The 288,358-nt window shown below is 40.1% G+C and overlaps 2 protein-coding genes and 1 pseudogene across 3 annotated transcripts; 1 reads left to right on the plus strand and 2 right to left on the minus strand.

The window, feature by feature from the left end:
- Window positions 1-5,977: 5,977 nt before the first annotated feature.
- On the minus strand, window positions 5,978-50,452 carry LOC309796718 (protein FAM3C-like; annotated as a pseudogene). The gene is made up of 3 exons (XR_014296173.1): window positions 49,666-50,452; window positions 6,801-7,043; window positions 5,978-6,352 (listed from the first exon to the last, which is right to left on the minus strand). The product of XR_014296173.1 is annotated as a protein FAM3C-like (transcript).
- A 12,061-nt stretch (window positions 50,453-62,513) lies between these two features.
- On the minus strand, window positions 62,514-219,505 carry EFHC2 (EF-hand domain containing 2; the record flags this gene model as incomplete). The annotated part of the gene is given in 19 exon segments (XM_082610003.1): window positions 62,514-62,713; window positions 62,716-62,765; window positions 74,065-74,105; window positions 74,109-74,157; window positions 75,886-76,040; window positions 76,044-76,066; window positions 76,069-76,079; window positions 118,688-118,818; window positions 121,775-121,965; window positions 124,839-124,981; window positions 133,428-133,584; window positions 139,765-139,899; window positions 140,285-140,402; window positions 142,567-142,762; window positions 142,764-142,816; window positions 145,684-145,907; window positions 156,476-156,626; window positions 189,889-190,077; window positions 219,379-219,505. Coding segments are annotated over 19 exon segments (2,259 nt in total). The 5' UTR covers window positions 219,421-219,505.
- Window positions 166,081-168,611, plus strand: LOC309796958 (putative deoxyribonuclease TATDN2; the record flags this gene model as incomplete). Its single annotated transcript, XM_082610349.1, has 4 exons — window positions 166,081-166,143; window positions 166,429-166,494; window positions 166,659-166,666; window positions 166,766-168,611. 4 exons carry the CDS (start codon window positions 166,081-166,083, stop codon window positions 168,609-168,611), a joined length of 1,983 nt encoding a protein of 660 aa, XP_082466475.1.
- Window positions 219,506-288,358: the final 68,853 nt, after the last annotated feature.

Consider the following 288,358-nt stretch of genomic DNA (forward strand, 5'->3'; position numbering starts at 1 on the left):
ATCCCAGGTGAAGCTCAGACACCAGGGAGCAGAGACAAGCTATTCTCGCCATGCCTTGTCTAAACTCCCAGCCTTCCTCATCCAGAAAAGACTCTGTGCTTCACACCTGCTCAGAGCAGCACGAACGGGAGCTGCAGGTTCACATGGATGCATGTGGTGATGTGCTTCCTGCCTTTCTCCTTAAGGACTGTGAACAACTTGAGGTCAGAGACACACTGCTTTGTTCATTTCTATATATCCAGGGCTTAAAACAGCGCCTGGCATATGTAGAAGCCCAATTATTTCACCTTACTTATTTATAAATGGAGCACTCTAAGCAAAGCCTTTCAATTACTGTGTTAATAAATCCAAATTCTGCTCTTCACTTGGCTCAGAAGAACAAGTATTGCCTAGTGCAAGGCTCGGTGGTCACACAGGTGGGCTTTGAGGCTGGTCTGCCAGAATGTGAAGCCCAGCTCTGCTTCTTTCTGGCTGTGTGATCTTAGGTGAGCTAAATGCCTTTCTGGGCCTCATTTTTCTCATCTGTAAAATGGAGATAATGACTGTACCTACCTTTTAGAAGCATTGGGAGGATTAAATACATGTATGTGTAATATGCTTAGTACATCATTTCACATTTAGTAGGCACTCAATGGCTGCTAGCTATTTGATTATTGTTGTTGTTACTGCTATTATTATTATTACAAGGCAATTCCTCCAGGAACCAAATTGCAAATTTCCCCTTCTTGTAAAAGCAGCTCCAAAAGGATGCTCCTGGCTCTGAGCCAGCTGTTGCCAGTGCCCATGGCACTTCTCTCCACTAGACTTTTTTCATTGGCCTTAGTTACAAGGGGTCTTATTGAGTTTGCTACTCACCACGCATCTGCACATATCATGTGTGCCATTGGGGACTTGTAAAATCTGTTGCTTTTTACACAATGACTCTTGGGTGCAAAAGGATCACCAGGGAAGCTTGCTAAAAATGAAGATTCTAAGGCTCTGCTTTAGCCAGTCTGGAGTAGGGCCCAGAAACATGCTCTTTTAATAAGCCTCCCCAGGAAGCTGCAATGCAGGGGTCCCTGGAAGATCTGTTTCAGCAGGTGGTCTCCTTAAGACACACACCACCCAAACCTTGACATCACCACTGATTACTCAGATAACTGGAGTGGATTTTTTTCAAATTCTTTGACACAGAGTATCCAAAAAAATCAAGAACCTCCAGGATAAATGTATATTTAAACAATAATGTTAGTTTCTATTTCAGATAATATGCTCTGTACATTTTTTTCCAACTTCAGAAATCTCCTAAGGTGAAATACCTCTAAATTTAAAGCAATGGGTCCAATAGTTAATATGAAAAAAAGTTATATATAATATATTAAATATATGACAATCACTATATTACAGAAAGCTAAAAGAGTGTATTTATAAATACACATTTGTCATTTATAAATAAATACACTCCAGAGTGTCCATAAAGTCTAGAAACATTTGAAAATGTAGCTAACATACTGCTTGATAATAAACGTATCCTGTGTTTCCCGGACGTTCAGACACCTTGTAGAATGTCAATACATCACTGTAGTTACATGATTCTGATATATCAGTGCCCACATCAAGCCTCCCTCCCTCCCTTCCTTCCCTCCCTCCCCCGTTCCCTCCTTCCTTTCCTTTCTTCCTCCTTCCCTCCATGTCTTTCTCTTTCCTTCTACCATCATTTCCTGAGCTCCTAAAATATGGGGGAGGCAGAATCCATACTCTTAAGGAACATTCTCCTTGGGGTGTAAAATATAAACATGTGACACATTTAAATGTTATTATAAGCCACATCTCAATTGGGTGAGTGATTCAGAGAGTGTGTGCTATAAAATTCTGGGGCAGAGGTGTCAGGCTGTCCGGGACAGTCCAGATCACTTTCAAGGCATTTCATTATGCTGTGTGTAGACTTTCTTCACTATCTCTCTATCTAGGAAACAATCACACAAAAGTCCAACAGCAGGTCATAAATGAGCCCTATGATACAGTGAGAAAAAAAATGTTTTTCAAATTTTATATGAAAGGAGATCTTGATTCAAGGAGATTATGCTTAATTTTCCATGCTGTGGGACCTGACCCCAACTCAGGGATGAGGACAACGGCATGTCACCCAGTTTCTATTCCAAGGTTCTGACACAGGTTGGACATTGACATAGGTAGCGAAGTGAATTTCCTTTGTTTAATTTTGACTGAAATAATGTTTATTTGTTTTTAATATTGTTTATGCATAATATTCATCATTTACATAATGTTACTATTTTATGAGGTTGATTTGCATTCAATTTTTTTTGAGGCTATGGAAAATTTTTTTTTTATTGAAGTACAGTTGATTTACAAAGTTGTGTTAGTCTCAAGGAAGTAAATTTTTTCATCTCATTTCTTCTGGTTCCTTTCATGCAGGTTACTTCTTTGAGGAGGTGAAGAGATGAAGGAGATATCATCATCAGTCTCCAGAAGGCAGGAGAGAGGAGAAATTTCCTTGCTCAAAATTATCATTCATCATCCTGACCAAGAGAGTCTGCTGAGACAAAGCCTCAGACTTTTACAGAGATCATCCATGAGAATTTGCCCAGAGTAGGGTTTCTCAACTTAGGCATGATCACCACTTGGGGCTGGATAATTCTTTGCTGTGGGGGGCTGTTCTGTGCACTGGAGGATGTCTAGCAGCATCCCTGGCCTCTACCCACTAAATACCAGTAGCACCCGCCCCCAGTTGTGACAACCAAAAAATGTCTCTAGACACTGCCAAATGTCCTCTGGCGGAAGTGGTCAACAATTACCCTGGGGAACAAAATCACATCTGGGCTGCACACTGGAACCACCAGAGGAGCTTTAGAAAGTACTGATGCCTGGGACTCTCCCCCAGAGTGTCTTATTTGATTGGTCTGGGGGTGGCCTGCACTGTAGGATTTTTAAACACTTCCCAAGGAATTTCATTGTGGACCAGGGTTCATCTCAGATTTACCCACAAATTCTGACTCTGACACGGACCTCCTCGCAAATCACATGTTCAATGCCATGTTGGCCTCGTGATTACCCCAGCCTGCATCCTCCTGGCTTATTGGCTCAGTGTCGGCTTTGGTTTTTCAGGTTAGAACATTGCCTTTTCCACAACTATTTGTCATCCATTTATATGTTTTACCAAGGAAATTCAGATATCGACATCAGGCCAATGGGGGACATTTTGGGGTCAAGGGGTCTTTGTGACATTCCCACAAAACACCTCAAGAAGAAGGCTTCTCTTTGCAACCCATCTTGTGAGAACGGAGGCCACGTGTGCATGCCTGGGTATGTGCTCAGGAGAAAGCACACGAAGTAAAGCAAAGGGGGAAAGACCACAATTTCTCCTCTTGGAATTTTCTCAGACTAGCCCTGGAATGGCAACACACCAAAATAATGAGCATCCGTGCTTCCACTTCTTTCAACCAAACTTCTCCTGAATGAATTAGGACAGGTAGAGTTCTGATCTAGGAACTCTGTTCCTAGCTCTCCATCCAACAGAAATGTTTACTTATATTACCAAAAGATAAGTACTATAATGTTCATAGCAGCACTCTCCATAATAGTCACAACTAGGAATTACCCAGATGCCCATCAACAGTGGGCTGGATAAATAGTGATGTATTCACACAAGGGAATACTACACAGCCATGAGAATGAACGGGCTAGAACTTCACACAACACACTGATGAATTTCACAGATAAAATGTCGAGCCAGGGCTTCCCTGGTGGCGCAGTGGTTGAGAGTCTGCCTGCCAATGCAGGAGACGCGGGTTCGTGCCCTGGTCCGGGAGGATCCCACATGCCGCAGAGCGGCTGGGCCCATGGGCCATGGCCGCTGAGCCTGCGCATCCGGAGTCTGTGCTCCACAATGGGAGAGGCCACGACAGTGAGAGGCCCGCGTACGGCAAAAAAAAAAAAAAAAAAAAAAAAAAGTCAAGCCATAGAAACCAGACCCCAAAAAGTGTATATATTGATGACTTAATTTATATACGTTCCCCCAAAACAGACGAAACTTATTGGTACTGTTAGATGTTAGGATAGGGGCCACTCTTAGGAATGGGGATAACGAGTGGAGAGCATAAAGGGGCTTCTGGGATGTTTCAGGTCACACTTCGTTTCTTGATCTGAGTATTGGTTATGTGAGTGTGTTTGGTTTGAGAAAATGTATCGATGTGTACATTTATAATTTATGTACTTTTCTGCTTGTCTATACTTCAATAAAAATATTTAGAACTTAAAAATTACCTTCTGTTTCTCAGCTGCTGCCTCTTCCCTCCCAAGCTGGGAGATTGGGGGATTTGACACAACACTGGTGAGTTGGGAGCTGGGCAAGTCCCAGATAACCCCTCTTATCCTTGTCATCATCCCCACCCCTACACTGCTGCCCTCCACTCAGGTAGTCATGCATAGGCTGGAAGCAGATAGCCTAGAAGTGAGGGGACTCAGTGTCCCATGGCCTGTCTGCTGGAACCAAGACAGTTCTACTGACGATCAACCTCCTGAGACCACAAACAGAGTCCAGCTCCAAACTGGGCAGAGAGCTGTGCGATTTTTTTTTCCTTTAGTCTAGATTGTTTATCCCTAAATCAACAATCTTGCAGCAATGACAGAATCGGGCTGCAGCTCGAGGGTGGGATCCACTGGTGTGGCCTTTTGGCATGCACCACCCCAGCACGTCACACTCCAGGCTGCACATCAACTCTGTCCAGGGCCTCTGCCCCTCACAGCAGCTAATGTGTTTTTCCCACAGATGATACCACTGTATTTGTCCCAACATCTGGATAATATTCTGGATCGCTCGCATATGTGAATCAGGTGTTTATTTTACTAGTGAACTACACCTGCAGCCTAAATAGTGTGTGCTGAGCAGCTGTTGGTGACTCTGAATTGAAACCTAGGTGAGGAGTCATAAACCCAGGAGGTTCATCCTTAGCCAGAAGGATCCAAGACTTTCCAATTCAATAAATCTGGACACTATTGAGAGAAGAGAGACATCATTACAGACAGATAATGGTCCAAAATCCCAGCCAGTGATGACTGGGGAAGCAGATGTAAGCCAGGATGATTTTTATATGTTCCGATAGCCCCTGCCGGGTGGGAGATGAAATAAACAAAAGGTCTGATTGGTAACTACATTTGGGCCACTGAGCAATTGCAGAGGTAAAAGCAATCACATTGCCTGTGCTTGCCAGAAGGAAAAGGATGGGGCAATCGACTTGTCACATAGCTTTATGTACTCAGACATTCTCAAACCCAGTTACATAATCCACCTAAGATGCTGCCCATCTGGGACAGTTACTGTCCCCCACCCCAATGTATTCAGTTGTTCAGCCAGTCCTTCTGATGTTTGAAAATTAAAAAAAAAAGAATATTTATGCATGAAGTGAAGAACTGGGAATATAATAATGAAAAACGTGACCCCTCCCCTCAAGGAGTTCATCATCAGGGTGGCCTGGTTATTGGCTGTTACATAAGAAGCCACCCCAAAACTTAGGGTTTCAATATAATAATGGCCAGGGTGACTGTCTTAGTCAGCTCAGGCTGCCCTAACGAATACCATACACTGGGAGGCTTAAACAACAGAAATTTATTTCTCATAGTTCTAGAAACTGGAAGTTCAAGATCAAAGTGTCAGTAGATTTGGTTCCTGATGGGGACCCTCTTACTGGCTTGCACTGTGTCCTCACATGGCTTTTCTTCTGTGTGTGTTCGGAAAAAGAGATCTCACCCTCTTCATCTTCTTATAAGGGGACTAATCTCATCATAAGGGCCCCACCCTCATGACCCCATCTAAACCTAATTACCTCCCAAAGGCCCCACCTCCAAATGCCATCACATTGGGTGGTTATGGCTTCAACATATGAATTGGGGTGGGGAGACTCAAACATTTAGTCCACAACAATGACCAACTGTACTAGTTTGCTCCGGCTGCCATAACAAATATCACAGGCCAGGTGGCTTAAGCAACAGAAATTTATTTTCTCACAGTTCTGGAGATAAGTCTGAGATCAACGTGTCAGCAAGCTGGGTTTCTTCTCAACCTCTCTCCTTGTCTTGCAGATGGCTGTCCTCTCACTGCGTCCCCACATAGTCACCCCTCAGTCTATGTGTTTGTTGTTTGTGTCCTAATCTCCTCTTCTTAGAAGGATACCAGGGCTTCCCTGGTGGCGCAGTGGTTGGGGGTCCGCCTGCTGATGCGGGGGGTGTGGGTTCGTGCTCCGGTCCGGGAGGATCCGCTGTGCCGTGGAGCGGCTGGGCCCGTGAGCCATGGCCGCTGGGCCTGCGCATCCAGAGCCTGTGCTCCGCAGTGGGAGAGGCCGCAGCAGTGAGAGGCCTGCGTACCGAAAAAAAAAAAAAAAAAAAGAAGGATACCAGTCAGAATGGATTAGGGCCCACCCTAACGATCTCATTTTACCTTGATCATATTTTTAAAGACCCTGTCGTCAAATACAGTCACATTCTGAGGTCCTGGGGGTTAGGACTTCAACAGATGAATTTGGTGGGACACAACTCAGCCCGTTAACACAAACCATCTTGGTTTGCCCAGGACTGAGGGGATTCCTGGGATGCAAGACCTTCAGTGCTAAACTCAGGAAAGACCCAGGCAAGCTGGGACACATTGGTCATCCTAAAAAACATTTCTTTTGCTCTGTAACATGGGTAGGGCTCAAAGGAGACAGCTCATATCTGCTCTAGTCATTGGCTGGGGCACCTGAAAAGCTGGGGGTTGGACCCATCCTAGGTTCATTCAAAATCTGGCAATTGACACTGGGGAGACTCACACAGCTGCAGGCTGGGACAGCTGTTGCTTCTTTGGCATCTATCTTCTGTGGTCTCTCTTTGTGGCCTCTCTGGCATGGTGGCCTCCAGGTAGCCAGACTTCCTACATGGTAGCTCCAGAATCCCAAAGCCTCTTTCCCAAGAAAGCCAGGCAGAAGCTGTGTTCTCTTTGATGACCCAGCCTTTTAAAGCCACGTAGCAGCACCTCTTCCACATTCTATGTTACCATGGCAGTTAACGAGGGCCTTCCCAGGTTCAAAGGGAATAGAGAGAGACTCCGTCATGTGGTGGTGGATTGACCAGAACATATGGGCATACAACATATTGTTGTAGCCCCTTTTAAAGTTTTTAAATTGTGGTAAAATACACAAAACATAAAATATATTATCTTAACCATTTTTAAGTGTATAGTTTAATGGCATTAATTACATTCACATTGTTGTACAACCAATCTCCAGAACTCCTTTCATGTTGCAAAACTGAAATTCTATGCCAGTTAAACACTAACTCCCCATTCCTCTTCCCCTCAGGCCCTGGCAACCACCATTCTACTTTCTGTTTCTATGAATTTGACTCCATTAGGTACCTCGGATAATTGGAACCACACAGTATTTGTCCTTTTGTGACTGACTTATTTCATTTAGCACAATGTCCTCAAGGTTCATCCATGTTGTAGCACGTGTCAGAATTCCCTTCCTCTTTCAGGCTGAATAATATTCTGTTGTATGCATCGACCATGTGTTCTGGCCATTTCTGATCCAATCTACCACACTAGAGGACGACAGAGCCTGGTCAACTCAGTTATAGGACAGTGGGGTGGGTACTGTGATTAGAATACCATAGAATGCTATGAGGGCACAGAGGAGGGGGAAAGGCTTCCTGGAGGAGGTGATGGGTTTTAGGTAGGCAGACATTGTCAACTCTGCCTTCTGGACAGAGAGAGCAGGAAGCATAAGGTCCCTGGGGACAAAAGTGAGCAGGGTGTTTTGGAGAGCTGCTGGCAAGGGTAGGGCAGGGCTGCCTGGTTCAGGTTGTGCACTCTGAGCTCTAGAGGACACCACTCACAAGACGGCAATGGCGCCCTCCACAATGGCGCTGTGTCTGACTGGCTCATCCATCTTCAGCGGTCCCGTGAAAGAACAGGGCAGGGGCAGGGAAGGGGGGAGAAAGCAGGGAGATGAAGTGCTCAGAGACTAGGTCGCCAGAGCTCAGATCAAGAAGAGTCTTCTACAAGATCCTGAGGGTTTGGGAATTGATCCTGGAGACAATGGGAAACTGCCAAAGGATTTTAAATGGGGAGGAGCAGTAACCAAATTCAGGAATTACTATGATTAATGGAAATAAAGGTACCATCATGGACTGTGGGAAGGGGGCAGATCTCTTCTAGCTCTCTCTTTTTATCTCCAATGACTGATTCACCAATCAATACCTGGAAGACTCAGGAAGCCTGGTCAGGAAGTGAGATAAGTACATACATTTTCTTCCTGAGTCCAGCATTCAGAACTCCCAGCTCTAAGCCTACATGGCATTTCCATTCCAGTCAAGGGAGAAAGACAATAGGAAGTGAAGGAATGACTGGAGTCATTTTGGATGGAGATTAGTGTATGGGGAAATAAAGTCAAGTGAGCTGGTAGAGAGTGACTGGGTAGAGGTAGGTGATCACTGAAGGGCTCTCTGAAGAGGGGACTTTTTTTTGCCTCTCAGACATCACTTAAGACCTTCTCAGCCTCACCTGTTGATGGTGCCTTTGGCAAGGTTGTCTGCCCTGGTACAATGGTGACCAGCTCTGTATGAGCTTGTGATTAACTTCAAATAGACAGAATCCAACATCACCTCACCTCCTATCTCCTCCATGTGCCTCTCACCTCCCCTTGGGATTTTCCCCCTTCACAAGGAGGCATGTATACCCCTAAGTGCAGGGAGTTGATGTCTTATGTGGAGTTGATGTCTTCTGACCCACAGGAGACAGAAGTTGGTATATTCCTCCACCTTCCTCCCCTTGGACAGACTGTCTTGAGATGCAATCCTTACATGGCTTCTTGGAAGCCAGCCCATCAGCTCGAGCAATCAGTTTCACTTGATACTAAATCTGTAATACACGCTCCATTGGCTCACCACCCTTCCCTGCCTCACTTCCTTCGTCCCTCACTCCAGTTTCCTGGGATTGCACATCCTAATGTCATAGGACCACGTGAGCTTTCCTACAGACTCTATTTTCTGGGACTATCTGGGGCTAAAATAGACATATGCAGATTTGCCTTTTACAAAGGTCACTCTGATTTCTGTGTGGGTGGTGATTATGCAGAGACTAGTGTGGAAGTCGGGAGAGACACATGAAGAGGCTCTTGCAGTTGTCCAGGCAAAAGACGATGGCTCCTGAGAGGAAGGGATGGTACTGGAGATGGAGGAGTGGATAGGTTCATGGTATATCTTGGAGGCAGAGCTGACAAGAACAGCTACTGAATTGGATGTGGCACAAGAGACAAATCAAGGCTGAATTCTAGGTTTAGGGCTTGGGCAACTAGCCAGTGATGGTGTCTCTTACCGAGAAGGAGAACATTGGAAAAGGAGCAAGTTTGGAATACTTAATTTGCTCATCAAATGTTTTTGGAGCATCTACCATGTGCCAATGAAGGGGTTCAGAATATGCTACAGTGACATAAGGGTTATCTTGAACTGAAGATATTCAAGATTCAACAGCTGCAGGAAGAGACTTTTTCTAGCTTTCCCCTTATCTTCCTAAAAGCAAAGCCTCCCCAAATAATTCAAAACTCATAAATATCCTCCCAGGAGTTTCACAACCAGGGACAATTGACTCTTATCAATGAAGAGGAGAAGTAAACACAAGTCAGCATTTGGATAAGAAGTCACTTCAAACAGATATTGTCATAAAACTATCATATCTCCTATCTATTCTCTTAAGTGCCCATTTGCCCTTCCTAAAAGTCATTTGTTCTCCCAGAAGTACTCCTCTGCCCTTCCCCATCTCCTATTAAGGTGATATGTAAAAATTGTAACCACCTCCTTGGGTCACATTTTTTTTTCTGAACTCCTGAGCATAGGTACTTAATTAAATCTGTTTTTCCCCCCTCTTGCTAATCTGTCTTTTGTCACTTTAATTTGCAGACCTCCAATTACTGAACCTAAGAGGATAGAGGAAAAGTTTTTCCTCCTCAACATTAGGCAATGTGTTAGGTGCTTTGGACACAGGTCTGAGAGGCCCAGTCTTTGCTACAAGGGGCTCAGCAATGACAGTATTGTGGAACCATGAAAATACCAAGGGACATCAAATGTCACCTCTGGGGAGGATAGAAGGAGTCAGGGAGGGAATCCTGGAAAAGCTTAGGAGGAGTTTAAAGTGTGAGAGACTTACTCAGAAAAAAGGAGCAGGGAAAAGGTGATTAAGGTAGCAAATGCAAATATGCAGCAATGTGAGAAGGCTTGGTCCAAGGAATTAAGAATGCTTAGGGAGGGGCTTCCCTGGTGGCGCAGTGGTTGAGAGTCCGCCTGCCGATGCAGGGGACGCGGGTTCGTGCCCCGGTCCGGGAAGATCCTACATGCCGCAGAGCGGCTAGGCCTGTGAGCCATGGCCGCTGAGCCTGCGCGCCCGGAGCCTGCGCATCCAGAGCCTGTGCATCCGAAGCCTGTGTTCCGCAACGGGAGAGGCCGCAACAGTGAGAGGCCCGCGTACCGCAAAAACAAACAAACAAAAAAAGAATGCTTAGGGAGAAGGTAAAGGAAGGGAAAGAATGAAAGAAAAATTTCAGAAGCAGAGAGGCCAGCCAAGTGAAGGGCTTTGTAGGCATGCTGCCATGTTTGCCCTTTAGCATAACAGCTAAGGGGAGCCACTGAAGTGATTCCCCAAACCATACAAATATTTGACTATTTTGTGCTTTTGTACATGGGGTTTCCTCAGCCTGGAACATTCTCCCCCGTCCCCAACTCCTGACAAAGTCCTACTCATCTTTTAAGGTCTTAGTCTTTGGCTATCCTCTCTCTGTTGGATCCCTCTTGAAACCTAGCAGGACCCTGTGGGGTTCCTGGGCATGGGAGCCTTTCTGTTCAGCCTCCATGACCTTCCCTGAGTTCCAAAGGGCAGGTTCAAACAGCCACTAATTAGGGAAGGGAGGGGATGCGGAGACAAGGGAGGAGCAGTCAAGAGAACCAATAGTGCAGCCTTGGGGCAGGGTCCTGGCTCTGCCTCAAGGGATACACATAACAATATCTTTGAGCTTTTCTGCAGAACTAAAACCTCCAACAAATGGAAGATGTTAACTACTTGATGAAGCATTCTTCGTTCCAGAGAGAACATCAGGAGACCGACTGAGGCCAGATTAAAGGAATGCAGGCCCTTCATACACCCTGATCCTTATCAGCAACCCCACCCGCTGTAAAACTCCTTACCACCCCCCACCCCCGGGTAGGGACACACAGTTTTGGAGAAAGCCTCATGGAGAAGGCTTCCTTTTTTTTTTTTTTTAATTTGGCCGCACCCTGTGGCTTGCGGGGATCTTAGTTCCCTGACAAGGGATTGAACCTGGGCCCCTTGCAGTGGAAGCGCAGAGTCCTAACCACTGGACCACCAGGGAATTCCCAGGGTCACACAGTTTTGAAGGGCACAAGCCCACTGTGTCTCCCTTTGCCTGGCAAAGCAATGAAGCTATTCTATTCTACTTCACCCAGAACTCCGACTCTGAGATTCAATTTGGCACTAGTGCACAAAGGCCAAGTTTCGGTATCATTCTCTGTCCCCCAAGCCATAGTTGACTGCAACTCATTGCCGCTCAGCTCCAGGATGCCATGAGCTGGCTATGGCCTTGGCTTCCCCCTTTCCTGCCAGGCTATGAGATCCTTAAGGCTTGGACTCTCTCTTTCAGGTTAGAGCCCAACCCAGGGTCCAGAGAATGTAGAATCTGCTCAGTAATTGGCTGAATTGAATGTCTTTAAAATGTGAGAGAAGCTTGAAGCCATAGAGAAGAGACACCACCCACATCCTTGGGAAGAAGAGCTGTCTATACAGTCAGATGAGAGGAGGCACTGAAAATCCATCAAAGACTGTCTAAGAATGTCTCACATCAGCCTCAATCCAGAGACATGGGAGACACTTTCCATTGGGTCCAACCACTCTTCAGCTTCTGTGCCCTGGAGTCAGATCTGTTGGGCTCAGGCCAGTGATGTAGGCAGTTATCCACATAGACCCACCAGACCAAGATCATCAACCTTTTTTACACAGCACAAGACATGGCATTCATTGAAAGGCTGATATGTTCTGCCAGTGCAGACCCGGGTCGGCCCTGAACCAATGGTTGGAGGGAGAAGGTGAAAATTTCCATGTCTCCTTTTCTGCTGTTATTCCCTCTTGCACATATGGGAATTATTCTTTACAGGTTTAAATGTTATTGAAAATAAACTCAAATGACCAAAATGTTTCACTGAACAATCCATAATAAAGATAAAAGCCACCTGCATTGAGGGAAGTACCGACAGCCATCTCTCAATTGCTCTAGTGTTTGGAACTTCCTGAATGGACTTCTCAAGTGCTTTCTGAGCAATTTAAAGAACTCATCTGTCCAGGGTTGATTAGAACTGTCCCAAACTGGGCTCATCATACCTCAATCAAACAAAAAATGGAGGAAAACAAAACTTCCTGGGAAGACAGAAACAAAATAAAATAAAATAAAACAAAGTCACAACTGCCCCCAGTGGATTTGAATAGCATGGAGTTTCCTTATTCTTGTACAGAATCCAGTATATATATGTATATATGTGTATGTATGTATATATGTATGTGTTTATATATATATATACATATACACACACACACACATATATATATGTATATACACATATACACAGACACACATATAATTTTCCTTTTATCCCACTATGGAATCTCAGTCTAAGATGGTAATGTAATGAAGAGACTTTTATGGTCATCTCTACTTTTATGGTCATCTTTATGATTGACCTCACAAAATAATGTGAGTTATATACATGCATGTACACATAGGCCAGATTCTCAACTGATGTAATTCTATGGGAATTCACAGAGTTATATTGGTTGAGAATTTGGCTTCAGCTTCACTTATTGTAGAAATTCCCATCAACTAGCCTGAGATGAGTCTCCACACACATTGCCACAAAGCTTCATAGGCTGAGAATCTGGCTGACGGAGCACAGAATAATGTCCATCTAAACATCGGCTTGGATTTTATCTGGCCTTGCTTTCCAGAGCAGCTTGCATGATGGAATGAGCAAATGCCTTTGGCCTCTGGAGCTTTATGAATCAGTGTGACCCACTATGGGAAGCCCCAGGCTGTCCATCCATCCTGGAGGGGCAGAGTCCCTTCCCACCTCAGTCTCCCTACCTGGGAATTGGGTGGGACAATCACTTGCCTCTCCCTTCTCCCTCTGAACATTCTCTGCTATTTATGAAAGTACAGTTTGTAAATAGAACTCCCAGAAAATAAGCATTAAGAGCTGGAAACCAGCATTGGGTGCCAGGGAAAATGTATTCATTTGCTAAGTTAGCAAGTGCCAATACCATTAATTGAATTTGTGCCAAAACATGCATTTTTGCAAATGTTGTTCTGTTCCATTCATTATTTATAGAACATCACCTAAGGGCAGTGCATGCTACAAGCCAAAAATCTCATCCTGCATTTTATCAGAAACCCATTGCAAGGAAGGGGAGAAGGGAGACGGAGGGAAACTATAAAATGAGATTTCTGGAAAAAGCTAAAAGAACTTGTCTGGCATGTTTTGTCTGGACAAGTAATGCCCACAGGGCGACTTGATAATAATCTCCAAATGCAAGGGGACTGGAAACAGCAGCTGCTCTTTCTTGCCACTCAGGACAGAAGAAGAAATGAACCTCCACTGCCACATGAAAGAGTTAGGCTAGTTAGAAGGGAAAGCTTCTTTAACACCGAATGTTATCAAGAGAAACTGAGAGCAGAAAAGACCTTTAGATGTGGGAAGTACTTCATGTGTTCCAGATAGTCTAAGGGTAAGAAGTCAATTCAATATTTCCTCAACCCTGAGACAACAGATGTCCCTGGAGGTCACTGCCACAGTAGGAAATTGTCCTGGTCCTGATGGTTTGTCATCACATTAGAGGCATGGGTTTTGGTGCGAGAAACCTGCTTTGACATGCCACATTTGGACAAATTATTTGATCTCTCTCTATGCCTACTTAAGCATTTGTAAAATAGGAATAATTACTCATTCAACACTATTACTGCACCAGGCATTGTTCTAGGGGATGGGGGTACAGCAGTGAATACAATAGATTTAAAAACCCTTGCTGATTCTAATGGAGAGGGAGGCTTAATATAATAATAAAGAATAAAGAAGTAAAATATACAACGTATCAGATGGTGATAAGTGCTATGGAGATAAATTAAGGAGGGAAGGGGATGGCAGTAGGGAAGTTTCCACTTTAAGTAGGGTTGGGGGTGGGGAGGTCGTACACTGAGGAAAGATTTGAAGGAAGTGAAGGAGTGAGCTAAGAGGGTGCAGTGGGTTGAATGGTGGCCCCCAAAATGTTATGTCCATGTTCTAATCCAGGAACCTATGAATGTGACTTTATTTGGAAAAATGGTCTTTGCAGATGTGATTAAGTTAAAGTCCTTGAGATGAGATCATCCTGGATTATCCGGGTGGGCCCTAAATCTAATGGCATGTGTCCTTGTAAGAGAGAAGGGGAGAAGACAGACACAGAGAAGCCATCAGAAGATGGAGGCAAAGATTGGAGTGATACAGCCACAAGCCAAGAAACACCTGGACCAAAGAAGCTGGAAGAGGCAAGGAAGGATTCTCTCTTAGAGCCTTCAGAGGGACCATGGCCTTGTGGCACCTGGATTTCAGACTTCTGGCCTCCAGAACTATGAGAGAATCAATTTCTTTTGTTTTAAGCCACCAAGCTCGTGGTGTTTTTCATGGCAGCCCTAGGAGATTAATACAGAGGGTATCGAAGAAGTGGTTAAGCAAGAGAACAGCAGGTGCAAAGGCTCTGAGGCAGGTCTTTTGCCTGTCTGCTTGGGAAAGAGCCAGGAAGCTTGTGTCTTTGGAGTGGCAGGAGTGATGGGAGTCTGCAGTTGAAGCAGACTCTGAAGGAGTTAACAGCTGAAGGCTCTCTGCTGATGGTGCTTCCCACAGAGGAACAGCAAGTCTTTCCTGGAAGAGGCAACTGGGTGGCACATCTCTGTGCCCAACACAAGCAGTGAGTCTAGGGGTAATGTAATTGCAAAACAATGATGGCTTGGACCAGGTTGATAGGAGTGGAAGAAATGAGATTCTGAATATGTTTTTGAGGCATAGAAACAAGTGGATTTATGGTAGATTGGATATGGGATATAAGATAAAGAGGGAGGTCAAGAATGGCTCCGAGCATTTTGGCCTGAGCAACTAGAAGAATGGAACTGCCATCAACTGAGTTGGGGAAGGCTGTAGATGGAACCGGTTTTGGGGAAAAGATCAAGAGTTTGCTTTAGGACACGTTAGATTTAAGATGCTTGTTAAACATCCAAGTGCAGATATCAGATATATGACTGAAGGGGACATTTCTGATCTGGAGATATACATATGGAAAAATTTTTTACTTTATTTCTTAACTTACAGAAAAATTCTTGCTTTCTGTTGTACAGTTTTATGAGCTTCGAAAAATACATAGTCATATAACCACCACCACAGTTAAGATACAGAACTGTTCCATTATCCTAATAAAATCCCTTATGTCACCCTTTTGTACTCAGACTCACCCTTCATCTCCAGCCCTTGGCAACCACTGATCTATTCTCCATCCCTAGAGTTTTGCCTCTTCCATAATTCATATAAATAAAATCATACGGTATGTAGAATTTTGAATCTGGTTTCTTTTTTCAGCACGATGTATTTGAGATTCATCCATGTCGTGTTTATCAATTCCACTGTATGGATGTACCATAGTTTGTTCACCCATTGACCCACTGAAGGACATCTGGGTTGTCTCCCCTTATTAGCAGTTATGATAAAGCTAGTATAAACATTCATGGTCTTTTGTGTGAACAAAAGTTTTCAGATTTCTTGAATATATAATGAGGAGTAGGATTGCTGGGTCATCCAGTAAGTATATGTTTTCAAAACTGCCTACTGTTTTCCAAAGTGGTTGTGCCATTTTGTGTTTCCCGCAGCAATATCAGATTTTAAATTATTTTTTAAATTTATTTTTAACCACCCTAACAGGTATGTAATAGTGTCTCATTGTGGTTTTCATTTGTCTTTCCCTAATGAATAATGATGTTGTGTGTCTTTTCATGTGCTTATTTTCCATACAAATTTCTTCTTTGGTGAGGTATCCATTAAAATCTGTGCCCATTTTTAATTGGGTTATTTGTTTTCATACTGTTGAGTATGGAAAATTCTTTATATAGTCTGCTTACAAGTCCTTTGTCAGATATGTGATTTGTAAATATATTTTCCAAGTCTGTAGCTTGTTTTTTTATTCTCTTAAAAGTGTTTTTGGCAGAGCAAAAGTTTTAAATTTTTTTTCAGATTTTTTTTATGTGGACCATTTTTAAAGTCTTTATTGAATTTGTTACAGTATTGCTTCTGTTTTATGTTTTGGTTTTTTGGCCACGAGGCATGTGGGATTTTAGCTCCCCGAGCAGGGATTGAACCTGCACCCCCTGCGTTGGAAGGTGAAGTCTTAACCACTGGACCACCAGGGAAGTCCCAAAAGTTTTAAATGTTGATGAATCCCAGTTTATCATTTTTTTCTTTTACAGATCATGATTTTGGTTTCATATCCAAGAACTCATTGCCTAAATCGAGGTCACAAAGATATTCTCCTTTATCTCCTTTTAAAAGTCTGATGGATTTATGTTTTATATTTAGGTCTCTGAACCATTTTTAGTTAATTTTTTACAAGCCTTGAGGTACAGTCAAGGTACATTCTCTTTTGCATATTGGGTGTCCAAGTTTTCCAGCAGCATTTGTTGAATCTCTACTTTCCTTTTTAATTTTAATCCTCTTTTAGTTCTCCAGATTTGATAATTTCTAATTACCTATTTTTAAGTTCACTTACTTTTTCCTCTATCATCTCTATTCTACTGTTGAAGTTATCCAGTGATTTTTTAAAAATTTTAAGGTATCATATTTTTCAGTCCTAAAATTTCAATTTGGTTCTTTCCATAATAATTTCTATTTCCTTCTTGAGAGTTTTTATCTTTCCATTCATTTCAAGAATGTTCACCCTTACTTCATGGAACATGGTTACGATAGCTGCTTGAAAGTCTTTGCTAATTCAAACATCTGGACCATCACGGTGTTGGCATCTGTTTATTGTTCTTTCTCTTGAGAATTGGTCAGATTTTTCTGGTTCTTTGTATGTTAAATAATTTTAGATTTCTTTCTGGACATATTGACTATTATATTCTGAGACTGGGTCCTGCTAAAATCCTCTTGAGAATGGAATGTCAATAGATTTGTTGTTGTTTTAGCAGGAAGTAAACACCTTAGGTTAAGACCATAAGTTTTGTCCTGCTTTCTGTGGGCGGTGGTTCAAATATCATTTCAGGATTCAATGCCATTGTTTTTACTACCCAGTATATGTGACACTCAGGAGTGTGTTTGGGACTTGGGAATGGTTTGTATCACAGCTCAGTTTTCAGAGATTTTACTCTGCTCCTTTTGGGTCTGTGCTGCTCATGCACAGCTTGGTGGTGAGCCCAGGATTTGTGTTAGTTCATACACAGAATTAGAGGGATTCCTTTTTCCAATTCTTTTCTCTCTGGGATTTTCTCCACATTCTCTGGCTCCCAATATCCCCCTTTTCCAATTCCTTTGGCCAGAAAAATGGATTTTTCTCAGACTTTTAGCCCTCCCTCCCCCACCACACTGTCTTACAATTCTATGTCACTGGAACCACCCTCAGGGTGAAGCAGCAAGAAAAAAAATAATGGGGTTTCCTCCTACACTCTTCACACACAGGGATTCCTTTTTCCGGTTCCACTAGTCAGAGAGACAAGGTTCAGGTATCTGTACCACCTGTTGGTGGACCACCACAATGTGGTGACCAACATTGTCACCACAGCAGTACAGATCCACAACTGGGGTTGGCCTCCAAGACAAAGCCAGGAGAGACAAAAAGAGAAAAAAGCAAAAAATGAGGATTACCCCCCCCACACTTACTGTTGGCTCTCAGGGATCTCTTTCTCCAATCCTCTGGCCAGAAAGAGTGGGATTTCTATTGGAGTTTTGGGTGCCCACCCGCATTTCAAAATTCTGTGACTCAGATCTCCAGGCCACCCTCATATCAAGTCCAGAGACACAAGAAGAAAAAAAGAAAAGGAATCTCCCTGGTACTGGTCGTTCTTCCAGTTTTGATTGCTATTGTTTACTTACCAGAGTCATCAGGTAGTTGCTTTGTATATTCTGCCCAGAGTTTTCGGTTGTCATCAGTGGGAAAGATAGACTAAGTAGGCTTACTCTATCTTGGTCGGCCCTGGAAGTTCTGGGAATTTTATGTGTGTGTGCATGCATGATATTTATGATATTTCAACCATTTAGATTGGATAGTTATGATACTGAAGCAATTATTCAGATTAAATGAGATCACCAAAGGAGTGGGTTTAGATAGAAAAGAGAGGGGGTCCAAGAACTGAGGCCTGGGGCACTCCAACAATTAGAAGTCAGGTAAATGAGGAAGAATGAGAAGACCAGAGATAAGATGAAAACTCAGAGAACCGAGTGTCCTGGATACTAATAACAGTGTTTCAAGTAGGAGGAAGTGATCCATTGGGTCAATTACTGGCAATAAGTAATATGAAGACTGAAAATTTGCCTTTGGATAATTCCTATGGTTGTGGGGGGAATTAAGTGAGATGCTAAGTAGAACAAATTCAATGCAATCCCTTTCAAAATACCAAGGCCATTTTTCAGAGAACTAGAGCAAATAATTTTAAAATTTATATGGAAACACAAAAGACACCAAATAACCAAAACAATCTTGAGAAAGAATGGAGCTGGAGGACTCATGCTCCTTGACTTCAGACTATACTACAAAGCTATAGTAATCAAAATAGTATGGTACTGGCATAAAAACAGACACATAGGTCATCGAACAAGACAGAAAGCCCAGAAATAAACCCACGCTTACATGGTTAATTGATGGCAAAGGAGGCAAGAATATACATTGGGGAAAAGACAGCCTCTTCAATAAATGGTGTTGGGAAAACTGGACAGCCACATGCAAAAGAATCATACTGGACTACTTTCTCAAACCATATACAAAAATAAACTCAAATTGAGCTGGTTATTTTTTAAAAACCAGCAGACATGGGAGAAGCTTTGAAAACCAATAAAAGTTACCATTTTGTAAGAGATATTTATAAGGCAAATCTCCATTTGTAAGAGTGTCTCCCTCTATGTACCAGAAAGAGAAGGATGACTAAATCTCTAGAAACTCTTACCAATGAAGATGGCAACTGACTTGAATGTGTATAACAACCTTATCCTTGTTTACTATGCTTTTCCTGATAACCACCCATATCTGGCCCCTGCACCCCCCCACCTCCCCCCACACCCCCAAACACACAACATCTTCTTTTGCTTTAGCTGGAGATGGTATTTAAGGTGGTGGCTTGGGCCATTTTGGAGAGTTACTCAGTTCTCCTGGGTATCTTCCATTTATATAAGAGGTATACATGTTATTAAACTTCTGTTTGTTTTTCTCCTGTTTATCTGTCTTTTAATAAAAGGATGGTCTTATCCAAGATCCTAAAAGGGTAGAGGGAAAATTATTTTTCCTCCCTTACAATTCCATACATGATATCCTCTCAATTAAGATAAGGAAATCAATGATCAGTCAAGATTGTTTCCTATTTCAACCATTGATCCTACAGTAGCCATCTTCCTGCATGACCAATACAAATTTGCAATGAATTTGAAGGAACAGACTCCTTTTTATCTATTCTTCCTCTCACTTGGAGAAAACCACCCTCTATGTTGAATTACCTGTGAAAGACACGACACCATCCTGTATTTCTTGGGGTCACAAATGGTGGCTTACTATCTTATTTATGGTCCTGATCCCATTTTCTGAAAACTGTGTCATGGCTGTTCTAATAAAAGGGAGATGCCTTCGGAGAGACACTGACGATTTTTAGGGGGAAATTAATTTATAGTAAATAAGTTGTATGCTTTGTTTGTATCCTACATCAGCCTCACCTCTGGACTGGACCAAGCTTTGGTGCATCGGCCATTACTGTGATTTATCATTAGCTGATTACCTAGTCAATTGTTCTCTTATTGAAATAAAGTGAGAAAAAATCAAACCTTCCATTCAATGGAAGGTATTACAAATGGCAGTTCCTTTTACACTCAAGAGACTCCAGGCAGCCCAGATGATCACCTGGTATGATGTGATACACACAACTGCCTAGCAGGTACAATGTGGCTCTCCAAGGGCACATCCACCTCCAATCATTTAGTGCTTGTCTTTGGCCATGTGTGTGTGTGTGTGTGTGTGTGTGTGTGTAAGCAGGCAACAAGAGTTATTTGGGAGGCCAGGACTGATGCAATAAGTCAAAATTCTTAACACCAGATGCATGTTCATCCTTCTGTGTTAAATTATTGTGGGATACTATTATTATTATTATTCACACAAAGGGAGGCTACATTTACTTTCCTGGGTGTGGAAAGGCAGAACTGGACATTTAAATCTAAAAAGTACTAAAGAAGAGTGAAGCCACGCTGGGGTTGGGGATGGTGGTGGGGGATGGAGGCTTTGAAGTCAGCAGCTCACGACTTTCCAAGAGGGAAGAGCCAAGTGTCAGCACAGAGCATTCACCCAGGTTGGCTTAAGCTGGGCCTATACAGCTCCTTGATACCTATACCAAAACTCCTCTGGATAAAGTGACATGGGAACATGCTTAGAGAGGAAAGCACATTTTTCTTAAGTGGCTGGGTTTATTTATTAAAAATTAATATGCCTCTGTGGGGACTAGTTTTGTGACACGTTGTGTCATTTGCAGAACTGGTTGGGGGTCCATACACCACAGCTGTTCATTTTCTCAGGTGCTGCATATTCCCCATGAGCTAGTCTTCATCCGCCATTAGCCTCATCCCTAATGGCCTATATTAATTTATAACTGAGGGGAATTGCAAAAATGCACTATGTTTCACAGAAGCAAGGCGAGCTCTTGCAACCCTTTTAAAGTCATAATAAATTAAGCTGCAAAGTATGCCCATATTTATCTTGCATCATTTTTATAGTTATTGCTGCTATTTTTCTTATGCTACCTTAATTAAGATATGTCTTTGGAGGATTAACTTCTGTTGGAAAAAAAAAAGCAGAATTTTAAAAAATAGGTTTGTTTTGTTTCTGTGAATAAAGAGTAGGTGCTTTGGGTTGACCAGATGGTAGAAAGAGGTGGGGAGCTCTGGCCTGGGAGTCTCATTCTGTTTCTACCTTATACTAGCCAGGTGACTTGGGTGTTACTTGCCCCCCTCTGGGCTTCAGTTCTGGAAAAAGAAGAAGTTGGACTAGCCAATCTCTGGGGCCCTTTCCTTGGTTCTTTGACCGGCCCCTCCCATTGATAACTAAGCAATCAAGCCAATGGCTATCAGATTTGTTCATGTTCGTCATGAAATTCACTGAAATAGTTAAAATCTGAGTTAGTTTTTAATGACTGAACTGAGTAGGCTACTCAGTATCCAGATAGATCATTCCACAGCTGGTTGTTATGACAACCAGAAACAATGCTGCAAAAGCCAAGGACTGAGTGGAGAGAAATGGTCACAACCAGTGGCCCCTCTGCTATGGGAGCTTTCAAAGGGCCAAGTTGGCCCTGTGGATTTGTCCTCTCCAGCCCAGGGCCAACACTGGCCCCATTAGTCTTTCTGATATGAGGTTTTGCACTTAGTCATTTTACAACAGCTTTGTATTTAATCTACAAAGCAACCCTGAAAAATCCCTTGGTGTAGCCAACCGTAGCCTGCTCTTCAAGCTAATTATTTTTCTTTGTTAATGAAAAAGTATCCATATGCCTAGTAAATTCTTGTCCGTATACATCTTTATTTTCATTAATTTTATGCAACATAGCTCAAGCAATAGGTCAATCTGTCTGGTTAAGAAGGGCATACAATGCCCTTTTAAGGTTTTACAATCACAAAAGATTTCCCCTCTTTAGTTCCTCTTGAAGAGGCATACTTTTTTTCCAGGTCAAAGAGAAATAACACAGCAATCCTTCCAGCCAGGCTCTCCTTCAACAGGCCACACTCCACCAAGCAGGAGGTTGGCCGTTACCACTTTCGGTAAATCACTAGACAGTGGAGCCATCTTTGCCAGTCAGAAATATTTCCTCACCACACTGGTTCTGTTTGATTGGTCTTGGGTTTATGCAGTTCCTGGCACAGGGAGGGCCTTTTCCTCCTCTGCCAGGTTTCTTTCAGCCTTGCTACAGCCTAGTTTCAACTCTGGCTTAGAATCCAACCCACAAAACTACCTTTCCAATTGCTCCTTTTGGCCCAAAGAATGTCATCCGGTTTCCAGTGAAGGCCTCAGTCAAAGGCCTTGTTGTTCTGGGAGGTGGTACCCCAGTGGGATGGGCCATTGCCAACCATGTCTCCCTCACCCACCCCAGCCCTGGGGACTATTGGGGGACTTTGCGTTCCCACAGCTCCATAAGCAGGCACTGAGGGTCTGGGATGCCTTTGGACGAGGTGGCAGGGCATAATTAAGGGGTTCTGAAACTCATGACTTATAAAGACCCTGGTCAAGCTGACTCTGAAAATAAAAGAAAAAAAAAGGTTTTCAAGCAATAGCAAATAATAATAATATGGATTAGGTCTCAAACTAACACAAAGTAGTTTAGGATTTGAGGCCACTTCGCAGGAAACCTCCCATTCATGTTCCCAGAACTCTATCCCTCCCTGTTGTCCACACACAATGTTCCCTTTCTCAGGAAGTAATTTCTGTTAAAAAGCTTTTATTGCTCAGTTTATGGGGATTTCATACTCGGATTTACAATACTTCTCAGGCTCCATACACACAAGTCATGGGATCTTGATTTCTGAAGAGGGAGTAGCTACTGATACCTTAAAGAAGACATCAGCTTTGGCCAATGCCCCAACTTCTTTAGGGGAAGACTTTGTCCCTAGAACCGAGAAAGGAATAATGCTGGAAATGCCATGTGGTCAGTGGTGGCTGAACCTCATATGAACCACACGTCACCTGACCCCACCTCTCTCCATCCCTGCCCCTCTCACTGCTGCTCCCACTTATTTGATAATGGGATGGGAGACATCAGGCCAAAATATTTATTAAGCACACTGTGAATGCAGAACAAAGTCCAAGGCAAAAAGAATGGGGAGAAGGGAATCAAAACTTATAGTCCAGACCTTAATAGTCTTTCAGTAGGACTCTCACTACAGCCTGATAAATGGTCTTCATGCTGCTAGCTTCTCCTCCATACTCTAATCTAGTGGTTCTCAAACTTTAGGGGCATCAGATTTACCTGGGGGGGGATGATTATTAAAGCACAAGTTTCTGGGCCTCACTCTCAGATTGTCTAATACAGCAGGTCTGAGGTGGAAGCAAGAATTTGCAGTATTAGAAGCTTCCAGATGATTCTTATATTCATGGACCAGGGACCACACTTTGAGAACCACTGCTCTTATCCATTCTTCTCCCTGTTTCCAGAATGATCCTCTAGCATAGGAGTCTGATCAAGCACTCACCACCCAGTCACCATGGAATAAAGTCTCAACTCAACATGACATTTAGGGCCTCCCCACCAGGGTCCCAGCTGATGTGTGCAGTCACAACATCACACATCCCATGTTTTAGCTTTTAGCTTGGGTTCCCTCAGAAGCAAACCCAGAGACAAGGATTTGAAGGGTAATGCCAGGAAGCAATAGCGTAGGAGGCAGTAAGTAAGACAGGGAAAAAAAGGAAACCAATACAGAGTTAGTTAAAGAGAAGATTACTGCTGTGGGCAACTGGGGTCCAATCTCACTGGGGGCCTCTGGAGGACTGCATAGAGAACACCTCAGAGCTATCCTGCCCAAGAGCTGAAGTACCTGGGGAATTATCCACCAATTTCTGTCAGTCTTTTGTTGAGGGCTACCTCTAGACCCATCAACTGCCTGTCACTTCCGGCGTGCCCCTATGCAAATCTAGGTCACTGTGGAGGCCAGAGAAAGCACTCAGGCAGAGCCCTAGGTACTTGAAGTAGGAAGCCATCAGGTCAGAGTACATGCAAATGGTGACTGCTGAGCGTTCTTTGATGAGCCACCATCAGCTTCTACTCTACAAGTCCTCTTCATACCCAGTTCTTTCACACATCTCTTCTCTTGTGCAGAAGGGCCCAAGCCTGCCTTCTCCTGCTCTGGCTCTCTGGAAGACAGAGTTTTGGATGGGGCTGAGATGATTCTTTAGGGCTTAGGTTGGCAGTAGGCTGGGTGATTATCAGCTCAGTAGCACACAAGTCTGTATGACCAGACATAGTTAAGGAGCCCAGGGGCAGGTGGTGAGTAGAAACAGCAGCACCAAGAGGGCCATGAGCACTAAGGAAAGACGCTGCAGGGTGGGGTGGTGGCGTGGGGTGCTGATAAAGCAGCTGAGGGGGTGTCCGCAGGCAGTATTTTGAAGTCTTCCTTTGGGACAAATTTTGAGCCTTTTGGCCTTTAGGCCTGTGGTGGCCACCTGCCCTGCAGTGATTATGAAACACAATCGAATGCGAGATGAAATAGTGGAATTACATCATCCTGTTGCCCAAATGGTAAGTCTTAGAGCACAGGCTGGTGAAGAAGGGTTTGCACAGCACTCGTGGGTGTGGTTACTGTGACCATACCCTGGCACTTAGGTGACATGCTGCCCCTTCCAAGTGCTGTTAGAACCCCCTCCTTCTCAGTCAGTCTTTGCCTCAGGCACTGAGCCTCAGATATTGTTAATTTCTTGAGAACCCACCAAGGTGAGAATATTCTCTCCCTTGATTTTCAGACTTCTTGTTCGGCTATTGGGGTTATGGGAGTGCAGAGTTATGGATGGCTTAAAGTGATTCCAGGCAACAAGGATGTGTAACACTGGTGTGTGTGGGTGGGCAAGAAAGAACAACAAGAATAATAAACAATCAAAAATTCCCATTTAATGTTATATAGTAACTTAATATTCACTATATAAAAATAAAATGTCTTCTGTAAAAAAAAAATAGAAAATTTTTCCTAAGGAAATCTTCTGACTGAAACAGTCTTAAGCTCATTAAAATGTTAGTGAGTGGCTGGTTCATATCCTTTTTTTTTTTAACCCCTTTATCCTTTATAATCACAGTTGAAGTGATATATGCATGAACTTTGCAAGGCATAAGAAAACATAATTTACTTGACATGATTTGGGGAGAGAAAAACTGAAATATATTAAACATCACTCAACCACATTATTTAGAGAGAATAAAATCAGAGACACTAATTGCCCATGATGGCTATTTATACAATGCGCCACTGGAGTGAAGGGATCCTGGCGGCTCTTGAAATAGGCAGTTTAAATTTGATCCAGAAGGCAACCAGCGGAGCCAGTAAAGACACATAATCTGGGAGGTGACATGTTTTCTCTGTTAAAGTACAGCTATTGAGACGGTAAAGAAACAAGAACAGGCCCTAGTCTAGTCTCAAGTGAGACTGCAGGGTGGAAAAACTTTGCCCCCTTTCCTATCTCATTCTCCTGCTTGATGTCCTTCCTTCAGGTGTCCTGAAGATGACCCCTAAGTGTCCCAAACTCAACTAGGCAATGACTTCTGCTTTAGAATGATCCTTTCTTTCCTCCACATCCACCAAAATATACCTGTTCTATGTCTTAATCTTCAAAAGTTTGCTATGTGATTAATTAGCTATCATCTATAATCTAATACACAAATTCCCATAGAGACTCAAGGACAAATGGTGGCACAAGGAGAATCCATCAATTTCCCATGTCAATTTGGGGAATCACATAGAGAGGTCTTCTTTTTCTTAATGCATCCTGTTAGTGTGAATAAAATTCAAGTGAATAAATGCACCCGAATAAAAACACCTCAGGGTTTTAAGGATTCTAGTACTTCCCAAAGAAGTTGTGATGGGGATGCATAGGTTCAGTGGCCAAATCATTTTGTTCATGGTGTTGACATTTGAGGATCCCTATTAGAGAAAGGAGAAAGGTCTACATTCACATTCTTCCAAATATATAGGCTTGCTTGCATTTCCTAAAAATAAAAAGGTCTAAGGAAGTTACCTTAGAATTTTCAGTTCTAATAAGTTAGAAATAGATTTTTACCTTTCCCTGGTGAAATTTAAGTTCTAGTTTCCAATTTCTCAAATCATTCCTTTAAGCACTATACTACCTGGAATGGCACTGGTCTCTCTAAGCCTTGACGTATCTTTGTTTTTACGCACTGCCAGGCAATATGAATGCCATCAGAGTAATAAAGAGCCAGAACAGCCACACAAAAGACACTAACCAATTTGTGCCGATGGTATAAAGGCTCACCCCCAGGTTCTCCACAAACGGCATGTGCCCACTGCCAGGTGCCCTTCACAGCCAAAACACTATTCCTTTGCTCCCAAAGATGTTGCAGTTAATACCATCAATTAAGATTACTTTCGGGGGGCTTCCCTGGTGGCGCAGTGGTTGAGAGTCCGCCTGCTGATGCAGGGGACACGGGTTCGTGCCCCGGTCTGGGAGGATCCCACATGCCGCGGAGCGGCTGGGCCCATGAGCCATGGCCGCTGAGCCTGCGCATCCAGAGCCTGTGCTCCGCAGCGGGAGAGGCCACAACAGTGAGAGGCCCGACTGCCGCAAAAAAAAAAAAAAAAAAAAAAAAAAAAAAAGATTACTTTGGGGAAGGGAATGGAAACTAAGTTAAACTAGTAGTACGTGCAATATACCAGGCAATGTATTAAGGTGCTTTCATAGACCTTTATTTCCTTTACTTGCCCCAAACACTTGTAAAATCGGCATTATAATTCTCTACTCTTCAAAGAGAAACCTGAAAAAGAAAAAGTTACTTGCCACCTAAATTAAGTAGCAGAACAAAAACTGGCTCCAAGACCCATGCTATTTCCTCCAAATTAGTGGTTCTCAAATGTGTCACTCCCCAGACCAGCAGCGTCAGCATCACCTGAGAACTTGTTAGAAATGCACATTCTCGGGCCTTGCTCCAGATCCACTGGATGAGAAACTCAGATAATTTGAGAAGCTCAGGAATTTGTGTCTTAACAAGCCCTCCAGTGAGGCCGATACTCCACAAAATTGGAGAACCCCTGTCCTAGAGCACAAATCCACATGACGATACCCAGAAATGAGCTGATCACAGTGTGGCCCCTTACCAGGGGCATTTAATCGTTACAAGCCCAGATACAAGCTCCCTCCTCTGTAACCTCCCTGTTCTCAGATGATCTCTTAGTCTTAACAGCCATCATTGTCCATATCATGTTTTTGCCATTTATCACTTATGTCTCACAACAACTCTTCCACTGGGGCCTGAAACTCTTAGATCTTTGTAGTGATTTAATTTTTCACATCTGTCTTCCACTTAACAGTGCCTGACAACAGTGGCTTGCATAAAGCTACAAGCTCTATAAATATTAGTTTCCATGATGAATGGACATATCAGAAGAGCTTACAATCACTTTGTATGCCTCAAAAATATTGGAATATTCTTCAGTCTGGAGAGAACCTATTAAATGAAATGCTGACAAATGAGAATGTGTTCTCCTCAAGGTCAGTGCTTCTCCAAGTCCGATGTGCCCACAAACCACTTGAGGATCTTGTTAAGATGCAGATTTCATTCAGAAGTCTAACTTCCTACAAGCTCCCAAGTGATGTCCATGCTGCTGGTCCACAGACCACACTTTGAGTAGTGTGGTTAGGGTGTCCATGATCTCAAAGGGTCTGAAAACTGGGACACAGGAAGAATAGTTGCGGTGGAGTCCTCTATGGTTGGATTTGGATATTTGGAGGTGAAGGGTAGTACATTCACTCTTAGCTGGCCCAAGGGCAGTGACGGGATGTTATATTACATTTAGAAGATTTTGATTTCAGCTCAACAGACAGGAACTCCCAAACCATCAGAATTGTCTATGCAGTAAATGGGTTGCCTGAAATTATCTGTGCCCTCCCCACCTTCCCCAGCCCGGGAAGTGTTCCATGGCAGATGAGAGATCAATGGGCAGGGGTATCACAGAAGGGAATCCTGAATGGGACAAGTTGGACAAGATGGCCCCAGGGCCGATCCAGTAAGGTTTAGGTACAGTCTTTCCTTCTCCAACTGAGAGCAGAGACCACGTCTCTTCTTTTTTTTTTTTTTTTTGCGGTTCGCGGGCCTCTCACTGTTGTGGCCTCTCCAGTTGCGGAGCACAGGCTCCGGAGGCGCAGGCTCAGCGGCCATGGCTCACGGGCCCAGCCGCTCCGCGCCATGTGGGATCTTCCCGGACCAGGGCACAAACCTGTGTCCCCTGCATCGGCAGGCGGACTCTCAACCACTGCACCACCAGGGAAGCCCATGTCTCTTCTAATTAATAATGTTGTCAGTGCTCCTAATATAGGTCAAACATATATTCTGAAGAAAATATGAATTTATAAAAGTGCAAAGGAAAAGTGAAAAATCAATTAAGTACTATTACCCAGAAATAACTACTGTGAACATTATAGACTATTTCCTTCAAACTCTTTTCTAAGCATATATTTTTAAACGGTTGAGATTTTCTTGATATAAAATTTTGAACTCTGATTTTTTTCCCTTAGTATTTATATCTTAAGTAATTCCTGTCACTAAAAAATGCTTCATAATGCTTCTTAATCGCTGCATCATATTGTTTTCTTGTACGTACTGAAATGGATTTAATCAACCCCTAATCACAGGCCATTTCTGCTATTTCCATATCCTCACTACTTTACATGTTACAAAGATTAACTTAGTGCATAAATCTTGGTCTGCATCTCTGATTATTTCCTTAGGTTGCATTACTAGAGTATGGATATTTTAAGGCTCTAAATAGATATTCTCCAATTGCTTTTTAGAAAACTTGTACCACCAGAAATGAGAGAAAGCATGGATTCCCCATTTTCCTCAGCAATAGGGAAATTACCACTTTAAAAAATTTATGACATTGATTTCATAGAAATAGACTCATTATAGTATTCCAGTTATATTTCTCTGACTCCATTTAAGGTTAAATACAATTTTAGGTTTGTCAGCCATTTTTATTTCTGTTTTGTGACTGAATTCTTGGCTTATTTTCCATTAGTCCTAGAATATTCCTTATCAAATGTGTATGATATTCTTTTTACATATTGAAGATAAATCTGATAAGCCATCATTTGTTGTATCTGCTTAAACTATTTATTGTCTAATGTTATGTTTTCAATGTTCCAAAAGTTTTAATTTCATTGTCAAATCTATTAATATTTTTCTCCTCCCTTCAACGTCTTTTATACTTGGAAAGTCTTCTCCAAGTACAAAGATATACTTAGTCAATAAATGTTCAATTTTTATGGTTTGAATTTTGACAGTGAACTTTAATCCACGTATAATTAATGTTCAGGTGGGCTATATAGGTTTCTTTTCCAAAGAAATACATTCTAACGAATGTATTGAATAATGTGTATCTTCTCTCACTGAATTTTTCTACATTGAAAACTTTTGTTTGTTAAAGGTACAAAAACACTTTGTTCTGTCAGTTTATTAATATTTCTAGCGAGAGCATATGACTGAGTATGCATCATTTAAAAAAAGTCTTGATTTAAGACTTGCAATTTCAAAGTCTCAAACCAAGTTTATTTCTCAAATTTTCACTTTGAAAAATTTCAAAACTACAGAAAAATTAAAATAATAATACAAGGAATACCCATATACTCTCCACCTATATTCACCAATTGTTTATAGTTCAACTTTTTATACGTTCTCCCTCCCCTCCCTTCCCCTTCCCCCTGTTTTGTTTTGTTTTCCTGAACCACTTGATAGATGCAATCATTTTGACACTTGAACTTCACCCCAAAATCTTCACTATGTATCTCCTAAAAACAAGAGCATCTTCTTACATAAACAAAATACTTGGGAAACAACATTCATACAGTAGTACCATTAGCTAATAAATTGTCCATACTCAAATTTCCCCAATTGTCCCGATTATATTCTTTATAGTTTTCCTTTTCCTAATATAGAATTCAATCAAGGATTATACATTGTATTTAGTTCTTGTGGCCCTTTAGTCTCCTTCTTTTGTCTCTCATGATACTGACAGTTTTTCAATATTTCAGGCCAGTTGCCTTATAGACTGTCTCACACTCTGGCTAGCCTGAGAGTTTATTCAAGAGTAGATCCTAGTTAAATATTTTTGTTAGAAAAACTTCATAGGTAGTGTTGTGTCTTCTCAGAGCATCACATCAGGAAACTCCTATTGATTTTTTTTAATCAGCTTAATTGACATATAATGTACATGCACTAAAATTAGCCAATTTTAAGTGTAAAATTGAATGGATATTGACAAATTTATAGTCATGTAACCACCACTTCAGTCATGATTTAGAACACCTGCAACATCCCAAAAGGCTCCCATGTGGCCCTTTGCAATCAGTCTCCTGCCCACAATCTTGGCATCAACTGACCTGCTTTCTGTCACTATAGTTTTGACTCTTCTAGAATGTCATACAAATATATCACACAGACTTCTCTTGTCTGTCTTCTTTCGCTTAACATAATACTTTTGGATTCATCCATGTTGTTGTATGTACCAATACATCATAGCTTGTTTATTCATTCACCAGTTGATTGACATTTGGAGTCTCTTCTTTTTCCTCTCTTTTTTTTTGGCTTGCACCCATGGCTTGCGGGATCTGAGTTCCCTGACCAGGGATCGAACCTGTGCCTCCTGCAGTGGAAGCGTGGTGTCTTAACCACTGGACCGCCAGGGAAGTCCCTGACATCTTTTCAATTTGGGGCTATTATTAACAAAACTGCTATGAATACTTGAATACAAGTCTTTGGACACATGTTTTCATTTCTCTGGGGTATATACCTAGGCATGGGATCAATGGGTCATATGGTAGGTATGCTTAACTTTATAAGAGACTCGCAAACTATTTTGCAAAGTGAGTGGACCATTTTGCATTCCCACCAATTGCTCTGCACCCTAGCCAGCACTTGGTATTATTAATATTTTTTTTAAAATGCTAGCCATTCTAATGGGTGTGTAATGGTGGCACATTGTGGCTTTGATTTGCATTCCCTTAACAGCAAATAATGTTGAACTCCTTTTTGTGTGTTTCTTCGCCATTTGAATACCTTCACTGGTGAAGTATCTCTTCAAATCTTTTGCCCATTTTTTAAATTGGGTTGTTTGTTTTCCTAACCTTGAGTTTTGAAAGTTCTTTATATATTCCGGATACAAGTCTTTTGTTGGATATGCTATTTACAAATATTTTTTTCTCCGAGTCTGTGGCTTCCCTTTTAATTTTCTTACTATATCTTTTGAAGAACAGAAGTTTTACAGTTCAATCAACTTCAATTAGTCAATTTATATGCTATAAATGTCCACATATAGGTTTTTGTATGAACATATGTTTGCATTTCTCTGGATTAAATGCCCAGGAGTGAAGTTGCTGGGTCATATGAAAGGACATGTTTAGTTTTTTTTTAAACATTTTTATTAGAGCATAATTGCTTTACAATGGTGTGTTAGTTTCTGCTTTATAACAAAGTGAATCAGTTATACATATACATATGTCCCCATATCTCTTCCCTCTTGCATCTCCCTCCCTCCCACCCTCTCTATCCAACCCCTCTAGGTGGTCACAAAGCACCGAGCTGATCTCTCTGTGCTATGCAGCTGCTTCCCACCAGCTATCTATTTTACATTTGGTAGTGTATATACGTCCATGCCACTCTCTCACCTTGTCCCAGCTTACCCTTCCCCCTCCCTGTGTCCTCAAGTCCATTCTCTAGTAGGTCTGCATCTTTATTCCCGCCTTGTCCCTAGGTTCTTCTGACCATTTTCTTTTTTCTTTTTCTTTTTAGATTCCATATATATGTGTTAGCATACAGTATTTGTTTTCCTCTTTCTGACTTACTTCACTCTGTATGAGACTCTAGGTCCATCCACCTCACTACAAATAACTCAGTTTCGTTTCTTTTTATGGCTGAGTAATATTCCATTGTATATATGTGCCACATCTTCTTTATCCATTCATCTGTCAATGGGCATTTAGGTTGCTCCCATGTCCTATCTATTGTAAACAGAGCTGCAATGAACATTTTGGTGCATGACTCTTTTTGAATTATGGTTTTCTCAGGGTATATGCCCAGTAGTGGGATTGCTGGGTCGTATGGTAGTTCTGTTTTTAGTTTTTTAAGGAACCTCCATACTGTTCTCCATAGTAGCTGTATCAATTTACATTCCCATCAACACATGTTTAGTTTTTAAGAAAGTGCCAAGTTGTTTTATAGAGTGGCTATACCATTTTACATCCCCACCAACAAAGTGCAAGAGATTCAGCTTCTCCACATCCAGTCAGTATTTGTTGTTGTCACTATTTTTTTTTAGGCACTCTGAGAGATGTGTACTAATATTGCATTGTGACTGTTTGCCTTTCCTTAATGGATAAATGATATTGAGTGTCTTTTTATGTGCTTATTTTTCTGCTTATTTTTCATTTTTGGTGAAATTTCTGTTCCTGTCTTTTGTTCCTTTTGTGATTGATTGTTTACTATTGAGCTTTCTTTATATGTATCTTTTGTTGGATATATGGTTTGCAAAGATTTTCTCTTGGTCTGTAGCTTGTCTTCTCATCCTCTTAACAGGGTCTTTTGCAAAGCAAATATTTAAATGTGATGAAGTCCAATTTATCTTTCTTTTTCTTTTATGTATCATGCTTTTGAGATCAAGTCTAAGAACTCTTCACTTGCCCCTTACCCTGAATGTTTTCTCCTGGGTTTTATTTTTCTGAAAGTTTTATGGCTTACCATATTACATGTAAGTCCATGATCCATCTTGAGGTGATAGTATAAAGTGTGAAGTTTAAGTCAAAGTTCTTTTTTTTTTTGACTTATGGATGTTCAATTACTTCAGTATCATTTGTTGAAATGCTATCTTTCCTCCACTGACTTAGTTTTGCTCATTTGTCAAAGATCAGTTTGTACCATTTGTGTGGATCTATTTCTGGGTTCTCTCTTCCCTTCCATTGATTTATGTGTCTATCATTCCACCAATGACAAACAATCTAGATGATTATAGATATATGATAAATCTTTAAATCAGATAGACTGATTCTTCTTACTTTGTTCCTCTTTTTCAAGATTGCTATAACTATTCTAGTTCCTTTCTTTCCCATATAAATTTTAGAATAATGTTGTCTATATCTCCAGAAATTCTTACTGAAATTTTGATAGAAATTGCATTAAATCTGTATACCAATTTGGGAGAATTCACACCTTTAGTATACTGAGTTTTCCAGACCATGCTCAATTGGTATATTTTTATTGAGGTGAAATTTACATAACATTAACTATTTTAAAGTGTAACTTTTAGGGGAAATTAGTACATTCACAATTTTGTATAACCATCACCTCTACCTAGTTCCAAAACATTTTCATTGACCCAAAATAAAACTCTCTGTCCATTAAGCAATTGCTCCCCATTCCTCTCTCCTTCCAGTCCACTCTGCTTTGTCTCTATAGATTTAGCTATTCTGGATACTTCATATAAATGAAATCATACAATATGTGAACCTTTTCTGTCTGCCTTCTTTCACACAGCATAATGTGTTTGAGGTTCATCCATTTTGTAGCATATATCAGTACCTCATTCCTTTTAACAGCTGAATAATATTCCACTGCATGTTAATACCACAATTTGTTTATCCATTTATCTGTTGATAAACATTTGAGTTGTTTCGTTTTTAGTTATTGTGAATAATGCTGCTATGAACATTTGTGCATAAATATTTGTTTGAGTACCTGTTCTGCCTTCATTTTTGAAAGATATTTTTACTGCGCATAACATTCTACATTATCAGTTTACTACTTCAGTATTTTAAAGACATTAGTCCATTTTCTTCTTCCTGCATTTTTCCTGATGAAAAATCTGCTGAAATCCTTATTTTTGTTCCTCTGTGCATAACATGTCATTTTTCTGTGGCTGGTTTTAAGATTTTCACTCTATATCTAGCTTTGAGCTGTTTATGATATTCCTTGGTATAGTTTTGTTCATATTTCTTGCGCTTGGGTTGAGATTCTTACATCCAGGTGTTACTTATTTTCATAAAATTTGGAAATTTTTAGGCCATTATTTCCCTTTCTTCTCCCTCTGTTATAATAATTGCATATTAGAGTGCTTTAAGTTGTCCTGCAGCTCACCAATGTCCTGTTCACTTTTTTCCAATTTTTTACTCTTTGTGTTTCATTTTGGATAATTTCTATTAGTATGTCTTCAGGTTCATTAATCTTTTTCTTCTACAAAGTCTAATCTGCCATTAATCCCATTCATTATATTTTTCATCTCACCTCATACATTGTAGTTTTTATCAACAGAAGTTTGAGCTGTGTCTTTTTAAATATTCCATGTCTCTCCTTAACTTTTTGACTATATGGAAAACGGTTTTAATAGCTGTTTGATTGTCCATTTCTGCTAATTATAACATCTGTGTCAGTCTGGGTCAGTTTCTATTGATTTCTTTTTTTTCCTCGTTGTAAGTTGAAGTTTCCTTTTCTTTGCATGCCTGGTAATTTTTTATTGGAGGCAAGACCTTGTGAATTTTACCTTTTTGGTTGCTGAATATTTATGTATTTCTATCAATATGCTTAAGCTTTTTTTTTGGTGAGACATAGCTAAATTATTTGGAAACAGTTTGATCCTTTTAGGTATTCCTTTTCAAATGTGTCAACTGGGATAAGAACCATGTTTAATCTAACGTTCATTATTCCTTATTATTGGGGCAAGAACTTTCTGAGTACAATTCTCCATGAGAGACTTTACAGTCAGGTTGTTGAGAATAGGCACTATTATCAGCTTTGTGCAGACACTAAGTACCATTCTCTCTAATCCTTTCAGGTGGTTCCCCAGTCTTGGGTAGTTTCCTCACACACATGCACTGCTCAGTACTCCACTGAATACTCAAGGAGCCTTCTGAAGATCTCTGAAGCTCTATCTCTGTGCAGTTCTCTTCTCTCAAGTAATATGTCCTTTTGAACTCTAGCAACCTTGGTATTCCTAGACTCTCAGTCCCATCTCTTCTAATCAGAGAGGCCACCATATTCTATTTCGTTTCCCTCTTCTTGTGCCATAGGCCAGAAACTTTCTCAAGGCAGTAATCTGCGGCAATAGTGGGGTTCGCCACACTTGTTTCCTGTCTCTCATGGATTACTCTCCTTCTCTACCTGAAATCCAGTGCCTTAAAAAGCATTGTTTGATATATTTTGCCTGTTTTTCAGTTCTTTCAGGGAGAAAGGTAAATCTGGACCCTGTTACTACATCTTGGCCAGAAGCAGAACTCTAACAGTAATCATTTTTGAAATTATTACTCCAACATAAAAGTGAGATCTCGAAGAGATATCTGTATTCCCACGTTCACTGCAGCATTATTCACAATCGCCAAGATATGGAAACAACCTAAGTTTCTATCAATGGATGAATGGGTAAAGATATACATATATACAATGGAATATTATTCAGCTATGAGAAAGAAGGAAACCCTGCCATTTTGTAAAAATATGGATGAACCTCGAGGGTATTATGCTAAATGTAATAAGTCAGACAGAGAAAGCAAATACTGTATGATCTCATTTATGTAGAATCTAAAAAGGTTGAACTCAGAAGAACAGATAGTAGAGTAATGGTTACCAAGGACTTGGGGTGGAGGAAATGGGAAGATGTTGGTCAAAGGGTACAAGCTTCTAGTTATAAGATGAATAAGTTCTGGGGAATCTAGTGTACAGCATGGTGATTATAGTCAAAAATGTTGTACTGTATACTTGAAATTTGCTGAGAGTAGATCTTAAATGTTTTCACCACAAAAAAGAAATGGTAATTATGTACATGATGGAGGTGTTAGCTAACACTACAGTGGTTATCATTTTGCAATATATAAATGTATCAAATTAACATGTTGTACACATTAAACTATGCAAAGAAGAGCAAAACTGGAGAATTAAAACTACTGATTTCAAGACTTATTATAAAGTTACAGTAATCAAGACAGTGTGGTATTGGTGTAAAGACAGACACACAAATGAATGGAACAGAAGGTCCAGACCCACACATAGATCTACACATATATCAACAACTGACTTTCAGCAAAGGTACAAAGGCAATTCAGTGGAGAAACAATGATCTTTTCAACAAATGGTACTGTAATAATTGGATACCTATTTGAAAAAAAATGAACTTGGAGACATACCTCACACCATAACAAAAATTAACTAGAAATGGATTACAAAACTAAGTGAAAAGCCTAAAACTATAAAACTTCTAGAAGAAAACATAAAAGAAAACCCTTGTGACCTTGGTTTAGTAAAGATTTATTAGATATAACACCAACAGCACAATCCATTAAAAAATGAATTGATAAAATAGACTTAATCAGAATTTAAAACTTTTGCTCTCCAAAAGGCCCTGTCAAGAGAATGAAAAGACTACCAGAGTTTGGGAGAAAATATTTAGAAATAACATATCTGATAAAGGACTTATATGTAGAACATACAAGGTACTCTCAAAACTCAATAATTAGAAAATAGGCAACCATAATACGATACTACTGTTAGGGGAACCACTGACTGAAACCGCCCGCCCTGGCCAGGCACCATAATAACCACTTGCATGAGTTATCTTACAGCAGGAGGTCCTGGTAAGGAATGCGGAACTAACAAGCTACCACCTACTGGAAGAATTCCGGAAAGGTCAAAAGGAGACAGGAGACGCCAGTCCGTCTGTCCCACCGTCCTCCCAGAATCCTTCTCGCTGGAATCCATCTTGGCTGAGCCATGCACGCGCCACCAGGAAGGACCCTGAGTCAGAATGAGTGGCCAGAGACAACCCGAAAACTAACCGCATCACCATAAAACCCCGGACTGTGAGCCACGTGGCAGAGCAGTCCTCCTGGGTTCCCTTACCCTCCTGCTCTTGGCCCGGCGCCCCTCCCCAATAAAGTCTCTTGCTCTGTCAGCACATATGTCTCTTTGGACAACTCATTTCCGAGTGTTAGACAAGAACCCACTCTTCGGCCCTGGAAGGGGTTCCCCTTCCTGCAACACTACTACACATCTATTAGAATGGTTAAAATTAAAAGGGTTGGTCATACCAAGTATTTGCAAAAACATGGAGGAACTAGGACTTCATACAGTGCTGGAAGGGAAAATAAAATGATTCAATCACTTTGGAAAATAGTTTGTCAGTGACTGAAAAAGTTAAACATTGTTAAAAAGGAGACAGCAGGCCCCAAATGATGTGCTAAACCCCATGTCATCAAACCAAGACTTAATATCTAGCCTAATTGCAACCTCAACACCCCCACCCCGCCCAGGAATGTAACATTTAGCTAGTCAACCTGGAATTACCTAGTCAGCACTGGTGAGGTCATCTCCCCTGCCCCGCCCCCCAAATAGACCCCTTCCACTCCCCTTAGGAGGGTGACTGTCCCTGAAACAATGCATTCTTTGCTCATAATTTTCTTTTTCTGCCCCCTTTTCACCTTCAAAAAGTTTACCTTTTCTACAGCTCAGCAGAGCTCCTTTCTATTTGCTAGATGAGATGCTGCCCCATTCATGAGTCATTTAATAAAGCCAATTTGATCTTTAAATTTACTCATTTTGTTGAATTTTTGTTAGTTAACAATATATATCAACCATTGGATCCAGCCACTCTACTGCTAGGTATTTACCTAAGAGACAGGAAAGCATATATCCACATATAAACCTGTACACAAATGTTCACAGCAGCTTTATTTGTAATAGGTAATAACTGGAAATAACCCAAATTTCCATCAATGTGTGAATGAATTAAACATGGTATATCCATACAATGGAATACTACTGAGCAATAAAATGAAATGAAATACTGGTATATGCAAAAACATGGATGAATCTCAAAATAATTATGCTGAGTGAAAGAAAGCAGACAAAAAAAAAGTACCTACTGTATAATTCCATTTATATAAAATTCTAGAGAATGCTAACTTTTCCATAGTGACAGAAAGCAGCTAAGTGGCATGGGGGATGTTGAAGACTAGCAGAATATGCTACCCCCAAATACTCCTCTTTGGCATAAGGATTATTTTGAGCTGCCCATTTTGAGAAATAATCACAGCAGACACAGGAGAAGCTCTGAAAACAGAAGCTATCCTTTTGTAAGGGACGTTTATATCTATAATGGAAATCTCCATTTGTAAGAATGTCACCCTCTCTGTACCAGGAAGTGTGGATGGTGCAAAATCACAAGAAGCTCCTATTAATGAAGAAGGCACTGACTTACACCTGCAAAACAAATCTAACCCTTGTTTACCTTGCGTTTCCTGGTCATCTTCCCCTCCTCCACAACACACACCTTTCTTCTGTCTTCAGCTGAAGATGGCATTTAAGGTGGTGGCTTAGGTCACCTTGGAGAGTTACGGCTTTTTTCTGGATATCTCCCATGTATACCTTCTGGGTTTTTTCTCGTTAATCTGTCTTTTATTACAGGGGGTCTCATCCAAGAACTCAGAACGGTAGAGGGAAAATTATTTTTCCTTCCCTACAGTGGGGCTGTGTAGAAGGGAGGGATTTCAAAGGAGCGTGAGGAAATTTGGGGGGAATAGGTTCATTATATCTTGATTGGGATGACATTTCATGGGTACATAGATGTGTTAGTTTATCAGATTGTACACTTTAATATGTGCAGTTCATTGTATGACAAAAAAAGCTCTTTAAAAAAAATTAGTAAGTAATACACTAGGCACTGTGATTCTCAGACAACAGGCTCCCCCTAGCCAATCTTACCTAAGCTCACAATTACCATCAAACGTGCATCTCCAGCACTGGTCATTCTGCTGAGATTTAGACCTGTTCATCTAGTTGCCTTATCAACATCTCCACTTCTCTGTCCCACAGGCACCCTAATTTTAATTTCGCATGCCCAAGGCAGAATTCTTGATTCCCCCTCAAACCTGATTTTTTCCTGGTATAGCCCAGCACAATGAATGGCAACTCCACCTACCCAGCTGCCAAAATGACCCAGTCCTAATTTTGACTTCTTCTTCTCCCTTAGCTTCAACATCCTGAACATGTCCTGAATCTACCCACTTCACAGCAACCTCACAACCTCACTGACGTTACATTAATCCAAACCAGCCATCACTTCTCTGGCAACAGCGTCATAGTCAGCCTTCTCACTGCCAAACTCACTCTTGTAGTTCACACACACAAAGCAGCCAGAGATTTTTAAATGCAGACGTGATCTTTTCATTCTCCAGATTAAAATCCTTCAGTAACTTCTCATGCCCTTAGGATGAAGTTCGAACGCTTTAGCATGTGACGTGACACGCACAAGGTGGTCCCTATTCTCATCTGGCTCCCCTCTGCAGTTGTCATCTCTTGCCCCTCCCCTTCTCTCTCTCCACTCTCTGGTCATAGTTCAGACTAGCGCTATCTGCCGCAGTCTGAAATGGCTTGTCAGCTCCGGTTCTGTATGCAGGGAGTGGCTTCACAACGAGAAGGAAGAACGGTGGTAGCAAGGGAGAAAAAAGCAGGCAAAAGTAATTTTATCAAGTTCCTTTTTCAGTCAGCTGTTCTTGTACAGGCAAAGTAAGAAAAAGTAAACACAAAGATGACTTTGGTGGAACTATTTCTAAAGGAGAATGTATTTTGTGTTTTTCACCAAGCCATCAGCCCCTCTGGATTTTAATATTATAGTGGGGTCATAACAAGCATTTCCTCTATTGTTGGCTTTATACAGAAGCAAAGCAGTTGCTCAGGAAGCTGGGAGACTGATGAATAGTTGGTTTGATGTGTTTGAACCATTCACCACTTTGAGTTAAATGTGCATATTCTGTTCAAAATAGACAATGGGGAGGGGCGGTCCCCTTTTCCCTCTATAACTTGCATAACATCAGGCCTCACTGCTTAAACTAATGAGTATTTAGAAGTAAAGGCTCCTACTGATTCTAGCCAGTCATTAATTCTCTGCTTGCAGAGCCACTGTGGAGTTTTTCATCAGCCACATTTTTCAGCAGTTTCCAGTTGCTTCTGAGCAGCAGTGCTGACCCTTGGCTTCCTGTGCCATGCACCAGACACATAATGGGCTCGGCAGTCCCCTTGGAAGGAATTTTACTGGCGACCAGGAACAAATGCAAAGAAAATGCACATTCTAGTGTTAGAACTCTTAGTTTGGGGGAACTTAATTGAACACGAAATGAAAATGTTTATTTAAACCAATATATAACCTGGTAGAAGAAGGCGAGTGGGTGTGAATTCCAACTTCTTTTAAACTAATTGCAGAGTCAGCGTTACCCTTTGTAATAATGTTGTTTGCTCCATTATCACTCCAGGTTTATTTGTTAAATAGCTTCATTGATCTTGCCTCAGTAGGTTTTCCATTTTTACACATCACATTCTCTTGGGAACTGAAAAGCACTGTGCTTCTGAAGACGCTCAGTCAACTTGAAGAGACTCATTTTTGAGAAAGTCTTAACCTGCTTTCAACTGGAAGCAATTCAAACTTTGCCCAAACAAGTATTAGGGCAGAGACTCACTACTTGAGTATATGTTTAATATCATCATTTGGAAGCTGTTTGTCTGAAGGACCATTTACAGACCAATTCTAAAGGGTATTCAAAAATTCAGGTATCTATATTCTTAACTAAAAGGAATATACATATAATTGGGAACATGACTATTCATTATTCAGTGGATTCTGAACTATGAAGCAACATAAATATTTTGTGGAAAACCCTACTGTTCCATTAAGCTACTAGTGAAGACTCCAACTGCCAACTTATAGCAAAATCAGAATGTATGGAAGAAGGGGTCACGGAAATGAGGAGCAAGTGGAAAAGGCTATGATGATGAAGCAGTCCTCACTCAAAGTAAGATAAATAAATCCAAGTTGGAAAGGCAAGAGTTTTTTTTTTTTTAATTTTGAGAGATTTCATTTTGTTCAATAATTCCCTACTATTTGAAAGAAGGAAGGGCAATTTAAATATCCTAAACTCATGACTGAGGTATCCATAAAGCCTGGAAGCAATACAACCTCCCAAAAAAACAACTTCAAAACAAAGACCAAGAATGGTACGTTTGACATTAATTGGATCAGAGGCAATACATAGACTAAAGTAGGCAAAATGTCTAAACTACTGTAATACTTAAAAGTACAATGCTCTTTATCTCCTCTCTATTGTCTAAAATTTTAACTACTTAGTAAGCACTAAAGTCAACTAAAGATGCAGCAACTATGGAAAACAATATGGAGGCTCCTCAAAAAAACTAAAAATAGAGTTGCCATATGATCTAGCAATCCCACTCCTGGGCATATACCCAGACAAAACTATAATTCAAAAAGATAAGTGTACCCCCCTATGTTCACAGCAGCACTACTCACAATAGCCACGGCATGGAAACAACCTAAATGTCCATCGACAGATGAATGGATAAAGAAGATGTGATATACATACACAATGGAATACTACTCAACCAAAAAAAGAATGACATAATGCCATTAGCAGCAACATGGATGGACCTAGAGATTATCATACTAAATGAAGTCAGAAAGAGAAAGACAAATACCATATGATATCACTTATATGTGGAATCTAAAATATGACACAAATGAACTTACCTACGAAACAGAAACAGAATCACAGACATAGAGAACAGACTTGTGGTTGCCAAGGGGGAGAGGTGGTGGGGGAGGAATGGATTGGGAGTTTGGAGTTAGCAGATGCAAAGCATTATATGCAGAATGGATCAACAACAAGGTCCTACTGTAGAGCACAGGGAACTATATTCAGTATCCTGTGGTAAACCATAATGAAAAAGAATATATATGTATAACTGAGTTACTTTGCTGTACAGCAGAAACTAACACAACACTGTAAATCAACTATACTTCAATAAAAATAAATAAATAAACTCAACCTATAGACATATCCACATTGCTCTTCAAATGGTTAGGTCCAAACGGTTCAGTTAGGTTAAAAAGGGCGGGGTGGGGGGAGGCAAATAAACACTGAACATGAGTAATCTGCTGACAACATCCATACTTTACAACAGTGACTCAGCAAACCACTTAATGTGAACTTCAACAGCTTTGAATCAGTTCCTTATGCAAAGACATGATTTGATTTGGGCTTTCAAATGACTTTATCAATCATTCCCACGGTTCCAGGAATACTGAAAAACAATGTTCTTAGTACAAAAGGTTTGCCTATATTAAACTTCAACTCACCCAGACATCCACAGGCAGCACCTGCTTTTCCATCAAAATGAGAAATATTAGCAGCTAAAAATATAAGTATATGCAAAGGTTGTGAAACTTCTTTAAAAATTATTACCCAGGAACAATGCCAATAGTTGAGATTTCTCTTTTTTAGAGGAAAGAGAAGAGGCAGCAAAAATCTAAGTGTACGCAAAGGTGGTGAAACGTTGAAAAGTTATTACTCTGGAATAATGGCAATAGTTGGGACTTCTCTTTTTCAGAGGGTAGGGGAGACACAGAAATTACGGCCATCTTCCCCACACCCCCCAAAGATTTGAGTCACAGGGTTTATTTTTGCTGAAAACCAGAGTTATCTACTGCTTGAAACCTAAGCAGACTGCATCAGCATTTCAGGACCACCTGGGACCAAGGAGGTGAGGGCTGGGAGATTTCCAGATGGATTGTAAGACAATTCATTGATATTTACATAACGAGAATAAATGTTTTTCCTAAGATAGCATTTCCCTTCAGTGTCTTGAGACCACCAGCAAAAGAGGGAGGTACAGAAATTCTATTACATTAATAGTCTTTGTTTTTATGGCTTTGGCATTTATTAACTAGTGGGAGCTGTTTATTGGGTCATAAACTTTACTAATGGGCATATTATCTCTAAATTATAAATCTCCTTCAGTATATGGCTTAGTTATAAAAAGAATAATTATTTAAAGTGTCTGTATGACTGCAATGTATCATGTTTATCGGCATGATTCCTATAATGGCCGTTTAATTGCTAATTGTGGGCTTGTACTGTGAATAACCAGGGCAGTGACACACATCTATGTAACAGAACAAGCAGTTGTCATCCTACAAACTCAGGAGCATATCACTGGCTTGCTTCCTTTCCTTTTCTCCTCCTACTTCTCAAATGAACTATATTACAAGCCTATACAGGGGCTAAATTATCTACATATTTAAAATCTTGAGGGAAAGACAACTGACTGAAGAGTTGAATAGGTAACTGACGAATGTGTCAGCCTGAAAAGTTCCAGGAAAGTGTCATCCTTCTAAAAGCTTACTCTTTGGGGAATGGAAAATCTTAAAGTGACAAAATGGCTTGGCACTGTCAGTTGTCTTTGGAAAAAAAAAATCAAGAAGTCAAAATTAGACTTTATGAGTAAATGGTTCTAGTATATAAATTGAGTATTCTAGTTTATTGGAAAATCCTATGGGATCTATTTTAACAATGGCATATGTGGAATTATCCTAGGTTTATATATAGAAATGGTTTATTGATGAACTTCAAATTTAAAAAATGAAGGAGCTGTTGTTGTCAAGCGGATTGGTACATCTGAGTGCCAAGAAGCCAGCTCATTTCTAGGCAAAACGCTGCAAATGTGGAGTGAAAGAATAAGAAGATAGAAGGGGCCCTTGAGATGTCATCAGTTCCTCTTCCTCCCCTCAGAGCAGTCCCTGAACGTCAATGTTGAGGACCCTTCTCCATAGGCCTCCATCGTCTCTGAGAACACCAGACAATTGGATTTATGATACCTAGCACCCAGCACTGAAGAATGGGGTACACTGAGACAAACTTTTCACACTGAATTCCCAGAGGTCCATGGTTATGACTTGTAATCGAATATACACTACATGACAAAAGTTCTGCTGAGACTCACAATGTATAGTCCTAGAAGAAAACTAAAACTAGGACTAGAGAAAAGCAAAAGGGAAACATGCTGTAGTCTTAGAATATTAAAAGCTTTGGGGTAGGCGGTTATGTATATGTGGAGAATGAACCAAAACAGACCTCTGAAGATCTTCAGCGTTCACATCCTTAAATATTTCAGACATAATACATTTTTGGTCATACTATAATTATATACACATGCATATATTCCTAAGTTAACAAGCTAACTTTAGATATTAAAAGAGCATTAAAAACATAAACACTGCATATGTTTTAATTTCTCTCCCCAATTTTTCGTGTGTGTATGTGTTGTGAGGGAGGGTTTTTTCTTCTCATAGCTTTGCTAATTTCAGAAAATAAATACCTTCACTCTGCAGAGGTTTAAGGATTATTTTGAAAAGGTGAGTTGCTACAAAGTTTAATTATATAAGCAATAAGCGTGTGTCAAAAAGATTTCAAAAAATGTTTAATAGAGTCACAACTTATTGCTCTGATATAATTTGATTTTATATTGTCATATATAGCTGTCAAAAGTCATTTTCTTTTTGTGTTGTAATGAATCAAATTATGTTGGATAGAAAATTACCATAAGATTCTTGGTATTAATAAATCATATGTATAATAAGAATGCTCAACCTTTCTTTAAATGGCATTTTTAATAGTGCTGGTACTTCAGCAATATAATATGATGTTCTGAAAAACTGAAATGACAAAAGGAGATTAATTTTGGAATATGGATTTTAATTCAATATGAACCTTGTTTTTTTGTTTTTAATGGAATCATATCTACTGAAATAAACTTGGCAAAATTAGAGCAGGAAATCAGGAAATCAAAGGGAGTTAACCAACCAAAACTGCATGGTTATTCCTCCTCTAAGCCAAACACATCCTTTAAAAGGTTTAAATAGTAAATGTATTTCACAGGAATAGGTGATGGCATCCCAAGCCACTCATCTTCACATCTCCGGGAAAAAAACCCAAAGATGGATATAATTAGAACTACATTTCAAAGTGCAGCTTTGTAAATGCAACATCAAATTGTTCCTTGTCAAGCTCTTGGCTAAGTAGTCTATTTCCAAAGCAGATATTTCTACCATAGACTTTTAGATCATAAGGACTCTGTGGTAGATTGGATTCTTGCCCTCAATCCTTCGTCCTTCCCTGTATTAGAACTATACACTGTGCTCTTTGCCATGTGAATTTGCAGAACCTCCTATGGAGTCCTTTTTCCTGCCCCTTTGACATGAACTTGACCACACAGCTGGCTTTGGCCTATGTAATCTTAGCAGATATACCACAGCCAGAGGCCCTAATGTGCTGGCATGATTTGGCTTGGCCCTCTGTGCCTCTGCCATCACCATGAGAAGAACATGGCCCAAGATGCTGCTGGTCCCAGAATGACACAGGTGGAGAAAGCCCAGCTGGAGCCAAGCCCAGCAGATCTACAGGTCCATGGACAAGAAAAATAAACATCTGCTGTTGTGAACTGCTGAAATTTGGGGGGGTTGTTATGCAGCATTATGCAGTGATAGCTCCTCCTATACTGAATTAAGAACTCAATTTTTAAGATCCAAACTGCTAGCGTATTATACTGGCTGCTTGGTTACTGTTTCTTCAGTCTAACAGTGAAATGAGCACTAGATCATTCAAGGTATGTTCTTGGGGATAAGCTACTTTAAATACGTGTGTATAAATACATATACACATATGCTTTTATATATATATAGTATATATGATACATATATGTGTGTATATATTTGTTAATTTCAGAAAAAATAAATACCTTCACTCTAAAGAGGTTTAAGAATTATTTTGATAAGGTGGGTTGCAACAAAATGTAATTATATAAGTAACATCAAGGAGATTTCAAAAATCTTGTATATCGGGCTTCCCTGGTGGTGCAGTGGTTGAGAGTCCACCTGCTGATGCAGGGGACACGGGTTCGTGCCCCGGTCCGGGAAGATCCCACATGCCGCGGAGCGGCTGGGCTCATGAGCCATGGCCGCTGAGCCTGCGCGTCTGGAGCCTGTGCTCCGCAACGGGAGAGGCTACAACAGTGAGAGGACTGCGTACCGCAAAAAAAAAAAAAAAAAAAAAAAATCTTGTATATATAAATCTATACACATATACGCATACACACTTTTTACTTATGCTGCAATGGTGAATTAATATTATTATCAATGGTGGCGGGGGGTGAGTCCATAACTACAGCTGCTTTTATTTCTACTGTCAAGGTTAATTGTTGCATATAAGAGGTGTTAAATCTTTCCTAGTGTCAAATTAGTATCCAGAGTCACAAGATGTCACAGAAACACAGGAAAGGGCTCAATAATTCTATGTGATGGAATTGTGGAAGCAACCTGAGTCAGTGATATCTCACTTGGGCTTTATGGGATGAGGAGCAGTTCAGCAGGGGGTTAAAGTGATGAAAGGTGTTCTAGGCATAGCGAACAGCATAAGCAAAGGCCTAGAAACCTAAAAATCTATTTTCAAGAAAGGGTGACTAGCCCAGCGGGTTTGGGGTACACGGTACAAAGTGGCAAGAGAGGCAGCTGGAAGGAAAAGGTGGGGCTGAACTTGAGGGCTTCTGTGGTAGTTTATACTTTATGCTGTGGCTAGGGAAAGGCACTGGTGGGTCTCAGTGAAATCGGATTGGAAGTTTATTAGATAACTCATTGGATGTATGAAGAATGAAATGAAGGAGGAAAATCACTCTGGAGGTTACTGCAATAATCCTGGGGAGAGATGACTGTGCCATAACCAGGGCAGCTGAGCCTGGGGTGAACAAGGGCTACATCTGAAAGGTTTTGCTGCAGTAGAACATACAGTACCTGGAAGGTGACTGATTTGAAGTGGTGATAAAAGAAGGGGGTCATGTTATGGGTTGAACTGTGTCCCCTCGAAAAAGATATGTTGAAGTCCTAACCCCCTGATATCTCAGAATGTGACCTTATTTGGAAATAAGGTCATTGCAGATATAATTAGCTAAGATGCAGTCATACTGGAGTAGGGTAGGCCCCCTAACTCAATATGACTGGTGACCTTATAAACTAATACAGATAAGGATGGTTCTAAGACTTCTAAATTTAGTTACAGCTGACGATGTCTGTATTAGTTTCCTAGGGCTGCCATAACAAATTACCACAAACTGAGAGGCTTAAAGCAACAAAATTTATTCTGTCACCGTGCAGGAGGCCAGATGTCCAAAATCCAGGTGTTGCCAGGGCTGGTTCTTTCTGGAGGCTCTAAGGGAGACTGTCCCATGCTCCTCTCCTAGCTTCTGGTGGTTGATGGCTATCCTTTGATTTCTTTGGCTTGTAGATACATCACCCCAATCTCTGCCTATATCTTGTTCCCTGTGTGTGTGTGTGTGTGTGTGTGTCTGGCTTCACATGGCCTTCTTATAATAACACCAATTACTGGATTTAGGGGCCACTCTAATCCAGTATGACCTCTTTTTAACTTTTAGTAGATGTTTTAATTATACCTGCAAAGACCCTATTTCCAAATAAGTTCACATTCTGAGGTTCTGGTAGACATGAATCTGTGCGGGATGATGTTCAACCCAGGGCAACATTATAAGCAAAATAAGGAAAGCAAGAAGAAGAAGAGTTTTAAACATTTTTAACTGGGAAAATAAGGATCAGAGGGAAAAACTAAGTTCAATTTTGGGCATTTTTATTTGAGGTACCCATAGGTACCTCAAATCTTTATCAAAGTAAAGATTCTGGTAAACACCTGTAAATAGAGTTCTGTATAGCACAGACCTAGAGTCCAGAACTGTGCAAAGATGTGGAAGTCACTTAAATATGGGTGATATGTAAAACTATGGTAATTAATAACACTAATGCAGAATCAGAAGAGCACCAAGAACTGGCATCTATAACTAAAGCATAAAGCCTTAGTTTAAGAGATGATTCATGATGATGATGAACTAATAGCAGACTTTTTCAGGATTATAGGCATCATAATTACCTAGTAGTGATGAAGATGATGATGATAATAATAAATTTATTGTATATTTACTATACGACAGGTATTCTTTTAAGCATTTTACAAGTACTGAGCTATTTAATTACTGCAGTTTAAAAAATTAATAAACAGAAACTTCAATTAAATAGAGCCAGGAGACCAGAAGGGGAAGCTTTCATGCCCTGCAATGATAGCAGAGCACAACAGGAAGAAAAAGACTCCTCTTCTTTCCTGGTAAGGACTCAGCCAATGAAAAGCCATGGACTCGGGCCTCCCTGGTGGCGCAGTGGTTGAGAGTCCGCCTGCCGATGCAGGGGATACGGGTTCGTGCCCCGGTCTGGGGGGATCCCATATGCCGCGGAGCGGCTGGGCCCGTGAGCCATGGCCGCTGGGCCTGCGCATCCGGAGCCTGTGCTCCGCAACGGGAGAGGCCACAACAGTGAGAGGCCTGCATACCGCAAAAAGAAAAAAAAAAAAAAAAAAAAAAAAAGAAAAGCCATGGACTCTTTATTATTGCTCTCCCAACTTCCTTTTCCTCTCTATAAAAGTGTTCTCCTTCCTTTGCCATGAAGGAACTTGCACATGGCTTACCATGGTTGCAGACCCCAAAATGCAGTTCTCTGCTGATCCCAAATAAATCCATCTTTGCTGGAGAAATATCTGGCAGTCTATTTATTTTTAGGTCAGTAGCAGAAAACCCTAAGAGGTAGGTATTATTATGATACCCATCCACAGAAAAGGAAACTGAGGCAAGAGAAGGGTTAAGTAGCTTGTCCAAAGTCAAACTGCCGGTAAGTGGAGGAGCCTGGACCGTAACCCCAGTATTAGCGCTCCAGAGCTCTGCTTATCTGCTGGGCTACCCTCCAAAACCCAGGAAAGGAGTGGGCCTATTCAGAAGCATCTGGCTCTCATCCGACATGGCTACATTTGGTCCTACCACTTTCAACAAGAAAAGTTAAGGAAAAAAAAAACGTGATTCTTGAAGTGACACTACACTTCTCTTTCAAGAATGCCTCCTGTTGGATGTTGGAGGTTGAGCCCAAACTGCCAACCAGCTGTGTAAAGAAGGAAATGACCATTCAGATGGATGATGGCTAAACCAACTCCTAGGGTGTGTTCTGTGCAATTCATGCTACATGGAACTTAGTGAAATATGCTTCCTATGCCCAAAAGCAGTAAATCGTTGTGCGTCTGTGTGTGTGCATATACAAAATGTGTGTGTATTTCATGTGTGTGTATATGTATATATACATGTACACACATACATATATATTTTTTTAGCCCAATATCTTTTTATTTATTTACTTATTATTATTTTTTTTACAACTTTATTGGAGTATAATTGCTTCACAATGGTGTATCAGTTTCTGCTTTACAACAAAGTGAATCAGCCATAAATATACATCTGTTCCCATATCCCTTCCCAATATTTTTTTAATTTAAAAGATACTATCATCAAAAGGCCATATATAATATATATATATATATATATATATATATATATATAACAAAATCTCCTTCCTAAAATCCACATTATTCCATGATAGATTTTCACAGCGACTACTATATATATCAATATATTTTTCAAATCTGTTCAGTTATCTATTGGGTAATGCTTTTAGAATTAAAAGATGCCATTATCATCGCAGTCTGAACACTGTACCATTAGGGAGATGTGCTTAGAAATGGTTCAGTGATTTGCTCATTATGATGACTATTTACAAAGATGTCTATTTACATTAGCAATAAATAATCCTGATATCAAAAGAGATAATGGTCATGCACACACCGAGATGGCTGCATGCTCTTAAAATACTTACATGTAGGTTTTCGGTTAGGGCTTTCCCATTAGCAAGTGAAAGTGTGCTCCCTTCAATTTTCTCCACATCGGTCTGGCTTCTGGGGGATGCATCCTTCCATTTCTACAACTTTGGGCCATCCTTCATATCTGTTTGTGTCCTTATTGTTCTTTATGTGCTGTTCAAAAGGGCTTTTTGTCTTAATGCCTTATCCACCACAGAAGACCCAGTTGTCTCTAAAACCAAGATGAGTAATAGATGTACTCCCCAATTCAGCAATGACCTGCCGGGCCTCATCATTGAGTTTGGTTGCTCCATCATCATATGTTCCCATTAAGACTATTGTTTCATCTTGTATGCCTTCAGAAACTCAATAAATGGGGCCACATTTCCTCCCCACATGTCAAAATATCTGGTGTCTATTAGATCTCCTGTTTTTCCATTTACCAAGGCAACATTGATTCCTCTTCCAACATTATTCTTAACACCACTCATTAAAACATTATCCTCCAGGCAGATTTTGGGTCCCACCACATTGGCTGCTCCACTTGCCATTTTAAAAGCAAAATGCTTCTCAGGGCAAGCTTTTGAGATCCCACATTTCTATCTGGGAGGTTTTGTAGAATGTGCAACTGCATCCAATGCTGACCTTGCAAATAGATTTCCTAAACTTGCATCCACTTTTATTTCAAATACTTGAGAAATAACATAGAATGCCAGCAAAAATACTGCCACAGCTACCACCAACTTTGCAGCACCTGCTACCCTCATGTTTGCTTTTTCGGCCTGTGGCACTTTTCATTAAATAAGCTCCTCCAACTTAGAAGACACTAAAGCTTTACAAGTGAGCCAAGACCGCCCTCCACAGATGCAACATACAACTCCATCCAAGCCTCTTTAGAGCACTCGGCCTCCATTTCCGACCCGAGATGGAGCTCCCGCGTGCCCCACGTGCCAGCCACTGGCCAGAGCACCAGGCACCACGCCACCCCGCCCTCCGTGGAGCCGGAGGACTGCTATATATTTCTTTCTTTTTTTTTTTTTTTGCAGTATGCGGGCCTCTCACTGTTGTGGCCTCTCCTGTTGCGGAGCACAGGCTCTGGACGCGCAGGCTCAGCGGCCATGGCTCACGGGACCAGCTGCTCCGAGGCATGTGGGACCTTCCCGGACCGGGGCATGAACCCGTGTCCCCTGCATCGGCAGGTGGACTCTCAACCACTGCGCCACCAGGGAAGCCCTTGATAGGTTTTTTTAAACACAAGTTTTCAATACAAAAAGAAATATATTATGCAATTCATAACATTACAAGGAAATTATTTGGGTAAAGGATTCTCTCATGAAACAGGTCAATACTAGAAGATCTTTCCTCATACCTTATTAGGCAGCAAAAGTTTTGGTTTGTTTGTTTTTTTGCTTGTTTGTTTTTTGAGCAAGGAATCATGATTTAAATCCTAACAACAAAAGAAAAAGAAATAGAAGAATTTATACTGGAATAATGATAACTCAAGAATTTGGAGATGAGAATTAAATTTATTAGCAACAAGCCAAACTTGGGTAAATGAAACTCAAGTAAATACCCCGAGATTTGAAATTAAGGATAATTTAAGATGAAAAAATAATGTAGGGGAGCAAAATCTGCCACCCCAAAATGTGTCTCTCTGGCACGAAGATTATTTTAAGTTGATTATTTTTTTTATTGGGGTATAGTTGTTTTACAATGTTGTGTTAGTTTCTACTGTACAGTGAAGTGGAGTTCCCTGTGCTATACAGCAGGTTCTCATTAGTTATCTATTTTATACATATTAGTGTATATATGTTAATCCCAATCTCCCAATTCATCCCACCCCCCCTTTCCCCTTTGGTGTCCATATGTTTGTCCTCCACATCTGTGTCTCTATTTCTGCCTTGCAAACCAGTTCATCTGTACCTAGAGACTGTCATACAGAGTTGATTATTTTTAAAAAACAAAAGACTCAGGAGGCACTTTTACCTCCCCCTTAACTGCCTAAAAGAATTTAGATACAGGGCCTATACCAAGAATGGAGCTATCACCGTTAGATAACTACATGTGAGGTAGACAGGGAGGAACCTAGCAAAGTCTGTTTGTTAAAAATTCCTCACTGTGTCCCATTGTTTCTGCATGGCCCTGCAAACATTTATTTACCAAACATTTGCTCTTTTCATCTTCCTGTGAATTGCTTTACTTCCCTTTGCAGTCCCAGACCCCTAGCCCCTTCTCCTTAGCCCCTTGGTCAAGAATGCAGATAAACCTCATTTTGCCTGACTGTCTTTGGAATCTCCCATGTTTATAGGGATTCCCTATACACATGTAACTAAATTTTGTTTTTTTTTCCTGTTAATCTGTCTTAATCTCATTTTAATTATTCAACCAGCCAAAAGAACCTAGAAGGGTGGGAGGAAATTACCCCCCCCAAAAGTAACAATAATGCATTTCTTTTAACCCTGATCACTTTAAATCCCATGGCTCACACAATACCTTCCTGACTGCTCCAGCCCCCCATGCTCTCTTTCTAAAATCAATACCACTTCCCTCATATTTATTTCCCTTTGTCACTTTTCTCCAGGTTCTAGGTGGGAGTGACTTTTTCTGCCTAAATATCTGATAAATGCCACAGGCATATTTGCAGTGCTTGAGGAACCCAAGGTCTGTACATTGGCAATATGATACGGTGATTTATAATAAGAAATATATATTTGGCTTTTGTCCCCATTTCTGGCACAGAGTTCTTAAAACTTTTAGAATTTCCTAAGTGATGAGAGCGATAAGGTCTCTTTTGTTACGTTAATGAAACATTATTGAAAAGCACCAGGATGGGGGCTGGTTGCCAGTGGAGCCAACCACGTGATTAGAGGGTTGGAACTTTCAGTCCCCCGCCTCCACTCCCCATCCCCACACCTCCCGGGAGGTGAAGGGGTGGGAATTTGAGTTTATTCAACAACTGGCCAATGATTTAATCAATCGTGTCTCTATAAAGAAGCCCCTGTGAACACCCAAAATGACAGGGTTTGGAGAGCTTCTGAGTTGGCAAACACGTGGAGATGTGGGGAGAGTGGTGAGCCCAGGGAGGGCATGGAAGTTCTGTGCCCTTTCCACCATACCTTGCCCTATGCATTTCTACCATCTGGCTGTTCCTGAGTTATATCCTTTTATAATAAACAGGTTATCTAGTAAGTAAAAGTGTTTCTCTGAGTCCTATGAGCAGCTCCTCCGAAGGAGGAGGTCATGGGAACCTCCAATCCACAGCCAGTTGGTCAGAAGCACAGGCGACAATCTGGACTTGTGAATGGCATCTGAAGGAGGGGAGGTAGTCTTGTGGAACTGAGCCCATCATCTGTGGGATCTGAGGTTATCTCCAGGTAGATAGTGCCAGAACTGAGTTGACTTGCAGGACACTCAGCTGCTGTTGAGAATTGCTTGGTACAGGGGAAAAATACACACTGGACTTGGTACCAGAATTGTAGCTAGCCCCCAGTTTTAGGGAGATTTTCACAGGTACTCGTTTAAATGAACTAACAGGAATCAAATTGGGATCTAAAGGAAGGAGGAAGCAGGAGATAAGAGTTAAGAAACTCAGGGGGATGGGGCATCGGTAAAGTAGAGGGAAAAATGTATCTTCCTCATAATTTTGCCTGTAATTGGGTCCACCTAAAGGAATCACATGGCCAATCTCTTTGTAAAATAAAGAGGTCTTTGCTAACATGAGAAATCCCCTCACTACCACTGCCTAATTGTTCTAATAAATCTGCAAATGCTCCAAACGTTACATAATATTTATGACTGGGCAGTGAGTTAAAATATTCTTTGTCCTCACTGACCTTTTATTCATCCCACACTACAAAATTCGAAGAAAACTCCAGATCATGTTGTTTCCCAGCAGTGCACATAAATTTTAAGCGGAAATAACTGCATGGTGATTTTATAACAGGTGAGCTCATCCACAGCAGTCAATCCCTCCTGTTCTAGACGAGGACGGGCCTGCTTGTATTTCTGTAAAACACCCGCCTAAAGGTGCATGATCAGAATCTTAAATATCTGTGTGTATCAGGTTCTGCCTGCACCTCTCCTGATCCTCTCACCCTTTCCACTTTGGTGCACACCAACCTAACTTCCAGCCATCAGCACCTGCATTCCTTCTCCTGAGACCTTCCCTTTGGCCTCTGAGGCCTGATTTGGCTGTCCCTGTAACATGCCACAAGTGCCTGGGAATTCATTATTTTCACCCACTTCAGGAACAGCTCTCAAACAATGACAGGAGTTGATGGATGGGATAACGCTGAGGTACCTATCAGCCACTGGATCCCTGTGTTTCCCAGAGGCATTATGCTCCGGTCATTCACATTTTTACTGGTTTGATAATATGCCCTGTATTAACTCCTTCTCTTCTATTTCTCACTTCCCTACTCCCTTGCTAGTTATTCCCTTCACTTCGTCCAAAAAACTATTTATACTCAAATCCTTGTCTCCGAGTCAGCTTCCAGAGGAAGTCAAAGATTCTATGCAATTTTGCATTTTTAAAAATTAATAAAATGTCTATGAAAGTCACAGTATAGCTCGGAACAAAGCAACTTCTTGACAAACTGTGGATGGATCCAAAGTCTCCAATGTGACTTCCAGGTAATTCCAGAGACAGTACCCAAATCTCAAAACAAAATTCAGTTTAATCTGGAGCATAAACAGCATGTGCCACGTAGCATTTTCTGGAAGAAGGAAGAACTATGAAATGCAGAGTGAAATTCAGCAATAATGCAAAATCATGACTCTAAAATGGCTGGAAATCATTGTCTGCAAGAGGGCCCCATGACAGCTTTCAATCTGGCTGTCACTAGAGCTACTTAAGATGTCAGAGAAGTTGGCAATAAATTACTTATTCATCAATGGTGAAAAAAAATGTAGCTGCCGATCTGTAAAACCACATATCCTTGAAATGGGAAGCAAAGATGGCACTGGATGGAAACCCAGTAAACAGCAGCTGCCCAGTGAGAACAGCAAAGCTGTGTGTGAGCTCATAGGCCCTGGATTTATTTGCTTTGACATTTTTAAAAGGAAATTTAATTGGATTATGTCTCCTTCTAGTTTAAAATTTTCTACTGTAGTACTGGCCACCAGATGCATGAGGGGAAAAGATCGGGAGCCAATTAAATTCCACGCTTCACTGAAACAAGGTTATTTTTATTCGTCCCAAATGTAAGGCTGATAGAGTCATGTTAGTGATTTCACTCTGCTACTCCCCCTCTGCTCAATCAAAAAAAGGATGTTTTTATCCATGAATTTGTAGAAAAATCCAGTACTGTGTATGGAATTGAAATTGTGGTTTTCTTGGATTTTCTTCCTTCTACTAGGTTGACATGACCTTGGAAATAATCAAATTAAGTTGACAGAAATCATAAAAACAATTAAATTTCAGTAAAATCAAATTGAAATTAATTTGGGGAAGAAATTTTACAGATACTTGTTGAGATAATCAAGAGCATTCTGATGACATAAGGAAAAGCTCAAAACCAGGAGATTTGCTTATATGCCTATCCATTTCTGCCTTTACTGTAATGCCAATATTTCACAATTGCTTCTCTTTGCCCTAGACAAAGCTTCAGTAGAGTTGTCATCTGTGTGACTGCAGCTAAAACACGGTTGTAACTTTTAAACAAGAAATCTTTCCTTGAAATTGCATTACGGGGCAAGTAAAGTTTTCAAGGAGACATGGATATTTTTTAGCTTTAGTGATAGTCTTATTCATACAATTCAAGTAGACATCATCCAACCCTTTAAATCACAGTAGATTCTGGAAGTTTCCTACTAGGTCACTGCTTTGTGTTACATAATCAGTATGTGTTTACCAGTTATTTTTTTAAGTCCTATGAGAATGATTAATAATCTTTTATTTCAACTGTTAAATTCAACTTGAAATATTAGACATAACTTCGCTTACTTAAAGAGTTGGCACTAGCCCCTAACTATATAATCTTGACCTTTAGGAATGCCTTTGAGTCTCAGCTTCCTATCTATAAATTGGGAATGATACTTATTCTCACAAAATGGTTGGGACAATAAAATGTCACAGGGTATTCCACTCTCTAAATACCAAAAGGAGATCCTCGACAAGTGGGGTGCCCAAAGATATATCCCAAGGTGTACCCCACCGTCCCCTACTCCTCAGTGCCAAGGCTATATAGCATCCTGTTGTGACAAGAGGAAACTTTAAAGCCAATTGTTAATGCTTCTGCAATTCTAGTGCTCGTAAAATGAAGCCACATCCAATTTTTCTCAGAAACGTCAAAGGATAAGATGCCAGTCATAGAGTGCAAGTTATAAAGTTTATATGAGAACCGATTTAGTGTTATTTTTTAAAACGTGACTTCTGAGATTAACCAGGCAGGCTCTAAACAGCGGGACCTCTTTTGCCAGTTTTACAGCTACCATCTGTGAGCAAGCACAATAGAATGGAATTGGGGTCTCTAGGCCGTGACAGCACCAGGGCAACATGCTGAGACCACAGATAGTCACATAATGGAGTGAGAATTAAATGACAGCCCCAGTGGCTCACCATGGGCTGCAGTGGAGGCCAGGCAGAGGCCCGGCCAAGGGAGCTCCTGAGAATCCAGGCTACAGGCCACAGTCAGCAATCCTGGAGGGTGACAGTCAGCTTCCACCCATCCACATAGGGAAACCTCTCACCAAATCAAAGCTGGACTCGCTACAACCACAGTCCTCTCTGTGAATTCTGCTTCTTTGTTGTTGATCCCCAGGCCTACAAGCTGATGCCATGTAACAATCACATGTAGGTGGAGCCCCATCAGAGTCAGAGGGACCAGTCCTAACATCCAGTAGACCCAGCTTCAGGAGCTGTTAGTCTTAAAAGCTGGCTGTGAGGCTTGCTCACTGGAGCCCAAGTCTTTACTCTGGTAACAGACTGTACTGGCTCATCCTCCATTTGCCCCTCAAGATCCATTTTTTGCCCTTCTCACCAAGCTGTCTGCCCTGGGAGACTGACCTCTGTGGACTACATCACTTCTCGAGCTTCCTTGGTTCTCTGGCTTCCAAATGGGTCCAGCCAATGGGAAGCAGCGAGAGTTCAGGGTATTGGTTCCACTTCCCCTCTCCCTGCTCCCTCCCTGCCCAACCACGTTCCTCCACTGGGCTCCAGTAATACCAGTCCCTCCCTGCTTCTCCAGACCCAGGGATGGTAAAGGCTTCCCATTCTAGCCAGGCCCTGGGCACTCCACTGCCCTGATCGGTTCCCTTAACCCTACCCTCTCCTCTGTCAAGAGTCCCTGCATTAAATCCATATCCCGACTCCTCTGAGTGGGCCGTGTGTCTCCTGCTAGAACCTCACTGGTATAGGGACTCAGCCTGCTCTGTCCCCTGGTCGCGGCTGAAGGCTTGGTTCAAGCCTGCTGACTGGCCCCCTCTGGTTGCTAAATAGTGCTAACTTCAGGATTCCCCATCACTGTGCTCCCTGTTTTGGAGAGACTCCCTGCTAGAACTCCCTGAGGTGCGACCCTTCCAATCCCAAGTACTGTGTACCGGACCATGCCCCTACTCAGCCTGTGGTTGGCTAAAGCCCCTGGTCCTGTTCCTCTTTTTTTTTTTTTTTTGTCCATTCCTGCTTCCATTCACTGTAGTTAATCAAGCTAGGGAAGCTGTCCCAAATCTCCACCCCTACCATCCATCCTATCCATTAATGCTGATGCAAACGGAACTGGTGTTCAATCTAGTACTGAGACCTGCTCAGCTTTCATCAGCTAAGCAGTCTCTTTTCATTTTTGAGTAAGATCCCTAGTTCATGGAAGAGAGACCGTTGAGGACAACATTCAGCCCAAGAGTAAGGATACCCAGGTTCCGAGTGGAGACTGGTAACTTCTGGAACTTCAGCCAGAGACAGCTTGTCCAGCTCATACACTGGAGGAAGCACATAGCTGCCCCACTGCTGGCTTCCACCTGGGCCATACTTCCACACAGGAGCTCAGCCTGCCATTCCTTGTTCTCAACAGAACTTTAATCTGTCACGTCACATTCAAGGCCGGGTCACTTTCACAACCTGGTGGATCTTGCCCTGAAGTCCCACGTATGATTTTTGAGCTACAGCAGACTCCCTGAGTGTTGGCAATCCCCAAAGCTCGAAGTGAGAGGTTTTGTTTGCCCAACTGGGCCCCACAGACCTACGCACCTGGTCCAACTCCTCTACCACTTCCTCTTCTGCCACAATCACGGCCTCTTCTGGCATAACCACTTTCTTCTCAGTTCCCTGCCACGGGTGAAAGCTCAGACAATAATAGAGGAGCAGGTGTGTGGAGAAGGCTGTGCCACAGTCCAGGCCTCCAGTTCATACCAAGAATAATCAAGAGTGGTTGGTTGCCAAGACATGATATACCATCCAGGATCCCCTTGAGGAAGGACTTGGTGGCCCAGTTGCTGGGAGACCCCTTCAGGGATTACCTCAGCTACAGAGCTGTCTTGGCTGCAAAGAGCCACATTACCCCAGGTCATACCCCTTTCTAAACCAACCCACAGGGATAAAGTCCAGGCCGTTTTGGCCCAACTCAGGACAGCTCTGAAAGGCCATTCTAGATCCAGAGTTCCCTTCGGACTAGCCAAGGCTGTCTTTGGACCTGCATCGAAGCTCAACTTCTCCCTCTGCCCACTCCTATGTCCCTCCCCTCCCTTCCACAGGTATTGATCCCAAGGACACTCCCAATTAAATATACTGCACATTAAACTCCATCTGCTTCCTGGAGAACCCAACCTGTGACAGGCTCTGACCCAGAGTGTGTCAGGGCATTATTAGATATTAACATTTAAGTACACTTATATGGTTCAGGAGATACTATACTTTTCATTACTCATTCTATTCTCTGAACTATGCAATATTACACTCAACCCATTCACATTAAATATTTTCACATAGATTACAGACTCACTGATACCATTCCCAAGCTATCTTGTATCCTCTTTAATGGAACGATAGCAAGCTCAGGAGTACCAGAGTGCTTCAGACTCTTGAATTTAGTTAAGTTCTCATAATTGGTTAAATTGATCAGGTACCATTTTATAACTATGTTCTTTCTTTTCTTAAAAAAAATGGCTGGAAAAGGACGGCCCCATCCAAATGTCTCCCACAGACTGAACTGCTTCTAGGCTTGGTCATCAGAATTGACAAGAGACCCTAAGAGTAAAGTTCTTCTCCCCATAAATGAGTAGCAGTTGAAAGAGCTGACTTACTGCTAAAGCACAGGCCCTATCTCATGCTACACTGCTGTTCTGTAGCTGTTCTAACTCTTACGTTTAACGATAGAATCACTGATCTTAGTCTTGGAAGTTGACTCCTCAAGGCCCAGCCCACTGACTTGAAGACGTAAGACACCTCCATTTTACAAACAACAGTAATAGCTAACATTTAAGCCGTTACTATGGGACAGGTACTGTGATAAGTGTCTCACGTGTATCAATTCAATCCTTACAAGCAACCTGACAGAAGCACTACTTTTATCTCCATTTTTGAAATGGGGCAATGTGAAAGGTTGAATAACTTACACAGTCACCCAGTGAGTCAATCATAGAGCTAAGGATTTGAGTTCAGCTTCATGTGATTCCAGACCTTCTGCTCTACACTATCTCTCTAAAGAACCTGAGGTCCGTGGCTCAGTAACTGCCCCAGTTGACAGAGTAGGTAAGAGATGAAATGGGGGAGGGGGGGCTAAAGGGAAAGTGGATCTCTGGCCTTTCCATGCACTGACTCCTCTTCCAACATGGGTGGTGATCCTTTTGTAGGTCCTTAAGTCAATTTAATGGGTAATGGACTACATTCAAAAGAAAGAAAGAAGGCGGGAGGAGAGAAAAGAAAAGAGAAAGGAAAGAAAAAAAATCATACATCATCACATGCAGTTAGAATAGTATTGTTTCATGAGATGTTTGGGCCATTGTATATGTGCATGCTGGGTTGCTAGGGAAAAATGTCTCTCTTACTGTAGGTTGTACTACCAAAAGGTAATTAAATTTCATTCATGCTCAATAGTCATCAGGAAAATAAAAATTCAAGTAACAAGATACCACATGTTTTCAAAGGCAAAAATGTAAAAATAACTTGAATGACTATCAATAGAGAAATGGATGAATAAATGATTCCATATGCATATTACAGTATTAAAGAATGGCTTAGGTCTACACATATTAAACTAGAGAAATATCCCATGGTGTACTATTAAGAAAAACACACTGCAGATAAATGCCTGTGGTATGATTATATTTTTGTGCATGAAATGATGAAACCCCCAACCCATAGGTAAACATTTGGGTGGTGGATTGGGTGGAATGGAAAAGGAGAGAAGGAGGAAGTAAGGAAAAAAACACAACAAAGGCTGTTGCTAACTAGCAAAAATAAGTATGTGTGTCTTTCAGGATCCCAGAAGAAATAGCGGACATATGCAAACTGTGTAAATTGAGAAGAGTTTAATAAAGAGACTATTTACAAAGTTGTGGCAAGTGTTTAGGAAAAGCAACAAGGGATCCTCCAGACCCCCAGGGACTGTTGCCACCACCTGGGGCTGAAGGGGCACGTGAGGGTGGCTGCCAGAGCCTGGAGTAGACAGCTATGTGGAGAGACCCTCCAGACAGGTACTGTGGCCCTGGGCAGGAGGAGGCAGTCAATTTCTTGTGACTGTCAGGGAGGGAGATGACTTCTGTCTCGTCCCACCCTCTACTCTCCTGCTGGTGCGTCCCATTGGCTCCCCCAACTGGAGGCCAGAGGGCTAGGGGTCCCATTGATGAAGCCCACAAAGATCAGCTTTCTAGGATTCAGAAGAGCAGGGTAGATGGGGTTGGAGAAAAGTCCCAATGGGACAAATGGATGATATCCAACACAGAATACTGTAACATTAAATGAAAAGGTGGAATATAATCTCCATCTATCACTGTTCTTTTTACATGTAAAAATTACATATTTGCATGGATAAGAATTAAAAGGTTACCAAATGACAGTATTTATTTGTTTTTGTGAGAGTATCTTGGACTTTAGTTAATTAAATCCAATATCTTCAATACGATTGTATTTAAATGATTTTTTCCTTTTTCATGCTTTGCAGTAAAACAGACCTGAGTTAAAATTCTAACTCTACCATACCCTGGCTGTTCCCCTAACTCCCTCATCTCTAAAATGGGAATGATAAAAGTATCTACTGTGACAGGGTGGGAGAGTGGCATGCACATATATACACTACCAAACGTGAAATGGATGGCTGGTGGGAGGCAGCCCTATAGCGCAGGGAGATCAGCTCGGTGCTTTGTGGCTGCCTCGAGGGGTGGGATAGGGAGGGTGGGAGGGAGGGAGATGCAAGAGGGAAGGGACATGGGAGCATATGTATATGTATAACTGATTCACTTTGTTATAAAGCAGAAACTAACACACCATTGTAAAGCAATTATACTCCAATAAAGATGTTACAAAAAAAAAAGTATCTACCCTCAGAAAGTTGCTCTGAGGATTAAATGAGCGAATAGATTTTGAGGTCTTAGAACAGTGCTTGACACATAGTAAATGCTTTAAAGTGTTTGCTGTTGTTATGGTGACGAAGGGTCGTCAAGAGCCTCCTACAGGGTCTACTTGTCTCCTTGTCCTCTCTCCAACCTACCCACCACCCAACCAGAGCAAGCTCCCTTTAAAGGGCATACCTGATCATGTCACCCTCTTCCTTGAAATTTGTCCACGGTCTGCAGACTTTGTAGGACGATACTCAGACCTCACCCGTGCAGGTGTCTCCAGCTTCATTCATCTCCACTCCTCCCTCTGTGCCTCCATCCCAGCCACACCAATTCTTTCCAGTTCTGCACAAGAGCCCTGTCATCCCATGCCCTAGAGCCTCTGTTGGGAATGCCTCTGGGCATACCATGCCACTTTTCCTACCTAGCTCTTACTATTCATCACTGAAATTTCAAGCATCACCTCCCCTAAGACTTCCTGTGCCCCCCAACCCTCCTTAAGGTAGCAATAATGACTGTCTCTAGACCCCAGCGCAGAGCATAGAAACTTCTGAGAATGGATACTTAAACATGATTTGTCTGAGAATTAAATTTATAAATGAATGAGTTAAGTAACTGCCCCAAAGTCACTCAGCTACGTAAGTGGCAGAGCCAGAATTCAACCCCAGCTCTGTTTGACTCCAAAGGCCACCAGTGTCTCCCAATCATCTGGAAGTTCTAAGGCTGCCTGACACTCCAGAGTAGCTGCATGCCTGAGGGAACTCCCCAAGGGCACTAGACCAGTTCAGGCCAGAATGAGCTGGTCATCAGAGACCGGGAGGAATAAATGCCTCCTTTCTGGGAGTATCAACCATATGACATTTGCTTTATCAAGGGACTTTCCCAAGAAAATCAATTTCTGCAGCATGTTAAAATATAAACAAACCACCACCCACCCACCCACTCCTTAAAGACAATTGGTCCAAAGAGATCTTAGAGAATTCAGACAATTCCAGAATGTTGAGAGCATCATCCGATCACATGAACTCTGTTTTCCCTAACCAAGCATTTTTCTACTGAATTTTTATTTTAAATTTGGCCCCACTATGAAATATACATCTCCATACTATAATGTTTCACCCAAGGCAAACCTGCGTGCACAGCCACAAATACACTGGGGATTCTTGACATATGCACTATTTGAGACTTGCTCTTGTAGCTTATGATGATATTACCAGAATCCCTTGATAACAGTGTTTGTATCTATTTATAACTGTAACCTATTATCCTATTTTCCATATAATTGGATACGACTTGGGTTAAAAAACATTCAGCTGCATAAGAAAAATCACGCTCTTATACAGCAGATGTTCACTCAGTATGGAAAGTGAATTAGACTTTAACACAAATACCCAGAAATACATAGTGCTCTTTCCAAAAGCACTGATGTTACTATTTTGCATTGAAAAATAATTTTAAGATAAAGGATATTAAAAACGCAAGGGAGGTAGCCACAGCTGGTTTTTAAAACAGGTGTTACTTTTACCTCTTTAATGTACCATACTGCTTCCAATTCGGGCATCGGATTCACTCTCCAGTCAGGGCACAGAAAAATGACTCGTAATTTATTTGTTTTTCACTGTCTTCAAACCTAAAAATATAATTATAACATATGATTTGACTCAATCTGCAGATTTCAGGACCAAACTGTCAGCTTAAATCCACCATGAAAACATACTACTAGATGTGCTTCAATACTGATATTTTTCTTATTTCTTATTACCTTGTTTTCTGTTTCTAACCCTCCAGAATGTAAATTCTTTGAGAGCAGAGACCTCACACATCTAATTCACCAAAGTATCCCCAGGACCTAGATCAATGCTGGCGCATAGTAGGTGTTCAACAAATACTTGTTGCAGTTGCCATAGAAACAAATTAATTTATTCAGCTGCTAAGACCATTGTTATATTCTGTTAACAGTATTGAAGCTCCTCTTAGTTTACCAGGTTGATACTATGCCAGTAAAATTTTTAAAACGTCTTCATTTTTCTTAAATTGTATGCCTTTTAAATCTTTAAAGCAAGCCTAGATTCATTTTGTCTACTAATATACTTTTAGGAAAAATAAAAGGTACTTTAATCATTTATCATGTAGCCATTAAAAGGAGTTATGTAGATCCATATATGTTGTCATGGAAATGTGTTAATAATATATTGTTGAGTGGAAAGGAGGTTATAAAATAGAATGTAGAGTTATGGTCTCACTTTAGGTTTATATTTGTACAAAACAACATTTAAAAAGTCTAGCAACAATACATGGAATTATTAAGAACAGCTATCTGTAGCAAGAGAGAGTATAATTTTTGCTTTTTCTTTAGACTTTTCTGTATCATCTGAATTGTTTTAAATTCATAATCAGAAAATATTAAGCCCATTTTCATTTTGAAAAAAAACAACAACAACAAATGATTACCCTGCACCATAAAACTATAGGTCAAAAATAACTAATCTGTTTGACTGCTATTTCCTAATTATGGAAATTGACATAAATTTATCCTTAACCATAAGAAAGTTTTGGCAATTAAGACCCCAAAATTTCAAGACAATTGCTATAATGACCTAAACACAAACAAAATATTTCTTACTGTAATACCTCAATGCTATTTTTCTATTCTGAATTTGACCACCTCTGGCAATTTCTAAGGCTAAACACATACTGGTTACGTAACACAATTTTTTGAAGAAAAAGACAAAGGTGGTCACTAAGGCACTGTTACAAGCACCCTGCTCCAGGCTCCTGCCCTTCTCTCAGGACCTCTAACTCAACACGCCCCTCCAACCAGCAAGTGAGGTGCGCAAAGTTACTACTGCTAGGATGAACAGAGGATAATTAATTATAAGAAAACTCAGTGATAACAGAAGCAGGAAAAAAAAACCCTATTCATAATCAGTCAAAAGGCTTTTCTCTTTTTTTTAATCAAAGCATTAAGAAAATAATAGCTCATATTTATAAACTAATAACAATTAGCAGCAATAAATTAAATGTTACATGATGAAGTTACATAGACTCATTAAGCTAAACAAAGTAGAATAAACAGAGTGATCAGAAGAGGGGAAAGGGAATTCAGTCATTCTTTTGTGTACATTTTCTTTGGCCAAGGATTCTGGGATACAACTCCAATATGCTGCCCCCTACCACTGTTTATCCTTTGAATTTTGGCTCACTCATCATTTGAACTCCTTGAAAGGACATGTTCTGTTTATGGAAATATTTGTAGCCAAAATGCAGGACCATTATGTCTTTTATTTGCATGTGTTTAGGGAGAAGAACTAAAACTCAATCAAGTAAAGATATTTTGTAAGAAACTCCTTTAGCATGGTGCCTCAAAGAAAAGTATTCCCTAATACTCTGAATAGGAGCTGAGGTCACAGAATGAGATCATGGAGGGCCTTTGACTTTCATACTAAGGACAACTAAGAGCCATTGGAGTATATTGTACAGAACAGTTACCAGATCTAAGTTATATTTTCTGAAGATCACTCTAGCTGATATATTGCAAATACAATGTAGGGGCAAGGCCAAAGTGGCAAGGGCAGTTAGCGGTCTTCTGCAGTAATCCGGACAAGAGATAATGGTGGCTTAGGTGACAGTGGTGGCAGTGGAGGGAGGGCAGTGAGGAGTGGTGAAGCCTGAATATATTTTGAGTGTAAGACTCCTGCAGGATTGTATATAGTGTGTAGGGGAGGCGAGGGGGAGAATGAATAGGAACGGATTCAGGACAACTCCCAGGGTTTTGCTTGAGCAGCTGGAAAAACAGAGTTGCCCGAACTGAGATGGGAAGGACTGCAGGAGCTACAGGTTGGGAGAAAAGATTGGGAGCTTGGTTTTGGATGTGTTACATTTTGATGGGAAGTGAGCAGTTGGGTATATGAGTCTGTAGTTCAGGGAAGATGTTTGAGTTAGAGATAGAAGTATGGGAGTCATTAGCATATAGATGATATTTAAAGCCACCAGACTGGAAGACTGAATGAGATCCCCAATGAACAAAATTTCTTCATCTGTTCCTACAATACAGAATTTAATTGTTGGTAAATTCCCATCACATCAATGACAGGAGGCACGTATTGAATCCTAGAGGTTTCAGAAGTATAATATCCCAGTAATTTGGGAACCAGTCAAAAGACTACCAAACAGATTTAGAATTACACCATCCCTCATACAGAGTCCACTAACCAATCCTGTAGGTTCTACCACCATAGCATATCACAAGTCTCTTTCTCTCCATATTTTCTACTATTCACTAATTCCAAGCCACCATCATCTCTCACCTGGACTACAGGAATAGCTTTTGTATCTTGGTCTTGTTGCTTCTACTCTTACCTTGCTGCAAACCATCCTCCACCAGAATGATCTTTCTAAAACATGGATCTGATCAATTACTTCCTTGTTTACAACTGTGCAATGGCTTTCTAATCCACTTAGAATGCAAGCTGAACTCCTTACCAAGGTTTATAAAACTGCACATAATCTGGTCCCTGCTGACCTCTCTGACCTCCTCTGAAAACTCTCTCCTGTTCACAATGTTCCAGGTACACCAGCTTTCTTCTTGCTCTCTGAGCATACCAAGATCGTTCCCAGCAATGCAAGGCATTTGCACCTTCTGGTTCCTTTGTCTGGAAAGTCTCAATTCCAAAGTCTCAATTCAAAGGCCTCAGAAAGGCCTTCCTGCAGTTCCTCTTACCTAACCGAGTCCCCATGCCTAAGTCTGCATTTGCCCTGGATGATGGCACTGAATGGTACAGGAAAACTTCTGGAAGTCACCACTGGAAGTCCTATTATCAGACCTCCTTACCAATCCGTCTTATATTTACTCATGCTCACCTGTTAATCCTGGGCCCCCAGCACTCTTTCCTGCCCAACTCATGATATGTCAGACTCAACACATCTAACCATTTACCCATCTCAAAAGATATTTGGGAAGGATATTCCTGAATCAAATGATATTCGGGAAGGATCAAAAGCTGTAAATGAAAGAGTACACAGCTTAGAAATGATGTATAAAATCTTTCTGAGGAAAAATGTTTGAAAGATTTAATCTTTCCAAAGTCCCAAAGCCAGGCCTCAGGGAAGAGTTGAGTTAATGTGGTAAAATACTCCAAGTTTCTCTTTTCAGTTCTGTCTTGGAGGATTTCAATGGATATGGGAATCCCCCCAAAAGGAGCAAGGGAGAAAAGAACAAAGAATCTTTCAATTAAAAGGGATAAAATTAGCCAATGCTTCTTGGAAGAATTCTTTGCTCTTGGGAAGTGGATAGAGTTGCAGTAAATCACGATGGGTCACTCACAAATATTTATCTCCCTTTCCCACCAAAATCTCACCAAAATGACAACAAAGAAATAAAAATAGGTGATAACCCCCAATGGCAAAGATAGCTGGAAAACAAGGCAACAGTGGACAAGAGATTTCAAAATCGTTTGCAAGATGGAAATCAGACTAAGGATTGGTAACTGGCTCGGCAGAGCTGAGGAAGGGAAGCTGAATTCGAAATGTCCATGGCAGAGGCAGGGGGCACTTAAAGATTAGCCAGTGTGGCCCACAACACTTCTGAGAGGCTCAGCAATTACAGACTCCAGGTGCCAATAAAGGCAGGGATACAGTGGGGGTCGGAAAACAAGGACTGTTTGAAAGCCTAAATAAAGCAAGAGCAGCTGAACCCTCAAGTATCTCCTTGTACACTGTACTTGTCCCTACAGGGGAGTGAGGCTTGTTCTCCAGAGAAATTCAACAAAAGCAGTTCTAGTCTTGGGGAGAGGAAGCATAATGGAGGGTAGAGAAGAACATTACACACTACACTGAACTTGGGTCTCTCAGCCCCCTTCCTTCTCCTTTTCTGTTTCCAGAACACCAGTGGCCATACTTAAATTCTCTTCCTTCCCCCTATCCCACCCTCCCTCCTAGCCCCACAGAAGATAGGATTCTCCTCTCAATACTCTGAAAGGCCCCAAACTGTGGCTTCTGGGGAGTACCCAATGAAAATGTAGGCTAGGAGATGACTCATGCAGTGAAACCCACTAATCAACAAGACCCACCCCAAAAGCTTCCAACATTAAGGACAGAAGTCAAAATGGCAATAGGAAAAAAAAAAAGGTATCAAGCAACAAAGTTAATTCAGGTAGCAGAGGGAAAGATGTGAGATAAGAGGATATATTACACCCACGAAAAAGAAACAGAAGACTAAAAATAGGAACCAAAAGTGTTCTCTTCGAATAAAAAAACATGATAGTAGTAACTAGATGCAGAAGGGGTGGAATGTAAAGTTGAGGAAACCCCTTAGTAAGGACATCATAATGACAAAGAAAAATTGGGGAGAGAAAGATCCAAATTCAAGAGAGCCAAAATCTTAATGATAGGAGTTCTCACAAGAGAAAAATAAAAATGGAGGAAAGGAAATTATTTTAAAATTAATGGAAAATTTATCAGAGCCAAAGGACAGAGTCTCCAGACCGGAAGGGCCCATAAATTGTTAAGCACAATGAATCTATATACAGACACACACACACACACACACACACACACACACACACACAGGCCCCATCATGAACTTCCAGAACACCAGGAATAAAGAGACGATCCTAAGAGCATCCAGAAAGAACACCAGTAATGGGAATCAATATTATGCTAAATTCTCAAGCATCGTAACAGGAAGTAGTAGCAGTATCTAAAAATGAGAAATCCAGAAATAGCAGTACGTACATGCTATTTAAAGGTCTGCAGAAACAGCTAGAAGGACTGAAAGGCTGTTTCTTGAGAACGGGTCTGGGAGGTGGGGAGCGATGTGGCTGGAAACTGCTGTTGTCGGAATAAGCTTTTTAGAATGATTTGATTTTTTTTTCTTACTATAAAGCATGTATCCGTTTGACATAAATAAAAATGTAAGAAGTGTAAAAAGCACATGAGAGACCTTGAAGCGTGCTTTCCAAGGTGGTAAACTCATACAAGTCAGACTTGGCAAGGCAGGAGCACCACTCATTGGGACCATGTCCCGGTTTTCCTCCATGCTCCAAAGCTCAGCACAGAGCTTCCTCCCCCTGGACCACTGATACAGTGAGATTTTTCACGCCCTCATTTGTTACTATACACTATATCTACTATACGCTACTGTTAGATGAGGTTGTGAGAGAGAAAAGACTAGGATACAAAGGAGTGCTGCAGCTCTAAAAACAGTCCAGGTTGGAGAAGGAGCTGAGAGGGAGCAGTTTGGAGACAGAGGAACGCTTGACTATTAGGGGAGTGAGGACAAGTAGGTCAATTTCCCCTGAATACTATCTCCCCAGCCGTCCCTCCTGCCTCATGACTACAGGTAATCATTCACCAAATCCTCTCCGTCCTTTCAAAGTATTTTGGAAAAGCCTATGAATCGTATAGAAAATGGATCTCCTTACTTCAGGGTCGTGCTGTGCTTCTGATCAAAAATGTTAGCATCCTGGTTCTCCACCTGAACCCCCTACTTCGCTCCTTGCCAAATGACATTTGACTCTTGCTTAGACTCTGATTCATGGTCAAAGGACAAAGATTTGCCACTCTGGAGGAAATTCTTTTGAAAAGGCTGTGAAGGCAATTCCAAAGAAGAGCTTTCTATGGCGACATTGTTGGAATCAGCGCACAGCCTTCCAGGGGGACTGCCCTAAAGGGCAACACTAATTCTGGCTTTTAAGTGTGTCGATGCTTGTTAAAAAGTCAGCCTCCTTACTTTAAAGTCCCAGCTCACAGTGCTAAAGTGTTTTCCTAAAACCTCCATAAATTCTTCTTTCCCTTTGATACTTGGGCAAGCCACCATTTCCTTCCCTACACAAACTAAAGGACATGTTTGTGGAAGAAGAGGGAGGGAAGGCAATTTCTCTGGTTCTCCTCTAGATAATAATGAACCGCAAGCAGGATTCCCAATGCCTTGCTAGGTGGGAGTTCTAAGAAGTGAGTCTAACGTGTCATTTGACAGGTGCTCCTGGTCCCCCTCCCAAAAATGATGAATGGCTTGAAAACCGCAGAAGCCATCCATCTCCTTGCTGCGGGGAATAATCCTGATCTGCTTTATTTCCACCATCTGTGGAGGTAATAGGCACAGCAGCTGTATTCTGCTGAAGAGTAACATGGGTCCCCCTCTGCCACAAAGGCCATCTCATAACTTAGGGGAATGGGCTGGCGGCAGGACCAGGGCTGAAAGGGAGGGAGGGTAGTGAAGACGCATTTTTGACTCACTTGGTTGTGTTTGGTTTCAGTTCATTACCCAACAAACCCAGGGGTGCACACTGAAACACCTGGTGAGAGTCTTAAAGACCAGACACTTAAGGAAAAAAAGTGGAGCTCTAGGCCACCCTAGCCGGTTGGTCACAAAAACTTAGGAGTCGGCAAGATGGCACTGCCCAAGTTGCCAATGAGTTAACTCCTGTGATCTCAAATCGCCAGGCCTCTAAATTCCAATTGTGAGCCCAGCACAGATCTCCTTAGGGACCAAATCACCTTATATTTGAAAAGGTAGAAAGCATCTGTGTGTGTGTGTGTGTGTGTGTGTGTGAGAGAGAGAGAGAGAGAGAGAGAGAGAGAGAGAGAGAGAGAGAGAGAGAGAGAGAGAAGGAGAGGGACAGAAGAGGGTTTCTCTCTGAAAACTTCCCAGTGCACCAAACACTCTGCAACATTAGCAAGCACATGGTTCAACCCTTGCCCCTCAGCTTCACTGCCACGTATTGTTGGGTGAAATCACTTGAGCCCCAACCATGCCTCTGGGAGGGGGGGCAGAGGGAGAGGCTGGGTAGAGTATAATGAGATGATTTTAAAGCCCTGTTAACTTTTTCCATTTTAACTGATATTTCTGGATGAGGCACCAGTTCTCTTGGGAGGCCAGTTCTAAGGCATTCCATGGAGCCCAAAGACAGCTGTAAAAGACTAGCTTGGGGCAGAGCTGCTGGGTAAAGAGTCGCGCTTGAATTTCCAGCTATTCCAAGTCCCAATTCGGAAGGCTACAATTAGGGGAGGAGGCTGCCTCTTTACTCCCCAGTCCCATCAGGAACACAGTATGGAATGACCTCAGAATACTCTCTACCTCTTATGGTTTGAGAACCAGGATTTCTTGCTTACTAGTACAGGGGAAATATTAATACCCTAATGAAGGCAGAGAGGGGTTGACTCCATTTACAGGGATCACCTGGGCAGAAGACAGTAGGGCTGGACTTCAGAAGCAGCTCTGGTAGAAATCAAGCCCATGTGTTTCTCCCCGCTGCCCAGTGTACCAGCACAGGACAAGTCTCCGGGACTGCAAAGGTGAATGAGATATCGTTCCTACCCCTAGGAGCTCAGATAGAAACAAAGGTTTAGGGTATCTTAGGGAGCTGTCATTTTAATTCCATTAGAGATCCATTCAGGCCTGAAGCAAGCTCTTTGAGTGACAGTCTCCTTATGCCTCAACGTTTGCACTCATGAAATGAGGTATCATGCCTACCATCCACTAAAATGTACCTTTTAATGTGCTCAAGGATTTACAAAATATTCTAGGGCCCTAGGCACTATGTCAATACAGAGTGCCACTCCTATTATGAATGGGTAGTAGCTACCACTACCTCGAACATTTAAGTCTGATGCTCTGTGCATTAGTGAAATGACTTCTGACTTCGTTTGGCAAGTAAAGTGACCTCATACCAGCTACCACAGCACAAACTGACAGGGGCTGGGTAACCAGATGTGAAGAGATTTTGAAGTGCTGATTCCAGCAGGACTTCTGCTCATAAGGAAAAGACCTAACTGAATCACAAGAGAAATGGAAATGGAGTAGACGGGAAATCTTCGTGCCCACATGCCGGGTCAGGAGAAATTCACAGGTGACAATCTGGAGTGGGTGAAAGAAATCATCCGAATCTTTAGCCACAGAGGTTTTCGTCTCCTGATCTGAATTCACACAGCAGCAGCCCAGCTCCATCCCAAGGCAGGTGAAACTGCCCCTGGGCAGAGTGTGTTGCTGAACCAAGTCAACAGACTCCGGGCCTGTCTCCCACGGGAGACTGCAGACGTCAGAGGGGCTCTGGCTTAGCGTGCCACAGGAGGGCTGTGTAGAAAGAGAGTCTGGTCAAGGCTCTGGAAAGCCCTGTGGAGTCTGTGGGGAACAATAAGAATGCAGAATATAAATGTAAGCTGCAGGCTGATGGGCCCATTAGGAATTAGGGCAGTCTTTGAAAGGAATCTGCGGAGATGATGCAAAACACCAAGCATGTGACCCAAATCGTGGCAGGGCATATTGGAGGGAGAGGGGAATGGGAATGAGACATTTTCTAATCTGATTAGTCTGAAGTTTCCCCTGAGTGTGGAGAAGGGTCAGTGCACAATTAGAGGCAAAGTTAGACTGCTTAGCGGCTCAGAGGGATGACCTCCTCGGAGCTAAGCCGGGCTCAGAGGCGGATATGATCTGAGACTGAACCGGCTTCGCAACGAGTTGGGGAATCGTCTTTCTGCCTTTAATGTCAAATCGTCAAGGCAAAGACAAAACAGTCTGCTGAGAGGATGAGAGGATGATGACTTGGTGGCCTCAGTGCTGGATAGGAAACATCTAGGTCCCCCGGAGGCCACGCTCCCACATTACTGGACTTTCCAGTACAACTCATCCTCGAGGCCATCAAGAGATAATCTAATAAACATCCGCAGCTTCCTGACTAGAAGACAGCTTAATGTGTGAAAGGCATTCAGATCCAACTGTTTAAAAACAAGGCTTCCTCTATGTGGAAGGATGCAGGTCTCTTCCAGTTCATTTCTAAGTCAGAGTGTGTGGTCTATGGTCCCTGATGGAAACTCCTCTCCTAGTCCCCAGTCAGTACTTAGTACCAGGTGCTATGGCACTGGGGAATTTATGTATGTTATCTCAAGTCACTCTGAGAACTGCGAGGAAGTAGGTAGTGTTATCTCATTCTACAGGTAAGGAATCTGGGGTTCAGGCAGGTCAAAAATCTTGCACAAGATTACACAGCTAGCAAGTAGATTCAAAGAGTATAGGAGACAAGGTAGGGGTAAAACTGTCAAGATGTGACAAGCCACTGCTTATTTTTAGGCAGTAAATCAAACAGGTTAGAAGCAGGTCTCTGTATCTAAGTGGATCAAATGTCTAGTCACAAGTCTTCATTACAAGGTAAGAGACAAAAAAAGAAACATAAATAGTGCTGTGAGAATCCTCAGGAGGAGATAATCACTGCCAGGCAAGCAAATCCAAGAGGGCTTCATGGATACGGTGCTATTTGAAATGGGTTGTAAAGAACAAGCTTTCAGCGGGTGAAGAAAATTGGAAGCTAGTTCCTACTGAAGAAACAGCAAGAGAAAAGGCAAAAAAGTGGGAATGCAGGAGAAATACATGTGAAATGCTAAACGAGCCATTTGGCTGGACTGTTGGGAATGAGAAGACGAGCTTTGGGAATGTGATAACTGTGGAGAAACCGGGCTCCTAAGCCTGCCTATTTCATCTCAGGTCCTTTACATCAGGATGGCCTATTTATCCCTCATACTGCTGCTAGCAAATGAAAGCAAATAGAGCTGGTAGTCTAGAAGATAACCCCAGGTCAATCCAATGCATATACACACATCCAACTGAATTGGCCTCTTCTTGATTCCCCTCCTGATACCTTGGACTCTAGTTCTCCCACATGGGATTTAGTTTTGTCTGCTTCCTTTTGTTTCTATTTTTGTCTCAGATGAGGACTCCCCACTCCAGCCCCTGCTTGAGAATAATGCCCTAGTGACAACCCTAAGCCCCACAATGGAGAAGGGGGAGAAGGAGCTCAAAGCTAAGGAGTTTGGTCATTCCTTACAGAACAAAGAAATGGTACAGAAGGCTTATGAGTAGAAGAGTGACACTATGATATTCTTGCTCTTAGAAGGTACTTAGCTGCAAGAATGTAAAGATGGATTTAAAAATTTAGAGGCCGTTAGAAGAAAGACCAATGTGGAAGCCCTGCAACAGTCAAGAAGAAAGGTGGGTCAGAACAAGAGTGAAAATGGCGGGGATGGAGGGGAGAGAGTAGATGCAAGTAGTAGAAAGGAGGTAGGACTGTCAAGACATTCTAATCTACTGGCTAGTTGTAGACAATAATTCAAAATGGTTAGAAGCAGAAGATGTGCATTTTAAAGGTTCAGGGGTTAAGTCACAGCTCTTCTTTTTCTAGACTATGTGACTTTAGGCAAAATTTTATCTCTCTAGACCTCAGCATCCTCTTGTAAGATAGGATAATAGCTCTAACCTCACCAAGTTGTCCTCACAAAGTAAAGGAGGTAATGCATTCAAAGCAATGGTAACAATGCCTAGGACACAGCCCCAAATATCAGAATTATCAAGATAAGTACGCTAGAGGGGGGGCTGGAGTCATGCCATGGTAAGCATAAAAGATGACCAGAGTCTGGGTGGCTAGGAGGGTGGTGCCAGAAGTCAAGAGTCAGGGTCAGTACAAGAACTGAGGTGTTTCAGAAAGCGGTTGACTGTGCTTCCCTTTTGCAACATCATAATCTCTACACTTTACATCTAGTGTTCTAGCAGGACAGAGCTTTGTGCTAATAACACGAGGTGCTCTTACCACATGTCTGTGGCCACTAGAAACTACTGCTTTGAAAAATCTGCCCTAAATTTTACATCTAAGACTCTCATAATCAATGAGGTTGTACATTTTCATTTTGTCCCAGGAATCTGTGTGCATGTAAGTATATATTAATGTTAAAAAGATAAAATGATAATTCATAATAGGCTCTCTAACATTCAAAATCATGACTCATTTTTCCTTTTTAACACTTAAATGGAGATGTGTCATCGGTGATAAATAAAAACAGTCAAGGGTAAATCAAGGGCAATTAAAGGTAGATGTAAAACCAGGAATGGTCTCCGAAACAAAAATATGCAGGACATTGCCCATGAGGGTGGAGTTCTCACTTACCTGGAGAGTAAGGATCCCAGAAGATCATCATTCAAAGGTAATCAGGAGGACCTGCACAGCCTTTTGATGTCTTTGCTGGGTAATAATTTTTCCCTGCATTAAAACAAAGTAAATGGGCTTGTATATACTTTGTGTCTCTTGAGTAACAATTACACTCTATAGGAAAGAAAACACAGATGTGTCCTAAAAGCATGCACCTGGAAATAAGTATGAAAACTGGTACTGGAATCACAGTAAGGAAAAACAGTAATACTGCATTTCATCAACTGTTTTTCCATTTCAGAAGTCACTAGATTCTGTCCTTACAAAGGTCTTTCCATCAAGATTCAGATTCTTGGTTGGTGATAGTACAGCCTATTAAGGCTGTAGCCACGAGTGTTGCTCTAAGTAATCGATCTGCATTCTTGACCACTAGTCAAAAATGATTTTGATATTTGAAAACATCTCTTAATCTGACAGGCATCTAGAGCCTCCAACACAAGTATTATATGACTGGAGGGTGTTTTTCTAGTCTTTTCCTTGGACCCAAACCTTATAACCTAGAAGCCCCAACCAGGGCCTTAACATTCACCTCAATTTTTTCTCCAGACCAGCCCAACAGTCATTTTCCCCAGCCTGCTGAGGGCACAGAAATGCTTGTCCAATGTTCTAACTCAGACAGTGTTCTTCCAGGCATCAGGCAAAATTAGAACCAAAAGGAAAGAAAGTGGGCTTCTTTCTCTGCAGTAGGTTATAAAATGATAAGAGAATGTTTATGTCTAGAATTGGAGCTTGTTGGATCTGGAGAACCTCAGAGTTGTCTGATCAACTAGCCCCATTTTCCCAGGAGGTGTTCTTTTAGTGAAGGAGGGTCACAATTCTCACCCTGGGAAGGGGTACCTCTAGGGTGGAAGGCAAGGCCAGGGTCATGCAAAGCTCAGGCCACACATCCTCCAGGAGGCTCAGAGAAGCTTAAAGATTCAAGGAAAAATACCATCTTTATAACAACTCAACAAGGGTGTATTATGGATTAGGAAAAAAAAACACATATTCACAACTAAAATAAACTATGGGATCTTCAAAGATATTTAGGGTATGTAGGTAGCCACTTGGGTGCAGACTTCAGGTTTGGGGATGAAGGAAGGGGTCATGGGGAAAAGAGATGGCAGTGGTCTGTAGTAATAAAATCAGAGGCTAGAGTTTGACCTAAGGTTTTCTAACTCCAGTTGAGTATTCCACCCACCCCTCACTATATCAGTCTGTGGATAAGATGAACACCAAAACATATTAAGATGGAGCTCCAGTTGTTTGTAACAGTGACTTAATAAAACTCAATGCAAACATGATAAATGTATTTGAAATAGATTATGCTGAGCTGCATTATCTTCAAGGAGAAATAATTTCAAAGATATTCTATAGAAAGCTTACCGCAAATCCCCTGTTCTGTGTATTATAAAAGTCACACTTAAAAATCCCACTTATCACTAAAATAATGTAAAGAGACGACATCTCAGAATTAAACCTTCTAACATTGATTTACTATGCTTCAACTGAAAACCTCTAGAAACCAATTAAAAGAAAATGCAAAGGGGCAATCCTATTCTTTTGAAGATACAGGGCCTCCCCTATTCCATCAACAAGCAAAGCTCACCATCCATCACTATGAAATATCTGTACCCAGTTAATCTCCAAAAATGATTTAAGGTGGCTTTGCTACACGGTGGAGTATGAGAAGACATGTCAATTTTCTTTTTGCCCTTTTTGATAAAATACAAATTCCTTCATTAGTCAGGTTCACAGAAACGTAAATGATTTATTAGAATCAATAAAATAAAAGCTTACTTTTCCCGATCTTGGTATACACAGGTAGCAATGAGTCTTTCAAAATTCTCAAAAGTATTTTTCTTGAGCTGTTCATGGGCCTGTGCAATTACCACATTCATATCTGGACGGGGGTCCTCAGGCACCCGGTAGTGACGTGCAATGGTTATAACTTCTTAGTCTGTGAGTTTTCCGACAGACTCATCATTATTTCTCTGTAAAGAAAATGGAAAAACACTCAAGAAATTATATCTAAGACTATTTTACCTTTCTTTCTATTAAAAATATCCATATCCCATTTTACAAAACTTTACCAACTGCCTAGAGACAGGTTATTATTTTTCTTTAATTTAATTTCTCTACGTATGAGCAACAGGAAGGCACTCGTGCTAGAATGGAAAACAATAAGCACAACAGCTTATAAATAAAATGGCACTTTGCCCACAGTCAAACTTCTACCACATAACAGCCTACAACCAGGAAGTAAATTCTTTTTTTTTTTTTTTTTGCGGTACGCGGGCCTCTCACTGTTGTGGCCTCTCCCATTGCGGAGCACAGGCTCCGGACGCGCAGGCTCAGCAGCCATGGCTCACGGGCCCAGCCACTCCGCGGCATGTGGGATCTTCCTGGACTGGGGCACGAACCCGCGTCCCCTGCATAGGCAGGCAGACTCTCAACCACTGTGCCATCAGGGAAGCCCCAGGAAGTAAATTCTTAAAGTCCTCGAATGGTCAAAAATCCTGTGACTAAATACATGATTTCATTCAATACCTATTAACCTTACTGTATACAAAATAGTAACAGACTTGGGGTTCTGTTTTCCCAGGGTATAAAACTTATAAATCAGTAAGTTAGAAAGGTGTTTTGGAGATGGGGAAAGCGATTATGCACATTTCTGTAGTAAAAAGTAAAAACTGACACACCCTACCAGTGAGAGAAAAAAGTGAAAAGTGAAAAGAGCTGTGTAAAGGTACAGTTGTCTGAGTCTTTAAAAGGCAAATGGCACTGATATCATTTGGCAGAGCAAACAAACAACAAAAAAACAAATGACAGCAACACATTCACAATGAGGCCTCAAAGCTTAACAAATTGGCTGACAGGTTTTCAATATATTCGCTATATGAAAGCCATAAACCATGCAACAGGCATTAGAAAGAATTACATCAAAATGGTTAAAATGCAAACTGTTATGGTAGTTAAATGAATAAGCTTCCACCATCTAGAAAATCTACTTACTGGAAAAAAATTCAGTTCCCAAGAATCCCAAATAAATGAGGGAATACAAGATTTGTTCTTCTGTTATAGACTGGTCTTTTGGAATAATATGGTTTTTAGTTCTTTTAAATACTTCTTGTCATTTTCACTATCATTTAAGAGATCTATAGGTTCTTCTGGTCAAGAATTTCCTTAGATAGAGTGTAGGAAAGCCCACAGCTATGATGTTGTCCTACCTGAAGGAACTGTATTTCACCTACATCCACTTATTAGGGTCTCTGGGGTTTTTGTTTTGTTTTGCTCTGCTTTTGTTTTTTTAATGGGAAATGGAGGCCAAATTCAACCAAGAGGACCCCACCATTGCAGCAAGTCAGTTTGGGTTAGAGGATCAATCAGTAACATTGGCCGGGGGCTCACTATCTGGAAGACACTGTAGTCACTTTGGCATCTGAACTTTTCAGAGTCTATAATCTATTTGGGCTGTCCAGGCATCCAGATGAGCTCCCTAGCTACTAACTGGGAGGGCCACTTGAATGAACTGAGTAATAATAATAACCCTCACCCCTTGTTGAGTTCTTGCTATGTGCCAGGTCCTGTGCTGCTGGGTCCTTTTGGCATGGATCATCTCATCTGGCCCAGAAGGTAGATACTAGTATTAGCCCCATTTTACAGATGAGAACACTGAGGCAGAGAAATGTGAAGTAATATGTCCAATGTCATGAAGTCAGAATGCAAACCCTTGCAGTCTGGCTCCAGAGCCCATGCTCCTGCATACTATTCTGTCCCTCTTCTGTTGGGACACAGAAGAAAGAGTGACCGCATGGAGTGGGGCTCATTCAGGGAAAGCTGAAGGCAGTGGCTTTTGAGCTGATTTTTTAACAGACCTCTCTATTCCCTTTTCCATCCATGACCTGTGCTTTGAGGGCTATCACTAACCCACATAAATAAGTAAGAGAAAGTAATTTCAGAAACCCTGAGTCACCAACCATCTCTGACAGAGAGCCAAGTGACCACGGAGGAAGCACTCCAAGGGAAGCCCCCGGCTCATTTACAACACTGGTCATGGAATAACCAGTCATGACACATGCACAGAATTGAACACTATGCAACCATGAAAAGTAGGCTGTTGACTGGCATTAATTGGCATGAAAGACATCCATGCTATGTTGATAAATGTAGTATGATCCCAATGAAACTAAAGATACCGGTACATATTGACATATATATGCACAGAAAAAAAGACTGGAAGGATACATACCAAAACATCTATAGCATTATCCCTGATTGTTGAGCTTTCTTTATATATAGGTATAAAAATGATTTTATACCTATATATAAAATATCTGCTTTTTCTGAATTTTTATAATTATCAAATATTACTTTTATTGTCAGAAAAATACCCATTTGAAATCTTTTTCTTTTTGAGGGTAGAAAATGGCATGAAGAAGAAGTGGCACACTCCCAAGGATGAGGGAAAAGAGCGTCTGCAGCAGTAACTAGAAACTTACCACGTACCTTTAACTAAAGCTACTCTAGCCCTACCAGGTCATAAAAGTTTATTTTCCTCTACAGGGGTGGGATAGGGAGGGTGGGAGGGAGACGCAAGAGGGAGGAGATATGGGGATATATGTATATGCATAGCTGATTCACTTTGTTATAAAGCAGAGACTAACACACCATTGTAAAGCAATTATACTCCAATAAAGATGTTTAAAAAAAAAGTTTATTTTCCTTTTCATTGGATAAACTGAAATTATCCTGACCTCACTGCAGTGAAAATTTATATCTGCTGGGTTCTGCATGCCTGGGTTTTAAACACCTCAGTATTCCACTGCTTTCCATGTCTTTAAAAAAATTTTTATTATTATTATTATTTTTATTTTATTTTTTTTGTGGTACACGGGCCTCTCACTGTTGTGGCCTCTCCCATCACGCAGCACAGGCTCCGGACACGCAGGCTCAGCGGCCATGGCTCACGGGCCTAGCCGCTCCGTGGCATGTGGGATCTTCCTGGACTGGGGCACGAACCCGTGTCCCCTGCATCGGCAGGCGGACTCTCAACCACTGAACCACCAAGGAAGCCCCCAAACTTCATTTTAAAGGTCTGAATCTCAGGGTATTTTCTTACATATCCAATTGTTAAAGTGTAAGCAATGTCTTTCAAACAAACTAAAAAAAATAGTTTCAATGTAAACAAGGGCTCAAGAGTCTAAGCCTTGGGCCCTAAGGCTTACAAGAAAATCTGGTAGAGCCTAAATTAAACCAAGCAGCAATTTTAATGACAGTTAGATAGCACCCTGTATCATCTCCTTCAATTTGATATTCAACAAATAAAATGTGTTTCACTTTGTCTAATCAGAAGCCAGGCACACCTGCTCACATCCTACATTCCCTCAGGTTTTCTGTCACTTGTGGGCCTAAGCTGCCCACACAGAGTAGAACCCTGACTTCCCATAACTTACATCCTAGCCTGGCATAGTGCTGGACTAGTGTGTTGCCAGACCGCAGAGAGTAGTAGGGACAGCTGGTAGAATATGTGTCAGAGGAAGGAGAAATGGAAAGATAGATCAAATGGAGCCAGTACAAATGTCTTACCAGATTTTGCTACCAGCCTAACCATAGCTCAAAACCATTTACAGAGCTCTTCAATCTCACTGGAGAACAAAGCCGTTACATATGGCCATGTTGGCTGGGTACCGCCCACCTCCAGGGAGAACATTTATAGACTTATGGTATAAATTGTGTCCCCTGGAGTTGTGTGACATGGTGGCCTCGCCAGAGAAGCCAAGGGACTCTGGAGAAAAAAGAAAAAAAGAGGTCACCACAGACTATAAGAAAATCATCTACGCCAGCTTGGGTCACAACCTGTTTGCAATTGGGAGGCAGTGTGGTTTAGTGGGGAAAATGTGAGCTTCCAAATTACACAGACCTGGATTAAAATTGCAGCCCCACAATTTTGCTAATAAATGGGAACTTTGGTAAATTTTTAACTTTTCTGAGGCTCTGTTCCTTATCTGTGAAATTGGACAAGACCACTTGCTTCACAGGATTTTATGTTACCGCAGGAGCCAGGATGATCCTGTGAAAACGTTAAGTCAGATCATATCATGCCTCTGTTCAAAAGCCTCTGAGGGCTTGCCATCTCTCCTGAAGTTGCACCCAAGAGCCTCATGATGGCCTACCAGGCCCGACATGATGTGTCCCCTCTTCTGCTCTCTCTCTTAGACTTCGTCCCCTCTCTTTCTCTCTGCACCCACCATACTGCACTCCTTGCTCTTCCTCAAACAAGGCAGGCACATCTGTTTGGGTGTCATCTTCTCCATGAGGCCTTCTCTAACCATCCTTTTCAAAAGTGTGACCCCTCCCCCTGTAAGTCTGGCATTCCCTAACCCCTTCTCTGCTCTCTCTTCCTCAGTGGCATTCATCATACACCAACCTAGTATATCATTTATTTTCTTATTCTGTATATCGTCTTTATTCCCCTGCCAGAACGTAAGCTCCACAGAGGGCAGGGCTATTTGTCTGTTTTGTTCATTGCTGAATCCCCAACACATTCAATAGCCCCTGACACATAGTAAGCACTCTGTAATAAATAGTTTTCTGAATAAATGAAAAATGAGGGTTAAGTTTGCAAGGTATGAAAAGCATCTAGCTTTCTATAGTGCCTGGAGCTGTATGAATGCTCAGTAAACAATAGCAATTTTTATTCTCATCATCCCAAAATGAAGACAGTTTCATGTTGTATTAAACTAGATGAGTTACTTCCTTTAAGCAAGTTTATCTTGGAAAAATGTGAAATGTCTTTGATGAGTGAAATCATGGAATTTATCACAGAATGTAAATGGAAGATGGTACACTTGTTTTAAATCGTCAAATTCAGGATTTAAGTCTGAAGTGATAAAGTAATAAGCTCCAGGTGTGCCTTCCTTTATATAATGGATAGATTTGAGACTCTGCACAAATGCTTAACTCTTAGAATTCAAATTAGATGCCCCCTTTCACTCTCTATTACATATAAAGATACTCTATCTTCATTTTGGTCATTTTTAATTGGCAATGGCACCTAACACCTTAGCTTTAAATTCCTCTAATATCTGTCAAGTTGTTAACGACAAGCAAGCACACTGAACTCTGAAATAAGTTCTTCGGAAACTAAAGAATCTTTTGACAGTATAATAATTACTGCCAAATTTCTCTGCTTTGTAAATTGATTTTCTGATGTATTTTCTCAAAGAAAAGTACATCTGCGTTGAAAATCATTGAGCTTGTTTTCTTATTCCAAATAAATGTAAGCAGCTTCTAGTTTTCTCTCTATTACTGCTCTAATCTTCATTTCACATCAAATACTATGGCTTTTCCTGTTTTGACATGTAGTGGAATGTACATGGTAATTTTGATTTATTTAGTTTGAAATCCAGTATGTCTTGGTGCACTCAACTTTGGGGTTGTTTAAGTGTAGCCAAACAAAATGAGATATTCTCATGCAGTTAACAGTAATTGCTGTATATTATTAGCAATATTCTTCATAGAGGTACAATTTTAGAAACTCTTTAAAACGCTCATCTATAATTCTTCTACAATTTGGTACAATATGCATTTAAGCAAGCTAAGACAACAGTGAGGTTTCTTTTGTTTTTTGTTTTTTAAATCATGTCAAGATTTTTGCATCCAGCAAGTGGACACCGGGATGATGGTGCTTAACTTGTGATGTGGGCAGAAAAGAATGAATATGCATTTCATTTACAAGCAAAGTGATTCATTTTCTACCACCTTCCTTTTCATTAACACGCATCCTGTGTTCAGGGATTATTTGTCTCCAAGCAAACCTCACTTGTTTGGCTTTTTGTTTTTAACTCTTTCTCATTGGTGGCCAGATGTGATGTTTTAGAGGCCATGCTAAGCCCTGTGACAACTGTGGGTTCTTACATGGAGGGTGACCTCATATAAGCCCACAGGTTATTTACTGGTCACACGATCGGCTGAACATAAGACCAGATCTGTGCCCTCCGGTACTTAAAATCAACTTTGTAATTTAAGACTTACTCATGTCAAAACATATCAAACAAAATATAATCAGATTCTTAATTGTTTCTGAGCACACACTTTAAAATATAAAATTTATTGGCTTTACTCCATTGTAAAAGGAACACATTTCTAAATATAGAGAATTTGGATAATATATAAAAGCAGGAAAAAAACCCATACACACTCCCACCATCCAAATATAACCAAGTAATCATTCTGGTATACTTCCTCACACTCTCTTTTCTATGCATGGGTATCTACTTGTCTTTTTTTTCTTAATAGTTGTGAACATATTCTATAGTCTGCTTTTTTCCTTTAACTAATACATTTCTTATCATCACATTCTTCTGAAACCAAAATGCTAATCCATTCTTCTATTATTGGATATTTTGTGGGCTTTTCTCAAATTTTTATATAATGTCATAATGTACATATTTATGCATAAACATTTGTTTGTATTTAAAATTATTTCTGTTACTGTCCCAGAAGTACAATTAGGTGGGCAAAAGAAAAGGACATTTTAAAGGATCTTGATACATGGTGTTAAATTGCTTTTACCCTCCCACCAGCAACAAGAAAGAGGCCACAGAAATAGATACTATCATTTTTAAAAGTGTTTCCTAATTCATCAGGTAAAAATGATGTCTCATTTTAATCAACAGTGATTTGATTACTAATAAACTTGAACATCTCTTATTTGCTTGGAAATTATATTTCTTCTACAATGTTCTGTCTGCACATGTCCCTTACCTATGTATTCATTTATTTATTCATTCATTCATTCATTCATTCAACAAACACTAAATGAATACTTAGTCCATGTCAGGCCACATCAGCTGATGGAAAATAAGAGAAGAATGGACTAGATTTGACTCCCAGCCCTCCATGCCTGCACCCTACAGCTAATCACAGACCAAGAGGAAGGCCAAGTCAACAAAGTAGAAAAAGGGCTATAATAAAGATATGCCCAGCTCAGAAAAAGTACCCCTCATCGAGTCTGGCATGTATACACATCAAGGGGGAAATCTAGAAATGCTCCACAGTCGAGGTGTCAATAGAGCAGACAGACCCTGCAGATGAAGGACAATTTGCTAGTCAGAAAAGTAGGGTGGGGAGGGGAAGGAGGTTGGGAGGAATGGGAGAAAACCATATCCTCAAAGACACAAGGAGAGCAAGAGGATGGTACATCTTAGGAGCTGTGCAAAGTACTAATAACAGGAGCTACCATTTATCACGTGCTTAGTGTATGCCAGACAGCGATCTAACTGCTTCACATGTATGAACTCATTTAACCTCACAACAACCCTTTAAGTAGGAACTTGGACTATCCCCATTTTACAGATGAAGAACTAAGGCCCAGAGAGCTCTAGCAAGTTGCCCAAGGGCACACGGCTAGTACGTGGTGGAGCCACGATTTGAACTCAGACGGTCAGGATTCTTAGGATGACTAGAACATAGGGAAATGAAGCAAGAGATAAGTTAGAGAGTTGGCAGGTGGGGCCCAATCATGAAAGGCACACATGGGGCATCTGGGTTTTCTTCCACAGGTGAAGGGAATCTCTTGAAGGATGTCAAGCAAGCAAGCACTATGAACAGAGATTTGGACGTCAGGGAACTCAGGAAGCAATGTGAGTGTAGGCATACCAGTAAGGGCTGCTGGGGCAGAGGAAACAGGGCAAGAGGGTGAGCTGAGAGGCATCAACTAGGGTTGGATGTGCTTGGCTGAGGATGGGTCCCAGTCTCTTTCTTGTTCAGTGTCTGGGAAACAGGGCCATCATGGAAGCTAGCTTTGGACAGCAGAGGGGACGCCTTTTCTACTGAGGTGACAAGGGAGGAATGCGAAGCTGTGGATGCAGGGGCATGGGGGAGGTTTGTATCTCAGGACCTCTATATTCTCTGTTAACCTGGAGATGAGGTTTTCTGCCATCCATGGTGGAGACTGGGCAAAGGCATAACTATGCCTTGACCCATCCTTAACTGCTTCTTCATCCCTAACTGCCCACTGACCCATCAACTATCCAGTCTGTCATCTATGTCATCGATTTCTTGGTCCCTATTGATCCTTTCTCTTCAGCTTATAGACATGTTCATGTCTCTCTTAACTTAAAACAACAGCAAAACCTAGCCGCTGATCTTCTGGCCAGCTAAGTCATCCCAGTGGCATCCATCAGTCTGGCAGGACCAGTGTCCCACAGCAGCTTTGTGAAGCAAGGAGCCACAGCAGTGGTGTTGGACAGTGGTCTGACCCTCCTTGGACAAAGTCACCCTACTGGGGTTCCTGGACAACTAAGGGGGAAGGGGAAGGGAAGAGGCCTCAGGAGGAATATACTGATTATTCCTCAAGAGGAATTCCTGATAATATGGCCCATGGGAGCTCAAGGAATTAAATAGGAAAGTAAAAGAGAGATGATCATATGCCAACCTCAAGAAGACAGAATGTGTCATAATGGCTGCAGGGGCCATCAGGGAGTTCATATTTATGGTCAGCAATTCTCCTAGGACTTTCTTTTCCCCTGTCTTCTGGTTTTGTTTTCACTTTTTTATGTACTGTTGCCATTACCTTCTATTGCTACTTGTCTTTTGCCATAAAGACTACACTAGGTTTGCTCTTAGATTCTGCAATTTATTTTTCTAAAAAGGAACACTATGCCTTATGCTTGTCTTTGTTTCCTAATAATAGGTTTTAAAATAATAAAATATGTCATCAAATTCAAAAAATATAAAAAGTTATATTATGATCTCCTCACCACCTCAAGCTCCAGTCCCACTCCTCAGAATTCTTTTTTCACTCAGCTTTATTGGCATATAAATGACAAAATTATATATATTTAAATGTGATGATTTGATATACATATACATTGTGAAATGATTATTAGATTCTGCAATTCTATTTGGAATTTTATCTTGGTTAAGTTGAAATTTCCCTAAAATATTTTAAACTTATAACTAACTGATTTTCAAAGGTAAGCATGAAATATGATTTTACTATCAAGATCAAATATGAAGAATTCAGCCCTTAGTTTCCCAACTCTCTTTATTTGGCTATTTTATCTGTGGTACAAACCATGTCATCTTCCTTTTCAATTTTTCTAACAATATTCACTTCTTGAAATAATGTTTTATCCTTGAATTTAGCTGTATAACCGTGTGTGTGTGTGTGTGTGTGAAACCTGTTTTAGTGTTCAATGCTGGTCCAGTCTTTCAAGATAAGATGTCCTCCTTGAGTTCTTAATTTTGATTTTCTCTTCATGTTCTGGAGTAGTTTATGAAAGTAATAGGTTACTTTGAGTAATGTATCAAAGAAACTATATTATAGTCCGTTTTCTTGAAGATTTAAAAACATTTCTATTGTCTCCATGTACGAAAAACTTGTCCCTAATTTGCTTACTCTCAAAGTACTGAAGATTTGATCCATTTTCTCCTTGCGTTACCTGAAGCCACATCTTTGTGGTTTTCAGGTCACTGGTTCTGCTGGTGGTGGTGGTGTTTTCAAGCTTTATTTTGTGTGTTTGTTTTGCTTTGATGCTCCTTATAAGATTCTTTCCTCATATATGACCTTTAAATTTTTACCAAGGTGTATCTGGTGATCCCTTTTCACATATTTTGCTTGGAACAGAGTGAAATCTCTCAATTTCCAGATGTATTTTTTTTCACTTAGAAAAGGATTTTTCTTTAAATATTATCATTGATTATTACCGTAGTTCCACTTGTTCAGTTCCCTCTCTACCTCCATTTCTGCTCTCTTCTTTCTCAACATTTTAATCTCTTTCTTGTTTTGCTCTGTTTGAGAGTGTTTCTAAAGATAGTTCTCTGGTTTACTACTGAGTTTTCTGCAGTGTCCAGTCTCCTATTAGTGCCTCCTGTTTAATTTTTAATTCAGAAAATATGTGTTTTGCACATTTTAATACAACTCTTTCCCTATTTTGGTCTGTTTGCTTCTCAAAATGGTCTGCTCTTGCTGAGACCATCATACATCTGGTTGTGACCATTAACTAGGTTCTAAAAACAAATAAACAAAAAATTTTTCATACAATAAATCACTTTTGGAATCTGCATGGAACCTCCTACACTGCACGGTTTAGTTTCTGTTTGTGCAACCTTACAAAAAGGTTTATAGAGCAGTCTGGGCATTGGTGTGGGGCTGCACTTAACCAGATTCCATAGGATCTGTCACAGATGGGGCGTATGTGTATCTGTGGGGGGGGGCATTAAGGAAAGGAGGGATCCAATCATGTCCATCCTCAATAAATGTGCCCAAGTCAACATGAAAGACAGAGGGAGAGACAAGCTTTTGATTTGGAGACCAAGAAGCCAAATTTGGGGTGGGGTGTTGGTAGGGAAAAAAAGATTAAGTAGCAGAGAAAAGGCTGGGAGCCTTGTCCCAGTACCCCAACCACTGATAGAGGGACTAGAAAAGAGCCTCTCCATGCTTGGTGTCTCCAGAATTGTGCAGTCCACAATCTGTACAACCCTTACTGTGGCCCTTCCCTAGGACCACTTAATGACATAGAAGCCCCAAGATAGACTATTTGGCTTACGCTCAATTGACAGATCATCATTAAGGCAACTGGGTCTCTTATGACAGGAAATAAATCAGAAGAGGAAGAAATATATGTCCATTGATGAATACAACAATTTACTTCCTTATCAGAATCTGAAGTAGGAAAATTTCTTACATTTTACTGTCATGTCCTATTTTTTTATTTGTTTTGGTCTACTATGAAGAATTCTGAGCTTGGGAGAGGGCAGCACTGACATGAGAATTAAATCACTTATCTGAATCAGAAGTCATAGACACAACTTAGGCAATCGACCGGACTACACTCTGACAGTGGCTGGAACTATTAAACTTTACAATGTCAGTGAGAAATCATTTTCAGTCCAGATAATATAATGAGAACTTGTTCCTGGCTCCTTGTTCTAAACACCCTGTGCTTAAATTATGTAATGAATCCTAGTGTGTAACCACAGAACATCAGACCTAAAAATAGCAGTTTTAAACGTAATTCAGAAATCCATATGCTGATACCTCATCTATAAAGCATAAATGGCTCTAAATCAAAAATAAAGTAAATATGCTCATCTATTAAGAGTCTGACATTTCTATAAAAAATAAAGGGAAAATGAGCAGGAATGAATTAAGATAAAACGAAATAGGGAAGCTGGTTGTCAGTCACAAATCTAACTTCCCTGCCATTTCAGAAGCCATCTTCTCCACTCTGGGAAGGAGGGAGATTCTCTAGCAAGTGCTGGAGCACAGTCTCTCCTAAGCCACACAGTGGTCACTCCCAGGGTCAAGTTTGCCCAGAGCTGATTTGCAGCAACAGTGACTAGTCACGGTCACAGTGACTTCAGGCCTAAGCCTCCTGCAGGCCGAATTAACCCACATGGTGGCAGCAGGTACAACCAGAACAGGGAAGGGCCTCATACCCAGAGAAAACTCAAATTCAAAAAGATACACCCAGGGTTTCCCTGGTGGTGCAGTGGTTGAGAGTCCGCCTGCCGATGCGGGGGACACGGGTTCGTGCCCCGGTCTGGGAAGATCCCACATGCCGCGGAGCGGCTGGGCCCGTGAGCCATGGCCGCTGGGCCTGCGCGTCCAGAGCCTGTGCTCTGCAACGGGAGAGGCTACAACAGTGAGAGTCCCGCGTACCGCAGAAAAAAAAAAAAAAGAAAAAAGAAAGATACACCCAACCCAATGTTCACAGCAGCACTATTTACAATAGCCAAGACATGGGAGCAATCTAAATGTCCATGGACAGATGAATGGATAAAGAAGATGTGGTACATATATACAATAGAGTATTACTCAGCCATAAAAAAAGAATGAAATAATGCTATTTACAGCAACATGGATGGACCTGGACATTATCAGACCAAGTGAAGTTAAGTCAGACAGAGAAAGACAAATATCATGTGACATCGCTTATATGTGGAATCTAAAAACAGAAAACAAATGAACTTATGTACAAAATAGAAATAGACCCACAAACATAGAAAACAAACTTATGGTTACCAAAGGGGAAGGAGGGGAGGGATAAATTAGGAGTTTGGGATTAACATATACACACTTCTATACATAAAAAAAGATAATCAACAAGGACCTAATGTAATACTCCAACATAAAATAAAAATTAAAGAAAAATAAATTTCACACTGTCAGGAACATCTTCCCTGATCAGGACACCAAAAAGAGCGTAACCCTCCCCTCAGTCCTGCACTCTATCCCCTGCCCTTTTTCCTCACAACGCTCAGCTTTAGCTGACCTATTATATATTTTTGTCTATAATCTACCTGTCTCCACTAGAATGTAAGCTCCACGAGGGCAGCCATTCCTGTCAGTTTAAGTCACAGCTCGTACCCTCAGTGCCTAGAACAGGTCCCGGCGCACAGTAGGTGCTCCACAATGTCTGTCCAAAGCGTGACTGTGTAAAACACTTGAAGTGGTGCCTTTGACATGGCAGACATTCATAAATGGTTGTTGAATGAATCCATCAATGAATCAATGCATGAAGGCATGAATGAGGAGCTGAACCCCATCCCATCTTGGGTCCTAGAGCTGCCCTCTCCCCCATCTCAACCCCAGAAGACCTGGGAGCCAGCCATCGGCACAACCACAGGAAATTTATTTACAAACACAAGGCTGGGGCTGGAGGCGGGTGGGAAGGTGGACAGTGGCAAGGCTGGAAGTCTCCTACTTCTGCTCCCGCCTCCAGACGATGACCATGCCGCTAGCGTTGCTGGAAGCCAGCAGGCTCTCATCGCAGTTGAAGCTGACATCCAGCACGGGCGCGCTGTGGCCCTGCAGCTTGTTGACGGCAGCCTTGGCTGCCCGCTCCACATGAAAGAAATGCACGCACATGTCCTTGCTGCCCGTCACTGCCCAGATGAGAGAAGACCATCAGGAGGTGTTGCAGGAGGCAGCAGGGTGCCCTGCATGTGAAGTCTCTGAGGTGTTGAGGGATTTATGTCCAAGGTGTGAGGTCCCGGGGCTGGGGGCTCTGGGGTGGACCCCAGATGCATCCCCAGATGCAAGGTCACCTAGCTGTTTTGGTTCTGTGTCCAGAGTGTGAGGTCTCTGAGCTCTCTGTTGGTGGCGGGGAGGGGTCTGTGTCTTAGGCTGTGAGGTTTCTGGGCTGTTTGGGGGGTCTGTGTTCAAAGTGTGAGGTTGCTGGGGCGTGAGAGTTCTTGAGGCCCAGGAAGTCAGGGCATTAGGATGTCGTGACAGCTGAGCCAGATCAGCACCAGCCCTGGTCCCTGCCCCTCCCTGGCCACCCAGACACCCCGACCCCATGGGACTCACCCACACAGGCCCCCTGGCGGAAGGACATGAGGGGGCAGAAAATGCTGCATATGGGGTGCGAGCTCTGCTCAATGGGGAAGCTTCTCTTCAGCTGCAGGGTCCCCTCATTGTCCACCACCCTGAGAGGAGGAAGAGAGCGGGTCAGGGGGCAGCCTCAGCCCCAGAGGGGGATGAACGGTGGGCCAGTCTTGTGCTCTGTATTAGGATTCCTTCTGCTAAGCAATGGGCTTATTGTTGCTTTATGCTCGTGGTCTCTTATTTGGTGCTGACCTCTAGGAAGGTCAGAGCCAGCCTATGGCTGACCTCTGGTAAACGCCCATGACTTCATGGTCTGTAAATACACTCTGTGTCAACTCCACCCTGGATCCACAGTTCGTTCCTATATTTATTTTTTTTCTCTCACTTTTATTATTTGTATATCCATCTTGTGTTATAGAACTGTTTGCATCTTAGTAACTCAACTTAATCCCATTTCTGAAACAAGGCAAAATAGAAGTAAGTATAAAACCACACATAATAGAAGAAAAACTGAAGGGGTATATGCCCAGGAAGTTTTTTTAATCCTACCCCAACTGCGCTCCTTCCAGCACAGAGCCATCCAGAAAGGGTAAAGTCAAGAAAGAAAATTTCAATGAGAGCAAAGATCTCAAGGTTTGTACAGACAGCTGCTGGACCATCTGGAAGCACACACATGCTTCTAGAACCAGAAAGTATAAGTTCCATGTGGCCAGTGGGGAGGGGACCTGAATGGAATGAATGTAACTGGGCATTTACGGGCTTGGTGTTTAACATATATTAACTTATTTTATCCCCTCAGTCATCTCCTGAATTATTCTCATTTCACAGGTGAAGACCATAAGGCATTAGAGAGGCACAATGAGGAGTCAAACTTACCTAGTTTTATTCTAAATCTTAGAACTTGTGATGAAACTGCTAGACTGCTGGGTGCAAATCCCAGCTCTGCAACTTAGTATGTGATCCTGGGTAGCTTCCTTAAGCTCTCTGTGCCTCAGTTTCCTCATCTACAAAATGGGTATAAGAATAGTATGTACTTTTAAGGATTGCTGTGAGGATTAAGTGAGTTAATATATAGAAAGCATTTAGTACAGCACCCGTCATGGGGTAAGTAGCATGTAAGTATTAGCTCTTTTTTTTATTGAAGTGTAGTTGATTTACAATATTATATTAGTTTCAGTTGTACAACAGAGTGATTAAATATTATTATAGATTATCCTTCATTTAAAGTTATTACAAAATAATGGGTATATTTTCATATGCAGGACAATATATCCTTGTTGCTTATTTATTTTATACATACTAGTTTATGTCTTTTAATCCCATACCCTTATCTCCTCCCACCTCCCTCTCCCTACTGGCAACCACTAGTTTCTTCTCTGTATCTGAGAGTCTGTTTCTGCTTTTTTATATACATTCCATTGTTTTACTTTTTATATTCCACACATAAGTGACAGCATAGAGTATTTGTTTTTCTCTATCTGACTTACTTCACTAAGCGTAATACCCTCTAGGTCCACCCACATTGTCACAAATGGCAGAATTTCATTCTTTTTATAGTGGAGTAATATTCCATTGTATATCTATACCACATCTTCTTTATCCATTTATTTATTAGTTCTAATAGTTTTTGGGTGGAGACGTTAGGATTTTCTATATGTAGTGTCATGTCATATGCAAATAGTGACAGTTTTACTTTTTACCTTCCAGTTTTGATGCCTTTTATTTCTCTTTCTTGTCTGATTACTGCGGTTAGTACTTCCAATACTATTTTAAATAGAAGTGGCAAGAGTGTGCATCCTTGTCTTGTTCCTGACTTTGGAGGAAAAGCTTTCAGTTTTTCACCATTGAGTATGGTGTTAGCTGTGGGTTTGTCATAAATGGCTTTTATTATGTTGAGACATGTTCTCTCTAAACCAACTTTGATGAGAGTTTTTACCATGAATGGATGTTGAATTTTGTCAAATGCTTTTTCTGCATCTACTGAGATTATCATGTGATTTTTAATCCTTCCTTTTAGTAATGTGGTGTATCACACTGATTGATTTGCAAATAATTGAACCATTTTTGCATCCCTGGAATAAATCTCACTTGATCATGGTATATGATCCTTTTTATATACTCTTGAATTCCATTTGCTAATATTTTGTTGAGGAATTTTGCATCTATATTCATCAGAGATGCTGGCGTGTGATTTTTTTTTATAGTGTCTTTGTCTGGTTTTGGTATCCAGGTAATGGTGGCCTCGTAGAATGAATTTACGAGTGTTCCATCCTCTTCAATTTTTTGTAATAGTTTAAGAAGAACAGGCATTAGCTTGTTTATATGTTCGGTAGAATTCCCCTGTGAAGCTGTCTAGTCCCAGACTTTTATTTGCTGGGAGTTTTTATTATTAAAAATTCAATTTCACTACTAGTGTTCAGTCTGTTCAGATTGTCTATTTGTTCCTGATTCAGTCTTGGAAAGTTGTATGTTTCTACAAATTTGTCCATTTCTTCTAGGTTGTCCAATTTGTTGGCATGTAACTGTTCATATTATTCTTTTATGATTTTTTGTATCTCTGTGGTATTGGTTGTTACTTCTCCTCTTTCATTTCTTATCTTTTTATTTGGGTCCTCTCTCTTTTCTTGAGGATTCTGGTTAAAGGTTTATTAATTTTGTTTTTCTTTTCAAAGAACTGGCTCCTGGTTTCATCTTTTCTATTTTTTTTTTTGGTCTCTATTTTATTTATTTCCTCTCTGATCTTTATTATTTCCTTCCTTCTGCTGACTTTGGGCTTTGTTTATTCTTCTTTTTCTAATTTCTTTAGATGGAAGGCTAAGTTGTTTACATGAGATTTTTCTTGTTTCTTGAGGTAGGCCTGTATTGCTATAAACTTCCCTCTTAGAACTGCTTTTACTGCATCCCATAGATTTTGGAAAGTTATGCTTCCATTTTCATTTGTTGCAAGGTATTTCCTGATTTCTTCATGGACCCATTTGTTTTTACTTAAAAAAACCACCAATGTTGTTTAGTCTCCACATGTTTGTGCTTTTCCCATTTTTCTTCCTGTAAGTGATTTCTAGTTTCATACTGTTGTAGTTAGAAAAAAAATGCTTGATATAATTTTTATCTTCTTAAATTTGTTGAGACTTGTTTTGTGGCCTAGCATGTGATCTATCCTGGAGAACATTCCATGTGCAATTGAGAAGAATGTGTATCCTGTTATTTTTGGGTGGAATGTCCTGGAGATATCTATTAAGTCCAACTGGTCTATTTTGTCATTTAAGATCACTGTTGTCTTGGTGATTTTCTGTCTGGATGATCTGTCTACTGATGTAAGTGGGATGTTTAAGTCCCCTACTATTATTGTATTGTTCTCAATTTCTCTGATTAGGTCTGTTAGTATTTGTTTTATATATTTAGGTGCTCCTATATTGGATGCATACATGTTAACAAGTAAAATATCCTCTTCTTATACTGATCCCTTTATCATTATACAATGCCCTTCTTTGCCTTTTGTTACAGACTTTGTTTCAAAGTCCATTTTGTCTGATATAAATATTGCTTTCTTGTCATTTCCATTTGCATGAAATATCTTTTTCCATCCCCTAACTTTCAGTCTGTGTGTGTCTTTAGTTCTGAAGTGAGTCTCTTGTAAGCAGCATACAGATGGGTCTTGTTTTTTAATCCAATCAGCCACCCAATGTCTTTTGATTGGAGTATTTAGTCCATTGACACTTAAATTATTGATATGTATGTATTTATTGCCATTTTACTACTTGTTTTCTGGTTGCATTTGTAGTTCTTCCCTGTTCTTTTCTTCTTCATTTACTTTCTCCCTTTGTGGTCTGACGATTTTCTTTAGTGCTATGCTTATGTTCCTTTCTTTCTTGTTTTTGTGTATTTGTTGTAGGTTTTTGATCTGTGGTTTCCATGGGGTTCATATAAGTTAATGTATAACTATATCTATTTGTGTGTGTGTGTATGTGTGTGTTTATATATACACACACACACATATACATACACACACACACACCACATCTTCTTTATCCATTCATCTCTTGATGGATACTTAGGTGGCTTCCATACTCTGGCAATTGTAAATAATGCTGCTATGAATACTGGGATGCATGTAACTTTTCAAATGAGACTTCTGGGGGTTTTTTGGATATATATACAGGAGTGGAATTGCTGGGTTATATGGTAGCCCTATTTTTAGTTTTTTGAGGAACCTCCATACTGATTTCCACAGTGGCGGCACCAATTTACATTCCCACCAATGATGTCGAGGGTTCCCTTTTCTCCACATCCTCACCAACATTTGTCATTTGTGTTCCTTTCGACTACATATTCTATTTCCTTGTTAAAATTCTCACTGTGTTCATCTATTTTTTCCCCTAATTCATTTAGCATTCTTATTACTAATGCTTTGAATTCTTTATCTGGTAAATTGTTTATTTCTGTTTCAAAAGTTGTTTTTTTCAGAGGTCTTCTCTTGCGCTTCCAATTGAGACAAATTCCTCTGTCTTCTCATTTTGCTTCTTTCTCTGTCTCTATGAAATTAGGTGAAACAGTTACCTATGGTGGTCTTGAAGAGGTATCCTTATGTGGGAGCAACCCTATACAGTCTGTATGTGCCCAGTGGCTTTGGTGAGACAGCTGGATTTGATGTAAACACAAGTCATGTCTTTCCTCAGGGTGTGCTGGCAGGTATCACCTAGGTAGACAATGGGGCTGGAGATGGAGGGGTTAGAGCAGAGCAAGGTGTGAGGGGGGCCTCTCCTCTGCTCAGTGGCCATCACCACCCTATGAGGGGTAGAGTCAGGTCCCAACTTGCTGAAGCAGAAGCCCTGAGGGTCGGGGCTGAGCAGGCTCAGTTCCATTTAAGTGTGTGCTGTTCCTCCTCCCAGCACCAGCACCAGCACCTTCACCCAAGAGGGGAGCAGTGCTGGAGCAAAAAGGGCTGGTGTGGGTACTCAGTGAGAGTCATGGCATGGGCTGTGGTGGTCTGGCCACTGCCAGAGATCCAGACCGCCTCTGATGCACCACCTGCATGATCACCAGAAGTGGCTACCCCCTCCTTGCTCAGACTCTGCTTAGGGTTTGAGCCACCTCAGTGTCTATTAGCCAGGCTTCTTCCTCAGTCATAACAGCTCTCACTCCAGTGTGGAGCTACAACACAAGGCAAACAGTGCTGGAGTGTTCACTCGGCTCAGGCTGGGGCGTGTGCCAGGGCAGTCACAGGAAACCAATCAGCCACCTGTGTAGTTTCAATCACCCATTCCACCCTGCTTCAGGAGCAAGCAAGCATTAGTGTGCTCCTCATGAGTGGAGTCCAGGCTTCTCACAGCCTTCATATTAGTCCCACTGGCTCTCTAACTAGCCAAGGGGGCTCATCTTCTCTTTGTCAGGCCCCAGGACTGAGGCACTCAATATGTGGCTTGAAATGCTCACTTCCCAAGGAGGGTCTCCACCTGTGTAATTTCCCTTTTCCTCTGAGCCCCCTCCCAGGGGCATAGGTCCCAACCTGATTGCTCCTTTTCCCTTCCTACCCAATTCCATGTAGATCTTTCTTATAGCCTTGGCTGTACAGGAGGCTTTCTGCTATTTTCAGTTTTCAGTGAAAATTGTGCCATACGTAGATGTATTTTTGATGTGTTTGTGCAGGGAGGTGAGTTCCACATCCTCCTACTCCACCATCTTGATTCAAGTCTCCAAACTCAAGTATTAGCTATTATTATAATTATTAGTCGGTAGTAGAATGAACTTTCCTTCAAGGAAGGCCAAAATCAGTTAAGAATCCCCTTTCTATAGGATCCTAACTACTATGTAGTTGAAAGTTGAATCCAAACAAAGGTCATTGCCTTTGTTCATGCCCATATTCATTCACTTATTCCTCAACTAACATTCATGAGGGAATAAAAAGATGTGCTGAGTGGCACCAGCCATAAATGCAAGGAGATCAAAGAGACAGAGATCACTGTGAGCTGGGGTGTTCAGGAACATCTTAGAGAAAAAATGTAAACTGGAATATCTTTAAGGGTAGGAGAAAGCTGGACAGCAAAGGAGAGATCCCTTCCAAATGGTGTGGAAAGAGAATGACATGAATTGGGTGGCCCAGAAACATCAGTGTCAGGTCCTATGGTGATTGATTGAGGTTCAAAGGTGAGGCTGGCATTCTCCAAGGGCAGCTCATTCATCTCTGAACCCACCATGAGACCTGATACAGGAGTAGGTGCCTAATATATGTTTATTGAATGAATGCTAAATGTACATGGCTAAACACCACACTGAGAGGCACACCCTCCACACCCAGTACTTTGGGTTGTAAAATTTACTTGAATGAAAAACAGCCAGGTAGGGCTTGCCCTATGGTGGTTTAAGTGTCATTCCCCTCCTGCTCTGTAATATTATCTCATTTTACATCATAATTGTTACATCATAATTCTCCCTCTTAGGAACTAAAAATTAGCATTTAGTTACTGTTTACTTTTTTTTTTTTTTGTGATACGCGGGCCTCTCACTGTTGTGGCCTCTCCCGTTGCGGAACACAGGCTCCGGACGCGCAGGCTCAGCGGCCATGGCTCACGGGCCCAGCCGCTCCGTGGCATGTGGGATCTTCCCAGACTGGGGCACGAACCCGCGTCCCCTGCATTGGCAGGCGGACTCAACCACTGCGCCACCAGGGAAGCCCTGTTTTCATTTTTTAAAACAAAACTGGGACTCTAATTAAAGAAGAAAGCCTGGGTGGCACTAACCTGGTCATTTGTTAGCAACTAATGGCCACACAGCTGCCTTGCTTTTATTCTTCAAAAAGACACCATTAGAACACTGTATTTTGGATGAAATAGTAGTTTCACTGTTAATGATTTACCCACTCCCACAAGAATATAATCATGGAAAAAGAAATAAGAGAAACACAGTATAAATATACATGTATATATAAAACCTCAGAAAAAGAGTTGGTCCTTTTTCCACTCTTTAGAAACATAAGAAATAGTCTATCTGTTTTGGCACAACATTATATGGTTTATTTATTCTAAAATGCCAAGAATTTTTTCTAGCATCCCATAAAACTCAAGGCTATAAGAATGGATATGCTTCAAAAATAGAAAAAGAAAAGCCTGAGAGTTATTAAGATTTTAAATAGTGGAGCTGATTTTAACTAGGTCTACACAAGCAAAGCCAAATCCACTTCAGCATAGGTATTTATAATGATGTTACATTCCCCAGTAATGTGTCTAGTCTGTATTTTCTCCAGTGTAAGTTGAGAGTCCGTATGGCATGGTAAAGAGATTATGTGTGGCAAAATGGTAGACGAGATAGCAACTGAAACTCAAACTGCTGGCTCAGCTTGTGAAAAAGGAGAGAAAATGTCGCAGGTACCAAGGCATACAGGTAGCTGGTACAGCCAGAGAGGAAGGTGTACAAACTAACAGGGTGGCACCTGGGGGAGGTGGGAATCGAACACTATTAACAGGTAAGAGCTTGGATTTTAATGTTCACTCAGGCACAAGAAACAAGGCCTCTGGCCAAGGTGAGTAGCAGTTTGGAACTCCTACATACAAAACCTGTGTATAAAGTTAGAACTGTAAAAGGCTACAACTGAAGTGAAAGAAGGATTAATAAACTCTAACCATTGTCTTAGAGAGATGACAATGGACCTTTTTTCTGAGTCTCTGTATAAAAAGGGAGGGAGAGAGGAAAAAAGGGGGGGAGAGAGGAAAAAAGGGAGGGAGGGAGGAAGATGGATAGATTACCTGCTAGATCACAAAGCCAATATTCTAAGAAGAATTTGTAGTACAAATTTATTTTACCCACTAACTATGGAAAGCTCCAAGGCAATAAATTAACATCAAAATTAAGATTAAATTAAGTTCAGTTTATAAGCCCGCCTGGAGAGGCAAAATCAATACTCTGAAAGTTCTACTGCTGGATGCTAAAATTAGTGGGTGAAAGCTTGAGGAAAAGCAGGATTTGCATAGTCTCAAAGTATCTCTCTCAAGGTATTTATTCACTACAAAAGGAACGATAGTAACTTTACAATGGAGAAATCTGACAGACACCATCTTAATAAAGTGATCAAGGTCAGTATCACCAGTAATAAGACATATTGACATCATGAGCTCCTTGATGTGATGCACTAAGAAGGATGCATCATTTCTGTAGAATTTTTACAGAAAATTGACAAGATTACGCCAAAAATGCATAATCTTAGACCAACCATGAGAAAACATCAAAAAAAAAAAATCCAAGTTGAGGGGTATTCTACAAAATAACTGATTCAAAAAACTTATTCAAAAATATCAGGGCCATAAAAGACAAGGATAGACCGAGGATCCGTTATAGATCACAGAAGACTAAGAAGAAAGAACAACTAATGCTGTGTAGGATCCTAAATAGGATCCTGGGAAAGAAAAAAAGACATTGGTGAAATTCAAATAAGATGTTTAGTATATCGTACCAATGTTAATTTCCTGGTTTTGATAATGGCACTATGGTAAGATGCTAACATTAGGAGAAACTGAGTGAGAGGTATATGAGAACTCTCCATACTATTTTGGAACTGTTTTGTAAGTCTACAATTAGTTCAAAATAAAAGGGTTTAAAACAAAATGAAACAAAAACAACTCTGAAAGGCCAACCCAAGCAGCAAAGGAACACTGCAGTGGGGGAAGAAAGTCCAGTTTAAGGTGAGCTTAGAAAACATAAAAGGAAATAATCCACCATGAGTGAGAGTCAGCAGATGTAACAGAAGGAGTAGTACCCCATGAATTTTGGACAACAGTACAAAAATCAGTAATGGACTATGAAATTATTATGTTTAAAATACAAAACAGATTAAAAAATAGAGAAACCATAAGAAAAGAACACAGATGCCATGGAAAATAACAGAAACATTTAAAACACACATGAGTGCGTGTACACACACACACTCATGCACACACAACTAAATAGCACTTAAGGAATTGGAAGGTAAAGTCACTTAATCAATGAACTGGATGACGGATTTAAGGAAAATTCCAAGAATGCAGCACAGAATAAAAAATCAATGAAAAGAATGAATGAGAGGTTAAAAGACATGGAATAGAGAGAGAAGTTTGACTAGTTAAGAGGAAAACAGAAAACAGCTTGAGAGTTTGAGAAGAAAAACAGAACAGACAAGAGATTTGAAGAGATAATGGCTGAGAATAATTTTCAAATTGAAGAATTACAAATACTTCCAAGATACACTGTAATGAAACTGCAGGACACCAAAAACAAAGAGAAAGGCAACCAGAGAGGAAAAAAAAGGCATATGACTACAAAGGAACGATTATATTAATAAGAGACTTACCAACAACCACAATGGAGGGCAGAAGACAACAGAATAATATCTTCAAAAGGTCAAGGGAAAATAACTATAAATCTAGAATTCTTTACCCAGTTAAACTTCAAAAGTAAGAGAAAAAATACATTTCAGAAAATAAGTTTATTCATTCCCAGAGTTACAAAGCAAGTCTCAATAAATATCAAAGAATTGGTATCATGCAAACCATATTCTCCAACTAAATGTAACAAAAAGAGAAAAAAGAACTATAAAGCTAACGTCGTACACATCTGAAAATTTAAAAACAAACAAATAATTAATTGGCCAATTTTAGGAAATATTTACACAGGAAGGACAAAAAACACTAAACACACTAAAGCCAAAGTAGTATTTACAAGGCAAATTAAGCCTCAAGTGCATTTCTTAGAAAATAAAGACTGATAATCAGTGAAACAAATGTCCAAGTCAAGAAATTAGAAAATAAGCACAGAGAAAATAGAAAGAAGGACATAATAAAAATAAGAGTAGGAATTAATAAAATAGAAGTTAAAGGTAAAAATTGGGGGGGATTAACAAATTGAAATCTGGTTCTTTTTAAAATTAATCAAATAACTCTAGTAAAATTGAGTTAAAAAAAAACAGAAAAGGCACAAATCAACAGTAATAGGGCTTAAAAAGGTGATTAATTTTAAAAATTAGACGAAATGGAAAAGTTTCTAGAAAACATATATAATTTTCAAAACCAACTCAAGAAAAAATAGAAATCTAGAATAGCATGTACTCTCCTTAGAGAAAGTGAACCATTAGTTAAAAAATCCACCCACAGAAAAAAAAGGAATGGCTATATGGTTTTACACGCAACTTCTACAAAACCTTCAGAGAACTAATAATACCTACTTTTTACAGAGAGTGAATGTTCTGAAACTTATTTTATAAGACTATTATAAAACACTGATATCTAAACTGGACAAAGACAGTATGAGAAAGTAAAAGTATAGGCCTGTTTCCTATATGAACAAAGATGTGAAAATCCTAAATAGAATACCTGCATCTACCAAGAAACCTATGACCTTAATGGTGAAATATAAGAAATACCTCTTTTAAAATCAGGAAAAAGGTAAGGATCCCTGCTATTACTACTTATCTTACATATTACATTGCAGCTGTTAGCCAAAATATTATAATAAGAAGAACAGAAAGAAATCATATAGAAAAAGGGAAGAAGCAGGTCTGTCATTATTTACAGTTTATATGATATGGTCCAAAATAATATCCAAAAGACACTACATATTCTGAGGACTCAAGAGGGAAAATGAGACCAGTATACAAAAAAATAAAATACAAAAATCAATAGCATTCATATACACCAGCAACAACCAACTGGAAAATGTAATTCTAAAATTAAAAGGCAATATTTGCAATGACAACAAAACTGTACAGTATTATAAAACAAGATACACTATATTCAAAGATGGGAAATCTCTATTTCATAGTGACAGCAGTTCTGCCCCCTAGTTAATCTATAAATTCAACACAATTCCAGTCAAAATCCAATCTGGCTTTTTAAAGAACTAGAAAGTGGTCATAAAATTGATATGGAAAATTAAAAGCTTAAGAATAGTCAGAAGAAGAAAAATTAGAATCCTGCTCTGTATCACAACTTATGATGCCATAGTAACAAATAAAACAGGTGATACTAGCCTATGGCTAGACAAGTAGACAAATTTAACAAAATAGAGAGCTTAGAAACAGATTCATATGGATATGGGACTATGAAATATGTCAGATGTGTCAATACAAACCACTGGGGGAAAAAAAGGATAGACTTAATGCATGGTGCTGGAACAACTGGAAATTCATATGGTACTCATAATTTCTTAAAGAGGATGCAAAATTCACTAACTATAACGGAAAAAAGCCCATAAATTCATCTACAATTAAAAATTTAAACTTCCACATGACAAAAGACACAATACAGGAAGTGAATAGAGAAGCCAGACATAGAATACATCTGCAATGCACATAACCAACAGAGGACTCGCATGCAAAATGTATCAAGAACAAAGACTTTAAAAAAGACTTAAATCTCAACAGAAAAATGAGCAATGTGCAAAGGATGAAAATATAAATTGATGCTTCCACTTTCTAAGAAAAATTTAACAATCCTTAGTGAAGTTGAAGATACAGCTTATAGCCTAGCAATTCTACTTCTATGTTCCTATTCTAGAGAAACTAGCACATATCCACAGAGACATGCACAAGGATGTTCCCTTGTAGCTGTCTGTAATAGCAAAATGGCTGTTCATAAGTACAGGAGACTGAAGAATGATCCCCAAAGACATCAGGTCGTAATCTCCGGAACCCGTGAATGTGACTCTATATGGAAAAAGGGTCTTTGCTGATGTGATTAATTTAAGATCTTGAAATAGATTACCCGAGATTATCCTGGATTATCTAGGTGGGCCCTAACTGCCATCACATGTATCCTTATAAGAGAGAGTGAGAGAGATTTCTCTCATGTACGCACGCACGCACGCACGCACGCACACACGAGGAGGAAGCGATGTGAAGGTAAAGACAGAGGTTGGAGTAATACCACAAGCCGAGGACTGCCAGCAGCCACAGAAACTGAAGAAGAAGGGATCAGACTCTCCCAGAGGGAGCATCACCCTGCCAGCTCCTTTATTTCAGCCCAGTGATACTGATTTGGGACTTCTGGCCTCTAGAACTGTGAGAGAATAAACTTCTGTTGTTTTAAGCCACCTAGTTTGCTTTTGTTACAGTAGCCACAGAAAACTAACATAATAAGAAATTGGTAAACTGTAGTTTATTCATAAAATGAAATACTATAAAACAATGAGACTAAATAAATGAGAGCTACATGTATTGACATAGAAATAACTCAAAATCATATGTTGATCAAAAATAGCAAGTCACAAAAGGATACAGTGTTTACCATTATGTACATTTTTTTTTTTTTTTTTTTTGCGGTAGGCGGGCCTCTCACTGTTGTGGCCTCTCCCGTTGTGGAGCACAGGCTCCGGACGCGCAGGCTCAGCGGCCATGGCTCACGGGCCCAGCTGCTCCGCGGCATGTGGGATCTTCCCAGACCGGGGCACGAACCCGCGTCCCCTGCATCGGCAGGCAGACTCTCAACCACTGCGCCACCAGGGAAGTCCTCCATTTAAGTTTTCAAAGAGAAAATATCAGATTTGGAATCAAACAGACTTAGGTCTGAATCCCAGTTCTGCCCGTGACCTTGAGCTGATTAATGAGTCTGCCTTGCAGGGTTATTTGAAGGATGAGACGAGTTTTATATAATTGTCTAATACAACCTCAAAGACTAATAGCAAAGTGTTCCAGGTGGGAAAAGACTGAGGTCTATGAGAAAGCCTTGTCCTGATGGCCAGGAGAATTATATACAGCATTGTTTCCAAAATTGTTTGATCGAGCAGTGCCACACCGTTGAAAAGTTTTTGAGCAGTCACCCTCAATTTACCACTTAACAGTAATATGCTTATGCTATTGTACTTTTATATGTAATAAAAGATATGCAAAATAATTTAAAGGGTTAAATGAAGATAAATGTAAATCATGGGAAAATAAATATGAATAATGGAAAAGACCATTTTCCATTAGAATGGAAAATAACAGATAGATCATCAATCCAGCCTCTTCCTTTTACAAGTAAGGAAATGAAATCCCAACAGGTAAAGTGACCTGGTCACCATTACAGGCACAGAACTCATTCTGTGAGGCTTCATGAAAATACAGGCAAAAACTCTACACAAAATTTTCACAGATTAAATACAACAACTATAAAAGGGAAAACAACATAATGACCAAGTGAAATTTATCCCAGAAATGCAAGGGTTAACATTTGAAAATCAATCAATGTAAGTTATTAAATTAACAAACTAAAATAACTAATCCGATCATATCGACAGATACAGAAAAAGGACGTGACAAAATCTAACACTCAGCAACATAGGAATGACAAGGAACTTCCGCAACCTGATAAAAGACAATTACCAAAAACTCTTAACTAACATTACACCTAATGTTAAAAGATTAAATGCCTTCCCCCTAATTTTAGGAACAAGAGAATGATGTCAAATGAATCCAGTTTGGAAATAAAGAAGTAAAACTGCCTTTATTCTCAGATGACATGACTGTCAATATAAAAAAACCTGATGGAATAAAAAAGAAAGCTATTAGGACAAATAGGTGAGTTCAGCAATGTATCAGGATATAAGATCAATACACAAATATCAATCCTATTTATATATACTAGCAATATACAATTGGAAATTAAAATTAAAAACAATACAATTTACAAAAGCATCAAAAATATGAAATGTTCAGGGATAAATCTGACAAGAGATGTGCAAGACCTGTACCCTGAAAACTATAAAGTATGTCTGAGACAAATTAAATTCCAAATAAGTGGAGAGACACACCATGTTCATGAGTCAGAAGACTCAATGTTGTCCACAAGTTTATCTATAGATTTAATGCTATTGCAATCAAAATCCCAACAGGGCTTGTTATATAAATTGACAGGCTGATTCCAAAGTACCAAAGGAAATACAACAACCTAGTATAGCCAAAATAACTTTGAAAGAGAAGAACAAAGTTGAAGAACTAATACTACCTGATTTCAACATTTATTATAGAGATACAGTAATCAAGAAAGCGTGGTATCAGTGACGAGACAGACAGATCAACGGAACAGAACAGAAAAAGGCTCATCATATATGGACACTGATTTTCAACAACAGTTCTAAGGCAATTCAGTGGAGAAATGACAGTGTTTTTTTCAACAAACGGTGCTGAAAAAATGCATATCTACATATAAACAAATAAAACTTCAATCCTTATTTCACACCACGAACAAAAAATTAACTTAAAGTGAATCACAGACCTGATTGTAAAACTATAATGCCTCTAGAAGATAACTTCTGTGACCTTGAATTAGTCAAAGATTTCTTAGATCTAATTCCAAAATCATGATCCATAAAAGCAAATATTGATAAATTGAACTTAATCAGAATTTAAAACTTTTTCTCTTCAAAAGATACTTTTTTAAGGGAATAAAATCACAAGCCACAGACAAATATATTTGGCAAGCATATATCTGATAAGGGACTTGTATCCAGAATAAATAAAGAACTCACAAAACAGGAACAAGAAAACAAAAAACTCAAAAAATGTTTGGGAAAAAGACCTGAAATCTCCTCTGGCTTCACCAAAGATTTATGGATGGCAAAGAAGCTCATGAAAATATGTTTAACATCATTAATCATTAGGAAAACTCAAGTAAAAACAACAATGAAATACTACTACTCATCTATTAGGATGGCTAAAATTAAACAAATGGACCATACCACGTGTGGTAAGCATGTAGAGGAATTGGAACTCTCAAAGACTCTTGGTAAAAATGAAGATGATACAATCACTTAAAAAAAACAATTTGGGAAGTAAAAAGCTGAAGAAACTGAAAAATCAACAATTCTTCTTAGATCCATCTGAGAAGGGAGGTCACTGGGCAAACCACTGTCCCTCAAACTGGAAAGACAAATAGACACTCAGATACAGAGAATCATGACTTATCAGAGCAGAAACCCACAAGCAGAAACCTCGGTGGGAGCCAGTAGCAGGGTAGGAAAATCTGAACTGTAACTGATGAATTTCTGGAGGCTCCATGTGGACAAATCTAAGAGATAAAAACTCCTGGGGAGGCCAGTCATCAAGGGAGCCCCACACTTGTGTGAGCTTTATCTCCAGGAGCTTTACCAGGTTCTCACAGTGAATATCAAGGAAAAATTCTCTCTGGCTTGGGCAGGAGAGGAGAAAAGTAACCAATTTGAAATGTGCGAGAGCATTCTGTCCTTCTTAACAATGCCTGCCTTCAAGGGAAACCATTTTACCAATGGGGTTTTATCAGAGCCTAACCCACCCTGGGAAAGGGAAATACTCAACTCCAGCCCCCTCGAGCCTTACACATAAGGGAAGGGAAATACCCAAATCTAGCCCCCTCCGGCCATCCTATCCCACCTAGAGGGGTGGGGGAGGAAACTAAAATGTACTTATGAAGTTCACAGCTGAGGGACACAGGCACACTAAAAAGACTGAAGCCTAATCATAGCGATAGAGAACACTTCTCCCCCGGCACCTTACCACCACATCACCAAAGGCTTATTTACCAGAGTTTCTTTTATCTAGTACATCATGTCTGGTTTCAGCAAAGAATTAAAAGGCAAAAAACATAGCTTGAAGGGACAGAGCAAGCATCAGAACCAGACTCAGATAGGGCAGGGATGTTGTAATTATCAGTCTGCGAATTTAAAACGACTATGATTAACATTCTAAGGGCTCTAATGCAAAAAGCAGACAACATGTAAGAATAGATGGATAACAGAGAGATGGAAATTCTAAGAAATAATCAAGAAGAAATGGTAGAACTCAAAAACACTACCAGAAATGAAGAATGCCTTTGATGGGCTCATTAGTATATAGCTGAGGAAAGCACCTCTGCATTTGAGGATAGAAACATCAATAGAAACGTCCAAAACTGAAAAACAGAGAAAAAAGACTTAAAAAATGGAACAGAATATCCGAGAACTTCTGGAAAACTACAAAAAGTTATAGCATATATGTAATGGGAATACCAGAAGGAGAGGAAAGAGAGAAAGGGACGGCAGAAATACGTGAAGCAATAACAAATTAAAATTTCCCCAAATTAATGTCAGACACCAACCATGGATCCAGGAGCCCAGTGAACACCAGGCAGGATAAATGCTCCCCCGAAACTACACCTAGGCACATCATATTTAATCTGTAGAAAGTCAAAGATAAAGAAAAAAATCTTGAAAGAAGTCAAAGGGAAAAAAATACCTTACCTATAGACGGGCAAAGATAAGAATTACATCCTATTTCTCCTCAAAAACCATGCAGGCAAGAAGAGGGTGATGTGAAATATTTAAAGTGTTGAGAAAAAAAAAACCACGCTAGAATTCTGTATCCTGTGAAACTATCCCTCAAAAGTGAAGGAGAAATAAAGACTTTCTCAGACAAACACATACTGAGGGAATTTGTTGCCAGTAGACCTGCCCTCCAAGAAATGTTTAAAAGAAGTTCTTCAGAAAGAAGGAAATTGATATAGGTCAGAAACTTGTATCTATATAAAGAAAGAGCATTAGGGATTGTTAGGGAGTTTGAGATTGACGTGTACACACTGCCATATTTAAAATGGATAAGGACCTACTGTATAGCATAGGGAACTCTATTCAGTATTATGTAACAACCTAAATGGGAAACGAATTTGAAAAAGAATAGATACGTGTATATGTATAACTGAATCACTTTGCTGTACACCTGAAAACTATCATGACATTGTTAATCAACTATACTCCAATATAAAGGAAAAAGAGCATTAGAGAAGGAATAAGTAAGTCGATAAAAAACTTATTTTTCTTAAGTGATCTAACATATAATTTGTTCAAAATAATAGCAACAATGTATTCAATTATGTGCATATACATGTATCTGAACATATAGATGCTTCTGTATAAGTGAAATGAATGACCGTGATGCTATTATAAGGTTTCCTCACTACTCATGAAGTGGTATAGTGCTATTTAAAAGTGGACTTGGACTAACTGTAAACGTGTACAGTATTGCAAACTCTGGGGCAACCACTAAAAAAGATGCCATTTATAATGGCACCCAAAGTATGAAATATCCAGGGGAAAATGTAACAAAAGATGTAAAAAAAACTTCTAAAACAACAACAAAAAATACCAGTTTGGTAGTTTCTCAAAAAGTGAAACATATGCCTACCGTACGATCCACACATTCCACTCCTAGGTATTTACTCAAGAGAAAGCATTATTCCCGTTTTGGGGGTGGGGGTGTGTGTGAGGGGGCGGGTGTGATGGAACTGTTCTGTATCTTTATTGCGGTGGCAGTTGCACAACTCTAGGAATTTGTCACAATCATAGAATTGTACACCAAAAAGAGTGAATCTTAGTGTATGTAAATTTAAAAATAAATTAGTGCCTAAAAAAATCAAATGTGTTCTTGGAAAATGAGACCACATCTTCTTCTTCGGATGTAAAACGTATCTAAATTCACAAAAGCCTCCACCCCCACCTCACCTGGCTCAGTTCGGGTAGAAGAAGGAAATTTTACTACTATTCTTCCAGATGGAAGGTACACATACTAAGAATTATTTCTTTACTTTTTTTTCCCCACCCAGCATATACTGTGTTCTAACTGATGTGGAGGTCTTTTCACAAGAGCAACTTCCAAGATGTGGCACAGGATTTCTCCACCTCTGCAGTTAAAGAACTGGGAAGCCAGGTCTCTGAGGCACTAAAAGACATCAGACTGTTTCTCAAAAAATTAAAAATCGAATACTTAATTTGAGGGCTGCATATTTTCAGTATTCTAATTCCCCAAAATGTGTTGGTGCATGCTGCTTCAGTTAATATTGTTGTTTAACAAATTACCCTAAAAATCAAGTGCTTAAAGCAACTCTTTTGTTATGTTCATGGATTCTGTGGGTCAGGAATTCTGACAGGGCACAAAAGAAGGTCTGGAGTTTCAACTTGGGAGATTCTGTAACTGGGGGCTTGAATTATGTGAAGGTGTCTTAGCTCATAAATCCAGTGCATGGCAAGGGCCATCAGCTGAGATTTCAGTTTGGGCTGTCACTTGAATTACCATCTACAAGTGGTTTCCCTATGTAGCTTGGGCTTCTTCATAGCACGGCAACCTCAAGGTGGTAGAACTTCTTACACGGTAGTACAGGGTTCCAAAAGTAAGTGTCACGTCATACAATGTAGAAGCTGCATCATCTTTTCTGAACTGGCCTCAGTTGTCTCACACAGCATCACTTCTGTCACATTCTATTGGTTACAAGTGAATCACAAAGCCACTCAAGATTCAAGGGGAAATGGCATAGACCCCACCTCTCAGTGGAACGAGTGTCAAGTTCACATGTTGGACACTGCTGCAGCCATCTTTGAAAAATACAATCTGTCATACATGTGTAGTATACAGTTTCTTTCAGTTATCAAGATCATTAGTATCTAGCATTCCTCAGTTAACTGGGATATTAATGTAGTGAGAATATTTCAATTCTCAAGAAGTGGGAATGTACTACATAAGGAAATTGGTGGAAGTATAAAAGATCAGCATTTCAGTTTCTTTTGTGAAGGAGAATTTGCAATTTTAATAGTCAAAACTAAGTCACAGAACAAGAAGAAAATGAATGGGGAAGACACTGTCACTAATTTAATAAGAATTTAAAAAAATTTTAAACTCTTCCATTTCAAAATTATATTTTAAAGCTCTGGAATTGTTTTACTTCAATATAAAATATTCTGGCTTATAACAGAAAACTTTGGAATAAGCATTTTAAGAATTTAAGTAAAATAAACCTGCATGCTGATCCCACAGCATATATAAAATTTAATTTGAGATGAATCATACACTTAAAAGTAAAAGCTAAAATCATAAAGCTATTAGAGAAAAACATTAAGAGTCTATCTTGGTGACTTTGAGGCAGCCAAAGACATCTTAAGCAGAAAGCAATAACCTTAAAAGAAAAGACTGACAATTTGGACTTCATCAAAATTTAAAATATATACAGTATTCATCAAAGGACACCACTGAGAAAGTGAATAGGAAAGCCAGAGACTGGGAGAAAAACATTCGCAAAACGTGTATCTGACAAATGACTTGTATCCAGGAAATATAAAGAATTCCAACAACTCAACAATAATACAACAAACGACCAATAAATATTGGCAAAAGATCTGAAAAGACACTTCACACACACAAAAAAAATACAAATAGCCAATAAACACATGAAAAAAAGTGCTCAACGTCATGGGTTGTCACGAAAATGCAAATTTAACTACAATGGGATACTACTCCATGTCTACCAGAGTGCTTAAATTAAAAAGCCTAATAATAGCAAATGTTGGCAAGATTGTGAAGCAATTAGAACCCTTGTACGTTGTTAGGGGAAATGTAAACTGGTATAACCTCTTTTGGTAAAAGGTCTGCCAGTTTCTTAAAAAAACTAAACATACACCTATGTCCTAGCAATTACATTCATAGTTATGTAACCAAGAGAAAGAAAATTATGTTCACAAAAATATTTGTACAAGAATGTTCAGAGCAGGTTTATTTATATTAGCCAAAAGTTGGAAGTAACCCAGGTATCTATCAGCAGGGGAAAGAATAAACAAATTGTGGTATTCTCATACAATGGAACACTACTCAGCAATATGAAAGAATGAATTACTGATACACTCAACAATATGGATAATTCTCAAAATCATACTTAATAAGAGAATCCACAAAAGAATATATGCTGTATAATTTCATTTATATGAAATTCTAGAACAGGAAAAAAGCCATTTACTGTGAAAAAAATCAGAAAAGTGGCTGCCCCTTGAATGGGGGAGGTGGGCAGGGACTGACTAGGATGGGGTGTGAGGGAACTTTCTGGGTGACAGGAATGTTGTACATCTTAATAGGGATTTGTGTTGCACAGGTGTACGCATTTGTCAAAATTAAGCAAATGTATACTTAAGGTTGATGCGTTTTATTGAATATAAATTTTATATCAAAAGGAAAAAAATGTAAATAAATGGTAAGCATGCTGATATATTTAGAGGGAAGTAATTGATGTCTGTGATTTTCTTTGAAATGCACCAAAGTTAAGATGGATTAATGGATGGATAGAGGGGTGTATGAATGGAGAGATGCATGATAAAGCAAATAATAGTAAAATATTAATGATTCAATCTAAGTGGGGAAAATAAATGGGTAGGAATTTGTTGCTAATTTGACAAGAATTTGAAAATTATAAAAACGATTCCATCCTAAATTTAATTGCGAAGCTCTGGAATTTTGTAACAGAAATTTAAAATATTATGGCCCATAATAAAAGAATTTTAAGTAAGCACATTAAAATTATTTGACTCTAATCAATAATCAGAGTAGAGCATCAAGTGGAACAACTCATACCCTGCTCTATGATTATGAGACTCTTGACTTCTGCTCTAAGCATTCTGCCAGCATTTGTCATTAGCTCTTTCTGGAAACTGAAGCAAGAAACGAAAAATGCTCAGTGCTCTTTGCCCAGGCTTTTTGGTTTTATTTGCTTGAGCTTTATTTATCTTTTTAATTTTTTTTCTACAATTGCTCATTGTTAAAAAAAAAAAAATCAAAGAATGAGGCAGCTTGGTGTGCAGCCTGCTAGGATTTCTTCAAAGGATACACAATCCCTGAAATATTTATATAAATATACATGCACACATAACCTTTAGACTTTTGGCATAAATAGGATCATATTATACAGACTTCTGAATTTTGCTTTATCTACAAAACAGCATGATATATCTATGGTAGCCATTAGTGCTGTTTACCTAACATCTGGTTTCCCTCTTTCCTCTGAACATATGGGTGGAGCCATGTGACTAGTACTGGCCAATGAATTGAGAGTGTAAATGATATGTATTTCTTCCCAGCTGAGACTTATTGGGCTTGACCCGCCAAAGCTCTCTTCTCTCTCTGGTATATTCAAGGGAGTGGCTGTTCTGTCAGATTCAGTCCCTGAGTGGCTACTGTGAACAAAGCTCCCTCTGACAACAACAATGGATACACAGAGTAAACAAGAAATAACCTTTGTTGATTTAGTTCCCTGAGATTTGGGGGTTAGTTATTACTGCAGCATTACTTAACCAATCCTGACTAACACATTGAACATTTTCTCAAGTATGCATATTTGGCCTATCTCATTCTTCCTAATGGCTAAATAGTACAGTCTTAAACCAAAGCAGTAGAATTTATCCAACTACTCCCCTATTGTTGGACATTTGATTTTTCCAAATTTTTGCTGTTACAAAGCTTGCTGCAATAAATATTGTGTGTGCACACACACACATACACACACACATATCTATTACAATCCACTTGTCAAATTTTTTCTGAGTAAAAAGTTTCTAAACGTGCAATGACTAGGTAAAAGGGTCTAAGCATTAGATACTGCCAATTGCCCTCTAAAACGCTGAACCAATTTAAACTCCTATCAATAGAAAATGAAAGTACCTGTTATCCCACATGCTCATCTGGAGCCAGTTATGTCATTCTTTTTAAATGTCACCAATATAATAGGTGGAAATATTTTATTGTTGTTTCAGCTTACGTGATTATTGGGCTTCTTTTCATAGGTTTAAAGGCTGTTTGTATTGCTTCTGAGAATTGTTTATTCCTGTCCTTAACCCATTTTTGTCTGTTGATTTTACAGTTTTTCATAAATCCTTAATGTCAATCCCCTGGTTCTTATACTGGTTGTAAATATTTTCTCTCAGTCTGTCCCTTGTCTTTTAAATTTGTTTACAGTATTTTTTGCCTAGAGAAATAGAAAATTTTCCTGTAGTCAATACAGTCAACTTTTCCTTTATGGTTTTTGGAAACTGTGCCCTACCTACCACAAAATTAAAATGTATTAAATGTTTCCTAATCAGTTATCACTAAAACCTTTATTATTAATCCATTCATTGTCCACTGAATTGAGAATTTCTCTGTACCTTATAATAAAGTCCATAAAAATGAATCTTTTATGGGCTCTATACTCTGTTTCACTGATATTTTAGTTTAATCCTCTATCAGTATATTACAGTGTTTTCAAATATCTATAAACTACATAAATTCTAGTATCTTGACTGTAATATTCTTCCTTTTCAACATTTTTTTAATCCCTGATATTTACTGAGGGACCTCAAAATCAATGAGCCAATTTCTCTCCCTTAACCCTGCAAAACAAAACCAAATCTAACAACAGCAACAACAAAAACCCACATTGTAAATTCTGATTTGAATTGCTTCAAATCTAGATTAATTTGGACAGATTAGAATTTTTAAAATAGTGTCTTCCCGTTCAGAGATATGATAAAATTTTGAAATTGTATTCATTTTAGTCTTATACATTTCTTGTCCAATTTATTCCCAGGTATTTCATAATTTTTGTTGCTATAGTGAATAGTACCCCCCATTGCATAATATTTCCTGTTTATTACTAGTAAAACTATTGCTTTTTACGTAGTTTTCTTGTATTTAGCTACTTTCCTAAATATTCTTAATATTTCTAATCATTTTTAAATTGAGTCTTTTGGATTTTTAGATATAAAATCACACTTGGGTTCTGATTTAAAAATCAGTCTCCAGTTCTATTTTGGGCTATTTACACAATTGGTTCCTGAATGCCTATTTCCACTATACCTAGGGTACAAAATAATGGAATTTTATGGCTGGAAGGGACCTTAAAATTATCTAATCCAAGGGTTACCTCGTCAAGTACCTTCTGGGATATGCAGGTAAGATAAATGGGAGAAGGTATACGACAATAAGGAATTGTAGAGACTGGGGAAGAGTGCAGAGAACAGGCACAGTCTGAGGCGGACAGTTGCCACTCACTCCCAACTGACAGTTGACATGGGGAAACGTAGGCCCAGGTTCTATTTTTCAAGAGGAGAGAGAAATATAGACTTTTATGTTTAAAGTCTTAATTTTAAAAAACATTAAACGAAAACCAAACAAAACACGATTGCCAGCTATCAATCCATGAACTCGAAAGTAATCCAATGCCTTCACTGAAGGCAATTTAAACTCAGACAGGCGTGTCAGAGATTGCAAAAGTAGTGGAATATAGGGGAGGAGTTTGTATTTTGTTTAGCTGCTCGGGTGGATCAGAACAGTATTTGCAAAGTGCTAAAACCGGGCAAGTGTTTTGCTTGGTTTGTTTACAAACAAGGAGTTCCACTCCTAATGTTGTCATTTTATGCCCCCTGTTTGGCTCATCTTGGCTTGGATTTGCCGTCATAGCAAATGAAGAGGGTACCTTTTAAACCGCCCATCTATATTTGGGGAAATTACCACGTTATTTTCTCCGTCACCCCAACATGGAAGTCAGAGCTCAATTTCCCAGGCTTCCTTGCAGTTAGAAACATGCTGGTGACCCAGGCTCTGCCAATCGGGGAAGCTTACATGAGACCTTGACTTGGAAGGGATTAACAAGAGAAAACCAGCTAGGCATGGCCACCTTTGGTGTCAGAGGGGTCCAGCTTTCAGCGGTAGCAAAGGACACAAGGTTGCCAAAAGTAGTGGCAGTGATGGTTGTGGTAAAATCAAGTTCTTGGCAGCAGCGCAAATGTAGCAACGAGTGTGGGTGGTGCAGTAGGAACAGAGGCCATTTTCTCATCAGACAAGTTCTACAGCCCAGTTCTGGGCACTGTTCCTAGAACTGAGCCTCAAGCTTGTTGCTCCAGCCCTTCCAAAGATACTGTGAACCACCCAGGATCCTTTTTAAAAATTCCTTTTCTGCTTAACTAGCCAGAGAGGATTCTGCTTTTTAAAAACTAAGCCCTCACCAGTACAAACAACACCATCAGGCAGTGACAGAATCAAATCAAAGATCTCGGTCTTTTTGATTCCCAGGCCAGCATTTCTTCTATGACATCACATTTATTTATATTTAATGCTTTTAGGAAGGTTCAAAATGCTGTTTTCAAAAATGTATGCTGAGGCTCGTATCTCAAAGATATGGTATGGACACTGTCAAAGTGTCTACTTGGTTCAAGATGAGAGTACATGTTTGAGTGCTTTTGGAATTTGTCTTGGTTTTTCCTTCTGTTCATATAGATTCATAGACTAGTGGCTTCCTTAAAAGATGTTAGTTAGGCTTACAATAAAAACACCAATAACAATGTACACAGAGTTGTTCAAAAAAAGAGCAAAACCACATAAAGGGAGAGATAACTGTCTGAGATAAATCAGGATGAGATCATTACAATTTTCTAAGCACTAAATTTATAATCTTCTTCCTTTAAGTAAAGGACAGTAATGGGGTGGATTATATTAATGTTTCCCAACCTCGGTCCACCAACGGTGATGTTTATTTTCCACCTTCATGGCCTCCAAGTTTTTAAAGGGCTTCTTCCAACCTCATTTATTAAAGAATGCTTTCAATGACCTCATCAAGAGTAAATACAGAACTTAGTGAAATATCGAAAACAGGACATAAATTCCTACTACTATTTTCAGTGACTATTTCAAACTATTCCAACTATTGGGATAAAGGGTTTTCATTTTCTAGTGTCCGCTATGCACTACAGTGTGCTACAATAAGAACTTTACATATGTTATATCAGATTTATTCATCACAACAGCTCTATGCAGTAGGTATTATTACCATCCCCATTTTGTAGGTGGAAACATTGTTCAGCAACTTACTCAAGGCCCCCAAGCTGACAAATGGCAGAGCTGAGATTTGGATGCAAGTCTACAAGTCTAAAATTGAATCTGTTTACTACATTATACTATCTCTCTCAGGAAGAATTTTAAGTTTACAAGAACGAAAATTTCCTCGAGGCTGTAAATCTTGGGATTTATTACATCGATGCTCACAGGAAATCTCCTGATCCCACAGTTGATAATGGGGGTCTGAGGAAGAATGGTGTAATAATTCACTACATTCACTGAGGCCTGAGACATGGGGTGCTGGAGGTATCTAGGAAAGACTCCAGGGTGAACCGGGCATGTGCCCTGCCCTTGAAAAAGAGGTGAGCACTGAGCACACAGAAAACCAAAATACATGCAGGCTACATGGGGCGGGTGTCATCTCTGATGGAGAGATCAAGGCTCGGGGAGGTGGCTGGAGGGAGGGGCTGGCCACGTCTTCCCTGGCACAGGGCCCTCGCTGCTGCTGTCGCCTAGGGTTCTAAGTCCAGGGCCCCCATCAGGAAGCCTCACCCTGCCCATGTTCCCAACTGCACGAAACACTAGCCCTGCCAAGCCTAGTCCCTGCCTGGCTCCCTGCTGAAACCTGCCCGTCAGGTATCGAGGCTCTGAGAAAGGCTCTCTGCACTCTCTTCGATTACAATCCACGGCTGTCACAGGCCAATCTGACAGACCATGAAAAAAGGGTCCCAGAGAAATAGGTCCAGCCTAGAGGCAGAGCCAGCTAGCCCCACAAGGCAGAAGAGAAACACTCCCTCCCAAAACTGCCCTCTGTTTCCACCTGTCCCTGCATTCCTTCAGGTCAATTTTGAGGCAGATATCTCAGGAAGGCCCACAAGTTAATCCAGTAATCCATTATCAACCATGGCACCTTATGCAGAGATAGTTTATTAGCTCCTGCCCACAAGGTTTCCCTGAGAAGCGGTGCAAATCTCTGAGAAGAAAGAAAATGCCCGGGGCTTGGACTGCTGCCCAAAGCAGTAAGCTTGGGCTCTGGGGCGCCAGGTACATACTGAGAGGGCCAGGTATGTAAGCAGGGGAGAAAATGAGGGCCACAGAGGTGAAGCCCAGAGGCCTACACTGCAGTCCTGCCTCTGCCTGCCCACTCTACTACTTCGATGCACAAATTTGAAAAGGGAACATTTTACAAGTGTATTCATAAACCTACAGAAAGTTTCAGAATGTCAGCGCCTAGAAGGGGCCTTAGAGACCATTATATGGACCAAAGAGTGAGGTGTAGGTAGGTGAAGTGAGTTGCCCAAGTCACTTGACTTGTGAGAGTCAGGACTAGCTCTCCCTGACTTCCCTACAGTCAGAGACAGATTTCCCTTCCCCAGAGCAAGGTAATCAATTATTTACTTGTTTGATGCAAACTTCAGACAGAATGTTCCTTGAGAAATAGGACCATTCATTAAATTATTCAACGAACACCTACTGTACTTGGCTGGAGCCAACTGTGGAGGCAGGGAAATAAACGAATAACTCAACACGGGCTACCAGTGGATAATACAGGAAAAGCATTTAGCACGATGCATGGTCCACAGTAAGTGCTTGATAAACAGTGACTTCTCCAAAAGAATAATTCGAGTGAGATGGAAATAAGGGAAGAGATGGAGGCAAGGGTCAGATCATGACCAAACTCACATGAAACACTAAAAGGTTGGGATTTGCCCTAGAGCAAAGGAACGACATGATCAGATTTTAGGGAGGTCACTCTGGCACAGCTTTGGAGGATGAGTGTTAAGACAAGGAGTCCAGGTGAACAGATGAAAAGCTGAACTGCAACAGTGAAGCTAGAGATGGAGAGAGGTAGTTTAAGAAGTGCAATTTCAAGAGGGTGGGAGAGGTCAAGATAGGGGAAAGACAAGGTAGACCCTGGCCCAGGCCCTGGGGACAAGTATGGTGGCCTTTACCAAGACAGGGTCCCCGGCTACAACTTTACGGGAGAAGAAAAAGAGGTCAATTTAGGGAAAGTTATTTGGGGATGCCTTAGGGACATCCAAAGGGGAGATGTCTCGGAGGCATTCGTATTTCAAGATTTATAACTCAGGAAAAAGGTCTGAGCATGAGGAACTAAATGGAGAACTCAGCCTTTAGCTGACAGCCAAAGCAGGGGGGGCTGGATAAAATGCAGCCACTCAACAAATATTCACACCCAGGCACTGTGAAAAGTGATAAACTTAAAGCAAAAAACAAGAAAGAGAAGGTCCTTGCCCTCAAAGAGGTTACGTTCTGGCGAGAAGAGCCAGAATATACACTCATACATCCATACAGAAATAAAAGAAAAATATTAGCTAGTAAAAGCTCCAAGCACATAATTAAATTAGGATGCGGTGTGATAGCAACTGACTATGTACTTTCTTTGCCTTTGCCCAGGAAAGAACGTGAAGAGCAAAAAAGAGGGCTGAAGACCATGAACTAGGGACCCACAGATGGCGCAGTGCCCGACACCAAGCATATCACACGGACCAGGACCTCTTGAGGCCTCTTCTGCACTCTCATCTGGAGACAGAACCCCCAAGAATAATCCTAGCATCTCATTATTCTATTCAGGAACTGTGATATGTAGTGAGCCCAGCATGAGGTGCCAGGTTTAGGGCAGTGAACAGGGCTGTCGAGGACCCTGCTCCTCAGAAAGCTCACATTCTAATAGGAGAAGACACACCCAAGCACACACACACCAAGTACAGCTATCTAAAGAAACTTAACTGCAAGTTGTGCTAAGTGCTATGAAAAATATAAACAAGGGGCTAAGAAAAACAGTGAGCGATCTACTTTAGGTAGACTAGAAAGAAATCCCCTCCGAGGAAGCAGCATTTACAATGAGTCCCAGGGTTTGCCACGAGAAGGATGGTGGTGTGGACATTCTGAGCAGAGAGAACTGCGTGTGCATAGGCTTGGAGGAGGGAAAGAGCTTGACGTGTTTGAGAAAGCAAGTGACTGATGGTCAGCAAGGCCAGAGGACAGAGCTGGAGGAAAAGAAGTGATGACACTGGAAATACAGAGTTGCATCGCTCAAGGCCCTGCCGGCTGCAATAAAACGTTTGGATCTTATTGTAAGCCACTGAAGGGTTTTTCAAACCAGGTACAGCCTGATCTGATTTCTGTCTTAAGGAATTTCTGGCCAGGAGAGGGCCTAAATATTGGGAGCTAGTTCTTTCTGATCATCTTTCTGAGCCCTGAGGTCGCCCTGCAATCACACAGTGTGGCCATCCTTTATTCCACCCACAATTAGGGTCAGGCCGCAGAGCAACTTTTCCTCCTTGGATCTCCTGCCTGGCCTAAGTGTTTCCCCCAAAGCCCTATAAACTTACTAAAGTGTTTCCAATAGACACTGCTAGAGTACTAGGAGAATGGACGCTTTTGTAAAAGAACACAAAATAATAAAACGAAACCACTCCCTCATTTCTGATGGAAATTCGCTTTCCCCTCCACTGCTTTCCATTAGTCCATGGCCTGAGCAATTGTCTCTGCTCTTTACCCTGTCTCCATTTATCTTCCAAGAGGCCATGAACATGTGTACTGCTATGAACAATAACAAAGAACTATAAATTCTTATTGATCCCAGAAGCTTGGGAATTCTAAACAATAAAAATATGTCCTCTGACTGCTGCTCTCAAAAGAATATTTTGGAGGCACAGAAGAGCTTTGTTAAAATAACAAATGAGCTTTGGGGACACTCTGGGCCTAATGGAGGGCTCGGGTCACCAGGTATTGATGCAACAGGCAACTTCAGACACAAAGTTAGAAAGACCTCCCTGCCACCCTCTCCTGGGCTCACGTCTTCATTTCTCAGCCACATCTTGACTGTATCAAGCTGAGTTTCCTATATAGCTTTCAGCCACTATTGTTTTTAGGAGCCAGCATTCTCAGCCTAAAGAGAAAGTCCCCTTTGTCCTCCATCTGTGATTTAATTTACATTCTCCTGAACGCTCCATTCACTTTGTTTTCAGGCTAAGAAGTCTCACAATTGTACCAGACCCTGAAGTTGAATTTCCCTGTGTTTCTGCTGCTTGGAAATTTGCCTAGGTCAGTCACTGGACAGTCCTAGAATTCAGCTTAACCTTAGAGAAAATCTTTATTGTTCATGATTTCTTATAATACTTCTAACCTCTGTCATATATCTTCCCCTTGATTTCTACATTTTTGTGTCTTGCAAAATACATACGTGTGTGAGCGCACATACACACAGATGCATACATAGCACCTTTCCTCTGATAACTGCCGGTTTCCACTGTCTTTTCCAACTGGATCGCATTCCTAAGGAGATGTCCCTCCTAGGTTCCTCAGATTTCAGAGGGGTGCTCTTAGCTGCACTGTTTTCAGCCTTCCTCATTCAGATGCAGCCTTCCTGGCATTCCCCTGATCCTTCAATGCCCTGCATGATTCACAAGACAATGTGCCCAACTGACGTACTATGCCTTTGCCTCTCTGTTCTCCCCTAGGAACTTCTTTTATATGCAAATGCATAAAATTTACTAGAAATGGGCAAAACTTGACCACAAAGTAATACGAATGTAAAGAAATACCAATTCCTAGTAAAAAAAAGTATGTAGGAAATTAATGAAGAAACACTAGGGAAGAAAGTGAGTTCTTTCTGTTCTTTGGACAATCTTGAGGAGAAAATAGATTACTGCTAGCAGAATATGTCTTACCTGAATGTATTATAATCCACCATCTTCGTGTGCATGCAATCAGCAGCTGTAAACACCTGCTTGAGCTCTCTGGATTTTGATTCTTCTTGTTTTATCTTTTGTAGGGCAAGTTCAATGTTGCTCATAGGAAACTGGAAAGGAGAAAAGAAAGGTATTTAAGATGGGGAGCCCAATCTTCCTGGTGGCCAGCAAAGAGACTTCATACTGTGAACCTTGACTTAGCTGGCTATGTCTTTCCATAGAGACCAACACAGAGAAGACATGACCAGATTTCTTCAGCTATGGCTCCAGGACAACAAGTGACATTAGCACAGGGCCAGATCTGAGAGAAATGCACTTAAGGGACAGCGGGCCACAGGAATCAGAAAAGAACCACTACTCCGACCTCAGCCTCCTCCCTTTAACCCTTGGGCATTGACCCAACATGTTGGGAGACCCTAATGGAGAGCATGGGGATTCAAAATTGAATAAATGGACCCCCAACTTTCCCAGATCTTTAGAGTGCGCCCCCAGAACTGTCAACCACCAGGTGATACACGCACTACAGTCCCCTTACACTCACTCTCCAGGCAGCCCCCAGTTCCTGTCTCCTACACTGTGATTTGGCTTCTGACTCTGTAAGAATACTTCTTATTCAATTCACTAAAGCATAAGCTTGTAAATAACTAGAGCAAGAGCTAGAAAAGGAGAAGACTAAATACAAAAAGAAAAACATTGATGGTAACTTAGAATAAAGTTCATCTCTGCCCTGGGAAGGGGGAGGCATTCCCTCCCTTTTTTGCATTTCCTTTAATCTGTTTCCATGATAGGATCTATTAGCTCTTTTGAAAAGACTCCTCAGACTGATATTAATCTTTCTCTGCTTAGAATGTCTTTGTTAAGGGTAGTTTTAAGATAATGCAGTTTTCACTTGGGATGCTGATACTAGATAATGTCCTACCCTGCTTTTATCTTCCTGAAAGGAGAAAAGCCCTTTATGTCTCATATATATATGAGATGTGTGTGTGTGTGTGTGTGTCTGTGTGTGTGTATTCATGCTATATATTTTTTATATTAAAGTACAGGTTCGCACTGTGTTTGAAAATGGAGCTCTAGTGACAACAGCTATTGTAAATTGTACACCGACTGAGCTTGCTATGGGGCACATAGAGCTAAGCACTTAAAAGATTTTTGCATCCAATCTTCATAGTAGCTCTCTGAAATAGGCACTGTTGGTATTCCCATTTTAAAGATGTGGAAAACAAAGCTCAGGGAAGATACACGTCTAAGGCCCCTCAGCTTTTAAGGAGTCAGGTTTCCTAGCCAAGCCTGCTGGTCTCCAGGAATGTAACTGCCCCATTATTGAGCCTCTCACCTGACTTCAGTGCTTTTGAAGAGTTACCGGCTCATGGTGTCACGCTAACCCAAGTTCCTAACGCTGCAAATGAAGAGATGGTGTGGCAGCCCCAGAGGGTGCTGCCCAGGCCTGCCCTCAAGAGGGACCACGCAGAGAAGAGCACTGTTAGCGGACAGCCCCCAGCTGCTGCACCTTCGTGATCACTGCAGCGCTGCAGCTTTCAGAGACCCCACGGAGGCCACACTCTCCCCAGACTCTTACCATCCAGTGACTGAGCAGGAAGGAGCCACCAGAGCTGGGCCATTCCTGCCTGACATGGGGTTTCTCTGATAACTAGTGTTTGCTCCAGGGCTCCCCATCGGCCTGGTGCAGACTTTCTCAGAGCTACGCTGTGTCTGAGGCTCTTCCCACCCCATCCTCCTTCCTTCCCTCTACTTTCTCAGGGATCAGACCTACATCCCAGTCTCCCCACCTACTCCTGTTCCCTCCCCCTTTATCCTTCATACGCATTTCCCTCAAGACATCTCTCGCGTGTCTAAGTCTGTCTTGGTACCTGCTTCTCAGAGGACCCAAACTGATCCGGGTAATGTGCTATACACAGTGAGACTGGCCTTAGCAACTTACCCCGAGCATTTTACATATAAATGAAACGGAATTGGTACTATATCTATATAAATGGCACATAAATATTATTATTTTCAGGCAGACTTTTTAAATACATTATTTCTAGATAGATTCTTCAATAGTAGGCAATGATTCTGAAATATACATGTTTGCACACCAGACTAGTCCACACTTAAAAATCAAGATTTTGGGGCTTCCCTGGTGGCGCAGTGGTTGGGCGTCTGCCTGCTAGTGCAGGGGACGTGGGTTTGAGCCCTGGTCTGGGAGGATCCCACGTGCCGCGGAGCGGCTGGACCCGTGAGCCACAACTACTGAGCCTGCGTGTCTGGAGCCTGTGCTCCGCGACGGGAGAGGCCGCAACAGTGAGAGGCCTGTGCACTGCGATGAAGAGTGGACCCCACTCGCCACAACTAGAGAAAGCCCTCACACAGAAACGAAGACCCAACACAGCCAAAGATAATAAATAAATAAATAAAATGTGACACCTTTTAAAAAAAAAAAAATCAAGATTTTGTCAACATGTTATTTTTACTGAACAGCACTGCCATAATGGAACTTTTAGAAATAGTACCCACGTGCCATACTATTGCAAATGAAAAAACTCTTGGCGCTCACTGTTGCCAGTTTGTCCTTGGATTCCCATTTAGGCCTCAGGTGGCTCCTGTTATGGGAAGCTGCAATCCCAGCAACTATCAGGTTCCCTTGGGGTTTCTGTTTGTTTAGGTCTTGGCCTTCTCTGCAGGCCTGTGCCAATTAACTGGGACAGCACAGTGTGTGGCACCAGATTGTCTTCCTTTCCGATCATTGCTGAATTTTTTTCTGAAAACATTGTTAGCGTCAGCAGAAAACCCAGGAAACTTGATTCAACCTTGGGCCTGCCTCCTGCCTGTGCCTGGCATCCATGATGCTGGACAGTGGAAAACCCAGCACATAAACAGAGGAGACCAGGCCCTGGCCTCTGTGACGGGACCTGTGGCCAAGTCGTGCAGATCCATTATTCATGCCCACATGTGTGAAAGCACAATGTAAAACTGGTGGCAAGATGAAGAAGAAAAGGCCTGGAGTAAGAAAAACACAGACTGCAGAGTGCTGAGAGGTGAATCAAGAATTACACCAAGTGAGTTCACCTTATCTGAATTCCTTTCCATGTAGTTTAAGGTATACACATCAGCACTGACCAAAAGAAATAGGTAGCCATTCACATTCACTTTGGCTCCAACATACAGCTCCTCAGCCTTGATATATTCTGAGAGTTTAAAGACTTCTTGTCTAGGCTTCTTAACATGAATTCTTTTCAAGAACATCCCACCAGTATACCCTATAGCAAAAGAGAAAAAAAGTTAATGAGTAGGTCTTGTTTTTAAAAGAACCATACAGGGCTTCCCTGGTGGTGCAGTGGTTAACAATCCGCCTGCCAATGCAGGGGACACGGGTTCGAGCCCTGGTCCGGGAAGATCCCACATGCCGCGGAGCAACTAAGCCCGTGCACCACAACTACTGAGCCTGTGCTCTAGAGCCCGCGAGCCACAACGACTGAGCCCGTGTGCCACAACTACTGAAGCCCACACGCCTAGAGCTGGTGCTCCTCAACAAGAGAAGCCACGGCAATGGGAAGCCTGTGCATCGCAACGAAGAGTAGCCCCTGCTTGCTGCAACCAGGGGAAAGCCCACGTGCAGCAAGGAAGACCCAGTGCAGCCAAAAATCAAATCAATTAAATAAATTAATTAAAAAAAAAAGAACAGTACAACTTGTCTTTAGAGTTACTTCATGCTCAAACACAGACCATACAACTTAGCTGTGAACTTGTGAACTCATACTGCGTATGGTACTTAAGGGACGAATGAAGCAGTGGGTGAAGAAATGAGACTTCCTAGATGAGTGTGTAAAGAAGAAAAGTGGCATGGCATTCCAGCCTTTTCTTTTCTCGCTCCACTCCCTTCCCAGTCCAAACACTTAAATAAACACTTAGCAAGGACTTGCTATATGCCCAGAAGCATCCTGGAAACTGGGACATTAGGAACATCTTTAGAGCCTGCCTGAACAGTACCAGGTAGAAAATGTCTCACCTGAGCTCATCTCCACCTATTTGTCCTTATACTTCTGCTGACATATAGATGAAATGTAAGATGCGCCATTTCCGGAAAGGAGCTTACTTAATTGTTTGAAGATAACTATGGGAGTCCCCTGAACTCTTTTTTTCTACAGGCAAAATATCTTTGCTTCTTTTAGCGATGCCTCATTTTTCTTACTTTCCAGAATTCTCACCATTTCCTCTGCTCTTTTCTGGGCATTATTTGGTTTTTGAGCTCTTGGAAAGCAGTGAGCAGAGTTGAATGTGGGACTCCATTACCTTCTAACTGAAAATGAACTGAAATCTTCAAACCTGTGAATACAACCTGAGACCAGATGAGCTTTGGGGATCAGCTTCATCACACTCCTACCACTTGCAGAAACCAGGAGTGGTGGAAAGACATAGCCTTTGTAGCCAAACAGAGCTGGAGTCCATCCTGGCTCTGTCACTTGCTTGCTGGATGATCTTTAGGAGTCATTTAACCTCTTTGAACCCCTCTGAATTCTCATTGGTAAATGAGAATAATATTTGTGGGGGGCCATAAAAATGTACTTCTCAGATTGCCTGCTGTGGGGAACAAAGTTGACAGAAGGCTCCAACTGCTATGTTCTGAAATCTATCCCCAGATTTGTGCCGAGGTCATGCTTCCCAGAGGCTGCTGCCAACACATGACTGAGCAAGGTAGGGATACTAAGGCAGGCCCATTCCTGCAAGATGGGAGCTCCTCCGGCTGGTGACTTTGGTCCCAGGACTCCCAGTCAGCCTTGGCAAAACTTTCTTAGAGTTTCACTGCAGTCTAAGACCTTCCCCTTTTTCCCTTTCCTCTGTCCTTCACAGGAGTCAGACATGCACTGCAGTCTGATGGCTCTCCTGGCCTCTTCTGGCTCCTGCCACATTTTCCCTCACCAGCATTTCCCCTAATAAATCTCTTGTACATTTAATCTCATCTTGGGGTTTGCCTCTTGGAGGACCTGGACTAACACACAAAACGTAACCTTATAACGGTCTTCTAAGTTTAATAGTAGGTACTCAATCAGGACTGCTTTATTACCAGCAAGCTTGTAGTTGACTGCCATCACCCTTTCTGTTTTATGAATGCTGCAATTGGTTTGGCCATATTGTCCCCATTCTAGATGTATAGAGTTGATTTTTTGACCTTCAAGAGCATGACTTTATATTCATCCCTATTTGATTTCATATTTTAAGATTTGATCCATTATTCAAATCACCATGGACCCTGACTTAGTTATACAAATGATTCATTATTCATTGGTGTGCTGAGTGGCTCATACCAGCTCATAAGGGCTGGTTGTTAAATTTTCAAGGGATTTTGCAAGCCAGTTGTTAAAACTGTTGGTTGCTTGAAATTGGCCATGGTTTGGGTATTTGCATCATGGAAATTGACAAACAGTACAAAATAGAGCTTTTCAAATTTTTTCAGAGAGCCAGTTAACCAGCACACCATTGATTATTCTTCTCAAACGTGTGTCTTTGGCACAGATAAAAATGTTGAACGTGTTGGGACAAAGAAGAGAGCCCTACAGTTCCATAATTTGGTAAGTCAAAATCAATGGCTCTCTTCAGCAATGGCCACCCTATCAGTCTACTGCAGAGAGGCACTCCGTGGGCCCTGCAGCTGGAACCTTGGCAACAGCCTCAACAGCCAGAGGGAAATAGACTCTGAAGATTAAATTTGTTAATCTGGGATTCTTGTCCTAGAGCTAGACAAAAATTTCGTACATGGTACTATCAAGAATACAGATTTCTTCTTGTCTTGCTAGCTGTGCATGGAACTGGTGGTAGCCAGACCATGATTTTGAAGCCGCTGGATTCCACAGAGGTGCCTCAGAGGCCACGGAGGAAGTAGGGAGAGTGTCCAAAAGGAGATGTCCCAAGTCCCCCAGTCCTGAGCCAACCAAAACTGTTCCTCTTTTATCATTTTATATGTCTGGGTTCGCATTTAAGAGATCTTTGTAAAATGAACTTTAGTGGTTAAAAAAAAAAAAGAAAGCCACTCTCTTAGATCATCTAGGCTATAAAAATCAGACCATAGTCCCTTTCAACATGAAGAGACAATTAATTATTCTGAGGAAACTGCTGTGAGAGGTATGTCTCTTACCTGAATTCCTCTCCATAGCTTCAAACACTGAAATTGTGTCATCACTGAGAAAATATGAAATAACAAACGTCCCTTCCACATCAGCACACTTGTGGGTGATTAGTTTTGCAAAAAAACAGAGTGTATTGCTTATGTTGCTGTAGCTAAATGGAAGAAAAATGAGGGTTATAGCATTATACAAGTAATCTTCCACATATTATGCGTGTAAAAAAACCTGCAAAAGGTATGCCATGTTTTTTTATTGAAGTTTAATTGACATATAACATTATATTAGCTTCAGGTGTACAACACAATGATCTGATATTTGTATATATTGTGAGATGATCACCACAGTAAGTCTAGTTAACATCCATCACCACACTTAGTTACAAAAATATTTTTCTCATCATGATAGCTTTTAAGATCTATTCTCTCAGCAGCTTTGAAATACGTACTATAGTATTATTAACTATAGTCATCATGCTATACATTATATCCCCGTAACTTATTTATTTTATAACTGGAAGTTTGTACCTTTGACCCCCTTCACCCATTTCACCTACCTCCCATCCCCCAGGTGCGCTATGGTTTTAAGATAGTAGCATAAACTCTCAGAGGTGAAAAAGTTCTACCACCTTCTTATTAAGGCTCTAAATCTATATGCAGAGGCATTTTCTCAGTTTATTAAAATATCTCTTATTCTTTTGATGTCCAGGGTAACACATTGGGAAAATGTACCCAAAACAGATGTCATAAACACACTGCTCAAACCATCTGCATTACATGGTTGTTCCCTACTCACGAGGCTGGTCAACAATCACGATCATGTCAGCAAGAAGCACAGCACCTGGGCCTCACTGCCTGAGCAGGCCAGAGGCTGCGCTCTGCTGGTGCCTAGAGCCACCTCCCCATTTCACTGCCCACTTTCTCATGCCCATTCCTTATCTTTCTTCAAACCCCACATCGTCTCCTCGCTGAGTCACTCTCCCAGTTCCCCAGCAGCCCCCTAACTCCCTTCAAGGGAAAGTTTACCTTTTCCCTTTCAAATGCTATATTATACATGATAGACCTGCCTTTCGTAACACTTATCACCCATATCATAAGTCGCCATTACTTACAAGTCTGTTTTCTGAAGGCAAGGACTGCATCTTATTAATCATTGTCTAAGACAACATTTTTTACATTCTAAGTGCTCAAATGTTTGTAGAAAGTTTTTATAAGATCCGTATAGATTGGAATTTGCACTTAGAATTCTGTGCATGAATAGTCTAGAAGAATGAAGATGGGATTGAATTCTAGAATCAAAAGTTCCCAAAATTGATTGCCTGGTCTTGGAAGAAATTAATTTATGGTCTCCCAGCAGAAGCATGTCTGTGGATATCAGCTAGTGAAAGGTGGACTTCATGACAAATACTGAACCCTTTGGGAGGTCTCTGATAATCAAAATCATTACCCCAAGGAGGCACAGAGTAAAATAAACCATGTACTTCATCCCTTCCCTGTCACAACTCTAAGCAGAGAGGTCCTCACTTTCAGTCTCTTATGCTGAAATTCATTCTTTCCTTGTGATCACACTGATTTAAAAACAAACAAACAGGAAAACTTATTTGTGATTTGCAGAGGCAGAAGGTGCTTTTCTCTGCTCCTTTCTTTGATTGTCCAAGGAAGGAGGGCTGAAAAAGCATGGGGCCATGATTCACAGCTTGAGGCCTCAAGTGAGATGGGAAGTAGCAATCTGGAAGGCTACCCCCAGGGCAGCCCTGGCAAAACAGCCAGATCTCCATAGCTGTTTTCTTAGTCCCTAGCTTCCCAGGCTTCAGGCAGACCTCATACAGCATAGGGGAGGAGGGCAGCTATACCTTCTCAACCATCTTCTCTGGTACATAATTGGATTTAAAAGTAAGAGACAGATTTGGTAATCCCTTCTCATGAAAGACCCATACTTTTACAGATGCCTGAAATATCATTCAAACAACTGAATGAGGTCTAATGTCAGGCCAAATGAATACAACTTCAAATTTAGCTTCTTAGAACTTACATAAATGTATAAGAGTGTACGTTAAGTATGGATTTTTCATGTTTAATATGCCCTTTTTTTTTAACCTAATTCTAGTGTTCTGGACAGCTTATCAATCAGGAATATAATCTACTCAAACAAAATCTTTAGACCAGTCATTCACAAACTTTGTCATGTATGAAAGTCACCTGGGAGCTTGTTAAATATACAGAATCCAGAGTCCTACCCCCAGAGGTATGGATTCAGTAGTTAGCTTGCAGCTCCAGAAACCTGCATTTTTAATAAGCTCCCCAGGAGATTCTGATGAAGTCATCCCCAGAGCACACTTTGAAAAACACTTGCAAGTAGCTTCAGACATTTCCTTGGCTAATAAGCTAATTATCAAACTTTTCTAAACACTCTTTTTATCACAATATGCCCAGCACTCAAAAAATTTTTAGCATTTTCCCTGCTTCTGATCATATCACCTATACTGCTCAGTCTGGCTTCCTGGGCCATTGATAGTCAGGTTCAAATACCTACACGTACAGCTATTTGTCATAACTGCCAATAATACACTCTCTACTCAAGTCACACAAGCCACTTCACTTAGTGCCCCACACTGTGCTTGTTTCTACTTCCAGGCCTTCGCTTGGTGTCATCCCCTCCCCCAGGGTACACCCTCATCCTGTCCTATGCCTGTCCAGAGTCCTGTCCATCCATTTGGGCTCCAATCAGTAGAGCTCTCTTTGACCATGGCTGCCCACCCAGCTGACCACCTATTCACGCCTCCTGCACCGACCATTATGCGTGGCACCCAATTTAGCACTGTATAGACTTGTATTCTTGACTGTTTTTTTAAAAATGTGTTTATTGAATACCGTTGTCTCCAAACAAATGATAAATTCCTAGGTCCAGCAGCCATGTCTTAACTTTTTCTACACACAGCCCAGAGTTATCTATAATCACTGTCTTGACTTCTTCTCCCATTCTCTCTCAAATCCACTTCCATTAGGTTAGCTCTACCTAAATTATCCTTGTCAAGGTCAACAATGATCTATCTCCACAATGCCAATTCCAATGGTTCATTTTTGTCTAACTCGACCAATCAGCAGCAGTTGGTACAAATGATCACTCCTTCTTCCATGACATTCTTGTTTCACTTGGCTTCCAGGATCCTGTATTTTCTCTTGGTTTTGCTCCTACCTCCTTGCTTACTCCTTTTCACATCCTTTGCTGGTTCCTCCTCTTTTCCTCAATCTCTTTATTTGGGGTGTCCCAGGGATAACAAGGAATAACGTGGTCATCCACTTCTCTGTGTATATTCACTCCTTTGGTGATCTCTTCTAGTCTCAGGCTTTAAATACTACCTACATGCTGATGATTTCCAAAGTTCTATCTCTAGCTCAGACCTCTCTCCTGGAACCCCAGACTTGTATATCTAACGGCCAACTTAACATCTCTACTTGATATCTGACATCTCAAACTTAACTTGTTCCAAAACTGAGCTTCTGCTCTTGCCCCAAACCTACTCTAACTATAGTCTTTCCCATCTCACTAGATGGCAACTCCATCTTTCTAGTTGGAGAAATCTTGGGAGTCATCTGTATCTCCTCTCTTCTTTCACACCTCATATCCAATCTGCCAGGAAATCCTATTGGTACAACCTTCAAAATATTTCCAGAATCTGCTGTATCTCATCATTTTCATGGTACTCGCCCTCATGGAGCCATCATAACTTTTCTCTTGGACTACTGCAGTAGCCTCTTAAGTGGTCTTTACTTCCACCATTGCCCTTCTACAGTCTTCGCTCAACACTGCATCTGCAGTCATTCTTTTAATATGTAAATCAGATCAAGTCACTCTTCTTCTGTTCAAATCTCCCAATGAGTCCCCTTATCACTTGAAGTCAAAAAAATCCTGACAATGGTCTGCAAGGCCCTATGTTATCTGATCACCCATTACTTTTCTTAATCTGTCTACTCTGCCCATTACTCATCTGTTCTATCCTTGTCAGCCTCCTGCCTGTTCCTTGTGCATCCCAAGCCTGCTCCTTGCTCAGGGTCTTTACACTGACTGTTCCTTCTCCCTAGAACATGTTTCCTCTCCTCAGTAAAGTCCATCCAAACCACACCATTTAAAATTGAAACCAGGGGTGTTCTTCAGGCCCATATTCCAAGTCCCCTTTATTCTTTTCATAGCTGCCTTCTTTATTTTTTCCATGGCACTTTAATACCTTCTATATACTATAGAATGTACTTACGTATTACCTTAATTGTTTATTATCTGCCTCCACAGCTAGAATGTAAGTTCTATGAGGGCAGGGCTTTGTATCTGTTTTGTTCACTGATGTGTCCCAAGATCAGTGCTCGGCACATAGTGGGTACTCAGTAAATATTTGCTGACTAAGAAAATGAATGGCTCACCCAGGGCTACATCCCTACTGAGAACCTTAAAGATAGCTATAGCTATAGTCTTATGGTTAGAAGAGACATGAAGGCTTATTATTATTGATGGGGGAAACTGGTTTAAAGAGGAAAAAAAATGACTGATGGAGACAACAGATGGACAATATCTGAAACAAGTCAGAGATTAAGATTAAACCGTGAATTTTTAGATGCTATATGATTATGAATAGCACAAGTCTGGGATAATAGCCTTCCTGGTAGGAAGTCATCCATCTCTTCTATCCATCATTAAGAACTAAAAGGGTGAATGCTCATTCTACTTACTCACTTATTCATCATTCGTCCTCTTACGGACAAAATATCTATTGAACCCCAAGTACATAGCCAACACTGTTCCAACTCTAAGAGAAGCAATAAAGCCAGTCCCTGCCCTCAAAGAGTGCTTGGTCTCGATATAAACAAGTAATTGCCACACACTGTGATAAGTACAGATTCTGGGGCAAGAGAGGTGAACTCTAGGAGTCAGACTTCCTTGTGTTCAAATCCTACGTCAACTAAAAATTAGCTGTATGAGCTTGGGCAAATTGTATAGCCTCTCTGAGCCTCAATTTCCTCATGTGAAGAATGGGTACAATAATATTACCGACTTTATGAGGTTGTTCTGAGGATTAAATGAGATCAAGTATTGTAGTTAGCATACCATAACCATAAACTGCTTTTTATTAGTAATATTATTATTGTGAGAGGTATGATCAGCAGAGTATTGTAAGCACACAGAGAACAAAGTACTTAATTCAGCCAGGTGCAGTGAGAAAGATATTCTTCTGGTTTTCCCAAGTCAGACTAGACAATCTGCCCAGCGGGCCACCACAGTGAATTTTTACCCAGACAATAAAGGTCTTCATTCCATCAAAAACCTCATACGCTTTAACTTGAAACTATCTCCTCCAATGACTCACAGTAGGTCACCATTAACCTCATACAACAATAAGCAGTCAGTACATTTTTAATAGCAATATATATAATCAATATATGTCATGCACTATTACACGTCTCAATTCATGGTTTGTTTATTTGCATTAAGAAACTGTTCTTTGTATGCTTTGTGAGATCATCTTCCTTAGGTTCTCACGGTTCTAAAACCTTGGGTTATTCAAACTCATGTATAAGTCTCCAGCTGAATGTGCCAGTTTCTATGGAAACAAGGTCACTGTGTGGGAGGAGCTTGAGGGAAGTGTATTCCTGGCACAGAACAAGCAGTGGACAGAAAGAAAAGAAATTAGACCCATTCGTGCCTGTACCACCATCCTCTGGCCACAACAGCATGACAAGAACGTGGAATGCTGTCTACAGTCAGTGCTCTGTGGGCAAGTTGACATGGTGCAGACAGAAGGAGAGACTAAGGCAACTACCCACAAGGAACTCTTTTCCCCCTGGATTCCAGAAGTAACACACTGGATCGTGTTTCATCCTGTTTACTTATAAGAAAAATTCCCTCTCCTTTTACAATAGGGACATTCTTTCTGCCCACCTCCTTTGGTGGCTGCCCTTCAAAACAGCAGTTAGTGAAAAGCATCCGTCAAAAGTCCTGCCCTCGAACTTCACTGTAAACACTGCTACCTATAAGGGAGGATGGAGTATGAGTTGGTGTCCCTCTTATATGATCGAAATCAGTGGTTCTCAAACCCTGGTGCCCATCACCAGAACCCCCTGGAAGTCTTATTAAAACACAGTACCAGGCCCCCCGCACAGAGATTGGGCCTCGATAGGTCTGGGATGAAGCACGGGAATTTGTATTTCTAACCAGTGTGGAGGCCACACCTTGAGTAGCATCAACTCTGAAACTTAATAACAAAACTCCCAAGTCCTTACAAATAAAAGATTATTTCTTAAAAGACAAAGGACATCGTGTCAGGGCAAAGGCAGCCTTTTAGACATTCTACACAATTCGTAACATATTTTCACCATGTTTACAGTTAGAGCAGAACTATTCTCTCCACCTCAAAATATTCTACAGTGGTATCTGATGCCATTAAATTTTTATCAAATTCAGGGTGCTGTCTTGTTCTTCTCCTTCTCCTGCTCTTACTCCATGTTCCCTTTATCATTTTTCTCCACAGGTTCTCCTGATCCACTATTTCCCTCATGCCAGGACTTCGGTGTTTAGCCCGCATCCTATTCAAACATCTGCAACATTTTCCCACCACTCTTCCCCCCTGACTTCTTTCTCCAGGGCCTCCATTCTCTGAAGAAGCAAAAAGTAGCCATGGGCAGTGCTCACAGCTATACACATGACTCAGAGGCAGATTTTTCCTCATATATATTAGGAACACTTCTGAAAGTCCATCTTTTTTTTTTTTTTTTTTTTTCGGTATGCGGGCCTCTCACTGTTGCGGCCTCTCCCGTTGTGGAGCACAGGCTCTGGACGCGCAGGCTCAGCGGCCATGGCTCACAGGCCCAGCCGCTCCGCGGCATGTGGGATCTTCCCGGACCGGGGCACGAACCCGTGTCCCCTGCCTCGGCAGGCGGACTCTCAACCACTGCGCCACCAGGGAAGCCCTGAAAGTCCATCTTTTGAAATCATATTCCACCACACGAGCAAGCTATGGTTACTGAACTCAACCAAATCTCTCAAGTTAAAACCACGTTAGTTGCCAAATAACATGCTAAAAAACACTTATAAATCACTGAAGCCACTACAGCCTATGGGCCAAATACAGCCAGTCACCTGTTTTGGTATGGCCTACGAGCAAAGAATGATTTTTATATTTTTAAATGATTGAAAACAATCGAAAGAATAATATTTTGTGATATGTAAAAATCATATGAAATTCAAATGTCAGTGTCCATAAACAGTTTTATCGGAGTGTAGTTACATATTGTCTGTGGCTGTTCTCATGCTACAATGACAGAGCTAAGTGGTTGTGACAGAGGCTGCATGGTCTGCAAAGCAGAAAATATTTGCTACCTGACCCTTTAAGAAAAAGTCTGCTGACTCTTACTCTACACCATTTCTTAGGGACCATCTTGAGGAGATATATATATGGAAAGGCATATATATACACATATACATGGAAAGGCAATATAGATTGTGGATAATATGGCTTTAGTAGCTTCCAGATGACACATTAAAATAACCACTCAACGTGAGGGTGTGGAGAAAAGGGAACACCTTGTGCACTGTTGGTGGGGATATAAATTGGTGCAGTCACTGTGGAGAACAGTATGGAGGCTCCTCAAAAAACTAAAAATAGAACTACCATATCATCCAGCAATTTCACTTTTGGATATATATGCAAAGGAAATGAAATCACTGTCCCAAAAAGAGATCTGCATCCCCATTTCAATGCAGTATTATTTGCAATAGCTAAAAGAGAGAAATAATCTTAAGTGTCTACTGACAGATGAATGGATAAATAAAAACATATATATATATGTGTGTGTGTGTGTGTATATATACATATATCTATATTTATATAAGATACATACACATAATGAAATATTATTCAGCCATAGAAAAGAAGGAAATCCTGACATCTGCGACGGCATGGATTGACCTTGAGGATATTATGCTAAGTAAAATAAGTCAGACAGAGAAAGACAAACACTGCATGATCTCACTTATATGTAGATTATGTAGAATCTACAAAAACCAAATTCATAGAAACAGAGATCAGACTGGTGATTGCCAGAGGTGTGCGGAGCAGGGGAGAATTGCGTGAAGGTGACCAAAAGGTACTAACTTCCAGCAATAAGATAAATAAGTTCTGGGAACATAACATACAACATGATGACTAGAGTTAGTGAAAATGTATACTTGTAAGTTTCTGAGAGAGTAAATCTTAAAAGTTCTCATCACAAGAAAAAAAACTATAACTATGTGAGAATGATGAATGTTAACTAATCTTATTGTGATGATCATTTTTCAATACATACATATATCAAATCATTATGTTGCATACCTTAAACTTATACAATGTTATATGTCAATTATTTCTCAAAAAGCTGGAAAAAATAAAATAACCGCTGAAGTAAGAACCTGTTAATACTTACATATTAATCAACTTCGTTAAAAAGGTATAACAACAGGTCCCTGGACTTGAAATCAGACAAATTAAGTGTCATCTGTTTTGTCATGAGGACAATATTATAAACCCTGAACACATTTGGGGAAGATCAGACTAAAACAGTGGTTCCCTCAAGCACCTGTCATTTTCCATGAAGTTCCTCTGATGAGGTGTGGGCACGAGGCCTATGCAGGAGCAGAGAGAATCCTCTTCAGAACCAAAGCCGGTGTAACGTGGAAATTTCCTTTCTATATTTGGAGGAGGTGAGGCCTTGCATGAAATCGAGGTAAAGTTCTCTATAACAAAACAAAGGCAGATGAAACATCAATATTTTTTTTTGCCCTGATTATGGCTGTTTTGAAAGGTTTGTTATGTTTTCAAGATGAACATGGAGATCTTTGTAGACTATTTTAAACTCTTTCAAACAAAACACAGCAAAATCCTGGGAGGGTAGGTTTCAATCGTGTTTACAAAAACCACAAAACTCACTCAATAGTTGCCATTGGTTCAAAAGAAAGAAAAAAAAAGAGAGAGACTGTGTCGAATAAGTAAACATTTATCTTTTGTCATCGCACCCCCATTTCAGAATATTTTTTGTTCTTCCCTGATTTTTCCAATGATAGGAAAATTCAAACTTGGAACTTTATGCCACCCATGCCATATTTTAACCTGTAATGTAGCCCTGTCCTATCTTTAGTCAACAGTCACTAATCAAATTCCTTTCCAAACAGGACTGACTCCTAAGTGTTTTGCTTTACCTTCCCCATCTGATGTCCCCTCCTCTTGTGCCCACTTTTTAAACCCTCTCCCTTTCTTCCAACTCAGCTCCAGGCCATGACACTTCACTGTCTAGATCAAAAACAAAAACAAAACTTCTTCTCACCAACCACCACTCCAGGGTGCTTCTGTTATTGCCCAAGTAAAGACTGCAATCGTACTGAAATGTGATGAAGCAAAAATAAATAAATAAATAAATAAATAAGGAATAAAACCAAAACCAAACAAACGAACAAAACCTTTAAAACAGCCACTACCTACTCTCAAAGGGAGTGTTAAGTGGTAAATACTTGTTGACTTTCTTTATTCATTTGTTATCTGTGAAGAAGGAGAGACATATTTATAATAGCCTAGGAGCTGTTGGTACTCATTTGCGAGGCTGTACAATCTCTGAGAAGCAAGTGTGTTCTCCAAAGCAAATAATACATTGACTCAACAGATCCCAGTCACCTGTGTTTGTCACACCACAAATGGAAAAGAAGATGTCAGGGTCTTTCTTAAAACAAAACAAAACAAAGCAACAAAACAAAACAACCCATGGAATCTAATTTCTACCTCTTCCCCAAGGTTGACTATCCCATAGGCGTTTCCATTAGTGCGTGAAAGGAGGTTCACATAAGCAAAGATTTCCTTTTCCATTGCCAAAATTCTAATAGAAGGAAGAGTACAGATTTAGTGCATACCTCTCGCATCAATTTGTCATCCAAGGCAACCTAACTCTTAAAATTGAGGGAGTTTTTTTTTTGTACTGATTGATCAAAAGGCTAAGGGTTTGAGGCTGTTTCTAACTCTGATTTGAAAACATTTTCAACTTTCACATTTACTTAGACTTCCTAACAGCCTTTGTGTGAAATCTCTTCAAGCAGAATCCCCAAAAGAGTATTGTTCCATCCTAACAGAAACTGCTTACAGAAGACATATTGGCAAAGAGAATGCCATCAAATATTTCTCACTGACTCAGTGAAAGGGGCAGCCAGACTGCTGGTACGGAAGTGACTGGTGAGCCTCTCCTATTGCTATTTTTGTGGCAATTAAAGAGAAGCTTTGGTAATAAAGAGAAAGTTCAAATCTTGGAATTAGGCAGAATTACAGTAGACCCTTTCATTGCTAATTGTTACATGAAACACACCACTAACTGGTACCTTCATTTTAGGAAAAGGACCATAGGGATTGCAGGGAGAGCTCTACATGATTATTAGAAAATTGGGGCATGATTGGTTTCTTCTAACAGGGGACATACGCATACAACTCTATATACTAATCTACGCAGCCTAATCAAAAGAGGAACACATATTGAATCTCATAGTAATTAAGAATGCATTCTACACCTCCCCCCAATATTACAGGTTTTATAACACAGTGTTGTTTTCTCAACTACATAATTTTTGCCACAGATTTAAGTAACAAAAGAATCAATTTAGAGCTTTCCTCTGCACCCACAGTGCCATCTAGTGTATAAATGCCGAGAACTGTTCCACTCCACCATGTCTGACTTTTTTAACAATCCAGTCTTTTTGGATACCCTGACTGAAGATCTCATTTTTCTGGGTAATTGCGTATATTCACAAAGGTTTGAACTCGCACCTGAATAACTTTCTGTCTTTGGTTTTCCATCACCCCAGCATCCTGCATGTTTCAGGTGTTAAAAAAATATTTAATGAAAAAGTATACCTTTTTTTTTTTTTTTTTACAAAGCATCTTCCCAAATATCTCCTTAAACTGACACTCTGATGGATCCTGAGACACATCTGTCTTTCAAATAGTCTGATTCCTCTAATTCCAAAAGACTTGTAAAAACATATATATTGAATGTCCATCCACACTGACCAGATTGCAACAAATTTACTGAGAGGTGATAGATTTTTTAAAAGGATATGTCTTAATGCTCCTTCACAGTGATTTACGATTCATCATCTCATTTGGAAACGATTCTGGAAAGAGCCTTCATCGAAGTTCATCTCTGATGTACTAGTAACCCAGATATGGACCCAGGTTTAAAGCTTATATAATTTTGGAGAAGCTCTTAAAGACTAAAAATGTCAAATAATTCAGACAAAATTAGGCCCAGGGCCTTGGAGTGGGGCCCCTGCAAAGAAAGAACCCTAAAGCTTAAGCTTCATTAACTTCAAGGTAAATCCACCTCTGCTTGTACCCCATACCCAGGTCAAATGATTTTGGTGGGACGTTCATTTTTGGGTCAAATAATTAGTGAATCACATAATTTTCTAGCTCTAGCTAGAAAACCCTTAGAAATCATCTAATCCTCAACCCTCTTCACTTCATAGGAGAGGTTAAAAAAAAAAAAGGTTTAATTGTTAGCTCTATCAAAGCCATGTGGAGAGACTAGAAGCAAATTCTACCTCTGTCACTGCACCTTGGGATGGCTAATTTGCTCAAATGATTATTAGACTCTCATCTTGGATGCCCTGCTGCTTCTAACACCAAGAGTTCAGAGGCGGCCATAAACAACTCCACAAAATTAAAGGTGCTTTAAGTTTTTTGCTTATCCTTAATGTCGGTATAGCCTAATAAGTATTCGAGAACAGTGTGAATGAATGGTCTTATTACTACTTTGGCTGTCCCAACCACTAAGAATCGATAATAAGAAACTCCTCTTATAGACAAAGAAATAATAACCCAAGGCAGGAATTCTAGGTAAGAACAGTTTACATTCAAATCCCTGTCTCTTCAGTGAAAGAAACACCTGCTAGAGCCCCTGGAGCCTTTTCCAACCTTCAGGCTACAGGAAAGTCCGACAGGCCTCCATCTGCCAGTCCGTGTTCATGCACATGAAATAATGAGGGAGTGACAAGCTCCCGCCCGGCAGACAAGCCAGGGCCAGCGGGATGGCCAAGCTGCCTAGTGGGGGATTCACACTGGACTGTTTTGTGGAAGAAGTTGCCTTCTCCTTAGAATCCTTAAATACACAAAACAATCTCATCTTTTTAGGAGTCAGATTGGGTTTTATGCAGGGGTTACATATATCTCTTGGAATTCTATCAAGCCCTCTGCTTCCACATAATAGAAAGCTTACTCATGCACAATTCTTGGGACTGTGGCCAACTCCATCTCTTAGTCTGTCTGCCATTTTTTCTCCCCCAAAATATGTTGGGGCGGCATTAGGTAAGAGAAGGTACTGAAGCACCCAGGCCGTATACTGCATTAGAAATTTCCCCCTGGCTTCCTCTTAGGGAGGTCCCTAGCTGTGTCGTTGGCAGTTGTCAGCTCCTTCCTGTGGAGACCACAATTACTGACAAGGAAGGAAATGTGACCACAGTTATTGCCAGGACTTTGTCCTGGTTTGGGCTTCAAGGATACCAAAATATAATGTATAAAACTTGGTCAGTCTCATGAATTTTTACAACCAGATGAGTTATAAAAAAATTAAAATGTCAGAAGTAACTGTATCTAAGTAACATTAAGTCTATTAATTTAATGTTACCAAAAGTCAGGAAAAGCAAATGTAAAAATTATCAGAGAATATTGATTCACTCCCCTCCACCCTGAATCATGGATATAATTTCCAGTCATTAGTTACATTAAGTACACTGCTGTTACTCAAGAAATGTTGTGTAATAATAGTGTCTGTTAAATGGGGTATTTTAACATATGTTATGAGAAATATAAAAAGTCAGCGTGACTATAAAATGCATCATAATTTTGCATTTGCATAATTTTCTGTTTAAGTGCATAATGCTCACGTTATATTAGCCTTAAAGGCACAAATGACTTTTTTTTTAACGTAATACAGTAAGTCTATAGAGTGAGCAAAAGAAGTGAGCAGAAAGAAATTAAGCACTAGGGCTCAACTGAAATGGAGCATAGGGCATTTGAAGCTGATACATTTGCCGAGGATGGCTAGATGTGGAGCGCACCGGTGGATTTACTCTGCCTCTGAAAGTTCCCTGCAAACCCGTTAAAAGCCTAACAGTGTACCGTGTCTCTCCAGCATTACGTTCATTTTCCCAAATGTGACCTTTATATTCTCAAAATCAAGCTGACAGACAAACATCAACCGAATGTTGGACTTGCTATTTAAGGGATCATATGACGTTTTGAACCTTTACCACGTCCTTTAAATTAAGGCAATCTTTCAGTAGGACACAGGTAAATGTCTTCAGTGACTCATTTCATATATATATCATTTAAAAAAATTTTCCAAGTCTACACTGAAGACTTGCTGATTCTGAACAGGCACTTACACTTATTAAAAAGCAAACTATCCTTCCCAAATATCTAAGGGTCACTAGCAGCTTCTCTACAGCAGCCACTACCTGCACATTCCTGGCTGCTTCTTGTCCTCAGTCCCTAAAACAAATATGCTCAACTGTGTCCACTAAATAGGACTAATTTTAGAAAATAATATAAGAAGAGGCCACCAATTTGGCTCCATTTTGACTAATCTGGCACGCAGATGCTGTGGAACAAGTTCCCTTAATGTACAGAGGAGGGAAATTGAAATTCTTTTTTATTCCAGCCCCTTTGTATGCTGTGTGCCTTCTCCCATAATATAAAGATTCCCAGGAGGCCAGGAATACAACACAGTGGGGACACCAAGACACGTAAGGTGGGCCTCGTCTCATTCTAAAGACAAAGCACCTTGTCTTTTAGGAAGCTGTGGTTGCTTCTGGCTTCCAACTCATCGCTCAGGAAGTGAGCTCATATGAATACTCCAAGGTTCAGAGAGGGGTAAACAACACCCATCAGAGCTCCAAACCCCAGTCTGGGAGGTTGGCAACTTCCACCACCCCACTTCGCCAAGCACCAGTAGGTACCTGGAGCCTGGGGTAGAGGGGCCCAGGTGGGGGCACAGCTGGCCGGCAGGTTTAACAAATGGAGGGGCTTGTTTTTCAGGTTTCACCTCAGATCCTCCACCTGCTTCTGTGACTCTTTTTTTTTTTTTTAACGTTTTTATTTATTTATTTATTTATTTATTTATTTATTTTTTATTATTAGTTTCTGCTTTACAACAAAGTGAATCAGTCATACATATACATCTGTTCCCACTCTTATAACACCGTTTAACATGCGGTAAGTCTCTGCTCCCCTTCAGGCCTAGAAACTCCTTACACAACTCTGCAGCTCCTCTGTCTACTGCAATGACCTGCATGTGGTAGGTGCTTAATAAATCCCTGGTTTTCATTCTGAACGGTGCTAACCTGATCTGAATGGAATGGATATCTAAGAAGAGAGAAGCTGGAAGCCTGGCTGAGCCTCACCAGGAAAGGTAGAGCAAACTGGCACAATTCCCCAGAGAGCTCAAATAAGTATATCCTCTGTGGTAAGCAAGAATTCAGTGAAAAGAAGAGTGTTCGGATTTCCATTTCAATTGCTTAACCAGAGCATTTCCCCCATACTCTAGTGAGGCAGGGGCCTATATGGGCAAATGGAAGCCTTTGGCATCAGGCACACAAGTTCAAGTCTTGGCTCACCCTTTACTTGCTGCATGACCTTCGACAAGTAAGCCCCTCGTACGCCATAGTTTCTTCACCTCTAAAATGGGGATAATGAGCCTACCCTTCTAGAATTGTTGTTAGGAATAAATAAGACAACAGATGCCCAGCAGTTAGCAAATGCTCAATAAACGGTAGCTATTATGAGCTTAGAATGTGAAACTCAAAAGTCAGATCAAACCTAACTAGGGAACAAAGACTCTAAGTTTTAAATATTATTTTCTAACTGACAGATATATCACTTACCAATTCCATATTTAGCCTTACAGTAAGTCTTCATGAATTCATCACAGTCACAAAGGAGCACTTTCCTTCCCCACACATTGATGGTGGTTCCTATGGACAGGTCACTATCTTTGTAAAACTTTTGGTCTACTTTTCCTCACTAATAAAAACAAAGGAACGTGACATTGACACCACAGACCCACCAAAGACACTGGCACCCACCCCCAAAGGGAAAAAGAAATTTTTAAAAATCAATTATATCATTCATAACCAAAATGTTTAAATCAAATCAAAAGACAACCGCTCAATATTAACATTTTATAACATTCTTTTAGCAATGTAGTGCTGCCAAATGGCAGTGCAATGCATATATTTATACATGCACTTAAGCATGTTTATTATTGATAAACAGCAGTGCAACACCTACATTTATATACTCATCGATTTCATTCACAATCAATCTCCCAGAAGCAGAACACGTAACTCACCCCACATTCCAGGTTCCAGGGAAGTCACACTGGAAACAGTAATAAAACGTAACTTATCTTGTATTTATCCAACAGGCAGCCATACACTCGGTTCTCTGACAAGCCACCATCTACATTGAGAACTGTCTGGTCTGTTATCTGGCCTGGTTGATAGACTCCAGGGGGGCCATACTGGAAGATAAAAATCAAATCAAGATATAGTGGATGGCCTCTAAACACAAACATGCTCCTGTTGAGGGACTCAAGTGGGAAGAGGCACCGTATGGTTCTCCTCTGCCATCCCGAGGAAGACAGGACACAGACTCCAGCCACCTTTCCCCATGCTTCCCCACCCGCTGCAGCCTGGTCTACACTCCCCCCCTCCTTCAAGGCCCTGATAAAGTCCCATCTTTCCCCCTGACCTCTCCCATCCTACTGGCCTGTCCCCAATTCAAACTTCCGTAGCACCTACCTCAGGGTTAAACCACTTTTTGTTGCTCTCTAATCGTTTCATTGGCAGTCATCTTTAAACTCCAAAACGCCCTGATGGAGAAACCCTGCCTTGCCTTCTTTACTTGCTTAGCACCCTGCCTGATCCTGAGCAAGGATGCACTCGTTGGCAATGGAGTGCAGTCAGCCTCTAATAGAAACTGTGGCCCAGAGCAAGCCAAGGAGGGCACTCCTCAGTTCCACCCGCACTGGAGGTGGTCCAGGCAGGAAATATCTGAACTAACTTATAGAAATTGATAGTGATCCGTTTATCCCATACACATGAGAAATCTGAATCATGCCAGATACGTGTGATAGAATATGTTTAAGTTGCAATGTGTGAACTTATGATGTGTGGGGTGTCAGTAAGCCACGTAACAAAGAAAAAACAGTACGTTTAGATGCAAACTCTCTCTTTGCTGTTTCCTAGCTACAGGACATGGGGCCAGGCATTTATCTTCTCAGAACTTCAGTTGTGTCATCTAAACCGCAACAACAGTACTTACTCCTCGCTTTCTCAAAGGATGCTGTGAGTGTCAAGGGAACACCCACTGCTACTGTATCTCTCCCGAGAATGGAAGCTCCACAAAGCAGGATTTTATCCATTTTCTTTCTCACTGTAACCCCAGAGCTGGCACACAGTTGACACTTACTAAGTATTTGTTGAATGAACGAATAAATGAAGCAACTGATGTCAAGGAACACTACAAATGTCAGGTATGTCATTATTATTTTATATTTAGCCTATTTTTCAAAGCCATTCTAAAAACAGGCTTCCCTGGCACCTCCTGGCCACCTGCTGTGCATACGCCCAGAGTTCGCTCTGGGACAAATCCTGCCCCCGCCCCAAGAAGCAACACAGCAGGACTTCTGGCAGGAGACTCAGAGAATCTGGGAGAGTCTCCCGTGATAAGCAAATAACCAGTGGTTGTTTGCATCAGAAATGAGCATTACAGTAATCTTTTCAGTAGCACTAAGAATTAAGTTTCAAAATACTTTATCCAAATAAGAAATAAAATATAACATAGAGCTGTGAATAAGCCTTGATACTTTCACGTGTCCTTATAGGTGTTTATCGGTCCTTAGATAGTGTTTTTTACTATATTATCTCATTCAGTCTTTACAGTTATCTCAGGAGGGAAGCCTAGTTAACTGCACTTTAGAGATAGGGAAATACACTCAGAGGTTAATGACTTGCCCAAGGTCACATAGCTGTTAAGTGGCAGACTCACAATTCTAACCCAGGTCTTCTGTCTCTGCCATTTCTGCTGCACCCAGGTTACATTAGCTCTCAAATGGCCATAAACATGTGTAGAAATCACTTGGATAACTCTTTTTTAATAGTAAAAATGCAAAAGCTATCATTGTTGCTAGCCAGTGGCTAGTTGCTGACTGGTGGCTACTCTCAGAAGAGTCACTCCTGTGTGTGTGCGTGTGTGTGTGTGTGCTTGTGTGTGTGTGTGTGTGTGTATTCACAACCCAGACCAATACAATGGGATCTCCTCAGTAGGCTACAGAGGCCAGAGGCCAGTGCCCTGCCCAAGGCCACGAGCAATCCTTTTACTAGAGAGTCATTTACCTTCATAAGACTCATAGTGAACTCAATGATGAATAGGTAGTTCTCTTGCATTTGACATTTTTCCTTTGCTTGCCTCAAGCCCTGAATATTCCAACTCCAATTTGTCATATCCTCTGTATTACTTTCATAGATGTACGTTAACAGAGGGCACAAAGTGAAAGTTTTCTAAACACTTGCACTAATACATGGTGACTTGTCATCACACAGTCATAACACATGACATTCTAGACAGTGAGTGACTAGAGTCTTCAGCCCACAAGCAAACTCGGAAAGCAGCCCATTGCTCACCTTAGGTAGCTTTCTCCTCTGGAGGAACAATGACGTAGCATCTCTTCCTGAGTTGTGTGGCAATACTCCTTTGATTTCAATGGTATCATCAGACAGAAAGTAATGCAGGATGAGTTCTCTATGGTCCCCAAACACTGAGCGTGAGTTGTCCCACAGGCAGAAGAAACGCAAAACCTTCCTATCATACTCAAGGAACTTTCAGAGTGTCGAAGGACTCATAGGGACGTAAGGGCTCCATGCAGTCTAGCTTCTGCCAATGGAGAAAAGGTTAATGAGAGTGGAAGCTTTTCCACAGTTGCTTCTGGGACGCAAGCAATCAAAGAATATAAAGGTATCTTTTCTATAGACTATTCAGTGACATTTAAAAAAATTTCAACTAACAACATACATGATATGCATATATAACCAGTTTCAACCTTAGAAATACAGACAATCAAGTATTAGGAAGCCTTTCGTTGTTATTTTAACACACTAAAATATACTTCTATAATGTTTTTGAAAACTGACTTTTCTTAAAGACTTAAAATTCTTGTTTAAGAACAGACAAAACTAATATGTGGTGACAGAAATTAGAACAGTTATTGCCTCTGGGGAGAGGACTGACTGGAAAGGGGAACAAGGGGTGATGGAAATATTCTCTATCTTGATTTTTGTGTTGGTTACTAAATTGTATACATTTTTAAAGACTTGTCAACGGGTATGCTTAAGATTTGTACATCCAAGTCTATGTTAATTATATTTCAACCAAAAAATTCTTTTCACTGAAAATTCATATCTGTATATGCTTCTTACTCATCCAAAGATTTTTGTGAAGGTAAAAGAGAAGAAATATATTCACAGTTTTACTTTGCTCAAAAGCTTTGGACAGTGAAGGTCTGAAAGGCCATGGAAACACGAGCAGAGCAAATGGAGAACTTCCCAATCTGTACAGAACTACTGTGCGGGCTCTGGCCCCCAAATCAGGAAGCAGTAGCTCGGCAGTCTTCTCAGCCCAACTCCTTTCTTTGCACAGTCTCAGCCCTGTCTTGGAGCAAACCGCCCCCATTCTATCTAATGTAGCCTAATAGGATGGTTATATAAGGAAGTGCTCACTAGCAAGGGAGATGTAGTCCCACATCGGGTTATGTAATCCTACTTGCAAGTTCGCAAAATTTTGTATCTGTCCAGGGCAGTCTAGGTGCAGACTTATCCCAAGACAGTGGGGGAGACATGATGGCCTTTCCAGAGGCTCTTCAGTCTTATCCTTGATATTTAAATGAAATCACGAGATCTCTACTTTCAACGATTGAAAAATCTTTCTTTGGCATTATAAGGCCTCTAAGAAATGCATTATTGATTATATACCATCGAGGCTCTTTTTAGTTCAAGTTAAATTGTTTAATTTTAACTTTACATTTCAAGGCAGCAAACACTGGAGAAGTAAATGCATTAAAGTCAATATAAAAGCCTCTTACTAAACTCCTAATTTTCCACAGATTCCTATATTTATTGAAGAGCTTTCTCCCTGAGGGAATAAATGCTAAAACGATTCTCCCAATCTGAAAGGAAATTATTTAAAACATTTCTTGGCTGTTCTTGGTATTTATTCTTGATTCCTGGAACAAAAGATTTTTTCCTTATAAACTTATGAAATAACACAGTGTTCTAAGTATTTCATATAATGTATCATCATTCACAATCACTATCATATAATACCAGCTGTTAGTGAATGAATGTAGCCAGATGCAAAGGGTGGTAAATCATATAGATCCATTTCTTTTAGGTTCTCTCTGCTGTCTAAAGACTTTTGTATTTATCTAGACTCCTTCTTCTAGGGCATTTGGAAAAAGTAGAAATGAACCCAAACCATAAATCTCCTTGCATGCCAATACACACAAGTATAATGCCACAGGGATTTCACCTTAGATATTCCAGGATCAACAATATATATTTCTCAGGAGGGTTGTATGCCTACAGCATTAGAGGGTAATTCTCCTGGGGCTAGGAGGCAGGAATAGATGAATGATCCTACACGCAGCTTTTAACAAGAGATCAAAGCAGAATCAAAGGAGATTTTTATTCTAAATTTTATGTTATCTTTCTGCAAAGAAGTTAATTACAAGTTTTAGAAACAACAAAAATGAGACTAATCTATAGGGATAGAAATGAGAACTGTGCTTATCCCTGGGTGGGGAGAAGGATAGATTGGAAAAAGGCATGCGGGAACTTTCTGGGGGGATGGAAATCTATGCCATGATTTTGGATGTGGGTTACATGGGTGTATGCATTTTTTAAGACCCATCGAACTGTATACTTAATTTCTGTGTATTTTACTGTGTATAATCATACTTCAATAAAAAGAGAAACAAATGACAATAATGAAAATCAGGATAAGAAGCAAGAGATTTGAGTTCAAGGCCCAGCAAGAAGATTGGTGAGGTATGTGACCTTCCACATGACACTTGCCCTTTTGGGTATTCAGATTTTTCTGTAAAACATAAAATTTGGGCCAAGGGATCATTAAAAAAAACTTTGGAAAGACTACTACTACTACTAACACTGATTCTTTCCTCCCTACACTAGCTGGGGTCAGCCTTCGAAAACAAGCATCCTGTTATCATAGGAGTACGTCGAAATCATGGCCCTCCTCACTCCTGAACACCTCTGCGTCTGATAACACCATAAAGGGAGCTGGGAGTCCCAAGGAAGAAGGAAAAAGGCATACCCAAAGGGTTCAGTAAATCGGTAGCACAGGAGCAAAGATTTTCCCAGAGTTAGGCAACTAAAATGGGAAAAGAAAAGCCAGGTAAGTGTGGACCCAACTCTTTCACCATCAGTGACCACAAAGCCAATCACGGGCTCTTAGAAACCATCCCATGCGGGCAGCTCACTGAAGACTCCTACTGCCTGGAAGGGAGACTCTCCGTGGAGAGAAGTGGGGGCAGGGGCAGAAAGTGAGCACCTCCTGCACCGAAGCCAACACCCAGCCTTCCCTCCAGCCCAGAGGAAAACAGGACAACTCCAGTGACCATGGCCCCCAAAGTTCTTTCACATCTGCATCAGGAGTACCAATACCCTTTATTGACATTGAAGGGATTCTCATCTTGAAGATAAGAGTTCATGGATGAATCAACTTACCTCCCTCCGTGTCTTCAGGTAAGGGTCTTCTGGACACTGTCCTGGGGGGTTTACTCTGACTCCTATTTTCTTCAAAAAGTTTTTTGTGAATGTATCACAGTCATAAATCTTGAATGTCCGACCATAAAAGACAATGTCTATGTTGATATTAAAATGATGCACAGGATAAAACTGATCCTCATCAGGAGGCGGGAGAGAAATCGAATGACGCCAGATAAAAATTCCTATGGTGTGAAATAAAACACAATTGTTTCATCACGTGGCTCACCAGAAAGAGACCACAGTACATCTTTATAACAACCCTGAATGCTTTCCCACCACAGTGAAGCGGGCAAAGGGTTGGTTCTTGGAGAAGTAGCATCAGTATGTTCAAACTCTCAGGGTGCCAGAGGGAGCTGAGACTTCTGAGGCCCAGGGTAATTTGACCAGCCTTGCATGTTGTTACAGTTGCCTAAGTGGTACTAGGGTTTACTCTATTAAAGTAAACCATAAAGACTAGGGCAGGGGGGAAGGAGGAGGGGGTAGGAACAGAGTGACCTAATGTGCCAGACACTACCATCATGTCTTTTCCCAAAACAAGCATGCTCACTTTCACCCACTAGCTCTCAATGTGAGCACAGTATGCAAGGAACTAAGACCCCAAAGCAGAGTACTCACAAAAATGCACACCCTTGGTTGAAAAAAGTAAGCTAATAAGCTTCACTATGGTAGATGCCAACACCATGATTTACAGCTTCTATAAGCATGAATGACTTTATGCTGCTTTGAAGCTTCTTGGAATCTTCTTCCCTCTACCAACCTCTTCTCCCTCCTTCTTCCTCTATAGACTCTGTCCACCACCACCCATCCACTCCCCCAAAGTGAGAGTTATCAGAGGCTTCATAGTTTTAACCAGTGCTCTGGGCTAAAGGTTCTGGATCCCATCCCCTCTTCTACTTCCAACCCTATGACGCCCATTCACTTCTCCTCTTGAGAATATGGACCCAGGGTCCCCAAGTACACCCAAATGGCAATTAGCCACTGGAGGTAAAAAGGTTCGCTAACTAGATGAATGTACCAACTACACCACACCATACCAGCCAACTTACCCAAACACTGCTGAAACCTGTTGTCAAGAAGTGTTTAGGGTTTGAGAGTTTATCCTACTTTCAAGCTAGCAAGTTAGCCTGCCACAATTTCATGGATGCTGGTAGAAGACATGAGATGCTTTGGTTAGAGACAAAGGGCAGTTTATTACTCACAGTAATAAGAGTAGCCAGAACATCAGCATTTTTGTACCAGTTTCCTGAGCCCCAATTCCCACAGGGTGACACAACAAGGGCCAGGTAACTTCAGCACATGCAGTAGGTTACACATTATAGGACAGCAACCCTGAGATGAGAGAACCTGAATCTATTATAAGGGCAATAAGCATCCCTGCCTTTTGTCTCAGAGGGAGAAATTACCTTTATTAGACTGGACAGTAAACATGTCTGCCTTTTGTTCTAGAGGGAGACATCACCTCTATGTTCCAAGGCTGTGAGCAAACCTGCACTTTGCTCCAGAAGGAGAGACTATCTTTGTCTTCCAAAGCTGTGTGCTATATAAACATCCTTGAAAAGATAATCCAGAACAAAGAGCAGACAGTGTCTCTGCTTGCAAGATCCACAGAAATGCAAGATACCTGTGGAGAATTGTCTCTCAACCTCTGTAAACTGACTTTAAGCCTGAGAATCTACTCCAGGAGCAAAGACAAAAGGAGAAAAGACAAGCAGAGCAAACTGAGGGTCTAATGGTTCAAGAAAAATTGGCTTGTGTGACCCGTGTATGGAGGCATTTTAGTATAAAGATGTCAAGCAATCTTCTCCACATTTTGTATAACACTGAGAATGGTGCCTTTTCCCAAAGTCTAGAAATACTTAGAAATTATTCATTCCTTATTCATTAAGGAACAGTTAATGAGTATCTTTATGTGCCAGGAACTGTGTTGAGCTCTGTTCCATTATTCTACTAATCATCTTTTCACTCTGTTGAGGGGAAATTAACTAAAATCATTTTCATCTTCTTTTCTTTGTAGCAATTTTTAATTACTCGGTACATTAAAGTAAAATAATAAAACTATAAAATTAGAACTGGCCTAGAATATTTTAAAATGTACTACATAAAAGATGATATAATTTTATGGCAAAAAATTATACTTCAATTAGCCCTTAATTCATGCCACTGAAAACAGTATGCAAATTATTTAATCATTCAAGATTAGACATTTAGAACAAATTGCATACTAAACACCCATAAAAGCGTGGGCATTTCAGGTATTTTCACGAACCATTATATATCTCTTTAAAAATACTTATATTGGGCTTCCCTGGTGGTGCAGTGGTTGGGGGTCCGCCTGCCGATGCAGGGGGCGCAGGTTCGTGCCCCAGTCCGGGAGGATCCCACGTGCCGCGGAGTGGCTGGGCCCGTGGGCCATGGCTGCTGGGCCTGCGCGTCCGGAGCCTGTGCTCCGCAACGGGAGAGGCCACAACAGTGAGAGGCCCGCGTACTGCAAAAAAAAAAAAACAAAAAAACTTAATTGTGACAGTTTTTAAAATATATGAAATTTATTCAACAGCCAAGAGCTTCTTTAGGAATTCCATCTATCTTGCATTTGTACTCCACTATAAAAATTCAAATAAGCAAATTAGTGCTGATTTCTGTTCAGTAAGACTTCAAATAGAAATCCTATATTTTTCTAGGTGGGAAGAACTGGCCCACCTACTGAGCTTTTAAATAGTAATCATCACAATCATCATCATAGTCCTAGCATATGCTTTCATATATTTTTCTCATTTAATCTTCAATAATCCCACCAGGCAGATAATGCATGAAATACAAATATTCAGTTTATGGATGGGAAAACCAAAGCTCAGGATGGTTAAGTGACATGCCCAAGATCATGCACTCACAAATGGCAGAAGAAGATCTCGAACCTGGGTTTTTCAAGCTCTAAGTAAATACCATTACTTTCCACAGTTTGCACTGAACTGTATCTCACTGTATGACAGCCACAAATTACTTAAGTGAAGGAGGGGAGGGAGTGTCTTAGGCAAAACAGGATAGAAAGGGGGAGAAGAGCAGCCAGACACTGTGAAACAGAGATGATGGAGTTGCTCTTCCAAAAGAACAGCTTCTCTCTTCTCTAAGAGTACATTTCTGGAGAGGGCCCACTTGCCAGCAGCAGCAATCCCCTGCCAGGGTCAACACCACTGTGTCACCTGTCCCCGCCCCCCCAGGAGCCCGCATATCTGCAACGTCCACACTCTTCCTTATCTTAGGTCCCACACTCCTCTCACTAGATGGTTCTCAGAAGAGGCCAGGGAAGTTCTCTGTGGTAACAGAAGACAGTCCTGACCATTCATGGATTGGAAAGAGAAGGCAGGTCTAACACTAAACAAGAAAATTTTAATAACGAGAAATCCGAAGTCACGATCCCATGTTAATCAGAAAAGTAATGTGGGCATTTGAAATGTAGTTACACATAAGAGCTTTCAAAAATACATTTGTGGGACCTCTCAACTGTGCCCTTTGGGAATTAAAATTTCTATTTATTGGTATTTGTATGCTTATAGTTTTCCATGATAAATGGCAGAAACTCCACCAGCAGAAGTTTGTTCTGGAATATCAAAGAAATATGCAGGATGCCATGTCTTTGGCACACATTGAAGAGCACCCAAGACCATCAAGATATATAAATAAAAATAACATTACAAAATGGAAAAACAACAACAAAAGCACTATATCTGCCCTTGAAATGTTCAGATATTTATCTTCTTAATTGGTCCATAAAGACAATTTGGGCAGATGTCCAGGCATCAGGTGTCTGCTTTTAAGCTCTTCTTTATCTTCATATTTCTCATCTCTCTTTCTTTTTAAAGGCCCTGCTATCTGATTATACTCTGCAAGCTTTAACTTTCTAACACTCCCCTGTGGTTTAGATCAAAATGATGATATATCCATTTATGTTTAATGCGTTTTCATTTCATTCAGTTCGGAATTGCTTTAGATCTTTGCTCAAACCACTAAATTTAGTTTTTAGGAATTCACCTTCAAGAATTAAGACTCCAACCTCTTACTTCTATCTTAAGTATGTTTAGTTCATTTTAGTAACACTGCAGACCTAGGGTACATCCCAGTCTAGAGGCAGGTATTTCTTGGGTGAATGAATATACAAGTGGAATTGCCACTTGTCATCATGTGTATCCTACAAATACTAAGACCATTCACTGTGATCAGCCATGACAGAGTATCTTTTCCTCTTATGCTCACTATAATTCCTTCACTAAAATTACTATTCCATTTCTATTTTTATAAAATGTCATCTTTGTGGAGTTTGATTTAATGAGAATAACTTTTTAAATATAGCTAACTTGACACTTGCCTTGCAGCAAAAGAATAAAAAATTTTGAATTCCATATCTCTGATCACAGTAAGAAACAATAATCCTATGCATCTCCCCCTACCCACTGAATGAGCCGCAAATGACAGCCTGTTGGGTATTCTGTCCTCTTGCTCTTGCATTACCACCTTCTTGCCTAGTTTTCCTTACACACTCTATGATCTGCTCCCAGTACCTCCCAACTCCTCACCTCACCACTTTCCTACCTCTTTACCTCGTGCTGTTCCTTTTGACTAATGTGCCTTCCTCTTCCAACTTTATCTGGAGAAACGTTTGAGGTACCACTCAAATGCCTTATTCTCTAATGGATACTGGCGTTTCCTCCTCTGATCCCTCAAAGTACCTTATAGCATTCATGATGACTACACTGTGTTATGGACATTGTCTGTCACATTCCTTTCCTTTTTTCCTCCCTCCCTCCCTCCCTCCCTTTTTCTTCCTTTCTTCATGAAATTTACTGAGCAGCCATCATGCACTAAGCACCTATCTTCACGGTGACTTACCTCCACTCCTATACTCCACTCTGCTCCATTCAGCGACAGTTCTCTCCACAAAGTCCACCCTCTGGGGTTGCCAGATTTACCGAACTGAAAAGCGAGATGCCTGGTTAAATCTGAATTCCAGATAAACAATGAATAATTTTTAGTATAAGTATGTCCCGTGTAATATTTGGGGCATAGTTATACTAAGAACTTCAAATTTAACCAGGTATCCTGTATTTTATCTGGCAACTCTACTACCATCCCACCATTCCACTTTATGGGATGCATACTTATTAGATATAGCATATGCCCAATATAAATAAATGACTTCTATTTTGTGATTATATATATATATATATAATATATATATTTATATATATATATATATATGAAATACTACCCCGTTGAGGGGCCAAAACAAGTCACTAGTGGAGATCAGTATTCTTAACCAAGGATGCACTGAAAATCAAGTAGAAGCCATTTCTTTTTCTTTCTTTCTTTCCTTTTTTTTTTGGCCGCACCTCGCAGCATGTGGGATCTTAGTTCCCTGACCAGGGATCAAACCCAGGCTCCCTGCATTGGGAGCATGAAGTCTTAACCACTGGAGTCTTAACCACTGGACTGCCAGGGAAGTCCCAGAAGCCATTTCTTGACCCCAGGCCTACAGAATCAGAAATTCTGCAGGTGGGCCAGGAGATTCTGATGATTGCTCTCCACTGAGAACAACTGGTACAGACCTTACCAGAAAATCATGGCATGTTTCTAACGGTTATCCTTTCTTTAGTATAGCTTAGTTGGGACTTGGCAGCATTTGACAAACAGTTGTTCTGTTCGACAATCGGAGGTAAAACTACTGGGATTAACCTCTGACATTCCTGGCTTGGCATAATATCGTTTTAACTATATTCCAGCAGAACAGCAACAAATTCTATGAATATAACACATCTAACCCAAAAGAGAATGATGTCCTGGCAAGAAATGAAAGCAAGCCTCGACATTCATCAGTGACTTGACTTTTCACACACATATATCTCTCTGCCAACAAGGATTCGTGAATATGTTGTTCTGATGAGAAGCTACACAAAACTGAATGCCTATTTTGGCACCATGCTAAGGGATGCCTCTTTTATTTCTGGCTTATTCTAAACTCCCCCTCCCTAAAAAAATTACATGATAGGAGAGGCAACTAAGAAGGGAGGCTATAATTCATCCAGGTGCACTAATTTCTGAATGGTCAGCTCTACAAAAAAAAACCAGGTGCATCTGACCTTCCAGTTCATTGGGAAAATATCAAAACCCTATGGAAGTAACAGGAGCACCATCAGTGCCCAGCACCTAAATGTGACCCCTAACCCCTTCTGAGGGCCCACAGGCACATGAAAAGCAGTCCCAGGCCACTCAAGACACAACTGAGTGTCCCCATCCCACTGAGGTCTGAGCCCCTGGCTCAGTAAGCTCATTTCTTTTTTCCCAATCGTTTAATTTAGGAAAGCCTGAAGAAGGCATTTCAATGAATTTCCAAAGTTTCCTCTGTCCTAACGGACCTTCCTTAACAAGAATCATCATATTAATTAATTAATTAATTAATATTTCAAGAGAGACCGGTTTCTCTCTAAACAAAACTTGATGATACAGTGGTTATTTTTGTTTGCCTTCCACAGGAACTGCTAGAGCCTGCCAAGTATCTCCACTCTGCTGACAAATTCAGTCTTATTACATATCGTGATTACTAATGTATTCTGTACATACCCCTTGAGCTGCGTCTCACTCAGGGAAATGTCCTTATCAGAGTGAGCCCATCAGAAATTCTGAAAATTTCAAAAGAGACTTTAAAATTGTCTTCTCCTAAGGTTTTTTCCCCCGAGTCTTTATGAATAACATTCCCTCCGACTTACATAAAAATTATTTTCAAGTAACTCATTATAACTATCTTCAATTTGCCTTTGGAATCTGCCTATGTGAGATTTGAAATCAAGAGGCTGAGAGAATCGAAAAGTCTTAATGAAAGCCTTTCCAAGATCCTCATAGAGGATGTATTTTATTTTTCTTCTTGGAGTTTAATAAAACTAAGATTCACTGGACAGGGGCCAGTGAGCTACAGGAATATGAACTTTTGCCTTAAAAGTAATAAAAATAAAAACATAATGCAAGTCACTAATGCAGGTTCAGGATGTCGTATGACCTCCAGTCCATCACTTGTGTAAATCTGATGTCATGTGGGGAAGGTAATCAAAAAATAAGCAAAGCTGGGCTTCCCTGGTGGCGCAGTGGTTGAGAGTCCGCCTGCCGACGCAGGGGACATGGGTTCATGCCCCGGTCTGGGAAGATCCCACATGCCGCGGAGTGGCTGGGCCCGTGAGCCATGGCCGCTGAGCCTGCACGTCCGGAGCCTGTGCTCCGCAACGGGAGAGGCCACAACAGTGAGAGGCCCGTGTACCGCAAAAAAACAAAACTAAACTAAACTAAACTAAACAACAACAAAAAAGCAAAGCTTAGATAGGGAATATCAGAGTAAAGCATTTAAGTGAAAATGTATAAAAAAATATTTTTTTGCTAAAGCAGTAGTCACTTACCTAAACAAATGCACTTATGCAAGACAGATGTTCATAGAAATTAAAAGTTGTCAATTTTCTTAATGTTTTGAAATAATTCTTTAAACATTTTCTAATACATTACTGTCAATATTTAAGAATGGCATTATATATGTTTAAAATGACCCTAAAGAGTATAAAGACCTACAAATATCATATGATACTGCTTATATGTGGAATCTTAAAAAATGGTACAAATGAACTTATTTACAAAACAGAAATAGAGTCACAGATATAGAAAACAACCTTATGGTTAGCAGCGGGGAAAGCGGGGGAAGGGATAAATTGGGAGATTGGGATTGACATATACACACTACTATATATAAAAGAGATAACTAATAAGGACCTACTGTACAGCACAGGGAACTCTACTCAATACTCCATAATGACCTACATGGGAAAAGAGAATCTACAAAAGAGTGGATATATGTATATGTATAACTGATTCACTTTGCTGTATACCTGAAACTAACACAACATTGTAAATCAACTAGACTCCAATAAAAACTTTTTTAAAAGAGTATAAAGACCTCTTGTCCCTTTACAAAATAAAATATCACACTTCCAACTTTAAAAGTTTTTAACTTTAACTTTAAAGTTCCAACTTTAAAAGTGAAAATCTTTTCTTAAATATCAAAGCATTTCCATATTTCCTAAAAGATTTATCATTAAGCCACAAATTCTCCAAATAAAAGCCAGGGAGTAGATACTGTATCAGCTGGAACACAAAGTATCATGAGGACAGTTCATATTGCCTCCCCATACCAATCCTCACCTGCTCCCTCCACCAGTAAAACCAAGCACAACACTAAATCAAATCTTCTTCCTCTTTCCACCACCTCAACAGTGGCTCTCTCCCAACGTGGCACAACAGCCTGATTCTGCTCATGATCTGGGCACCCCTGATTCCCAATCCACAACTCCAGTGTTGACTTTTTTCCTGAGAACACATCCTAAGGTTCCACCTGCCTTGTGGGCAACACCATACAGATGTTCCAACACAACATGAAAAGCCTCATGACCCAAACACACCCCAGCTCCAACTCCAATGCCGCTCCTTGCTCCATGTTCCTGGGCTCTATTAACGCATCACCATCCTCTCAACCACAGCATGAGGTCTGAGACAAGCGGTTAAGATTCAGATGGAGCAAATTACTTCTCTAAGCCTGTTTCCTTTCTGTAAAAGCTGATGATAACCTCCTGTAGATGGTCACTGGGGTGATTAAATGAGATAATGATAAAGTAGGTACCTTATCATTAGATATTCCCCTTCCTCACTCTCTATATTCAATCGCTTGCCAAGGCCTATTAACTGCCAATCAAATGTGTCTACAATCTTTCCCCTATGTCCTCTTCCTACCATCATTGTCCTGGTTTGGATACTCAGCACTTCTACCCTGAACAATTGCAAAACTCCTGGACTAGTCACCTTGCTCCCTTTCCTCTCCAACCTGCTTGCCTACGAGCTCCATGAGATAGGGATATAATGAGTCTTATTCCTTTTGTCCATTTTCCCAAAACCCAGCACAGTGCCTAGCATGGAGTAGACGCTCAACAAACACTTCATGACAATGCTGACTGGCTCCAAATTAATCATCCAGACATAACGAAGCCATGCTCTAAGAACAATCTCCATCTCATGAGCACTGAAGGAAGTCCTTTGCATACTGACTCGTCATAACATTATGCTCAGAGGCCTACGGTCCTAAAACTTCTCTGTTTCTCCCCCATGGAACCCATTGTGGTATATCAATATGGAGGCACTGGGCCCAGATAAGTAGTTAGTAAGCAAAAAGTTTATTCAACATAGGCAGAAAATCATAAGATGTGTTAAATAACGATAATTTGATAGTAAGTAGAGCGTGTATATGTTAAACACAGAAAGAAAGGGATAGGAGGACCAAGAGACAACTATTTTTCAGTATGTATTAAATATACATGAGGTACCTGGGCTCTGAATATTCATGATACACTAAATATACAAGAGGCACTAAATATTCATGGTACTCAATATTCATGAGGCCTTAATTTGGCCACTCATTCATTGGTGACACCCATTCTAGCCCCATGTGTCCTTTGCCCAAGAAACACAAATAAAACCCATGACTATTCAGCAGGCTGACTGGCAAGCTACAGCTGTGGCCAGGCCCACTTGTCCCTACATCTTTCCAACAGAGTAAGTGTGTGCCATTAGCCTAAGGTCCCTTCTGTCTGTGCTCTTCCTTGAACTTTAACTCTGGTCTCCAAACCATACTATTGTCAGAAAAGCCTGATGCAATGGAAAAAGAGAGAGACAACCATTGCCTACCCCAGGATTCAGGCAGGGTGGTCCTTCCACCCGCTTGTACCTTGTCCTAAGTATGTGAACCTCTCTGCCAAAAAATTATTCCTCTTACTGACCTGAGTTCTGACCCCCTAGGTCCTGTCCTTGAGGATACAGAAAATTAGGTCACCCCTCCCCCATGTGACAGCCCTTTAGATTCCTTAAGACATTTATCAGGCACACCTGAGTCTTCCCTTTACAGACAAATATCCCTTTTCACTATTCTCCTTTACACATAAATTTTCAGTCCTTTCACCAACATGGTTGCTGTCCCTTGAGGGCATCCAGAACTTGGCATTGTCCAAAGTAAAGGACTTACAGCACACACAGAAGAAATCAATTACCTCCCTTGACCTCTGCCATGCTTCTACTAATGCAACCTAGGATTAGCTTCTCCACTGGCCACGTTGCAGAGCTAACTCTTTGTCTGGCTGAAGTGGAGTATGGGTAAAGATGACTGGCATACGTGGGGCGAAGGAGCAATGGCCCTCTCTTGAAGCACTATGAAAGTCTGTAGTTAATAGGTATGAAGATGAAGAGAGAGTTGTTGAAGCAAACAGCAGTGAATTCAAGAAAGGAGAGAGAAGCCCAATCTGGAAGTGGCAGTGGAGACCAGTCTTCCCTCTACCCCTGAGGGTGTTATGAAGGAAGTAATGTGGTCATAGCAAAAAGACAAAAAAGAGTTTGAAGAAAAAAGTCAAAGACACAGGAGAGTTTGCTCATACTAGAGCAGCATGTGAAAGATACACGGATGACACGGAAGAGTGAGTGAAATGGCCAGTGTTGAAGTGTGGAGGGTAGAAAGCTGATAAGTCAGCATCAATAACTACAAGCTATCAGCATGTTTACATTCACCATTGCCAACAAGTTACATACCTACGCAGTAGCATGGGGTCTTTCAAAAAGCGTGAGAAAGATAGTATATAAAGGCAGTAGTTAGAAGTGAAAGAACCATAACTCTGCTTTAAATAGATACCTTGAGGCAGTCCGTTATTTTTCAATGCTGGTTCATTTACTTGAATTGTGTCATCTTCAAGGTAGAAGTAGATTTTATAGCATCTTATTCTATAGTTTTCTTGAATTTTATCAGGCACTTCATCTTCTAAATAGGCATCAAAAGATAATACCTGTTGGGATCATAATTAGAAACTAAGAAATGAAAAAAATTCAGCAAACTTAAAATCAATAAAGCTACTGCCTGTATACTTTTTGTTAACGTAAAGAAAAAATTTGAGGAAGTTTTTGCAAGAAGACTTTCTACACATCAGCTATGAGAATGGATATACAGTCTAGGTTACAGTATATAAAGATTATTTTATATTTTCATCACTGTCTGGTTAGAATGAGGAAATGATATTCAAGCAATAAATCCATCATTCAGCTCCACCATAAAGTGAACTAGCGCCTGTCTTTGGAATCTCACAGTGGGATTCCATATGTATGTGTTACAGACAAAATAATATTCTTTCCCACAAGACGAATATAAGTTTTGCCATTTTTTTCTCATTAAAAATACCACAAAGCTACCTTGGTTCTAGGATAATAAAATTGTTCTCGTCTCTGGTCCTGCTGATTGCTTGCCTTGAGGCAATTCAAACAGGCGGAGCTGAAATTCTTCCAATGCACTGGAGACCCCACCCTACACTTCTCCAGGAACCTCAAAGAGCCTAGCTCAATGCTAGACCCAGCCTCATTTTATTGTGTGTGTCGGGGTGGGGGTGGGGGGTAGACGTGGGTAGGAGAGGTGGATTCTAAAGTAGTTACGGTAAAAATCAGAGAGAGTCAAAAATACCCTTGAAAATTCCTTAACTACTTTGGAAAACTGTGCCTCTCAGTAAGTACAACACAGCCCGTTTTTCTCCCATGTTGAAGCAGAAGACTGACTGCCTCTTCAGTTGAAGACCAGTTGAAATAGCTTCCTTAGGTTTAGGTGCCATGTTGTATGAATAATACATACCCTTCACCATTAGAATCACTCTCAACACAACGACCTGCTTACACACACTAAGAAAGACATGGTAATTGAGGACAATTGAAGGAACAGTAGATTCAGGCTACCATTTCAAGCTTGGCCTGGGGCACAGGCTCCTTCAGAGCTCCATTTTAATACTTCCTTTGCTCTCATTTTTGTTCAATTTTTATAATTAAAGTTGCAGAAGTTAAGTGTACATCTGTTGTAACACCAAGTTAATTCAACATAGACAATGTATATGTGAGTGAGGCTGTTAGGCACAATCTAACCTCTAGGGGTGGTCAGTTACCCTAATTAGGAATATATGCTCCAGGATTGTTTGGCAAATTTCTATCAGAAGCCCATGCTTCAGAAGTGGCTGACAAAATGCCTCAGTAGTTTATCTCTGATCAACAGAAGAGGCTTTGCTAATCACCATAAAGAGTATTAGAAATGAGTTTTAGCTAGTGAAATAATTGTATTCAAAATGAATGGATCAGTTACAAATATTGACCAGCCACTGTCTTTACCAGAACAGGTTCTAGGAATCTAGTGAGCCCAGAGACCTATACCTTCAAAATGGTACCTTTGTCTTCATTCCAAAACGGTCCTATGTTCAGCTGCTTTCTTGGGGAATTTATCTGGCCTGATTCCAGTTAGAAAGTTAGCTAAACTTACTACTAGAATGTTGTCATATTTGTGTTGAGTGAACATTTCCGATAAGATGCTGTTGGATGGGTACAGGGTTTCCTTCTGGGGTGATGAAAATGTCTTGGAACCAAATAGAGGTGATGGTTGTACAACACTGTGAATATATTAGATGCCACTGAACTGCACGCTTTAAAATGCCTAAGGGTTAATTTTGTTATGTAAATTTTACCTCAATTTTTAAAAAAAATTGTGGGATGCCGAATTATATTGAACACTAAAATAGTAAATGTTATGTTATATGAATATTGTCTCAATTTTTTTAAAGTAGGGGGGGAAAAGATGTTGTTGGAACACCTAAAAGGACAAGAGAGCTGGGGTTCCATCAAGCTTTCAGTAGAGGTAGTGAGGAAGAGCAAAATATGCCACCCTAGAAGGTGCCACTTTAGAATGTGGATTATTTTGAGCTGAAGACAGAGCCCAGCAGACCCAGGAAGAACTTTTTACCTCTCCCTTAACTGCCTAAAAGAACTTAGACACGAAACCTGCACCAGGAAGAGAGCTATTACTAGAGAAAGCTTATTTATATCAGAAAGTCTTATCCAGCATGGCATGGCAAACATTTGTTTACCAAACACTTGCTCTTCTCATTTTCCTGTGAATGATCTTTGAAGCCCCAGACCTCTACCCTCGTCTACTTAGCTCAGGATGGTATATAAGCATCAAGTACCCGACTGCCAAAGAGTCTCATATTTTTATGGGGCTCCGATATGTACAAAATTTCCTTTTCTTCCATTAATCTGTATTATGTCAATTTAACTATTAGTCCAGAGAAAGAATCTAGAAGGGAAGAAGGGAAAAGTTTTCTGCTCCTACAGTAATATTCAATCTGAAACTTTTTTTCTTTGTAATTGGGTAGGAAAGTGTAGAGAGACTATTCATACCCCACCTACCTTTATGTATTGAATGCTACTGGTATAAATTTGTGCATGACCAAACTGCCAGAGATCAGCTGACAATATTGTCAAGCATATAATCATTAAATATTTATCAAGCAAATGATGCACTGAAAGAGAATAAACGATGCTCAGTGGAAACAAAGAGAAAGAAAGACATGATTTTAGGTTGGACTTCAATATTTCCAGAAGAGGGACAGACTGATAGTTCATGTTCTGGTCCCCTGAGAATACAGGGCTGACGAACTCCAGCATGAAAGGTAGAGAGCAAGTCAGAGCAGTAGAGATGGAAAGATAGAAAAAGAAGAGGGAGAGGAAACTGTAAAATGTAGCAAAATGGCATTTGAGGGAAGAGATACCAAAGAGATTAAAAGTGATCTCACAAAGGTGAAAGACCTAATTGCAATGGAACTTGATGTACCAGAGAATCCAGAGAGAACAATCTAAAATAAAAACTGCAAGAAATGAAAATTTATAGAAACATAATTATGATACAAGGTTTCATCATAATTTATGATGTCAAGCAGAGACTAGATAAATAAGGTCCTAGAGGATGTAATTGGCTGTAATTTTCTTGAAAACGGAATGTAAATGTCATTTGGCAGGTTGTGTGATCTTCCATTCCCCACAGGCCTCTACAAGCTCTGTATTATATGAGGTTACCTGCCTGATCCCCAAGGCATTCAGATTTTTGATGCTAGCCAAGAGGATATAAAATCTGAAATCAATTAGCTTTAAATACTAGATATGTGATATTTCCTCATATAATGGAAAAAAATTTAATGTTAATATTTCTGAAATCAGATTCTTCCTACAAGTAAAGCCAAAAGAAACTCAAAGCAGTCAGGAATGCATTTTAATGAGGAACATAGATGTAACTTGATGTAAGGTGTAAATTTAGCCTTGTGGGGAAGGAGTTAGTTCTGTTTTCATGTCAACTGAGTTCTCTGCTTTGCACTGCATATCCCAAATAGCTGGATTTTAACATCAATTTGGAATCCTAATTTTCACTTAAAATGTTTTCAAAATGTTAATGTCTGATGTAGCATTGACATAAAAATGCTAGAAGATTGTCCATCGTGTGCTAGGCAATGCAATCATAAGGCAAAAACAAAAGTCTAATCTCTCAGAATAAATCACAGAATTTTAAAAGATTGTGAAGCTGGTATGACCAATGCATGAGTCATAAAGACTATTACTCAGGAACCAAACATCTGAGTGTCAAAAGCTTACAGCTGAATTCCTAGAGAAGCTGTTAGGGAAGAAAGAAGCACCAGTAATATTCAATAAGGCTCAACATTTTATAAAGAGATCAACATCATAAGTCTAAGTTTAAAATGTTTATGTTCTATTTAATGAAAAAGGCTCAGATTTAAATTGCGAGGTACTAAAGAAGAAGGTACATAATAGTAAGGATAAATGCATGCTATCATAGGTTAGTTAGTAGACAATAAAAATTTGTGTACATTTAATGCAGTGTTGTTTATTCTTCTGAAAAAGATGTTATTATTATGTTTTTTTGATGTGGACCATTTTTAAACTCTTTATTGAATTTGTTACAATACTGCTTCTGTTTTATGTTTTGGTTTTCTGGCCATGAGGCATGTGGGATCTTAGCTCCCCGACCAGGGAACGAACCTGCACCCACTGCATTGGAAGGCGAAGTCTTAACCAATGGACTGCCAGGGAAGTCCCCAAGCTGTTATTAAATTAATGGTTTCTCTTATGACTATGGAATCTCAGAATTAAGGAAATAAACTATAATGAGTTTTGTATTGCATATAGAGGATGGCTCCTTTATACATGACAATGGTATATTTTAAGAAATTTATCATATGTGAAGGGCAGCACAACACAACATCCCAAAATACGCTTCTTTGGCATAAGAATTATCTTGAGCTGATCATTTTTAAGAAACAGCTGAGAAAGGAGAAGCTCTGAAATGTGAGTAAAAGTTATCCTTTTGTAAGAGACTTTTACATTTTTAATGGAAATCTCCATTGGTAAGGGTTTCTCCCTCTTTGTGCCAGAAAAAGGAAGATAACTATATCTCTAGAAATGCATCAATGGAGAAAGCGTGAACTTAAATCTGCATAACTGTACTGACCTTTACTGTGCTTTGCCAGATAACCTCCCATAACTGGCTCCCCATACCCCAAACATCTTTTGCCTTTAGCTGGAACTAGTATTTAAGGTGGTGGCTTGGGATATTTGGGAAAGTTACTCAGTTTTCCTGGTATCTCCCATGTATACAGGAGGTAAACATGCTATTAAACTTGTTTGTTTTTCTCCTGTTAAGCTGTCTTTCATTACAGGGGGCATCTCAGCCAAAAACCTAGAAGGGTAAAAGGAAAATTATTTTCCTTCCTTACATAGGCTAATTTACAAAAAAAAATTTTTTTTAATAAATTTAAACTACAGAAATCATAGCCATCAATCACAAACAATACAACTAAAAATGTATCATGTAACTATAAACAAATATTGTCACCTCTAATAATTATTGTGAGGAGAGTAAATTTTAAAAGACAAAAAATAAGTAGAGAATTTAATAAAATTTAAAGAGGTACAAACCTATAAGATACAAGCAAATCTGTAATCTTGGGTAAATTACTGGATTTAGATTATAACATATGAGAATTTAGAGTTAAAGACAGCCAACGCAGGTAAATGTACTAACTCAGTGATTCTCAGCCTTCTTGGCTTCTCATTAGGAACTTAAAAAACAAAAAACAAAAAAAACCATACCCAAGCCTAAATAAATTAAACAGGAATCTTGGAGGCAGTTAAGAGGGGCATTAGTATTTTTTTTAAAGCTCCACAAGTAATTCTGAAATGCAGTCACAGTGAGCAATGGATTGAACAAAAATTTTTGAAAGTGCAAAAATTTGTTATAAGGAAAACAAGTCTAAAGCAAAAAAGGATAAAAGCACAAATAGATAAACTCGAAAGGAGAAAAACAACTGCAATAAATAAATTCAAGAGTTTTTATTAATAAATAAAATAGGTAAGATTCTAGCGTCAGGGAGGGAAAAAACTTTCCTCTACTCTTCTAGGTTCTTCTGACTGGTCTAACGAATTAAACTGACATGAGACAGATTAACAGGAGAAAAACCAAATTTCATTATGTACGTATAGGGGCTCCATAAGAATATGAAGCCCAAAGACAAGTTAGGCAATTGAAGCTTATATGCCATCTGAGAGAAGGGGATAGGGGTTGAGACTTCAAAAGGGAGGAAGGCAATTCACAAGAAGATGAAAAAAAGCAAATGTTTGGTAAACAAACGTTTGCTGGGCCATACAGAAGCAATGGGAGAAAGAGAGGAATTTTAACTGACACTTTGCTAGGTTCCTCCCCGTCTCCCTTCATTGAACAGGTCCTGTATCTAAATTCTTTTAGGCAGTTAGGGAGAAAGTCAAAGGTTCTTCCTTAGCCTTTTGGGCCTTGACTGTTTTCAGCTCAGGATAATCCACATGCCTAAGAGACACTATTTGGGGTGGCAAATTTTGCTCCCCTGCACTAGCAAAGATAATCAAAGAATGTAAATAAATAAAATCAGAAACAAGATAGTGCACGACATAGAGATGTAATAAATTATAAGATGTAAGTTATCTTTTATTTTTATTTATTATAATAAATTATTCAAGCTTTTATGAACATAAATTTTAAAACCACAATTAAATAAGTGATTTTCTGTAAGAATTGTGAAGTATCAAAACACAATGAATAAACTAATAACCAAGTAAGAAGTAAAAAAATTACCAAAGTGTTGCCCCAACAAAGGCTCCAACCAGGATGATTTACTAATAGATTCTTTCAAGCTTTCAAGGAAAAGAAAAGCACCACTTTATATAACTCCCGCAGGATACCAAAAAAGATGGAAAGCTACAAAGGTGAATTCCAATGCCTAATACACAAGGTATTAAAAAAAAAAAAAGAAAACTATGGAGCAATAGTTTTCACCCTGGCTTCACATTAGAATCACCTGTGGAGTTTTATAAAATCGTGATGTTCGGGCCACATCCACACCTATACACACCCACACACAATGAAATCAGAATCCCTCAGGTCAGGCCCAGGTATCAGTGATTTTAAAGCTCCCCAAGTGATTACAGTGTGCAAGCCTAGGTTGAGAACTACTGTTCCAGAGCAATTTCACTACTTATGATTTATAGAGCAAAGATCCTAACTAAAATACAAGCAAACAAAATTCAAGAGTCCATAAGTCATAAGCAAACTACACAAAAAGCATTTTCCTCACAGATGCAAAGATGTTTCTAAATTAGGAAGTAACAGCAAATATATAATGATCTCAAACTGTTTCCTACCACATACGTTTTAAAATTCAAGAGTAATTCCTTAACAGGATAAAAAAGCATCTGCTTTAAAACAATAGCCTAAATATCCAGTATTGTATGTAATTGAACTATGTGTCTGCTACAATCAGGAACAGAACAAAAATGCCCCTACCAACATCATGATTTAATATTTTTTAGGAGTTCTGGACAATGTAAGAAGTAAAAATATTAGCAAGAAAGAGACAAAAGCTATCATTATAGATAGATAAAATAATGGCATAGGGAAATGCTAAAAAAACTAAGAATAAATAAAAGATTTCAGCATAACCACAACTGAATCAAAAATATTCTTATGTACTAGCAATAACCACCTGAAAATACAGTGGAAGAAAAAGGTATGTTCACAATAGAATAAAAAATTACAGAACACTTAAAAATAGTTTTAATGAAAACTCTGTGACCCAGATAAAACTCTAAAAGTATTATATAGGAAAACTTGACAAATAATAGGACAGGTGAAGTATATTCTGGATAAACAGACTAAAATAACATATTTCAAATGGATATTTCATTGGTGTTTTGGAAGGACTTGAAAAAATAATTCTAATTTCATCTGATAAACAGTCAGCCTATTAAAGATAATTATGAAAATTAAGAGTAATGTAGAAGACCTAACTCTCCTAGATTTTATACCTTACTTACTATTATGCTTCAGTTATTAAAACAGTGCAAAACCAGAGTAATAAGAGACACACTAGTGTGTGGAAAAGAATAGATAGTCTGGAAATAGGCTCTATTACATATAGGAATTTAACACATGATGAAAGAGGAATCATATCAGCAAGTGAAAAAAGTACTAACTTGGAAAACCATCAATGTATATCTCCACTTAAAATAAATTATAACCCAAAATAAATACCAGATGGATTATCAGCTTAAATATAACAAATCAATCCCTTTTACCCTCCAAAAAAAATTATATATGTGGCAAAGCCCTGAAAGGGAGGATGACCATTCCAGACTTAAGAGAAAAAGACAAAATTATGAAAGAAAATATTAAAATTTAACTACAAAAACAAGTTATAACTTCAATAGGCTAAAATATAAATTAAAAACAAGCAACATACAAATAAGAAATTTAGAACATATGACAAAAGCTTAATTTATAAAAAAAATTTTAATTAATCCTTAAAGGATCTTAAAAAAGAAATGAAAACAGAACTTAAAATGCAGGAGAGGTTCAATTTAAAAAAGGAAAATATTCACTCTAAATAAGTATCAGGTAAGTACAAATTAAAATAACAGTGAGGTGCCGGTTTTGTTTGTTTCTCCTATTAAATGAGCCTGGTAGGGTTATTCATTACCCATGGTATTTTAAACTATTACAGTTCTTCTGAGGTAGTGTGATGCTCTGAAGAGCCATTTTAAAATTCCTATACTTCTTCTCAGGAACTCCATTTCCGGGCATGCAGCCCAAAGAACCAAACCAAAATATGGAGAAACATACGTGCAAAGATGTTCTTTGCAGCATTTTTTTTTATTACACAAAAAAATTAGAATGGGGTAAATTAAAGATCTAACAAGAAAGGAAGGATCTGGTGAATTATGGCACATGTATGTATTCTATGGAATATTACGAAGGCAGTAGTATGATGTTTTTTAAAACGATGCAGCAATAAGAGAAATGCTTAGGATATGCACAAATGTCCAGTGGAAAAAAACCACAGGACTGAAAATGGTAACATACTACAATTATGTTTTCAAAACCATGTATACTTAAACTATGCTTTATAAACCATAATTATGCTTTTCAAAAACACTGGCGGGGGTGGGGAGAAAGTAACAAAATGCAAGTAATGGCGGCAACTCCAGTGGCGGGCTGGCTGCGATGGACACGAGGGGCAGGGGGCAGTAACACAAAGCAAGCAATGGCGGCAACTCCAGTAGCGGGCTGGCTGCGACGCACACGAGGGGCGGGGGGCAGTAACACAAAGCAAGCAATGGCGGCAACTCCAGTGGCGGGCTGGCTGCGACGCACATGAAGGGCGGGGAGCAGTAACACAAAGCAAGCAATGGCGGCAACTCCAGTGACGGGCTGGCTGCGACGCACACGCACACGAGGCGGGGTGGGGGAGTAACACAAAGCAAGCAATGGCGGCAACTCCAGTGGCGGGCTGGCTGCGACGCACACGCACACGAGGCGGGGTGGGGGAGTAACACAAAGCAAGCAATGGCGGCAACTCCAGTGGCGGGCTCGCTGCGACGCACATGAAGGGCGGGGAGCAGTAACACAAAGCAAGCAATGGCGGCAACTCCAGTGACGGGCTGGCTGCGACGCACACGCACACGAGGCGGGGTGGGGGAGTAACACAAAGCAAGCAATGGCGGCAACTCCAGTGGCGGGCTCGCTGCGACGCACACGAGGCAGGGGCGGGGGGGAGGGGCAGCTGTGGAGAGGCGGGAACAGACCTGAGGTAGAAGCAGAATGGGGGGGCACCCCGTGTTGCGGGAGTATTTCCAGTGGCCAGGGCGGGTGGGCGGAAGGAGCTGTGCCCTCCCCCCACCTCCTCCAGCGCTGGGCTCAGCCCCGCCCTCCTGCACTCCTTCGGCAGCCTGGACCTCTAGGCCACCAGCCCAACTCAGGGGCGCCTGTATGGGGTCCCTAAATTACCTTGCAGCCTTTTCAAGGGCTCTGACATCTCACAAGGGCCTTGTATTCCAAACCAAATGGAAAAGCTTTCTAGTCCCAGAAGTGCTTTGATATCCTGTAAGTGCCTTGAAACCCCGGAAGTGCCTTGACGCCCCGGAAATAATTGCCACCAAAAAAAAAAAGTCGCCGCCACTCTTCTCTGGAGCTCGCTGAGGGGTTGCGCGTCGAACCAATCCTTCAGTCGATCCTGGATCTTTGTGACTTTTCCAAATAGTTTTGAGATCACAAACTCAGTGGAAGGACTTTGACATCTCTGGAACACAGAGAACTGTGATGGGCGAGTGAAAGAAAGGAGAAAGTTCCCTAAGCCGCGGGAGCAGGAGCGGGAGCGGCACAAGGTAAAGGACCACAGGAGCGGCACTTAGGTAGGATCCCCCAGCAAACGCGGATGCCTCTGGGGGCCCAGTGACGTGGCCTCCTCCAGCCAGCCAGCTTAGGGCTCTGCATTACGTTCTGGGGAGCCTAGCCGCCCGGGTGCCTGAAAGCTCAGAAGGAGGTCCTTGTGGCCTTCAAGCCGAGGTTTCCTGGGCTTCATCCTGTCAGGGAAATTCCACCTCCTCATTTTACTTCTCTTTATACTCTTCCCATTCCTCAGGTTCGCATGTGGGTGGAGCAACCTCCAAAGACTACCTGATTCGGAGCACTCCGGGTTCCTCTCGTCCGTGGAATCGCCTCAGCGCCATCCCCTTTGTGCTTTGCCAGCCCCGTTCTAGAAGAAATGGCTTCTCCAGAGGATGCCTACAACCTGACAGGTATGTCCAAACATAGTTTCTATAGCTCCGTAAACCCTAAATTTGCAGCCATAGCTGAGGGTCAGAATAATGAGACTGAGGAAGCAGACGAGGGCCAGAGAAGCTGGGCTAGACAGCAAGACCAAGGCTCTTCAATGATATTTGTGAAGGCGATCCAGGGCATCCTGGGAACATTGATGGCAGAAGGAGAGGCTGCCACTAGTACAGAATGGAGCACAAGACAGCAGCCCAGCTCTGGAGGAAGATCAGCCACGGATGTCCCCTTTTCTGCTCCTCAAAGAATAGTGTCTGCCTCAGAGGTCAGAGAGAAGATAGAGATCAGCGACTTCTGTGACAGGAGAATGATGGTACATCGTGAGAAGCCACTTGGTGACCCAGGGGCACTCATTTTTGAAGAAGCCTCTCCAGCCCTAAAATTTCTAGGCGGACCTGACTGTCATTCACAAATCCAAAAGCATCAAGGTAAGAGTATGGTAATTGAGCACCCTTCTTCAGGAGGTGGCTGGTCTGACGTGGATGAGATTTCTGCCCTCAGATTCCCTCAGGAGGAGCCAGTCTCACTCAGTCCCGCAAGAATTTCAACGCCTCCATCCTTCACAGCTGAGCCTTTCATCTACTGGCCTAATTTGTATAGTGGTCCTTGGCATGACTCTGTCAGCTACTGGCCCAGTAGTCCCAAGCCTCCTTGCTCTTTCTTCATGGGCGGCAGCAGCAGGAGCAACACATCCCAGGCTGGGAAGAGCAGCCAGAGTTCCTTGAGTGGTCATACCTTCAATCTTCCAGTGTACTCCCCAACCTGGCCCGGAGAACTGAAGGCATCAGAAGAAGATCAGTCTCCGAATTCTCATTCATTTCATTTCTCTACAAGTTCAGAAGCCGGGATGAAGGAGAGGAGATACCATCTCCAAGAGGAGACACCATCACATTCTTGGGGAGGACATGCATCTTGTTCCCTGCCAAGGAGCCACTGGAAACAAAACCTACAGGAGGGTTTCATTGATACCCATTGTCACCTGGACATGCTCTATTCCAAGTTGTCTTTCAAAGGGACGTTTAACGAGTTCAGAGAAGTCTATAGCTGGTCCTTCCCTAAGGAATTTCACGGGTGCATCACTGATTTCTCTGATCCTCGCACACTGAAGGATGGTCTATGGGAGGAGCTGTTGAAAGAGGATCTGGTCTGGGGGGCCTTTGGTTGTCACCCCCATTTTGCACGTTACTACCAGTTGTATCACGAAATCGATATTGTGCAAGCCTTACAGCACCCCAAGGCTGTAGCATATGGAGAAATTGGCTTGGATTACTCCCATAAGTGCAGCACACGTATCCCACAGCAGTGCAAGATATTTGAGAGACAGCTGCAGCTGGCCGTGTCTCTAAAGAAGCCCGTGGTGATCCACTGCCGAGGAGCTGAGGAAGATCTGATGGTCATCCTGAAAAAATATGTGCCCTCTGACTACAAGATCCATAGGCATTGCTTCATTGGCAATTACGCAGTCATCAAGCCCCTTCTGGACTACTTCCCCAACATGTTTGTGGGCTTCACTGCAGTCCTGACTTACCCTAACGCCTGGGGGGTCCGGTATGCTGTGAAACACATCCCACTGGAGAGAATCATCGTGGAAACCGATGCTCCCTACTTCCTCCCTCGTGCAGTTCCCAAAAGCCTTTGCCCGTTAGCCCACCCAGGCCTGGCCCTGCATACGGTTCGAGAGATTGCCAGAATCAAAGAACAGCCACTCTCCCACACCTTGGCCACCTTACGAGAGAACACTAGACGCCTCTACAATATTTAAGCAGAGAGGGCACAGTCAGGAGTCTTCCAGAAAAGGGAGACCAGCAGGCTGACAACATAGACTTGGTTTGAACTCTGCCTGTGTCCCAGGTCAAGGATGTGTTTGGCAAGCCCATTGGAACAGAAGAAACCAGGACAGGATGTTCTCCGCAAAACTTCTTCATGAGACTCCTGCTTCTGGCTGGTAGGGTGGGGTGCAGTGGGATGGGAGGAAGACTAAGGGGAACTGCCCTTGATGTTATTAGGGGTTTCCTTCCCTCCTAGTTGTGCCAGGGTAGTCAGTAGAGAAGAAAGAGTTCCATAAGGTTCTGGTTTGCTAATCCAAATCCCCGTTCTCTGCAGCCTGTGTTTCTGAGCAGTTGGTGACTAAAGTCACCCACCTACTTGTCTTTGAAAAAAAAAAAAAGCAAGGAATGTTGAATTTTAGAAGTGAGCTAGGTGATTTGTTCCGTTTGTTCCCAAAATGTATTTGTTATAGTCCATATGGGTTGTTATTAAATTTATAAATTCAGTGACTGTTCAACTTGCAATTTCTTATTTCTAAAGATAAACCAACAGTAGCATTTCATCTAAGAGGAAGTGAATTTAGATAAAAATTAGTTAATAGTCATAATGTGCCAGGGAGGGCTGTGGGGGACCTTAGAATCGATGGGAGCCAAATCGGTTGAATTTTACAACCACTGAGGAGATGAGTTTTGAATCTGAACTGAACTCCCTTCCCACACTTGGATAATTCCAAAGCTCTTCAGATAACTAGCATACTAGTAATAGCAACTCTTCATTCAAATTGCTCTGATTCTTAACAAGGCCCAAATGTATATCACTTAGAAATACCATTCTCCACAAGGGCAGAAACAGAGAAGAGCTTCAGCTGCCCATTTGGCAAACAGCCTTCCTCCTTGAGAAATTAAAATGAACTCACATTTTAAGGAAAACATTGGAGTTAGGAAATTCAGCTTTGCCATCCAAGGCACACACCTAAGTCTAGGAGTCCGATTACTGGATGAGAAATTCCATTTTTAAAATGGAAAATCTCTTTTACTCTTGAAAACTAAATCAATGAAAAGAGGCCCAGCATACTTCAGACTTCTCTAGTTTCCTTTGTGCCTATTTATGAGGATCCAGAAAAATCAGCTGGCTCCTCACCATCTGGTTCTCAGCTCAGAAGTCTCCTCCACAGAGAAGCCCTCCCTGACCACCAATCTGTAAGTGTTCACCTCACCTGGGAGGAAAAAAAATCCTGGACTTACTATTTTGATTTAATCCTAGCACTTAGCCCTGTCTGAGATTGTGTTGTTAATAGATATGTGTGTTCATTGGTTATCTTCCCCACTATATTGTAAGTTTACAAGCTTGTCAGTCTCGTTCACACTGTACATACACCCGATGTTAGAAGAGTGCCTGGAACGGAGCAGGCACTCAGCAAAGATTTCTTGGATTAACATACGAATGAATAACTAACTTCATTAACACCTGGCAGTTAATGATAGTATTTGGGCGAGGTGGCAGATATTAGTAAGAGAATAGAGTAATAAGCCATCCTAGTTCTAGCATTCCTCTTTAATTTACAAGGCAAGGCAAGGTTGAAAGGCCACCTATATTCTGCAGGTAGATGTAATCCATAATAAAAGAAATAAATGAAAAAGACCAAGCTCTACCAGGAACTTGACAGTTCATATTTCCTATAAATAACACTGAATATAGCATAGATTTCCCCTTTGTTGGGAATCCAGTCTTTTGAGAAGAAGAAAGCCATAGCTGAAGTGCTTCACTTTCCTTAGTAGAACAAAAGAAGCTGATGCAGTGTTAAAGGTGCAACTTGATTATATTTTTCAAGACAGAAGACGTTCAAAAATTAAGCCAATGTTTTGAGTTAGGAAGGTTTTTTTTTCCATTTAATGTACACTTTAAATAGACATTGTTCACAGTGTGTCCCTCAACCCACTGGAGCCCTGAGCTTGTGATAAACAATTTTAGGGAAGAGGGTTCCACGGGCACACACTTCTGGTAAATAATGAGTTGTACAAAGTTCCTCAGACTTTTTTTTCATTTCACATTTCCTGTGATATGCTAATGTGAGTCCCAAATACCCAAGAAGGTGTTTCTCCAAGTTACTTTTAGATTAATTTGATTAACTTGAGGTACAATTCAATGAGCTCAAGTTCTTTGGAAACACGACCTTAGTCACACTCTTGCTGTTGTGATGCCCTTATCACATTTTGTACGTATCTCCACTCATCACATTCTAACATCCTCTTTTCATTTACCTTTCTCACAACATAAGATCTGTGGAGAACACAATGTTATTCATCTGGTTCTAGCAAAGTGACATTACCAAGTGCGCATTTTAAAAATGGGTGTGAATGAATGGTTGCTTTTGTAAGTGCACAATCAACAAGATAAACAGGATATACACATATTATAATTAAAGTAAGTTTCCTTTCCAAAAAAAAAAAAATGATCTCCTTCTTACATGGAGAAAATACTTTCCTCACCTGCTCCTCTCCCTCTACAATTTTGATGGCAAATGCACAGACCATACTCTGCAGTGTTTCTAACGTGCAGGAGAGAACCTTGCCATAATTCAGCTTTATTTCTTTAGGAAGGGGAGTGAGCAATATAGTCTTTTCTGAGTGTAGTACATCCAGAGTGGCCTAAGTCAAAACTCACAATCTTCCTTTACTTATTTCTTGAATACAGTAAAGAACACTTGTTTCATCTATTCATGTTACTAGTAAAAAAACAAAAACAAAAACAAAAAAACACAAAAAACAAGAACCAAAGAAACCACAAACAAAAAAACCACAAAAAATTCCACAAAAAACGAACCAAAAAAACCTCATGATCCAGACGTCCCTCCCTATCCCACCCCTCTAGGCAGTCACAGAGCATGGAGCTGATCTCCCTATGTTATGCGGCTTTGAGACTACCAAAGAGCACAAAGTGGGGGGAAAAGTCCACAATCCTACTACTTAGAGACAATCACTTTAACAACTGGAGTAGCTCTTTGGAGGTTTTCTCTAATATTTCCCTAGTTATTGGCCAATTCCACTGTTGTACTCCTTGAGTCAACTTTGCTACTTAATATTTACTATAATATTCACTTCACTTTATAATTAGCATAAGCAGTGCATTTTATTTCCTCTGAATTTTTGATTTAAATACACTATTTTGTGTATTTTTGTTTGCTTTCCTGAGTAAGTAAGCTAGAAGTTTGTTAATTCTGTTGTTTTTAAGACTCAACTCTTTGACTTCTTGTTCAAATCTATTCTGTTTACTGATTTATAAAATTCTGCTTTTAAGTTTATTAATTTTTTCCTTCAGTTCTCAGATGTATTTTTTTGTGTTATGCTTTTTCTAATGCCTTAATTAAATGCTTGGTTTATTTTTAATTTGGGGGGGAAGAACAAAGCATTCAATATTATAAATCTGCCTTACTTATAACTCTGCCTTATCTATAGGATTTTTTATTTTAATGAAGTTTATTTTCTCACTATAAAAATTAATACATATGCATTACAAAAATATGAAAATAGGAACAGAAAGAAGTGTAGGATATTCCTACTACACTGTTTTGTTAATGTCTTTCCTTAACATAATTGTGATTCTATGTCATTATGTATTCTTTTAAAAAATTCATATTTTAATTATGCCAAATTTATACTTTTGTGTGTGTGTGTGATACGCGGGCCTCTCACTGTTGTGGCCTCTCCCATTGCGGAGCACAGGCTCCGGACGCGCAGGCTCAGTGGCCATGGCTCACGGGCCTAGCTGCTCCGCGGCATGTGGGATCTTCCCAGACCGGGGCACGAACCCGTGTCCCCTACATCGGCAGGCGGACTCTGAACCACTGCGCCACCAGGAAAGCCCCCAAATTATATATACTTTTAAAAAATGATTATGTTTTCATGCCCATACTCACTGAAGAGTTATGTGCCACAAAATCCCACCACCAATCTATATACAATTTTCATGTTCTGGTGTATTTTTACTTTAAAAGTCTTTTTTCTTTTTTTTCTTTTTTAACGTAGTTAAAAACACAAAGTATATATGTTTATTAAGCAGAGTTAAAGAAGGAATATTTACAGGTCCTAGAGAAAGATGGTATAAGAAGCTTTTTTCCCCATTGATTGAGAGAGATTTCAACTCTATTCATTGTTACTTTTAATTTGTAAAGAATTGTCGGTTCGGGCTTCCCTGGTGGCACAGTGGTTGAGAGTCCGCCTGCCGATGCAGGGGACACGGGGTCGTGCCCCGGTCTGGGAAGATCCCACATGCCGCGGACCGGCTGGGCCCGTGAGCCATGGCCGCTGAGCCTGCACGTCCGGAGCCTGTGCTCCGCAACGGGAGAGGCCACAACAGTGAGAGGCCCGCCTACCGCAAAAAAAAAAAAAAAAAAAAAGAATTGTCAGTTCAAGTGTGAATTCCAAAAATTAACATCTATTGGAACAACTCCCTTGAATGGCGAAAAATACTATATGTTTTCTTTTTATATCCCTATCTTGCATTTGTCATTTTATTATTGTTTATTGTGCTTTCATCTTCCAATAAACATTTAAAATGTTTACACTGTTTTCAACTTTATTTATATTTTATAATTACTTATAAGTTTGTTTCCATTGCTCACCACTAACCCTTTTATTTCATGACTTCCCTCATGGTTGAACTGTTTAATTTGCTTTACAACTGGCTGGAGTACATGTTCAAGCAACTTTCTCAGGAAAAGTATGTGGATGGCATATTTGTGAGAAATCATATATCTGAGAACATCCTTCTGCGGCTTTCACTAGTAACACCTTGGCTGAGTCTAGAATTTGTGGGTCACAAACATTTTCCCCTAAAAGTTACAGACATTGCTTCCCTGTCTTCTGGCATTTAAGACTGCAGAGAATTCTGATGTCAACTTCTTCTTCTTTGGGGGTTAAACTACTTTTTCTCTCAGGATGCTAGGTAATTTCTTTGCTTTATCCTTGAAATTAACATAAAAAATACCAGACTATATCTAATGATTGGTCTCTTTTTTTGTTATTTTCTCTGGTACACGGTAAGCATTTGATCTGTAGATCTGTGTCTTTTTATAGTCTAGAAAGTTGGTTTTGTTTTTATTATTTTCTTATGGCATGCTTAACTGATTTGGTTGCTTTTAATCTAGCTTCTAATTCTTTAGGAACAATTGTCTATATATTATAAGAGCTCCATCCTCTGTCCAACCTTTCATTACCTATCTCAAGCTCTCATATCTGACCTTTTCCTCTGCATTCTGGGAGAATTTCTCAAGTTTGCCTTTTCCATCACTCATCTCATTTTCTCCAGTTTCTTTTTTTTAAATTTTACTACATATAATGCTTTTTAGTTTCCTCACATTTCTTCCTTCTGCAGCAAGTTCCCTTTCCTTTTCACCTACAGTCTCATTCAGCAATATTTTAAACGTATTCTCTTGTTCTCTTTTCTCCTTCTAGACTTCACTTCAGTTTGCTTTAAACGCTTACTTTGTTTTGTATACTTCTTTGCACTCAATAGAAAGCACAAAGTAAATCGTTATCAAAAATATTCATTTTCCTATAGAAAGCATATTTTTAAAATAAATATTTTTTTTCCTCTGCCTCTTAAATACTATGTTCTCCTCCATTTATGTTGCAGAGCCTTTTCAGAAACCTTCTGTTGGGTTTCTTTGTTCATTCTTGAACAAAGAGCAGTCCATCCTGTTTTTCTAAAAATAGGGTGGGCAGGTCTTCTTTCCTTCCTTCACCGTCCATTCCAATGTTCTGATTCCTCCTCTCAGTGGGAAGCTGGTTGATAGAAATTCATATACAGCACGTTAAGGGAAGCAGGGAGGGAATTGGGGCCATGGAGAGTCCCCTGCAGGAAAAACTTCAGATTTTTCCACACAAAAATTTTATAAATTGACCCGACCTCCACTCCGGGAACAGAGCGAATATAGCTAGTCCTTCGTGTGTATTGCCTGTTGCATCAGAGAAATGCCCTAATGCAGGGCCTGCTTTTTCCCTCAGTGTGACTATTCCTGGGCCTCCTAGTGACACTCTTAATCCATCAGTAGCTGTGAAAGTAAGCCAAGTGGAAGCCCCTACAGGTTGTCCTAACCCCCCAACTCAATTCTTGTCACTTTCTTAGGAAGTGAAATTGCATGTTGGTTTTGGTATAATTCTTCAATATGATTTCACCTGCACTGTATCTAGTGGAAATTCTTCACAGTTTGCAACAAGAAGATGGACCTCCCCCCTGGCCTCCAACACTATTATGGTTTCTCCGTATTTAAAAATTTTGAAGTCATTTTAATTGGGATTGTGGAGGTGGAGAGGTTCATCTAAATATCAATGCCTAAGTTATAATCTCACTCCAAATTCTCATTTTTTCCTCACTTTTTTTGGATAAATTTATGTTCCTATGGATACTGTGTTTAAATAGGCATATCATTTTAGAAAATTCAAGTTATACAAATCTGAATCTCATTTAGCTTGTTGAACATAAGAGATGGTCAATAAAGGTAAATTCAATAAATAAATGACAAAAAATACAAACTATAGAAAGACGATTTCCAGAAATTTTTCATATTATAAAAATATTATCATCATGAATCCATTTATAATTTATGCTCAAATCTTCATGACTAAATCTAGGGTGGGTTTAAGATGAAATGCACCTAACCTATATGGACAGCATAAACATTCATCAAATTTATTTTTACTTGTCTGCTTCTTCTTAAGACCTGATTTTATGGTTTATAAAAGGGGAAAAAGATGTGACTCGAATGCTAGAATATTATTCTTGTAGCTGTATCACTAATTAACCATATAACTGGTGCAAACCACTTAAAGTCTTTGTTCCCTGCTTAACCTTTTAGCAAAACTTAGAAAATCAACACTTGCTCACCACAGGACAGTGCAGCACTATTTAAAGGATTAAGAAAATTATGTATATATAACAGCACTTTGGAGAGAAAATGAATGTATAAAAATACTGAATAATATATAAATCAGTGTAGGATGCAAAGCTAGAAGCTTAAAAATACTGTCAAAACCACATCTAAAATTGTCTTTTCACATCCTTATGGAATCTATTGGGCAAGGCAATTTAAAAACACTTGATATTACTAAGAGAAGAGGTTCAGACCCACTGCTTAAAAATAAGTCTTCCTGGAAAAATAATTAGGTTGAAAAGAAGGGGGTAACCCTATCCAACAGAAATCCCATTGCTAATCATGGGGTTTTATAAACTGAATAGAGAAAAATGAATATTCAAATATTCAATATTAAAGATACAAAAGAAAAACAGCACCTACAATATAAAAGACAAAGAAAAATACTTGGTAAATATATGTGTGTATATATATATATATATATATATATATATATATATATAATTTACCAAGTATTTTATATATATATATTCAGAGGGAATAATAATGGGACCTGAGGCAAAAACACTCTTTCTTGCCATCATTTTGAGATATGTACTTTAAAAGGCTGGATTCCTCCCAAAAGAGTAAGAAGAAAGATGCTTAGATAAGATGCCTTTTATGTTCTCCTCCAATCGAAAGAATCTGTTCTATACTTCTAATAATTACTCAATAAACTGGACTCCCCTGTACATTAGATTGTCCTACTAGTTTCAAAGTATGTCACTTACTTCCCACAAGTGCATCAACAGCTGAGATCACAAAATGGATACTTCATATGGAAAGGCTCCTGTATCAAAAGCAAAGTAACACAGACCAACCCAGTTAACAGAGCACCTGCTAAGTTCAAAGCTCTATGCGGAGGGTACAGCATTCAATAAAACAATCTCTCCAGCTACAAGGATTACACAGTCAAGTAAGGGAGATTAGACTATATGCAAATAATTGCAAAACAGGGAATGGTACCTCCAAATAATTATAATGCGCTGGAGATAAAGTGAAAAGCCATTAGGAGAGACAAAATAATATTCTTACAAAGCCATTCAGTATACATCGCTGAGCACCTGTGATGTGTCAGGCACTGTGCTAGGCTCTGAGAATTCAAAGATAAATGAAAATAGCCAACTCTGATTAAGTAGTTATAATGGGTCAGGCAATGTGTTAAGTTCTTTTACACTCTATCTCATTTACTCCTCACAACACAGCTCTAAAATAGGTAATATTGTGATCCTTGTTTTACAGAAGTCAAGGTTTAGGAAGTTAAATAATTTACCCAAGGTCTCGAGATAAGAGAATAGGACAGCTGGGGTTAGAACTCACACTGCCTAGCTTCAGAGGCCACCTTCAGAGGTTAAGCATTATGTCCTGAACTGCCACAAAATCCCCAGCACACTCCAGCTCAGTGAAGGACACAGAGAAGAGTAACAGGGCTATTCTAACAGGGGTTTGAAAATGCTCCAGTAGGAGGGGGAAGTGCGAACCACCTGAGAGAGCATCAAGAAGAACACGTCACAGTGGAGGTGACAAGTGAAATGAGTCTTCAAGGCTGAGAGATGAAAGAAGAACTGCATGCGTGGACAGGTGGGTAAGGGCATTCTCTGTGGAGGGAACAGCATGTACAAAGTTACAAGAGCATGGTAGTATATGGTATGTGGGGTCCTGCGAGTCATTTTGTGTGGCTGAGGGCTGAGTGGGGAAGGGGTGGCAGAGGAGATGAGATGAGTAAGGTACAAGAGCCAAAAGACAGGTGGTCCCCAGGCCATGCAAAGCTAAGTCAAAGGATTCTAAATATTTTAGAAAGTTAACCCTGTAGCAGAGTGGGCAGTTGAAAGGGGAATCAGATTGAAGGCAGGGATGGCGCTGAAGAGGCTACTCTCTGGATGAAAGATATGAAATAGGATAGCAGCAGTGGCCTTTGAAAGGAGACTGATGAAAGGGAGATTTCAGAGGGAAACAAGAGAGGAGAGGGGTCAACTGATCAGTGACAGAGGGTAATGGTGGCTCTCTTACTTGTTTAAATATAAACAAAAATGTATAATTTAGTGACTTAACATTTAGATGTAACTCAAATAATGAGCCAATGTGGACCAGGCCCAGCATGGTAATATAGTCCAAGAAAAGGCTGAGCAACCAACAGCAATTGAAAACTCTGTCTCACCTTAGCTCCCTGAAGAAACTCTAAAGGTGATCCAATTTATGCTCCACATCTCCACTTCTCACAAAAATGCCTTTCCTCTCTTTTTCAAGTCTTGTTAGTCTCACATTTCCTCACCATCAGTGCTAAGACATCTCTCTCCCTCTCTCTCTCCTCCCCCCAGCTCTTTCCAGCCTTTCTCCCTTTTCTGCATCCCCCAAAGCCTGAGAATCTGACTGAAAAACTCAGAAGAATCCTTAGAGGATGGAGCTGGGGGTGGGGGGTGGGAAGTGGAATGAGCAAAGACAAATTTTTGTTCAGCAGGCAGGGTGTGGGGAAAAGGAGAAAGCTGGGAACACACATTAATAATATTATCCCCATTACATATCAGTAAGAACCAAAGCTTCAATTAATAAAGCTGACTGTAAAAGCCAACTAGACCAGAATTGAAAAACAGCTTTATTTTTGAAATTCAAACACAAATGTAAAAATAAATGCTCTGATAATCATCAGAGAAATGCAAACCAAAACCACAATGAGACATCACCTCACACCTGTCAGAATGGCTATCATCAAAAAGTCTACAAATAACAAATGTTGGCGAGGATGCAGAGAAAGGGGAACCCTTGTACACTGCTGGTGGGAGTGTAAATTGGTGCAGCCACTATGGAAGAAAGTAAGGAGGTTCCTCAAAAAACTAAAAATAGAACTATCACATGATCCAGAAATTCCACTCCTGGGTATGTATCTGAAAAAAACAAAAACACTAATTCAAAAAGATACATGCACCCCAATGTTAACAGGAGAATTATTTACAATAGCCAAAATATGGAAGCAATCCAAGTGTTTATCAACATATGAATGGATAAAGAAGATGTGATATATACAGACACACAATGGAATACTACTCAGCCATAAAAAAGAATGGAATTCTGCTGTTTGAAACAATGTGGATAGACCTAGAGGGTATTAGGCTTAGTGAAGTAAGTCAAAAAAAAGACAAATACTGTATGTTATCACTGATACGTGGAATCTAAAAAGTAAAATAAATGAATTAATATCACAAACAGACTCACAGATACAGAGAACAAACTACTGGTTACCAGTGGGGAGGGGGAGGGGCAAAATAAGGGTAGGTTTTAAGAGATACAAACACCTATGTATAAAATAAATAAGCAACTAGGATATATTGTATAGCACAGGGAAATATAGCCATTATTTATTTTATAATAACTTGAAATGGCAATTCAATCTATAAAAGTATTGAATCACTATGTTATATACCTGAAACTAATACAATATTATAAATCAACTATATTTCAATAAAAAGTTTAAAATAAAAACATAAATAAATGCCATGAAACACCAGATGAAAAAAATCAACAAGTAGAACCAGAGATAGAATAAAATACACTCAAAAACAGATTTTATATTTTAGGCTAAAAAGGAGGGAAACAACAGGGTAGACTACAAAGGAAGTAAAATTTTGATAAACAATAAAGGGCCTACATGAAGTTTCTAGAACCTAGATGACAATGGTGTAAAATCTTTGAGTTTAGAATAATCGGAATGTAAATACAATTGTAGTAGTCTATTACTGACTGCTATTAGTTCAGAATAGTGAAAAAGTAAAACAATAATAAATGTAGTTATTTATCACCTTTCCCCTAAAAGACCATTAAGTGAATTTGCTAAAATAGAAGACACATGACAAACTCTCTTAAACAATAGAAGACTTTTTAAACTACCTTAATACCCACAGAATAAATGGAACACTGGGGAACAACTGGAAAGAGCAATGCATCGATAGCTTAATGGCTACTTTTTAGAATTCACTGGTCTCAATGGTGGCATCTCCAAACTGATTCTTCTGGAATATGGCAGAATTTGTGCCAAAGAAAAATGCAAGAATCCTGCAGCACAGGTGATGACTGGGGTAGTCCCAGCTTATGCTTCACTTTCCCTAGGAACACCGCCCTCCCTACCCCACGTAAGAAAATAAGCCAGGCCTTAAGCAAAGGAGGAGAGTTAATTCTTCAGGACTACATACGATGAGCTGGGCACTTGATGTGCATTGTCCATCTGATGCTCACGGCAACTCTAAGATAGGTTTGTTACTCTTACTTGACAGATGAGGGAATTAAGACCAAGAGAGGTTAAAAACATAGCTCAGATGAAATAGGTAACAAATGGTAAATACAGGTTCTGAACCCATCTGTCTAAAACCCTTGCTCTCTCCACTACACCAGAGAGCCTCCCATTACAGGGGTGTTGCAGGAGGACCATGTTCCCAAGGGATACCCCAACCAATGTACACAAAGTTCATTCAAACAATGCTCCATCTGGGGTGACATACATACCCTGGGTTCAATCCTAGAGGTAAAGGGAAAGGAAAAGACCCTGGCAATAATGATGATGATGATGATGATGATGATTCTACTTTCCTAAGAAGAGAAGTCAGCAATTGCAAGGCCTGGGACAGAGGAAGACAAAGCAGGCAAAGGGAAGAAAGTTAAATAGGGCACACATGATGGAAGATGAATAAAAATGCATGAAAGGAAAGAGAATGAGGATGAAGAGACAGACGAAGTCCAATAAGAGAGAAAAAGAAATAGAGAAAGAGGTCAAAAGAATGGAAGGGGAAAGATTAAGGAGGTTGAGAGATGGGATATAAGAAAAGGAAATTGGACAACATTGAAAAAAGAATGGAGATAAGCATTTCTGTCCCCCTTTCAATAATGTGGAATTCATGCCCTCCCTGCCACCTCCCCATTTCTGATGTCCTAGAATGAACAGCCATGCGCCCTCAATTATTTGTACCTCTGATAAAAGGTTTATGATAATGACATGTGTCCCTGAAGAATCCTCTTTATTAAAAGAACTATTACCACACTAAACACCACAATGCATTTCATACTCAGAATAGGTATTTAAATAGAGGAGCATAATTAAAATAAGTAGAAGGATATGAACAATTCTAACATGTTTAAATTTAGAAATTAACAATGCTAAATGTTTTTAAACCTCTGAAGGGAGTTAGGAGAGCAATTTATTTGAAAAAAATTAAATCCAGTATGTTTAAAAATAAAGGAATATCAATCCAGAGAATGAAAAACAATTATAAAAGTAACCAGAAATCTGCCATGGTGAATTATTACATGTGAATTGGCTGCACTTTCTTTATATACATACACAGCATCAAAGCTGTGCCTCAAATCTTAAATCCCAAACAGTGAGCCAGACTCCCGAGAAGACACACTATAAGATTCCATTTATATGAAGTTCAAGAATAGGCAAAAGTATAGTGATACAAGTCAGAGCCATGGAGGAGGGCTGAATGGAAGGGGGCATGAGGGAACTGTCTAGGGTGGTAGAGATGTTCTATATGGTGTCTGGGGTGGGGTTATCTGTGTATACATTTGTTAGAGCTCATGAGACTGTATGCTTAAAATGGGTACATTTTATCATATACAAATTATACCTCAGTAAAGTTGATTAAAATAAAGACTCAAACAACAAAATCCTAGAGGAATAGTTTTCTGTGTCCTGATTGTGGTGGTGGTTACATGAATCCGTACCTGTGATAAAATTTCATAGAACTATAAACTGAAGGGGAAATATGAGTGCATGTAAAAACTGGTGAAATTCGGGCTTCCCTGGTGGCGCAGTGGTTGAGAGTCCGCCTGCCGATGCAGGGGACACGGGTTCGTGCTCCGGTCCGGGAAGGTCCCGCATGCCGCGAGTGGCTGGGCCCGTGAGCCATGGCCGCTGAGCCTGCGCGTCCGGAGCCTGTGCTCTGCAACGGGAGAGGCCACAACAGTGAGAGGCCCGCGTACCGAAAAAAAAAAAACTGGTGAAATTCAATTAAGGTCTGCAAGTTTAATAGTATACTAATGTCAATTTCCTGGTTTTGATAATGTACTATAATTGTATAAGATGTTGTTGGGGAAAGCTGGGAAAAGAGACACAGGAACTGTCTTGTGCCATTTTTGTGATTTCCTGTAAGTACAAAATTATTTCAAAAATATTTTTTTTAAAAAGAACATACGGGGCCTCCCTGGTGGCGCAGTGGTTGAGAGTCCGCCTGCCGATGCAGGGGATACGGGTTCGTGCCCCGGTCTGGGAGGATCCCATATGCCGCGGAGCGGCTGGGCCCGTGAGCCATGGCCGCTGGGCCTGCGCGTCCGGAGCCTGTGCTCCGCAACGGGAGAGGCCACAACAGTGAGAGGCCCGCATACCGCAAAAAAAAAAAAAAAAAAAAGAACATAGATTATATAGTCAGTATTTGTACCATCACCCACCATCAGTGTTAAAAAAGGGTGAGCTTACTATAGGGTAGAATCCTGCAAATACAAAATTCAGGAAGGTAAATAATCTTTTAAATGTTTCCAATAAACCTGCGGCTGGTCTGAATTCAGAGAGGGAAGTACTTTTTAAAAAATAAACATTACTGTATAGATTAAAAATTCATATCAAAATATAAGTCAGCCTAAAATATAAGTCAACAAATCAAACAGTAACTATCAGTTCCTAATTTGTGAACTAAAATGTTATACATGACAAAGATTTTTGTGTTCAAAAAAAAAAATCAGTATGTACAGAGAACAGCCACGTGAAGAGGCAGCAAGAGGGCGGCCATCTGCAACCCAAGGAGAGAGGCCTTAAGAGAAACCAACCCTGCCAGCACCGTGATCTTGGACTTCTAACATCCAGAACTATGAGAAAATAAATTTCTGTGGTTTAAGGCACCCACTCTATGGTATTTTGTTATGGCAGTCCTAGACTAATATATTAAACTGTAATTTATATGCCATAAACTCACCTCTTGTCAGTATACAGTTCAATGACTTTTCATAAATTTATAGACCTGTGTGATCATCACCTCAATCCAGTTTAGAACACTTCTATCACCCCCAAAACATTCCCTCTCCCACTGCCAACCCAGGCAACTACTGATCTGCTTTCTCTGATATATTTGCCTTTTTTAGAATTTCAGATAGATGGAATCATACAATATGAAGTCTTCTGTGTCTGCTTTCTTTTACTTAGTATGTTTTTGAGGTTTATCCATATTGTACTATATACCAGTAGTTTCTTTTTATTGACAAATAGTTTCCATTGTATGGCTATACCACATTTCGTTCATCCATTCATCAGTTGATGGACATTTGGGTTGTTCCTTGTTTTTGGCTATTATGAATAATGACGCTATAATCATTCACATACAAGTTTTTGCATGAACGTATGTTTTAATCTCTCTTAGAAATATATGTAGGAGTGGAATTAACCAAGTCATGTGTTAGCATATGTTTAACTATTTAAGAAACTGCCAAACTGTCTTTCAAAATGGCAGTACCATTTTATATTCCTTCCAGGAATATATAGAAGTTTCAGTTTCTTAACATCCTTGTCAACACTTGGTATTGTCAGTCTTTTTAAGTTATAGCCATTCTAATGGGTGTGTAGTGGTATCTACTCAGGTTTAAGCTCAAAAAGACAAGTTTAACTTTGGGCTAATGAGAATAAGCCACAGGCCTACTTATTGATAAAAAGTATAACTCTGAGGGGAGGGTCTTAAATTTTTGCCTGGTAACCACACTCTAGGTTTTAGAAAAGAGGGGAGGAAGAACTCTCTCTTCTTCAGTCAGAGACTCATTTATGAACCTCATTCTTTTTATTCCAAAAACATTTATTCCAGATTTGGGGGTTTTTATTAAATGCCTTCTGAATTTCAAAAGATTAAAGAAAGCCATAATGCATGATGAAATTAGAAACTTTACCAGTTTAACATAAATTTAAAGAAGGTAATTTTGTGTTTTAGAAATAGATGCAGAATATACAGTTGAGAATTTGGGGTATGACATGTTTGATTTCAGGCAAGCCTTTTGATTTCATCTTTAAAGCTAAGTAGCTAAAGATTATGTAACTGTGACCTAAAATATGGGATTTAAATGGCAATGTATTACAATCACATTGTGTTATAATTATACATATCAGTGTCTTTTATGAAATGATTCTAACAGGTTTCAGATAATCTGAAAGTTACATAAACATACAGAAATTTTTCATTTGACCTTTTGGGTATGGTTTAAAGGTATAGTATCTGACACATTTTCTAGTTATTTTTAAATTTTTAATTGTATTTTATTTTTATATATGCTGATTATATTTTGTAACATTCCTAATTGGCTTTAGGCAAAACTTCAAGGATCTGTAGTCATGTATTGTTCTTTGCCAATACAAAATTCTAGCCTACTTGATCACTCCTTGATCCCCTGTGGGAAAACTAAAACTTTTGGCTGGTATTGGGTAAGGAGAAAAGCAGCCCCTGACATGCAGGAGCCAGCCTGGCACTATCAGCTGGTCTTGGTGCTGCTACAAGCTGGTCTGGCAGCCACAGCAAAGTCTTGGTGTTCTCCCGCTGAACATGAACACTTCCAGAAAATACCATCCTCAGACAAGGCTGCTCTGTGACCACAGTGGATCAAGACCAAAAAAACAGACCACTCCATAGCTACATCTAAACACAGACAGAACATAAACATTGTCCAAGCCACAAAATGCCAAGTATCCTCCTGTCCTAGCTCATGGGAGTGACGGCTGCTTCTCTCCCAATTACAGATGTAGCCTCACTCTAGTCTGCTGTCCCCATAAATGAGATTTATTAAGATACACAGTCATAAAAAATGGGCAGAAGAACTGAATAGACATTTTTCCAAAGAGGAATGCAGATGACCAACAGGCACATGAAAAGATGCTCAACATCACTAATCAACAGGGTAATGCAAAACCACAATAAGATATCAACTCAAATCTATCAGAATGGCTATTATCACAAAGACAACAAATAACAAGTGTTGCTGAGGATGTGGAGAAAAGGGAACCCTCGTATACTTTTGGTGGGAACGTAAACTGGTGCAGCCACTGTGCAAACAGTATGGAGGGTTCTCAAAAACTAAAAACAGAACTACCATAGGATCCAGCGATTCCACTCCTGAATATGTATCTGAAAAAAAACCCAAACCACTAATTCGAAAAGTTACATGCACCCCAATGTTCACATTGGCATTATTTACAATTGCCAAGCTATGGAAGCAAACTAAGTGTCCATCAGCAGATAAATGGATAAAGAAGAAGTGGTGTGTACACACACACACACACACACACACACACACAATGGAATACTACTCAGCCATAAAAAAGAATGAAAATATTTGCCATTTGCAACAACATGGATGAACTTGGAGGGCATTATGCTAAGTAAGGTAAGTCAGACAGAGAAAGACAAACACTGTATGATATCACTTATAGGTGGAATCTAAAAAACACAATAAACTAGTGAATATAACAAAAAAGAAGCAGACTCACAGATATAGAGAACAAACTAGTGGTTACCAGTGGGGAGAGGGAAGTGGGGAGGGGCACTGGGAGTAGGGGACTAAGAGGAACAAACTATTAGGTATAAAATAAGCTGCCAGAATATATTGTACAACGTGGGGAATATAGCCAATATTTTATAATAACTGTAAATGGATGGAATATAACCTTTAAAAATTGTGACTCACTATATTGTACACCTGTAACTTACATAATACTGTACAGCAACTATACTTCAATTTTAAAAAAAAGATACACAGTCATAGAAGTACCCCCGCTTCTGGAGAGCACCCAATCCAGAGCAAGGCCTCACTTCCTTCAATCCTCTCCAAAATTACCTAACACAAGCCCAAATCTTATAGTGAGTCTTTTCTAACACCTGCTTACTTAGACATCCCACAGTTACTCAGGGTATATGTTTTCCCTCACTGCAAGGAATAATAAACCAACTTGTTCAATTAAAAAAATACATCAAGGTGACCCAAGAGATCAAATTATACTTAAAATTTTTATTTTCATATTGTTCAAAGCATAGAGATCCACACAGTACTAAATAATCAGCTCACCATAAACTCAATGTCAATGAATGCAGTTATTAAAATTCTAATTCTGTGGTCAGTAGGTTTGATTATAATTATTATGTATACAGTAGATGGAAAAAATGAAATATTTCTAAATGCATGCATACCCCATAGGATCAACCTTTATCCTGCCACTTACTATAATAGAGTCATTTGCAAATCAGCCAACAAATTAGGCTAACTAGGAGCCATTGACAAATGAAGAGAAATGAGTGTATAATTGTAGAGTCTATGTAAATGATGCTTAACATCCAGATAAAAGTCATTAAAAAACCTTCAGTCATTTGAGTATTTCTAACTAGTCTGACTTTTTTATAAAAGCAGGTAACGATAGCAACGGCGGCATATTATAAACTACTAAGTGCCCAACTTCAATCAACAATGAAGCAGTAGGTGCCTGATGTAATTAGAAAGAGCCCCAGGCCAGGAGATCCAGGGTCTGGGCTCAGTTCTAGGATGAATTTCCCTGTAATCATAGACTACGTGCCACAGACTAAGACTCAAGACTTAGAGACTGCTAGAGGTAAAGGGGTATTAGCAACCAGCTAGCCAAGCCCCACATCATGGTCAAGGAAACTCAGGCTCAGACGCATAAGGTGAATAAGCCACAATCAGAACCCTGACCCCTGACCCACTTCTTGCCAATGATTCCTCATTCATAAAATGAGAACAGTCATCCACGTTTGCTTCTTCCTGATAGAGGTGCTGGGATGATGACTGGAACTAACTGGTTGAATGAATATGTGCTTGCTTGTATTTAAATGAATTCAACGAAATAAGCAGTCTTTGGGCAGTAGGTGCAGTATCAGGCAAAATTATGTTTGACTATTTGCATAAATCCTCCCACTGCCAAGGGTTTTAAGCAAGTTAGGACTGTGTTTCTCAATGGGAGCAGTACTGGCATTTTAGGCAGAATATTCTGCCCGGTGGGGGGTTGCCCTCCCCACGGTGCAGGATGTAAAATACAAGGCTGGCCCCCAGCTACTCAAACATCAGCAGCACCTCTGGGTCAGGTCTGGCCCTAGGGCGAGGCAATTTAAAACATCAAAACTAATGCCAGAAATCCATGATGAACAAAATACCACCATGTTAAATAAATATGGAATCAGTGCTACTGACTTTTCTTTTTGCCTCAGGCTCCAGTATGGCTCAGCATGGCAGTTACTGATCCTGTCTTTATTATAACATGCGGGCATTTTATTCAACCTGAATTTTTTGCATTAATTTTTAAGAGATTTCATTAAAATATTATCCGGCGGATTACTGAGTTTTGGGGTGCCTCTTAAATTCTGTACCCAAGACAAGTGCCTCACTTGCTTTACCCTAGTCCAGTGTTGCTCCCCGTCACTGTGACAACTTAAAACACCTCCACACATTTCTAGACGCCTCCCTGGGTTGAGAACCTCTGAAATAGGGGCTAATTTTTCTCATTTAACAAGAAGTCCCGAGAGACACAGCCCAGGCCTGAAACAGTGGCTGCATGATGCCATCGGGGCCCTTAGATTCCCTTTATCTCTGCTGCAGTCACAAGATGGCTGATGTGTCCCCAAGGAATTATGTCCTAGTTCCAGAGAGGAAAACAAGGCAGGGCGAAGGGCAGGAAAAACATACCAGTGGAGCCTGACTCCTTTAATTAGAAAAATACCTTTCCCAGGAGCCCCACCCAATAAACCTTAACTCACATATCATTGGCTAGAAGTGAGCCAAGTGGCCAGCCCTAGCTGCAGGGAGCCTGGCGGAGGTGAACACCTGTAAGTGGGCACATCTCCAGCCTGATAAAACTAGTGTTCTCTCCATAAGAATGAAGGGGAGAGTGAAGAAAAGATAAATAGCTAGAAATGTCTGCCATGAGGGCCAGGCAGGATGATAAATGCTGGCTCTTTTGCGTGACTGCAAATAGCATCTTTTCTGCTTGTAATTTGATGGTCTGCCATCACTTTTAGAATTATGGATAGAAACTGGAACATTGTCTTAGGTTGGGCTCCATAGAAGCAGAACCTAAAACAGGGATTTAGGTGCGTGTGATTTATTAAGGGCATACTCTTGGGAGAAACCTGTAAGGGAACGAGGGGAACAGCCAAAGGAAGAGAAATGATCCAAGCGAGGATGCATTCTCACATGAAGCTTTGCCGAGGCTTAACACCACAAGGGGCTCTGAGCCTAAATCACAACACAGAGTTGTCCCACCTTAAAGAAGCTCAGCCTTTTACCCCTGACAAATCAGTCAGCCATTTGCTACCCGGTCCGGTGATGAAGGGGCCATTGTAACCTCCCAGGTTACCTCTCTGGGTGATGCAATGCCCATTGGCCAAGAGCAACACTCCATGGAGGGTTACAGGTGTGAGTTGTTTGCCAAAGCACTTGCTACAGCTGTGGGGGAGGGGTGCCCCACCCCTATCATGGGTCTGGGTGGGCACCAAGAGCATCTACTGCAAATATTAATTTTGATGCACTTTCCAAAGAACTGCCTTTATTTCTACTTTGTATTGTTTGAGAATGGAACCCTAGGTATATTGCTGTGATTAAAAGCTGTTGGAAAAACTGGCAACGAGTTGAAAGTGTCTCATTTTCAAGAAAAATGATTAACAGGCGTTGACTTGTTTTGTTGAACCACAAATGCAGAAAGTGCTTTATAATTTGCTCTGGGTATTAACCAGGATCCAATCTGTAGTTCACAATCTCATCAGAGCACGTAAATATTTCATAGTCTTAGTGTCTCATTTAAAGCTCAATGAATATTTAATTGAAGTTGACCAACAAAATAACTGAAAGAATTATGTCACATTTAGTTAGGCCCGAAATGAGCAAGCTCTTCATTTTCTCAAGTAGTTTAAAGCTAAAATTATTCCAACTTCATGAAATATTCTACATAATTTTATAAGTAATTAAAGGGCTATAAAATAGGCTCGAAAGGCACATATTAAATACTGAGAAAAACATGAAATAAAATGAATTTTCAACTTTAAATGCAAGAGAATAGTTTAATATATGGTGGCCTACATTACTTATTCAGTGGTGGATTACGCTATTGTCAATACCCTCTTTTTGACACAAGAAGTAAAAATAGAATCTTTTTTTTGACCCTTGCAAATTAAATATTCTAGAATGGTGATGTGCAAACACCTATAAGATTGATGTTAACAGGAAGCCATGCATGATCTACCCAAGTCAGTCAGCCCAGAGATTGTTTCTGAACTCTGGGTCCAGCACTAAGCCAGGTACTGAAAATAATTTTTTAAAAAAGAGAAATATTGGTCCACGTTCAAAGTAGAGATGGTTTCCCAGGAAAGAAGCTTTCCCATGGTCTGTTAGACCTCCTTAAGTGTCAGAATGGGGCTTCAAAAGAAATATGTGCTCTAATTGATTGACCCTAACTCAGATGACATGGGATATGTCACTTCTACCAAATTTGAAGACATTTTAATTGGGATCAAAGTATTGCCAACCAATCCATGCTAAGGCTGCTAAAAACTTCCTGGTAAACTTAGCATACTATGGTTTGAATTCTTTAGTCCTGAGTTATTTTTTAATTACAGGACCTAAATAATCTAATAACAAGTTCTTTTTTGGAGAACAGACCATGGGGCCGTGATACAAGGTTGTGTGGTAAACAGAGCATATCCATATAGCTGCCTTGTGGGAAATAACTGGGTTTTTTCCCTTTGATCTTAGTCTCTTTTTAAGATACTCAAAAGGATCGCCTTCTACAATTGTCAATATGCCAGTATACGTGCACGTGTTATGTATACAAACACATATCACTAAAAAGTTCAGACTCTTGTCTAATAATGGCACCTCTTTCCTTCACTTCTACAATTCATGCCATGTCATCCTATGGTCCTCAGGGATGAGGAACCATAATTAGTACGGAGAAAAGAAGAGAAGGCATTTTCCCGTTGTATTCAATGGCACATTCAGAATCAAACAAAATTCTTTAGTTAATGGCAATCACTAAGCAAAAGTGGCAGTCTGACCAGACTCTTATAGTCTACAGAAGGACATTATCCTGTCCAGGGCAGGAGATGAGAGAAAGGTTGATAAGTATTAGCCAAGAAAGGTGATGAACATTAAGCATCCTGCAGCCAATGTACCTAGTCAGAAACAGGAGCAGGGATAACTTTGCTTTGTTTAGGGTACTTTTGTTCTAGAATGTGTCATTTCAGATGAACATTTACATTTACATTGAGGACTCTTATTTTCTCACATCTACTTAATATTTAGTACATGGAACATTTTAAGACTGCATTTCTCCCAGTATCATGTGACTTACCTGTTTATCAAAAGCCACCCAGGATGGTGAATCAGTTCCCATTCCTTTAGGAAATACACTATGTTTTGGCTTTATCTTTTGTCTGAGAAGCAGTTCTCCACCTATTCCTGGTTTATCTTCACTCACCAGCATCCTAACATTGTTGCAAAAGCCCCAATGTTGAGATTTGTGGAATTTCTCTTTTCCCATCTGTGAACACAAGAGACAACATAAAATGGCCAAAGTTACTCTTTGTGACTTTTCTTATTTGTTTGAAAAGGTAAACACACTTCCCATCATTTATTTTCCCATTACAAAATGCAAATGAGAGTGGCAAATAATTATGATCAATCTTCATCATAAAGTTGTGTCTCATTTTAAATTCAATTCATTTTAACAAATTCAAAACCTTGAAAAGCAATAAGAATAAACCCAACGCTCCATGCTATTTTAAAACATTTAAACATTATTACTGCAAGTGAACATTTAGGACATTAGCTTGCTAATTGGTCTATTCTACTTATTTGCCAAGAACGTAAACAGGAAAAAAAAACAACTCTTCTACTTCAGAGTAAAAATGTAACAGTTTTCCCACCAAAGTCTAAATATTATTTTCATCAAAACAGAGAATAAAGTCTTTTCCTCATTAAAGTAAATGTCACAGGAAATTCGTCAGAGCTGACATTCTCCTCCTAACTGTAGAACCTTGCCCTCCCTCTTCCCCACTCCCCTCCCATCTTTTCTGAGGATCTGGGCAGAGAGGGCAAAGCCTAGATAATGCTACCAAGGATTGGCAAAATGTGAGCCAACACCAACATGCAGGCACTGCTAGTAGGAAAGTAAAAGAGAAAAATCCCTCTGAGGAAAGACATGAACTACCTGCCACTTTTTTTTTTTTTTTTTTTGCAGTACGCGGGCCTCTCCCTGTTGTGGCCTCTCCCGTTGCGGAGCACAGGCTCCGGACGCGCAGGCTCAGCGGCCATGGCTCACGGGCCCAGCCGCTCCACGGCATGTGGGATCTTCCCAGACCGGGGCACGAACCCGTATCTCCTGCATTGGCAGGCGGACTCTCAACCACTGCGCCACCAGGGAAGCCCGGTTTTGATTTCTTTAGCTAAACTTCTATTTGTTGGGGAAAGAGTTGAGAGTAACGATTCCTGTACGGGATGTTAACTGTGAGTGGACTCAACTTTGCCTGTCAGAGGCCAGCCTTCCCACCTCTGGCAGGTCACCTGTGTCCTCTGAGGCCTGTCGTACAAAATATGCATGAAGTGTCACAATCCCTTCCCTGAGGATTATTGATGCCATTGGTTCATATGTAAAAAGTTCTTCTAGATATTTCAGTGCATGCATTTTATCTTTCGTTAATTCATTTTCTAAATGGCAAGCAAGTGCAAATACAGGTGGCCCAGAGACTGGGGTGGGGAGGCCTGGGTCACCCCCGCATAAGAGCGCTGGGCGCCGGATGTGTGGGAGGAGCACAGAATTGGGAGCCCTCCTTCTTGTTTCCCTTTCTCCCACCTCTGTTAGCAAGATTTTTGTTTTTGCTTTTGCAACACATTCCAGTGTCTGTTGTCAAGCACACACAAGGCTTTCTAGGAAAGCCAAAGGCCAAGCCCTGGCTGCCTTGGCTGATAAAGATGAAGTGAGCCACTCTCAGATTTGGACAGTTTCTTACTTACATAAACAGTGAAAGGAAGATTAGTCAGAGGTGCCAGCTCCCTGGGTGTTTGCCTCACCCCCAAAAGGATGACATCAAAACAAAATGGGCCTGATGGGCCGATTCTAGACTGGCGGTATAAAAATATAAAACGAGGCAGTTTTGTACAAGCTCTATCTTGAGGGGGGTGGTATGAAAATTTCCTAGCTCATCAGAACCCAGGAGGTGATGAGAAACCATCCCCTGAAAGCCTCCCATGGCAGATAGGGGGGTGTTATGGGCTGAATTATATCCCCCCCAACCCCAAATTCATATGTTGAAATCCTAATCCCTAGTATCTCAGAACGTGACTGTGTTTGGAGACAGGGCCTGTAAAGATGTAATTACAGTAAAGTGAGATCATATGGGTGGGCCCTAATCCAATCTGATCGGTGTCTTTACAAGAAGAGGAGATTAGGACGCAGAGAGATGATGATGTAAAGACTCAGGAAGAAGACAGCCATCTATAAACCACGGGGAGGGCTTCCCTGGTGGCGCAGTGGTTGAGAGTCCGCCCCCTGCTGCAGGGGACACGGGTTCGTGCCCCGGTCCGGGAAGATCCCACATGCCGCGGAGCGGCTGGGCCCGTGAGCCATGGCCGCTGAGCCTGCGCGTCCGGAGCCTGCGCGTCCGGAGCCTGCGCGACCGGAGCCTGCGCATCCGGAGCCTATGCTCTGCAATGGGAGAGGCCACAACAGTGAGAGGCCTGCGTACCGCAAAAAAGAAAAAAAAAAAAAACAACAGAGGGAGAGGCCTGGAACCCATCCTTCCTTCTTGGCCCTCAGAAGGAGCCAACTCTGCCGGCACCTTGATCTGGCATTTCCAGCCTCCAGAACTGTGAGGAATTAAATTTCTGTTGTATAAGCCTGACTCTGACTCAGTCTGTGGTGCTGTGTATGACAGTCTGAGCTGACTAATATGGGAGATGAATGGAAGATGGCCTCAGAGCAATCCTCACAGGCCTCCATGTTCTGATGTTCCGCCACGATGAAGATTAGCTGTGGTTCAAGCGTTGCCTGTGTTGTGACCCATGTGGACACATGGAAGGTCACTAGGGTGCCATGGTACAGCTGTTCCTGGGGGAACACTGGCCTGTCACCTGCTTTGCAGATAATAAGATATTACGCTGACCGTGGCTTCCAGATCTTCTAATGCACGTATATATATTCACTTGTATTGTTTTAACTTGAAAATTTTCATTAAAAAAAAATGGGATTATACCCTACCTACTTCTTTGCAAGATTCTTTTTTCACTTGATGGGCAGTGTCACGGGCAGCCTTACTGACCCCGCTACAATAGTGTACTCTTGAGTCTTGAGGCCAACATTTCCATGGGCCGTCCCCTGAGTCCCCGCCTTCCTGATGGTGGCAGAGATGACTTGAGAGGTGAACCCGTAAGGAGACCATTGTGTTTTCAACACCAGAGCTATGGTGGCTTAGTATAGGACAGTGGCAATGGGGATGGAGAAAAGTAGATGAATTTGAGATGCATAGAATATACATAAAATCTCACCCCTTCCTCCCCCTCCCCCCACTGCCTTTCCCTTCTCTAGTTCATATGTGAAGAGTCCTTCCGGATATAATGGACACACATCTCCGCATATAAAGGTCTGTTTTATCTTTTGTTAGTTTAAAAAGTGGCATCGTACTATACTCAATTTTTTTTAAAGGGCTTCAAATGCTTGGCTTTTTAAAATTTATTTATTTGTTTATTTATTTATTTTTGGCTGTGTTGGGTCTTCATTTCTGTGCGAGGGCTTTCTCTAGTTGTGGCAAGCAGGGGCCACTCTAAATCGCGGTGCGCGGACCTCTCACTGTCGCGGCCTCTCTTGTTGCGGAGCGCAGGCTCCAGACGCGCAGGCTCAGTAGTTGTGGCTCATGGGCCTAGTTGCGCCGCGGCATGTGGGATCTTCCCGGACCGGTGCACAAACCTGTGTCCCCTGCATTGGCAGGCGGACTCTCAACCACTGCGCCACCAGGGAAGCCTCTAAATGTCTTTTGTGCCGTGCCTGGGGAGCTATAGATCAGATTATTTGTTACAGCAGTGTTGGTAAGAGTGAAAAATAGGAAACAATCTAAATGTCCATCAATAGCAAAAAAGATACCTCAATTAACATTAATATTAATACAGAGGTCTAAAATTATATGCATCGATATGGACAAATCTCAAAAAAATGTCAAGCAAAAAAAAGGTAGTAGAAAGGCACACAAAATTTGATCATTCCACTTACATAAAGTCTGAAAACATTCAAAAATACAGTATTATTTATGGATAATATAAGCATGGAAATAAGCAGCAAATTCAAGTTAATATAATATCCAAGATAATATATGATACAATAAATATTGTATATATTTATTATGATATATGATATTTGTTGTATTATATGCATATCATATCGTGAACATCCATGTACACCACAGCCCTGTATAAAATATAAAACATTTCAGATACAATTAAAGCACTCTCTTATCCCAAGCTCCTGATTTCGGTATCTGTGTCTGTTTCTGTTTTGTAAATAAGTTCATTTGTATCTTTTTTAAACTACATGCCACATATGAGTGATATATGATACTTGTGGATGAACATACAAATACTACTATATATAAGACAGATAACCAACAAGGACCTACTGTATAAATAGCACAGGGAACTCTACTCAATATTCTGTGATAACCTATATGAGAAAAGAATCTGAATCACTTTGCTGTACACCTGAAACTAACACAACATTGTAAATCAACTATACTCCAATGAAATTAAAATATTAAAAAAAGAAAGAAAGAAACAAATAAAGCCCTCTCTCAGAGTTCATGCCCCTTGCCTCCCTCTCCAGAAGTAACCAGTATCCTGAATTTGCTGCTTGAACTTTACACTTTGCCAGGATTATATACGCCAGAGCAATAGCCTCCTGCAAAGCATGATGCATTGGCAGGAATTCTGAAAGGACGTTTGAAAATACTTTGTTTCAAGGCAACCTATGAAATGAGGTAAAATATTTGCAAATAATATATCTGATAATGAGTTAATATCCAAAATATATAAAGAACTCATACAACTCAATGGAAAAAAAATGTGTGATCAAAAATGGACAGAGGATCTGAATACACATTTTTCCAAAGAAGACATACAAATGGCCAACAGGTACATGAAAAGATGCTCAACATCACTAATCATCAAGGAAATGCAAAGCAAACCCACAATGAGATATCACCCCACACCTGTTGGGATGGTTACTGTCAAAAAGATAAGAAATAACAAGTGTTGGCAAGGATGTGGAGAAAAGGGAATCCTTGTGCACTGTTGGTGGGAATGTAAATTGGTGTGTATGGAAGTTCTTTAAAAAATTAAAAATAGAACTACCATATGACTCAGCAATTCCACTTCTGGGTATTTATCCAAAGAAAATGAAAACACTAATTTGAAAAGATATGTGTACCACATGTCCATCTGCAGCGTTATTTACAATAGCCAAAACACAGAAACAACCTAAGTGGCCACTGACGATGAATGAATAAAGAAAATGTGGTGTATATATGTATATACAATGGATATTATTCAGCCATAAAAAAATGAAATCCTGCCACAACATGGATGGACCTTGAGGGCATTACGCTAAGTGAAATAAGTCAGACAGAAAAAGACAAATATCATATGATCTCACTTATATGTGGAATCTTAAAAAAAAATCAAGTTAAAAAATTCTAAAAAGCAAGCTCATAGATACAGAGAACAGATTGGTGGTTGCCAGAGGTGGAGGGTGGGGAGTGGGCAAAATGGGTGAAGGGGATCAAAAGGTACAAACTTCCAGTTATAAAATAAGTAAGTCCTCGGGATGTAATGCACAGCATGGTGACTATAGGTAATAATTACTGTATATTTGAAAGTGGCTAACAGAGTAAATCTGAAAAGTTCTCATCACCAGAAAAAAAAAACTTGTAACTATGTGTGGTGGTGGACCTAACTAGACTTACTGTGATCATTTTGCAATATATACAACTATTGCATCATTACATTGCACACCTGCAACTCATATAATGTTATATGTCAATTACACCTCAATAAAACTAAAAATTAAATACTCAATATTAAAAGGAAAAGACAAGACCTCCTTTCCTCTTATAGTGAAGACAGCCTGGAAGAATGGGGAAGAGCCTGAGCAGCCTTGCCCAGGAGAGCCGGGGCCACTACAGCTGCCCTGGGCAGAGGAACAGCCCACCTCGAAGGCTGCGGGAGGAAAGCTAGAGGCAGCGGTTAGGACGGTGACCTGCAGCCTGGCTCTGTCCCACAGAAAATCCATTGCCACAACCTCGACCACCACCCCACTCCCCCCTGACACACACACACACACACACACTCACACACACACTCAGTTTACCACAAGTCAGTCCCACATCACCACAGCAAAGCAACAGTTGGGTTGGTTAAAATGAATGGAGGAATAACATAGAATTTTACAACAATGTTCCCTCTTTTAAAGCAAGTAATTTCAGGTAAGCACAAACTCACCTCAGGTCAAACCAACAAATGTTTGTTAAGCATTTACTATATTCCTAGCTTTGTGCCAGTCATGCTATTTAAAATTATGTTTTAGCTCCATACAGTTTTTTTTTTTTTGGCTGCATTGAGTCTTCGTTGCCGCACGTGGGCTTTCTCTAGTTGCGGCGAGGGGGGGGCTACTCTTTGTTGTGATGCGGTGTGGTGCACAGGCTTCTCATGGCGATGGCTTCTCTTGTTGTGGAGCACAGGCTCTAGAGTGCAGGCTCAGTAGTTGTGGCACGTGGGCTCAGTAGTTGTGGCTCACAGGCTCTAGAGCGCAGGCTCAGTAGTTGTGGTGCACGGGCTTAGTTGCTCCACGGCATGTGGGATCTCCCCGGACCAGGGCTCGAACCCGTGTCCCCTGCATTGGCAGGCGGATTCTTAACCACTGCGCCACCAGGGAAGTCCCCAGATATGCTACTTAAAACAAGCATAAAACTCCACCCCTGCCTTGAAGAGGAAACCCACTCTCTTGCTGATGAGCCAAGACTTAGATATATATAAAACAACTAGGAAGCAGTACAGCTACCATTTTCAACCACTTACTATGACCTAGACCCTTTACTAAGGGCTTTATGTACATTACCTAATTTTACCATCACAAAACTATTTGATATGCATTATCACTGCCATTTTACCAATGAGGAAACCAAGGCAGAGACAAGTAGGCTAGCACACCCACGGTTATATGGTAACTAGTGGAGCCTGCATCTGAATCTAAGCTCATTGACCCTAAGCTCTGGTAAGTTTATCTACCTAGAGCCATAAACTGATGGGCTGGAGTAGTAGTGTTGAGGTCCTGCAGGTAGTTGGATACTGCCTTGGGCCTGGAGGAATGGGATGAATTAGACAGGAGAGGAGGGAAATAGGAACCCTAATGCTTTGCTGATGGGAGAGTTAACTGCCATTCTGGAAAGCAATGTGGTACTACTTGGCAAAACTAAGGATGTATATTCCCTGTGATTCAAGAATCCCACTCCTGGATATGTATCTTAGAGAAATTCTCACAGTAGCCAATAAATGGACATATATGAGAATGTGCAATGGTATTGGGTTGGCCAAAAAGTTCGTTCAGGTTTTTCTGTAACATTGTGGAAAAACCCAAATGAACTTTTTGGCCAACCCAATATTTTGGGAAAGTTGGAGGCAGGCAAGCTAGATATTTATGTTGAGGAAATGGATAAGAAAATATGGTTTAATGGATAAGTACTCTATGGTAGATTTTCACTTCACTTCACTTCATTGCTTTGAAGCAATAAACCAGATGTATTAGCTTAGGCTGCCGTAACAAAATATCATAGACTAGGAGGCTGAAACAACAGAAACTGATTTCTCACAGTTCTCACAGTTCAAGATAAAGGTGCTGGCCAGGCCAATTCAGCTGCCCAGTGAGGGTTCTATTCTTGGTTTGCAGACTGCCAATTTCTCACTGTGTCCTCACAGGGCAGTGAGAGAGAGAGCAAGCTCTCTGGTGTCTTTTTCATAAGGGCATGAATTTCATCATGGGAGCCCCACCCTCATGACCTCATCTAAATCTAATGACCTCCTAAGGTCCCATCTCCAAATACCATCACGCTGCAGGGTTAGGGCTTCTATATATGGATTTGCGGAGGACATATAGCACCAGATGTACATATAGCAAAACAGATCCTTAAAACATATCGTTGGGTGAAGAATGGTATCTGCAGCATACAATATCATTTATACATCTTTTAAAAACAAAAAATAATGCTACATATTTTTTAAGAACACATGCAGATTCAAGAATGCACATCAAAGACATCTGTATGGAAGCCTATATAAAGTGGAAAGGGAATGAGACTAGGGGTTGGGAATGATGAGGAACAAAAATACATAAAACAAGAGAGAGACCTTGCACAGATCAATGATGATATTGGGCCATAAATGGAGGAATATAATTAATTCACCTCTTCGCACCTCACATTAAAAAAATGATGGATTGGAATGAGAGGTGAGAAGTAGGCAGACGAGGCAAGCTGCTAGTGCAGCTGAGCAGGCACAAGGTGAGAAAGGCCTGCACAAGGGTGAAGACAATGGGAATGGGAAGGAAGGGACATCCTATAGGACAAGGACATGCAAACTATTATTGAGGAAGGGCAAGTTTGATTGCTTCTTTTCCCAAATCATTTCAGACCCATACTTTTATAAAATACAATAAAATTAATTATAAAAAACTGAAACAAAGACATAAAAACTTACAAGCCCACTGAATCACACCCTTGGATATCATGGCAAGGTCATATGGCTATATAAGTTTCTAAAGACTCCCAATGTCACAAACACACACCACACTTGGAGTTGCACTGCTACAGTAGACAGCAGGTAAAAAAACCAACATCTGTGACTGGATGTGTTAAGAAAGGAAGAATGATGGGAGGTGACTTGCAAGTTTCATGCCAGCCTCACTTCCACTTTGGAAGGGGTAGGGGGGACAGCAGAAAAACCAATAAGGAGGACGAAGTACTTCTTTCACCTGGCTCCTTAGCCTATATATTGCTACAGCTCCCAAGCATGGCCATAACAGCACTGGCTGAGTTTCTCACTTCTGAAATTTCTGAAAGAAACTAAAGCAGTGGACTGAACCTGAAGAGCCCTCAGCAAGGCTGGCATTCCCTTTCCTGGTCACCCTCACAGCAGCAAGGGAAAGAGGAGGGACTGGAAGAAGTAAAGGGATTCCTCCCCACCAACCATACACATACACAACTGCTATGAACCCTTGTCAGTACATTTTTGTCCAGCTAGTGACAATGACTAAGTATACCGTACAATGGGGCCTTTTTCTTTAAACATAAGATGTATCAGTGCTATGAAAATGGAAGAGAAACCACAATGTGTAAAATTCAAAAGGTAGTTCAATCAAGTTCCTGCTAAATTGATGAGCAATTTCTCTATGCAGAGTATTAGCTGGATACTTGTTAAATATTTCCGATTCTTTTGCTAAATAAAATCAAATCAGCCAGACCAAATTCTTAAATATTTTTTAACATGAAAGGAACTATTACTAAATCCTTCCCAAAACTCTTGGTTTGTGTAACACATTCAAACCCCCAAAATCGACAGTACACATATGCTTCTTTAAAGTTCAGTAATGTCAATTTCTATTGTTATTCTCACCAGCATAGCATGCAAAATTCCATTTCTAACTTGAAATTTCAATTCAAAATTCTATACCTCAGAAACTAATTGCTTGAGGATTTGTTTGGTATGATGTAAAAGCCCATAGGGCACCTGTTTCAAATGTTTGCCCCTCCCAATACACACAGACACATACACACACACACACACACACAAACTTGAGATTTGCCATTATAATCTCTTAGGATCACATGTCAACCTGCCCTTTGCCCTAGTAACTGTGAAATGGTGCTCAGTCTCAGTCCAAAGAAATTAGGCAAATGTCTTAGCACATGATAAAATCAGGAACATACTATCCACAGATCCAGTGTTCCTTGATATCTCAACTCCTTGGGTCCCATCCCACTTACGGCACCACTACTGGAAAGGCAGCAGCCAAATCCAGACTCTCCTTGATGTTTCACATCAAATTAATAGCTGGTACCACCATCCCTTCCTTGTTGCTAAAGATTGGAAGAGCAATTTTATCACATGAATGGATTGATTAATAAATAATCAGTAAGTTGCCAGGGTGACTACAGAAACCGTAAAGCTAACCCAAACTGAGAAGCAGGTTATAGTCATCAGTATCAGGAGTTGTTTATCCATTTATAATCTCTCTTTTAGAGCTTCAGCACATCAGAGTCTCTTTGTTTCTATCTAGACTGCGTCCAAAGCCCAGATGCTTGACAACCACATGACAAAGGCAAGAAGAATAAGGTGCCTGGTAAGAACCTGATAGCTCATTAGGGCCACCATTAGCTAGAAGCCTATCTTTGCAGATGTGAATATCATTATCATAGCCATAAAAGCTGACATGTGTAGCAGTGCGCTAAGTACTTTAGAAGCACTAAATTCTTTTAATTTTCAGAGCAAATCTCTGAGTATGCTTTATCATTATCCCCATTTTATAGATGGGGATACTCAGGAACAGAGTTTAAGTAATTTGTCCAAGGTCAGTCAACTAGTATAGTGAATCCAGGACGAAAACTCAGTGCCTGAGCCCTTAGGCATTAGGCCTTGCATTGTCTGTGCTCTCTTAGAGAAAAGGGATAGATCTCCTCTTGTTTAAGTCATCAGGGTAGAATTACTACTTTTGCTTTTGACAAACATAATAATGAGAATGACCACCATGACATGGAAGAGAGGAAACAGATCAGATAATTGGACCTGGGCTCAATCCCTTAAAAGCAGAACAGGTATTAGAGAGTACTGTAGATACCCTTTTACAGTCACCAGAAGTTACTAAAAATTTGGGGCCTGAAGAAAGCCAGTTAATATTTAATATTTTAATATATATTAACAACACTTACTTTTCTAACTACTTTTTGAGGCTTATGGAAATTATGAATTACCTAAAACTATCACTCTTAGATATTCCTGCCTGATCAGGTTTGAGACTAGTTTGCTTCTGCTCCATGAATAGGTTTTTTTCTCTCCCTTCATAGCATATTTATTTCAGAAATTCATTTTCTCTTTTCTTCTTTTCTGTACTTTTATAGAGAAAAAGAAGTCATTCAGCAAATACCGTGAACCTCCCAGAGAAAATAACAACAAAATTGCCTTGGGTAGAGCTCAGGACCATGAGAGCATGAAAGCTATCATTACTTATTAATAAAGCTAAATCACTCAAAAAGAAACCCTAAATATAAAAATAAAAAGTCATGTCAAAGAAAACTTCAAACATTTTTAAGCTAATTTTCCTCTCTTTCCAAACCTAACTTGAAAAAATGTGCTCATGAATCTTAGTCATTCAAGTCAATATAACAAGATTGGTTTTATATACTTAATAATGTATTTAAATCAGTAGAGTAGGGGGCTTCCCTGGTGGTGCAGTGGTTGAGAGTCCACCTGCCGATGCAGGGGACACGGGTTTGTGCCCCAGTCCGGGAAGATCCCACATGCCGTGGAGCGGGTGGGCCCGTGAGCCATGGCCACTGAGCCTGCATGTCCGGAGCCTGTGCTCCGCAACGGGAGAGGCCACAGCAGTGAGAGGCCCGCGTAACGCAAAAAAAAAAAAAAAAAATCAGTAGAGTCAAAATTAAAATTAAATCGGTAGGATCTAGAAGGATGTGCAGCCCCTTCCTCAGAAAACACTGTCCTGTTTTTTTCCTCTAAATAATTCAACTCAAAGTACCAATCAAAAGAATTCTAAAGACTTCCCCCAAAGTCAGTTAACATCACTGGCTCATTGTAGCTGATTAGTACATCCATTTCCAAATTCCTTCTCCCTTGCTGGTCTCCATTTAGAAGCTAGAAAAGGCTAAATACTCCACTTGTTTCCTCAGCCTCCTTTTCAGAATTCTGTTCTGGGATTCTAGAAAAGGCTTTTGTCCTCCTGAGCCACGGGACAAATGCAGGTGATGCTGCCCCTAGCTCACCTTTTCTTGCCTTGAAATGTATACATAATGCCTGGAGCTGCAGCGGCCACCTTGGGATCATGGCAGGAAGGTGAGGAGGATTGCAGAGATGCTGGCTCAAAGTTGAGCCTTTAAATGTATGCCAGCAGCCACCTACCTCCAGACTTCCTGCTTGGTTAAAAAAAATAAATCCCTGCTTGTTTAAGCCTCTATTGGTCAGGTATTCCATTACTTGCAGTATAAAGCGTTACAAATTAATGCATTTAGTCTTTAAAAGCTGTGCTTTAATGCCCTTTTTTTTTTTTTTTTTTTTTTTTTTGAGGTACGCGGGCCTCTCACTGTTGCAGCCTCTCCCATTGCGGAGCACAGGCTCCGGACGCACAGGCTCAGCGGCCATGGCCCACAGGCCCACCTGCTCCGCGGCTTATGGGATCTTCCCGGACAGGGGCACGAACCCATGTCCCCTGCATCAGCAGGCGGACTCTCAACCACTGCGCCACCAGGGAAGCCCTTTAATGCCTTTTTTAAAAAACAGAATAAGATTATTAAGTGACCTATCTAAAGTGTAATTTTCTTTATACATTGAGAAAAATAAATATCTTCTCAAACTTTGAGCACAACAAATATTAGTAAAGTTTATTACCTTCACTGACTTAAGGGATATGTTTGAGATTAATTCTAGAATTTATGGAGAGGGACAACTGATTCTACTGATAAGACTAGAAGAATAGAAAAGCTAAAGGCAGCTGTGAGTTGTATACACATGAGCAGTACATCTGGAGATGGAAACCACAAGTTCATGATCTGTCCCAATACCTGCCTTATGAATATTATGGAGGAAAGTCTACGTCAAGGTAAAAGCAGAGAGTTGTTCATGGGATGGAGGTTCATGAATGTGTGTGTGTGTGTGTGAGTGCGTGCGCATGCGCGCGCGCATGCACATTAGAAGTATGTAGGCTGAAGTAAGCTCCTTGTAACATCCAAGTTCAGCACTCCTGTAATAACATACTGGCTATACTAGCATCTGATGCAAGTTGATGGTCAGAGGAAGTGGCACCAAGAAACAAAGCACCTGCAACACAGTACAACAGTCACATCTGACCTCCCTCTCCCCCAGCAAAGAATCTGTGGGCTTTAGGAACCATGGGCCACTCAGGGTAAGACCTATGGATTAAAAAATCTTGGGTCAGAGTGGAGGGGTGAGATAGAAGGGCAGCACAGCTTCCAACTATACTTCATGAATTGCTAAAGACTTTCAGGGACAGAGGCAGCCTTTTCCCATAGCTGTGAGGTAAGTAAGTGGATGATGGAAGCCCAATGGTAGGAGGGGGTGGTGACTGTGTAATTGTGCTGGGTGTGTTTTAGGACTGGAATCTGAACATCTGCATCAACAGTCCGTGATGCCACAAGATCAAGGATTAAAACAAAAATTATAACATAATCTGATACTCATGACAATGATATTTAAAAGTGGGAAACATTAAAGGTACCAAAATGAAAGCGAGGTTTCCATACTTCATTTGAAGTGGTAAAACACTGATAGCAATAGACCAAAGTCTATATAAGTCACATATATATACTGCAATATCCAGAACAACCACTATGAAAATTATACTAAGAGATATGCTCAAAAACACTATAAATAAATCAAAATAGAATCCTAAAAAAAGTCCCAGTAACCCATAGGAAGGTAAGAAAAGAGAAACAAAGAAACAGAAAACAGATAATAATATATCCAACATAAGCATTAACAAATCAATCACCTTAAATGTAAATGATCTAAATACATTAATCAAAGAGATACAGATTTGCAGAGTAGATTTTAAAAGCATGACAAACTACATGCTGTACACAGGAAACTCATTTCAAATTCAATATATAGGTCAGTTGGAAGTAAAAGGATGGAAAAAAATACACCAGGGAAACACTAATTTTAAAAAAGCAAGAATGGCTATATCAGTATCTGATAACCTAGACTTCAGAGCAAAGAAAATTACTAGAGAAAAGAGGGACATTACATAATGATAAAAGAATCAATCCACCAGGAAGACACAACAAACTTAAATGTGTATGCACAGGACTTCCCTGGTGGCCCACTGGTTAAGGACCCACCTGCCAATGCAGAAGACATGGGTTCAAGTCCTGGTACGGGAAGATCCCACACACCGTGGAGCAACTAAGCCCATGTGCCACAACTACTGAAGCCCGTGTGCCTAGAGCCTGTGCTCTGCAACAAGAGAAGCCACCGCACCACAACGAAGAGTAGCCCCCGCTCACCGCAACTAGAGAAAGCCCACACGCAGCAATGAAGACCCAACGCAGCCAAAAATAAATAAATAAATAAATTCATTTAAAAAAAATGTGTATGCAACAGAACCTCAAAATGTATGAAGCAAAACCAAAACAACAGAACCTCAAAATATATGAAGCAAAACCAACAGAGCTAAAAGGAGAAATAGACAAAGCCACAATTATAGTTGGGGACTTCTACAATCCTCTCAGCAACCAACAGAACCTAATTAATATATATAGAACACTCCACCCAACAATGGCAGAATACAAACTCTTTTCAAGTGTGCATGAAACATTCACCAAGACAGAATATATGCAGGTCCATAAAAGAAATGTCAACAAATTTAAAAGAATGAAAATCATATAGATTATATTCTTTTGATAATGGAATGAGACTAGAAATCAGTAACAGAAAGATAGCAGGAAAGTCTCCAAATGCTTGGAAATTAAACAACACACTTCTAAATAGTCTATGGGTCAAAGAGGAAATTGCAAAAGGAACTTTTAAAAATAGATATAACTGAAAGAAATGAAAATACAACATACCAAAATAAGTGGAATGCAGCTAAAGCAGTGTTGAGAGGGAAATTTACAACACTAAATAATTATATTAGAAATGAGGAAAGATCTCAAATCAACAGCCTAAGTTCCTACTTCAAGAAATTAGAAAAAGATGAGTAAAATACCCTAAAAGCAAGCATAAATAAGGAAACAACAAAAATTAGAGCAGAAATCAATGAAACTGATGAAAACAACAGAGAAAATCAATCAAATACAAAGCTTGTTCTTCAAAAAATATATCAATAAAATTGACAAATCTCTAGCAAGACTGAAAAAAATTTTTAAAGAGAAAAGATACAAATCACCAATACCAGAAATGAAACAGGGGTTATCCTCACAGATCCTAGAGCCATTAAAAAGATAATGAGGGAATATTTTGACCAACTTTACATATGTAAATTCAAACACTTAGAAAAAAATTGATAAATTTCTCAAAACCACAAACTAACAAAACTCAATCAAGATGAAATAATCTAAATAGTCCTATAACTTTTAAAGAGCCTGGATTTTTAACTAAAAGCCAAAAAGAAACTCCTATGCCCAGCTGGCTTTACTAGAGAATTTCACCAAATATTTAAACAAGAATTAACACCAATTTTATGCAATCTCTTCCAGAAAATAAAAGAGGAAAGAACTCTTCCCACTTCATTTCATTAAGTCAGTATTATCTTGGTACCAAAACTAGATAACACAGTTCAATCAAAGAAAACTACAGACCAGTATCTCTCATGAACGTAGATGCAAAAATCCTCCACCAAAAAACTAGCAAATTAAGTCCAGCTATGTGTACAAAGAATTATATACTATGACCAAGGGGGATTTACTATGCAAGGCTGGATCAACATTCAAAAAGCAATCAATGTAATCCACCATATCAACAAGTAAAGAAGAAAATTCAAATGACCATATTAATTGATACAGGTAAACACATTTGACAAAATCCAACACCCATTCAAGATTTTTTAAAAAACTCTCAGCAAGTTAGGAACAGAGGAGAATTTCTTGGTAATGAGCATCTACAAGAAACCTACAGCTCACATCATACTTAACAGAAAAGACTAAATGTACTTCCCCTAAGATCAGGAACAAGGCAAAAATATCTGCTTTCATCACTCTTATTCAACATATTACGAGAAGTTCTACTCACTGCAATAAGGCAAGAAAATCAAGTAAAAAGGATACAGATTGGAATGGAAGAAATATAACTGTCTCTATTTGTAGGTGACAAGATTGTCTATATTTTAAAAATCCCACAGAATTTACCCCCAAAATTCTTAAAACTAATATTGAGTTCATCAGGGCCACAGGATACAAGATCAACATAAAAAATCAATCACACTTCTATATACTAACAATGAACACAGGAAACTGAAATTTAAAACATAATGTCATTTACAATCACTCCAAAGAAAACAAAACACAAAGCATGTACAGGATCTGTAAGCTGAAAATTAGAAAATGCTGATGAAAAAAAATCAAAGATGACCTAAAGAAATGGAGAGACATATCATGTTCATGAATTGGAAGACTCGACATAGTAAAGATGCCAATGCTCCACTAATCGATCTAAGGTTTAATACAATTCCTATCAAAATTCCAGCGAAGTTATTTGTAGACTTAGATGAACTTATTCTAAAATTCATATGGAAAGGTGCAGGCCCTAGACAAAGAAGAATCTTGACAAAGAAAAATAAAGTGGGAAAAATCACTATACCTGATATTAAGGTTTACTATATTACTACAGTAATAAAAACAGTGTGGCACTGGCAGAGGGATAGACATAGACCAATGGAACAGAATAAAGAACACGGAAAGAAACCCACACAAATATGCTCAAATGATTTTTTCCAAAGGTGTAAAAGCAATTCAGTGGAGCAAAGATACCCTTTTCAACAAACGGTGCTGGAGTAATTGAACATCCAAAGGCAAAATCAAATGAACCCTGACCTAAAGCTCACACTTTATACAAAAATTAACTCAAAACAGATCACAGACTTGAACAGAAAGTGTAAAACTACAAAAATTTTAGGAAAAAAGACAGGAAAAATTCTTCAGGATCTAGGGCTGAGCAGAGACTTAGTATCAAAGCATGATCCATAAAAGGAAAAAAATTGATAAGTTGGAGCTCATCAAAATTTGAAATTTTTTTGTTCTGCAAAAGACAGTTAACAGGACAAAATGACAAGCTACAGATTGGAAGAAAATATGTGCAAACCACATCTTAGACAAAGGGCTAGTATCTAGAATGTATAAAGAATTCTCAAAGCTCAACAGTTAAAAAAACAATCCAATTAGAAACAGGCAAAAGCCATAAAAAGACATTTCACCAAGGTGGATATACAGATGGCAAATAAGCACATGAAAAGATACTCAACTCATTAGCCATCACAGAAGTGACAACTAAACCCACAATAAGATATCATTACACACCTATCAGACAGCTAAAATGAAAAACAGTGACAACACTAAATGCTGACTAGGATGCAGAGAAACTAGATCACTCATACACTGTTGCTGGGACTGTAAAATGGTACATTTGCTCTCAAAAACAGTTTGGTAGTTTTTTTTATAAAACTAAACATGCAATTATCGTAAGATCCAGCAATTGCACTCTTGGGCATTTATCCCAGAAAATGAAAACACATGTCCACACCAAAACCTGTACATCAATGTTTGTTAGCAGCTTTATTCTTAACAACCAAAAGCTGGAAATAGCCCAGATATCCTTCAATAGGTAAATGGTTAAAGAAACTGTGGTACATACACAGAATACTACTCAGCGATAAAATGAACAACTGATAAACACAACTACCTGGATAAATCTCCAGAGAATTATGCCAAGTGAAAAAAAAAAATCCCAAGAGGTACATACTTTATGATTCCATTTATCTAATATTTTCAAAGTAATAAAATTTTAGATATAGAGAACAGGAATTAGGATGTGGTGAGGAATGGCAAGACGGGGTGGGGGGAGGTGCGGAGGTTGATGGGAAGGAGGTAAGTGTGGTTATAAAAGGGCAACAGGAGGGATCCTTGTGATAATGGGACTGTTCCATATCTTCACTGTCATGGTGGTCACAGTAACCTACACATGTGATGAACTGTATAGACAAAATGCACACATGCAAATGAGTACAAGTAAAACTGGGAAAATCTGAATAAGATCGGTATATTATATTAATGTTAATATCCTGGTTGCACTATTATACTATAGTTTTGCAATGTTACCAGTGGGAAAGTGGGTAAAGGGTACACAGGATCTCTCTCTGTGTTATTTCTTATAGCTGCATGTAAATGTACAAGTATCTCCATAAAAATTTCAATTAACAATAAAAGGAAAGAGAGGGTTTACTTTCCTCAGTAACTAGGAGAGGTTCTACTCAGGTGCCTTTTATAAGGTATTAAGTATGAACATGAATACAGGTGAGCAATGAATGACTGAAGTCTCACAGAAATGAGATGGGAGATAGTCCTATAAATGACAAAACAAACATCTCTGTTTCAATCACCAAACACAAGTGAAGAAGAAAAGGTGGTCTAAATTAACCATTAAGCCATGTGAACTGACCTGTTCTCCCCCCAAACTCTAGCAGTTTGTTACCATTCTCTTCTTTGGAATGCCAAATACATAGTTAGGAAAGCAAAGAATTTGGCCTTCAACTGGCCAAGCTTGTCACTTTGTCACAGTGGAGTTCCCAGGTCAAATTCCGGCATCCTGGGGCCTGGTTAATGAGGGAGTGAAAATGCCTACCTCTCCCTTCTTTTTGCTTTGCGGAATTCCCCCTACAAAGCTGGCTCTGCCCTTTCTACAACTGTAGGAACAGGATAAACTCAGGAAATGACCCAAGAAGTCCCTTTACATTTGCACTAGTGCATATCTGGAATCCTATTCTTGGGAGACTGGTCTGCTAAAGGGTCCTGCCTGATGAATGAGCAGAGAAAAATCTGCTGCCTCCAGAAAAAGCCAAACTGGATGCCAACAAGGAAAAGAGAAGCTTCCCACTGCATGGCACAACAGGCCACAGAGAGGCTTTGAGTCACAACTTGCATGGTGACATCTTCAGGCTGTCCTGGCTGCTTTGTATAAACCACGCATCCTGAGAGGCTTATCGCCGATTGAAGTCACAAAAGCAAATGCCTTTCTTCCTCCTTTATATTCACTCTTGCTAAAATAAATATTTTTTCCCACAGGGGCAGTGGAAAACACTAGTGAGTAGCATTCCAAAGATGATTCTCCTAAACTGTGTCTATCCCTGCTAGTTTCTAGGCATGGCTGCTACAGGTAGACAGGGGCAATCGACAGGCACCTATTCATGGCCTGCCCTGGGTAAGGAAGGGCAAGCCAAAGGGCATCAATCCTAGTTTCTCAGTCAGCTGAGGAATGTTACAACCACACATAAAGAATGCAAAACACAACACAGCCAATAAACCAGTAAATGAGTGGTCTGGACAATATGAGTGTTCAGGGTTATGGAGCCAAAGAGATGGCTCCTACTGAGATGATCAGGGAAGGCTTTAATGAGGAGGGGGGATTAGAGCCAGGTTTCGAGGGAAGACTAGGATCTGGATGGGAAGAGGAAGAGGTATGAGAATGCTGTTGGGGAAAGGAGCAAGTAAACCAATAGTTGAGTGGAAAAGTCCAAAATATATTCAAAGGACAGACAGTGAGCTTACCGGTTTAAATGGAGTGTTTTCCATTATGAAAAAGAAGATTGTTAAGAAAGAATGGTATTGTTTGAATTTTTACAATGATAATATACTCGTGTTACTTGTATAATTAAAAAACACAAAAAAATTTTAAAGAAAGGGATGCTAAGGCTGAGGAGAGCATCTAAACTCACAGGTTTGAGTCTGTGGCTGGTGTGGCAAACAAAGTTTCCTGGCTCCCAACAGCCATTAATTGCTCCCTTTTCTCTTTCCCAGCTCCAAAAATAGATGGTGAAAAATCAAGCTCCCAATGTCCCTTGTAGCAAAGGATAGCCATGTGACTCAAGTTTAGCCAATAAGAGGTAGGGTAGAAACCTAATGGGGGACTGGGAAACATTTTGTTTTCTGATATAAGAGCCTTCCCCCACCCCTCCTTCCTGCTTGTCTTGAACACTGTTGTAAGAAGTTGTGATGTCCGGAACTGAGGCAACCATCTTGCAACCATGAGGTCACAAGCCTAAGAAAGTAAAGCCAACATTCTGAAGATGGCAAAATGGAGAGAGAAAAAGAATCTGAGTATCCTAAGTGACATAGCTATAAAGTTCAGGACAGAATATAAAAATGACCGAAGTTAGGTGTTTGATCCCTGAATAGGCAAAGTGACTCTAATTTCTGAAATGCAAATTAACATTTAGGAATAGCAATGGAGTTTTATGTCATTTCCAAAGTTATGAATAGCAGCTTCAAGAAGTGGCCCAGTCTGAAATCATGTGATTTCAAGGACATTTCAATAGTTACCAGGAACAAGTAACAGAAAACTAAATCAAAACCATCCTGTGATCTGGCACAGTAAACACCTATTGTTTGTCCAGCAATTCCCCACCACCAACTCCTTTCTTTGGCTATTTATTTTTTTAACAGTTTCACTGAGGTATAGTTTATATATCATATGGTAGTTCTAATTTTAGTTTTTTTGAGGAACCTCCATATGTTTTCCATAGTGGCTTACATTCCCACAAACAGTGTACAAGGGTTCTCTTTTCTCCATATCCTTGCCAACATTTGTTACTTGTGTTCTATTTGATGATAGCATTCTAAGAGGTGTGAGGTGATATCTCATTGTAGTTTTGATTTGCATTTCTCTGATGATCAGCAATGTTGAGCATATTTTTCATGTGCCTGTTGGCCATCTGTATGTCTTCTTTGGGAAAATGTCTATTTAGGTCTTCTGCCCATTTTTAAATTGGGTTATTTGTTATTTTGATATTGAGTTACACAAGCTGTTTATATATTTTGGATATTAGTCCCTTAACTGAGTATAGAGCCAAAGAAAATGAAAACACTAATTCAAAAAGATACATGCACCCTAATGTTCATAGCAGCATTATTTACAATAGTCAAGATGTAGAAGGAAACTGTCTATCATAAAGTTCAATCATTTAAAATATACAATACAAAGGAGTTTACTATAAATACAAAGTTGCACAATCTTTGCCATAATCTAATTTCAGAACACTTTCATCATCCCAAAAAGAAACCCCATATGCATTAGCAGTCGCTCCCCACTTCCTCCCTTCCCCCACACAGGTCTAGGCAACGATTAATCTTTCTGTCACTATAGATTTGCCTATTCTGTACATTTCACATAAATGGGATCATACAATATGTAGTCTTTTGCATATCGCTTGTGGTATAATGTTTTTGAGGTTCATCTATGTTGTGGTATGTATCAATATTTCATTCCTTGTTATGGCTAAATAATATTCCATTGTATTGATATACCACATTTTGTTTATCCATTCGCCAGCTGATGGACATTTGGGTTGTTTCTACTTTTTGGCTATTATAAATAATGCTGTTATGAACATTCATGTACACATTTTTTGTGGACATATGTTTTCTTTTCTCTTGGGTCTATACCTAGGAGTGCTGTGTCATATAGTAACTCTATGTTTAAACTTTCATGGAACTGCAGACTTTTCCATAGCAGCAGCACTATTATACATTCCTACCAGCAACATAAGAGGGTTTCAATTACTACACATCCTTGTCAACACTTGGTATTGTCTGTTTTGTTATAGCCATTCTAGTGAGTGTGAAGTAATATCTCATTGTGGTTTTAATTTCCATCTCTCTAATGACTAATGATATTGAGCATCTTTTCATGTGTTTATTGGATATTTGAGTGTCTTTGGAGTAATGTCTACTCAGATCTTTTGCTCATTTTTAACTGGATTATTTATCTCTTTATTGTTGAGTTTTTAGAGTCCTTTATATATACTGGATATAAATGCCTCATCATATATATGCTTTGCAACTATTTTCTCCCTGTTAAAATAACTCTAGTTGCCTTTTCAGTTTTTTGATGGTTTCTTCTGAAGCACAACTTTGGCTATTTATTTCAGCATTATTTATAACAGCAAAAGCCTGGAAATAATACAACTATACATCAAGAGGGGATGAGTTAAACAAACTATGGTATGTCCACACAATGGAGTACTATGTAGCTACAAACGGAATACACATTCCAATGGAATGAGTATAGCTCTGCATACGACTATTAAGAAATCTCCAAGATATACCTGTTAAAACGAAAAATGGAAGGTGCAAGAGAATACATAGAGTATGCTACCATTTATTTAATAAGAGGCCATGTAAATATAGTTAAGAATTTGCTGTTTTAAAAAACAAAAACAAAAAAGGAAGGATAACCCAAGCTAAATAGTTTTTTTTTAATGTTACTTCTAGAGGGAGTGAGGGAGGGAACAAGACTGAAGGGACAGGGAGAAAAGCTAGGACTTGTCTGAACGCACCTCACTTTGTAAATTTGACTTTGAAACCACAGAAATGTTTTACTTTTACATTATAATAGAACAAAAAATTTTAAGTTAAAAATGAAAAGCAAAATGCAACAATCAACCTAACTGGGTATTGAGTTGGTGACTTAACCATACTTAAATGAAATTAAAACCCAGTAATTTGACCATACATTCCTAGGGGGATAAATCCTAAAAACAATAAGAAATACAAAGAAATCTTAACCTATTTTCAAAACTCAAATTGTTAATAATAATGTTATTATTACTCAAAAACTATTATATGGATATATATTTTTATTTATGGTAGAATAAAGCAAGTAATTATGTTAATGTCCTTATGAATCAAGATTTTCAATGTAAGTAAAAGATAAGTAAAGAATCAAAGAAGTTAAATAAAAATCCTATAATCCTTACTTGGCATTTCAAATATCAGTGTGGATTCATGTGGTATTTTATCTTTAAAAACGTATACATATTTTCTAGCCTTGTTTTAAGAGAATGAAAATTCAAGCCACAGACTGGGAGAAAATATTTGTAAACCACATATCCAACAACGGACTTGTATCCGGAATATATAAAGAACTCTCAAAACTCAACAGTAAGGAAACAACTCAATTAAAGATGGGCAAAAGACACAAACAGACATTTCACCAAAGAGGATATACGGATGGCAAATAAGCACATGAAAAGATGTTCAACATCATTCCTAAGCCATTAGGGAAATAAAAGTTTAAATCAGGATGAGTTACCACTATACACCTATGAGATTGTCTAGAATCCAAAACACTGCCCATGGCAAATGCTTTCAAGAATCCGGAAGAACAGGAACTCTCATTTGTTGCTGGTGGGAATGCAAAATGGTACAGCCACTTTGGAAGACTGTTCAGCAATTTCTTATAAAATTAAACATACACCTATGGCCAGTTCCAAATTTACATGAAAATCAAGGATCCTGCCATTCATAGGAAAGCAGTGAGCATTTTGCTGCAGTTTTCAACTTCTCACATATATAAGCAAAGCTTTCCTTGTTTAACAAGTATCAAGAGAAAGGTGAGAAATCTTCTCATGTCAGTTGAAAATGAAGTGTGTGACTGCTTATCTCAAATTTGACTCAGAATTACGTGTCTATGTGGCAAAATACAAGCATCGGTTTCACACTGAAGAGCTAATTTTTATTCTTTATTTTTAGTTTTTTAAAAATCATATTCTTATGTATATAGGTCTACAAGGAGATTAAGATTATAATGATTGTATAACTGCCTATATTTGAGCCTGATCATGCCAGTCAGTAAAAAAAAAACCTTAATTTTTAGGCCTCACATAAAATTGTGTCTTAGGCTCTATTTTTATTCATATTGCTTTGTCAATATGATTTTAGTAGCTTTGCTTATTTAACACTGTCTATATTTTCATGTTGTAAACAGCGTTAATTAAAATGAATTTATAACCTTAATTTAAATTAAATCAACTGAACCTACTTTTTGAAAAAGTAAATCCCACCTTGGATTAAAACAGTTATTTAACAGAAATATATGATGCTGCCTTATGAATTTTTTTAATGTATGAAAAGGAAACAAAGGAAAGCTAAGCTTAACTACCTGTTTGTTTCTCAAGAAAACCTGGCTAAAAGTCATTTTTTGTTTTAAATAAGGGAGAAAACTACTCTTGCTCATACCATTATACCACATTTCATACCTTACGGCACTCTCTACAGTAGAAACTCTGAGAGGATTTTTAGGCCTACTTGAATAAGGAGAAAAGAGGAGAAACCAAGTAGGAAATTTTACAATACAACAAGAAAGAAACCCTTGACCTTTCCCCTAGTACACTCCCACTGGTGTTAGAGTTGAGATCCCTTGTGAGAAAAGGAAACCACACAGACTAGGTTAATTAATTTGCTGAAATCAACAAATCCACAGAAAACTATTACTCAAAAAGACAATTATTATTGGATCACTACATCTACAACTCATGGATCATGTTAAGGTACCATGGGCTATAGAAATCATCTTTATGCAGGAGTTCCCCAAGACCTGAAAATCATTTCAAAGGTTCCTCTGGTTACGTAAAAAGATTGTGGAATGATGAAAATATGTTGGAACTAGTTAGATAGAGGTGACAGTTGCAAAACACTGTGAATGTACTAAATGCCACTGAATTGTACACTTTGAAATGGTTAATGGTTTATTTTATGTTATGTGAATTGTACCTTAATAAAAAACAGAAACTAAAAAACACTGAGAAAGGCTGACTAGGATCAGTTGAGACTTCCTGAAGGGTAAGAGACTAGATTTGGCCTTGAAGGATGTTGAAGATCAGAATTTAAATCAGAGGCAAGAATTGGTGGAGATGGCTCTAATGAGAGTGTTTTTCAAACGCTGACTGCCACAATAACAGATTTTAGTGCAACCCAGTTCACGCACACACGTGACAGAAACAAAAGTTCATGAAACAATACTTACTCTTCCCAAGCATAATACACTGATTCTTTTATTCTATTCTACCCTAGTCTGTTTATTTTTTTCTTTTTCTTTTTCCTAAATCCTGGTCATGATTCATTAAATTGATCTCACAAAATGAGTGACAAACTCTGATGGCCTGGGCTCTCAGGTTAAGGGCTTTGGACCTGATGCAGGTTATTTTAAGGCCATGGAATTGACCACTAAGAACATAGCCAGGAATCTGCAGGCAGAATTTTAGGCTGGAAAACCCTCTACCTTGTGAATAAAGTGATTGTTTTACGATTATATTTGTCATTGAGCTAAATTTAAATTGGCTTAGCTAACACCACACGATAAATCAATATGTGTACTATGTATTACTCAGTTTTTCTCTCTCAGTTGTTTATCATTTAAATTGCTGGTAAATTTCCCAAAGAGTGATTTTTCCTACATTAATATATAGGCTTATATTAATCTAGATAAAAATAAATTTCAAGGTATTTCTGTAAGAGAGACAGTTTCTAAATATGCTTTATTTTACTGTTGTGAATTCAAAAAAATTCTTTTTCTTCTTAAGGAAACAGTTGCTTCACTATAAATTAGAGGATAGACTATTTACGACAAACCCTCCTAAGATGGTGGCGAGGTAGCTTCATAAAAAACAGAAAGTGTGCTCCTCATTATTCATTAGAGACATTCAGGATCAGCTACACAACCATCTGTCTAAAATGCTGTAGAAAGGATTTTCAGCTTTGGCTGGAAGTGTCCCTTTTAACTTTAATATCCTATCATTCTTGACAATATGCCTGAGATTCTCTTAGCTCAATACAAATCCAGCATGTAAATTCTTGGAAAAAAGATACTTCGGGTCTGGAATTGTGATCTTTCCCTAAGGTTTGCAATTAATTCACATCAGAATAATTTTAACATCATCAGTGATATAAATGCTTATATTTTAGAAAGCACAATACTTCTTGTATTTCAGATATAGGAGAGGTTGCACATCACCTAGCTGTGGACAGAAACCAATCTATCGCTCATGACTGACTACCAGCAGCTAATTAAGGGGGGGAGCAAGTTCCTTCTTTAATTTCTAAGAAAAAGCACAAAGTTAGTTAGCTTGTGTTATAATTTTAAACCCAAACAGCCAGTAATTATGCTATCTCCAGGAGGCCAAGGTTTTTCTCTCAATAATTTAATTAAGCAGACAAAGCTCTGTAATAGGCAGGAGGGAGGCGGGGATAGAAAGGCCAGATTTGGCTTTACTGACTCTCTGACCATTTCGTGCCAGAGAACATCCAGTCTTTTAACTAAGTGCACGGTTTTAAAAATATCAATTTTTTGGCAACATATAGCACATTTAGCCCCAAGGCTAGTGTAACAATTTTTTTAATGCAGCCACCTGCTTTGGGCACATACTAGGACACTCAGTATATAAATACTGATTTGTTGAATGACAGCCCAAGGTATCTAATAAGTATACTATCATTCTCTAGTTCTCACACACACACACCCTCCTATTGGTCTGAGGCATGAAGTAAATAAATATTTTTTAAAATACACTCACAAGTCTAGAAGCAGACCCACACATATTTTGGATACTTGACTTATGACAAAAGTAGCTCTGCAGAGAAGTGGAGAAAAGGTGGCCATTTCTAAAAAATGTATTAAGGACAACAGAACCCAAATGGAGTTGCTTATGCTAAGCCCCATGTTACCAAACTGAAATTTAACTTAGTTACAGTTCCAGCTCTCCCAGAAATAGAATCTTAAACCAATCAACCATGAATCTCCTAATCAGCATTAGTTAGGTAATCTGCCTGATAAACCCCTGCCATTCCCTATAAGGAAAGTAACCTTACAATAACCAATCCGATTTTTTGCCTAGTACAACTTCCCTACAAAATCTCTTGCCTTGTATAGCTCTTCAGAGCTCCTTTCCATCTGCCTGATTCATTAATCACTGAATAAAGCCAGTAAGCTCTTTAAAATTTACTCAGAATTTTGTTTTTTAACAAATGGTTCTGGGTTAACTGAATATCCACATGGGGAAAAATACAACCTGACCCCTACCTCTTTTCATACACACACACGAAAATGTATTCTAGTTAGATTATAGATCTAAACATGAAAGGTAAAGACAACGAAATTTCCAGATGACACAGGAAAATATCATCATGAACTTGGTGTAAGGAACTATTTCTTAAATAGGAAACAAAAAGCACTAATTTAAAGGAAAAATTCTTCATCAAAAACATCATTAAGAGGGCCTCCCTGGTGGCGCAGTGGTTGAGAGTCCGCCTGCCGATGCAGGGGATACGGGTTCGTGCCCCGGTCTGGGAGGATCCCATGTGCCGCGGAGCGGCTGGGCCCGTGAGCCATGGCCGCTGGGCCTGCGCATCCGGAGCCTGTGCTCCGCGACGGGAGAGGCCACGACAGTGAGAGGCCCGCATACCGCAAAAAGAAAAACAAACAAACAAACAAACAAAAAAACATCATTAAGAGAGGAAAAAGGCCAACCACAGACTAAAAGATTCTTACGACACAAATATCTGACAAAGGAGCCATATCCAAAATCTGTGTAGAACTCCTACAAATCACTAAGAAAAGGGCAGGCAACCCAACAGAGATTAGACAAACGACAAATAGACACCACACAAAAGAGAATATCCAAATGACCAATAAATGTGTGAAATGTGCTCAATTTTGTTAGGAATCAGAGAATCATGGATTAAAACTACAGAGTCACACTACACCCACTGACCGAAACAACTAAAATTTAAGAGACTAACAATATCAAGTGTTAGAAAGGCTATGGAGCAACAGGAACATAAAATGCTGGTGGGAATTTAAATTGGTATAAGCACTGTGACAACATCCACCAAAGCTGAACATAAGAATGCCATTTGAAAAATTAAAAATTAAAAAAATATATTAAAAAAAGAACTTTACTAAAAAATTTGATCTGGCAATTGTACTGAGAGACATGAACAGGAATAGTCACAGCAAACTATTCTTAATAACCCCAAACAAACCAAATCTCTATCAAGAGTAAAATGTGTATATAAATGATGTCATACTCATACAGTGGAATACTCTAGAGCAATGAAAACATACAAACTATCTCTAAAGACAGCCACATGAACAAATCCCACCAACAATGTTGAGCTTAAAAAAAAAAAAAAAAGCCAGTCACAAAAGAATAAAAACCAGACATTTGCATTGATAGAAATTTCAAAAGCAAGCCAAACTGAACTATAGTGGTAGCAGCCAGGAGAGGGGTAGCCTTTGGAGAATAGGGAAGGGGTAAAGACCAGAAAGGGTCATAGGTAGGGTTTCCATGTAAAATACAAGCTGCTCAGTTAAATTTGAATTTCAGATAAACAGCAAAGAATCTTTTAATATATGTAGGTCCCATGCAGTATTTGGGACATGTATTTTTACTTGGTAAATCCGGCAACCCTAGTCAACGTTGATGCTTTGGGAGTCCTGGTAATATTTTCTATCCTGATGTTCATTCTGTGATCATCCATTGTGCATTTTTCTGTATACGTGTTATACTTCACAATTAAAAAAAACTTTAAAAAAAGCAAAAGTACACTCAGTGCAGCCTTGCAGATTTTAAAATATCTCATTCAACCACTGTTCTTCCTTCCCACCCTTAATCACTGCATGTGAGAGCTGTGGATCTGAAGTGTCGCTAGGCCCAAAGCTGTGGGCTCTACGTTCAATTTTGATTACAATTACTTTTACACAGCATGCTTCTTTACTTCTGGAATCTTTTTTCATGCCCTGCCTTTCAGGGGTCTTACTTAATTTGTGTGACTGGCTTAATCTTACCAAAGGGCAACGTTAGGCTGGAAGGCCAGCCTCTACGCATCAGCCAAGAAATGCACAAACCAGTGGTCAAGAAACAAGTTGAACTGGCCAGCTAACCTGTGGGGGGGGGGGGTCAGAATGCAGTGGCCTGAAGCTATAAAGATAAGTGGTACTTTAGGGCCAACAACTTGGATGCAGACACCGTTCAGGATCCATAAAGTCGAATGCTTCAATCTGCTGCCTGCTTTCTAACTTAACACAGGTTTACACAAATACGTTGAGTGGCTCCAGCAAGTTCCCTTCCATCAGTGTATTACTTACCTACTTCCTACAGACACAACTGGAAAACCCAAGTAAAGAGTAGTGACCCGTGCAAACAAAAATCTGAATCATTTTTCTGCTGTGGTTTAAATAAGATGCTATTTACTGGCAAAAGTTCTTGCACGCTCAGGGTTTTTAATGTTGTGTTGTGTCGTTTGGTACTTTCATCTTGTTTTGAAATAAACCATTCCCAATTCTAAATGAAGAAAGAACTCCTCCAACTTTGGATCCTTCACTATAAAGTTTAGGATCAAACTTTATAGGCAGGTGGAACCCTTATCTGCCCCCTACCAGCCTTGAGAGTGCCAGGTTTCTTCACTCTAATAGCAAACTCTTTCACAAAGGGTATTAGGGTCGTGATTAGGCTCCTGGGCTGTGGAGACTGGTTGCCTGGAGGGAACCCAGCTTCACCACTGAGATTGTGTAGCTCTGGCCAGTGAGTGACTGACTCATCACTCTGTGCCTCAGTTTCCTCCACTGCAAAATGGGAATTAAAAATAGTAGCTAATACAAAGGGCTGTTGGGAACATCTAATGCTGTGTAAGGTGATTAAAGCACAGCTCCTGGCACACCTTCAACGCTCATCGATGATTATCATCATCAACCTACCATCGGCTACCTTCGAGGGTCCTAACACCTATAAGGACTCTACTTCTGTATCTAACGTAGGAAAAGTATCCAGATGCAGTTGGAGAGAGGGGGAAGGGGAGGTAGAGAGTAAGGGTTCCACCAGCCTACAAATTTTGGTCCAAGCTGAGCCCAGTCCACAGAAGGCGAAGCAGCGTCAGGAGGCCTCCCGTAGGGGCCGAGGAAGTGTCCACACCTGGACCCCAGACTCCGGCAGGAACCTCTGACCTCGGGCGCCCTCACTACTCACGTTGCGGTTGAAGCTGTTGCCCGGCAGCAGCGGCAGCGCCATGGCTCTCAGCGTCCGAGGGTCAAGGGGCCGAGAAGAGGGGCCGGCAGGCAGCTGCCACCCGGCGGCCGCGCTGTTTGACCCCCGACCCCACGTTACCTAGAGACCGAAATGGGTGTCACGAAAGGAGAAGGGGCTTCGGCAGGCCGTGGGCTCGGGGCGGGGCCGGGGCGGGGCCGGGGCGGGGCTAGGGGAAACGCTCCCCGCCCGCACCTCCCCCCGCCCAACCCACCCACTCAGCCGGGTACGGGTCTCCAGAGGCTTTTCTCTCCACACGCACTGTGCAGGCACAAAGGCTGAAGAGCGCACCATTCCCCGCCCCCGCGGCTCGCTGGTTTAACCCTTGGATAGGGCTCAAAGCCTTTCATGTACTGAAGCTCTGTCGCTTGCACATTTCTTGCCATTTGGTTATTAAATTTAGTTCAAACACACAGAAAAGTGCAGAAAATAAGATGACACCGTGTGCTCACAGAAATGTAACACCAGTGAATGTTACATTTACATCAGCTTTAATTTTGTAATTAAAACGTTCCAGATGAATCCAAAGCCACACATACCCCCGTCTGTCTCCCCACCCCCACCCGCGCGATCACCAGCACCGGAGAAAACCCATTCAGCGGTAACCACCATCCTCTGTCCTTCCTCTGTATCTTTTTATATGTGAACTAAACGTTTGTAAGATGCTCGTTCCTGGTGCAATCATGGTGGCCAGGGGCCGCGTGAGTTGGCACAAAATGCAACCTCTGTCAGTCCATCATGCACCCAAGATGCCCAAGCCAGAAGCTCCTCTCCCCACGCCTACAGCTAATCCCTCCCTGAGTCCTACTCTACTGTTTGGACACGCTGGGTATCTCTCAGCCACCACCCCTTCTGTCTCAATCGAGACCCCATTATTTCTTGTCCGGTTTTCTTTTAAAACAAGCAAACAACAACAAAGAAAACAACTAAATAATCTTGCCTCCAGAGCCATCCTCTTATATAATTCATGATGCACCTGTTAACTCTTCTGCTTCAATATTCTTCTATCCTTCACGAGGCAGGCCAGCTCCTTAGCCCAGTCAGAGCCTATGTCAGGAGGCGCCCACGAACTCCCTCCATCCCTTTCTTTGCCCCGCTCCTCTACTGCAGCTCCGAGAAACCACTGGCAGTTTCCAAACCGGGCTCTGCAGTTTCTCCCCTCTGGGATCTTGCAAATGTCACTATCTGCTAGAAAACACCCTTCCTTCCTATCTTTAACCTGGGTAACCACTTCTTGTCTTTCAGGACTTGGTTAAGTGTGGGAGAGGGATGTGGAAGGCTTTGTGATTTCTGGGAAAACTTCCTGCACCTTCTCCAACTCCCCCATCTGTATTAGGTGCCCATTCTAATGGTGGCTTTTGTGGTACTGCATTGTAATCATGGTTTTACTTGACTCTCTTCAAATGCCCCCAAGTTCTTCCAGGGCAGGGACTCTATCTCCTTTTTTATTCATTAAAAGCATACATTATTGTTTTTCTGTGTTTATAAATTTTACACTATAAATTTCTTTTTTTTTAATTTATTTATTTTATTTATTCATCTTTGGCTGTGTTGGGTCTTCGTTGCTACGCGTGGGCTTTCTCTAGTTGCAGCTAGTGGGGGCTACTCTTCGTTGCGGTGGGCAGGCTTCTCATTGCAGTGGCTTCTCTTGTTGCGGAGCACAGGCTCTAGGCATGCGAGCTTCAGTAGTTGTGGCACATGGGCTCAGTAGTTGTGGCTCCCTGGCTCTAGAGTGCAGGCTCAGTAGTTGTGGCGCACGGGCTTAGTTGCTCTGCGGCATGTGGGATCTTCCCGGACCAGGGCTCCAACCCGTGTCCCCTGCATTGGCAGGTGGATTCTTAACTGCTGTGCCACCAGGGAAGCCCTACACTATAAATTTCTGCTACCTGCTTTTCTCACCTAAGATTTTGTTTTTGAGATTTCTACATGTTAACACATGTAGATCTATTTCATTCATTTTAAACGAATTGTATGATTATACCACAAATCACTGATCCCTCTGTTGTCATCTGTTGATGACGATGAGGTTGTTTCCAATTTTTCAGTAGTTATCAACAATGCTGCAAAGAACAACCCTCTCCTGTTTCTTTGGAGATTTTCTAGGCTATATACCTAAAGGTGGCATTGTTCACACCTTCATCTGTACTAGATCTCCAGAATCTTTGAACCAATTAAGAAAGTTCCCCTTTCACCTTCATCCTTTCAACAATAGGTATTATCAAATTGTATAATTTTGAACAGTCATCTGAATAAATGTGAAATAGTATGCCATTGTTATTTTAATTTGTTCCCCCCTAATTCCTAGTGCAATTGGTCATCCTTTCACAGGCTTGTTACCTTCTTCTGTGACTCATCCATTCATATCCTTTGCTGATTTCTCTATTTGATCATTTGTAATTTTTAGTATATATTCTGGATACTAATCTTAGGCATAGCAAATATCTTCTCATCATTTGTGGTTTGTCTTCTCCATTTATAGATTTCTTTATTGTACATGAATATGTCATTTTACTTAGATCATTCTTTCCCATTATGGTTTGTGCTTTGTATGTAAATTCAGAAACTCCTATAGAACAAAATTATTCTCCTACATGTTCTTACAAATATTTTTAAATGTTTCTTTTTTCTTACTTTTTAAATTGAAATAATTTCAAACTAATAGAAAAGTAGCAAGAATAATACGAAGAACTCCTGTTTGCCCTTCACCCAGATTCCCCCAATTGTTTTATATTTTACCATTTGGGTTTTATCATTCCTTCTGTATATACAAATTTTCCATTTTAGAGTAAATACCAGACATGATGTCCCTTTACCCCTAAATACTACAGTGTATATTTCCTAATAACAAGGACATTCTCTTACATAACTGAAGTACAATAATCAAAATCAGAAAATTGGTATTAACTGAGTACTATTTCCTAATCTAAAATATTTAATTCAAATTTTGTCAATTGTCCCCAAAACGTTCTTTTTAGCAAAAAAATTAGTTTAAAAAATCTGGTCCAGAATCTCATCTAACATCACAAATTAGTTGTCACATCTCTTTATTCTCCTTTGATCTGGAACTGTTCTTCCATCTTTCTTTGTCTTTCCTGACCTTGATATTGTTGAAGAGAATAGGCTTCTTCAACAAAAATAAGAACATTATTTGGTAGAATGTTCTTCATTTTCTGTCTGACCAGTGTTTTCTCCTGAGTAAATTACCGTCCTTTTGTTCATGGCATTTTAGCAGGAACACCACAAGAGGAACGCTATGTCCTTCTCATTCATCAAAGGAGCAGGTACATAATGTATATTTTAACCATCAATACTGAAGTTAACTTTGATCACTGGTTAAGTGGTGCATGCCAAGTTTCTCCACTGTAGTGACTTTTTTTTGCCTTTCTTATTAATAAGAATTCTGCGAGGTGATCATTTGGAACTATGTAAATACCAAGTTCCTCATTAAACTACTAGCATCAGTGATGATTTTGCCCAAATCATTTATTACCACTGTGATTGCCAAAGGATGATTTCTTAACTCCACCATTCCTTCTACATATATTAGTTGGCATTCTTCTACAAGGAAGAACTTTTCTTTCTCTCCATTTATTTATTTATTCATTCATTTACATCAGAATGGTCTACAGACTCTTGTTATATTCCGTGCATTATAATCTGTTACTATTATTATTTATTTTGATGTTAAAATCGTCCTACATTTGGTCAGTGGGAGTCCCTCTAAGCTGACTCCTCTGTTCTTTTGATTTTCCCTACCATTTTCCAAGTACTTCCTTGTACTCTCACTACAAGATATTCGAGATATCTATAGTATAGGTAGACATAGATGGGCACAGATAGCTATGTCTCTTTTCATTTCTGTCTTTGGATGGATAGGTAGATAGATAGATAGAAAGACATAGCAAAACCCTTGAGTTTATACTGATAAGTCCAATTTCAGTCAACACAATAGAGTATGTGGTCGAGTTCCCCTTTCCACATCTATAATGCCCTTCTCAAACTGTAAGAAATCTGATTCCAATTACCCTCAAAATATTTACTTATTTGCTCAATACTAAAAGACCCCCAAAGCAGTTTCAGAATAGCTAACTCATGTCATTGTGAAAACAAACCTACTAACTAAAGTTCAATATATGTTTTCAGGGTTTTTTTTTTCTTTAGTCTTAATGTATTTAGTCATAATACTGTGTTTCAAAATGAGTTGGGTGTGTTGCCCCACTCTTGTCCTCTCCTCCCTGTTTAGAGTGATTATGTTACTCATTTGAAAAACAGTCTGGTTCATTCTTTTCCCATTTGTAGCTCTTGCTCAGTGTTTTGCTCCATCCTTGTCTGTTTCTCCTTTCTCTTTCTTATTTTGTAGCTGTGTTTCTCCCTTTTCCATTTGATTAATTTAGCTAGTGGTTTATATATTTTGTTACTTTTTTTCAAAGAACCAGAATTTTGATTTATTACTCTGACCTACTGTTTTCTATTCCTAATCTTCATTATTTTTCTGCTTTTACCTTTATTTTTTTCTTCTTTGTCCTTTCTTGTGGCTCATTTGTTGTTCTTTCTCTCACTTTTTAAGTTGATATAATTCATTCATTTTTATTGATTTAAGTGTTTAAGTGTATGAATTTTTCCTCTGAGTTCTACTTTAAATGTATCCAATAGTATCTGATATGTAGTGTTTTCATACTTGTTTGTTTGTTTTTAAAGATATTCTGTAATGTTGGCTTGTATTTTCCATTTCACTCCAGTTGTTTAATAGAAGACTTTTAAATTTCTAGTTGGAAAAAATTTTTAATTCTAGTTCTATTTCACTGTGATAATAAAGTATTGTTTGTAATATTTCCATTGTGTAAAACTTATTGTCGGGCTTCCCTGGTGGCGCAGTGGTTGGGAGTCCGCCTGCCGATGCAGGGGACATGGGTTCGTGCCCCGGCCCGGGAAGGTCCCACATGCCGCGGAGCGGCTAGGCCCGTGAGCCATGGCCGCTGAGCCTGCGCGTCCGGAGCCTGTGCTCCGCAACGGGAGAGACCACAACAGTGAGAGGCCCGCGTACCGCAAAAAAAAAAAAAAAAAAAAAAAAACTTATTGTCAATTTCTTTGTGACCTAATATTTCATGGGTTTTTGTAACTATGCTATGCACAGCTGAGAAGGAAGGCGTACTTCCTATTATTCAGTTCTAAAGTTCGTTATATGTAAAGGAGATCTATTTTATTGATTATGTTGTTTACTTCTTCTGTATCCTTACTTATATTTCTGCCACTTGATCTGTTCTGCACTAGGAATGACCTATTAAAGTCTCCTATTAGCAATCTGTTTCTATCTGTATCATCTTGCATCTACAGTTCTGCTTTTTAAAGATTTTTAGAGATTTGGTGCATAGGTTTTCATAACTGTTATACCTACATTGTGAAATTGAAATTAGATACCCTTTTTTTGTCACATTTAATTATTTTTGGCCTGAATTCTACTTTGTTTGATATCCTTGATCTCACAGTCCCCACTTATTTGTTATTTCCATTTGCCCATGCCTTTATTTTTACCCTGTCTGACTCATTTTGATTTGAATGTATCTGCATACACCACATATTTGGGTCTTGCTTTGTGAACCATACTGAAAATATTTTTCTTTTAGTAGGTGAGTTAAGCCCATTCACACTTCTTGATAGGACATTTTTTTAATCTCAACTCTGATATATTATTTTATATTGTAATCACCATGTAAACTATGTACGTTTACTGCTTCTTTTTCTTCATGATGTGTTTTCTTTGCTATTGTAATTTATAAATTCTCTTGGTGTTCAAGGAGGCTTGTGTTTTTGTTCTAGTGTTCATTTCTGTACTTATAACTTCTTTAAGACATTGAATGTCTTCAGTTTTACCAAATAATATTAAAAGTTTTAAAAGTGATTATAGCCAATACATTGACATTTTCATTTCAATAAATATACTTTTATTTCTAGAAGTTTCCCTTGTTCTTTTTAAGTCTATATGTTCTTTCTTTTAAGTGGGATCCTGCTCTTATAATTTCTCTTGCTTATTTTCTCTTTAATCATTTTTGAAATACTTAGTTTAGGGTCCTTAACCAACAATTCTACCCTCTGATGTTCACCTTCCCTCTTTCCTGTGTTGGCTGACTCTTCTTTGTGTCAGATTGCTCCCTTGTGTGTTTATAAATGTTTCTGGTCATCCCATCTATGGGGCAAGTAGTAGAGTTGGGACTCCCACCTTCTGATTCCAAGTCCAGTGTCTTCTTCAATATGTCACAACTCACACACTCCACACACAGAAGGCCTCTGCCTTCTACAAGGAGAATATTTTCCAAACAGAAAAGCAATTCTAATAAGAATGACTTTCTTAAGGGAGTAACAGAACAAAATATCTTAAATTAGAGCTGTCTGAAAAATCTAGGGCCTGAGTCCACCACACACATCTATTGCCCTGGCTGTTCACACATGCTATCTCCTTTGAGCACACTGATACCTCCACTTTTGTACTTCTGTAGTTACTTCACACATAGAGTCTTACATTCATTGATTCAATCGTTTTCCATTTAGCAAATATTTATTGAGCATCTACTCTGATGTGCCAGGACTGCTTCCAAACATTGGGATTAATCAGTGATTAGGACAGAGTGAACACTTCTAAATACCCCAGATTGGAGATTCTCAGTCTTCTGCAACTTGCAACTTTTCTTCTTGCTTTGTTTTCCTTCCATGACACCTATCTTCCCATTCCTTCTGCTCTGACACATCTACCACAAAGGAACATCTGAAATGGCGTGTATCTCTCTTTAAAATAAATTGAAAGTAAACTAGTTCTGAGAATTGCAAGACACCCCTGGAAATAACTGAAAACACTTTGGGGCATGTCAGGACCAGTGCTGGGAAGCGCTGTTATTGATGTTCAAAGAATCTATGTTACACACACCCGTGGATGAAGAAAGCGCAGGGGAGGCCAGCAGAGCTAACACTTCTGAGCAAGCCCAAACTAGCCTATGAGCAAGGAAATATTTGCCTGGTTGGAGAATTTCTTTTGAGGAATGAGGTCATCCTGTAATCTAGATCCTTTCGACAGGATGCAAGAGCCCTTGGCAGCAGGAGGGAGTGACTTTGCCAGTATTTCTGCTGGAACTTCCTTTTCTCCTCCATTGAAGCCTTGCCTCTCAAGCCTCCCTTGTCCTGATGTCCTCATAAATATCACTGCCCCATTCCTCTGAGCTCCTTAAAATTGATGCTCTTCATTATTTTGTGCTCACTTGGGTTACATCCACATTTCAAGTCCTCATCCTGCACATTTAAAAGAAGAATTAGCACCAACCTTCACAAACTTTTCCAAAACATAGAAGAGAAGGGAGCGCTCCCTAACTCATTCTATTAGGTATCACAAGAAAAGAAAAGTTATGAATACCCCTTAAGAACAGAGATACAGAAATCCTCAACAAAATATTAGCGAGATCCAGCTATATATAAAAAAGAGTATACACCATGACCAAGTGGGATTTATTCCAAGAATGCAGAGTTGGTTTAGCATCTGAAAATTAATTGATGTAATATATCATATTAATAGAATGAAGGACAAAAATCACATGATCATCTCAATAGACACAGAAAAAGCATTTGACAAAATCCAACACTGTTTTTTGATAAAAACACTCAACAAACTGAGAATCGGAGGGAACTTCCTCAACCTAGTAAAAGCCTTACACACACACACACCAAAAAACAACAACAACAACAAAAATAAAATAAATACACACACACACAGGTAACATCACATCTGATAGTGAAATATAGGATACTCTCTCCCTAAGATCAGAAACAAGACAAGAATGTTCACTCTTGCCACTCTGTTCAACAATGCTCTCAGGGATACATGACCAATACACAAATCAATTGTATTTCTGTACATTAACAATGAACAATTTGAAAGCTAAATTAATATTTACAATAGCATCGAAAAGAATAAAATACTAAGGAATCAATTTAGCCAAAAACTAAAACACTCGTACATGAAAACTACAAAACATCAGTGAAAGAAACTAAAAAAAAACCTAAAAAAATGGAAAGATATCCATTTCATGGATTGGAAGACTTAATATTGGTAAGATCGCAATGCTTTTCATATTGATCTAAAAATTTAATGCAATCACTATCATAATTTAAAATGCTTTTTTGCAGAAAACCTGATCTGAAAATTCACATGGAAACACGAGGGACCCAAAATAGTTAAAACTGTCTTGAAAAAGAACAAAGTTGGAGGATTTGTGCTTCCCAACTTCAAAACTTACTACCGAGCTACCATAATCAAGGCAATGTGTTACTGGTATAAAGGTAACATACAGATCAATGGAATAAAATTGACAGTCCAGAAGTAAACTCTTACCTTTACAGTCAATTGATTTTTGACAAGGGTGCCAAGATAATTCAGTGGGGGAAAGAATAATCTTTTCAACCAATAGTGCTGCAACAACTGGATATCCATATCTTAAGAATGAATTTGTACCCCTGCTACACACCAATACATGGTCATCATACCATAAACAAAAATTAAGTTGAAATGGACCAAAGACCTACATGTAAGAGCTAAAACTGTAAAACTCTTGGAAGAAAATATAGGAGTAAATCTTGAACTTAGTTTAGGCAATGATTTTCTTGGTATGACACCTAAAGCACAAGCAACAAAAGAAAAATAGACAAATTGATTTCATCAAATTTAAAAACTTTCATGCTTTAGAGGACACCATCAAGAAATGAAAAGACAACTCACAACAAGGGAGAAAATATCTGAAATCACATATCTTCTAAGGGACTTGTATCTAGAATTTATAAAGAACTCGTACAAGTCAACAAAAAAGACAAGTGACCCAATTTAAAAATGGACAAAGGATTTGAATAGACATTTCTCCAAAGAAGATATACAAATGGCCAGTAAACATATGAGAAGATGTTCAATATCATTAGTTGTTTGGGAAATGGATATCAAAACCACAATGGGACACTACTTCACACCCACTAGATTGGTTATACTCAAAAAGATGGACAGTAATAAGTATTGGTGCAGATGTGGAGAATTTGGAACCTACATACATTCCTAATGGGATATAAAATATTGCATCTGCTTCGGAAAACCATTTGGCAGTTTCTATAAAAGTTAAACACAGAGTTACCATATGACCCAGAAATTCCATCTTTAGGTATATGCTCAGTAGAATTGAAAACATATGTCCACACAAAAACTTGTACATGAATGTTTATAGTAACATTATTCATAAGAGTTAAAAAGTGGAAATAACCCAAATGTCCATCAATTGATGAATGGATAGGCAAACTATGGTATATGCATACAATGGAGCATTATTTGGCCATAAAATTATATAAATTAACTGATTCATATTAATGTATCAGTTGATCAACCTTGAAAACATTATGTGAAGTGAAAAATGCAATATACAAAAGGCTATATATTGTATAAGTTCCTCATATGAAATATTCAAATAGGCAAATCCATAGAGAAAGGCTGTAGGTTAGTGGTTGCTGAGGGTTGGGAGCAGGAGAAATGGGGAGTGATTGCTAATGGGTTTCTTTTAGGGATGACATAAATGTTCTAGAATAAATCATGATCAATGTACTACTTGTAAATATATTAAAAGCCACTGAATTGTACACTTTAAAAGGTGAACTTTGTGGTATGTGAATTTTCTTTCAATAAAGCTATAAGGAAATATTTTTAATTCATTAAAATTAAATAAAATTAAAAATTCATTTCCTCAGTTGCACTAGTCACACTTCAAGTGCTCAATAGCCACACATGGCTAGTAGCTACCACATTGAGTACACAGATATAGAACATTTTGGGTTATCACAGAAAATTTTATTGAACAGTGTTGATCTAAGTCTCACTACAAGATCCCAGAGATTTAAGAAATATATCAAACCCACACAGTGTAAGGGCCTTATTTGAATCTTACTTGGACAAACAGTAAAATAAAGTTGAGAAGATGGGGAAATTTTGAATATTGATTGGATATTTGGTTATATTAGGAATTACTGTTAAATGTTTTAGGTATGACAATAGACTCATGGTTATGTCTTCTGAAGGTACTTATCTTTTAGAGATAAATACTAAAGTACTTATGGATGAAATGATACGATGTCTGGGATTTGCTTCAAAATAACCCAGGGATCGGGAGATCAGCACAAATAGATATAACAAAATTGTCCATGAGTCAATAACTGTTGAATTTCAACAATGGGTGTCTGGGAGCTCATTGTGCCCTTCTCTCTATCTTTGAAAATGTTGGAAATTTTTCATAATAAGCAGTCAATAAACAAACAGGCAGCCACTACTTACTCGTATCTAATTCACACTTACCTCATGAAAATATAGCGTTATCAGATTTTCTAACATTTTAAGAGAATTCAGAAATCCAGATTCTTATGTAAAATCTCTGGCATTTCATTGCTGGTTCATTTATTTAATTATAGAGCACAAAAAAACAATCACATCTGGAGCCTGGGTTCAGTACACAGCCCCCACTCTACAAGATCCAGTTTAGAATAATCAATAGAATTAATGGATTCTGAGGTCGTCTATCATGAAACTGATTTATTTTGAGCATATAATTAATATTGTGTATCTCATTTTTAAAAATTATGACCTATTTCAAAAAGGTACAAAGAATAATAAAATAATCACTCATATACCTGCTATGCAGCCTTAACAAATCTTAATATTTAGCCATATTTGCTTCACAAAGAAATAAAATGTTATGGATACCATTAATGTCCTCTTTCTGCCTCTCCTTAATCCCATTCCCTCTGTCTCTCCAAATAACACTATCCTGAAGTTTCCATCCATCTTTCCAACCAAATTTATAGAATTTCACTACAGCTGTATGTATTCATAAACGATAAATGGTTTTTTCCTGTTTCCAGATGTTAAATAAGCAGTTTCATTTTTTAAAAAATCAATTGCACTTCTGTCTACCAACAACAAACAGCTAGAAAACTAACTTTTAAAAAGACCATTTAGAATAAATCAAAAAGTAATATCTATCTAGGAATAAAGCTAACAGAAGATAAGCAAGACATTTAGGGAGAAAATGATAAACTACACTGAAAGGCATTAAAGAAGACCTAAATAAATGGAGAAATATATTACATTCATGGGCTGGAAGATTCAATATCATGAAGATATCAATTCTCCTTAATGTCATTCCAGTCACAATCCCAAAAGAGACATAAACTGGAGGGGGAAAAAAATCAAGTTGCAGAAGACAACATACAGAATGATCTATTTATATCACTTTCAAAAACACACAAAAGCAAACAATATATTGTTTAGCTATACAAACATATATGCAAACTAGAATTAAAAGTAAGAATATGATAAGTGGAAATACATGATAAGAGCTACAATTGAGTAGGAAAGGAACAAGAATTCAAAGGTGACAATAATGTTCTATTTCTTAAACAGAGTGATGTGAACATGAGTGTTCATCATATGAAAATTCTTTATACCTTACACATGCTTTATAAATAGTGCTTTGTGTTCAATCCATATTTAATAAAGACCAATTTTTTAAAAATAATGATATACATCTATAACACTACCATGGCAATATGTCAACAACATATACGGTCAAGTGATAATGTTGAAAACCCTATACACAATATTAATTAAAATATGTACCAAAATATTAATAGTGGCTGTGTAAAATATTACATAGAATATGCACAAATTGTTAATAGTGGAAATAAGCACCAAAATGTTAATAGTGGTTTTGTATAATATTAAATAAAATATGCACCTAATTTTAATAATGGTTATATATAATATTACGTAAAATGTGCGCCAAATTAACAGTGGTTATGTCCTAGGGAAAGTTTGGCTGTCTTTAATTTTCTCTGTTGTATAGGAGTTGGATTTTTTGCAATTCACCATCAGAAAAAAAAGAAAAAGAAAACAGAAAAAATTTTAATAACAAAGAATCATAGACTTGCAGGAAATATTCAAGGTATATTATATGGAGAAAAGACTGGATGAATTAAAAGAGGAAAACCTGAGAGCAAAGCAAAAACAGGGGAGGGGGTCTTAAAGTAATTCAAAGATGGGGTAAAGTGTGGTGACCAAGGAACTGTAAAGAAAGGGCTAGATTCAAAACACTTCATGGAAGGGCTCTAGGGGAAATGAGACAAGAAAGTGCCTACATCTAAGGGGTGGGGAGAAAGGGAAGATATGTTTTCAGGGGGAGGTAGAAATTATATGTCTGAGACATAATAACAAACCTACCTCGTTCTCTTTTTATAAATGAGAATATAGGCACAGAGAGTTTGAGCAATTTGTCCAAGTTTCTCAGCTGACAAGTGATAGAAGTGGAATTCAAATCCCAGCTCTCCACAGCCAAGGCCTTTGCGCTTAACTGCTATACAGGTGCACCTCTTGCTATCCATTAGGCAATGTCCAGTTCCACTTCTTTGATATTAGTGATTAGGGAGTTTAAAGGAGATGTTAGTACCGAGGCCAGAATATTTGGGTGTACACTACATAGAGATAGCTGTTAAAACTGAAAATGAGTTCTCTGATAGGAGATTACAAATGAGGCAAAGAAGAGAACTGAAGAATAAATCTTGGAAAACAGACCCCTTTACTACTGCTATTATCTTAACAAAGTTAAGTGACTTGATAGAAGTGACAAGAATTAGAGAAAGACATGTGTTCAAATCCCACTTCTGCTACTTACTAGCTGGGTGATCGCAGGGAAAACCACTTAACCTCTCTGTGTGGCAGTTTCTCATCTGTAAAATAGATGGTCATGAGAATTACATGAAATTGTATGTAAAGTACTTAGTATTGTAGCAGCCATATAATGGGTGCTCAATAAGTGCCACTTTATTTTTAATTTTGTATTAGAAACAGGAAGATCAGAGACTGAGAAAGTAGTATTTAGGCACGTATACATATTTGTTGAAACTCTAAAGAAATGTTCTTCTTCCTGATATTTTTATAAAAGTCCTCCATTTCTTAGGGCAAACTAATCTCTCCCTTGCCTCCCAGTTACCAAACTATGCATCACTTTACTTATTACTTTGATCTATTTCCCTTCTAAGTAGAGGTACCCTTTCTTTCTTTTTTTCTTTCTTTTCTTCTCTAAGTGAGAGAATCGTAGGCGCAAGAAAACAGAGCATATCTGAGAAGTATATCACAAATAAACACTGTAAAATACATGTGTTAAAGCTATTTTTGAAATAAAAAAATACAAATTTGAGAAAAGGACAGTATACTACCAAAAAGGATAAGGAATAATTGCAATATGAATTCTAGAAATGATAAATGTTATCACTAAAATTAAAACCTCAGTGGACAATTTAAGGAATTAGATATATTTGAAGAGAGGACTGGTGACTTGAAAGACGTTTCTTGGGATATTTCCCAGAATGCAACACAAAGAGATTAAGAGCTGGAAAATATGAATGAGAGACAAAGAAAGAGGCATGTAGAAAAGCATGAAAGAGTCCAACATATACTTAATAGAGTTCCAGAAAGAGAAATTAAAGAGAATGTGGAAAAAAACAACCTTCAAAGGGGTAATGACTAAGGATCCTCCACAGTGCTTGAAAGACATGAATCCTTAGTTACAGGAAAAACAATAGATTGCAATCCAAATAAATAAAAATAAATTTCAACCACAAAAGCTCACCATGAAAGCTTATCAAATATATGCAGTTAACATGCCACCATCAAAAAAAAAACAAAAACAAAAACAAAAAACAAGCCACCATCAACATTATAGAGAAATATAGTTAAAAACAAGTCAAGTGAACAAAAATGAGTGATGCTGGAACTCTCATACATTGTTGGAGGGAATGCAAAATGGTATAGCTGCTCTGGAAAGTGGTTTAGCAGTTTCTTATAAAATTAAACATACACTTATCATGTGACCCCAAAATCCCTCTCCTGGGTATTTACCCTAAAGAAATAAACTTATATGCTCAAAACAGTGTGCATTAAAAAATTTGTGTGCAAATATTTATAACTGTTTTAGCTGTAATAGCCCAGAACTGGAAACAACACAAATGTCCTTCAATGAGAGAATGGATAAACAAACTGTGATACTTCCATAGAATTGAATACTACTCAGCTATAAAAATGAACTACCAATACAAGCAACACCGTGGATAAATCTCAAACGCATTCTGCTAAGTGAAGGAAATCTGACCTAAGGATCCATACTGTATGATTACATTTATATGACTTTCTTGAAAAGACAAAACTGTAGTGATGGAAAACAGATCTGTGGTTGCCAGGCGTTAGAGGTGGGGCAGAGTATGACTATAAAGGGGAGCACGAGAAAGTTTTGGGATGTTGCAACTGTTCTATATGCTGACTGTGGTAAGGGTAACACAAATCTACATGTTTTAAAATTCACAGAACCACACATCAAATGAAAAAGCAATGTTACAGTATGATAATTTTAAAAATTAAAAGTGGAAAACCTGAATAAATCAATAACCTTGGAAGAAATAAAAAAGACAATCCAAGATTACTGCTAAAAAGCCACCGGGCCCAGGGGGTTTAATGGGCGATGTCTCCTAACCTTTCAAAGAACAGATGTTCTCCCCGTTACACTGATCAAGAACTTCTAAGAATACTGTTTCCAACTCTCCTTCTGTTATGTTAACTAGCAAAACCCTAATACTGATATCAGACCAAAAGAGTGCTAGGAAAGAAAGAAGGGAAAGAGGAAAGGAGGAAGGGAAAGGAGGAGAGAGCAAGAAAAAACTATGGGTGAATCTCACTTATGAACATAGTTGCTAAAATCCTTTCAAAATTCTTAGAAAATTGAACCTAGCAACGTATTGAACAAATGATACATCATGACAAGGAAGAGGAGAAAATTCCCAAAGAATATTTTAGGCTTTAGAGGAACTCAATAAAACAAAACTCAAGGTAGGTTGATAAAGCCACAAAGTAAGACAGCTGTGCGGCTAAGGGGAGCTGCTTGTACATGCAGTGTATCTAAATGTACAGAAAAAGATCTGTGTTTCCATTTCTGACAATATTAGACAGTAGATATTCTTTAAAATTCACCACTAGGGGACATATATAAAGCCTGGATGTGTGTAAAGTCGTAGAATAGGAAGGAAGCTTTTCTTGAGCTGGTCTCTGGATACCTCTCTAGTATCTTTTCACACTGACTGTGCCCAGCACATTGCTCAACAGCAATCCCAGTGAGGCTTGCAGCAAGACACAAAAACCCCAATCCTTCCCTCCCCCACCCCATCTCCCCCTTGTCAACCACAAGTCTGTTCTCTATATCTGTGAGTTTGTTTTTGCCTTGTAGGTATGTTCATTTGCGTCATATTTTAGATTCCACATAGAAGTGATATGGTATGGTATTTGTCTTTCTCTTTCTGACATACTTCACTTAGTATGATAATCTCTAAGTCCATCCATGTTACTGCAAATGGCATTATTTCATTCTTTTTTATGGCTGAGCAGTATTCCATTGTATATATATATACTACATCTTCTTTATCCATTCATCTGTTGATGGACATTTAGGTTGTTTCCATGTTTTGGCTATTGTGAATAGTGCTGCTATGAACGTAGGGGTGCATGTATCTTTTTGAATTGCAGTTTTGTCTGGATATATGCCCGGGAGTGGGATTGCTGGATCATATGGCAACTCTAGTTTTAATTTTTGAAGGAACCTCCATACTGTTTTCCATACACCAGCAGTGTATTAAGAGGGTTCTCTTATCTCTAGGCCTCTGTCCTTCCTGCCCCCAGCCTCCTGGTCAGTTACTACTTGTCCTTGTCATACCCAGGCTCTCTTTTCCAAGAGAACTCCTCCATTCCCATAGTCTCCTGCACAGACCATCAGCATACATGCTTTTGTCCATATATGTTTTTCTTTCTCCAACTGAGCTGAAAGCTCCGTAAGGGAAGAAACCCCATCTGACCCATATGCATCTTAGGATACAGTAGAAGCTCAATAGACCTTTATTGTCTGAACTGAACCTGAAACACAGAAAGTAAAATTTTTAAATCAAGTAATGACATACTGATTTTATACAAATGAGAAATGCTTTTTATAAAAAAAAAAAGGTCAAGGAATATATCAAAGTACAAAGAAGAAAGCTGCAAATCCCCCAGAATCCCTGGCAAGATCCAGCATCTACAGATCCAATGGTGGAGACAGAGAATATAACAGTCCAGATACTCTGAAATAATTTCATAAGAATACAGTTGGACTAGACATGTTAGATCTAATAAAACATATGAAATTTAATAATACTTTAATTTAACTTGAGTAAAAAACCTGAAGTGAATCTGCAGGAATTTTCTGAACCATCCATGAATGTTTCCGCAACACGAGCAGCATTAGTGAGCTTTTAAAAGTGATTCAGACTCCCAGGCAGATGATCTGCATTTGGCAGAGTAGTTAACAACTTCAATTACTGTGTAACTTTGGGACTGGTTAAGGAGTTCCCAAGAGGAAAGAAAAGTTTTACTCAGAAACAAATGTATTGAGTTAAGCAATGGGAAGTTCAAAAACAATTATTATTAAGAGCTCCACTGTTTTTTTAACTTTGCAAAATTGGTTTTCATTACTTTTGCTCTTGGTTCAATAAAAAGGCTTTTAAATTGGCTCTTTTTAGAATTTAATAAGCTCCTTAAAAGTGATGCAACTATTTCTTAAATCCTGAAATAAGCTTTCCACTGCATTCAAATGTGCCCATCTGAAAAGGTTGATTTCAATCAATGGAATTTAACAGATACACCTAACTGAAGGATTACTTAGTGAGATTCTGTACTTCCCTACAGAATACAATGTAGGAGAGTCACTGCTCCTACTTTTCTGGAACTTACAATCTGGTAGAAACGTGTTCATTCATTCTGCAAATACTTTTCACAAAAGATGACAACGTGCCCAGCACTGTGCAATACACAGTGTTTGTGATGTTTACATCACACCAGGGGTAAATGATGAGTGAGGAGATCACTTTGGACTGATACAGTCACAGAAAAGTACCTCATTGGTGCAGTCTCCACCATTATGGAAGTATCAGTTCCAGAGATAGGAAAGTCATAAAGGTAATGAGTTTGGGGTCAGGGTTACCAAGATTTTTTCAGTTGCCTGGTCTCACAACTTCAGAGCAAATGGTATCTGTTTTAAGTAAACTGACTTTGAGATCCCTTTGAGGAACTCGCAAGAAAACAGTCAATCCTCAGTTCTTCTAGACTCAGCACTCTACTGCAATTGGTTTCCAGTCCCTGAACCTAAGGGTCTTGCTTTGTAGATGCTTTCTAAAAAGAGTGATGGACACTACTATATATAAAATAGATAACTAATAAGGACCTACTGTATAGCACAGGGAACACTACTCAATACTCTGTAATAACCTAATGGGAAAAGAATCTAAAAAAGAGTGGATATAGGTATATGTATAACTGAATCACTTTGCTGTACACCTGAAACTAACACAACAATGTAAACAGCTATACTCCAATAAAAATTTTTTAAAAAATAAAAAAAGAGTGATGGAGTGGTCAAGAGTCTGGACTGTGGAACCAGGGTGTCTGATTTCAATCCCAGCCTCTTCCCCTGGTGAGCTATGCGATCGTGGACTACTTACTAAATCTCTTTGTGCCTCAGCTCCCTCATCTTTAAAATGGGGATAATCATACTACCTATATAATAGTTTGAGGCTTAAATTGAATAGCAGATGCTTGGTAATTGTTAACTATCTTATTTTTCAAGTGAGGGAACAGAAAGAAAAGAGGCCCATGGATATAATATGAGTGAGTGAGCACACTTAAGGGGTAGGAGGGGGATGGAAAGCCAGAGAGGAAAGTAGAGAAAGGACAGAAGAACTGGAAGGTAGATAACAGATTGTGGTGCCCTAGAAAGCAAGGGAAGAGAGAGTCTCCAGAAACAGGAAGGCATCAGCTTCAGACACTGCAGTTTGAAGAGAAAAGGTCACTGTATTTGGGAAGTAGGAGGTCCTTGCTGATCTTTAAGAGACCAGCACCACTGGCCAATATTGCTTTCTTGTTATCTGGTTTACTTTGAATTAGTACAACTGTTAGCCACTTGTCACCTCCTCTGTGATTATATTTGGTCAGTTTCTTAAAAGATGAAATACTGTGTAATGAGATAGTGTCTAGCTCCATACTGGCTCTAGTAAGAGCTAGAACAGTGATTCTTTTTTTTTTTTTTTTTTTTTTTGCGATACGCGGGCCTCTCACTGTTGTGGCCTCTCCCGTTGCGGAGCACAGGCTCCGGACGCTCTGCGGCATGTGGGATCCTCCCGGACCGGGGCACGAACCCAAGTCCCCTGCATCGGCAGGCGGTATGCCCAGGGTTTTTACTGGGGGCTGGTCACATAGGCACCCCTTGCTTAGCACATCCCTGAATTCCAGACTCCCAGAAGACAACCAGGTGTTCAGCATAAACCTTCATGTTTGCACAAACAGTCTAGGCACAGTGAGCCGCCCTTATCAGTTCTGGGAATGGTGATAACCCTTCTGAAATCCAAGTTTCCAGACTCCAGCCAAGGGCCAATCTTGTAAGCAGGCCTTTCCAAGGATAAGCAGTTAGGCATGCTATGTTAACTCTTTTCTGCCCTAAGGGTAATATTTGCCCCATGGATACTTTTTTCTTTCCTACTGGGTTGTATCATTATTCCATTCTCTTGAGATCTAAAGCACAGGCCTATTAGTAGAATTGAATCAACATATATTTGGGTTTTGAGTGTGTGTGTGTGTGTGTGTGTGTGTGTGTGTAAAATAATCATCATACCTGAGTCAGCCTAAACATTTTGAGTTGCAAATGTTGTCTGGAGTCTTTCCTTTACTGCTACAATTTGTTTTTAATTTTATTGAAGTATAGTTGATTTACAATGTTGTGTTAATTTCTGCTGTATAGCACAGTAACTCAGTTATACATATATATATTCTTTTTCATATTCTTTTCCATTATGGTTTATCACAGGATATTGAATATAGTTCCCTGTGCTCTACAGTAGGACCTTGTTGTTTATCCATCCTACATACACTAGTTTGCATCTGCTAATCCCAAACTCCCAATTCTTTCCCTCGCCCACCCCCCTCCCCCCTTGGCAACCACAAGTCTGTTCTCTATGTCTGTGAGTCTGTTTCTGTTTCGTAGATATGTTCATTTGTGTCATATTTTAGATTCTACACATAAGCAATACCATATGATATCTGTCTTTCTGACTTACTTCACTTAGTATGATAACCTCTAGGTCCATCCATGTAGCTGCAAATAGCATTATTTTGTTCTTTTTTATGGCTGAGTAGTATTCCATTATATATATACACACCACATCTTCTTTATCCATTCATCTGTCGATGGACATTCAGGTTTTTCCATGTCTTGGCTATTGTAAATAGTGCTGCTATGAACATAGGGGTGCATGTATCTTTTTGAATTATAGTTTTGTCTGGATATATGCCCAGGAGTGGAATTGCTGGATCATATGGCAACTCTATTTTAAGTTTTTTGAGGAACCTCCATACTGTTTTCCATAGTGGCTGCACCAATTTACATTCCCACCAACAGTGTAGGAGGGTTCCCTTTTCTCCACACCCTCTCCAGCATTTATTATTTGTAGTTTTTAGCGATGGCCGTTCCTGACAGTGTGAGGTGATACCTCATTGCAGTTTTGATTTGCATTTCTCTGATAATTATGGCTACTGCATCTTGAAGCCCTCACCCAGATGAGTAATTACAAGAAAGTGTTGTGGCCTACTGTCAATGTTGTATTTTTAAAAGCATCCTTCAGCCATTAAAATTTGCTTCACCTGCTCTTAACATGAGTTTTCTATATGTAGGTGCTCAGGGAGAGAACAAAAACATACTCCTCTGAGCAACATTTCTTCTTTACTTTGGTCACATTTTTCTTTTTTTTTTTTTGCAGTACGCGAGCCTCTCACTGTTGTGGCCTCTCCCGTTGTGGAGCACAGGCTCCAATGTGCAGGCTCAGCGGCCATGGCTCACGGGCCCAGCCGCTCTGCGGCATGTGGGATCTTCCCGGACCAGGGAACGAACCCGTGTGCCCTGCATCGGCAGGCGGACTCTCAACCACTGCGCCGCCAGGGAAGCCCACATTTTTCTCTTTAATGTCCATACTTCATCTGTTGTGTATGAAACAGTAATTCCATTTTTAGTACTGAGTTTGCTTATGAGTCAGATTTTTACTTCTCTTTCTTTGTTTACTGTGTGGTTGACATGCATGTCAATCCTGCATAAAGCAAAGTCAAAGCTTCACAAGCTGGGAAATATTTGAAATTGGTGATAATCACAGTTTATTCAAATAAGACTCTCACTTCCTAAGAATTCTTCTATATCATCTGATACCCAAATCTTACAGATCAATTACCTTCAATTTTTACTCCTAGAAGATTATAGTATTTCAAATAATGACATTCCTGTATACGTTCTTCAAATCCTTATCCCCCCAACACTGATTTCAATTGATTATGTATTTATTTTTATTATTCATGGAATAAACATTTATTTAATGTATATCACATGCCTTCTAGTTATTACGTATACAGATAATGAAGAAAACAAGGTCACTATCCTCAAGGAATTAAATGTCTAATAGGAAAGTCAAACAGGTTTTAAAAATACAAATATCTATAAAACATCAGGTATTCAGGGCATGGAATAAGTAGAGGGGATGCAGTTCAAGAGAGTCAGAAAAGGTTTCAGATATATGAACTGAGTCTTAAAAGATAAGAAAGTAGGGCTTCCCTGGTGGCGCAGTGGTTAAGAGTTCGCCTGCCAATGCAGGGGACACGGGTTCCAGCCCTGGTCCGGGAAGATCCCACATGCCATGGAGCAACTAAGCCTGTGTGCCACAACTACTGAGACTGCTCTCTAGAGCCCGCGAGCCACAGCTACTGAAGCCCATGTGCCTAGAGCCCGTGCTCCACAACAAGAGAAGCCACCGCAATGAGAAGCCCGCACACGACAACAAAGAGTAGCCCCCGCTCGCCACAACTAGAGAAAGCCCACATGCAGCAACAAAGACCCAACACAGACAAAAATAAATAAATAAAATAAATGAATTTATTAAAAAGATAAGTGGGAATTCATCAGAGAACTTCCAACATTTTGCATATACAATGACCTATACACGAGGAAAACTTTTCCTTTCTTCTAGGGTCTTAGTCTGGTCTAATAATTAAATTGACATAAGACAGATGAACAGGAGAAAAAAATATTTAATTCAGATTTACTGGAGCTCATAGAAATATGAGACTTAAAGAAGTGACCCAAACAGGGAGCTTTTATACCTTTTAGACAAAGAAATAATAAGTTTGTGAAGAATCTACAAGACAAAGAAGTTTGGACTTAGGGTAGTAAGTTAGTGAAGAAGCAGCAAGGTTTGTTTATACAGCCTTCTCAGCCCTGAATTCCCTGTCTCTGGTGATGAGGGTGCCTTCTCCCCTCCTGGTACAGGGAGTGTACCTTTCACATGAGAGATTTATTTCCTGATTTCAGGGGGACAAAGGAAGGTCAGAGTGTCTTTCTTGTGCCAGCTGTTTATTAAGTAACTTTAATTCAAAATAATGAATATGACAAAGTGGCATATTTGGGGATGGCCTGCCCTGAACCCCATCAGAGCCAGAAATGGAAACAAATGGCATGTTGAAGGAAATTGCTAGTAGCTTAGTAAAACTAGCTTGCCAAGGGTAAGGCATGTGACAGGAGATAGAACTGAAAAGATGATCAGAGGCCAGATCATGAAGGGGCTTGGAAACTCTGCCTGTGAATGTTGATGTTGTCCTGAAGGCAATGTTTAATCCTTGAAGAATATTATGCAAGAAAGAGATATAATAAGGCTTATGTTAGAAAAAAAATATCTCTCGGGGCAGACTGAAGGGGTTAAAACAGAAGCTATTGAGTCCAATTAGGAAGATGTTGGCTAATCCCAATTCAAGACCATCTTTTAAGCTGTATTCAAAAAAGAGACTATGATGGGCATGGGCAACATCTATAAAATGCTCTCTCTCAGGATCATCTTGAGTAATACACACACATTGTCTAGCAGAGAGTAGCCAGTCACATGATCCATGCTTTGCACCACTTCCCTTTTTCCTTCTCCTATAGAACATGTTAAGCTTTTACTTCCCTTTATTCATGTCTCACGTGAAGCTCATGGTGGAAGTGTAGGTGTGGGTGTGAATGAGAGGAGCTAGTGATGGTGAAGATAACTGAAGAGCCTGCAATGGAGAGGAAACTGAGGACCATGTGAGGCAAAGGAGACTTGTTTGGGCAATTTTTTAAATTAACTTTTTTATTGGACAAAAACAAATTCACGAATAAATGTGAGTTGCAAAAAAGAAGTCAAGTGCCAAAGTCCATTTAAAAAACTGAAAATCCTACACGATTCTACTCCCATCTTCATAAGTAACCAGTGTTAAGAATTTGCATGTCTCTTTTCGGAATTTTTTTAATACACTTTAACAGGTATGTGCATGATTTGGTTGTTCTTTGTTTTGTTTTTAAAAATATCACTTTATACCTATTGTTGTACAGCTTGCTTTCTCCACCCAGATATATTCCTTGGAGATCACTCCATGTTAGCACATGAGGAACTACCTTGTTCTTTCTCACCAAGGCATATAATTTCATAGTATGGCTAAATCATACATTTAACCAGTCCCCTACTGATGGACTTTCAAGTTGTTGTTGCTATTATTATTTTTATTATTACTATCATTGCTATTACTAAGTGCTGTAATTTCCATCCTTGTGTATTTATCTTTGAACGAGCATACAAGTATTTCTGAATAGTAGGTTCCTAGAAGTAGAGTCAATAATATGTATTTCAAACTTTCATAAATAACATTGGGTCTCTTTTGCCCAGTGATTCCCAGCTGGGTGAGAGAGAGCTACCCCTCTGTGTTGCCTGGGAAACTTGTCAAAACCACCTGGGCCATCCTGACATGCACACCCCCATCAGATTCCAGGGGGTAGAGAAAGGGGGAGAAGTGATATGTGTAGTTCCCTGGTTGATTTTGTTCCATACCTCCCTCTCTTGAGGACCATTGCTTTAGCTCCTCTAATTAGGAGACTGATGCTCTGAGTTAATTCATTTTCCACTGGAGAGAGCTGTGTTGGCCACAATCCCTGAGAGAGAAAATGTTCCTTTAATATTTGCAGGCCCTGTATTCTTCAAGAAGCAGCTCTTTTTTCCCCCAGAGTCAACATCGTTTAATGTGAACACTTCCCGGTTCAAAAGAATAGGTCAGTGATGGTCTACAAAGCAGGAGGGAACCCAAGAGTTTTTCTATTTCATCTCCAGGCCTCTAGTCAAAACGATATTAAACCACTTAGGGCCTAAGTGCCTCAATTGCTTCATCCTTATCCCGACCCCATACTCCAGGAGACTGTCCTAAAAGCTCCTCAAAAAGAATGTTGGGGCTTCCCTGGTGGCACAGTGGTTGAGAGTCCGCCTGCCGATGCAGGGGACATGGCTTTGTGCCCCGGTCCGGGAAGATCCCACATGCTGCGGAGCGGCTGGGCCCGTGAGCCATGGCCGCTGAGCCTGCGTGTCCAGAGCCTGTGCTCCGCAACGGGAGAGGCCACAACAGTGAGAGGCCCGCGTACCGCAAAAAAGAAAAAAAAAAAGAAAGAATGTTAATATTTTTGGGGAAAAAAATGTAAATAGACAAAACAGTAAGGTTGCTCTCAATAAGATAGGAACCTGAAATTGGACATAAAAGGCAAAAAGACTGTTTAACCCCTTTAACAATTTTCAGACAAGCAATTGAATCTTCATGTAACTTCCTTGAAAAAGAAACTTTAACCTAAAGGGTCAACACACTTTACTAGAATTCAAAGGCCCAAGATTTTAAAGAAAGGACTAAACTTTAGAAATGGGGACTAATTATCTAAGAAGAGAGAAAAATGGAAGTTGGGGATATTTTCAAAAATAGCTTCCAAGCACAGGAAACACAATCATCATCATCATCATCATCAATAGCTGCTCTCCGTTTTCACCAGGAATGAGTCACTTAGACATAGATTTGAATTACACATAAAGACAGACTTAGCACATTTATTAAAGCAAACCTTCATTCTAGTTAAAGCAGTTAGTTGCACTTAAATGAGAGATAATAGATTATCCTTCTTTTTGGAACGAGAAGCTATATGAAAATTGTACCAAGTTGTATGTAACCCCCAACGTGTCAGCCTTGCCTACTTCTGACAAAGACCCGCTCCTTAACCAAACTTGAGTCAGGCTCCCCTGGGTCCTCTTCTCAACTAGGCCCCAACCTTCGGTTCTGTCCTTGGCCCACTTAGTTCAGTGTTAGCAAGAATCCTGCTGGGTCAGCTTAGCAAAAACCCTCACTCTTGATATCTGACCAAATGCCTCATCCCCCACCTTCAATATCTTATCTCTCTGGCCTTTCTGAAGGCAGGAAGGAATCCTGTCAAGTCAATTTAGCCAGAATCCTCCTTACCCTGATGCTTCCTCCTAGTAATTTTCTATCCACAGACCCCCACCCTGCTCCTTGGCTATAAATCTCCACTTGTCCAATTGTATTCAGATTGGAGCCCAATCTCTCACCCTTACTGAAAACCGGCATTGCTGTGGTCCCTGTTGAAGAGTCTTCCTTACTATCTTTAACAACGCTGTGGGAGGTTTTCAGGAAAAGCACAGTTAACAAGGATAAGGTTGTTATGCAGATTTAGGTCCTTGCCTTTTCCATTGATAAGCGTTCTAGAGATCTAGTCATCCCTCTCCTCCTGGTACAGAGATGGAGACACCCTGACAAATGGCGATTTCCTTTATAAATGTAAATGTCTCTTTCAGAGGTTAATTTCTACTTGGTTTTCAGATTTTCTCCTATGTCTTCTCTTTCTTAAAAATAACCAGCTCAAGATAATCCTTATGCCAAAGAGGCATAGTTCGGGGTGGCAAATTCTGTTCCCCTTCAGTAGTAATAATAATACTTAGTCACTTTCTTTGACCCTCAACTTCTCCATTCATCTGTTGCTCTCTGAAGAGAAGAGGAGGAAACAAAAATGTCTGCCTACCATGTTGATGAGTCCTTGGTGGCTCATCTTGGTGACTGCTTCCCAGATTACTTACACAAGGGCCTGATCAAAACTTTTGAAACAGTCAGTTGGAAAGATTTATTTACCTTCTTAACCAATGGTTGCCTTTGACCCCATTCTCAGTCCAGTAGGAAGAAAAAGGATGATCTCACTCTTCCAGTTACAGTTGTAAATCATGCAACTCTTACTTTTCCTACACATAATAGAAATCATTCAACAAATACATATTGAATTTTGACCATATATCAGGGACTAATCTAGGTACTGGATCTACAGCAATGAAGAAAATGGAAAATACCTGCCTTCATGGAGCTTACCTTCTGGTGGGAGTGATCTCGGGTGGCCTCAGCCTGCAGCTGCTTGAAGCAGGATTTCAGTTCCCAACCAGAGACTGAAGTCAGGCCATGGCAGTGAATCCTAGCCACTAGACCACCAGGGACCAGTGGCCAGTGACAAGGCCCTGGCCCGTCGGCTATGTAGAAATGAATTCTCTCAAAGACAGAAAGTAGTGAAACAAGGAGAGTGTTCATTAGGAGGAAAAAGAGTAAGTGTGGATAGACATATGGGTGGACTCAGAGAGAGAGTCACGTCCTCGTGGTAGTTTGAATCACTTATACGGTGCATTTCTTCCAGCTTTCCTTTGGCCAATCATCTTGCTTTGCCTGGTTCCGAGTCCGTATTTGGTTTATCTCAGGGTCCTCCCATGTTTGCATGTGCATCTTTTAGCCAAGATGAATTCTAGCTAAGAGCCTATGGGTAGGTTGACATCACTCCCTTTTTGACCTCCAAGGAGCCTCTCTGCACACGTGTAGTCGGGAAAGTCTCCTTGACCTTGAGAATGAGAAATACATGGTCTCTATCTTTTATCTGGGCCGAGCCCAGCGCCTCTCTCACTCCTGCTACTTTGGAGTATCTGTCCATAAACTCCAGGGGACAAACTCCAGCTGCTCAACCTGGGGCCCATCTATCTCCTGCCCCCGGAGGAGGACAATTAACTGGGGGAATATGGAGTACTATAAGTGTACTGCAATTTTAAATACGTTGGCTGTATTATTTAGGGTCTAGACAGGAAATGGAAACCCCACTAGTTAAATGAACAGATAGAATTTAATCTAAAGAATAAATAGATTTTTCTCCTCCCTCCAGCCCTCTTCTGAGGTGAGTTTCCTCTATATGCTTATCCCTCTTCTGGATTATTTTTCTGTCCTAGTCTCATCCTTCACTGGGGGATGGAGGCATCATCAAATCAGAAAATGGAGCACTAGCTTCCAGTCCAAGATGATGGCATAGGAAGACTGACCTCCTCCCACAGACACAATGAATCTAAATCTATATAGAGGAAGAGCAATTCCTCCTGAGGAAGAAATGAGGGCTGATTGAACAGCTTCAGCACAACAAGAAATAGAGGGACCACATAAAGACAAACAGGAGAGAGATGGAGACACAGTATCTAACATATCCAACATAGCAACCTGCAGTAGAGAGGGATATCACTGAGAGTCCCACATGCAGACCTGCCCACCCTGGGGCACAGCAAAAAAATAGTGATTTAAAGGGCACTTAGACTATACAAGAAGGAAATCCATTTACTAACCCTAGAGCATCTCCAAATAGACAGAGAGACTGCTGGAATTCTCTCCCGGGTTGGAGGTGCCAGAGAGTACCAATTTTTGCATTCCCCCCTCCACCTGGATAGCACAGGTGGGAACACAGTCCAGGCACTAGCCAGCCTGCCAAGGCTGCCACAGCATGCCCCAGGACCCTGGCCCTCACCAGTTACATCTGTCATCCCAGTGCAGCCCTGGTGTGGCACACCCTGGGCCCCTCTGCTCATGCCCACTCCAGCTCCAGCTGTTCCACCAAGGTGGCCCCAGCACAGGACTCCCCAGGACCCCCCAGCCTATGCCTGTTCCATGTCCAACCAGACAGCCAAAGCCACCCACATGCAGTCTACACAGGGGATGCTTCTACACAAGACCATGCCTTCAAGACTGGGAGAAGTAGCTGTTTCACCTAATTCATGGAAACATACATAAAGCCAAACAAAATGAGGAGGCAGAGGAATATGTTTCAAATGAAAGAATTACACCCAAGGAAACAACCCTAATGAAACTTATAAGTAATTTACCTGATAAAGAGTTCAAAATAATGGTCTTAAAGATGCTCACTAAACTCAGGAGAAGTATGGAGGAACACAATGAGAACTTCAACAAAGAGTTTAAAAATATAAGAAAGGATCAACCTGAGCTGAAGAATACATTAACTGAAGTGAAAAATACAATAGGGGGAATCAACAGCAGATATGATGATATAGAAAAACAGATCAGTGATCTGGAAGACAGAAGAGTGGGAATCACCCGATCAGAACAAGAAAAAGAAAAAAAGGAATTTTTAAAAATGAGGGTAGTTTAAGGGACCTCTGAGACAACTTCATGCATACATTCACATTATAAGGGTCCCAGAAAAAGAAGAGAGAGAGAGAAAGGAACAGAAAAAGTATTTGAAGGAACAATGGCTGAAAATTGCCCTAACCTGGGGAAGAAAACAGACATCCAGGTCCAGGAAGCAGAGAGAGTCCCAAACAAGATGAACCCAAAGAGATACACAGCAAGAGATATCATAATTAAAATGGAAAAGTTAAAAAGAGAATTTTAAGGCAGCAAGAGAAAAACAATGTCACATACAAGAGAACCCCCATAAGACTATCAGCTAATTTTTCAGCAGAAACTTTGCAAACCAAAAGAAAGTGGCATGATATGTTTATAGTGCTGAAAAGAAAAATCTTACAACCAAGAATACTGTATCTGGCAAGATTATTATTCACAGTTGAAGGAGACATAGAGTCCCCAGACAAGCAAAAACTAAAAGAGTTTGTCACCACTACACTGACCTTACAAAAAATGTTAAAGGATCTTCTTTAAGTGGAAAAGAAAAGACCATGGGAATTCCCTGGAAGTCCAGTGGTTAGGACTCCACACTTTCACCGCTGGGGCCCAGGTATGATGATCCGTGGTCAAGGAATTAAGATCCATCCCACCCCCCAAAAAAAGGGAAAAAAAGGACAAAAATAGAAGTAAGAAAATATATGAAAGAAAAAATATCTCACTGGTACAGGCAAAAATATAGTAAAGGCAGCAGATCAGCCACTTAAAAAGCTGGTATGAAGGTTAAAGGACAAAAGTATTAAACTATAGTTACAATAATAATATAAGGGATACACAAAATTGAAATATGTAAAATATGACATGAAAACCACAAAACATGGGTGGGAAGAAGTTAAAACATAGTGCTTTTAGAATGCATTAGAAATTAAGCGACTATCAGTTTGAAATAGACATATATATATTGTACTGGCACAAAAGCAGACACATAGATCAATGGAAAGGAATAGAGACCCCAGAAATAAATCTGCACGTTATAGTCAATCACATTAAAAAATGGACAGAGGATCTGAATAGAAATTTTTCCAAGGAAGACATACAGATGACCAACAGACAATGATAAAATGCTCAACATCACTAATCATCAGGGAAACACAAATCAAAACCACAACAAGCTACCACCTCATACCTGTCAGAATGGCTGTTTTCAAAAACACAACAAATATCAAGTGTTGGTGAGGATGCGGAGGAAAGGGAACCCTTGTGCACTGTTGGTGGGAATGTAAACTGGTGCAGCCACTGTGGAGAATAGTATGGAGAGTCCTCAGAAAATTAATAATAGAACTACCATATGATCCAGCAACTACACTTCTGGGTATTTGTCCAAACAAAATGAAAACACTAATTCAAAACACATACACACCCCAGCGTTCATTGTGACATTATTTACAATAACCCATATACAGTATTGAAGCAACCTAAGTGTCCATCAAAAGACGAATGGATAAAGAACACTGAGATACACACACACACACACACACACAGAGTGGAATATTACTCAGCCTTTAAAAAGGATGAAATTTTGCCATTTGTGACAATATGGATGGACCTAGAGGGTAATGCTAAGTGAAATGTCAGACAAAAAAAGACGTATACTGTATGATATCACTTTATGTGGAATCTAAAAAACAAAACAAATGAACAAACAAAACAGAAACTAATTCATAAATACAAAGAACAAACTTGTGGTTGCCAGAGGGGGTCGGGGTAGGGGAATGGGCAAAAGAGGTAAAGGGAATTAAGAGGTACAAACTTCCAGTTATAAAATAAAAAGTCACAGATATGTAATGTACAGCATAGGGAATATAGTCAATAATATTGTAATAACTTTGTATTGTAACAGATGGTAATTAGACTTATTGTGGAGATCATTTCATAATGTAAAAAAAATCAAACCACTATGTTGAACATTTAAGACTAATATAATATTATAAGTCAGTAACTGATAAGTTAAAAAGGGACTCTAAATTTTCACGGAGTAGCAACTGAAGGAAGTAGCTACCTTTGCTAGGGCTGAGGAAAAAAGGGAAAAGGTTAGAAATATTAAATCAACCAGACAACAGATGACGGTGGCAGTGGGTTTGTGAGATGTTCAGATTCTGGATATGCAAAAGGACAAAGTAGCCAATAACTGAGATGGGGAAAACTACAAGAGAAGCAGAAAGAGGGGTGTTGGAGATGGAAGCAGGAACTCCGTTATGGACACTTTAACATTTAAGATGCCTATTCGAACCTATAATGGAAAAGAATCTGAAAAATAATCCATGATAGAGGTAGATAGATAGATAGAGATATATATGCATATATGTATAACTGAATCACTTGGCTGTACACCTGAAACTAACACAACATTGTAAATCAACTATACTTCAATTTTTAAAAAGATGCCTATTAGACATATAATTTGGGCTATAAACCTGGAGATAAGGAGAGTGGTCTGGACTGAAGATATAATTTTGGTAGACACCAGTTTGTGGTGGTATTTAAAGCCATGGGAACCATAGTGAAATAAAAGTGCATTAATGCAACTATCTGACCAGCAGAGCCTAAATTCCCTCTGATATTTTTTACAAGGTGATTGTCTAAGTGTTGACTAAAGGACTTGGGCAAACATCACAAGCATTATGTGATTCAGGCTAGAACTCACAAGCAGAACATCAGCCACAGAAAGCACACAGTGCCTCTGTCTCCTGCCATCCCATGAAGTGGTGTATTTGGGCTAGAAACTGCTAAATACATCACAGGTTGTGCTCTAGGGAGGGACCCACGCTCCGGCTGCTCTCCCAGGGAGCATCTAACCAAGCATGTGACTATGACACCCTTATGATCATAAGAAAGGCCTTCCTAACAGAGACAGCACCCCGAAACTGGCTGCCAGCTGACTAGGGAACTTGCATACCATTGTGACATCACCTTCCTTTGGGAGATGGGGGAGCCACTGTCCCAATTAGCTTTGGGGATTTCTAGCAGACAATTGTCCTATTTGTCTCTCCTGACCAACACATACTTGAACTCTGCCAAAGACTAGGAACTACCTGATTCCATATTTGAGCAGAATTACTATCGAACTATTTCTTATACTTAATAAGTACAGTTGACCCTTGAATAACACAGGGGTTAGGGAACTGACCCTCCATGCCATTGAAAATCCGAGTATAACTTATAGTTGACCCTCCATATCTATAGTTCAACATCTGCGAATTCAACCAACCATGGAGTTCAACACCCATTAATTCCTTCCCTTTTAAGGCTGAATAGTATTCGATTGTATGTATATACCACATTTTGTTTATCTATTCATCCATCCATGGACAGTTGGGTTGCTTCCACCTCTTGGTTATTGTGAATAGTGGTGCTATGAACATGGATGTACAAATATCTCTTCAAGATACTGCTTTCAGTTCTTTAGGGTATATACCCAGAAGTGGGATTGCTGGATCTTATGGTAATTCTATTTTTAATTTTTTTGAGGAACTGCCATATGTAATGTTTTCCATAGCGGCTGCACCATTTTACATTCCCACCAACAGTGTACAATGGCTCCAATTTCTCCACATCCTTGTCAACCCTTGTTATTTTTAATTTTCTTGTAGTAGGCATCCTAATGGGTATGAAGCTCCATTTTACTTTTGATGCAGTCCAAAGTAAATTGCAGACCTCCCCCGCTCAAAAAATACTTCAGAGAGCATATCATTAGCTGGAGTTTAAAATTTATTTACAGGCTTTTCTCTTTTGATATAAAGTTTGTATACAATGAAATGCTCAAAACTTTAGCATACGTCTACTGAGTTTTGACAAATACATACTCCAGTGTAACCCCAATCCCTATCAAGATATAAAATAAAATTTCTTTATACCCTTCCCCATTTAGTCCTTGCCCCCAGAATAAACAACCACTCTGATTTTCTTCTACCATAGATTAGTTCTGCTTGTTGTAGAACTTGGCATAAATATGATCATACGTTATGTACTTATGGCAGGCAAGAGGAAGAATGTACCTTGCAGACATCCAACTCCAGGGAGCATCACTGACCAAGGACCACAGCTATTGGGCTCCAAAATCCATCGTGGTATTTGCACTGATGCCATGCCTCTCACTGGCTGCCCCAGCCAATGACTGATCCAGGCGTTGCACTAAGGCAGGCCAGTTCCTGAAAGAAAGAAGACTTCTGACAGCTGACTTTGGCTTGAGGACAGCCTGCCGGCCTCGCTGAACCTTCCAGAGACTGCATGACAGTCTAGGATGCTCCCGCCCACTTCCCTGCCCTCTCGCCTTCCCTTGGGTCAAACCAACATTACAGCCCATTGACAGATCTCCCAGCCTTGCCGATGTCTCTCCGTTTCTCTCATAGTCATTTCCCCTAATAAAGTCCTCGCACATTTACTGTTGCCTGGGTGTCTGCTTCTCAGAGGATCTGCTCCAAGACAGCATTGTTTTGTGTCAGGTTTCTTTCACTCAGCATATCGTCATCACGGTATTTCTTAATTGGTGTTGTCAGAACTAAACACTGCACTTCCATGGAGACATCACAATTCTCTAAATACATCTCAGGTCGGGTCAGCATTTTCAGCATTTCCCATAGCTGACCCAAGGGAATGATGTACTTTATACTAAATTACTTCAATCATTCTCATGCATGCTGCTGTTGAGCCTCACCTCCCCCAACCTTTATCTGTTGGATTTTAGACACAAACAGAAAATCAGACAAGTAACTCTGTCAACTTTTCTTCCTTAATACAACAGCAGAAGTAATATGTACATGCAAAGATGTTTGCCCCAGCTGATTTAAATACATAAATGTGCACAATAGTGTAGAGGTTAAGAATATGGGCTCTGGACCCAGCCTGCCTGGCCCAAATCCCTGCCCCAGTAGTGTATCAGCTAGCAGTGCTCTATAGAGGCTGCAAGTTACAGAAAAGCAGACCAGCAGGGGTTTAAAGAAATAGTTCATTTTTCTCACATTATATACAATCTAAAAACAGGCAGGTCCTGGCATTGGTTTGCAGGCTTCACAGTGTCAGATCTGGCATCTGCAATTCTCTTGACCTTTCACTTACACTTGAAAGATGGTGAGATGGCTGCATAACCTTAAATCATTTCTTCTGTATTTGAGATGATAAGACATACAAGGTCTTTGCTAGAAGTAACCAGCAAACCTATGCTTATGTCTCATTGGCCTCTCCTAGCTACAAAGAAGGCTGGGAAAGCAGAATTGGGCTTTTCTTGTCTAATGATGGAGGTGGACAAAGGAGAAAGTGTTGGGAATGGGTGTCCAGTTTGCTAACCAATGTAGACGCTATAGCTGTTGACTACCTGGACAATCTTCGGCAAAGTAACATAACATCTTATGGAAAACCCCGAACGAACTTTTTGGCCAACCCAATACTTCCCTCTCTCACCTCAGTTTTCTCATCAATAATGGGTATAATAATAAAATTTACTTTCTAAGTTTTGCTGCGAGGATTAAATCAGTTATTATATATGAATGTTTAGAACAATGCCTGGAACATAGTAAGTCCTTAATTATGGTAGATATTATTTATCATACAGGAAAATCAAACATAACCAAAATGTTTATCACAACAGGATCAGTTATGTAAATAAATGTCTGTGTTGAGCTGATATAAGAGAATACCATAGAATGGGTGGCTTATAAGTAAGAGAAATTTATTTCTCACAGTTCTAGGGGCTGGGAAGTCCAAGATCAAGGTGCTGGCAGATTGTGTCTGGTGAGAACCCCCTTCCTGATTTATAGATGGCCATGTTCTCCCTTTGCCCTTACATTGCAGAAGGGACCAGGGAGCTCTCTGGGGTTTCTTTATAAGGGCACTAATCTCATTCATGAGGACTTCACCCTCATGACCTAATCATCTCCCCCAAAACCCACCTCCAAATACTATCACATTTGGGATTAGATTTCAACAGACACATTCGGTCTATAGCATTCCACTGATCCAACTGGAATACTATGTAGCCATCAAGATGTCCGTTGATCATGATTGATGTTGTAAGATCTACCATGTATTGTTCAGTGAATACAAGTTATAGGACAATACATAAAATATGATCTCTGTTATATAAAATTATACACAGTGGAGTGAATATAGTGTAAAAAGAAACATCATTTTCATGGATCAGAGATCTCCTAGGGCCTCAACTACTTTCTGTTTATGTGAACTTTTTGCCATTTTCAGACCAAGGGTTGACTTTGTTCTCTGAGGAAATGACTGAAAACTTCTCCTGGAAGAATTTAAGAAATCACCAAGACACCTCATTTACAGTTGTATAACTTAGTCCCAGATAGTGTTTGACTCAACAAGTATGCCCTATATGCTTAAGAATTTGGATTTTTATTAGGAAGAAAATCCGATCTTTGAGTGGCACGCCTTAACTTCTCATTTTTGAGAAGTCATGCAATGTTATTCATAAAGAATGCTAATTTTAATTTGCATATTCAGATAGCAGAATCCTCAGATTTTCTTTTTTAAACAGTCCAAGAAATGTAGGCAATTTGTTTACTCTGAAAGTACCCTTATGTCTATGTCTCAAAGGTGGCTCTGATGGCTTCAGGCAGATGCTCTCACCTGCCATTGAGCCTCATCACGTCTTTGGCTCCTTTCAGGGCAAATTTTCTGTTACTAAAATAGAATTGTTGACCAAACTATTTAACAGTAACAGTTTATCAACCTCTAAGCTTGAACTTCAATGTAAAGGAGCACAACCTTTCAGGAATTCATTTTCAAGTTTTACCCTCTTGGTAAAATATTCATTGTGATTTGGAATACCAAATTCTCTGTGGGGTTTGTCTATTTCACAGGTCTCTGAACTACTCATGTGCTCAGGGAAGAAAAGAGCAGGCAAAACTCGAAGCTAGAATTTAGATTGGAGAGTACAATTGTAGAGAAGATTTTAATGACACATGCTAATTGCTAAGAGACCTGGGAGAGCCTTGCAGAGTGTTGGGAAACATCCAGAAAAAAACAGCTGGAACACAGCATCTAGAAGAATCAGCAGATCCTCTGTTATATCCCCATCCTCTCCAGTAACTGTTATATATTTTGCTTTGGTATCTGTCTACAGATGGTGAGCACATCGCTGGATTTCTGGGCAGTCATGAGTCTAAGAGACACTACTCTGGTAAGAAAAATAACCCCATTGTTCCCTCTTTGCCCAACACACTGGCCTTCCCCCTGGGCAAGATGGTGTCTGGATTCCCTGCCGCTCTCATATAGGGGTGCAGAGGGGGATACTTGAGCCCTTGCAGAGCCAGGAGATCAGCGCCATTTAAGGCTCAGTGCCTAACAACATGTTAGCCAGCACCCTGGGCACCGGAGAGGTCCCCATGTGTCTATACCTCACTTGCCCTCACCTTTTTCACTTCATTTCTTGGGCTGAAGGCATTCTTTGACCGCCAGAGCCAGCTTTGCCTGCCAGGAATTAATGCTCAGGGGTGGAGGATATGTAAATGCACCAGCTTCCTTGCCTTCTAGGCAGGATAACTCATTTTCCAAAGTTCTCCTGCAGGACTGAGCCCCAGGCACCTGCAGTGGCAACTTGCTCAATAAAGGACCATTTATTGGCTGTCTTCTCTTCCCCATCTCCCTTCTCCACTTCCCTCCCAGTGTCTCCTGGGATCACCCTCAGAATAAACTACCTGCTTCCAAATCCTTGTCTCAGAATTGCTTCTGGGAGAATCCAAATGAAAACACAAACACTGAAACCGAGTGCAGGGAGGAAAGGAACAACTATCCCACACAGCCTTATGATGAGGTGAAGCAAGCACAGGCTTCAGTCAGATAGGACTGGATTCTAATCCTGAGCTGTCTATATCCTAATTCTGTAACTCTGGCCAAGTTATATACTATCTTGGAGTCTCAGTTTACTCACTTGTAATATCCTTCCTCGTAGGGTGGTTGTACTGAACAAGATAATAAGTGTAAAGGGCCCAGAATGTAGGATGAACTTGAAAGTGGATGAGATTATTATCACTGAGAGCCTCCCAACTCCCATGCCCAGGCTATGCTATGGAACAGAAAACTGTACTTTCTGTTTTAAAGTGGCTTCCCAAAGAGAACTCTTTTTCACACTCATATGCCCAATTCCAATTACTCTCAAACACCGAATGTGGAAATGCCCCCTACTCCAGCCTGATTTGGGCAAGAAATATGCTTTAACACCTAAGAGATGAAAATTCACCGAGTTTCTTTAAAGGTTAATGTCTGCCCTAACTCATTGCCTGAAACCAAGCAGATGGTCCTCAGCCACATACATCACTTGAGATTTTTCAACAGAAGCAGCCATTTATATCAGGGGAGCAACAAAGCCCATCATATGGAAGGGGTAACCTTCTGGGAATTTGGGGAAGCACACAGAATATTTCACTTCCCCAAGGGACCCCAGCATATGCTGTCTCATCTGGTCCCCAGGGTTTTTGGAGACTGCATTTTGGGATTGCTCTGGTGTATTTTAATGGTGAAGTTACCACCGGCTCCCTTAAGGGCTAAATAATAATGATGCTTTGAATTTGCATAGCACTTTTACTCCTTTAAGTGTGTTAATATATAATATTTTGTTTTATTTTGTATTCCAATAGTTCTCACAGTCAAGAAATTGTTCCTCTTTTTCAATCAGAATTTTTGTAAACTGCACCATATTTCTCATGGTTACTTCCCTTTGGGATTTATAGACCAAATAAATCCTCCTCTGCATTAACAACTTTCAATAGCTGTAGATTGCAGCCATAGCCCATTTCTCTCCCTCCTTTCATGCTTTTATCCATCAAATTCACTCCAAACCCATTTGAAAGTTGGGGCCAGGGGTAAGAGTGCCATAAAGCACCATAAAACTCCACGAGCAATGCCTTCAATATACCTTATATATTTCCTCATCCTTCTTGCCTGTCATTTCTTGTAATTATTTTTGTGCCTATTTTCTGGTTTCAAGAGAAAAGAAATATCTTAGGTCAAAATGTCAGTAACATCACATTAGAAAAGAAATTTTCAACTCTCAGGCCTGCAGAGTCTATTTCAGACAAAAACAATTCCAGCCATCTTGGATCTTCTTGCCTTTCTTTGTTTTCCTCCATCTCTAGGTGAAGGCATTTAAATCCTTCTGCACCACGTCTACAAAATGAAATAATACAGCTAATGCAGATTCAGTTACTTCTTTCCATTATAGCCCATTCAGACATCTTAATCTGACAGGCCTAACAGTTGAGAACACTTCCCTGTAACTGTTCACACACACACACACACACACACACACACACACACACACACACACACACACACATTCACACACATCTGCGCCATTCTGCCTTTCCACTGCTCACCATCCCATTCTCGCTCAGAATCCAATCCCCACGTGACTGGGCCATAGCCAATCTCCCACCAGGCTGTGTCCTAGATTCAGCTTCTGCCTCAATTAAGGAAACATGGGAGACAAGGCAGCACTTATTTTTAAATTAAAAGCCTCCTGGCTTCCTCTCTGCCCTGATCAAAGCCACTTTGAACACACTCTTCTGCTCTGGCAAGCAAGGGAAAGAGTGTTGCTTGTAGAAAATGTTCATGTAAAGAAAGCATTAGAGCATCAGAAATATGTGAGGGGTGGAAGTCCATGCGGAAAAAGCTCAAAAGTTTGTTTCTCTTCATTCCAGGAGTTCTCAAAGAACATGATTAAAAATATGTTTTGTGCTTCTAATTCTTTTTACTTATTTTAATTTTTATAGGCTTTTCTTGTTTCTCATTTAGTGTTTGATTGATTGCTTCTTCTTATCCTTGCCCATTTTCATTCTTCTCTTTTTTCTTTTTAAATTAATTTCCCCCTTGGATTTTCCTTCTCAAAAGCCCTATTTGCTTCATTTTTACCACCCCTCCATCCCCAGTCTTTCAACTGCATCCCCTGCTTCTCTGTACCTTCTCTACAAAAAGAAAAAAAAAAAAAAGAATCACTGACCTAGCTATCATTTCTTATCACTTTCCACCCCCTCTAAAATTGACTTGAAAAAAAATGTTCCAAGCAGTATGATTCATAATAGACCCAAACGGGAAACAGCCCAAATATCCATCAACTGGCAAATAAATAAATTGTTACATATCCATACAAAGAAATATTACTAACAATAATAAAGAATGAACTACTGATAAACACAATATCTTGGGTGAATTTCAAAATAGTTGTTGAGCCAAAAAACTAACAAAAAAACCCAGCCCAATCAAAAAATGTCCAGAAGACCTAAATAGACGTTTCTTTAATAAGACATACAGATGGCCAATAGGTACATGAAAAGATGCTCAACATCGTTAACTTTAGAGAAATGCAAATCAAAACTATAATGAGGCACCACCTCATGTTGGTCACAATGACCATGATTAAAACGTCTACAAATAACAAATGTGGAGAAAAGGGAACCCTCCTACACTGTTGGTGGAAATGTAAATTGGTGCAGCCACTATGGAAAACAGTATGACTGTTCCTCAAAAAACTAAAAATAAAGTTGCCATATGATCTAGCAATCCCACTCCTGGTGGTATATCCACACAAAACTATAATTCAAAAAGATACATGCACCCCTATGTTCACAGCAGCACTATTTACAGTAGCCAAGACATAGAAACAACCTAAATGTCCATCAGCAGATGAATGGATAAAGAAGATGTGGTACATATATACAATGGAATATTACTCAGCCATAAAAAAGAAGGAAATAATGCCATTTGCAGCAACATGGATAGACCTGGATATTATCATACTAAGTAAAGTAAGTGAGAAAGTGAAAGACAAATACCATATGATATCACTTACATGTGGAATCTAAATTATGACACAAATGAACTACTTATGAAACAGAAGCAGACTCACAGACACAGAGAACAGACTTGTGGTTGCCAAGGGGGAAGGGGGTGGGAGAGGGATGGATTGGGAATTTGGGACTAGCAGATGCAAACTGTTACATATATAATGGATAAACAACGAGTTCCTTGTGTAGCACAGGGAACTATAGTCAATATCCTGTAATAAACCATAATGCAAAAGAATATGAAAAAACAATATATATGTATATAACTGAATCACTTTGCTGCATACCAGAAACTAGCACAACACTGTAAATCAAGTATACTTCTATTAAAAATAAATTTTAAAAAGGTAACTGTTGAGCAAAAAAGAAGTCAGGCATAACGAGGTATATACTGTATAATTCCACTTATATGAAGTTCAAGAATAGGCAAAATGAAGCTATGGTGATAGAAATCAGAGCAGTGGTTGTGGAGAGATAGGGAATTGAATAGGAGGAGACATGAGGGCACTTTTGGGGCTGATAGAAATATTCTTTATCTTGATTAGAGTGTGTTCGTGTTTGTCAAAACTCATCAAACTGTGTGCTTTAGATCTGTGCATTTTACAGTCTGTAAATTATATCTCAATTTTAAAAGAAATGTTTTAAAGAATTTAAAAAGGAGGGCTTCCCTCGTGGGGCAGTGGTTGAGAGTCCACCTGCCGATGCAGGGGACACGGGTTCATGCCCCGGTCCGGGAAGATCCCACATGCCGCGGAGCGGCTGGGCCCGTGAGCCATGGCCGCTGAGCTTGTGTGTCCGGAGCCTGTGCTCCGCAATGGGAGAGGCCACAACAGTGAGAGGTCCGCATACCGCAAAAAAAAAAAGAAGAATTTAAAAAGGAGATAATTATTAATTGTGGTACATATATAGTATGACTTATAACGTGACTATTTAAAAATAATTTTTATGATCCCACACCCAAAGAGTGGCCAAAATGTGAGCGTATGAAGACCCTGAGCTCACATGCTTCCACGGGCACACTGAAATTACAACTATTTGCAGAACAACTATCTATGAGAATAACATGGAGACTAGCAGAGAGTATTTTCCACAACTAAAGATATAAAGAGAGAACAACAACGAGATGAGTAAGAGGAGCAGAGATGCAGTGTAGTCAAGATACATACCTCCAAGTGACCCACAGACAGGAGGATAATCACAATTGCAGAGGTTCTCCCCAAGGAGTGGGGTCCAAGTCCCACATCAGGCTCCCCAGCCTGGGGGTCCCGCACAAGGAAGACAAGTCCTCCAGGATGTCTTGCTTTGAAAGCCAGTGGGATTTGCCTGTGGGAGAGCTGGAGGGCTGTAGGAGACAGCGACTCTGCTCTTAAAGGGCACCTGCAAAATCTCACACACTCTGAGACCCAGTGCAGAGGCAGTAATTTTAAAGAAGCCTGGGTCAGACCCACTTCCTGATCTTGGAGAGCCTCTCAGAGAGGTAGAAGGCAACTGGGACTCCCCCTGGAGATGTAGACACTGGTGGCAGCCATTTTGGGAGCTCATTCTACCATGAAGACACTGGTGCTTACAAGTGCCATTTTGGAATCCTCCCTCTAGCTTAGTTCCACCAGGGCTAACCAGTTAACACCAGTCTGGGACCCCTCCCAGGCCTGCAACCAGCTGCCCAGGCCCCAGCCCCACCCACCAGCAGATGGTAGCCTCTGCACAAGGCAGAGCCTGGCAGCCACCCAGCCCCACATACCAGCACATACACAGTATTCAGTCCCACATCAAAAGGAAGGGCCCCTTAGCCCACATAGGAGGCACTGCTAGATCATATAGTTCTGGTGTGCTGCTGGGCCCCATAGGATGTGTCCTGCATAAGGCCTCTTCTCCAAGATCAGGAAATGTAACTAACCAACCTAACACATACAAAGAAACAGAGAATTAGGCAAAATGAAGGGACAAAGGAATATGTTCCAAAGGAACAAGATAAAACCCCAAAAGAAAAACAAAGCACAATGGAGATAATCAATCTACCTTATAAAGAGTTCAAGGTAATAATTATAAAAGTGCTCAGTGAACTCAGGAAAAAAAAATGGATGAACACAGTGAGAAGTCTAACAGTTAGAAAATATAAAGAAGAACCAAATGGAGCTGAAGAGTACAATATCTGAAATAAAAAATACTCTAGAAGGAATCAACAGTAGATTAGATGATACAAAGGAACAGATTGGTGAAGTGGAAGACAGAGTAGTAGAAATCACCCAAGCTGAGCAGAAAAAAGAAAAAAAATTTTTAAAAATGAGAACAGTTTAAGAGACCTCTAGTACAACATGAGGCATACTAACATTCATATTACAGGGGTCCCAGAAGGAGAAGAGAGAGATAATGGGGCAGAGAGGTTGTTTGAAGAGATAATAGCTGAAAATTTCCCTAACCTGGGAAAAGAAATAAAAATCCAGATCCAGGGAGTTCCCTGGTGGCCTAGTGGTTAGGATTCCAGGCTTTCACTGCCGTGGCTTGGGTTCAGTCCCTGGTTGGGGAACTGAGATTCCACAAGCAGTACAGTGCAGCCAAAAAAAGAAAAAAAAGAAGAAAGAAAGAAAGAAAGAAAGAAAGAAAGAAAGAAAGAAAGAAAGAAAGAAATCTAGACCCAGGAAGCACAGAGAGTCCCAAACAAGATCAACCCAAAGAGGTCCACACCAAGACACATTATAATTAAAATGGCAAAAATTAAAGAGAGAATCTTAAAAGCAGCAAGGGAAAAGCAACTAGTTATGTAAAAGGGAACCCCCATAAGACTGTCAGCTGACTTCCAGCTGAAACTCTGCATTCCAGAAACTCTGCACAATATATTTAAAGTAATGAAAGGAAAAAAGCTACCACCAAGAATACTCTACCTGGCAAGGCTTTCATTTAGATTTGAAGGACAGATAAAGAGTTTTACAGACAAGAAAAAGCTAAAAAGTTCAGGAGCACTAAACCAGATTTACAAGAAATGTTAAAGGAACTTCTCTAAGCAGAAAAGGTCACAACCAGAAATATGAAAATTATGAAAGGAAAAGTCTCATTGGTAGAGGCAATATACAGTAAAGTTGGTAGATCAACCACATATAAAGCTAGTAGGAAGGCTAAAAGACAAAAGTAGTAAAATCATCTATATCCACAATAAGTAGTTAAGGGATACTCAAAACAAAGCAATGTGAAATAGGACACCAAAAACATTCATTGTTGGGGGGAGGAAGTAAAAATGCAGGGTTGTTAGAATGCATTCAAACTTAAGAGAGCATCAATAGATGAATAGGAAAGAAGATATGGTGTGTATATGTACAATGGAATGTTATTCAGCCATAAAAAAAGAATGAAATCTTGCCATTTGCAATAACTTGGATGGGCCTAGAGGGTATTATGCTAAGTGAAATAAGTCAGACAGAGAAATACAAATACTATATGATCTCACTTATACATGGAATCTAAAGAATAAAACAAGGGAACAAAACAAAACAGAAACAGAGTCATAGATACAGAGAACAGGTGGTTGCCAAAAGGGAGAAAGTTGGGGCTGGGTGAAATAGGTGAGAGCTATTAAGAAGTACAAACTTCCAATACAAAATAAATGAGTCATGGGGATGAAATGTATAGCATAAGGAGTATAGTCAATTATAATGTAATATCTTTGTGTGGTGATGGATGGTAACTAGACTTATCATGGTGATCATCTTGAAATGTATAAAAATATTGAATCACTATGTTGTGTGCCAGGAACTATCACAGTGTTGAAAGTCAATTATACTTCAAACAAACAAACAAACTCGCAGAAAAAGAGTTCAGATTTGTGGTTACCAGAGGTGGAGGCTGTGGGGAGGGGGAACTGGATGAAGGTAGTCAAAAATTACAAACTTCCAGTTATAAGATAAGTAAGTACTAGGGATATAATGTACCACATGATAAATATAATGAACACTGTTGTATGTTACATACAAAAGTTAAGAAGATAAATCCTAAGGGAGTCCCCTGCTGGCGTAGTAGTTAGGATTCCGGGCTTTCACTGCCGTGGCCTGGGTTCAGCCCCTGGTCAGGGAACTGAAATCCCACAGAATGAATGGCATGCCAACCCCCCGCCCCCCCCAAAAAAAGACAAGAAGTGAAATCATACATAAGAATGGCCCCATTTCTCATAGGAAATGTTTTATACAGCATATGCATGGAATATGATGGAGCAGTTTAAAAAAAAATTTTTAAGTCACTAGCACTCCCCTTCTTTTCATATAAGAGATTCTGCTTTCCCTAATGTTTGATTCTGATGTTCATGTAAAGTGGGGCTTTAAAGAAAAGGCAATAATTCTTCCAGAAAACTACAGGCTGTACCTGTTTCTTTAGTATGGTCACCTCAAAGTTTACACTGGGTTGCACAGAAAGTGAATGGATTCTGGAAGTCTGCTTTGTTTTCTTCCCAATGTCCCTGTGTTTGGTTCAGCAAACCTCTCATTTGGTTTTTGTCCCTTTTCCCAAGTGGCCAGAGCCCTGTAAGCTTGCTCTTCTGTGGGCTGATGACCCACTTCTTTGCCTCTTAAACCAGATATGGGCAATCATGATATCCAAGCTGTTGCCACAGGGTTTTCTATCCAAGTAATTTCAGAAAAAGTTAAATGACTGTGAGAAAGCTGAGATCCTTACAGAATGCAGGTGATAAGTCACATGATTTTCAATAGGCACTGATGGGGATGGTAGGTCTTTTTTTTCCAGATCAGTTTAGCTGAAGAAAGTGAAAAACCTTTAAGAAGTGATAATGGGATTATCTTGGTGATTCTTAGATTTATTTTTTTCAGAGATGATACAAAGAAACTGATCACTCTTGAAAAGAGAAAGTAAGAGAATAAGCAGCAGGTAAAAAGAACTAAAGCATGATGGGGTCTTGATAAGTACCAATTGAGGAGAAAGTGAATCTAAAAAAAAAGAATAAAAACTTGGGAAGGACAGACTACATTTTCCCATTCTGTCCTCATTTTCTTAATTCACTGATGAATGTATCTTTAGGAGAGAATCAATTCTCATTTTTGTGGCGATATGGGAATACTTCTCCTTGATTGACTAGTTCAATTCCTCTTTTGAGGAAGAGTGGTGTTGCAGGGGTTAAGATGGAAGGAGAGATGAATAGGTGGAGCACAGAGTACTATTAGGGCAGTGAAACTATTCTGTATGATACTATAATGATGGATACATGTCATTATATTATACATTTGTCCAAAGGCGTAGAATGTACAAAAAGAATGAACTCTAAAAAAAAAAAAAAAAAAAAAAAATGAACTCTAATGTAAACTACGGACTTTGGGTGATAATGATGTGTCATTGTAGGCTCATCAGTTGTAACAAATGCACCACTCTGGTGGGGGATGTTGATAATGGAGGAGACTATGCACAAGTGGGGGCATTTGGTATAAGGGAAATCTCTGTACGTTCCTCTCAGTTTTGCTCTGATCCTAAAACTGCTGTAGAAAAATCAAGTGTTTAATAAAGAAACTTTAAAGAAAGAAAAAAATAATAATGATAAGCAGAGTGGTGCTGGAATAAACAGTTATTTGCATACACAGTATCCATTTCCCCCTTCTTCCTTCCTAACAGAACCCAATTCTGTTCAAGCATCCTCCTCACTTTCCCAAAGCCCAGTTGATGCAGGAGAAACTTCACTCCTTCCTCAGCTCCAGGAATAGGTCTTGATTAGTCTCAGCTATTCAGTGTAATCCCATCATTCTTACCAGTGATTGGTTCAGAAACCCAGCCTTAAGGGTAATCAGTGCATGGCATTCCCCAAACAACTGTGGTCACATGACCTTAGCCCACCCAATCACACTATAGGAAAGGACTTTTAGGACATGGTTGAGGAAGATGTTTTCTTGCACTCTCCCACTGAATGTGAGCAAGGAAGCACATTGTCCCAGGTGCTGCTGGCACTGGCAGCCACTTTGCAACCATGAGGGAAGTTAGACTGAAGACAAAAGAAACACATGGAGGAAAGCAGAGCCAAGAGAATTGAAAGAACAGTGCCTGAAGCTTGCATTACCTTTGGGCACGGTAATAGATTTCTGTATTTTTAAGCCAGTTTGAGCCTTATTTTTGTTACCTGCCACTGAAATAATCTGACTGATATAGGTGTTCCCTACTTGGTGCATATAAATTGGTTTTTACATCAGCTTTTGTTCACATATATCCATAATTATTTTTGCTGCACTCGGGCAACCAAGTATTTTCAAAACATATCATACACAGTCAATTCTGTTAGTAATATAATAATAAGGCTCCAATAAGACTAACCAAAACCCTAAACTCACAGGATTTGATCAGATCTGCCAAACTGGTCAGTCATGTGTTTATTCATCCAAAAAGGAGTTATTGAGAGCCTAATATGCATCAAGCACTAAAAAATGTCAAGTCCTTCTGTCCCTTTAAATTATATTTGAGTACAAAGAAAATCGGGCAATCTGTGATGATGCATATATTCATTACAAACTACTGCACAAATATTTGGCTCATAACTATGAGTTAAATGGTATGACATTTCCGTGAGAAAATCAATTACTTGAACATGTGTTGTATAAAATATGTTAAATCATTTATTTGGACGTTGTAGATTGCATATTAGTTTTTAACCAAAGGAAATACATGAAAAAAAAACATGAAATGCACACTCTATACATTGTAAATGTTGTGTTATGCCCAAGGGCCTATTGCAAGTGAACAATTTTTTTCTGGATGAGGAGAGTGGTATCTGAAAGATCATAAGATCATAGATCCAAAGAAGGGAGTCCTGTTGCAATGAGTTCTTCATGCGTTAAGGTTTGCACCTACTAATAACTTGTCTATTCAAAGATAATGTTTCATACAAATAGCTACATGTAAAGAATGGGTACATTAATCATTTCAGATACCAAAATGTCATCTAAAATAATTTGGAATTCTATCTGCCTAGGAATTAAAAAATAAAGATTTATGGTGTGATATGAGTACCTACATTTTGATGCTTTTTATGGTTTCAGCAATTTTGAGGAAGAAGGATGTATATAAAGATCAGTAAGTTAGAGACTGTAATAAATGCCACGTGAGATAGACATACAATACTACAATAAATGATGATGCAAGATAACTAAATGGAAAAAAATGAAACTAATAAAGTCACATACATACATGAACAAAATGAAGACTCTATTGAGAGCCAAGAAACAGTTCATGGATGGAAAGGAAATTCCCCAGGGAAGCATATGGGCTTCACTCTGTATGCAGCAGAGGGTATGTATGCTTATTCAGTCATACAGCAAGACCTTCTCCATATTAATATAGATACTGGATAAGAGTGACATCCATCCCATAAACTAACCATGTTATAGCAGGTTTTTATTATATACACTTTGGTTTTAAGCCAAAAGATTTGTCCTTTAAAATATCCAAGCTCACATAATTAGAATGCCTTATATCAAACTTCTGATTCACAAAATGGTATTTGTCTTCCAAGTCACAGAATTGACAAATGGCCTAATTTATTTCTCATTTTCTTAGCTTCAGTACAAGCATTCTCTAGGCTAGAATTATTTACTTGAAGACATTTGAGTTGACACTATACTTTTTCTGTAGTGCATTCCTTTGCTCTGATTAAGTCTTCTCTTTAGGTACAAGTGAGTGTTGTCACAGTTGCAGTGGATAGGGTGAGTTCACCAAGAGTAATGTTCTCAGAGACTGTGGACATTTAACAGGGATGTAAGATTTCTACACTTCACTCAAACTCATAAAATGTAGAAAGTAGTAGGATGTGATGACTTATCTATGTGTAATGTAATACTTAGTACAGCCATTAAAAATCTAAACAGAGAGATATACTGAAAAATACTATAGTATCTGGGGGAGGGGGTTGAAGATGCTACTGGTATCTAGTAGTAGATACAAGTTGTACACTGTATAGCTCCAGAAGTTACCGTTTGCCCAGACTGCAAAGTAAATAGCTCCCCCCTTAGAGTTGTACAGTACACAACCAGCATAATTGGTCCCCACAGCCCTAGACTCTCACACACATAATGTTGATCATAAAAAGCAAGTCATAGATGAATATATACAATATTACACCATTTACATGAAGTTTAAAATGTCAAACTGAAGAACGTATTATTTTGGGATACATAAAAATATAGTAAGCCTATAAAGACCTGAGTGATTTTGGTCACAGTCTGCTGCTTCAGCTAGATGGTAGATTCATGAGTGTTTTTTAGCCATATAACATTCGTTTGTACGTACAAAATAATCCACACTCAAGAAAGAAAAGCAAATGACATAATAAAATAGGAAAAGGAAATAGAGATTAATTCAGGATAGTAGTAGCCTCTGGAATAATGGAAAGTGATATGACAGGAGAAAGATATACAGGGATTCTATTATTTATTAAGTTAGCTTGCTGGGTACTTGTCACATTTTTCTTTATACATTATACATTGATTGCATATCTTCTTTTGTTTGTGGCTGTCAGAAGATGGAGACCATAAAGTCAGCAGTGAACAGAATGGTACCTTAACAAGAATTATTCCCATCTGGGTGAAGCTTGTGGTACCCAGAGAGTACAAAGTAGAGACAAAGTCTAAACTTCTCATTCTAGAAAGGCCATAGGTAAGCTTGTAAACAAAGAAGAAATATTCAGCTTCTCCTTCCAAGATTCAAGATGATAAGGATAAACTCAATCTAAACCAACAGTACTAAATATCATAAAAGTTGATGTGGGAGGGCATTAAAATTATGAGATATATGTTTTGTACTGAATATCATCTGAAATGGTTGCAGATGTCATCATATCATACCTCTGTGGAAAAACATGAGATAAAAGAGCTCACTGTCCAAGGACCACTCGTGTTTGTATCATGGTTAAATATAAAAGACCACCCAGACAAGTGAAAGGGAGACCATTTCTGTATTTAGACTCTTTAATTGTAATTGTAACTGCAATATTGGAAGAGCCCATTTTACTCTTTAGATTCCTACATTTCCATCCAGCATTTTCAAGAGTCACTCTGAAGCAATGCAATGTTTGTCACACATTGTCCCTTTTCAGAGAATCGTTATGGCGTTCTAAAGAGGTAGTCTTTGAGAAAACCAAGCGCATGCATATGAAACCATTTAAGTCCTTCATTGTGACAGTAAGTAAGAAATTGAGTAAGCTATATTTCAACAAAGAAAACTTCTCTAAGAAAGAGAACAAGGACTCTGAAAGACACTGTGTCAGGATGAAATCTACTCATGGCTCAGTTCTTCACAAAAGCTTTAGCTCTGTTTTCTGCAGACCAGTCCATGGGTGTAGTGGAATATACTTGTGAGTTACAGGCAGAGAATGTTTCCTAGATCTAGTCAAACACATAGGCAAAGGCAGGAGAATGCTTCTAAAACTTTCAAGCAGTCTTGACTAAACAATGGCTGAAGTAGACAGCTACTGTGGTCTGCCTCCCAATTTCCCTTTTTCTAGAAACAGCTCTCCACATTTAAGAGAAACTACCCCTTCTCCTACTCCACGAAGGTGCTCTCACTGGGGCAACCAGCTATACGTGTGACCAGAGAGATGACCTCACAGCCCCCATTTCCCCTTCAATCGGAGCAGTCCCTCTCAGAGAGCAAACCTGGTCCAAGCTCCTATCATTTCTCACCTGGATTATTACAATAGGCAACTGGTCTCCCTACTTCCACCCTTGTCTCTCTACAGTTCCTTCTCAACACAGAAGCCAGAGCCGAATGCAGATCAGATAATCTTACTCTTCCTTGCAAAACACTCTAGTGGTTGCCCACCTCATACTCTAAGTCAAAGTCAAAGTTTTTACTATGACCCACAAAGCCCCATGGAATCTGCCTTACCTCCCTGGCCTCATTTCCCACTCCCGTTCCCCTTGCTCACTCCAGTTCAGTCTCAGTGGTCTTGCTGGTGTTCCTCACACATGCCAAGTGCATGCCCACCTCATGTCCTTTGCACTTGCTATTGTCTCCAACTCCAGTTACCTGCATGGTTCACCCCCTCTCTTCCTTCAAGTCTTTGCTCAAATGTCATTTCCCTCATAAGGCCTTCCCTGGTGGCCTTATTTAAAATGCAACATCATGGACCTAGAGATTACCTCTTTCTGAGAAAGACAAAGACAATGCCAGAAAGAGAAAGACAATATCACATGATATCACTTATATGTGGAATCTAAAATATGACACAAATGAACATGTCTACGAAACAGAAACAGACTCACAGACATAGAAAAGAGACTTGTGGTTGCCAAGGGGGAGGGGAGGAAGGGGGGTGGGGGAGGGATGGATTGGGAGTTTGGGATTAGCAGATGCAAACTATTATGTATAGAACGGATAAACAACAAGGTCCTACTGTATAGCACAGGGAACTATGTTCAATATCCTGTGATAAAGTATATTGGAAAAGAATATGAAAAAGGATGTGTATATATATAACTGGATCAATTTGCTGTACAGCAGAAATGAACACAACATTGTAAATCAACTATACTTCAATAAAATAATTTTTTTTTAAATTGCAATATCCACCCCCAGCCCCAGCACTCCCTATCTCCCTTCTATGCTTGATTTTCTCTTTCCATAGCACTTATCCCTTTCTAATATACTATCAAATGTTCCTCTTTACTCTTGTTCGCTGTCTGAATTTCCTCCCCTGGAATATAAAAAGAGAGTTTTTTCTCATCTTTCTTTCCCTGCTATTCCAGCATCTAGAAAAATATCTGGCATGTAATAGGTGCTCCGTGGCTATTTGTTTTATGAATTGAATGAATGAAATCTGGGAAGATGAGAGCTGGCAGTTGCTGTCATCCATGATCCAATCTTCTGGAAAACCTGTCTAAAAGAGGAAAGCTGACACAGAGAAACCGACACTCTCCACCCTAGAGGGGGACTAGCCTCTGTCACTCTACTCCCAGAAGTCAGCTGCATCTCTGCCTTTTCCAGGGTTTTCTGCATGAGCCAATAAATCCTCCTGTTTGCCTAAGGTGGTTCCAGGCAAGCTTCTATCATTTGCAACCACAAGAGTTCTAACACGTGAGCCTTCTTCGCGCAGACATATACAGAGCGAATTTTCCCTTTTACTAAGTAAAATCCTCTCTGAGTGGTCCACATCCTCGGCTCATGCTTCATTTTCCGACCTCAGCTCATCCTGACTTGGTGATGGTACTTGATTCCACACTAGGAGATTTCCGTTGCGATATCATTTGCAGTCATTTGAAATCTCTGTGTTCACCAACCTTGTGCAAAACAGGATATAGAGTGAGGCAGGGTGTACTGTCTCCCGCGTCCTGCCCCATCCCATCCAGCCCTTCGCTGATCCAGCTTTATAGCCACCCATACCCCAAACACCTGACCTTGAGACACTCACATATTCGCCTGTGTTGTCCCACCTCCTCTCTCTGCCACATTACCACTAATCCCACCCTGCGGGTCAGAAATCGATAACAAAGAATGAGGAAACCAAGGGGATTGTGACATATCAAGAACATCTTTGCAACCCATCAAAGTGTCCCAACCGGTAGGTTGGGAGACAGGAGCTCAGAAAGCACCATATATGCTGTTCGTTTTGCAAAACAGCCAGCCAGCCAAATGCAAAAGGATTCAAGGGGTTTGCGAGACTGTTTCTTGCAAGTGTCAAAGTCTGAATAAACACACATGATGTTATCATTGACTTACTTTGTAATTTCTTAGCCAGTAGGACTACACACTCACAAAACAATTCTGTTCACAAGCCCTGTCATTCTTCCACCCAATCATTCATTTAACAAACATGAATAGAATCCCCTTTATCTGAGTCAGACATTCCCAGGTGCTGGGCCCTGAATGGGACTCCCAGTCTGGAACGAGAGACAGACACACAAGCAGACACACAACAACAGCGTGGTAAAGAAGTAGGAGGCCCAGGATATTTTGTAAGTACTGTGGAGAAACATCTCATTTTGTTTTCAGGAGCCCAGAAGAACATCTTAGTGGAGATAATGCCCAGGGATTCATCTTAAAGAATGAATGGAAGTTAACCCAAGAAAGGAGAGGAGGAACATTCTAAGAAAAGAGGCAGCGTAACCCAAGGCATGGCGACTACCAGCACTTTACTGCTGCAGGGGTATAAAGGGAAGGCAGGGGTGGCAGGAGGAGAGGGGGCTGGGGGCATAGGGATGGGCATAAAGGGCTGAGAATATGGAGCTGCGCCTCCCAGCCGCCCTACAAGGAAGGACTTGATACCCCAGCTGTGCGAGTACAGTGAGCAGACAGCCCTCAGCCCCTCAGGGTCTGCCTCGGCTGCAGAGAAGCACCTCACCCCAAATCACACTATTCTGGGGACAACCCACATCCAATGACTGATTGAGGCAAGGGTATAAAGGCCTGATGATCTTAGCCCAGCTTGGGACAACTTTGAAGGGTCATCTAGCTCTAGAGCCCCCTGTAGTATAGGCTAAAGCTGTCTTTGGACCTGCATTGCAGCTCGACATTTCCCTCTGCCCACCCCTGCTTCCTTCGACTCCTTTCCACAGGTGTTGATCTCAAGGGCTCTCCTTAATAAACACCCTGCACGCTAAACTCAGTCTCAGCCTCAGTCTGCTTCTGAAGGGAAGCCAACCTGCGACACGGGCCATTAACGTCTATTTAGAAACTTGGACTTAGAGCTATGCTGGGGTTTTAAAGAAATTTCACTTCCAGCACTACAGCATTATCACCATATGTGTTCACCTTCAGAAACGGTGCTGTCAGACACAAGAGTCTTTCACTTACCCCAGTAACCATGCCTAAGGGTGGCTACATAAGAGAGGTCCCACTCTGTCCTCCAGTTTGCCCTGAAGGTGACCTGAGTGTGTCTGAGAAGATGGGAGTATCCCTTCTAGAGAACTTCACCCATGACCCAGCCACAGCCCATCCATCCATTCATTTATTCATTCAAGAAACACATCCTGAACCTATGCTAGGCACTGTGCTAACTTGGTCACTTCTTACCCTAGAGCTCATCTTTAAGATTATTTTAGAATTCTCAACTATGGTCATTAAAAAATTAGATTGAAAGAAACTTTAGTCATAGGAACGCTGATGTGTATGGTTTGCCTTGAAATTCCTTAGCTGTTATCTGAGTCCAGACTCTCTAAGGGCACCTTTGTTTGAGGTTTGGCTTCCCATATGGTGCTTGCAGTGAGAGATACAAGGCCAGCTGGAGGGCTGGCAGAACTCTCTGAGGCTGAAGTTGTTATTGAGAACCCATAATTAGTCATTCTGGACTCCCTTTTTTGTGCAATCAATTTATGAATTATGGGATACAACAGGGAAATTCTTGGTTCCAAAAACAGACTCGAAATGTTGGCCCAGAAGTGGCATTCAGGGCTTCCCTGGTGGCGCAGCAGTTGAGAGTCTGCCTGCCGATGCAGGGGACACGGGTTCGTGACCCAGTCTGGGAAGATCCCACATGCCGCAGAGCGGCTGGGCCCGTGAGCCATGGCCGCTGAGCCTGTGCGTCCGGAGCCTGTGCTCCGCAATGGGAGAGGCCACAGCAGTGAGAGGCCCGCGTACCGCAAAAAGAAGTGGTATTCAGCTCAACATTTATGAAGCTCTTTGTGCAAAGCACTGTGTGAATACAAACATAAGCAAGGCACATTCCAGCCCTTACCAAGCTTGTAGGCAGATGAGACAAGTCCATAAATGATGTGCACAATCAATAAAGATACAAGATACGATAAAAGGAAGAAGAAAGGAGAGCATGGGAGGATCTCGCACTTGGGCACCTGCTATGCACCAGGCACTTTATCTGTGTAATTCCCTTAAATGTTAACAGCAGTCTTATGAGGTAGCCTTTTTTTAAATTATTATTTTATTGATGAGAAAAACTGAAGAGTCTGTGTTCACACGGCTAGTAAGTAAAAGAATACCAGCCTGCTTGACTCCAAAGTCCAAGCTCTCCCCTTACAACCTGCCAGCTCCCATAGCACTGTAACAGAAATATGAAAAGAACATTGCTGGTGGCCTTTCAAGAGAGCAAGGGCTTCTGGGTTCGAAAGTCAGGAAAAGCTACCTGGAAGAGGTGATGTTAGGGAGAGGTCACGAATCTGGGTAGAGTTTTAACTAGCTGAGGATTATAGGGAAGGTGTTCTGGGTGGAAAGAATAGCTTGATCAAACGTCCCAAAGTATGGGAAAGGCCCAAGGACCTGCAGGGTGTGTTTCATCTCAGGTTTCCCAGGAAGCAGACTCTGGGATGGAGTTTAGCATTTCGGAAACGTATTAGGGAGTATCCTTGGGATCATCCCCTGTGGAGGAGACAAGGAAATAGGATTAGGCTAAGGAAGGTGCTGGGCTGCAATATAGCCACACCAAACAAAAAGCCTGAGCCAATCTCATAGATTGGTCTGAAGCTGGAATAACTTTTCAGAGTTGCCTTGCCTTGAGACAAGGGGGATGGGTCTTTATAGCATCCCCTCCACACACACCTTTTTTTTTTTTTTTTTTGGCCGCACAGCGCAGCTTGTGGGATCTTAGTTCCCTGACCAGGGATTGAACCTGGGCCCCCAGCAGTGGAAGTGCGGAGTCTTAACCACTGGACCAGCAGGGAATCCCCACCCTTTCTGACCCGTCATTGGATGTCGCCTGTCCCTGGGAAGGGAATGTGGACCTTGGGTGGGGTCGGTGTCTTCATCTGAGAGCAGACTACATGGCAGCCATCATCCACGAGCACTCCTGGCAGCTGGGGCAGTGGGTACCTCAGTCCTGAAGGGAAATTCTGTCTGGGTGGCCTACCACGAAATTCACTACAGGATGTGTGTCCTGGGCAGTAAGCAGGCTGCTCTGGCAAAACACGAGAGTGCAAGACTAAGAAAAGAATGTAGTTGGAAAGTTGAGAGGGGTTGGATATTGAAGGCCAGACTTTGTGTTTTATAAAGAAGGAAAAAGAGTTACTGAGTTTTGCGTGAGGCAAGGTCATGGCTAGAAAACGCACTTGTCCTAATGCATGGGACATCTGAGAGTAGGGAGAACCTAGAGGAGAGCCAATGGGTTCTTCCATAGTCAAGGTGGAAGGTCAAGAGCAGAGGAACGACCAGGTGGCAGTAGTGAGGGGAAGGAGGGGATAGAGGCGGCAGAAGTGTTGAGGATGTGCAGACCTTGCATGCTAAGCACTTTCTACAAAAGGCCTATAAGACTGAAAAAGAGGCAATACCTTACCATGGTTCAACCATTCCATGGAATACTAACCAGCTTTTCAATGTAAACTCCATGTAGGCAGGGATTGTTGTTGTTTTCCCAGCATCTAGAGCAATGTCTGGCAAATAGCAACTATTTGTATCCATCAGATTTTGCTGTGATCGGGCCGAGTTACAAAACTTCCAAAATTTCAGTGGCTCACAGCAGCAAATGTTTATTTTTTGCTCATGGTTCTACAGTCAACTACAGTAACTCTGTTCCAGGCTGTGGGCTGGGTTCAGATCTGCCCCATGCATCTTCCTGTGCCAGGGACCAGGCTGAAGAACATGGGGAACATACTATTCTTTGAATGGAGGGCAGGAGCTCAAGAAGGCTAGCAGAACTTGCAGTGCCTCTGAAAGCTTCTGCTAGGGTCTGACGCGCTGTCAATTCTACCATCCACATTCCAGCGACCTAAGCAAGTCATATGAGCAAGCTCCACATCAACGCGGCAGGGAAATATACTCTTCCCCTGAGGAGCTGGGGAAAGGAGAATGAATGTTTGCTGAACAACAATCAAATCCACAGTAGTGCTCAATAGATATTTGTTGAATGATTGTATGAATAAATCCACATGTGTTGATATGGAAAGATCCCTAACATAGCCCATTAAGTGAAAAAGGCAAGTTACAAAGCAATACATACACTACGATCCAATTTATAAACACACATACCAAAAATAAAACCATACACTGATATATGTACATATTTTTTCATAAATGCATAGAGAAGGGGCTGAAAGTAGATACAATAAACAGTTAACAGTGTAACTTCTGGAAAGGGGCATAAGATTGGGTAGGAATAAAAGGGGACATTTGCTTTATTATCATTTGAAAACTTTTTATGACAAGAAGGTATTTGTGCTTACTTTGTATGGTATTTTTAAAACAATGTGAAAAAAGGAAGAAGAAAAAATAAGGCAATGTCCATTGTGAAGCTCTTCACATAGTCCGGATTGGAAAAATGTCAGATGAGTAATTTGGAGGAAGGAAGTTAATGTCATAGTAAGAGTGACAAATTAATAACAAAATGTGCCCTCTTATAATTGTTCAGTTACTGCTCTGACATTTAAAAACATTACAACCTTTATGGTAAGTGCCTTTATCTGACTTATGAAATGATTATGAAATTACTTTGACAGTATCTTGCACTTAGGTTGTGTAAAAGGGAACATTTACTTAACCCATGCCATGTACATAGTAGATAGTCAGGGTTTGTTGTACTTCATAAGCAAAACTCCTAGCAAGTCTATTAATAGTTTAGTATTTCCAAACTACATAGGAATGTCAAGTCTTCTTAATGAAGAGAAATAACCTCTAAATGGCATTCTTTATCTTGAAGGTGCTGCAATAAGCTCTACTGTAAAATACATTGGACATTCAACGTTCCACTCCTTTCTCTAGAACCTCATGTCTTATCAGGGTAGTCACAGATACAAACTTTCTGAAAGACTGAATCACTTTATCAAGTAAGATCTTAGAACATCTTACCGGGGCTGTGATGGCTATTTTTCATAACTAACATCTCAGCAACCACACAGTTTAGTGGCTGACATCTTAGAAAAAAGTAAGTAAATCAATCAGCCCCCAAACCCTCACTGACTTTCTATACAGTGCATCCAGGATCTTAGATGAATGAAAGACATTTCAAAGAACAAATACCAATCCCATTCCTCCCTCAAGAGAAAACAACAAATAGGTAATTTTTAAATATGGTGTTTTTAGGTAAACTGTAAGGGTTTTTTAAAATTGCCACTAGTCACTTCTGTTCTGGATGTGATTTTCAAATGTGCAGGTTCAGAATTCAAATGTGTCAAATTATCCGTCATTGAGCTCACCAGTTGGACTGGCTTGTGACAATCAGATTCACAGGAGGTTCACTTATAACCAGACCATGAGTTGATTCATTTACACTACCCTGCCAAATACCTCCCAGAGCAGGGGTTTCACTTGCTATATGGACTCCCTTCCCAGAAAAGAAAGGCTAAATTAAGTTCAAATGATTGGTTGACAAACACTGGATTCAAGAAGATGGAACTGTGTGGTTTAAATAAAGGTTATTGATTTGTGGGACCACGATAACCTCACTGCTAATAAAAATATCTGCCTGGCTGATTTTACACCTGGGTCGGTCTACTGGAACAAGCCTCTTCTTTGGTGGCGCCAGGGAACCCTGAAAAACTATCCTCAACAACTCCTCATTAAGGGTTTAGTTCCAATGTTGGCCTGTGGCTACTGGGGGTGTCCCCAACCACCAACTGGTCTTGATTTCCAATTATGTTAGTGATGTTAGTTACTTTCTTTCAATCAAAAGTATTAGAAAGTTAAAACTCAAACTAGATTAGGGGAAAAAATGTAACTTATTTGCTCATCCCTGAACCAAATATGGTGGGCCAAGGGATAAAATATGCTCATTGTCTGGGCCTGGGTTTCTCAATCACCCCTAGGATGAATCCTACCCCCCAAAATCACAAGGACTGAGGGAGGACAGAGTTTGTCCAATGGAAAGGAAGAAAGACTGGATGTTAGGCAGGCAATTAATAATAATAATAATAACAATAAATGTCTACTACACCAACGTTGTGCCTGAGATTCTTGGCCATACTTCCCTTCCCAGCTCAGGGTCACTTTCAGTGGGTAGAGGAACATTGACACCAATCACAGGTACAATGATGAATGGTTGATTCCCTCTGGGAGGAAAAGCAAAAACACAAAAAGGGGACACTGGAACAGGCTAAAGGCTTAACTTCATTTCAATAATTTTAAGATTTACCTTTCTATTTGCCTTTCAGCCTATTTTATTTTTCACCTAGTTCCCATTATCCTAGAAGCTCAGTATCCAGAAGATAACATGACAACTTAATATAACAAATGCTAATTATGCAAGTCCTGTGTGCCTTGATTTAAAGATTACAATTTCAAATTTAAAATGTTGATGGGTCAACATAATTTATGCCTCGTGAAGATATTAGGTCATTATATGGGGACCGACTCACAGCTAATGTAATGAGCTGGTTCCCTCACTATTTGGGACTGGAATTTTGGCCTAGAAAAGAAGGAGCTCTGTAACTACAGTTACAAACTTGGTTCCAATCTAGGCTTTGCCACTTACTAGTAGTATAACCTATGGCCAAGTTACTTAAAAAATAATAAAAATCAACATTTCCTGAGCTCTGACTCAGTACCAAGCACTTTACATACAGAATCTTTAGGCTTTATAAGAACCCTGGAGGGTATGCATTACCAAACCCCTCCATTATCAAATGCTATCAACACTAAGACATCATCAATGTAATAGCAGCTTTATAGGGTGAAGAATGTAAGATGGCAGTTATAAGATACACTTCAATTTCAAACATTAAAATAAGAAGTGAAAGATCACCCATATTACTAATCTCTCTTTTGAACAATGTAATTATCTTTCCTGTTCTTTCCTGTGTGTAAAAATATTTATTGGTTTCCTTTTTGACCTGCTCATTGTCAATATTTAGGAAAATATGAGAGAGTAAAAAATGAAAATAAAAGTCAACCAGAAAAAAAAAAGAAGTGAAAATAAAAGTCTCCTTAGAACACAAGAAAATGGAGTGTGATGCCATTTTACATATGAAAACACTGAGGCTCAGAGAGGTTATGTAACTTATCTGTTCAAAGTCACACAGCTTATTTCTGGACATGGAGTCACTTAAGACACGGTACCTCCAATGTCACAGTTCCTTGGTTTCCTCATGTATGAAATAGGGATGGTATTAGGTACCTCCCAAGATTATCATGAAAATCAAATGGTATCTATGAAAACATAAGTACCTAAGAGGTAATCGGTGCTTATTATTCTTTTTAACAACAAAAGAACCATAAAAATGTACCAAGTGAATAGAAAAGAAGATATTAAGGAGGCTGGGGATTAACAAAATAGGAAGCAGGCAAACTTTAAATTAAGGTAACTTTTGCCTTGGGCAGGACTTCTTTTAAATATCCTTCTGGCCAAGAGGTCAGTCCCAGAACATGGAAAATCCATATTATAAATTTGGGTTTCAACTGGTTGAGTTGTAGGTGCCAGGTACTACATTAAGTTTGCTCAAATAGCCAAGGATTTCCTTTGCCCAGACTCTCCCAAATTAAACAGTGAATTTTTTCCAACTTAACTTGATAAGAATCAATTTCTTTATTAAAATGTTTAAACACAACTAAATGTAAAATCGAAAAAAGGACAAAGTCTGAGCCAAAGGGGGTATAAATTCTGAATCAACTGGGTGTTTTGTTTTCCTCTATCCCTTAACTGTTTGCATTCCTAATCCTTTTGTTCTTTTATTCCCATGCTCCAGTTTAAAGAGGAAATGCTCACCTACTTAATTCTACGCCAAAAGTCTTTCCTTAATACAAGATAAGGCCACTCAGCTGACTTAATCTTATTTGCTGTGGTTACTTTCCTTCTCAACCTTCTCCTAACTTGCCTTTATTATAGATTTTATTGCTGTTTTCTTTTGGTTCATTTAAAGTGACTATTCTCCTTTAAAAGGGGCAGAAAATAAGCTTTTTCATTAGAAAAGCCATGCATTGCAGATTGCCAACCACATACTTCCTTTGTCTTTCAATACTCTGCTCACTCTCTGGCATGATGAAATTCGTAGGGCTTTCTTTATGGTGAGCATCTCTATTAGTTTCCTAGGGTGCCATAACAAATTACCACAAACTGAGTGGCTTACAACAATAGAAGGGTATTATCTCACAGTTCCGGAGGCCAGAAGTCTGAAATCAAGGTGTCAGTAGGGCCATGCTCCACCTGAAGTTTCTAGGGAAGACTCCTTCCTTGCCTTTTCCAGCTTCTGGTGGCTGCTGGCATCCCTTGGCTTATGGCCCCATCACTCCAATCTCTGCCTCCATAGTCACATGGCCTTCCCCTGAATTTTCCCACTCTGTTTCTCCTCTTATAATAAAGGCACTTGTCTTTGGATTTAGAACCCACCCAGTTAATCCAGAATGATCTCATCTTAAGATCCTTTACTTAACTATAACTGCAAAGACCCTTTTTCCAAATAAGATCACATTCAAGGAACCAGGGGCCAGGACTCAGATGTATCTTTTGAGGAGCCACCACTCAGTCCACTATAACATCCAACTTGAAGAGGTATCACTTTTAATCTAATAACCACTTAAATCCTATAATTGTTTCCCCTCCTCCATTTTTTTTCCACTTTTCTGTTTTTTGTTTTTTGTTTTTTTTTTTTTGCGGTACGCGGGCCTCTCCCGTTGCGGAGCACAGGCTCCGGACGCACAGGCTCAGCGGCCATGGCTCACGGGCCCAGCCGCTCCGCGGCATGTGGGTTCTTCCCAGACTGGGTCACGAACCCGTGTCTCCTGCATCGGCAGGCAGACTCTCAACCACTGCGCCACCAGGGAAGCCCTCCACTTTTCTATATTTTTGTTATGAGTATATATTCCCTATATGATGGAATAAAAGAAGACATTTTAAATGTATAATCCTTTAATGTCCCCTAGTTTCCAATATTTGAACATCACTCAAGTTTACAAAATTTCTTTACATTTATATCTCCTTAGATGCTCCCAGCAACTCTGGCTGACAGGCCTAACAAATATTACCACTTTAGAAATTCAGAAGCTGAGGCTCAAAGACTTGTCCAAAATCTCCTGTCACTACAAGTTGGGGTTTCCTGAATCTTCATCTTTTCATTACACATCAGATAACAAAAGGTGATTTTTAAAATTTTAAATATATACAGAACATGCTCATCTTGAGTATTAATCTTGATAGAAGTGAGAAACTCTGCTAGCATTTAATCTTTAGGACTTAATTAGCTCGCTCAGTGTGATGGCATCTCACACGTATTTGGAAACCATTTATTTGTGGTCATCTGGTCAAAATATAACCTCTGACCTCCAGTAGCTCATTCTTATATAGTTATCTATATAAATCCAGTACAGGAATGGTGATAGTCTGAGTGGTTTTCATGAGTGTCGTCTTTCCTTCTGAAAATAGTAGTCCATTCAGGCTGCTATAACAAATCATGGTAGAACCATGGTGGTAAATAGACAGGCTCAGCCCAGTAGGAGGACTTCCCAAAGAGGGTCACTTTGCACAATGCACAAAAGATGTGCTTCTCCCTTTTAGAAGGACAAGGAGTGCTGGAAAGCTGGTATGAAGGAAGAAAATAACAACTATTATCTTCCTGTGAACTTTAGAGAAAACAATATACAATCGTCATGAGTAGCGTAACCTTTGGACCGCTCTGGAATGCAATATCCTTTCCAAGTGGGCAAACCCTTGGTGGTGTTGATTTGGTTTTGTGTTTGCTTTGAATAATAAAAGGGAAGTGGGAGATTTCTGGTGGCGGGCAGCCAAGCCATTCATCTAAAGATTTGGTATGTGTGTATGTGTTTGCTTTGAATTATATAGTTATTCCCATTTAATCATTTATACTGACTTTAAAGAAGTAAACAGTACCTACGTGAAAAGTTAAAGTTATCACGTGCTACATTCAGCAATTGCTTCAGAAGTTTCCCTTTTCAAAGAAAACAGTGATTTGTCTAATCTCAATCAAATCCAGCGTGCGTGGAACAGAAGATCACAGAGCCAGAGGTGGAATAAATAGCACCTGCTGGGTCTTTTGAGAGGTACATAAATTATGAGGGGGGGGAAGTTCTTCAGTAAATACGATGTAATGCACATCTCCACATGCTATCTGTTCTATTGGCCTCTCTTGCTTTTCCTCTCTCTCTCTTTGTAGGCCAAAGGCTCTACGGACTTCCTTGTGGCCCCCATTTCAGCACTCTACACGTGCACAATGCCATACCCCAGGATCCTTTAAGAAGAAAAGATGACCTCCCAAACACTAGATGTTAGTTATTATCACAGCTTGCAACCTATAGGAATTTTCTATAATGAAGATAGGCGTGCCGAGCAGAAGTTCAGTTGCACTGGTTCCCTGGCTTGGGAAAGGTGTTGAGCAGACTGATCGCAACACTGACCCTTATAATGGACACTGGTGGTGCCTCGTCCAAATCCCCTTTTCTGGGCCAGTACACCCATTCCCCCAGCTGCCTGGAATGGTGGTTGCTGAGAGCTCACAGCTGCCCCCTTCTCCAGAGAATTGCTCTTGGCCAAATGGAACCATCTGGCAAGGAAGCTTACACCTTACCCCATCATCCCCAGGCAGCCCAAAGCTCTGACTGACTGGCTGCAGGCAAAGTACAAAAAGCAGGACACTTGCCTCAAGGTGCAAAGTATTGTGTGGTGCAATCAAGCTGCAGAGCTTCCTGTGGGATCCAACCAAAGCTGGTGGTCAGGTGAGACCACCCTTTTCTTAACATTTTCCTCTGCTCCATCCTTCTCCCACACTCTTTCTTCTGAGAACACTCCCCTAATAAACCCCTCACCCAAGATTCTCTGTCTCAGGGTCTGCTTCTAGAATCAGCACCCCAACCAGGACGACCTGACCTCTGACCCAAGTCAGATTCTCCCTCTCCCTCACCTTTGGCTCACCCATGAGCCACCAACTAAAACCTCTATCTCCTCAACATCTCAACATCTTGTCATTCTAAGCCCTCCTCAGTCACCACCCCAGCTTAGACTCTCACGGCTTCTTAACCAACTTAGTATCATTGTTTCCTAACTGGTCTTCCTGACTTCAGGCTTGCTAGCTGCCTGCTGGCATCTTTCTTAATGACAAGTATGATCATGTTTCCTTATCCTCAAATACTCTCATAGGCTGCCTTATTCCTATCAGAGTAATAATAATTGCCACCCTTTATTATATACTAAGTGATTTACATTCATCTTCTTATCCTGTAAAGTAAAACTGCAACAAAGTTACAATCATCTTCTTTCACAGGTAAGAACATTGAGTCTCTGGATGGGTAAGGAATTCACCCAAGGTCACACAGATAGTAAAGGGTTGATCTAGAAAGAATTCTAGCTCACTCCAAAACCATGCTCTTAGTCTAATCACTAGATTACCTCTCAATAAATCCAGACTCAACATTCTGGCTTATAAAGCCCTCTGTGGACAGAACCCCAACTAATTTTTCAAATTTCTCTCTCCCAATTCATCATACTCCCCACCCCAGCTACACCAGACAACCTGCCATTCCTTCAACATCCCTCTTTCCTATTCCTGCGGTCTGCCTAGAAGGCCCTTTGCCCACACCTCCACCTGCCACACCCTTGTGGCAGACTGTACATTCTCTTTGACAATGTGACCTTGACCCTCTTCCCATTGAGAGGTGGGGCCCGTGACCCCTTCCCTTGAATCTGGGCTGGCCCTAGTGACTTTCTCATTACCAACAGGATGTGGCTTCCAAAGTTAGTGCACGCAAGTTCTGCCTGAGGCCACCATGCTACAGAGGCCCTGTGCAGGCACTCCAGTGGCAGCCCAGCTGAGCTCCCAGCTGCGTTCCCACTGACAGCTGGCATTAAGGCCAGCCCCGTGAGTGTGCCATGTTGAATATCCAGCCGCTCGAGCCTTCAGATGACTGCAGCCCCAGTCACATCTGATCGTAACCACTTGAGACCCCCAGCAAGAACTGCTCATCTGAGACCTTCCTGAATTCCTGAACATGAGATTTTTTAACAGAGTAAAATGATTGTTTAATGCCACTAAGTTTTGGGGTAAATTGTTACACAACCATAGTAACGATATAGCCCTACAATCTTCCAGGGCCCTAATTAAATGCCAATTCCTGTAGTCAGATTTCCTAGTCCGATTTAATTTCTACCTTCCTGAAACTCTCAGAACAACTAGCTTCTCCAATATGTCACTTATTCCAGTTGGCCTCATATTAAAGTTATTTGTGTGTTTGCTTTTTTCCCCTAATCCACACGTCTTGAGTGTAGGAAGAGTGCAGTATTGATATTCATTAATCTTTATATTCCATAACTACTAGCCCCGTGGCTGGTATCAAGTAGATACTTAATAAATGTTTGTTGTCCTGAACTAAATTGAGGCAATGAGGAATATCTTATTCTCCACCGACAGGAGAGAGTTATAAATCTCTTGGCCTGATGGAAATACCGTCTTTTGCTACATTCCAGACCCAAAGAGAAAAGTAAAACTTGCCAATAAAAGAGTAAAAAGCCCGCATTAAATAGGAGAGATGGTATTGTGCTGTATCATTGAAGAGTATGGGTCCTGCCAGCCTGGGTCAGAATGTTAGCTCCACCACTTCCTAGCTACATGATCGTGGTAAGCTACTTCTCATCTCGGGATTTCAGTTATCCCCTCTATAAAATGGATTGATAGTGCCCACCAACTAGAGTTCTCCTGAGGAGAAAATGAGATAATTTCTGTAAAGCACTTAATTTGAAGCTTCAATAATAAGCCTTCAATAAATGGTAGCTATTAATATTATAGGTGGCGAGCATACATTAAAATTCCTGAGACGACATCCATTTCACAGTTTCATTCTTTTCTACACAATGATTTGTCACATAAATCACTAAAAGCTATTTGTAAGGCTCCTTTTAAATATATTCACAGACCAAAAATAATCCCTTGACAGACCATTTGTCCTAATTTTTGTTTGAAAAAATATGGTCACCATATCCATAGACCAGAGGACCAAAATCTCCTGCCTTTGATGGGCCACCCCCTGTGCCGTGTGTACCATGAGGGACCAAGCCTTAGTCACTTCCACATGCCAGCAGTACTCAGAGGAAGGAGAGTATCTTAAGCTGGATTTGATTGCCAGCTTCTGACTCAGGTTGTTGTAGCTTGAACTGTAGATAATTCTTTCTAGAGACACTAAATGAGGCAAGACTCCAAAAGTGCCATTGGGAAACAAAATGTGGACGTTACTAAGTGATGCACAATTCCAGGGCTCACCATTTACACTGTTGAATTCCAGGGGGCGCCATTCACATAGGGTATAATGTAATAGTGTCTTTTGGAGTTGTGTAACAACATGGCAGCCTAGATCTTGGAGTATGTGCCTTTACCCAGTCTGCCTTCCCTACTGCAGAAGAAAAAAAAAAGCTAAAAGCACACTCCACCCCAATTTGCATCTGTAAGTTCTCTCAAGTGTGGGTACCAAGAAGTACTTTATTCTGGAAAAGAGGATAAATAATTTATGCAATAATTATTTTACAAGATGTGAAGACATACTCTCAAACTATTACCTAACATGAAAGGCTCAAGACAGATCTGGCTTTCTTATTTTTCCAAAACAGAGAAAATTCTGTCCGCATAAACTTTTCTTAAACAAATGTTCCAATTTTCTTTTCTCAAGAATCCCCCGCTTCTTCCACCAAAACAAATAAGCCAATAAAGTTGTTCACAACCCTACTCATTATACGACAACAACCTTTATGAACAGGACAACAGTGGGGAATATAATGAAAGAGGATCATTTGAAACTTACCCCCCAAATGATTTTAAACATAATGAGGGTTTAAAAAAAAATAATCCTTGGGAATTCCCTGACAATACAGTAGTTAGGACTCAGTGCTTTCACTGCTGTGGCCTGGGTTCAATCCCAGGTCAGGGAACTAAGATCCCACAAGCTGTGCAGTGCAGCCAAAATCATCATCATCATCATCATCCTTGGCTTTGTTCTATAATGTGTGCATTTTGTATTATGTGTGGGGATTCCTTTGGGTATCTTAGATAATACAAAGCCAATGCTGAACCATAAAGCTGGACGGCACTCAAATAAACCCAGAAGCAATGTGTTCACAGTATGGAATCTTCTAGCACTGAGGGTCTTGGAAGATCTTGCTTAAGTCCACTCTAACCCCCTCTGCTCCAGCGTCTCCAGTTCCTTTTACATTGTCCTCAGTGGAAATGGGAAAACTCTCCACCATTGAAACCCCTTGTCATATAGGCAGTCAGTCCTTCCTCTTGAACACAGGTCATGGGGTTCCCAAACATTTCCCAGCAGAGAAAACCCTGACACCCGCATGCTCTGGCTTTCTTTTATTGGCTGTCTATGCCAGCCCCTGAATGAACTGAGAGATCAAGGCAGTGAGAGGGGAGTACAGGTCTTTGTTAGTGTGAAAGAATTGGAATAGGACAACGTGAAGAACTGGTGAAAAGTGGGGCTGTTGTTCCCTAGTGTTGAAACCTTTCCTCAAAATTAAGGAGACCTCTCCAATAATAATAACCACAATTCCTACTACCTTTTCAGTACTCTTTACAGAACCCCTACCAGGGACCAAACACATTGAATCTTCATAATAACTTTGCAAGATAGGTATTATTATTACTGTTTTACTGAAAATGAAACCAAGACTCAGAAAGATAAGGGCATAGAGTTAGAAGGCAGCAGAGCTGGGATTGGATCTCAAGTGTGCTGACCTGAAAGCCCACAGCAGGCTGCCTCTGGCTTATGCAAACCACACTGCCACTTAAACCATCTACCCCCTAAAAGCACTGGTCAAATTTGGGCTCAGAAACAGAATCTCCCTATGAGTCCCAGATATTTTCCTCACAACTAGGTAGTCTGAGCTTTGTCAAGATTTTAAAACTGGAGACCTTATAACTTGTTATGTCCTAAAGTATCCTAACCCTCCCTACCCAGTCCCTTTGGCCATGGCCCTCCCCACCATCTACATGGCAAGTGGAAGAGCCACGGGGTCAGTGGTCACATGGCTGCTGAGATGGAAACAACTCAAAGCAGACAGTTGTCCCAGTTCCTCTAGAAACAAACACATTTTTAAAAGTAGGGGTACACTGCTCCAAATATACCATCACCCAAGTAAGATACAGCATATAATCACTCTTTCACTAATACTTGATGAGCAATTAAGATGATACAATTTTCCCTAACACTTTCTTACATTGCTAGGATGGATCTAAATTGGTACAACCTCTATGGAGGCAATTGAACAATATCTATGAAATTTATAAAAATTACACACGCACCAAGAGATCACATATTATATGATTTTATTTATTTGAAATGTCCAGAATGGCAAATCTGTAGAGACAGCAAACAGAGTGGTTGGTTGTCAGGGGATGAGAGAAATGATGGCTTACTGGGTATAGTCTTATTTTGGGGGTGATGGAAAAAATTTTAGAAGTGAATAGAGGCATTGTGTGTCAATTGTGAATACACTAAATGCCACTGAATTGTATACTTTAAAATGACTAATTTTATGTTATGTGAATTTTACCTTAATAAAAAAAAAGTGATTTAACAACAACAAAAAGATTGCATGTGCACATACCATTTGTCTCAGACTAGGCTCCCTAGAAACAGAGGCTGAAACAGGGATTCTTGTACAGATGACTTACTGAGGGAATGTTCTCAGGAGAAACCTGCAGGGGAGTAAGGGAAGCAGGATGGCAAAGGAAGGAGATAGGGCGAGATGTGGCATAAGATCTGACTAGCCTCAGCCTCAGCCTCATCCCACAAGGAACTCCTGAGTGAAGATTGCACCACAGAGGCTGCTCTGCACAGGCTAGCCTGTGATACCCGCACATCTGTAAGTCATTGGCCAGGGGCTATCCCCAGAAGGGCGTGTAACTTCCAAGACATCTGCGGGCCAGGCAGCAACTGTCAGTCAACAGCAGTTCCCCAGAAAAGAAAGTAGATGTGAGGGACTTCCTTGGTGGTCCAGTGGTTAAGACTCTGTGCTTCCACTGCAGGGGGCATGGGTTCCATCCCTGGTCGGGGAACTAAGATCCCGAGATCCTGCATGACACCAGTCCCATAAAAGAGGTCAGGGCCAGGCACCAATAACACCTGCCAGCATTTGACCCAGTAATTCCACATCTAGTAATTTATCCTCAGATGCGTTTGCACACAGGCAAATTTATTCATTGCAACATTGTTTATAATAGGAAAAGACCCACCAGTAAGTGACTAGTTAATTACATTCTGGTACATCCACACAATGGAATATTAAATGGATATGGAAAAAATAAGAATAAGGAAACTCTCCATGTATGAATATGGAATAACTTTAAATATATATTTTTGCCTACAAATAGCAAGGTACAGAATACAATATGTATAGTATGCTATTATATATGTTTTCTTTAAGAACATATATATGTGTTTGTTTCTATATGCTTAAGTTAACCCTGGAAGGATAGACAAGAAACTGGAAACACTGTGGCTGAAAGACAGATTGGGAGGGGCGGTTTTCAGTTTATATCACTCTGTGCCTTGTGAATTTTACACTATATGAATGTATTACCCATTCAAATGAAATGAATGAAGATGGATGGTAGGTAGGTAGGTAGGTAGATAAATTGATTTGCTCTGAGACTCAGTCAGAAGTTTCTGCCACTCCTTTGACCACCAAAACAAGCAGAACCAAGGGACATTTTAAAATTCAATTGTTGGGACTTCCCTGGTGGTCAAGTGGTTAAGACTCCAAACTTCTAGTACAGGGGGTGCGGGTTCAATCAAGATCCCACATGCCATGTGGTGCAGCCAGAAAAAGAAAAAACAAAGAATATAAAATAAATAAATAAAACACAATTGTTTTCCTATCCAGACGTAATTTCCTTCCTGATGATTGCTGATGTATGCTAGTGTGTAATTTCTGGTTTAACCAGTAGCCTCTTATTTTCCTATATGATATTTCAGATCCTCCACCCATCCCTATTATTCATACCTCCCCATGGAAGTTTGATTTCTTTATCAAGATGAAGTCAATTAACTATTGCAACAAGCTCTCTTTCTGAATTCTGAGCCAAGCTAGAGTCTGAAGCTATAACTGAAAAATTTTATAATTGAAAACTGTATTAATCAGAGTGTTAATTTTATCAGTCAGCTCCTAATAGATGTCTAAAGACAGAATGGCTCTGTGGCTAAATAAATTTAAGCTAAACTTATTTAGATTTCTGTACTGCAGGACTTATTAGAGACTTTAATATTACAAGGTGCATTTTCAATCTCCTAAGATGCAAGATTCTCTCTAAAACTATTTGACTACAGAATTGGAGAAGGGCTCAGTTGGGCTGTTCTTGTTTGGACTCTCTCAATGACTGAAGTCATCTAAAGGCTCAAGTGAGCTGGACGTGCAAAATGACTCACTCATACATCTGGCAGTTTGGTTGTTGGTTGGGAGTTCAGTTGGGCTGTCAGCTGGAGCACCTCCACGTGGCCTCAACAGCATGAGGGTCTCAGAGTGGTTGGATTTCTTACATGGCACCTGGGGTCCCCCACAGCAAGTGCCCCAAGGGAACCAGGCAGACATTGCATTGCCTCAAAAGTTATGTGAATCATTTTGCTGGTTCTGTTGGTTACAAATGAGTCTCTAACGTCAGTACAGATTCAGGAGGAGAGGCCATAGAACCCACGTGGGAAGGGTGCTAAAGGATTTGCGGACGTATTTTAAAACCGTCACAATTCATTATTGCTTTGATTGTACAGTTGGGACCCCAAAAATGTATCTGACCAAAAACAATTGACCCATGCTGCTGAAAAGACAAAATGGTAGTATACATATTTCAGCCTCAAATACAGGGTTTCCTTAAGTTCTTGGAGGATGCTGTATAAACATGTATTGTCATTTAATCAAAGGCAAAGCTGGTTTCTGCATGGACCTGCTCTGGACCGTGAATCATGTCTATTTGTCATAGAATCATGCCATGTGTTAACTGCATGTTTCACTGACTCATTTTTTTTAAATTGACAAATAAGACAGGTTGCAAGATTAATTACAGTGTATAAGAAAGAAAGAGCTGTCAAGTGTTCTATGTCAGCCTATTTTATAATCATACCATTTATGGCAACTATGAAGAAATGATAGCATTTCTGATCAATAAATTTCACCACGTTTATGAGTATTGAACTTGCATCCTTTTTGAAACTAAAATTTGAGGGGATGAAATAATGCTCTATGGTTTACTTTGACAAATAAAATATGAAAACCCATTAATCTTTAGTATAGGAATTTTGAGTTCTCTGTTTAGACTATCATTATTACTTCAATCTTTCAATGGTATTTGTCTACAGAATTGAAGTTGAACATCTAGATAAAAGAAAATGCTGACTGCCTCTACCATCTGACTAAAGGAAGAAAATACCAGAAGGATTTTATTTCATCAGGACAATGAATCAAAATTGAGGACCCCCACTTAAGCATATTATGGTGGTAAAATACCCTGTCAGCAAGTCTGAGGATTATGTAACCACTGCAAGTAATTTCTCCCCAGTCCAATAAAATGACATTAGCAGCAAAAGCTCAGAGCATGTGAGTAATGCATAATTAACACATTTTGAAAATCATGTGACTAAGGTGAGTAAATCTTTCACAATCTCTTGATACATGGAAGATTTTATATATTCAGTGAAGAGAGGTGAGCAAAACAGGCTGACTGAAGAAGAGGTTTGAAAAAGGAAGGTATGGGTCTTTGTCCCAGATCCTTTGTGCATTTGGTTAAGCAAATTGGTCAAGGAGACAGGTGGCAAA

The sequence above is a fragment of the Mesoplodon mirus genome (assembly GCF_964341445.2).
Source record: "Mesoplodon mirus genome assembly, chromosome: X".
NCBI classification, from domain to species: domain Eukaryota; kingdom Metazoa; phylum Chordata; class Mammalia; order Artiodactyla; family Ziphiidae; genus Mesoplodon; species Mesoplodon mirus.